The sequence below is a fragment of the Marmota flaviventris genome, chromosome 7 (assembly GCF_047511675.1).
Source record: "Marmota flaviventris isolate mMarFla1 chromosome 7, mMarFla1.hap1, whole genome shotgun sequence".
NCBI classification, from domain to species: domain Eukaryota; kingdom Metazoa; phylum Chordata; class Mammalia; order Rodentia; family Sciuridae; genus Marmota; species Marmota flaviventris.
In genome coordinates this window covers 94,123,343-94,411,700 of record NC_092504.1, presented here as the reverse complement: position 1 = coordinate 94,411,700, position 288,358 = coordinate 94,123,343, and the positions used below count along the sequence as shown (strand labels likewise).

The window sequence follows — 288,358 nt, the reverse complement described above, 5'->3', positions numbered from 1 at the left end:
AGATCAGTATTTTAACTGGGTATGGTGGTGCACACCTGTAATCCCAGTCGCTCAGGGGGCTGAGACAGGAGGATCTCAAGTTCAAGGCTAGCCTCAGCTATTTAGCAAGGCTCTAAGCAATCTTAATGAGACCCTGTCTCAAGTTAAAAAGCAAAAAGAGCTGGGATGTAGCTCAGTGGTAAAGAGTCTTGGGTTAAATTTCCAATACCAAAAAAAAAATTATATTCAATTTCTCTGGAGCCAGACAAGCAACATTTAAAGTGTTGAGAGGAAAAAAGTATACTAACCTACCATTCTGTACCTTGCAATATTATTCCTCAAAAATGAAGGAAAATTAGATTTTTTCAAACAAAATTTGAAAATCTGTTGCCAACAGACCTGCCTTTCAAGGAATGTCAAAAGAAGTTATTCAGAGAGAAAGAAAATGATACAGGTAACATCTCAGATCTACATAAAGGAACAGCATTAGAGAACTAAATGAAGGTCAAATCATAGTCTTATTTTTCTTATAATTCCTTGTCTAACAGATAATAGTTTGTTCAAAATAATAAAAGCAAAATTATGTATTTGATGATCATAACTTATGTATAAGTGAAATAACAACAGTGACACAAGGAACATGAGACAGGAATTAAAAATGCTTTGTTGATATAAGGCAATGAAGTGGTACATTGTTATCTGGAAGCAGACTTGAAATAGTTCTAAGTGTATATTGCAAATTCCAGGGCAACCATGGAAAAAGTTTTATTTTTTTAAAGAGTATAACTAATATGCTAAGAAATATAGAAAAATGTAACCTTACAAATGATCACTTTAAAACATGAAAAACAGAAAAAGAATTAAAAAAAAAAAAAACAAAGGAACAAAGAAAAAGAACAACAAATCTGGTATATAAAAATGCAGCTATATCAGTATTCATTTTAAATGTCAGTGGTCTAAATACTCCAGTTAAAGGATAAAAATTGTCAGAATATATTGAAAAACAAGACCCAACTATATGTTATCTATAAGAAATCCATTTAAAATATAAAGACACATATAGATTAAAAGTAAAGAAATGGAAAATGGGATCCCATGCTAATGTTAGTCAAAGCAAATGAGAATAGCTATATGAATTTCAGAGAAAGATTTGCAATAAGAAAAATTATCAGGATAAAGAGATACCTGACATAATGATAAATTGATTAATCATCCAAGGACAAAATGATGCTTGATGTGTCTGAGCCTATAACAGAGCCTCAAATATGAATAAATTAAAAACTGATAGAACTATAAGGGTAGTAAGATAAAGCCATTGATATAGTTGGAGACTTCAGTATACCTCTGTAGTTATAGACAGATTTATCAAGCAGAAAATTTGTAAGGACATATTTGAACTCAACAATATCATCAATCAGTTGGATATAGTTGACATCTATTTCATTCAACAACAGTAGAATATCCATTCTGCTTGAGTTTATATGGAATGCTTACCAACATAGACCATATTCTGAGTCATGAAATACTCCTTAACAAATTTAAAATAATAGAAATTACACAATGTATACTCTCAGACCACAATAATCTCTTAAATTAGAAATCACTACCAGAGATATATAGCTACAAAGTTCCCAAATAGTGGAAGATAAAGCAACACACTTATAAATCACACATAAATCAACCATGAAATTCCAAGACAAATTTTAAATTAATAAGTAAAAAAGACAACTTATCAAGATTTGTGAGATGCAGCAAAAGCAGTGCTTAGAGAAAAATTTATAGCACTGAAAATTTATATATAATGAAATCTGGGGGGCTGAAGCTGTAGCTCAGTGGTAAAGCGCATGCCTCTCATGCGTGAGGCACTGAGTTGGATCCTCAGCACCACATAAAAATAAATAAAGACACTATGTGTTCATCTACAACAAAATATATACATAAAAATATTTTTTAAAAATAAAATCTAATACCTACAATCTAAGCCTCTACCTTATAAAGCTAGAAAAGAACAAATTAAATCCAAAGTAAGGAGAACAAAAGGAATAATAAAATTAGAGTATAATCAATGAAAAGAGGAATTCAACAGGAAAAAAAAATTAACAAAACCAAATGAAGGGTGATTTTTTTTAAAGGACAATAAAATTGATAAGCCTTTACCCAGGCTAATTAACAAAACATGAATTGTTTATATCAGCAATATAAAGAAGACATCATTGCAGATCCAAATTGGACATTAAAATGATATTAAAAGAATACTATGAACAACGCTATGCCCACAAATTTGGCACAGATAAAGTTCACCAGTTCCTTGAAAGATACAATTTCCCCAAATGCATGCAAGAATAAGTAGATAATCTGAAATTTGTCAATAATTAATAACCTTGCATAACAGAAAGCACCAAGCCAAATGGGCTCATGGGACAATTCTAACAAACTCTTTTTTTTAATATTTATTTTTCAGTTACACGTGGACACAGTATCTTCATTTTATTTTTATGAGGTGTTGAGGATCAAACCCCGTTTCTCAAGCATGGTAGGCGAGCTCTCTACCTCTGAGCCCCTGCCCCAGCCCCTAACAAACTCTTAAGGAAGGAATTTCATCAATTCTTTACAATCTCTTCCAAAAGATAGAAGCAGTGGGCAGTCTTCACATTGTAGAACCAATATTGCCCCCAAACCAAAACCAGACAAATGTAAGAAAACAATATAGAGAGACCAATAATGCTCATGAACATATATAAAATATTCAGCAAAATATTAGCAAATAAATCCAACAATATATAAAAATGATTATACATCATGACCAAGTGGAATTTATTCTAGGTATGCAAGGCCAGTTAAACCCTTGAAAATCAATTAATATGAACCATCATATCAACAAGCTAAACAAGAAACATCATATGCCCATATCAATAGATGCAGAAAAAAACATTTGATTGAGTAAAGCAGATTACCCTCCATAATGTGAGTGGGCCTCATCCAATCAGTTCAAGATCTGAATACAACAAAAGACTCACCTTCTCTGACTTAAGACAGGCTATTATTGCCTGAAAGTTTTCTAATGAAACATTGGCTCTTCCTGGTTCTACAGCAGCCTGCCAATCTTTGGACTAAATTGAGGCATCAACCGTTCAGACTTTCCATCTCCATGATCAATCTGTTTTGCAAATCCGTTTTTATATACACATCATATTGATTCTGTTTCTCTGTAGAACCTTAACTAATATACCATACAATCCAATAATCAAGTCCCTTGGTATTTACTCAAAAGAGATGAAAAAATGTCCACACAAAAATCTGAATATAAATAATTTTACAGCAGCTTAAAATGCAAAAGCTTAAGAAAATAAAGGGTTTTTAAAACTAAGCTGACAAAACTTTATCTACTCTAACCAAGGAGAAAAGAAAAACCCAAATAATAAAATAAAAGACTGAAAAAAGGAAATATTACTACTGATACCATGAAATATTAAAAAGCCTTGAGGGGACTGGGGTTGTGGCTCAGTGATGGAGTGCTTGCCTAGCATGTGTGAGGCACTGGGTTTGATTTTCAAAACCACATGTAAATAAATGAAATAAAGGCCATTGAAAAGTAAAAAATATTTTAAAAAGAAAAAGCATTGAGGACCATTCTGGACAGCTATGTGCCAAAAAACTGGAAAACACAGAAATGGATTAATTCCTGGACAAATATAACGTACCAATATTGAACCATGAAGAAACAAAACCTCACCATACCAATAATGAGTAACAAAATCGAATCAGTGCTAACGTCTCTCAACAAAGAAAAACCCAGGACTGAATGACTTCACTGTTGAATTCTATCAATACAGTCTCAGTTAGATTCCAAAAAAAAGTGAAAGGTAGGGTATTCTGAACTCATTCTATGAGGCCAGCATTATGCTCCTACTAAAACTAAACAAGGACACAATAAAAAAGAAAATTACTGGTCAATCTTCCTGATGAACATAAATGCAAATATTCTCAAAATACTAGCAAACCAAATCCAACAGCACATCAAGATTATACACCACGGGGGCCAGGGTTGTGGTTCGGTAGAGCACCTGCCTCACATGCGTGAGGTACTGGGTTGATCCCCAGCACCACAAAAACATAAACAAATACAATGTATTCCACGAAATAGTTTGAGAAGTATTGGTGTTAATTCTTCTTTAAAGGTCTTGTAGAACTCAGCTGTGTATCCATCCGGTCCTGGGCTTTTCTTGGTTGGTAGGCTTCTGATGCTGTCCTCTATTTCCTTTCTTGAAATTCATCAGTTTAAATTGTGTATATCATCCTGATTCAGTTTTAGAGGCACATCATATGCCTCTAGAAATTTGTTAATGCCTTCGATATTTTCTATTTTATTGGAGTACAAGTTTTCAAAATAATTTCTAATTATCTTCTGTATTTCTGTAGTGTCTGTTGTGATATTCCCCTTTTCATCATGTGTGTCAGTAATTTGAGTTTTCTCTCTCCTTCTCTTTGTTAGCATGGCTAATGGTTTATTAATTTTATTTATTTTTTCAAAGAAGCAACTTTTAAGTTTTGTCAATTTTTCCAATTGTTTCTTTTGTTTCAATTTCATTGATTTCAGCTCTGATTTTAATTATTTCCTGTCTTCTGCTGCTTTTGGTGATGATTTGTTCTTCTTTTTCTAGGGCTTTGAAATGTAATGTTAGGTCATTTATTTGTTGACTTTTTCTTCTTTGAAGGAATGAACTCCATGCAATGAACTTTCTTCTTAGAACTGCCTTCATTGGGGCTGGGATTGTAGCTCAGTGGTAGAGTGCTTGCCTAGCACGTGAATCCATGGGTTTGATCCTCAGCACCACATAAAAGTAAATAAACAAAATAAATGTATTGTGTACAAATAAAAAACAAATATTAAAAAAATAACTGCCTTCATAATGTCCCAGAGATTTTGATATGTTGTATCAGTGTTCTCATTTACCTCTAAGAATTTAAAAAAATTTTAAATTTGTTTTAATTAGTTATACATGACAGTAGAATGCATTTATGCACTTTGACATATCACATATAGATGTGATATAATTTCTCATTCTTCTGAGTGTACATGTTGCAGAATCATATTGGTCATGTAGTCACATATATACATACAGTAATAATGTCTGTTTCATTCTACTATCTCTCCTATCTCCACATCCCCTCCCCTTCCCTCCCATCACTTTCCTCTACCTGATCTAAGGTAACACTGTTCTTCCCTAGTGCCCCCTGTCTTATTGTGAATTAGTATCCACATATTAGAGAAAACACTCGGCCTTTGATTTTGGGGACTGGCTTATTTCACTTAGCATGATATTCTCCAACTCCAACCATTTACTGGCAAATGCCATAATTTTACTCTTCTTTAAAGCTGAATAATAGTCCATTGAGTATATTTACCACATTTTCTTTATCCATTCATCTATTGAGGGACACCTAGGTTGGTTCCACATTCTAGCTATTGTGAATCGAGTTGCTATAAACATTGTGATGTGGCTGCATCACTATAGTATGCTAATTTTAAATCCTTTGGGTATAAACCAAGGAGTGGGATAGCTGAGTCAAATGGTGGTGCCATTCCCAATTTTCTGAGGAATCTCCATACTGTTTTCACTGGAGAAAAGATAGCCTATTCAACAAATGGTTCTGGCAAAACTGGAAATCCATATGTAGCAAAATAAAACAAAATGAAATTAAACCTCTCTCTCTCACCCTGCACAAAAATCAACTCAAAGTGGATCAAAGACTCAGGCACTAGAATGTAGACTCTGCATCTAATAGAAGAAAAAATAGGCCCAAATCTTCACCATGTCGGCCTAGGATCTGACTTCTTTAACAAGACTCCTAAAGCACAAGAAGTAAAATCAAGAATTAATAAATGGGATGGATTCAAATTTAAAAGCTTCTTCTCAGCAAAGGAAACAATTAATAATGTTAAAAGAGAGCCTACAGATTGGGAGAAAAACTTCACCACATGCACCTCCATAAAGCATTAATCTCTAGGATATATAAAGAACTCAAAAAACTTAACACCAAAAAAGCAAATAACCCAATCAATAAATGGGCTAAGGAACTAAACAGACACTTTGCAGAAGAAGAAATACAATTGATCAACAAATATATGAAAAAGTGTTCAACATCTCTAGCAATTAGAGAAATGCAAATCAAAACTATTCTAAGATTTCATCAAGAATGGCAATCATCAAGAATAGAGGCAACAATAAATGTTGGCAAGGATGTGGTGAAAAATGTACACTCATACATTGTTGGTGGGACTGCAAATTGGTGAAACCTCTAAGAATTTTTAAATTTCCTCTTTGGTATTTTTTGCAACTCATTGTTCACTCAATAGCATATTACTTAGTCTCCAGGTGTTGGAATAGCTTTTATTTTTTATTTTAACATTGATTTCTAATTTCATCCTACTGTGGTCTGATACAATGCAAGGTAGTATCTCTCCTTTGACCCAGCTATCCCACTCCTCAGTTTATATCCAAAGAACTTAAAAACACCTTAGTGCAGGGACACAGCCACATGAATGTTTATAGCAACACAATTCACAATGGCTAAATTGTGAAACCAACACAGATGCCCTCAGTAGATGAATGGATAGGGAAACTTTGGTATATATACACAATGGAATATTACTCAGCATTAGAAGAGAATAAAATCATGGAATCTGCAGGTAAATGGATGGAGTTGGAGAATACAATGCTAAGTGAAGTAAGCCAATCCCAAAAAACCAAAGGCAGAATGTTTTCTTTGATATGAGGATGCTGATTCATAATGGCCATGGCAGGGAGCATGGGAGGAGTGGAGGAACTTTACATAGGGCAAAGGGGTGTCAGGGGAAGGGAGGGGCATGGGGCTAGAAAAGACAATAGAATGAGTTAGACATTATTACCCTAATTGCATGTATGAAGATATGAGTGGTGTGAAAATACTTTGTGTACAACCAGAGACTTGAAAAATTGTGCTCTATATGTGTAATATGAAATGAATTGCTGCCATCATATATAACAAATTAAAATAAATAATTTAATTTAAAAAGCAATTAGAGTCAGCATACTATAGCAATACGTATATGTTCATGTTACCAATCTACGGAACCAACCGAGGTGTCCATCAACAGATGAATAGACAAAGAAAATATGGTACATATACACAATGGATTTTATTCAATCAAAAAGAAGAATGAAGTTATGTCATTTGTGGGATAATGAATGAAACTTGAAAATATTATGTTAATAAAACTAGCAAAAACAGAGTCAAGTTTCATAGATTTTCTTTCTTATGTGGAAGCTAAAGAGGAAAATGGAAAAGAAAGCTGGTGGATGTGGAAGGGGAATCTCATGATAATACAAGGGAGATCCAAGAAAAAGGAACCAAAGAGAGAGAGGAAGGAAGAGAAAGGGAAATGCTAGGGAATGATACTGGCCAAATTATATTGTTATATAGTGTGCATGTATGAATATGGAACAATTAATTAATCCAATATGTAAAATTATAATGTACGAATAAAAATATGGGAAGTAGGAGCAATAAATAAATAAATGAAGGTATTATGTCCATCTACAACTAAAAAGTATTTTAAAAAAAAAAGATTCTACACCATCATCAAAAGGAGTTTATCTTAGAAATGCAAGGATGACTCAACATACACAAATCAATAACCAAGACACATCATATCAACAGAACGAAGGACAAAAAGTATTTAGAATTCAATATCCCTTTGTGACAAAAACTCTGAACAAATTAGATATAGAAGGACTATATACCAATACAATTAAGGATGCCCACTCTCACCACTCTCAACATAGTACTGGAAGTTCTAGTCAGAACAATTAGGCAAGAGAAAGAAAGATCATCCAAATGGGAAAGAAAGAGGTTAAACTATCTTGTTTGAGAAAACATGAAAAAGCCTAAAAATGCCACCAAATACCTGTTAGAACTGATAAATTCACTAAAATTTCAGGATATGTTATAGAAATCAATAACATAACTGCGCTAGGGCTAGATCCTATACCACACATCTGCAATCCCAGCTACTCTGGAGGCTGAAACAGGAGGATTACTTGAGCCTAGGAGTTAAAGGCCAGCCTGGAAAACACAGCAAGACTCCTTCTCAAAACAAACAAAACCATCAAAAATCACAACAATTAAAAAGGTCTAGGAATAAATTTAACCAAGAAGGTAAAAGAAGTCTATAATGAACCCTATAAAACACTGATGAGAGAGCCTCCCACCTCCAAAATGGAAAGAAATCCCATGTTTATGGATCAGATGAATTAATAGTGTTAAAATATCCATACTACCCAGGTCAACCTACAGATTTAATACAATCCTAATCAAGATACCATTTCCCCAAACCCCCTAAACTCCTAAACTTCATATAGAACCACAATAGACTCTAAATAGCCAAAGCAATACTAAGCAAAAAGAACAAAGCTGGAAGCATCACAATCTCTTACTTCAGAACATATTACAAAGCTATAGTAACTGAAACAGCATGATACTGGCATAAAAACAGATGTATAGACCAATGGAAGAGAATAGAGAAACCAGAAATAAATCCAATTTATAGTCAACAAAGTCACCAAAAACACACATTGGAGAAAAGGCAGTCTCTTCAATAAATAGTGTTGGGAAAATTGAATATTCACATGCAGATGAATTAAGCCTGATCCTTAACTCTCACTAGTTACAGAAATCAACTTAAAATAGACCCAAGACCTAAATGAAAAACCCAAACTATGAAAGTATGGGAAGAAAAGATAGGAAAAATGCTTCAGGATCTTTAGTCAAAAATATTTTTGGCATGCCCCAAAGCACAGGCATCAAAAATAAAAATTGACAAATGGGATTACATCAAACTAAAAAGCTTCTGCATAGCAAAGGAAACAAGAGTTAAGAGATGGGAGTTGGGGTGTATGCTTGCCTAGCATGTAAAAGGTCCTGGGTTGGGCCTCTATCACTACCAAAGCAAATAAGTAAGTAAGCAAATAAATAAATAAATAAACATATAGACAAACAAACAACTTATAGGATGTCAGAAAGTATATGCAAATTATTCATCTGACAAGAGATTAATGTCCAAAATATATGGCATAAAAACAACTCAACAATAAAAAAAAAAACAAAACAAAACATTACTTCAATTTAAACGTGGGTAAATGATCTAAATAGACATTTCTCAAAGATGTATAAATAAAAAATAATATATGAAAAAATATATTCAAAATCACTAAGCATCAGGGAAATGCAAATCAACACTGCAATGAAATATCAACTTACCGCAGAATGGCTATCAAAAAAGACAAAAACAAAACAGAACAGTGTTGGCAAGGATGCAGAGAAGGGACACTCCTACACATCATTGGTGGGAATGTAAATTAGTACCACTGGTATGAAAAACAGTTTGGAAGTTTTTGCTTGTTTGTTTTCTCTGAAAAAAAAAAAAAAAAGTTGGAGGTAAATGGTCAATTTTGCTTTGTGTTTGCAGTGCGAGGGATCAAACCCAGAACCTTGTTCATGCTAGACAATCACTCTATCATTGAGCTATACCCTCAGTCCAAACTGCTGGTTTTTATTTACTTAATAGTAAACTCACTCTTCTTTCTTCTCTTTTTAAAAGCAGTAAGTTATGTATAATATTCAGATATTTAGCGCACAGTTCAGTGATTTTTGGCAATTTATATCCTGTGTAATCGCCACTCCTATGGAGGAGATACAGAGCATTTCATCCCAGTAAACTCCCTTGGACTTCTTTCTCATTGATTTCCTCCCCTTCCAGGTAGGGACTGTACTATCACCTAAGTTCAGTTTTGCGTTTTCTTCAATGTTACACAAATAGCACCCTATACTATGTATTTTTCTTTCTTTGATCAGCATAATATTTTTCAAATTAATCTGTGCCATTTCATCCTTTTTTCTGAAATATATTTTATTTTATATGGAATTATAGGATGATAGTTATTTTCTTGCAGTCTTCAAACGTAATATTCCACTTTCTTTTGTTTCCATTGTTGCTGTAGAGAAATCTCCCAGTTTTGCTCGAGTCATCTCCCTAGTTTCTTTGCAGATAATCTACTTGATTTTCTTTTATACTTACTTTAAAAATGAATGTTCTGGGCTGGGGATGTAGCTCAGTGGTAGAGCACTTGCCTTACATGTGTGAGGCACTGGGATCAATCCTCAGCACCACATAAAAATAAATAAATAAAGATATTGTGTCCATCTACAACTAAAAGAACACACACACACACACACACACACACACACACACACACATATATATATATATATATATATATATATATATATATATATTTTTTTTTTTTTTTTTTAAAGAATGTTTTTACTTTAATTTTCTGCAACTGCACTATGAGATTTTTTTTTCTTGTTAGGGCTTCAATGGGTTTACTTAATTTGCAGCTTAGGATCTTTAATCAATTTTAGAAAAAAATTAGCCATTTCTTTTTCAAAAATTGCTTCTGCTCCATTCCCTCCTTCTTCTTTATGATTGTCTATATCCAATCAGGAGAGAAATTACACAGTAGGTCAAGCAAGAGAAGTTTAATGTAAATAATTACTAACTATGATTAAAGAGTGACTATGTTATATAAGAAAACTATATGTATACATATATGAAAAATTGTGCTCTATATATGTAATAAGAATTATAATGAATTCCGCTGTTATATATAAATAAAAAAGAAAACTCTATATGGTACTAAAAAGCTGGTAGAGGATATATAAGAATAAACAAACTTGAAAGGAGTTCAGATCTTTTTGGAGAAGATGTAGTTCAGCCTACTGCGAGTCAAAAAATATTATTGGCTTAGCTAAGCTAAATCTAGTCTGGACTTGTTGGGGCAGCAATGGGTCACCCTCTAGATTAGAAGTAGAGAAGCAGGTGGATCAGCAACTGACACTGTAGGCCCACAGTTCCCTTTCAGAGCTTTCAGGCTGCACAGGAGTTTCCAAAGGGACATTGTTTGGACCTCTGGCCTCAGGTGAGCTGTGCACAAGCTGTGCAAAGACTTATAGAAGAAATGACTATTGGTGCAAGAATCCCAATGCCACAGCCAGCTCTCTGCAGACAGTGAGAGAGTTTGGTTTTCTTATCAAGAAGGCTGCAAGGTCTTGCATGTGAACACAGATTATGTTTGGGGCCTGTGGATATTTTACTTATTGTCTCCACACTCATGCCAGCCAACCCACAGCCCCCCACGAAAGTACAGACATATAAACTTTCTCCTGTGATATCCTTCCACCTACATTTGCTGGGAAAGTTTAACATCATGTCCACTTCAATCTTTATTTTATCTTATCTTTATTTTTTATAGTACTAGGGATTGAAACCAGGGGTGCTCTACCCCCAGCCCTTTTTATTTTTTTATTTTGAGACAATTCTCACTAAGTTGTCCAGGCTAACCTCGAACTTGTGATCCTCTTGCCTCAGAGTCCCCAGCAGTTGGGATTAACAGGGCCATGATAACTGGCACCTGCCTATTTCAACAGAAATTCTTAAAGGAATTAAGTTATATAGAAGAAATAGTGAAAAATTTACTGAGACTTAAGGCAGTAAATTGAACTCAAGTTCCAACTAGACATGTGTTAAACCAAGTCATGTCTCCCTTCATGTTTCTTGAACCTCTGCTAGTTTTTCATCTCAGTGTACTACATTTGGAATAATTTCTTTCTTCCACTTCTCTAAACCTTTGTTTATTGTTATAGCTTTGTTATAGCTTTGTCTATTGGGCTATTGGCTCTATCTTCTAAGTTTCAATTAGTCTTTTTAAAAATTTCTTGGAAGTATTGTTTTTGGTTATTTTTCAGTCTGATTAGTTATTTTTTAGTCTCTTGTTCTTTATTCATATTTTAAACTTGTCCTTCTATCTACCATAATCCTTAAGAGATAGGATTCTGGAAACTGAGTATCTGTTAGAGTCTGTAAACAAGTCTGGATGGTGCCTGGCATTTTGCCAGAGGGAGTGGTTTGTGAAGTAACGCCAGCGAGCCATTAAGTGTGGAGATTCCTTATTGGTTGACTGCTGTATCTAGTTTATGTTAATTAGATAAGCTGTGTGGAATGTATAAATACCCCTCCTGTCCTACAATAAATGGCTCCCACTCCTGCTGTATCAATGTACACAAGTTGCTCGTCACCCGCGCCCCCCCCCCGCCCCCCCCCGGTTATTTTGCCCAGCCAGCCGGACTGCGGCAAGTATCTAGATTTAAATCTCAACCTCTGACATTTAGCTACTTTCCCCTCAGTTATTTATCACATAAATAATAAGTGTATACATTTGTTATAAAATTAAGCATTAACATATCTAAAGAATTTAGAACAGAAGTTGGCATGTAAAAAGTATTACATAAATATTGGCAATTACTGTCTTTTGTGCCTAATGTATTTTTTATTGAGGTAAAATTCACATGCCTTTTAAAATTTAACCATTTTGAATGTACAGTTCAGTGTCTTTTAGTGGGCTTACAATGTTACATAACCATAACCTCTAGAGTTCCAAGACATTTTTGTCATTCACAAAGGAGACCCTCTACCCACTAAGCAATCACTCCATTCTCCCTTCTTCTTAGCTCCTGGCACTACTCTGAGTATTAATATAAATGAAATCATATAGTATAGTACCCTTCTGTTTGGTTTTTTTCACTTAGCATGTTTTCACATCCACATTGTATATAAAGTACATTTCTTTTTATGGATGAATATGTCATAGTATGGAAACATTAGAATTTATTCAGTTTCCACATTTTGGTTATTGTAAATAGTTCTCCTGTGAACATTCATTTACAAGTATCTGTTTGAATGTCTGTTTTCAATTCTTTTGGGTACATACTTAAGAATGGAATTGTTGAATCATATTGTAGCTCTGATTTAACTTTTTGAGGAATTGCCAAATTTCCTTTTACAGAAGCTGCTCTATCTTTAAGGGTTTCAGTTTCTCCAAATTCTTAACATTTATTTTCCATTAAAAAAATTGTAACCACCCTAATAAATATGAAGTGATCACTTCTGTGGGTTTCTTTTCATGTGCTTGATATCATGTGCATTGATATCTTCTATGGAAAAAAGCACAATCAAATCTTTTCTTTTTTAATAGGGTTGTCTTCATACTGAATTTTATAAATTCTTGTATATATTCTGAATATTAGGCCCTTAACAGACATGATCTGCAATATTTTTCATTCTATAGACTATCTTTTTACTATAATAATGTCCTTGGACACACCAGTTTACAATCTATTTTTTCTTTGGTTGTTTGTGCTTTTGGTATATCTGAGTATTTAAGGAAACTAACAACTGATTTTCTTCTTAGAATTTTGTGACTTTAGCTCTTAAAATTAGGACTTGAATCCATTAAAAAAAATATATATATATATACACACATATATATATGTGTGTGTGTGTGTGTGTGTGTATATATATATATATATATATATATATATATATATATATATATATATATATATATATTTTAGTTGTAGTTGGACACAATTTTGTTTTTATGGGATGCTGAGGATCGAACTCAGGACCTCTCACGTGCTAGGCGAGCGCTCTACCACTGAGCCACAACCCCAGCCCCTTAAATATATTTTTTATAACTTTTAATTCTTTTCTTATGTGGTGCTGAGGATTGAACCCAGTGCCCCACCCTTGCTAGGCAAGTGCTCTACCACTGAGCTTCAGCTAGGGCGCCTCCATACATTTTGAGTTAATTTTTGTGTGACTTGAGGCAGAGATCCAAATTTATTCTTTTTCATATACTTATCTAGTTGTCCTGGAACCATTTGTTGAAAAAAGTATTTTTTTCCCCCACTGAGTGGTCTTGTCACCCTTGTTAAACATCAATTGACCATAAATGTATGGATTATTTCTCAGTTCTGTCATGGGCTTACAATTGTATCCCTATGCTAATGCCACAGTTTATTATTGTAATTGTTTTGAATTTGGAAAGTATGAGTCCTTCACCTTTGTTCTTTTTAAAAATTGCTTGACTCTGCAATCCTCTACAAAATTTTAAACCTTTTTTATTTCTGCAGAAATATCTTTGGGACTTTGACAGACTGCATCAAAGCTGTAGATTGTATTGAGAATCATCTCATCAATCTTCTAATCCATGAGCACAGAATGCCTTTCCGTTTTATTTAGGACTTCTCTAATATCTCAGAAATATTTTATAGTTTTCAAGGTACAAGTTTCACACTTCAATAAATTTATCCCTAAACATTTTATTCTTTTTGATATTAGTGTAAATGGAATTTCATTTTTATTGTTTATTGTTATAATACTAAAACTGATTTTTCTGTTATTTGGGATCATGTTTGTTGTATTACTAACTCCATGAGTTTTGTGTGACTTTTTGGAATTTTTCATGTATGAGATATCATCCGAGAATAGAATTTCTTCCTCTCAAATTTGGATGACTTTTTAAATGTAATTATTTTTTATACCTTTATTTTTATGTGTTGCTGAGGATCAAACCCAGAACCTTGAACATGCTAGGCAAATGCTCTACTGCTGAACTACAACCCCAGCCCAACTATTTTTGCAAATAGGCTGGCTCCCACTCATAGTACTATGTTCCTTTATACTTTTTCTTTAAGCTGTAAGCTATTATTTTCTGAAGAAATTTTGCTTTGGTTACTCTACTTGATGTAAGTCCTTTACTTGAGCTTTCTGGGGCCACTTACAAAAGATTTTGGGTTGCAAATCTTCAAACTATTTCAAATTTGTAGAGCAGAATACTCTGCTAGAGAACCCAAAGACTCGAGATAAACAAACTTCTATTTGACACCTATCTTTGGGTGCATCAACTTTTGCTTTTTGTTGTTGGGACCATGAAAATTAATGCTCATGTTTACTACGTACTTCAAAAGCATTCTCAGGATGAAAGCTAGCTTCCTGGTATGTTGTTTCTCTTTTGGTCTTAATACTACTTTTTTTGATATCTTTTCCCCAGCAAGTTGTTCAGGTTCATCATCCCTACGGACAAACTGAAACGTCTATTCCCTCAATGTGATTATTTTAGTTGTGAAGTTTCAGCTAAACTTCTATACTACACTGCACTTTGTTTTTATGCATTCGGCTTCTTCTTTAAAGAACGAAATACTTTGAGCAAAGTACCGTTTAGCTCATAGTCATTTCTGTATAAAAAATATTTTGACAGCCTATAAAGTGCCAAGGAATCATCTAGTCATTAAAGTATCTTTCTAGAGCTTACATTCTGGGGTGCGGTTGCAGGGGAACAATTACATATAAGATGGATAATACGGAATTTCCCGTTATGTACTGGACAGTGGTGGTGCTGTTGGTGTATTACATAATTATCAAGAAAAAGCACTTTTATGAAGTGACATTTGAGATCTACAGGAAAGGCAGAAGCCATATCTGGGGAAAGACCATCTGAGGGAAAGGGAAGAACAAGGACAAAGTCCCGTGTCCAGGTCTCAATAGAGGTCAGGCTGAGAGTTGGGGTCATGGTGGGGCAAACGAATGATTAAATATGGGACAGTTGTGGGAAAGTTTCATTTACAGCCTTGTACATTTCCTTTTAATATTTGGCTTTTATTCTGCATGATGGGAATTTTAGGTTTGGAGGAAAGCCATTACACATACCAGACATGCTCATGTTGGGTGTTAGGTGTAGAATTGCTGCAAAGTAGGAAGCAGAAAGACTACTCAGAAGGCTACTAAAATAACCCAATTAAGAGATGGTGGCGCTTTACACCATGGTTATAGCAGTATGGTGAACCAGTAGATTCCAAATAAAAATTTTAGGGTAAAACCAAGAAGACCACTATTAATTTTGACTAGGAGATTAAAAGCCACGATGCCTAGGTTTGGGGCCAGTTCAACTGTTTACATTCACTCAGGTTCTATAATAGGAGGTATGTGCACATCTCTGTGTAGAAATCTGCCACTTCTAGATGACTTTGAGATAGCCACATGCCTAAGGAACTGTTGAGTTCAGAAGTTTTGGAAAATCAGCAAACAGACTGTCAAATTTGTGAAAGTGAATTTTTCCCCCATAAAACCATTCTTTGTATTAATTTAAAAAATAGAGCGTTATTAAAATCTCATTAAGAAACAGCATACAGGTTGGGAAGATATAATTTATGACAATGAGACCTTAGTGAAAACATTCCAAGTAAAATAATTATGAAACACTATGCATCTGAATTAATAAAATTCTTAAAAATATAAGGCTTGGAAAGTTTAAGAAAGTATAATGCAAATAGTGATCACTGTGTTCTAACAGCAAACTTCACATGCATAGCCTTCAGGGAACTTTTTGATCTTAACATTTATGTTGTGGTGGTGGACTGTTGTCTTAAAACCCCGTTTCTAAATACCCTTACCTTCTCTCCCCACCTCCATTACATTGGGAAAGCACAAGAAAAGCTTTAACAATGCCTAGTTTAGGGTACACTTAATGTTAAATTCAAACACTGCAAACACTGTTCACATTGGTGGGATGAAGGGGGAAGTTGCCCAGTTTTAAAGCCACAGAATGAAATCTGGGTTCAATCTACCTTGCAGATAGATCTTTGGAACTGGTTCTTTTTAATACTTAACAACTGGTTGAATTATGTGTAGCAAAAATAAATTCCCAATCTTTACCATGCATGGAAGCATCTGGAGAGCTTTTTAATACAAGCTACTGGGTTCTACCTCACAGTGTAAGTACAACTGGGACAAGACCCAATAATTTCACAAATGATGCTGCTATTGGTTCTGAGTCACTTTAAAAACCATCACATTAGTTCTTCATAGACCAGTCTATTACTACTGTTTAAATATGTTCAAAATCGAGCTCACATACAGTATTAAAGTTTAAGTGTGGACTTCATGTTCACTGGAATTACCAAGTAAGACCAACTTGTCTTTAAACACAGATTTTAATGATAACAATTCCTTTAAGCTCAATTAACTTCAGCTATTACAAGTCTTATGCAGATGTCACTATTAAGACAACATTAGTGACTTGCACTGGGTTCCTCATAGAAGACAAATTTCACTTAAAAGTGTAATCAACAATCATTTAACAGTTTTGTTATGTTAACACAAAACATGGCTAGTTTGAGTTACACCCCCCCATCACTAACACACCATGATCAGTATACTTCAAACTATTAAAAAAAAAAAAAAAGTGAGTGTTTCACTACCCCTGAGACCACTATGTTAACTGTGGTTCATACTTTTAAATGTGAGTACACCCACACAAGGAAAACAAACTAATCATTTATTAAAAAAAAAAAAAAAAATCTGATTATCACATTGCAAATCTTCCCAGGGAAAAGAGTGAATCACTTAACATGTAAATTTACCATTAACAGGTCAACTGGACTCTTAAGAGAAATTTTAAGAATTTAAGAAATTAAAGTTTATGCATTAAAAGATACAGTAAATACACAGAAATGGTCCAAATCAGTATTTAATCTGCTAATATTCATTTCAGTCCTACACATGGCACTAGTAATGTTGAATTACTGGTTTGGATGGGGGAAAAAAAGAACAAATTCTTTCATTCTTTTAAAAGTTCCATCGTAGATGATCCCAAGTCTAGTGTCCATACATTCAAAAATGTTGGTTTTCCAGGTACTTTAAATTACTGTTCTCTTAAACCTGGAGAAGCCTTTATGGCTTATTCCCTTAGAAGCGACATACGAAATATTGTATAAAGCATTAAGTCAAAGATAAAGAGAACTGGACATATCCACTAGTTATCATTACAATCAATGGTTTAAGTCATCTCTGTACATACTTAAGGTTGTTCTAGGCTAAAAAAGATCAATGTGAAAGCCCATTTAAGATCCACTGCTTACAAAAGTTTTATTAGTGTTTTGGCTTTCAATAAATATGCCTACTAAAGCTGTTATTTTTGAGAGCACAGGAGTTTCAGAAATAATTGTTTTTTAAGAACAGAGCCAAAAAGCAGTATTTCTTACCTTGTGGAGCAGTTACTAGTTTCTTATTCATAATTTGAATCCAAAAGTTTTAACAGCATGACATCTACCCTGAAGAACCCACAATTTTTAAAGCAAAAGTTAAAATAAAAAAAATTCACTCATTGGAAAAAATTGTATAGCTGGATTGACACTTCCCAATGAAATGCTTATTACAGAATTAACAAAGCCAGAATATCTTCAGAAGGCATGCATTTCACTTCCAGTTTAGATAAGAACCTTAAGTCAATAAATCACGTCCAAACTACATATTAAACCGTTTATAAAAAATTAAGCATTAACATTTATTTCTAGCTTTCCACCTGTGTGTGCAGACAAGGAATAAGACTTGCACACAAGCGTAAGCAGTGCAAAAAATGTGGAAGTGGAGATGTCACGTGCTAGAAATACAGGACTTTAATAAAGCAATGGTTAAAATGAAATAACTAAGAAGCATAACTACAGGATCAGAATTAGGAAGGGTGAAGAATGGTAATGCCCTTGTTACCAAAGAAGTTTAGTGGCACAGATAGCACTTGTCAAACAAAAAATCCAATAGCATTGACTTTTATTCGTTCATGTTAAGTCACCTGAAATGATATTTGTTGCATTTAAATGCTCATTAATGTAAATGGCTGAACAAATCCATTTCAATGGATACTCAATATCCCACAGTTAAGTCACTTCAACACAGCCTCATGACAACTCCCACACCAAAACAGTACTTTATTTTGTAAATTTTGACCCATTGTTACTCCCATGTTTAGTTTTGTTTTTTTTTTAAGCTGTCAAGTGTACACGGTGAAGAGAAATTTGTTAAGATTGGTGATGCACCTGGAAAATAAATTTCTTAAACTCCATATACACGTTCCAAAACTGCTGGGTCCCAAGTCCATTTATGAACTCCAGGGCTGCCAGTATCATGTGCAGCATATTAAAACTACACTATTTGAATAGCTTAATTCTGCATAAATCAGGTCAAGCAATGTGTCAACCTGTAACAGACTGTGCACTTTAACTGAACATGGCAAAATATTCACTCTTTTGAACTTTACATCATCATTTGATGTCAAACAATGAAGCAAACCCCAACAGTATATACAAAAACAGCTTTGCATTTACAAAAGATTGTTTCCCATACTGATTAATCCAGGCAGCTAACTCATTGGTTTATGCAACTTTATTGAAGAAAAATAAATCAATTACTAGCAGAGCTATTAGTTGATCACTCATCCATTGACAACTTGCATCATTTATTCAGTGCTATATTAAACAGTGTATTGGAAGATAGATTAACTAATAGCTCCAAGCCTCCTAACAATTTAAATGAAAATTACAAAATGTTTTGAGACCCTATTTTGGAATACAAAGGGTGTTTGACTTCCAATTTCCATTCTCTGTAGAACAAGAACAGGTCATTCCTTTATTGACATGCATAAAATACATCACATTTTCTGTTCTGCTGATGCTATAAATTCAATACCAATTCTCCAGCCACATCAGTTATGAGCATAAAGTATAACATGTAACCTCAAATCTCTAACAGTGGAAGGTTTAAACAAAATGGATGCTGCTAGAATAATGCTGCTTCCTTTGATGTGACAACTGAGCATCCATCTCCCTCCCCCTCAGATGATTTCTTCAGCATGTTAGAGCAGTGAGGAATGGTTTAGTCTCATAACCAAGTTAGAGTGAAGACATTGGCCACATAATACACATGCTCCATTTTTTAAAAAAATTCTGAATCTTGGGCAACTGTTCTCTTGTAACTACTTTACAGTTTCTAAAAGCAGTTATTGTCCAAAGCTGGAAGAACTTAAGTCTTCTCAGATGAGCATGTGAATGAATGGAGGGAGGTAAACAAAAAATAAAATTAAAAAAGATGAGGTCTGATAGGGGAGCAGCCGGATAAGAAAAATCAAAAAAGGAACAGTAATTTAAAGTTTATTCCAGCTATAATGCAGGTTATTCTGACTTTAAGGTAGCATCACATGGCATACTTCTGAGTCCATTCCCGAGATATTCTGTTGTACCTATAAATAAAGAAAAAGTTACTTTAATAAGTTAAAGGAAAAGATTACTGTTTTCTAAAAGGAAAAGACTTCTATTTTACCTACAGACTCATTATAAAGCCATCTGTAATGGCTATGATTAGAATAAAACCAACAAGGGAAAAATAGCACCGGCACCCAAAACAATAAGGGAAATGAGAACTGAATGCTTTCAAAGCAGTATTGTTTTAATAAATGCAGGAGGGCTAACAAAAACCAAAGACTTTTTCTCCATCACTGAGCTAATGGTCTATCAGAAATTCTAAAAATTGGTTATCCGTTACAACAATTTTTTAAAAAAATATTTATTTTTTAGTTATAGGTGGACACAATATCTTTGTTTTACTTTATGTGGTGCTGAGGATCAAACCCAGTGCTTCACGCACGCTAGGCTAGCACTCTACCTCTGAGTCAAAACCCCAGCCCATTACAACAAATTTTAACGCAGAAATTGTTTTAGTTCACAGATGTTTGTCACACAGAATACATATTCTCTGTACATCAACAAAAATTTCCAAAGCTAGAACCAAACATGTACTATCACTAAAAAATTGTCATCTGAAACCTAGACCTGAGAAGTTACTTGGGCATGGGTATAACCAGAAGAGAGATATCTTTGAAACGTAGGCAGAACAGACAGATAGTGGGCAGGCTGACAAAGAAATTTAAGAGTAGATGGGTATAAGTGGTCGTGCTAATTAGAACCCACATGTGTTACTTTTAAAAATTCTGGCGATTGGTGCTACTAAGCCCAAGTGAGACCTGCTAAACTGGACATCTTTGTTTAAAAAAAAAAAAATAAAAAATCCACAGATAATTCACCTGTGAACTAGGGCTACTGCTGAGGAAGACTGTTAATATTGACACACACTATTAATCTCTCCACAGATAACAATCATGCCAGAGGCTACTTACCAACAAAATATAGTGATAACCTTAAAAAATGAATATACATCAAAAGGCACAGAACTTTTAGACTTACATATTTAATTTTTAAAAGATTACCAGCTTCATTTAAACTAAGAACTAAATTCAACTATTTTTCTAAACTTAAACAGATAAAAGTTTTTTCTACCCAATTCCATTATGCTACTAAAGAGATATTCTCTTCAAAAGCTAGCACTTTAAATCAAAGGCTTTAGTTTAGCATACAGGGAGCCACAAAATACAGCTGACATTAATGCATGCTTGTCAGTAATGAACATTTAGATTAGATGCTTAGGCTTTCAAGTGTTTTTCCCTTATAATCCTACCTCCTGGCAAAATTTGAATAAAATCACCACATTCCATATACTACTGGTACATTTTCAAGCTAAAAATTTAACACCATGGTAGTTTGATACTCTTAAACTTCTACTTCTTAACTAATGCTATGTAACTGCTTTGCCATGCAAGAATATTTTCAAACAGTACTGACTATGAGGTATACTTTCACGCTAAAGAGAGCTCAAGCAGTTAAATGTACAGTTTTCAGAAAACTGCCACATCTGTTACCGTTTGTTAGTTAATACAGTGCCTTAAAGCATGCAGCACTCAAGTGCTGGCAGTTCCATGAATAAGCGCACCATAGAGTGCAGATCCTCTTACCCTACAACATAGCGTATTTCTCTGTCCACTCTCTTGCTAACCTATTGTACCTAATTGAACAAGTACACTTAGCATTAATTATAACATACAACAGTTACAATGGTTAAGTTGAACACAAACATAATTCAAATATCTGAGAAATATAGAAACAATTTTTACAACAGTACTAATATAATTTTATTAAAACAAAAAACCACACCTGGGTGAAGAAAATGTGATTTCTTCCCTCAAACTTGACAGTAAAATGACAAAAGTGCTTAACGTATTAGAAAAAGAAAACCTGAAGGGGTTATTCATTGTCACATATACTGAAATCTGGTTTTTTAAAAAATAACGCATTTTTAATAACTAGATTGGGGCACATTTTAACCATTATCTTACCAGAAAACAAGCATCAAGTCTTCCTGCAAGCGCCACAACTTACAACAGAATATAAGCCTGTCTCATTAAGAACCTTTTAATAGCTTTCCTAATACTATTGCATACTTACTTATCTCTGTCTGTTTTATAGATCCGTGCAATCTCTGGCACTAAAGGGTCATCTGGGTTTGGATCACATAGCAGTGAACAAATGGATAAAAGAACTGTAAAGAAAATAAATGTATGTTACATAATAGCATCAGGAGTTTGAATAATTGTCAACAGAACTTTAGAATCTGCACTACAAACTTCATTTCCTCAAAGGTTTTTGTCTCCTTGTCTCTCTGTAAGGTAGAGACCACACTCCCAAGAGTATTGGTAAAATAATGCCAAGCTCTCATGGACAAAGTGAGTCTTCACAGTTCTAGTTATTACTTGACCTTTTAACATACCAACTTAGTAGATGATAGCACTAAGGACCATAGATGTCATTCATTTTGAGTACCTGTTATGTGCCAGTCAGTAGACAGGTATTGTTATGAGACTATAAGATCAAAATGCTTAAAGCAGCAGCATGAGAAAAAATTGACCATCATGTAAACGAAAAATTTTTGTTGACAGAAGTAAATACAATTTATTTCAAATCCAAATGCATGGGGGAGCATATAAAATTACACAACAGAGAGTACCCAGCTACATAGTAACTTACAATATTAAATTACGACTGATGTGATAAAATAATAATTTAGCAAATAAGAATGCCAAAAAAGCAAGTCACTAAAAGACAAACCACCACACCACCAATTCAAATTGCATTTACAAAAAAAGTTTTCAGCATCAGAATACATCTCAGATGGGGCTAGGGTTGTGGCTCAGTTGTAGAGCGCTTGGCTCGCATGTTCAAAGGCACTGGGTTTGATCCTCAGCACCACATAAAAAAAAAGTTATTAAGTCCAATTATAACTAAAAACTTGAAAGGAATACATCCCAGCAGTAGTGACTCGACTGGAATTTGTCACTTAAAATCCATGTATTTTTTTTGTCCTCCCTTCAAATACACCTATTTCACTTTGCATTTACCAAACTTATGGTTTATTCATAAAAAGTTAAGATGTACGACTATCTGAAAATATGCTTAAGTCATAATTAGTAACATTAAAAACCTAATTCTATGTACCTAAGGAATGGCAAGTTAACACCCCAAACTGAAACTAAAAAGACATACTTTCTTCCCTCTCTTAAGTTTTGTGCATAGGTGATTTTATTTGTGGGGTGAAAAAGATATAAAATGCTTCCAGAGTCACTCAAAAAAGAAACAACTTAAAACCAACACCACTCTATTGTGACATTCCTGCAGTATGGACAACCTGTTAAAGATATGTCACATAGGGCTGGGGATGTAGCTCGAGAGGTAGCGCGCTCGCCTGGCATGCGTGCGGCCTGGGTTCGATCCTCAGCACCACACACAAACAAAGATGTTATGTCCACCAAATACTAAAAAATAAATATTAAAATTCTCTCCCTCTAAAAAAAAAAAAAAAGATATGTCACATAATAAACTTCCTACTCAAAGTAGATCCAAACTGATCCAGAGACTTTCCCAAGATTCCACGGTTTTAGACTAACAATCCTAGGTAAGAAACACCTAAATCAAGGTTCCATAACATGTGACTAGAAATTTTAAATAAGGGAACTTATTGGGCAACTTTTCAAACATAATCTCTTTAACCAACACTGATAAAAGAGTAAAAAATAATGTAAGTCTAATCCCTTCTAACCTTATAAACACAATGTTGAAATAAAAATACTCAGGTAAGTAGATTTAAGGATTAAACTCCCGGTAATTATTAGAACATCAGAGTAGCTCAAGTTTATTCTACTACAAGTATTTTACCTTTAGAAATAGTTAAAGCAGGAGACCATTGTGATCTTAGAATATCAAGACAAATGCTGCCATTACTGTTAATATTTGGATGATAAATTCTTGTTGTAAATGCAACCTAAAACAAACAAAAAAACCTAAGTATTTTATCCAAATAAAAACAAGCATTCTAAACTTAAAACTTTAAAAGCAAGGCTTAAAATATTTCAAACTGAATCAATACAACTTAATTTATGCACATAAAATTACCAAAAATTATCAAAACTGACTTTTACATTCTGACCATGAACCCCAAATGATTCCTTCTTTTAATTAAAATTAAAAATATAACTTTGGGGCAAAAAATTTCATTACTAAAATATGGTGAAAAGTTCTGAAGATTAACTGTTTTTAATTTATTATTGAGTACTGGAGATTTAACCTAGGGGCAGCTTGCCACTGAACTATATTATATATCCCCAGCCTTTTATTTTGAGACAGGTCAAATTGCTTAGGGCCTTGCTGAGTTAATGTGGCAGGCTTTGAACTTTTGTACCACTGTTTATCTTTAAGCAACTCTTAGTCATATAGTGAAACCAAAGTAATGTGAAATTGCAATGCATTATGTGCACATATGAAACTGAACCTGTTTTTTTTTTTTTACAAGCCAATAGGACCAATAATCCAAATCAGTGTACAAGTATCAAGGAAACACTTCCACATGGTATATTTGAATCTTGCAATATTAATGACAAAGCAAATTGTATACCCATTTATAAAGTTCAAATCACTCCAGCTTTTTAAACTAAACACCATCTATTATATTCAATTTAAATTATTCTCATTCAAGCTTAGCCTCAATCACACAGAACTCTTTATTTCCATGAATGCTCGATTCCTCTAAAACAAAGCATAAATCTTTACTAAGGGAAAATACTTGCCTTAGGTGGTTTGAAGGGGTAGTCTGTAGGAAAATGAATTGTCAAAAAGAATACACCACCTTGATATGGGCTGTCATTCTGTGAAGAGAAAAACATGCTTAAAATTAAAAAAATATTTAAATAATAATATTAAATAATATTATCTATTCTTTACACAGAAATGAAGAAATCTAAATTATTCCAAGAAAACTCAGTTCATAGTAATAAAAAATATAAAATCAAAATTACTATATAGTGAATCCTATTTAAATCCCATTTTACAAATTTCCAGAATATTGGGAAAAGGTATCCAGAAACACTAGTGTTCTAGATCCAAATTCTCATAAATGAAACACTTAACAATAATAAAGCTTACAAACAGTATCATGTACTGGTCAGACTACAGAAATTAGAAAGCAAAATATTAAGTATGTTAAAAAAGCAGACAAAAACAAGTTAAAAAAATTCTTTCTTTTTTTTTTTTTTTTTTAATTTGAGACACGGTCTCATCATGTTGCCCAGGCTGACCTCAAATTTCCCACCTCAGCCTTCTGAGTCCCTGGAATTACGGGCATACACCAACCAACACACTTTTATCAGGCAAATAAAAACTTTCATAGATCTGACACTTTTAGAATATAGCTTATCAATTCCAACTCCTCAGAAAAATAATTATTAACTCCCCACTACATGCTAGATATGTGAAAAGATCACAGAAAATGATTTTTTTAAATCTTGACAGACTTAAAATTCTGTTACCAAGACCCATAAAATACACACAATAAAATGTTATAGATATGAAATGTGAATGAAATACACAGGGGGTTCAAAAGAAAGAAGTTAATTATTGAAGAATCAGGTTCAAAGAAATGTATAAATCCTGCTGGGCACAATGGTGCATGCCTATAATTCCAGTGACTTGGCAAGCTGAGGCAGGAGGATCCAAAGTTTGTGGTCAGCCTCAGCAACTTAGTGAAACCGTGTTTCAAAAATGGCTTGGTGACAGAATGCCCCTGGGTTCAATACCCAATACCACACACACAAAAAAAAGAAAATTGGACAACCAATGAAAGCAATAAAAAGAGTAAGCTACTACTGAGTCCTATAAAATTTAATTAAAAAGACCTATAATAACAAAGCAACACCCAGGAATAATAGAGGAAATAAATAAAACCAAAACCACCATTTATTTGACCCAGTTATCCCATTCAATATATACCCAAAGAACTTAGGTGCCCTTCAATACATTGAATGGATAAGAAAATATGATGTGTATATATACATAATGGAATATTACTCAGCCATAATAAAGAATGACTTTTGCCAGTAAGTGGATATAACTGGAGACTATCATGCTAAGTAAAATAAATCAATCCCAAAAAAACCAAAGGCTGAAATGTACTCTGAGATATGCCAGATACTAAAACAAAATAAATGAGGGTGGAGAGAAGAATAGAAATTCACTGGATTAGACAAAGGGAACTGAAGAGAAGGGAGGCGGGATGAAAATAGGAAAGAGTAGAATGAATCAGACACAACTTTTCTATGTTCATATATAACTACATCACCAGTGAAATGCCACATCATGTACAACCACATGAATGGGATCCTAGTTAGAATGTAATACTCCATATGTATGTATGTCAAATGACACTCTACTGTCATGTATATCTAAAATAGCAAATAAAATGTAAAAAAAGGGGAAAAAAATTCAAAGCAAGGCACCCAAAATATAACAAATTTATTAGATGAGCATATCTTTGTTAAATAATATGGCTATATTATATAGCATGTAGAAAATAAGTTTTTACTATATAAATAATAATTTTGTGATGGTCCTACATAACTAAAGTTTTCTCAAAACCCCATTTCAGATGCTCTGTTTAACTTTCATTTTCCAGTTTCACACAATCAAGGGTTATGTCTGACTGCTTCTGAACAAAGAACTCAATGATGCAATTTAGGCAAAGCCAAATTTCGTTTTACTTGTTTAAAAAAGAAAGGAAAAGAAAAAAAAAGCAGCTTAGCATTTCCATGTTACATTAAAATTCCACCACATCAAAGAGGAAAAAAGTAAAACAGACTTAAAGACAAGGCCATATTAAAAAAAGAGACAGGAACTATAAAGAAAAACAAAACAAAAACAAAGGAACTAAAAGAAGAAATACTTTGATTATTGTAATCTTAGAAACAGAACTTATATTCTATCTTTTCTGTAGAATCCTTCTTCTATCCCGTTAGTCCTAGTTGCTGCCCCCCTGGTGTCTTTTATTCCTTCTGTGGCAATCATGAAATGTTGGTATTCCTAGAGATCATTTTTTGCTTCTAACTCCCACCCACATATATTTTGCATACTCTCGAAGTTTCCCTTAGTGTCATATTCATTCCTTGGCATTCATTCAAATGTCTATTCAATCTACTTGATATCTCATCACATATACAAAACACAAACTCCTAATCTCTTCAACACTATTTTTCCTATCAACAGTAAATCACAATAGAAATCTATAAACCAGGATCTTGCAGTTGATTATTCCTTTCATCTGACTCATTCACAGTGGTTACCCAGTCCTAAAGAACTTCAAAATTTCTTGAATTTGCCTCTCCTTTATGCCTATGCCCACTGCCACTACCTTAGTTCAAGATGTTAGTACTGGTATTTCTGCTATTATTCTGGCTTTCCTTTCCAATTATCTCTGTCCTAGTGTTAAAGTGATTCCATTATATCTCCTATTTCTTTCCCTTATTTGAAATGTTATTCCCAATAGTCAATACATTAACCCAATTTGCTGGCTATTTACTAATTACAATCATCTACCTTATTTAATACTTATACTTCCCTCTTAATATAGTTGAAGATCTTTAAAGAGTAGGGTAAAAACTGGGTGGTGGTGTATGCCTATAATCCCCAGGGACTTGGGAGGCCTAGACAGGATGATCCCAAGTTCAAGGCCAGCCTCAGCAACTTAGCACAGCCCTAAGCAACTTAGTTGAGACAGTCTCACAATAAAAGTAAGAAGAACTGGAAATGCAAAGCTGTGGTAAAGTGCCTCTGCAGAATCCCCACTACCGAAAAAGGAAAAAAGGGAAAATTTCACATATAGTTAACCTTTGTAGAAAGTGACATAATACATTTAAAATTGATCTTTATGGATCAGTAAAATAATTCTTATGGACAGATTTTACTTCAGATGGCTTTTGTAGTTACACTCAAGCTAATATTCAGACAGTTCTATCTTTTATAACTGTCACAATTAGATGGAGGTTAGTGTGGTTCTCCAAATACTTTCAAACATATCACCTTCTGCCAACTCCACTTCCAACTGAAGAAAAAATTAGACATGCAAATATTAGAAGCAGTAAGAAAGAAAGTTAATTTCTTCTCTTTGTATGAAGTCTTATTGGTAACTACCCTTAATATAGTACAAAAAATTCAAACATTTAAAAAACCACTTAACTAGCAAGGATCTGTCAAATATTTCAAAGAATTTTAGTTTTTATCCGTATCTGTGATTCTTAATTATATGTACTATTATTATACACAATTTTTAAAAAAAGTATTTATTTTTTTAGCTGTAGTTGGACACGATACCTTTATTCCATTCATTTGTTTTTATATGGTGCTGAGGATCGAACCCAGGGCCTTGCGCATGCTAGGTGGGCGCTCTACCACTGAGCCACAATCCCAGCCCCTATACACAAAAATTTCTGCCATATAACTTCTAATGATACAGAGCGCTTCTTGACTAAAATTCAGCAGCTACTCTTTACTGAAACTTAAATTACATGCTACATTTACTGAGAAAGAAATCTTTAGTTCTATGATACTACCATTACCTTAACTGACCTAAAAAGCACTCTGAAGCAAATGTGATTTTGCTACTATCTAGTTCTCCCAAGCAAATCCAAAATTTGTGGATTACTATGCTACCACACTGCCTGCTTTATTGTTTTGGTTCACAAATACAAACCATATAGGGTAATCGTAGTCAAAAAATAAGATATTATTTTATTTACATTACAATGTGATACTCTGTCATAAGATGCATTCAGAAACCAAAACAAAGCACTAATGCATTCCACTCTAAAGATACAGTTAACTACTTAAAAGCTGACATCTAAATTTGTGTGCTTGCTTACATAAAAACTTATATATATGTTTAATGACCCTTTTCCCATCTAGCATATTACTGGCGTTAAATAAAACTAGGAAAAGGAAATGGAAGCAGAAAGTTTTCAGTATAATATACAAGAAACTTAGAAAGTTCCTTCTATGTTAAGGGGGAAAAATGTTAAGAATTTGTGGAAGATACAATCTTAACCCAGGATGTTTTAGTGCGCTTTAATATTCTGAAATTCTTAGATGGTATCCATAATTCTGAATTTTCAATTATCCAGCCTATAGATTCTTATCAGGATAGAAAGGAATTTTGCTCTATTCAGAATATCACTTTCTGCCTAGTATTTTCAAATTTGTATGAGACTAAAATTCTGTAAGAAATTGAATATAAAAATAATACAAGTAAGCTAGATTCCTGGCAACTACAGGAACAGGGTAAGATCTTTGAGTAACAATTCATAATAGAAACAGAGCCAGTAAATTGTCTAAGTAATAAGAAGTTCAATGCCAGTGCTTCACATTGCTATGAAGGAAAACTGAAATTAAGGCAAAGAGAGATTTGGTAGATCCAAAGAGATGCTATACTCTACAAAACTGAACACAGGGATACACAATGTACATGTAACAAGTACAATATTCTATTTCTTTCAAAAGTAGTACAATTATGGTATAACCAAACCAGAATACACTACATAATAAAATAAACCTATGAACTAAATTTAAAAATTTATAATCAGACTGATGCTGAATTTTTAATTATAAGGAAAACTTTAAAAGTCTTAATACTTACAGGTCCCATAATTGTGGCTTGCCAATGAAACACTAGAAAAAGGGGGGAGAAAAAAACTCTTTAGCATTATCCCAAAATACAAAAGCTTTTTTGAAGTTGGTCATATTAAAAAAAATTAATTTAGAAATTACTTACTATCATCCCCAACTGGACCTGCAGAACATTGTGCTGGAGGGTCACGGGCCAAATCACTAAGTTCCTACACCAAAACAGAAAATTGTCATGTAATTTTAATTTAAGGAGACTGAATCCAGGAGTGGTCTACCTCCGAGTTAAATTCCAGGCCCCCAATTCCAACTTATTTTAAAATTTTATTTTCACACAAGTTCTCCTAAATTTCTTCAGTGGCAAAAAACTCCCAGTCCTCCTGCTTCAGACTCCAGAACACTGGTATTACTAGCATGTGCCACCATTCCTGATTTCTTAGTGAGGCCATTCTTTTAAGACAATGCAATCACAATTATCAAATACTAGTCTATTAGGAGAAATAAAACATAAGTAACCTTAAGTCTGATTCCTAGAACATGGTAAGCATATTTATTTAACAGACACATGGTGAAACATCTTGGTTAGGGTTCTTAAAAGTATTATATACCGATATCAAATTTTTTTTAAATATATTTTTTTTAGTGTTGATGGACCTTTATTTTACTCATTTATTTATATGTGGTGCTGAGAATTGAACCCAGTGCCTCACACATGTGAGGCAAGCACTCTACCACTGAGCCGCAACCCCAGCCCCTAAAATTTTTATTATACAAACAAAAGCTGATTTCTTTTCTTTATTTTTTTTCAGTTTTAGGTGATCACAATATCTTTATTTTTATGTGGTGCTGAGAATCGAACCACATAACCCAGTGCCCTACACATGCCAGGCGAGTGCGCTACCATTTGAGCCACATATCCCCAGTCCCAAAAGCTGATTTCTTACAAATCTCTTAACAGCTTTAAGAACCCAGACAAAGCAGAACTGAACATCAAGACCAGATCAGAGGCTCTTTTATTTGTATTAAATCCACAGTTCTTCCTGAACCACACTTGCATCTACAAAATCCACCAACCCTATTTTCCACTTTAAAAATCTCACAAAAGCCAGGTCTGGTGGTACAAACCCATAATCCCAAATACTTGAGAGGTTAAAGCAGGATGATTGCCAAGTTCAAGGCCAGTCCAGGAAACTTAGCATTTCTGAAAATAAATTAAGGGCTAGGATGTGAAGAGCACTCTTATGAAGAGCACTTGTCATGCACAAGACCTTGGGTTCAAATCTAAACCTCCCCCAGACCCCCCAAAAAAACCCAACTGAAAAAACTCCACAACCCTCACAGGGCTAAGTATCCTCAGGTTGAATCTCATTACCTTCATCCCCCCCATCCCTTTTTTGAGGGTGAAGGGTACCAGGGATGGATCTCAGGGGCATTCCAACCACTAAGCCACATCCCTAGCCCTATTTTGAATTCTATTTAGAGATAGGGTTTCACCAAGTTGCTTAGTGTCTGGCTTTGAACTTGAGATCCTCCTGCCTCAGCTTTCCAAGCCCTGTGGGATCACAGGTAATGCCACTGTGCACGCTCATTACATCAACCTTTTAACTATTCCTAAAATTCTCTCTAGAATAACTACTTTTCTAGCATGTGTGAGGCCCTGGGTTTGATCCTCAGCACCACGTTAAAATAAAGATGATATGGTGGTTCAACTAAAAAAAAAAAAAAAGGACAAGGCCAGGAGCCAACAAAAAGACAACAACAACAACAAAAACCTAAAGAGCTAGAAAGCAAAACAAGTTCCTATGTTTTTTTCTTTGTGCTGGGGATTGAACCCAGGGCCTCACACCTCCTAGGAAAGCACTTCCATTAATACTTTTAAGTACTTTCAAATTTTGTATGACACTAAAATTCTGTAAGGAACTAAATATATCCTCAGTCCAAAGGAAATTTTTTTTTTTTTTTTAAAGAGGGTTGCAGTGGATTAATGTTGCTCAGACAGCCTCTTCAAGCCTTCCTAAGCCTCCCAAGTAGTAGCTGGGATTCCAGTGGCACACCACCACACAACACCTAATTTTAAAAGATAAAGAATAATCTGTCCACTGCAACAATTTAATGTTATTGATCTTCTCTTTCACTTAATCAATCAGAAAAATTTATTCACTAAGGACAGGAATCAAACTGCATGGAAATAAATATACATATTGGTTATATTTTTTCCCAACTCTGATCTTTGATAAAACACTTGTACATCCAGCCCTGTATTTATTATAACCCCATGTACTAGACATACAAAAAAATGATGATTCCTAGCCCTCAGATGTGAAAGTTTTACCATGTGATCAATTAATGCTTTAAGCCATCTGGTTTACATTTTGTTCTAGATTTTCTTTTTTAACATATCTATTAGCTACATTCAAATAAGCCAGAGTGAGTTTAGTAGATCTTCACTTTGCAGTCCTATAGATTCTGCCTTGTCTTCATCCACTAGAAGATTCTCAGTGGCCAGAGTTCTAACATATGCTCAAATGTGCAAGATTAGAAAACTTCTTTTCCTGGTTATTTCAGATTAAAGATAAACACTTCCTCCTTTTTAAAGACAGAGTACAGGGCTCACTGATAACAAAGTAGACCCACTTACAAATGACTTATCAGCCCACTCCTCCAGCCTTTGGTAAATGGAAGTATGACACTGCTATTTCTGCTGGCTACTTTGAGTTTAATACCAGTCAGGTATGCTAGGTAGTGGCCTCTGAACGGAGAGTTGGCAGGGTTATGAGTAAACATGGGAATGAGAGGGTGGGCAGCCAGCCCCGCCTGATTAGTCAAAGCTCTTGCTCAGTATAACAACTATTTCATTATTCCAGTAATAATGTAACTCTAAAACAGGCTTGGTGGTTCAGGCCTGTAATTCCAGCAATTTGGGAGGCTGAGGCAGGAAACTTAGACAATGTCTCAAAATAAAAAGGATTGGGATGTAGCTCAGTTGGAGAGAGCAGAGTTCAAAGAAACCCCCACAAAACAAATAAGAAACCCTACAATTCTGTATTCCTTAATTGTGATCATATAGATATAAAACTATGGCTGCTATGTTGACTACATCTGTAGAACAGCAGCTATACAAATAACTTAAAGGGTTGGGGATGTAGCCAGTGGTAGATGATTCAATTTTTTACTACCAAACAAAAACAAAAAACCCTAATTTTATTGTGAATCAATTATAATGCAAATTTAACATTTTTTTAAAATTTAGATATTCTCTTAAATTAAGAAATTTCAGAAGAATTATTCATGGGATTAGGGGTGGTACATACCAACAGGAAGAAATGCAATGCTTGCCAAAAATTCACAATTTAATATATACTGAATGAGTACACCATAAAATATGTGAAAATCTGCTGGTGAATACAAATCCTATCAGTTTCAGTTGTTTGAAGAACTCCTATATAAACAGACATAAAGGCCCCACCCATTCTGGCACTGACTTTAGGGGGAGATAAAATTAATCCCCTAAATTTTATTTATGGTTTTTCAGTGTCTGTTGGCAATCTTTAAAATAGGCACTCAATAAACTTGATATAAAAAAACCCCACTTTTAAGCATGTAGCAAATTGGAATAATTGAAGAAAGCTTCAAAACTAGAAGATGTTTCAAATTTTTCCTTACAAAACTGAGAAACTAAATAAAAGATCCAAGAGAATACAAGTTTATAACTGTGCTTTAAATATTTCAATTTATGGGAAAGCTCTATTGTTGGAGTTCCTATTTTAACTGGTTAAGTTTGTATTCTATACCAGTATGGAATAAAATTGAGATCGTTTACAATATAAAATCCAAACTGGGTGAAACATTGATAAGAATGAAGACTAATTATAGAATGGTTTTGTTATAGAAAAAAATCTTTGCCAAAGAAAAGCATTCTGAATGCAAATGTTAAAGCATCTGGGCTAAAATAGTCATTCCTACACTAAAAAAAAAAAAAAAAAAAAAAGAGACTATTCTCCATTTAACAGGATATGTTCTAAGCTTATTTTCTTTTGCAAAACTGGTTCTAGAGACAGGAGTCAATAGAGGATATGAATTTAAACCTTACTAGCCTCCAAAGAACTGCCATCATCATAACATTAACAGATGGATATCAAACAGCTAACAATTTTTTAAAATATACCTATTTAATAGTTCTGCCCCCCAAAACAATTTGATCAATAAAATATTTTAAGAAACTATACAATTCAACAATATTGGGATTATAGGTATGCACCACCATGCCTGGCCTTGAACTATTTTTGTTGATGGACTCGACAGGGAAAGATAAGGGATGATGTTGCCCATAAGATTTATTGGCCTGCGCAAAGAAAGCATGAAATCAGCCCTAAGTAAAATGTTCAACTTCTTGTGTAGCTTAAATAGAGATAACACTGAAAGACACCCAAGTGAAGAGTCAATTAGAAAAGTACATATACACTTTAGGTTGGGGAGAACATGCTAAAAATAAACATTATCACTATATAAATACTCCAAGTCCTTAGAATTGGTGAGTGTGTTCTGGATTTACAGAAAAAGTCCTAATAGTAAATTCTTAATTCAACATTAAGAAATGGATCTGGCACCCTGAAAATTAAAAGCAAAAACAAAAAACAAACTTTAAGGCTGGAGATGTAGCTCAAGCGGTAGCGCGCCTGGCATGCGTGCGGCCTGGGTTCAATCCTCAGTGCCGTATAACAAAGATGTTGTGTCCGCCCAAAACTAAAAAAATAAATATTAAAATTCTCTCTCTTAAATCAAACAAACAAACAAAAAACAACTTTATAAAAAGCAGTGATCAAACTATATCTAGTATGTATAGTTCAAGTAAGTACAACTTTGCTACAATAAACATCACGGGAAGAAAAGAGCAAATATCTTTCTTTTTAAGATGGGGAAGAACAGCCCCTAATGCTTGACATGTAAATATACTCTCAAATATTCAAGATACTAAAAATTTGAAGAAAATTCATTCCAAATACTTCTAAATTTTTTAAGAAAAAACTAAATGCAAAAAAAAAAAAAAGAAAAAACTAAATGCTTTTCACTTTCAAAAAATATTATATACTAGATAAACAAAACAGTAAATAACAGCCAAACCACCACAGGTAGATTAACTCTATGTGAAATGTTTGGAACCAGAAGTATTTTGATTCCGTATTTTTGAACATCTTCCCTAACCCTAAACACATTTAGGGGATGGGTCCCCTCCCAAGTCGTAACACAGAATTCATTTACTTTTCATGTATGTGTGTGTGTGTGTATATATATATATATATAAAACCTATGGGTAATCTGATACATTATTAGTGATACCTGCATTTTGACTGTGACCTATTACATGAGATTGGGTGTGGAATAATACACTTGGTGCCATCATGTGGTGCTCAAAAAGTTCTAAATTTTAGAGCACTTCAGATTTCTAATGCTTAACCTGCATCTGAAAAATGTTTCCAGCAGCCATCCATTAATCAATAAATGGGTTCTTATAGGCTAGATCATGTCCCATAGCATTCATCTGCCAACCCTATGATCACCCAAACCTTTATTAAATGGCAATCTATTTTAATATCATCTACAAACATTATACCATCTACAAAGTCATATACTTTGTTATAGATTAGAATCAAGCCCAGTCTGATAAGAACATTTTCCCAGATTCCAAAACTTGTAAGTTGTACTGTTTAATTGGGGAACAAAATCAGAAACTAAAAAGACTTGGGCAACTTTAGTTCCCTCTTTATTTACGAAGCACATGAAAAACAAAGTCCATTTTAAGGTTAAAAAGTTATCTCCAGGGCTGGGGTTGTAGCTCAGTGGTAGAGCACTTGCCTAGCATGTGTGACACACTGGGTTCGATTCTCAGCATTGCATATAAATAAATAAAGGTCCATCAACAACTAAAAAAATATTAAAAAAAGCTATCTCCAAATCAACTTATTCCCCCCTTTCCCATACAAAGGATAAAAATACAAATTTCAAAGTATACTATTAAATTCCCAGTGCATCTTACATAAACATTGCTAATACTCAAAAGACAGCATTATGAAGTAAAGACATGAGTATATTTCCCACCACATAGTATCAGTCTAAAGTCTCACTTGTAAACTAACTCAGGCCAACTATTTCTTCATCTATAAAATAGGAATGTCTATTTTAACACAAGTTTTGAGACAATGAGACTTAAAGTACTGACCTAGCACATAATGCACTTAACAAGCAGACCCTATATACACTGCCTATCTTAAAAGGTAAGATTTCCTAGGTGAAGCCCACAATTAACTTCTTTATTACACAAGAGCAAAACCTGTTTTGTACACAGACCACAAATACTAGCCATAGCTCATTTAAATCTTTGGGCCATGTGATAAATCATTAGGTTGAGCTGTCTAAAATGCCTGCTAAGCATCTAAATGCGTATTACTACAATCACTGTGAAAACTATTGACATTATTCAAATTCTTATATTTATTTACCAAGTTACCTATTTAATAAGCATATTTGAAACAAAAAAAAACGTTAAGAAAAATATTTAGTAATATTTTTTATATTTTTAGTTGTAGTTGGATACAATATATTTTATTTATTTTTAAAAAATATATATATTTTTAGTTATAAGTGGACACAATGTCTTTAATTTTACTTTATGTGGTGCTGAGGATAGAACCCAGTGCTTCACACATGCTGGGCAAGCGCTCTACCTCTGAGCCACAACCCCAGCCCCAGTAACTTTTTAAATAAAAGAATTTAATGATGGTTTGGCCCAAATACTGGAAATGATTTCATTCATTATAAATACTAAAGGTCATATAAAGCTGAACTAAAATATATGAACATACTATACATTTGAATTAAGAACTCTAAAAAAATTATTCAAGAAATAATTTTCTTGCACACTGACATTTATGAATAACCATGAGTGCTAGCATTATCATTCCTTTAGAATGCAAAGTATAATTTCAGATAGTTAATGCTATCTGAAATTATCAGCTATTTATTCTCATAATTTTAGGCTCATTATTTTCTAAATACCTTATTTTCCAAATTCTCTATGTTCAAGTCATTTCTGAAGTAATAGATGTAAAATTAAGCTAATAAACATGTATTTAAATATACTTTAAATTCAACATAGAAAAATAACCTAGGTAAAATGTACTAAGGCTCAAAGTAAAATGTCTTTTAAATATAAAACAGCTTTTTTAGACCTTACCACTTTTCTCTCTTGCCTTTTAAATAGTGGCCGATGATAATCCAATGATATGCCAGTGCTTACCTTGGAGATATCAAATAGTTTTCATGACAATATTATCCCCAGAGAATGGGGGGGGGGGAATAAATCATTACAGATGTTCTTCGTTGTAGTTTTTCCCTTTCTCCAAATGTGACTGTAGTCCTGGGTGACTGGTCAGTCAATTATTTGGACACGACAAACCAAAGAATTTTACATCCTCGGCTTTGGTGAATAGTTTGGAAAGTACATAAAGTCTGGACAATGACCAAATTGTCTTTGGTCTATGCCCATGATTTTCCAAACAAAATTTTCCTTCTATAATCTGGAGCTCTAAGGATGTCATCTCATCAGAGCTACAGGCAGACATGTGCACTGGATCTACAGGGGGAAGCCAATTGCCAAAGAAAAAGGGACTGCCTGGGCAACAGAGAAAACAAAGCAGACTTGGCATAAAGATGTGCAATAAGTCCCTGCAATTGTAGGCACTAGTTCCTACAGCTATTCCTTTGATCATTAACCACCATTAAATTTCCTTCTAATAAGTGGCTTATTTAATCTCAGTTATACCAAGAAGGAGGAAAAATAGAGCATACCAAGTATGTAGATCTTTTTTTTTTTTTTTTGCTAAAACAATGTAATGTTTGAGTATTGCTAGAAACGTGGAAGAAATATAAATTAAGCAAAGTCTCAAAATGTAATTAAGAGGAACAAGAAGTCAGGCACCTTGGCTAATAAACAGTTTTATACCACAGAAACTAAAGGTTAATTTAATTCCACTTCTGAAATGAAAAGTGCAATATTAACCTATGAACTAAAATTTTGCCATGAAATCATTTATTGATTCATATGAACATTGCCTTTTGGGTGCCAAGCATGTTAGGCTTGAAAATACTAAGGTAAGTAAAATAATGAACAACTTACCTCCTCAAATAAACTAAACTAAGCTAACAAAGCAAAAGAAAAAAAATATGCATATACATGCTACAAACTTAAAATAACAAATATACAAATGCATTCTAAATTCTGAAAAGGTAACCAGTAATTTTGCCTGGTTTAAAATAGTGACATTTCAGTTGGGTTGACAGGAGGAACAAGCATATAGTCAGTCAAAGAAAAAAAGCAAAAGCAGCATTAAGCTGAGAAACTGAAGTCAAGGGTATGGAAGCACAGATTTTAAAAATTTGCTTGAACAAGTATTATAGTTTGATAAACCATAGACACAGGACACAGTAAACGAGTGGTTGGAAAGGTTGATTAGGGATGAAAAAAAAGTCATATCAAAGACTACTCCAAAGGCAAATGGAAGACACTAATAAAGACAAATCAGGTTTGAATTTTTAATGTACTGGCCATAGTACATGAGAAGTGCTTCTTTTTTAACTTTTAAATTAAATCATGTCCTAAAGCACCTGCGTAGATGCTTGATCTAAAATTTAACACTTTTATTGTACTTCCTTTATGTTTTAAGAGGGATAGTAACGAGGTCTTCTAAAATACCTCTCAGATCGGCTTCCCCTTTCTCAGGAATAAACAATCTCAATTTCTGGGGGGTGGGGAGTGGTGGTACTGAGGATTAAAACCTTCAAATGCCAGACCCAAGCATTCTACTACTGAACTACATCCCTAGCACTTTTCCCCCTCATATTTCTGAGACAGTGTCTAAGTTGCCCAGCCTGGCTTCAAATCTGAGACCTGTCCTCCTGCTTTACTCAGTTTAACATTACAGTCCTTTGAAAATGGGAAAGGAACAATTGAGTTCGCCTGTAGGACACATTGCTTGAGTAGAACCACATATAATATATGCCAGACAACTCAGAAAATAGGACTAAGTTTCAAAAAGGCTCCACATTGAAGACGTATTTAAGAATATATATATATATTAAAAAAAGAAAGCCAATTGAGAAAACAATTTTATATTCCATTGTTCAAAAGAAAACTATTTGAAGAAGTTGAGAACAATTTCCAATGAAGCATCTTTTCAAATAATTTTTAAAGACATTAGAGTCTAAAATTTTCACAGGCTTACTAACAAAAACAATTTACAAAATTATCTGAAGAACTGAAATTGCCAGCTCACTGCTCCAGCAGAGGGTGAGTGGCTAGGTCCAGAAAGAACAGCTCTCACATGGCACCTGTAAAATTTTCATACTCTGCTGACCATACCTCCCCCAAGGAGAAGAGCATTATTCAGATGAGTTCTTTGCTAACTATTAAGACCACTCAAACAAAGTTAGTATGGAGACTAACCAACTCTAGTTGTTATTGCTTCACTCATCTTGAAGGAACACTAAAAATGACCAACAAAATACAATTAGGGTACAATGCTAAGAAACTGTACTGCTTATAAAAAAGATAACTCTTTCCCCACATGTTCTTTTTAGAGAAATTTTCTCATTTTAGGATCAGCTTTCTCTGTCTGAACTGCTTCTTCTTAAATTTTCGGCACAACACAATGTGAGAATCCAGCCCTTTTTACCCCTTTGGAAAAATGCTACCTCCTTTTAAAAACCTGGAAGATCTAAAGAAAGTCATAAATTACTCTACCTTTTTCTAATCTAGGTATGATCCTCAAAGCTCTCATGTGTTCTTAGTTCACCTCAACAGATTCACAAATCTCAACTGTCTGCCTATTTCCTGAAGACCTGGTGGACAGCCTGGCAAAAATCAAGACTGAATTCGGCAGATTTGTTCACCAACAAAATCTATTTAATGGGCAACCAACAGGTACAACTTATTCTCATATGGACATATACGTTTATAAAAGTAATGGATTTCACCACATTTTTATCCTGAAAACATTTCTTTCGTGGGATTTCTACGAGAATGTATATAAACAGTTTAGAGGAAGAGCTTTCCTGTGATTATGATGGGATGCAAGATCTTTGATTTCCGGAAGTAAAATATAAACAGGCTGACAGACATTGAACTAAGTCTAAATATAATGCTATGTTTTGTGCTTCTCTACTCTATTATTTCTCTTATTCAATGATGCGTGGCACTAGTAGTTATGTGACCAACTATAGACCATAAGAATAGCAGGCCAAGCTACTGAAAATATTAGAGTCTATCCTAGGCAACTTAGCAAGACTCTGACTGAAAAAAAAAAAAAAGGAAGGAAGGAAGGAAAAGAGAGGGGGGGGGGGGAAAGGTCCCTATCATCAAAGAGCTTAATAATCAGACATACAAGAATTATTTGTGAATAATGAAGCTATAAAGCAGCCATGTCAGGTAAGCCTTTATTAAAGCTTAATGCCTGTCATTTGAGTTTCTTGAGCATTTACAGACTTACTTTCAATGACAAACATTATTTGTATATCAGATCAACATAACCCAAAGACATTAATGAAAACCAAGTTTCTATCATCAACCCTGCTACTGAAGTATAATTCTGCAAACAATATCCTCTCCATAGTTCTATCATTTCCTCAAAGCTTATCAAAACTTAAATGATACAATTATAGCGGTAAGAGCAAGTTTATGGACTCTTTCCCTACTGCCAGGGTGTTCCACAATCATTTATTATCCTAATTCTATGTTATCCATCTTGCACTTCACTCCATCAGAGGACTGAATGAGGTCATGCAGATTTCCCATCAGCACTTTTACCATTACTGAAAATTAATTCTTTATTAATTTTCTATTTTTTTTGGTACCAGAGAATGAACCCAAGGAGCAGTCCACCACTGAGTCACATCCCCAGCCCTTTTTTGTATTTTATTTAGAGACAGATTCTTGCTGAAATGATTAGGGGGCCGCTATATTACTGAGATTGGTTTTGAACTTGTGGTCATGCTGCCTCAGCCTCGATAGCCACTGGAATTACAGGTATGCATCACAGCACCCAGCAAAAATTAATCTCTTGTATTAAGGAGTCATTTTTTTCAGAAGTAAATTTGACTTGACTTAAAAACCACTTTTCTGATTCAGTACTAAAACAGCCTTTAGCTGGGTGTGGTGATGCACACCTGTAATCCTAGTGGCTCGGGAGGCTGAGACAGGACGATCGCAAAGTTCAAAGCCAGCCTCAGCAAAAGTGAGGTGCTGAGCAACTCACTGAGACCCTCTCTCTAAATACAAAATAGGACTGGGGATGTGGCTTGGTGGTTAAGCATTCCTGAATTCAATGCCCAATACCAAAACCAAAACCAACAGCCCTTACCTCAAAGCTTTATTCTGGATCAAATGAGGGTATGTATGAGAACAAAGTGGAATACATGCTGTGATAAGGAAATTTTGAAATTTGAGAATTTACACTCAGCTGACCATTCAGCAGACAATAAATGCTATAACTCAGACAGGTGCAATGGTACACACCCATAATCCCAGACAATAAGGAGGCTGAGACAGAGAATTTCAAGTTTGAGGACAGCCTCAGCAAATAAGTAAACTTAATGAGATACTGTCTCAAAACAAAAAAGGGCTGGGGATGTAACTTGGTGGTAAAGTGCCTCTGGGTTCAATCCCCAGTACCAAAAAAAAAATCAAAAGCTTTAACTGTTCATGTAAAGATCAAATTTATCATAATTTTTATTAGCTTTTAATGAAACTTCTGTATATCATATATAGGAACAAATATCCAGGAAGGAGGACTTCTCAGAAATATATGGTTACTAGCAGCTATTTCAACAGGATACTTAGCAAAAACTCTTTAAGATATTAACAATTTTCACAGAACTCCTGATTTCAGAAACACAATATTCAGCCCCTTTAAAATTTTTTGGGGGGCTGAGGTTGTGGCTTAGTGGGAGAACGCTCACCTAGCACACGTGAGGCACTGAGTTCAATCCTCAGCACCACATAAAAATAAAGGAATTGTGTCCACCTACAACTTAAAAAATATATATAATTTTTTGGGGGGAGTGGGTACTGGAGATTTAATTCAGGAGTACTCGGCCATTGAGCCTCATCCCTAGCCCTGTTTTATATTTTATTTAGAGACAGAGTTCTGAGTTGCTTAGTGCCTTGTTTCTGCTGAGGCTGGCTTTGAACTTGTGATCCTCTTGCCTCAGTCTCCTGAGCCACTGGGATTACAAGCATGTGCCACCTAGCTTGGTTAAAATCCATGTTATTTGTAATTTCTTCTGAGAAATCCTGAAAGTTTCTTTTATCTTAGGGATTAACAGGTTCTGCACAATGTCTCATTACATCACTGATGAGGCATTAACTTCCTGTTTAGTCCTAATTATAGGTCAGATAAATTCTATTCATTAGACAAGATACCAAGAATGGCTTGAATGAATAATACAATTTTCTTTCTTTAGATCACCCTGAAGGTAAGCCACTTTATTCAAGCTGGGCCTGGTGGAATGCATTTGCAGTCCCAGTAAGAGAGGACTGTGTGAACCCAGGAATTCAAGGTCAGCCTGGGTAAACAGAGAAGACATAGTCTCCAAAAACAAAACAACAATAACAAAAAAACCCACCAGTCTTATCTGAGACCCTCTTATCTGGACTGGACCAAGACAGTAAGTCAAAATTAGGTTCTAAGCTTTACTCCTTGAAACCTAATAAAGCACTTCATGGACATGAAAAACCAAAAATAATCATCAATTTAGTGGTAGAAAATATGCTAATTATACATTAGCCATATTATAAAAAAGTTAGGATAACATGAATAAATACCTTGAAACAAGTTAACAAAGAAATTATGAATCACCAATGAGATCCCAAAGGTTAAATAGGACAAATTCAGCCATGAAAATTTGGGTCAAAGTCTCTGAATGATACAAAATAAGATTAAGATGAAAGTGTAGCTGGAAGATACAATTCAGATGTTTAAACAAGGCATAAAAATACTTCACTGAAATCCCAGCAGCTCCGAAGGCTGAAGCAGGAAGATCACAAGTTCAAAGCCAGTCTCAGCAACTCAGTGAGACCCCCGCCTCTAAATAAAATATGAAAAAGGGCTGGGGATATGGCTCAGTGGATAAATGTCCCTGGGTTCAATTCCAGGTACCAGAAAAAAACAACAGTTCATTGAACTTTTCCCCTCCCCATATAACAAGGCCAAGACACCGTTCTGAGAATAAATCTTATTAAGAAAACTGGCTAGTAAGACATTAATGTATCTGATAATTATACTATTCAATACTGATGTAAGATCATTGCTATGGCAGCAAGACCAAATCAAGACAAAATTTCCAGTTAGAGAATAAAAACAGTTTAATTTTGTCAATTTCAAAACACTGATTTGTTTTGGCAAGGGGAATCAAGTACTTGTAAAAGAAAAGCCATACAGTAACAATGACAAAGTAGTACAGTAGTTTAGATAAACCTATCTTTAGTAATAAGCAAACCTTGTATGAACATCAAGATTCCCCTTAACTTCTTTTAAACATTACTAACACATTGTTGAAAGTGAAGTTGTACAAAGTTTATATGTTTGTTTTCTCCAAAGAGATTCTCCTGGGTAACGAGTCTTCCTCATTTTTCATCCCCTGGGACTAGATAATCATGCCCAACACTGATTAAGCATTAAGCCCCAGTTAATATTGATTAGATTATTATCCTCTACAACTGGGGTTCTTAATTCAGAATAAGAGGGGTTTCGGCATCACCTAGAAATCATTTCAAAATTGTTTGTTTTCAGACAAAATGATTCAGTTAAGCTCAAAACTCTATGTAGCTATTCTTTAAAAACTGAGCATTCTGAAATTAAAATCCAACTGTTAAAACCCACACATACAATATACAGTCGGATTTGTATACACTAATAGAAGCTGCTATTTTAAAACTAGTACAAAAGTCAATCTAGGATTTAAGAATTTGAACATTTAGTTTCTTCAACAGAAAGAAATCATTATAGCAAAATGCTTTTGAAAATCCTCAAGAGTTTTATCTTGGATAACAAGTTGCACCTGAACTTAGAACTGACATACAGTTTTTCCCAATGCTAGCAAGAGTATTCAACTTTACATCTATGTGATTAACAAAAACTAGAATTAGTAGCAGATGAGCCACAAGAATGAAAGAGAGGGATAGTATCAGCCACCATTTTTCAAATTAAACAATGAGGTTATTATATGATCACATCACTCAGTTAAGCACCTATCCTGCATAGTAAGCCAGCTGTAAAACCACCTTAGGACCATATAAAAGAAACATTCTCAAGACTCAAGTGCATCCAGCTTATAGACTGGTAGACTGGTTGAGGACAGAAAGTGTATTTTGCTCACTTTAAGATGCCTCTAACACTTAACTGACACGTGGAAGTTTCTAGCACTTAAAAAATTAAACTCACTCCTTTCATATATTCTTTTTTTGGGGGGGGGATTTTTTAATATTTAATTTTTTTTTTTTTTTAGTTTTCGGCGTACACAACATCTTTGTTTGTATGTGGTGCTGAGGATCGAACCCGGGCCACACACATGCCAGGCGAGCACACTACCACTTGAGCCACATCCCCAGCCCCATATATTCTTAATACACCAATCAGTTATAACTAGTTATAGCGGTGAAATCCCCATTTTTAAAATATCAAATGGGTAAGAGAAGCTTACTTCAGGTGGAAATCTGATTTGAACCTTAGTTACTAGCTATGGGACTAGATAAGTAACTTAACCTGTCTCTGTGCCTGTTAACCTCATTTATAAAATGGAGCTAATACTCAAAGTTAGAAAGTGTTCAATATATAGTAAAGGCTTTTATCAGTAGCAGGTATATGCAAAGTAAACCTTTTAAAATGACAAAACCCAATAGATCATTTACAAGTGTAGTAGTTAAGAGAACACTAGGGAACCAAATGACCTGGGTTTTGATCCCAACTCTGCCACATATGAAATTAGGCGTTTTCCCTCAGCGTCTGTGCCAGTTTTCTGATTTCAAAATAGAGATACAAGTGCACCTACTTCCTTGTTTTAAATTAGTTAATACAAGTTTTGTTTCAAATAGTTATACTGTAAATTATGAAAACATGAGTTTTCTTTTAGGTTTGGTTCATGTTCGATGTTGAAATGATAGCAAAGGAAAGGAAGATATCCTCAAAACATATGTACTGCAGTCATTTTGTTTAATGGGAGTGGTACAATTACCTATGGCCCCAAACACCAATCATTTTGGAGTTCCCACTTTTTTGGTTTTTGTTGCCTAATAGACCTACTTACGACCACAATACAGGCTGGTACAGATAAAAATTACAACAAAAGACAAAGGGTAAGATTATTTGATTGGTCTAAGAAATAGCCATACTAAAAAATCATACTGAAGGAAAAAAAATTGTTCTATGGCTTGATCAAACAAATTATTAAAAGTTCAAAGTATTCCAGTAATATATTTGTGAAGAATATAAACATATCTCAATATCTGTCTTGGGGCACTTCAGATACAAATAAATTCAAAGTAGGTGAAAGCACAACAAAAATCATACTGATACCAATGGTTAACTTGATTCCTTAAGAGGAAGGTTAAAAGAAAAAGAAACCCCTTCAGAATTGTCCCCTCAATAAAACTTTTTGGACCTGGGAATATTTTTTAAAAGCTTCACATGTGGTATATCAAACCACAAACAAGTTAAAACTTTCTACAGGTTGGATCAACCATGTCCCAGAAACACTGGTTCTCCAATTCGAAAAGTGTTTTATGTCAAGACTCAGTCTTATATAATTCTTTATAATAGTTTGAACAAGAGATAAGCTGGTATTAATTGCTAGACTAGAAATCATAGTTAAAAAACAAACCAAACCTGTTCATGTGAATTATACACTGATATTAAAAAGCAATAGTATTCTTTTGTAACTATTAAGAGTGACATGCCAGAGGCCTGTTCAAAGCCACACAGTAACCCATGTGTCCTCAAAAATACCTAGAAACTTAAGATTTCTTTTTACTGCTGGCATCCCAGTGTCTAGAACAGTGCCTAGAAATCTATTAGGCACACAAGAATTTATTGTTAATATATAACAAATACCCATCTAATAAAGACACATGGATAAATCTGCTCCGAGCTACAATTCTAATTGAAGCATTTCTCCTCAATGGTCACACTCTATCATTATGTTACTGCCTCTCTAGAGTTTTTAAATCATTAAAGTAGTGTCACAGCAGCTGGGTATCACCTGTAAAAGAAAAAAAATCAATGAGACCTTCCTTCAAAGTGTTTTATTCCACACGGATAAAAATGTGAGATTATTCTCCACTGTAGTGGCCTGAACTACTTCCAGACAAAAAATTTTGATTTGTACTGAATATTATGTTCTCAAGTATGCTGTAAAATAAAACTAGGATCCTATGTGAGTTTGCCCTCTGGTCACTTAAAGGTTATTATTTAAAAATAATCTTTAAAAGTCTTAAATCCTAAAAAGGTCTTCTTCCTTTCCTTTGCTATCATTTCAAAAAACACAGGTATTCTGCATCAACCCATAGTGACAATACAATTTCAGCATTAGTTATCTTAAGAGTTAAGATTTCAACTTTCATCAAACAGCAGTTTTGCCAATCAAACTCCAAAGTTATATTTAGTAAATGCAAATTAAGCAGCACTGAGCCTGTTTTGGTAAAGTCAAATCCTTGCCATTCCTTCTGTAGAATTCTCTTTATAAAGTATCCTATCAAAACCAAAGTTTTATCCTAAAACCTCCCCTTGTGTGCTATCTTCTAGTAAGGCTGAATTTATTCCATGACATTTTTTTCAAGTTAGCTGTAAATACTCCACCCTCCTTGATTGTGCAAGAACCAAATACAGCACACATACACAAGTTACACAAAAGGTAAATACAGTCTGAGAGTATGAATTTAAGTAAATTTCGAGCAGTGGGTCTCAGAGCAGGGTCCAATCCGATATAAAACTTAACATTTAACAAAGAATATTATTTCATATTATTACGAAAGGAGATGCCGGAAAGGGCCTGAACCAGTTAAAGCAGCCGCCATCTTAAAATGCGGGACAGAAGTTAGAGCAAGAAAATGAGACTAAACCACCGGAGGTGGAGGTTCCGCTCACCCCCAGAGCTTTGAGAAATCCTAGCCTTTTCTCAACTTAGATCGATAATTTACTATCAAACCACATTTCAAGCAGCGAAACAATCCTTATTATAGCTGTTATTAAATGGGCAGAAGCAAAAAATAGGTACACCTAGTTTCCCTTTACTGCCATCCCCCCTTCCAAGCCAAAAGAAAAAAGGAGCTTCCAGAGGCTTTTACATCAGTTCCCGGTGCCTCGGAAAATTAGCTTCGGGTGCAAGCTGCAACTACAAAACATAGGAAGTGGCAACACTGTGTCAGTCCACCTCCTCCCAACCATACTCATTCTTGTGTAACCTTTCCTGAGTCGACCAAGTTTCATTCACTTCAGCAGGCCAGAGTTCCACCCTGACCCTCAGTAAAGTTCGGGACTCACAGCTCTCCTCATTTCTTAGTTTACTACCTTTTCTTTTCCCCTCGAGAAAGCCTAGAGCCTTTATCTTAGAACTAAAAAAATTTTCGAAGAACCAAGAATACGAAGCATCGTGACATCTGCTGGAACGTCTCTCCGCAATTCCAACACCTTAATCGGAGAGTAGAAAATCGAAGCGCCTCAAGTCTCTTTCTCGCTCACAATCAGCACCGATTCCAATGAGACATAGAATAACACCTCGCTTGCCACAAGTGTTCTGTTCCCCAGTCTCAAACCTCATTTCATAAAGCATATCTTCTTTTTCCACCTCCCAATGAAAGAAGTAACCCCAAGAGGTATTTTCAGAGTTATACGTCCCTTCCACCCCGATTTCCTCCGGGCCCAGGTCTTCCTTTCCTCCCACGACCCCATTCCTTTCAGTCCCAACAATATACCTTATTAATCCGTTTCAGCGCCATAGTCTGTGCTTTTCGTCTGGCTCCTCACTATCTCGGTGTGTGCTCAAAGGTCCGGCCAAAACTCTTGATTATCCGGGCGGCGGGGAAGGATTGTCTCTTCGTCTCACACCGCTGTGCCAGACACAGGCGCCTTTTTGCAAAAACGGAGCAGATCAGCACTTGCACTGGCCCCGGAGAGACCCTGAAGATTCCAGGTCCCTTAAAACGGTCGCGATCCGGGGTGGGTGGGGTGGCAAAGCCACCAACAGCCTCTATGCCGTGCTTCGGACCGAAGTGGGGGCGAGGGTGACGGGAAGAACGGAGGGGTGGCTACAAGTTTAACTTCCCGGTCTCTCCAAAGGAAGAGACCCGGGTGGGTGAGGAGGAAGCGTAGGAGAAAGGGGTGGGTGCGGGGCAGGGTCCGGAGCCCAGCAGAGGAGGAGCCGGGGCCTAGTCGGCGCTATGCCGGCGTCACTAGGGCAAAGAAAGGCAAGGGGGGAGGGGGAAACAGGAGTCTCCGGACTGACGCCGGGCTTCTTTCGGTTTCGGCTCGAAGGTTTGGCCGGGGTAGAAAAGGAAATGAAGGAATAGACTTAATGTGTGTTCCTCTCCCCGAAGCTATAGCTATTCAGTGTCGCCCCTGACGCCACCGTACACTCCGCCTTCCAGCGCGCTCTCGCGCGCGCCCGCCTAGCCACCACCACCGCCACGCGCCCGTGCTGCCCCTGAAGCTCCGGCTTAGGCGCGAGGACGCGCCCATTCCCCCTCCCCTTTAAGTAGAAGAGGCCCGGGTTTCTCCAGCCTCCCCGCCCTACCCCACCCAACCCAACAGGCTGGCCACTCAAGCCACCCAGGGCCCGTATTTCCCCTCTTACCCGGCCGGCCAGTGGGCCGGCCTCCCTTCCCTTCCCCTAGCTGTCCACACCCACGCGTACAGAGGGGCCGGGGCCTCCCTCAAGCTGCGGCCTCGGCCTCCTCCCCGCGCGGCAGCTGGTGCCTCCCCGGCCCTACGGGGCTCACGCGCACGACACAGCCACAAGATGTCCGCTCTGACGGAACTACTGCCAGCTGCCACGCTCCGCCCCTCCCCCCTCCTCCTGCCTCTTCACCGCCGCGTATCAGTCCGCCAACGCCGCCGTCGCAAGCACAGGATGAATCTAAGGGTGAAGGGAAACGGTTTACTTCCCACGTCCCTGGCCGAGCGAATCTGTGCCACCCCCTTTTCTCGTCCTTTTCGGAACAGCCCCTTCTTACTAAACGGATCTGAGGTTGGACTGGGAGGGCGGGGGACGGAGGCGGGTCATGGGCTGAGGGCGGGGGGAGACGAGTGGCGGAAACAGACTCAGAGAAGCATCGAGAACCGGAAGGAGACCATGGGAGGAAGGTAATGAAAGCAGCAGCTGCGCGGTGGAGTCCCACGCCCCTCCCAACCTCGTCCCCTAGTTTCCTCACTTGGTATTGAGGAGGCGGGTCTCGCGAGAACCTCGTGGCCGGCTAACCGGAGCTGCAGCTCTGCAATGACTTAAGGGCAGTTTTGTGCGCTCTTCCTGACTGGGTCCCGCCCCCAAATCACAAATTATCGCGAGATGCCCTGGGACGCCGGCTGGAACAGGGACAGGTCGCTGCCGGGGAAGCACCGCCCCTGAATGCTTATGCTGGTGGGAGGGAGAGGAAATGGAATTCCCCCGACTGATCTGAGCGCGCGCCGACACATCCCTCGCTCACGCGCCCAATCAGGAATGTGCGGTGGGAGGTACCAGGGATTAACTAGTAGATACCTTTAGTCAAGGTTGAGCGGAGTTTCTGAGGTTTCTGGTGGAACAGGTGAATGGTATTTACTTCCCCTGCTCTCGTGGGCTGGCTACCCAGCGAGAGGAGGCGCCTAGCAAAATAGAAACTGTAATGTAAAATAGACCCAGGCCGACAGCTGATAGCTTTCCCCGGTGCCGAAATTAGTGCATTTCTAACCCCAGGGGCTCAATACTAAGAGCAGGCCAGCTCGAATCCCAGAGTTACAGCAGCTTCGAAATCCTAATTATGAATTGAGTAGAGAGGGGAGGGTTAGGGGCGGGCCATTTCTACAGTCCTTCGCCGCCACACGGCAAGGTTTAGATGTGAAAACAGGCTCAATAACCCCCCCCCCCCCCTTTCTCTTGCCATGTTTCAGTTTTTGAGCCAGAAAGTGGTGAAGCTCCAAGAAATCAGGTAGCGTTTTGGGTTAGAAAAACTTAATACTTAACTGAAATATCGGCGAAAGGCGGGGGTGTGCAGATAGCAGTGGCCTATTTTAATCTGCTGGGTGTAAGGTAGGAGTATTTTTGCTTTTCAGTGTATCTTTCAGGCAAAAAGTAGTAGGACCTTAACTTTTTATCTGGGGATATAATTTAGGTGTAGAGCACTTGCTTAGCGAGTTACGAATCTCTGAATTTGAGCCCCAGAACCCCCCCCCCCCTCTCTCTCTCTATATATATATATATATGTTGGCTGCTTGAAGCTCAATGATCCCACTTACAAAAGGATTACATAGAAAAATACACCTGTTTTTAAAATATACTTGATTTAGAAAAACTTGCAGAAAGTAATAAAAATTTCACAGGTTAGTGATAAATGGTCTAATATACTGTTCAAGTGAACATATAGTGAACTAGAGCAATTAAAGAGTGTTTCTCAAACTAATGTCAATAGAAGTCACCTGGAGTTTTGTTCAAAATGCGGATTTTGATTTAGTAGTAGGGGCTGGAGCCTGAGATTATGCATCTTAAACAAACTCCCAGGTGATGCGGATTCCTTCCCCACCCCCTTACGCCGATTTGAACCATTCTGTAAGTGCCCCAGTCATGGTCTACTGGATACCTCTGTCCCTTTCCTCTGTTCCTTCTTGAGTAATCTTTATTGTTCTCTCCTCTAGCTAGCCAGTTCACGAGGTTAGGCATGAGGGTGGAGGGAGAAACTTAGGTTCTAAGTTCTTGCTGGTTGCTTCCGTATGTGTGATATAGGTCTGGTTACTAATCTTCTATTTCTTCACTGCTAAACTAGATGTAATAATAACTATCCTTTCACGTGGAATTATTGTGTGGTTCAGATGTCATAAAGTTGTGAAAGGACCCTGAAGACTTCACAGTGTTGTATACATGTTAAGTTATTAAAGTAAACATTCAGGCATTAACTGGCCATTTTGTGAAATAAATGTATAATAGTAATAATAGGTATGGGTAAAATTTATGCAACTTTTACCAGGTATTGTGTTTATTAGCTCCCCTTTACAAATGAAGAAACTGAAGCACAGATTAGGTTTCTATCCTAAGTGATAGAAGGAGAATTTGAATTCATATGCTTAATTTAAGAATATTTATTTCATAGAGTAACATGTTTTATATTTCTACTTTAAATGTCATCTGAATCTAACTTATTTCTCCTATTTCATTTTTTTAGAAGCCAGGGTACAAGAATAGTAGGAAACATTCCCATTTACCTAAGGGGAAGTCATAATATCCAGGGAGGTCCAAGAAGAAAAGCCCCAGAGAAACCAATTTGAGTTACCTTAATCTAAACAAGCTTCAGTATAAAGGTATGATGGAACATTACTGCTGTGGATTAACAGAGCACAATAGACTGGAAAAATTTGGGGTCAGAGTTCTTAACTTTTTTGTGCCTCAAACCACTTTGACAATCTGATAAAACCACCCACCACTTTCAGAATAATGTTTTATACATGTATAAAATGAAATTCATTGTATTCTATATAAAGAAAAACATGTGAAATACAGTTATCAAAGATTAAGGAAAAACAAACTTGTGAACATGTGCTTTATTTAAAGTAAACATATGCTTTATTAACAGTAAGGAAGATCTAGTGGGGGGGTCTGATGAAGACCAAAGTTTTGAAATAATAATGAACTTAAATGACATTTCCAGAGTTTGCAATAATTATAATGTGATATAAAGTATCTGAACCATCTATTGGTAATACAAAAGTAGGTATAGCTAATATTATTGTTGAAGGAATACAAAATTTTTAGGCATAAGTAAAAGTGTAATTTTTTTCCCACCCAAGCTCACACATGCCCTCATTCCCTCATTTTTATCCATGAACTGCATGTTTAAAAAGCTTAGGTTAAGTCTTGAAATCAGATTTGTGAAATTTTAATGTACAATTCTAATTGATATTCCTAACTATAGTGATTCATCAGGAAAAGTTTAATTACAACCAGTATACTTTAAGAAGGTATTGAAGTGTGTAATATATTGAGGCAACAGTTTTATCGCATTTGTTGATTTTTCCCTCTATTTTTGGGTAACTATGAAGGTACTCTATGGAAAATTGAAGTATTCAGAATGATTCATTTTCCAAGCATTCTGGTGGCTTTAGGTTTTATTATATTCACATTCATTAATTACATGCCTTTGTAGATAAGGTGTGAAAGAATTACAAAATGAAAATCAAGGATGAAAGAAATTCAGATACTGTATGTTTAAGTTTTTAGATAGGTTTTAACAATTGTTGAAGTACTTATTATGTGCTGGCTCATTTAATTCATTGTCTCATCATCCCTGATATAGAGATGAAAACTCAGGGCTATACAACTAGTAAAGAGTAGAGCTAGATTTTAAACTGAAGTAGTCAGACCTTAAAGCCTACACTCTTAAGCCCTAAGCTGTTTGTTTTTAGCTCTTCAGTTATTAGTCAATATTAAATTTCCCTTTAGTGCAAAACATACCTGCTTGCTACCTCAGATTGTTAATGTTCTCCTTACTATTGCAGGTAAAATTCTCCCAGTGACTAAAAGGGATTTTCCAAAACCTACTTTTTTAATATTAATTATATCCAATTCTTCCATTAAATAAGTAGAATACTAGTTAGGACTGGAAAATAGATTTTGTTCTACAGAAATTTTTATTGTAATGGAGTTTCGCTAAAACGATGAAATCTGCTGGGCCTGGTGGTGCACACCTGCAATCCCAGCGGCTTGGAAGGCTGAGGCAGGAGGATCATGAGTTCAAAGCCAGCTTCAGCAACTTCATGAGGCCCTAAGCAACTCAGCAAAGACCCTGTCTTTAAATAAAATACAAAAGAGGGCTGGGGATGCGCCTCAGTGGTTAAGAGCCTCCTGGGTTCAATCCCCAGTAAAAAAAAAAAAAAAAAAACCACATCAAATCTGCCTATGCCTTTTCCTGTCCTCCAAACGTACTTTCACATTTGCAATCTAAACTTTTATGTTTTGCATAACATACATATGTGATGCTGTTGTAAAATGTGTATATACATCTGAAGTAACATTGTGTGTGTGTGTGTGTATATTTTCCCCCAGTACTGATTATTAAACCCAGGGCCTTACAAATGCTTGGAAAGCATTTTACCACTGAACTACATCTCCACCCTTTTTTTTTTTTTTTTAAATATTTTTAGTCATACATGAACACAATATTTTTATTTCTTCATTTTTATGTGGTGCTGAGGATCGAACCCAGTGCCTTACATGTGCAAGGCAAGCGCTCTGCCACGGAGCCACAACCCCAGCCTATCCACCCTTTTTAATTTTGACACAGTCTCACCAAGTTGCCCAGGCTGAATTTGAATCTGCCTCAGCTTCCTGAGTTGCCGGGATTACAAGCATGTGCAACTGAATGCTGCTTCCCAGCAGCTTTTTAATGGCTTATGATAGAGCAGGCTATGATTAGCTCAAATTTTTAAATAGTTCACATATCTAGTGATGTAGATAACCCACTTTACAGTTGCAAATAAAAATATTTTCATTATTTGAATTATAAGGGTAGAAGTGGGTCTATCTGAAAAAAAAAAGAGTCATGTTTTTATCTTGAAATCTGGAATATGCTAAAAGTTTCTGTTTTAAATACTGAAAGAAACATTTATATTCAGAAATCTGTGAAGTTAAAAAGTATTGAAAAGACAACTTAAAAGCAGTCCTCTCTAAGAATGTTAAATTGAAGTCTGATAAACTTTCTAATTATAATAGATCAGATTTTTCTTGCGTGAGTTGACATAAAATATGAGAAAAATATAAAAGATAAAATTACCCCTATGAACTTGGCAAATAATAATCTGGATAGAAGATGTGCCAGTGTCCTGATATGTGAGTTCTTCAGTGAGGCCATGTTATTATAATAACTTGAGTAGAGGAGTTCATTTAAATATACTTCTGAATAAATATATTTAATATAGATCAGTACTGTGTGTGTACTTACTAATGTTCTATGTTTACTTGTATCTTTGTAAAAATCTGTCACAGAATTTTATAATTTGCCAAGGATGCTGGGTCTAATACAATATATACCCCATTTTATCAGTTTAATTAATTGAAAATGCTATGGTCAAGACTAATATTCAGAATGTACATTTAGATATTTTTTTGGAATAGGTATTTGGAACCCAACCAAATATTACTTCACATTGTTTGCATTAAAAAAAAAAAGGTAATTTTTATATTTGCTTGTCCAGAATCTGATTTTTATTAATGGGGTTTAAGAAAAATGTATTTTCATGCTAAGAACATCATTTTTACCTAAATGGATAGGTTTTGTAGCATATAAGGAATGATGATGATTAAGTCTTTGGCATAAAAATAAATTACCACATTCTTTTCATATAAAAACTTACCTTCACTAATGTTCAGAGTATTACTAGATATCATATCCCAAAAGTAGAAATAACCCAAATGTCCATCAACTGATGAATGGTTAAACTGTGATATATATAAGACAGAATAGTATTAATAAGAAGGAACAAAATACCAACACGTTATATGTATCCTGAAACTTGAAAACTTTCTGCTGAGTGAAAAAGCAGACACAAAAGCCGAGCACAATGGCACACACCTGTAATCCCAGTGGCTTGGGAGGCTAAGACCAGAGGATTGCAAGTTCGAGGCAGTCTCAGCAAAGTAGAGGCACTTAGTAACTCAGTGAGACCTTGTCTCTAAATAAAATACAAAATAGGGATGGGGATATGGGGATGTGACTCAATGATTAAGTGCCCCTGAGTTCAATCCCCAGTACCAAAAAAGAAAAAAAAGCAGACACAAAAGGCCACACATTGACATATTGTATGATTAATGAAATGATCAGAAGCAGCAAATCCATAAGGACAGAAGCTGGATGTTTCATTGCCAGGAACTAGAAGCAGGGGGAATGAGGAATGAATACCAATGAGTATAAGGTTATTTGCCAGAGGGTGATGAAAATTCTAAAATTAGATAATAATGATGGTTCTTTAGCTTTGTTATACACTAAAATCCATTGAATTTTATACTTTAAAAGAGTTAATTTTATGTATATGAATTATCTCAATATAGATGTTTCTCTTAAAAAGTAATTTAAATTAGAATCAAAATATGAAATCAACCTGGAAGCTTAGTAAATATTTTCAGTATTTCATAATATGAAATAAATGAGATACAGCATTCTTATAACACAGAAAAAGTGAAAAATTAACTTGAGGGTTTACCTCAGTAAAACAATGTAATGTTACATTTGATTTTAATAAGCATTTGCTGTCAAACAGTCTTTAATTTGGAACTATTTTATCAATATTACTTCCTTAATAAAACATAATGACTAAAAATTAATTTTTATGTTTGTGTATGCACGTGAATACTGGCATCAAACCCAGAGCCTAGTGGGTGCCAGGTAATCATTCTACCACTGAGCTACACCCCCCAGTGAAATTAACTTTTAAATAGTGTTGTATTTCATTGGATATAAATGTTCATAGTTATGACCAGAAACAGTATATTCAATTTTGACATACTCTAAATATAAAAGTTTCCTTAAAAAAGAAAAATAGGGAGGTTCTCATGAAAATCAAAGAGAGACCAGAAGAGGAAAGGAACCAAGGGGATATGGAGTAGGGGAGGGAAAGGAGAAATACTGGGGAATAGTTGACCAAATTATATTGTTATATTGTGTGCATGTATGAATGTGTAAAGAATCTCGCTATTATATTTAATTATAATGCACCAATAAAAAATATGGAAGAAGTTGTTCCTTATAATTTCACATGAAATTAGGTTAAAAATCAGGAAAAATCATCTATTTGGAGGGTTGGGTATTTAGCTAATAATAATATAAATTAAAATTACTTCTAAACCATAATAAAGGTCTTCAATAATGATACAAAAAAACTAAAGTAAACAGATAATATGTTTTTGAACCAGAAGGGATCAATGTCTTACCAATCTTTGATTTATTTAGATAATTATGGGAATTCTTAAATAAGATAGTGATGATAAATCTAAAATTTATTAAACTTTAGGAATGATTATGGCAATGCTGTACATAGTGGTTCTATAGAATCAGATGATATCTAAATGACTTAAAGGAGCCATTTAAGTGAGGTTTTTATATTGATATAGCCACCCTTGGTACCCACAGGGAAGTAATTTCAGGACACCCATTCCTTACCAAAAGCCTTGTATGCTCAAGTATCTTATATAAAATGGCATAGTGTCTGTATTTAACCTACCCATGCCCTCCAATGTACTGTGTGTGTGTGTGTGTGTGTGTGTGTGTGTGTGTGCGTGCGCATGCGCGTACACACGTTGCTAGGGATTGAACCCAGGGCCTTGTGCATGCAAGGCAAGCACTGTACAACTGATCTATATATCTCTAATCCTCCAGTCTACTTTAAATGGTCTCTAGATGATGATAACATCTAAGACCATATAAATGTTGTAAATAGTTGTTACGCTGTAACTGGAGATCAAACTAAGTGAACTAAGCCAGAATCAGAAAGTCAAGGGTCACATGTTTTCTCTCATTGAGGAAGCTAGAGCAAAGTAAGGAAACATGACCAATGGGGCAGTGGTGGGGGACCACAAAAATGAGGGCAGATCAGTGTGGAATAGAGGAAAAGGCTGAGGTGGGGAGAGGAGGACCAGGGAAAGGAAAGGAATGCTAAATGAAATTGACAAAATTATGCTATGTACATGTGTGAACATATACATTGAATTCCACCTTTATGTATACCTGTAAAGCATAAATTTAAACAATAAATAAATAGAATAAGATCAATAGAATAAAGAAAGATAATATGGAGGGAGGAGAGAATGGGAAGAGGAAGCACTGAGGACTGAAACGGAGCAAATCATATTTCATGCATGTACTATTATGTGAAAATGAACCCCACTATTATGTATAACTATAATGCACTAATAAAAAACATTTAAACATTTTTTTAAAATATTTTATTTTTTAGTTTTCGGCGGACACAACATCTTTGTTTGTATGTGGTGCTGAGGATCGAACCCGGGCTGCATGCATGCCAGGCGAGTGTGCTACAGCTTGAGCCACATCCCCAGCCCCTACATTTAAACATTTGTAGGTGTTCAGTACGGATGCAGTTTTAAAATTTTTTTTTGGATTTGCAGTTGACTCTGAATGCAGAGGATGACTGTACTATGTAGCACCTGTTGAAGATTCTATCATTGCACAAAAACAGTGAAACACATGACATTAAAAGAAAGAATGAGGGCTGGGGATATAACTCAGTTGGTAGTGCTTGTTTCTCATGCACAAAGCCCTGGGTTCAATCCCCAGCAACACAAAAGAAAAGGAAGAAAAAAAAGAAAAAAAGAATGAAAGTCATTGAGAAACATTCCTCTACATCCAAAAAAAAAGTGCTTATTTCCAGTATTTGGTTCATTTGGTGATGAAGAAGCATGACAATATCAGCAATACTCTATCATCAATGGATATTAAATTTCAAATCTCAAAGTTAACAAGTAGTTTGGTAATGGAATAGAATGATGGATTCCCTGTCTTACAAAAAGACCCATATAAAAAAAAAGAGTTCTCCACACCTCATAGTGCTGGAAGTTTGATGCTTCAGGAGAAATTCAGACAAAAAATCCAAATGTTTTTAGACATTCATTTGTATGCATTTAGTTTTCCTTATACTTTCTGTTCTGCACTAATGGAGAAACAGGGAAGGTTATTTTGGGGCATTTTGGAGGTAGGACTAAGTGTCTACCCCTGGATTGAATAGGGCTATAATTAAGGACAAAAGAGAGCTGGAGAGAGAAAGAAGTGGGAATGCAAAAGTTAAAAGCAAATTTAAAGTGTTCTTAAGTCCTGTGAACCAAGAATGAGGTGGAAGCCTTTTTTTCTTTTTCCTTGTCATGAGTATTCCTTATCTTGTTATAAATATATGTGTGTGTGTGTGTGTGTGTGTATGTATGTATGTGTGCATGTGTATAGGTTAAGCAAATATCTGTTTTCTCCTGCAGTTATGTAACAAGATGTTTTAACTATATCAATATTTAAGTATTATTAATTTTTCATCATAGCATTTAATGCCAGAAGAAAAGTTAAGTACTACTCACACTTCACATCCTCTGCTGAGGAAGGGGTTAGTCTATTTTCAGAAGAATGAAAGACAGTTGCTTATCACATCAGGCAAAATTATGACCTTATTGTGTGTTAGTGCGTTTATATATATGTATATATCTGTATATATGTGTGTGTGTGTGTGTGTGTGTTTGTTTGTGGGTGGGTGGTTATAGATAGACACAATACCTTTTATTTATTCATTTTATGTGGTGCTGAGGATTGAACCTAGTCCCTCATGCATGCTAGGCAAGCGTTCTACTACTGAGTCGCAACCCAAGACTTTATTGTCTTTATTTGAAGATTATGTATAGTTTAAGGAGATTCATATATGGGTAACAAGTTGACATCAAGTGGACTTGTGGTTAACTTATGTGTTAACTTGATTGGGCCTAGGGATTCCCCAGATGGCTGATAATATATGGTTTCTGGGTGTACCCATGAGTTTTTCTGGGAGAGATTAGCTTTTGAGTCAGTGGACTGAGAGAGTAAATAAGATTATCTTCAACAATGTGAGTAAGCTTTATTCAGTGCCTTGAGGGTCTGCACAAAATAAAATGGCACAGGAAGGGTGAATTTACTTCCTGTTTGAGGTAGAACATCTGCCCTCAGACATCACCATTTCTAGTACTCTGACCACTGGGTTCAAACTGTGACTTGCAGCATTGCTCCCTCCCCCTCCCGTTCTCAGGCCTTTGGACTTTTATCAATACACCACTGACTTTCATTCTTCATTTTGCAGATAAAAGATGTGGGACTTCAGGGCCTCCAATGTGAGCCAATTCCATTGTTTCTGTTTTCTCGGAAAACCCTTATTAAAACACTCCTCATCACTATAAGGTCTCCTGCCTGTAGAACCCACAGAATTCCAGCTAACACCATTATATTTGTTCAGTTTAATGTGACTTTATTGGCCTTTCTATACTTGCTAGCTTGAAATTTAGTTACTGTAACATTGTTCTATTCATGGTAACATGATAACAAGTTTTTAAACAATCTTGCTTTCTTTTTTTGAAATATTTATTCTTTTTTTTTTTTTTTTTGAGAGAGAGAGAGAGAGAGAATTTTTTTAATATTTATTTTTTGGTTTTCGGTGGACACAACATCTATGTTTGTATGTGGTGCAGAGGATCGAACCTGGGCCGCACGCATGCGAGCGTGCTACCACTTGAGCCACATCCCCAGCCCTAAAAATATTTATTCTTAAGTTTAGGTGGATAAAATATTTTTTATTTTACATTTATGTGGTGCTGAGGATCGAACCCACAGTGCGTCATGCATGCTAGGCGAGCGCTCTACCACCGAGCCACAACCCCAGCCCCAGTCTTGCTTTTGATGTAAAGTAGCATAAAGAGATTGTCATTCACATTGTTAATCAGTGATGTTTAGGTCTGAGTGTGGGGGTCTAAGCCAAAGAATGTTAGTGCAATAGAGATTTCTGGGTTTGAGGCTGCAGCTCAGTGTCAGCACTTGCCTAGCATGTATGAGGCACTGGGTTCGATCCTTAGCACCACATAAAAAGCAATGAAACACATAAAGGTATGCTGTCCATCTACAACTACCAAAAAAACAAACAAAACAAAACAACAACAAAAAATTACTCCCATTTCACTAAACACTTATTTTAAAAAATGTAATGACTATTATGTGCTAGGCACTCTCCTAGGTACTGAAGATACATAGATGAAAAACCCAGATAACATCTATAAGAAATTCTTATAAGTAGGAAGACCAGTAAGCATCTGACAACACAATGGATTATTTTTAAGGACATAAATGTGTGTATAGAGCTATATTATTGTATCTAACTTAGCTGCGGTTGATCAGTGAAAGTTTCTTGAAGAAGAGAGTTTATTAAAATGAGTGGGAAAAAAAAAAATGAGTGGGAAAAAAACAAGCTGAGGCAAAATTGGGGGAAAAAAAGAAAAGAAAAAGCAAGAAAGACTCCTAGGTAGAGGGAACAACATGCAAAGTCTCAGAGATGACCTGAAAAGTTTGGGAAACCACAAGTACGTGCGCGCGCGCATGTATGTGTGTGTGTAGGGGGGGGTGAGAGAGAGAAATAAGAGGACAGGAGAGGACTAGGGTTGTGGCCTAGTGATAGAGCATTTGCCTACCATGTGTGAGGCACTGGGTTCGATTCTCAGCATCGCATATGAATAAATGAATAAAATAAAGGTCCATCAACAGCTAAAAAATATTTTAAAAAGAGGACATGAGAAAAGATGAGAAGAACAAAGACAGTTAAAAGATACAACTATATACTTTTATTCTGAAATGGAAAGGATGGGGAAATTGAATTTATAAAAATGACTTGATCAGATTTTTATTCACAAAAAATTATAATAGCAATAAGGGTGTATCAAAATTGTAAGTAAGGGTAGAGATTAGAGGTAAGGAGAACAGTTAAGGTGCTAATGAAGTAATCCAGATGAGATATGATTGTGAGAAAGAGCTAAGATACTTGCCCTAAGAAAAATTAGTTACTGGATAGAACTTGCCTAAAAGCATTTTTTTTTTTTTAGAATTTCCTCTCCATACATATAACAAAATCATATATATAACATAATAAAGTATAGCATCCTAATATAAATAACTTAAAACATAAATGTGTGAATTCCCTGTGCACTTAGCTCTTAAAGAACTGTGAAACTAAAGTTTACCTATTACATATTAGACATAGAACAATGTAAGCTAATAAAATATCTAGGTACTATATGATTTTAATTTTTTGCAAATTAAATTGCTTCTTGAAACAAATACAGGCAAACTACCTAAATTTAAGTTATTTTAAATTTGTCACATCTATACTAATTGCTATGTTCCATATGACAATTGTCCCACCACTTTTCTTAGCCAGAACAATTAGGACACCTTTTTCATTCTTTGATGTCATTTGGCTTTCACATGGCAGAAATTCTACCCAGAATATTTTTTATCTGTTCTCATTTTCCCAAGACAAAGTACTATTATGTGCTGCCAACAAGATCATAAACCTAAATACTGCATAGAATCTGAAACCACAGAGTATCTAGTTATAACTTTATAGGAATTACTATAGATTACTGATATAAATCACAAAACAAAAAAGTAGAGTATCTAGTTTTGGAAATACTGATGAAGATAGAGGTTACTAAAATTCTTTTGTCATATACCTGAAGTGAAATTTGTTAAGACCTTTTGACTCTTTGAGTACTCAAGTCAAGAAATACTAAGCAGGTAAGACAGATAAAGCAGTAAATCTGATTCTAGAGTTGAAAGTGAAAGAAGAAAGCCTTTAAGTGCATTTTTTTGGTACTGGGTGATTGAACCCAGGGGTGCTTAACCCCTGAGCCACATCCCCGGTTTTTATTTTTTATTTTGAGACAAGGGGTCTCATTAAGTTACTTAGGGCCTTGCTAAGTTGCTCAGGCAGGTCTCCAAGTTGTGATCCTCATGTCTCAGCCTCCAGAGTTGCTGGGATTCCAGGTGTGTACCTCCCTGCCTGGTCCTTTAAATGCATTTCAATAATATTTGTATATTAGAGTATACTTATTAAAAACTTCACTATAAAACAGTATGCTGTGTTATATAAGCAACAGCTTCATAACATGTTTACCAACTCTCTTTTTTTTTGTTGTTGTTTGGTAGTGGGGATTGAACCTAGGGGTGCTTTACCACTGAGTACATCCCCAGTTTATTTTTATTTTTATTTTGAGACAGAGTCATACTAAGTTGCTGAGTCTGGATGCAAATTTATATTCCTTGCTTCTGCCTCCCCAATATCTGGGATTACAGGCATGTACCACTATGCCCAATTTACCACATCTCTTGATCAAATCAAGAGGCAGCATTGATTGATTGGCTTCTACCATATAGGTTTGTGTAAGTTCACTCTATGATGTCCACACAGAGGAAATTACTTAATGGCCTATTTCTCAGATTATGTCCCCATTGTTAAGCCATGCAAAATTGTGTATTTTAAAGAAAAATTCGAATGTGGAAGCCAAAAGTCTAAAATAGGTCATACCAGACTAAAATCTGGCAGGGCTGCATTCCTTTCTGGAGGTCTTAGGGCAGAATTATGTTCTTACCCTTCCCAGCTTCTAGATGCTATCTCATTCTTTGTCTTGTGAACACTGTCTTTATAGCCAACAATGATTGATTGAGTCTTCCTTACGTCTCATCATTCTGACACACTCTTTGCCTCCTCTTTCTTTTAAGGTCCTTTGTTGATTACATTGGATCCACCTGGATAAACCGGGATACTCGCCTCAACTCAAGCTTCTTTGATGTGTGTGTATGTGTATTTTCCCATTATATACAGGATTCCTTTGTCAGTATTTATTTACAGGAAATACAGATTAAAGGCCAACAGCAGCCATAAAAGAGTTTTAAAATTAATAAAGTCATAACAAGGCAATATGAAAGTGGAGAAGTATGAAAAATGCATGAAGTACTTTACTGTGACATAGCATAATGGTTGACTATATAAATCTGAGTCCTTAATTTATTTCTTCTATCATTAGTTAGCAGAAACAGCTCAATTTGTATTGGCTAGTCCCCATATCACTTCCAAAACTCAGAGAATAGATAGTGGTGAGCTAGGACTGGCTTATAAGTACCAATTTTAAAAATTTAGGAATTTTGCAGGCAGAATGTTAAAAACAGCTATTATTAAATATTAAATATAAGCAGAAATTTATATTAAAATCTAATAAGACTCAATAATGAATACTCAAACTCACTTTCATCATTGTACTAACATTTGAATATCTACTAGCATGCTTTGGTGGTCATATCTAAGGAATTCTCATGGTAGAAGTATTATATAATAGTTTGATGGTGTGTACCTCTTTCTCAACTCTGCATCTAGTGATGTCCTGTGGTAGCCCACAGTAGATATACTTATTTGAGGGAAATCTTCAGATACTACTGACAAGAGATTCACCATTCCTGCCTCCAGAATTGATTATTAAACAGTTGCCAGCAGACAGTGATGACAGGGCCCTTCAGACTGCATTACTTACTATCCATAGGGAATAGCTGAAGCTTCAGTCATGGAGGATTCACCTCTGTGAAACACTTAACTCCTCAATAAGAGAGAAATATTTTTGCCACAGAATAAAGCTTACAATACCTATTTTCCCATTGCTCAATTTTTTTCATTTACTTCCAGGTTCTCTAAGGTTCAAGAGGGGGTGCTAATACATGTCTGTGGTTTCAAGTACAAGCATAAAATATTTTGTTTGAAATAGAAGTAGAAAGGATGTTAAGTACATAAAATTTTACTTGGCGAAAAAAAAATTAGAAAAAGCAAATATTTCCATGTAATGTTTTATTTATGTAAAGGAAACTAGAATAAATGAAAGGGAGCAAAAAGATGCAGAGGAGAATTTGTTCTAACCCCCAAGTTGGCTTTTTATTGGATGAAGACTTTCTATCCAAAATTACCAAAGATATCAAATATTATTAGGAACTTAAGTCCCCAGATTTAGTAAAATACTACAAGTCATCCAGAGATAACTAAGTAAATTTGGTAGTGTAGGACAAATTCTCAGTGTAAAAGAGCTACTTCTGAAACACACACACACACACTTTTTTGTGATTGTAATAGGGATTGAACTCGGGAGTTTTGCCACTTTTTTATTTTTTTGCCAGTTTTTCCCCAGCCCTTTTTTTTTTTTTTTTTAGAGAGAGAGAGAGAGAATTTTAATATTTATTTTTTAGTTTTTGGCGGACATGACATCTTTGTATGTGATGCTGAGGATCGAACCCGGGCAGAACGCATGCCAGGAGAGCGCGCTACTGCTTGAGCCACATCCTCAGCCCAGCCCTTCCTTATTTTTGAGAGTGGATTTCACTAAGTTGTTGAGGACCTTGCTAAATTGGTGAGGAGGGCTTTGAACTTTTATTTATTTTTTTTAAGTTGTAGATGGACACTATCTAAGGATAGAAACCAGTGCCTCACATGTGCAAGGCAAGCACTCTACCATGAGCTACAGTCTCAGTCTGGCTTTGAACTTTTAATCCTTCCTTCCTCAGCTTCCCAAATCAGAGGGATTATAGGCTTGCACCACCATGCCAGTTCCATTATACTTTATTGTAAAAAAAAAAATAATAGGAGAAACTGCCTAGGGAATTAAAGAAGATAGACACTGTCTTACCTTTTAGGGTCTAAATGAAAGGTATGTACATTTAAAATGTAAAAGAAACATCAGGCACTTGATTTTCAATAAGGCATTTGATTATGTCTCATATGGAACTGGAATTTGAGTAGAAGCTAAAGAAAATGCATGCTTGGATTACAACAAACTACTAGTACCTTAAGCTACTGGTATTGACAACCATTTAAAGGGTGCATATGAAGAATAGCAGTTGTGGATTAAACTGGAGGAACCTAACAAATCATCTGTAAATAATGCCCTATGTCATCACTTTACTAATAAATTTTATAGAATAGTGGAACTTCAGCAGGTACAGGCTTTTTCTTTGTTGTTGTTGTTGTTTTAAATGAGGAGGCGATACAGGCTCCCAGGAGATAACTTCTTTCTCTCTTTAGGAATTCTTAAAATTTTTTGAACAAGATTGAATAATCACATAGGAAACTAATATTTGAAATAGAGAACTGCCTGCTGGATGAAGTTTCTATAATTAAAATTAAATGAAACAGTTTTTTTCTGTAGTCCTTGTCTTGGTTTCCAAAAATCTGTTCCTCTCCTGACTGACCTACTTAGGTGAGTACACTTTTCTAGTCACCAAGATTCAATACATTAATCTTTGTCTTTCACCTTTTTTTGTCGGGGGAGGGTACTCGGGATTGAACTCAGGGGCACTCGACTACTGAGCCACATCCCCAGCCCTATTTTGTATTTTACTTAGAGATAGGGTCTCACTGAATTGCTTAGTGCCTCACTTTTGCTGAAGCTGGCTTTGAACTTGAGATCCTCCTGCCTCAACTTCTCCTGAGCTGCTGGGATTATAAGCGTGCACCACTGTGCCCACCTCACCCTTCGTTTTCTTTATCTTTCTTTATTTCTACTTCTTTAGGCCTTAATGCATTTTACATTTTATATTTTAAAAAATTTTTTTCATCATATTTATGTAGCCACTTCATGAGTTAAACAGATGTTATTAACATTTCATGCAAATGTTTATTGAGGGGCCTATAAGGTGATTAGGATGTAAATAAGGAAGCGGCATCAGACAGGTTAAATGACTGACTAATGTGATAGGACCAGTAATTACTATTAGTCCTATGATTCTAACATCAACATTCTTGTCATTACACTATGACACTTCTCATCAACTCATACTTGGTCCATTACTGTAGATGTCTTGTGAGTTTCTCTGCCTCTGTTCTTCCTTCTCAAGTCTATTTTGCATGGCACCATCAGATAAAAAGCTTCCTTTATAATACAGCATAATGAAGTTTTAAATGGCTTCTTATTATATAGAAGGTCGAAATAAGAACTTTATCTCTACTTTAATGCATGACATCTCTAATCAAACTGGAAACATACTTTGACATTTCTGAGAATATGCTTTTGTTTTTTATCAGTATTTTCCTTTGAGTTACAAATTCTTTTTTAAAATTTTTTTTGTAGTTGTGTATGGACAACATACCTTTATTTTCTTTGTTTATTTTATGCAGTGCTAAGGATCAAACCCAGTTCCTCACACATGCTAGGCAAGTGCTCTGCCACTGAGCTACAGCCCAGCCCTTGAGTTATAAGTTCTTGAGTGACAGCTATTACAGTGGTTCTGGATACGTGTGTACCAAACATTATCTGTAAACTAAACATATATACAATAACTACCTTGTGTATTTTAACTCAGATGGGTAGGGAGTTTTTAGTAAAATTGTTGACATTAAAAAGGAGTTATTGGGCTTGTGGTGTAAGTCAGTGGGAGAGTGAATGGTTAATATGCATGAGTCCTCCCCGCAATCTGGACTCCCCTTGCCCCCCCAAAAAAGGTAGGGGAGAGGGAGGAAAGAGTAAGAAACCCCTAGAGTTCTGGTAATGAAGAATTAGATGGTTTTGCCTATATTTCTGCTTGAATAACTAGAAAAACTAGATTAAAACAAAACAAATAAATACCCCTATTTAAAGGCAATGGAAAACTACCAAATCATTGAGCATTGCAGGGCCAATATCTAGGACAGGAAGAGGGAACAGAGATGCCTGCAGCATTTAGGGCTCTTTCCCTTGGAGGTATCTGGTTTTTCCAAAAACAACCAAGAAAGTGAACTTATGAACTTTTCATAAGTTCCTAAGACTGGGTAAGAATGGGAAGAAAAACAACTAAAGTTTAGGGTTCTCCGTGGAAGAGATGATGCCTCAGGTTTTCAGTTGAGATTCTAAAGTGCTGAGCTTTAAGAATCAGATTGTACTGAAAATAAATTATAACTTTGCAGGAACTGAATCATACTTGTCCTGAATTGGACTGTAAAGACCTTAATCTAGCTGCCGAACAGAATTTTTAAAATCCTCTAGCAAGGAAAGTAATGTTATCCAGAGTCTCAAAATACCTCTACAATATTCTATATGCAATGTCCAGCACATGTAAATCACCAGTACATGAAAAGATAAGACCAGTGAAAAAGAAGTTATAGAAACAGAACTCATAAGGATTATGAAGTAATAATTATTTTTAAAAATATTTATTATTTAAAATAACTATGATTAACATATTCAGGAACTTTTTAAAGTTAGGAATAATTGTAGAGACTGGAAACACAAAGAACCAAATGGAAATTCTATAACTGAAATACTTAGTAAAAATCAGTGGATAGATTTAATAGCCAATTATATAAAGCTAAAGACAAATTAGGGAATTCAAAGAAAGTTCGGAAGAAAATATGCAGATAGATTTATAGAGAAACAAAAGGGATAGAAAATTTGGGAGAAAAAGTAAAAGAAACATGGGATAGTGTAAAAAAGGTCTATTATAGGTGGAATTAAAGATTCAGAAGGAGAGGAGCGAGAACATGGAACAAATAACACACAAAAAAAGTTCAACACTATAAATCCTAAGCAAGGAAAAGGCAAAATCATACCTAGTCATGTTGTAGCAAACCTGGTGCAAGTTTTAAATGTTTAGAAGAAAAATATAAATTACTTTCTCGAATGATAGAAAGGAATAAATCAAATGGTGTGCTCTCCAAAGTACTGAAAGAAAACAACCTAGAATTCCTCCTTAAAAATAATTAACTTTAAGAAATTAAGACAAAATATATTATTAAATAAAGACCTCATCACCAGCATACCTGCCCCAGAGGAAAGAGCAGCCTTTTAGAAGAGAAAAAATGAACTCAGAAGTTCTGAGATTTTGGAAGGAATTAAAAGCAATAAAAAGGAAAAATATGTGTTTACGCCTGAATATTAACTGTACAAAACAATGCTAAATTTGTGTTAAAACAATAAAACAAATTGAAATGAGAAGGCAAATAAAATGGTCCAAAGCATTTACATTGTTCAGGAAGTAGTAAAAGTAGTAATATACACTAAACTTAGAAACCAAGGTCTAATTTCTAGAGTAATTGGAAAAATATTAAAAGAAATATAACTAATTAAAAAGATGGAATAAAAAATACTTGATCAATCCCACAGAAAGTAGAGAAAAGAGGCTGTAGACCAGATGGAACAATGCAAAACACAGGATGGCAGCTTTTAAGGCTCATATACCAGCAATTACATTAAATGTAAATTATCCCAATTAAAAGTCAAAGATTGTCACATTAGATTCATAAAGATTTATAAAGATATAAAGATTAAGAGATGATAAATACTAGCATGCAGAAAGAGAAAAGATGAAAAAGGCATATCTTGCAAAAATTAACAGAAAGATGGTGTGGCTATGGTAACACCCAAGTTGATTTTAGAAAAGAACTAAATACAAAATATAAAACATTCATGTTTAAGAGTATTAATGGGAAACATGAAACATTCAAGTTAAGATAATTTTAAAGGACTTATTTTAAAAAGGACTAATTAAAAATATATGTGTACGGTATAATAGAATTATAAGGAATAGTTCTGTAGGGTTAACAGCTGGGGATCACTTTTAGGCCCAAAGAGGTAATAGGAAGGAGAATTTACCAGGATCTGGAAAGAGAATTTTGGAGAGTTCATTCTGAGAGACCCGGTGACCTTTTTCAAAGTACACATCCAGTTACAACGTAACCTCTAATGGGGGAAACCAGGGGAAATAAATACTCATATTCTTCTCCACCATGCAGTTTCCTCTCATCAGATACAAAGTCATCACAGAGTGATGTCAATTCGATTATGCTGTTAACCAAAACCAAAAACATTAGCCACCTTAGAACTAGCCCCATGGTTTGGAATATGAGAAGTAACAAAAACCATCAGTTTCATAGAACCTGCTTTTTAGCTGGTCATGCAGCCTAGATTAATTTTAGCTGCTTTCTTCTACCACATAATGGAACTCTTTTACTAGGTGAGGTAATTGAACCAAACATTTTTGTAAGATCTGAGTCTTTTTTTTTTTTTTAAGACCTAAGTCTTAGTGGGGTTATTACAAGATTTTTTTTTTTTTTTTTTTCGTGTGTGTGTGTGTGTGTTTAACTTTTTGCCAGTATAGTTCTAAGAGGCATCTTGGTTAACACCCTACATTCCATGTTGTATCATCCCAAAAGCAAAGGGGACAACAAAACACCATGTCCCCGAATGTCCCTTTCTGTTCCCAAAAAGCTCTCCAAGTTAAGGGAACAATGAGAGCAAGTTTGGGCTGGAAAGTCCAGATACATATTATCTTAAAGGACAGTGGCTTTCTCTTATGCACACTGGGAACCAGGACAAGTTAGTATTATCTGTAGAAAGCTACTTTCTTGCATGTATTGCTCATTCTGCTGGCCGCCATTGGACAAAACACCATGAAGGAGGGGAATGTTTTGCAGGTGCTGTCAGTCTATCACCACTGAATTCTTCTTGGAGCAGACTCTGACCTCTTGTTAGCTTTCCAATAAACCATGTCTCCCATGCTATTGCTGGGCACTTTGTCCTGTCTGCAAACCATCTCACAACCCTGGCACAACTGGGCTATGGACAAGACACACATTTCTACTACTTATTCCATTGTGTAGCAGCAGTTCAGTTTCCCCTTGTTAAATGGGATCCTTCACACCTTCCAAAAGAACAATCCCTTTATATCTTTTAGTTTACTGTCATAGTTCAAACTTACCAGTGAGCAGCGTCTCTTTCTTGTTCACTGAAACCGTATTTCTTGTGAAGCATTTCTCTCTTGTAAACTTGTACATTAGGACCTCCAAAAACAATAAAGTTTCCTTCAAAACCACTAAAGTTTTGGGGACCAAAAAATTCTAAAGTGGGCTATTAGGTATAAGAGAACAACCAACAGAAAAGCATAAATATACACCAAAAGATACATAAAATAGTGTTCTTAGCAGCATGCCTCATAATAGCCAAAACATCAACAGAAAGTGGATAAATAAATTGTGGTAGGACTGGGGATATAGTTAGTGGTACAGCTGTGGGTTCAATTCCCAGTATAATAAATAAATAGTGGTACAGTTATAAGGCATTTATATAGTATTAAATAGTAGTGAAAATGAATGAACAACTGTCACAGGTAATGACATGGATAAATCTAACATCATATTAAAGGAAACCAGACACAAAAAGAACACATTATGTATAATTTATAAAAGTTAACTATTGGTAAACCTAATCTTTGTTGTTAGAATTCAGAATAGTGACTATCTTTGGGAAGAAAGTAGTAATTAATGAAGGGCAGAGTAATTATTGATTTAGTTGTGGGTTACATAGTTATCTTCTTTGTGAAAAGTCATTGTTCATAAATGTTAAATTTTTGTAGTATTCTATATGTATGCTATGCTTCCATTAAGTTATTTAAGACTATGGCCATATCACCTTGAAAGCATCTGATCTCAGTAAGAAAAATTCATATAGGGACTGAGGATGTAGCTCACTGACATAGCTCATGTTTGCATGTACAAGGCCCTGGGTTCAATCCCTAGCACTGTAAAAAAAAAAAAATCTCATAATTGTACTCTTTTGTGTGGTGTGTAATTTCTCTAGCTACTTTTGGGATGTTTATCTTTGTTTTATCAGTTTGACCTAATGTGCATAGGTATGATTTCCTTTGTAATTTTCCTCCTTGTGATTGCCGAGCTTTATGAATCTGTAATGTTATGCTTTTTATCCAATTTGGAAAATATTCACCAGTATTTTGTAAAAAAAAAAAAAAAAGGAAGACTATATATAGAGAGACTATTTTGTGTCCACTCTTAACATATGTTTTGAGGAAGATGGCACCAGATATTGATTGCCAGTTTTAGGCATGTATTCATTGTATTGGTTAGCCTTCCAAATCTGTGGTCTCCCAGCTGATCCCATAAATTGAACCAAATTACTAATTTGTTTTCTTCATGTTTCTGTCCAGCTCATCAACTCATAAGCCACTGACAATGAACCAGTTTATAACCTTACCTCAGGACATATTTTCTAAAGTTCTTCCTAGTAGAATAATTTCCTCTTCCTGGTATGTTTTATTTATTTATTTTTTTTAGAGAGTGAGAGAAGAGAGGGAGAGAGAGAATTTTAATATTTATTTATTTTTTTAGTTTTCGGCGGACACAACATCTTTGTTTGTATGTGGTGCTGAGGATCGAACCCGGGCCGCACACATGCCAGGCAAGCGTGCTACCGCTTGAGCCACATCCCCAGCCCCACTGGTATGTTTTAGATCTACCAATTGAATTGGAGTATAGTAGAGCCTACTCATATGCATCTCTTGGAAGCTTACTGCAGATCCTTTTATGAGCCAACAAGACCTATAATTTTTTATTTTCCATTAAATAGGTCAGAGGGAACTCTTTATGAGGCCAATTTATGTGGGTTGAAGAAGTGTTGAAGGAGTAGGGCAGTGACTGTGAGAGTTTGACTTACTTGCTCATTCAGTTTACTTGGTCATGGTCCCAGTTTTGTATAGAATGGATGATTGCTGTGATTATAAGTTGTATGATTTGGTAGATCACATAATACCAGTTCATATGTCTATTTTCTGTCTACAGGGGGCTTTCATATGCCATTTGATGGGGTGAGTCAGAGGGTGGCTACAGGGTAGGAGTATGGAGTGCTGGAAGTACTTGTCATCTAGTTGAGGTCTTCAGGTCCTGTGAGGTGTATGGGTGGAGTCCAAAAGCCAGTTAGCAAGATCTGTGGCCAGCTATTGAGCCTCTATTCCTTTTCCCTGCGCCTTCCTATCCCCAGACTATACAGTTCAAAGTTTCCCTTTATTCTTGGTGGGGCAAAACAGCATTCTTGGGTAGAATCAAGCAAGGTTATCAAAGCCAGGAACTCACTTTCCCTGATGCAAAAACTGGTGGGCCATGGGGACCATTCTTGGCACTGAACTGGCTTTGTGGGAGGTGATGTAGATAAAATGAAATTGTTCTTCAGTGAATCTATTTTTAGATTTTTTTCCCTCTCTATCTGGAAACTCTTAGCTGGTCTCCTGGGCTTTCAGTGGTGGTTATTAAAATTGGTGATTTTATGGTGGTTTGAGAGCTGGGACCACCTATTCCACCATCCTGCTGATGTTAGGTAGGGTGCTTTTAGTCTGAATAGCAGTATTTCACACAAAATGCTACTCTCCAGGGGCTGGAGTTGTGGCTCAGCAGTAGAACACTCGCCTAGCATGTGCAAGGCCCTGGGTTCGATCCTCAGCACCACATAAAAATAAAATAAATAAATAAAGGTATTGTGTCCGACTACAACTAAAAAATAAATTTTAAAAAATGCTACTCTTCATGAGTGTACTTGCTCAAAGGCAAAATATAAACAAAAAGTTAAATAAGGCAACATCTAATTGTATTCTATACACAACAATAATATCACAAAGCATTAGTCAGATTCCTGGTTTTTAAACATTTAGTTCATTTGCATTTGTAGTAAGCTACTTTCATAAACTTCTGAGGTACATAAGAATCTGTGCTATTATTTATTATTTTGTTATTCAGTAATTATTAGTGATTACATATGCAAATTACAATAAGCACAGAATTTGTAAGGCAAAAAGAAACTTTAAATATCTATAGAATTAAGCCTTTAATCATGTATGTGTGTGTGTGTGTGTGTGTGTGTGTGTGTGTATATATATATATATATATTGTATTTGCCTTTTACTTCCTTTTTTCTTTTTGTGGTACTGGGGATTGATCCCAGAGTCATGCTGCTAGAGCTACATGCCCAGCTCTTTTTATTTTTAGATAGGGTAGATATATGAGGTAGAAAGGTTTTTTCAAAACTCATTCTATTCTATGTGTCTTTAGGTGGGCTGGGTTTGGCTCAGTGGTAAAGTGCTTGCCTAGCATGCATGAGGCCTTAAGATCAATCCTCAGCACTGAAAAAAAATTTTTTTTTTTACATTAGCACTTCTATGTACTGCTTAGTTTTAGCACCAAAAATTTTTATGTAAAATTATTTTCTTTTTTAATTGGTGCATTATAATTATACATATAATGGAATTCACTGTAATATAATCATACATGCACATAATTGGTCAATTATGTTCTTGAGCACTTCCCCTTTCCTTCTCCTCTCTCCCCACTGTCCCCTTCCTCTACTGGTCTCACTTCTATTTTCTTGAGATTTCCCCCACCCACCCACCATTTTGCTCTCTAGCTTTCACATGAGAGAAAATACATGATCCTTGACTTTCTGAGTTTCACTTAACAGAATGCTTTCAAGTCCTATCCATTTATGTGAAATGACACTTCATTCTTTATGGCTGAAGAAGATTATATACACACACACACACACACACACACACACACACACATTTGTTTATTGGCAGAAACCTAAGCTGGTACTATAACTTTGCTATTGTGACCTGTGCTGCTATAAACATGGATATGCATGTATCAGTACGCTGACTGTCTTTTGAACAGATAATGAAGAGTGGTATAGCTGGGTCCATATGGTGATTCCATTTCTAGACTTCTGAGAAACATCTATATTGATTTCCATAGTTGTTGTACTAATTTAAAGTCATACCAACAGTATATAAGTGTTCCTTTCTCCACATCCTCTCCAACATTTATCATTTCTTTTCTTGATGATTGCTATTCTAAGTGAGTTGAATTTTTTTTTTTTTTGAGATGGCAACACAACTTTTATTAGGCTGGGCCAGCCAGGAGGCAGAAGCAAGCTCTCAGCACACAGGGAGAACTGGCCCACCCTCCCATCACAGCCTCTGCTCAGGGCTGGGCCATGGAGGGAGCCGTGTAGGTCTGGAAGCGCTTGTGGGCTTGCTGGTGAGTGAGCAGTCTCAGAGACATGGTGTCCACAGCTGCTTCCAGCCCTGGCTGTTGGCTGATCTCCACCGTGTAGTCATTGACCAGCTGCAGGGAGGCCAGCATGGAGCGACACACCTCAAAGGCAGGCTGGCCTGTCACCAGCTCTGCAAAGGGATACCACTTGTTGAGCTGGGGGAATCGTGAGATCACCTGGTCCCCGTATGTGTGGATATCAAAGGGCACATGCTGCTCCTGTTCCAGGAGCAGGGGTTGGATGGTGTCTTCCCAGTCCCTGATGCGCTGGCTTAGCTCTGTCTCCTGGACAAACTTCTGGGAGTTGGTGATGAAGAGCTCCAGATGAAGAGCTCCACATTCCTTGGAACCAGCTCCTCGTAGTTCAGGGACTCTGGCATGGCCTCTGCCTCCAGGTCAGCAGCCTCCAAGTGAGTTGAAATTTCAATGTGGTTTTGATTTGTGTTTCCTTGACGGCCGCAGATGAAAACTTTTTAAAATATATTTGTTGGTCACTTGTATTTTTTCTTTTGAGAACAAATAGTTCATTTGTCCATATATTGATTAGGTTATTTTTTTTTATGGGGATTGGTGTTTCTTGAGTTGTTTATATATTCTGGGTAGTAATACTCTGTTGGAAGAGTTGCTGGCAAAGATTTTCTCCCATTCTGTAGACTTTTTTCTTCATGCTCTTATTTTATGGAAAATAATTTAAAAATGTTTTACCATATGTTATTGATCTGTTGTGTTTATCTAATTTTGCTTTTATTTCCAGCTGACTGTACTTCCTCTAAAAGCTGTGGGTAAGGCAAGGCAGTTCAAATATAGTTCCTCATAAACAAAAGGGAAACATAACTTAAGAATGACAAAACCAAAATCAAAATACCTTTTTTTTTCTTGTTTTATTAGGGATGGAACATAGTCCTTTGCACTTGCTAAGCAAGCACTTTATCACTGAGCTACATCCACATTTAAAAAATTTTTGAGACAAATTCTAAGTTGCTCAGACTGGCCTCAAACTTGAAATCTTCCTATCAGTCTCCAAGTATTTGGGATTATAGGTATGCACCACCATGTAAGCCAATATATTCTTTTTGATAATTTGTTTATCTCTTAAAATGTTTGAGTAAATAAAGTGATTAATTTCATAATTTTGTTTTAATTTCATGTAATAATCATTATATTGGACCCCGAATATAACCTATGGTAAGTCTCAATTGGTTAAAATGTATTAAGTATTCCATTAATTTCATTTCCTGTTCCAATCCACCAATCCATGATTCCTTTTACTTCTTTCTTATTTTAGGCTTCTTATGTCCTTGTTCACATGTCCTTTTTCTTGATTTATTCTTCATTTAGGTAGAACACATGTTCCATTAGCTCCCAGTGAAAGAATGCATGGAATGTTGAAACTTTGTTTGAAAATTAATTTCATAATTGGTTGATAGATTGGCTTGGTTTAGAATTCTAATGTAAGTAATTTTTCTTCAGAATTTTAAAGTATTGATCCATTAATTTTTCTTCAGAATTTTAAAGTATTGATCCTGTAACTTCCATAGTTCCTATTGAAAAGTCTAATACATTGACCATTTTTTTCAATAACTTTATTTATTTTGGTTGATCCCAGAGTGTGTGTTTTATGATCTTTTCCCCCATATTGTATTTACTTTGTATGTACCACATAAAACCAATTTTTTCTCTCCCCATAAACAGTACAAGTTTCTCTTGGTCTTTGTAGGATAGAATAAAAGGGAGAAGGGAGATACAAAAGAATTCCTGAAGCCTATATGGGGTCTTAAGTATATTATACTTATCATGATCTTAATTAGGTACTCAATACAAGATTAGTGTTTGATATATTAGCCATTACATTGACCTTGCAGCCCTAAATCAACCACCATACAAAACAAAATGAGTTTTTTAAAGAGAGAGTTTAAATAGTAAACATGAATAAAACCAGAATTTGTTGTCATAAGGTAGTTAGGTAAACCTGTCATTTTTATTTACAACAATAATTTCATGATCTTTTGTTTGCTAAGAAGGCAGAGTTGTGGAAATGCAAAACAAATTAAAAATATGAATGAAACAGGATTTAAATTTTAAAGTAAAGTATATCTAAGAAAATATTCCCTAATGCACAATAAGGATTTTTTTTTTATTAGTGTGGTTAGGAACTATCTCCTTTTAACATAGATCATATTCTACAACAGAAGAAACTAATGTATGATCTGCACTTTTTACAATTTTAAGGCAAAACTTTATCCACATAGATTCCATTAGCTACCTTTCTTCTAATTGAAATATCAAACCCAAATATCCACACATACTGCTAAGGGGAAACCAGACACACATACATGAAAACTACATACTGTATAATTCCTTTATATTAAGTTCATAAACATACTAAGCAAAACAGAACTGCAGTGGTGGTGGCGGTGAACGGCACAGGGAAGCCTCTTGGGTGTTGGACAGACATATTGTATATATTGACACAGCTGGTGGTTACATTGAATTGTACACTTGGCCCTTGAGCATTTATTTTTTACTATGTCTCTAAATTGAGGTTATCTGTTTTCAAGTTTCTTAGGAAAAGAAACTCTTAGAAACCTTAAGAACATCATTCAACACAGCATGTTTTGCCCTTGTTGAGATGACAAAGCCTCTGATTGACAGGGGAAAACAAATACTTAATGGCATTTTCCAAGCTTATCTTCCCTTAAACCACCCTATTTCTAGCCTACCCCTACACCTGAACCACCTTCCCAGAGATGCCTCTTATCTGACCTGCAGAGATTAAATGATAACAACCAATCCAGTTGGCAAGGGTGTTTGAGTCGAGTTCCATCATTTTCAGGTTAAATAAGCTTTCAAGTTCCTTCTCTCAAACCAAAAGTAAACTCCCAAAAGTAAATAATAATGTAAAAACCAATCTTTCAATCATCACTTTGTATATCATCATTTATATTACCTTAGCTAGTGAATGGGAGGAATCTGCCTTTAAACATCTTTGTGGAATTTCCACTGTAATTTTGACAGTTTTGAACAGGTTAAAACTGTGTGTGTGTGTGTGTGTGTATAATGTTAAAGCTAATATATATTGTAACGGGTTAAAACTATATATTATAATTTATAACGTATGTATATTAATATACATATGTAATGTAATAAAAATATGCGTGTGTATTATATATATTTTTAACCTGTATACATATACACATAACTGTATATAGATGTATGTGTGTATTAGTGAAAGATAATCACAGACTTTAAACAGTCCAGAGAATGAAAGGTCCCTTTATAAGAAAAATTCTTAGCCAAGCATGATGGCAAATGACTGTAAAATCAGCAACTCAGGAGGATGATGCTGCAGGATTGCAAGTTCCAGGCTAGCTAGACTGGGCAACTTAGCAAGATCCTGTCTCAAAATAAAACATAAAATGGCTGGGGATGTGCCTCAGTGATAGAGCGTCCCTTTGGGGGGGGGGGAAATTCCTTCCCTTTAAAATAAAAGTAAAATACCACGGAGAAGGGAGAAAAAAGTATTTCTTACAACCGGTTGTTCCATTAATTCATGAAAAAATGAAATACTGTTTTATACAATACCGACTTGCAGTTCTTTGGTATTGTATGTTGTTGATCCGATGAAGAACTGCAAATAATGAGGAACGATATTAAGATATTACATCATGCACCCAACAAGCGCATTTCTTTGGATATTTTGACTTCGGCCAAAATACGAAACAAAGTAATGACAAGGAAGATGTTTCAAAGGACTGCAGATGTCTCTTTCCACCCTTCAAATCTTTTTTAGATATTAGTAAAAATAGGCAACATTTAAGACCACGAATACTTCAGATTTTGGCAGAAGTCCGTTATACTCTTTAACGACTTGTCTTAAGTGTTTTAGTTGACCTAAGAACTGATCTGCAGATGGAACTAAAAATACATGAAGAATGACTATTACAGGTCTTGTGGAAAAGACAAAGACCTTAGAACTCTGGAGCAGGTTTGCATTAAGTTGCGGAGGTGCAGAACTGTAAGCAGTTGTCGGGTGGGATAGAGTATTTTAATTTTTCTGTTTTTCGAAGAACCAGCCTTGTAGGGTGAGGCAACAGGATTGGGCACCGTAGGGCGAGGTGGGGGTGCTCTGGTATTTAATCTATCATGGGAAGAAGGGGCCGAAACAAAGACGGCATGAGAAACTCACTTTTGCAAAGCACTTTCTGGTTTGAGAAAGCACTCTCACATGCTTTAATTTCATAGCACGCGACACCTTACCTGCGGACCTCCAGGGTCTACAAATGTAAGAGGCCCAAAGAGAGGGGACTCTTTGAAATCGAGATTCTAAGGAGCGCCTCACTACCCACGCGTTCCCGCGACTAGGGAGCGCCGCGCCCGCACGTCACTCGCCCACTACCAATCGGCGCCGGGCGGGTCACCTCTTTTCCCGGGGCCCCTCCGCCCCGCCCGCGCTTCGACTCAGGCCGTGAGCGCCCGCCGGCCGCTTCCGTTCTCGGCGCAGGCGCGGCAGCCCAGCCGGAGTGCGGAGGGGGCTCGGAGAGGAGCTGACGCCGCTGGCCAGGATGGTACTTGAGAGCGTGGCCCGCATCGTGAAGGTGCAGCTCCCGGCTTATCTTAAGCGGCTCCCAGTCCCGGAGAGCATTACCGGCTTCGCCCGGCTCACAGGTAACCCTCCCCATCAGCCAGTCCCCATCCTTACAAGCTCCCCCCGCGAGAGGGGGGAGGGGGAGAAGTGTAGAAACCCCCGTGCTAGAGGCGGGGCGAAGCTGGCGGAGCGGCACGTGATCGCGTGACCCTGCCTGCGCCGGCGCAGCAGCGTCTGGAGCTTCAGCGGGGCCGCGTCTAGGTACTTGATGGCCGGTTCTTGTGACCCGGTTGTCTTCGGTGTCCTCCTGTGGCTAGAGCCGAGGCTTTACTGAAAATGCTGAGTCAGGAGAGCGCCAGTCTCATTCCCTGCGCTACTCATCCATCGCTCTCTGCAGTGTCCTTTGTTTCAACCGGGTTTAAGTCATCGTTATCCGAGGCGCTGTGTTAACGGGCGGCTTCGGCTCTCTCCGAGCGTGTGGGTGGAAGCGAGTGATGGGAGATAAGTACAGGCATCCATGTAATTGTTTCACTTAGTGATGAAATTATGAAATGACCTCCATCCCAAAGGGTAGAGTTGACCTATCCTGGGGGCGTTTGAGGTCACTTCCATTACTACAGTCTTGGGAGCAGTTGGGGTAACTTGAGTTGGAGGAAATATGCCTTAGCTAGAAAGTGTTCGAAGGCTGGTGTGACTGGATGACAGCCTTTCAGTTAATTTTTTTATGTCTAAAAGAGACTTTTAAAAAATCCCATTTTCTTCAATGAAAATTAGAAGCAAAAAACTTTAAAAGTTTCCATTATTGTTGCTTGTAATCTTTCTGTTTAGCTCTAACAGGTTTTAGAAGCAATTAGCTCTCTCATGATGACTCTGCATTCTTAGAAAACATATGGACTTCCTTAATTACCACTTACAATTTACAGACAATTCTTATCTATCAGCAGCAACCCATCTTTATGTTACATTTTTCAAGAGTAATGCTTTAAGACATTAAGTGTGGTACTGCCCTTTGGAAGTACAGTATATTCCAATACCTTGATTTTTAAAAACATATTCTTTTCATCACGTAAACCTTTGAAATAGAACTGCAACAATAAAATAGTCCCATTCAAAAGTCAGAAAACATCATATTTCCAGTTTACAAGCTAGCTATGAAACTTACAAATTTTACTCTTAAACCAGTGGGGACTTTAGTAACATTTCCTAGGGTAACACAAATAGATGAGTGAACAAATGTAAAATCATTAGTGTTATTTATACAGAAGGGGCCATTGAACAGTGTTTTTTTTTTTTTTAATAGTTGTAAATGGACAGCTTGCCTTTATTTTACTTTTATGCGGTGCTAAGGATTGAATCCAGTGCCTCACACATGCTGGGCAAGCACTCTGCCACTGAGCGGAAGTGAAAGAGTTGAAAACATACAGCCATAAAAGTTTCATATGTGTGTATGTTCATTGTAGCCTTATTTATAAAACCCCCTGAATTGGAAGCAGCCAAGTATCTACCAAAAGAAAAGTGGTAAACAAATTATGATACATAAAAAGGAACGAATTCCTGATCCACTGTATGAGTTTCAAAAACTTCCTGATGTGTGAAAGCTGTGATTGTGGAAATATGTGTTGGAGGAGTAGAAAAGTGCAAGAGAATACTTTCTAGGGAGATGGAAATATTTTTCATATTTTTATGCAAATATTTTCACACATTTTCAGTGGAGGCTAGAGGGATGCATTGTCACAACACAGAGCTAACCACTGTTATTTTATGTAACTTATACCTCTATTTATTTAAAAAGAAAGTGGAACAAATGTGAAAGCATAAAAGATCATTAAGTTCAAACAAAAGAATTGAGTTTCACTTATTTACATGTAAATAATAAAGGTTGTTTCTGAAAGGCCAGAGTTTTATTTTAGGAAGTTTTTTGAGAATTTGGGAAAATACTTATATGATTACTGTTATAAAAGTTTTCTTTTCGGGCTGGGCTTGTAGTTCAGTGGTAGAGCACTTGCCTTGCACCTGTGAGGCAGTGGGTTAAATCCTCAGCACCACATAAAAATAAATAAAGGTATTGTATTCATCATAACTTAATTTTTTTTTTTTTTTTTAAGTTTTCTTTCCTCTCTAATTAGTCTGTATTTAAAAGTCAGTGTAATTGTATTGGCCCTTATGGAGAACAGTTTGGATCTCATTTAAACATTCTTCCATATAATTATTTTGCAATTTAAAACTCCTCAAGTCATTAAGTATTTATTGAGCATCTATTGTGGGCCAGGCAGTGTTCTAGAAACTAAGACACTGTTTTATTCATAATAGAAGGAAACAGATTTTTAAATTGATCATTTATTTTACTAACTCTTTATCCTAACATAGTTTATATTAGGTTTCAAGTGATAATAGTAAAGTCATTCAGTGATAGTATTTTACTTACATCTCTTTTACAGTTAAGAAATAGAAATCATTTCTGTGTCTTAGCTGTAAATTATACACAAAAAAGCCATAAAATCAACATCAACCAAGTTGTCAATATTATTTTTATGGTAATCTTTTGCAAATCTGAAATGGGAAACAAATTGTCCTGGTTTCTTAGAATATCATTTCTCATTGAGATCCAGATATGTCTATGTGTACTTTTAAAAGTCTTTTTAATAATAAGAGTTGGGGACATGTTTTTATAATAATATTTGTGGCTCAGTAGTAATGCTTGGCATGCTTGAGGCCCTTGGTTCAATCCTTAGCACCAAAAAAAAAAAAAAAAAAAGTATTTGTTTTTATAGCTTAATCAGGAATAAGGGTGTTAGAGCTAGTGTATGTCACTATATAAAAGGTTGAATCTGCCCCTTCTGAAACCTAATTCTTTGGCTTAAGGAGATAATTTCTTTCAACAGTTTGAGAAAATTGATGTTAAATTGAGTGCTATTCTACCATAAATCTGTCTGACTTGAGAAAAAATTAATTTTTTAGATCAGGTATTTAGAAATGTAATTTCTGTAGAGTAAGATATGCACATTTGTACTTTTAATCAACATTCCTTGATTGACCTCCAAAAGGACAGTGTATAATAGTTTCTGTATCTCCATGAACCAGAGAAAATGTCGATATTATTGAATGTTTAAAACAACCATTTTATGAATAAAACATTTCATCACATGAAAAACAAAATTGCTTGCTATTCAAGTTACTTTGACATGTTTTTCCTGTCTTGATTTTGTTTCTCTGATGGTATTCTGGTTCTTTTACCTTGTTAGTCTTGTTGTTGTTTATTAAATAGTAGGTTATAGAAGTTTCATATAAATGTTAGGACACTTGTAATAATATTAGAAACACTAATATTAATTACACTTGTAATGTTAATATTAGAAACAGGTGATCTTCATGTAAAGTAAGAAAGTCTATTGGAAGTGAAATATTTAATAAAATTTAAGAAGACTCAACCCTTTTACATTCAAATGAGTAAACAAAATGCTGCCTAACTGGGTGCTTTTAAAATGGATTAAATGTTGAGATTAGCTAGTTTCATCTATGTCACTTAGTTGTCAAAAATGCATCTCTCCCCAACCTCTAATCATCTTTCAGATTTTCATCTTCTCGTCCTGGCTTGTCTCCTAAATCCTTGGTACTTCTCATAGAGGCACTACCTTGATATAAGTGAAACAAAACTCACCTGAGTAAACCACTTAACTTGTAGCTCTTGGAGTGTTCTCTTTTTATCCTTTTCTCTGGAGAGAGCAGAGAATTGCCATTTTTCTGGCTTTTGCTCAATTTCTTTGTAGAAAATATCTTCACCCTTTCAAAGAAAGCTCTGTCTTCTTTTAAAGCCTCTGCCATTCATCAGTGCAGTATTACCTCCTTACTTTTTTGTTGCTATTTGTGGACCATTAGTCTCTCCCTTATGTTCTTTAACCCATTTTTTTGCCTATCATCCCAGATCTGGAATACCTATAAAAAGCTGAATATAGTGTATAATATAATCATATAATATATAATTATATAAAGTAAGAATATAATCAAAATATACTAATATTTACATGTGTATGCTAGATTATGATCTTCAGTTTATTTTAATGCACTTGTGTAAATTTCATCAAAATGTTAACATGAAATCTTGGGACTTAATGGATTAAGGATGCTGACGCATCGTTTTCCCCTTTTTTGTACGTCTCCTGCACTCTCTCCCCCTGTTTAAAGCCACCTTTCTTATATATTTGGGGATGGGTTGTTTTTATTAGAGATCACCATCTATCTATGAAATGAAAGGATCTTTACTTCCTCCATTTATCTCATGCCCCATAACTAAACCAAAGCCTATTGATTTTACTACTTGAGTTAGTGGTTCTTAAATTTTGTGTTGATAATAGATCTATTCTTGGTGAATATCTTGAGATATCTATATCTTGAGATTTTGATGAAAGCTATGTGTCTATCCTCAGAAAATGTGCACACACACAATTGTTCAAGGGAATCCCAATAGATAGTTTCTTACAGTTTGTACTCTCTTCTCTGCTTTAATGTGCAGTACCCTAGTTTCAGCTGGGATCATTTTTTTCTGGGCTATTTCACTGTATTTCTAATAAGTTGTCTTGCCTCTTGTTTTCCTACCATCATCCCTCTCTGTTCTTCCTTATGCCCATCCTCTTATCTTCCAACAGATACCAGCTTAATTTCATTAATGAATCATTTTCCAAGTAAATTAATATTTAAATATGTCTGTGGTTTCCTATTATGCATGGAATAGATTCCCGATTATCTGATGCATATCAGAAATTTTCATCACATGGCACCTGCTGGGTGCCAAACACCTCTTGGGTTTCATTGTATTCCAGCAATACCATGGCAGTTAGTTTTCCAAACCTTTCATGACTGTCATCTATGTGCCTTTGCCAATGCTATTTCCTTTGCATAGAATGTAACTCCTCCTTTCATTTGCGTATGAGCTTCTGTAATCTTACTCATCTTTCAGAAACCTGGTTGTCAAAACCAATAAAGTTTTTGTTCATTTTAGCAAGCAATGAATTACTCATTTCTTCCTCTGTATCTTATATATGATTGCCACATTACACAGTACTGTAATCCTTTTTTTTGGAGGGGTACAGGGATTGAACTCAGGGGCTCTCAACCACTGAGCTGCATCTCCAACCCTTTATTGTATTATTATTTTTTTTAGAGACAGGGTCTAATTGAGTTTCTTAGTGCTTTGCTGAGTTGCTGAGGCTGGCTTTGAACTCATGATCTTCCTGTCTCAGCCTCCTGAGTTGCTGGGATTATAGGCATTTGCCACCTTGCCTGGCCTGTAATCCTTTTTAGTAGGTTTGTATTTCATAGAGGATGGACAACTCCTTTGTGATAGGATTGTATCTGTAATTTTGTATCTTTAATACTGTCACATTACTGTCCATGTTCATGAGGTTTTATAGTTTTAGAGGGTATATACTTTTGGACTTACACCACTTCAAAAAGTAGATTTCACTCAGACTGTTTTATAAGTTATTACTTTATTGTAGGAGATAATAGCACCTCTTATTATATTATTTTAGAGCAGTGTTTTACCAAGGAATTACATGTTCAACATTTTGTGAAGTAGATTTTAAAACAATTAATACTATTTGTTCCCTGAGATTTGTGGATTAAGATTAAAAGAGCTATATTTAAGAGTCCAAAGTTAAGATTTTCATCTTTACATTCTTATTCATTTGCTTTTTGACAGTTTAGCCTCTTGTAACTTTCTTATAATATGTAGAATAATATTTAGTGATATTCTACATTCAACAAACATTTATTGCATGACCACCAATTCAACATCTGCATTGGATGAGGGGGACAGTTGTAACCTAAAACATTGATTGCTGATCTAGAAGTTAAGTGTAAGTAAAAATTATAAATCAGTACCATGAGTGAGAAAGGGACTGACATTGTGCTCTTCCTTCATTCAGTAAGCCACTTATTAACATAGATAAGGCATCCACTTTGGGCTAAGAACATGGCTCCTTTCCTCTCCAGGTTTATATAAAGAGACAACTTTAGACACAAAGTAGTGTGATTGCAGAAATATGAAGAAAGGTGCTTGGAAGCATAGGAGGAAGTGATTGATTCTATGTTGTGAAACCAAAGAAGTCTTCTGGAAGAGGTAATATTTGAACCTAGTCTTACCATATAAATAGGTAAATGAGAGGTAGAAGCATTTTTGTAGAAGAAACTCCATCTGCAAAGACTGCTATTAGGCAATAACTTTGGCTGGCTTCGGGTGTGTGAGGGAGGGGATGTTTGGTGAGAATTGAAGCTGGGAAAGTAGTCTTGCCGTGCTATGGAGTTGGAAATTTAATGGAACTATTTAAAACAATGCTGTTTTTAAAAAAGTTTGTGGTGATGGAAATGTTCTCTGTGCTATTTATTATGGTAGTCAATGATTATATGTAGATATTGAGCTCCTGAAAGGTGTCCATGTGTCTTAGAAGTTGAATGTGTATAGTAATCATGTTTTTTTTTTTTAATTTTTTCTATATTTTATGAGACCTTGACATTTTGGGGACCTTGCTGTCCGTGAAAAGTCTGTCTCTCCCAGGCAGAGTATTAGAGTCTGCCTCTATCTAATTCCTAGAGATATTAAACAATTTGCCTCAGAGAAAACTTAGCATATGTTAACCAACCAATCCAAAACTTACCATATGTTACTCCCAACCACCTCCTTTATCTAACTCCTTCACATTAAGCCAGTATTTCCCCTTCCCTAAATCACCCTGGGAATAGATAAGAGACTACTAAAAACCACTCCTTTTGCCTGGAATCCACTAAAATGATTCCAGCTAGTCAGTAGAAGCTGTTTACCCTGTCCTGCCTTGCCTTTTCCATGGAAACCACAGTAAAGGCATGTGCCCTGCCCTCGTTTTTTTCCCCCATCTCTTCCTCCCTCTAAGCCAACTCTGGTACTTCCCCATTTTGCCACCTCTTCTTGAAAACTCAAGGCAGTTGTGTACATGATTACCATACTTGCTTAAAATGTTAGATACAAATCAAAACAAGGTGGTGGCTAATGGCTAACATATTAGACAGCACAGATCTATACAAAGATTCTAACCCCAAGAAACAGTTCTATTTCATGCACAGAACTTTAGTTCATTAAATAATCTTCATGGGGTATCTCCTTTTTGGTTATGAGACTGTAGCAGCTAATGAGAAGACAAGGTTCTTACCCTTACAGAGCTTCATTCTGGTAACTAACAGATTACATCTCCAATTCTACCATAGAGCATTGCCAAGTTTATTTGGCAGAATGTTTTTTTTCAAAGGAGTTGCTCCTGCTTCCTCTCCAGTCTCTGCAATCACTTTTCAAACTGACATTTATTGTGTATCTTCTCTGTACCAAGCAATATCATATAGATGGTATGTATGTAGGTTTCATTTAGATCTCTTTGGCATGGCGCTATATCAAAATTTCATTTTGGAAGTATCAGTATTAGCCAATGTTTCTTTCAGTAGTTAAATAGTAAGAAAATTGAGAGTAGTTTTTACCAAGAGAGAAATTGATTTAATTTTATATCTGTTGGATTTGATTCACAATGATTTAAAACAAGTTTTGGATTTAGATTGTTCTGGACTAAGCCTGCTAAGCTACAGTTTACCCACATGTAAAATGGGAATAATAATGTTACAATTAAATAGTTAAATAATAAATAGTGTTTAATGAGTTAGTACAGTTGTATTCTTAACATAGTCTGTTTATTTATCATTAATATTTATTAGCATATTTATTAGCATTTCTTGGCACATAATCCTGTTTTTCTCTTAACTAGGATATTTCTGTATAGTGCCTAGTAAGATAGGCACTCAGTGAAAGAAATTAAATATAACTCATCAGGAGGGGCTGGGTTGTGGCTCAGTGGTAGAGCACTTGCCTAGCATGTGTGAGCCTTGGGTTCGAGTCTCAGTACCGCATATAAATAAAATAAAGGTCCAGTTACAACTAAAATAAATATATATTTAAAAAAATATAACTCATCAGGAACAAAAAGGATTCCCTGTAGAATATTAGCAGGCTTTTGATAATTGTGTGCTGAAATGTTTGTCTTGGTTTCCTTATATGTTTATCTCCACAGGCATAGAGAACCATTTTCATTTAGATCACTTGTTATATTCCCTGTCTTCTTTTTTTTTTTCCATATTTAATTTTCTTTTAAAAAATTTTTAAAAATCTATTCTACTCAGTTATACATGACAGTAGAGTGCATTTTCATTTATTGTACACAAATGGAGCACAACTTTTCAATTCTCTGGTTGTACATGAAATAAAGTCGCACCATTTTCATGCAATCATACATGTACCTTAGGGTAATAATGTCCATCTCATTCCACCATCTTTCCTGCCCCATCCCCCCCCCCCCCCCCCACACACACTCTTTGCCCAATCCAAAGTTCCTCCATTCTTCCTATGCTCCCTCCTCCCCAATTATTGGTCATTGATTGGGTTTTTTGTTTTTTGGTTTTTTTTTTTTTTTTTTTTTAGTTCTTTATATATCCTGGAGATTAGTGCTCTATCTGTGTGTGTGGTAAACATATTCTCCCATTCTTAGTCAGAGAAACATTTGGCTTTTGGAGATTGGCTTACTTCGCTTAGCATGATATTCTCCAACTCCATCCATTTACCTGCAAACGCCATAGTTTTATTCTCTTTTAATGCTGAGTAATATTTCATTTTTTTTATCCATTAATCTGTTGAAGTGCATTTAGGTTGGTTCTGCAGTTTAGCTATTGTGAATTGAGCTGCTATAAACATTGATGTGGCTGTGCTACTATAGTATGCTGATTTTAAGTCCTTTGGGTATAGACTGAGGAATGGGATAGCTGGGTCAAGTGATGGTTCCATTCCCAGATTTCCAAGGAATCTTCATACTACTTTCCAGAGTGGTTGCATCAATTTGCAGTCCCACCAGCAATGTATGAGTGTGTCTTTTCCCCCACATCCTTGCCAACCCCTATTATTGCTTGTATTCTTGATAATTGCCATTCTGACTGGCATGAGATGAAATCTTAGAGTAGTTTTGAGTTGCCTTTCTCTCATTGCTAAAGATGTTGCATTTTTTTTTTATATATTTGTTGATTGCTTATATATCTTCTGAGATGTGTCTGTTCACCTCCTTAGCCCATTTATTGATTGAGTTATTTGGTTTTTTTGGTGTTAAGATTTTTGAGTTCTTTATATATCCTGGAGATTAGTGCTCTATCTGATGTGTGTGTAGTAAAGATATTCTCCCACTCTATAGGCTGTCTTCATGTCATTGTTTCTTTTGCTAAGAAGAAGCTTTTTAGTTTGAATCCATCCTAGTTATTGATACTTTATTGTTATTTTATTTCTTGCACTTTAGGAGACTTGTTAAGGAAGTTGGGGCCTAATCCAACATGATAAAGATTTGGGATAATCCCCTGTCTTAAGACAGGCTAGGTACTCCAAAGACATTTAATGAACACTTAACAGAATGAAATGCATCTTAAAATGAGAACATTGAATATATGCAAGTTTTAATTCATTAAGATAGTGTATTTTACATAACATTTTGGTATTCTTCAGAAACATTTACCCAAGAAAGTAAGTTGAAGCATTTGAAGATACTCCTAATCTAAAATTATAAATCAGAGGTAAAAATTTTATGAATATTGTTATATGATTTTAAACATGGTATTAAGGAGAGAAGAATGAAAATGTTTTCTAAACTTAAATGTATCACACTGAGTTTTATTTATAATTATGATTAATGTAATTCCTGATAAAAGTAAAGACAAACACAAATATACTTAATGGGTACAATGAGAGGACATTTAAAATAGGTTTCTGAAAATAAGATTTCTAGTTTCATGAGTCTTAATTTATCCCATAAATAAGATAGTCCTAGATAGAACTGGGTTTATCGTGTGATTTATTCTGTTTTACAGGTAAGTTAAGTGAGAAATTAATGTGAGAGTAGCAGATAAAGAGTAAGCTCAAGGACCCAACTAGACATGCTATTTTGCATTTTTTTAACATAAGCATGCAGATTCTGACAAATATGTACATATTTAGTTTCAGAATGGCTTCGGTTATTGCCTTTCCTTGGTGTACTTGCACTACTTGGCTACCTTGCAGTCCGTCCATTCTTCCCGAAGAAAAAACAACAGAAGGATAGCTTGATAAATCTTAAAATACAAAAGGAAAACCCTAAAGTGGTGAATGAAATAAACATTGAAGATTTGTGTCTTACTAAAGCAGCTTATTGTAGGTGTTGGCGTTCAAAGACGGTAAGATGTCTGTTTACCTGTACAATGAACTTTTGTGGAGTTAAGAATTGTTTTGTTTCTTAAGTACCAGTTTTGAGGTTCTGTGAGAGATTTTTTCCCTTAGTAGTCTTCAATTAAAAGTCTATATTCCTCAATTGAAATTTGCTTTTTCTGATTGATACTACTTACATTAGAAAAGTTAGAACAATAAATAAAGATAGAAATCTGATGTTTTCCCAATGCTCATCACTGTCTAGAGGAACATATGTTTTAAAATACACTTAATTTTTGAGAGAGGATATAGGTTTAGTAAAAAGAGCTTAAGCATTGAAGTCAGAATAGTGTATAATCTAATGCCTGTCACTTGGGCAAGTTAGGCAAGTTGTCAACTTTGGGCAAGTTACTTTTTTTTGGTTCTGAGGTTTGATCCCTGTGGTATTTACCACTGAGCTACATCCTCAGCCTGTATTTTTTATTTTGAGATAGGGTCCACTAAATTGCCTAGACTGGCCTTGACTTGCTATTGATTTGTCTCAGCCTCTGGAGTTGCTGAGATTATAGGCATGTGCCACTATGCCCAGCTGTAAATTACTTCATTTTTAATCTCTAATTTTCAGCAGTCAAAAAAACAAAACAAAAACTGTTACTATATCAACTTTGCAGATATTTTTGAGAAATTAGTAAAATTATATTTATAAATTGTCCTACTTAAGATGAGCTAGTAAATGGTAGCTATAATTACTGATGATTTTTATTAAAAGGAGGAGTTTGGAGTAGTGAGTATTATAAGTAGTTAATGAAATATGTTTTCTTTGATCATAGGTTATTTAAGATTTTAAGTACAATTGTTCATCACAGCATGTTTTATAATAAAATTTAGAAACTATCTGATGATAGAACAATTAAAGTACAGCATAATACAAATGATAGAAAATTAGGACTCTTTTATAAATCATGTTTTTAAGGAATATTTAGTGATGTGAGATCCTGATTTAATACAAGATAGAAAAGCATATTATAGAATGATCCTAGTTTTTAAAAATGTGAATACACAGTAAATGCACAAAATGTTACATAAATCTGATTTGTTACACAAATCTGATAGATTATGAGTGAAATTTTTTTCATTAAATTTTTTTCAAAAATCCCATGGTATACATAATCTTTATGGTAAAAAAACAGTATAGAATAATTTAAGAGATGAGCTCAAATTTAGTGTTTCATAGAGAATAAGAATTTATCGTTGATTGCGTTTTAAACCTTATATGGAATCATCCAGATTTTTATTTAAAATCTAAACCAAATGAGTTAGTTATTTAGATTGTTAGATTTGCTGTGGGTATCAGAATGCGGTCAGAATGTATCTATTATTCAGAAAATCTATCTGATGAAATTTCTTTTTTTTTTAAGCAAGGATATGCTTTCTTTTTTTTTTTTCTTTAAGGATGGGTGCCCCAACCTATGCTCTTTATTTATTTATTTTTTCAAGAGAGAGAGAGAGAGAGAGAAGATACCGAGAGAGAATTTTTTTAATATTTATTTTTCAGTTTTCGGTGGACACAATATCATTATTTTATTTTTATGTGGTGCTGAGGATCGAACCCAGTGCCCCGTGCATGCCAGGCGAGCGTGTTACCGCTTGAGCCACATCCCCAGCCCCAGGATATGCTTTCTTTATGATAGCATATCACAGATATTTATGAGAGCACATTTCACAAATATTTCTACTTAATCATATTTTTAAAATAACACTAATTCTTTTTTTTTTTTTTTCCTTTTAGTTTCCTGCCTGTGATGGTTCCCACAATAAACATAATGAATTGACAGGAGATAATGTGGGTCCACTCATACTGAAGAAGAAAGAAGTGTAATAGTAATGATTTAGGATTGGTCAATTGTGTGCTGTAAAATCTTCCAACAACATTTTCTCATTCTTTGTGTATAGAAAATCTTTGAAATGGTGGTTTTAATTATTACTACTGGCTGAATAATTATTTCTGCCAATTTATTTTCTTGCTACACTACTGTTTGTATTTGATACTTAGTATATTCAAAGTCATTTATGTAGAAGTTATTTGTCAAGCCTCATTCTGACTTCAAAGATTTAATGTATATTTCGGCAATAAAATCCATACTTCTGGTTTTAATTAATTTAGAAATTAAAATTTTGGCAATGTGTCCAACACTGTTTCTTTTGATAATTAATAATTCAACAGAATCCGTACTTTAAAATTTCCCTACACTGTTAAATATATTATTTTTTATATTGCTTTGTTTTGATCCTTTGAAATGATTTTATCTTCCTTTGGCCTTCACACTCTGATTTTTTAGGTGAATTAAGAAAAATATTACCATCAAGAATTACTTAAGGTTACAGAGATAAGCTTTTTTGCTTTATAGAAATTGTTGTTTCATTAATATAAATACCCCAATTTCAAAAAAGAAGTAAACTGGATATAAAAAGTTCCAATGAGGAATAGTTATTTACATTATAAAAGATTTGTTTACTTTACAAAAGGCACGTTGTGTGTGTATGTATTGTGTGTCTGTCTGAGCTAGTGACAGCTGGGGGTAGGGTGGCAAGAACATTTAATATCTAAATGTACCTGCTGCTGCAATTTGAGGTCAGTTAGAAATAAAAGCATATCTGAATTCAGATTAAAATGTTAAATAGTTCAAAGTTACATTTACATGAACATTTTTCTCTTAATAGTATAAATCATTAAAACAAAACGTTAAAATATTTTCAAAATAAATTTAATGAACAATCTTCAAAATATTTACAAATATTTTCTTTTTAACATACACTGAGCCACATCCCCAGCCCTTTTTTGTATTTTATTTAGAGACAGGGTCTCACTGAGTTTCTCAGCGTCTCGCTAAATTGCCGAGGCTGGCTTTGAACTAGAGATCCTCTCGCCTCAGCCTCCCAATCTGCCAGGATTACAGGCAGTACCACCATGTACAGTACAGTTCTTATAATAATAGCTGCTTAAGTTAGGCTTTTTCTTTTCTTTTTGGTATTGGGAGTTGAACTTAGGGGTGCTTTACCGTTGAGCTACATCCCCAGCCCTTTTCATTTTTATTTTGAGAAAGGTCTCACTAAGTTGCTTACCGCCTTGCTGTGTTACTGAGGCTGGCTTCAGACTTGTGATCCTTCTGCCTCAGCCTCCCAAGTAGTTAGGATTATAGGCGTATGTCTGTTTATTAAAGGTACAATCCATTCAGTTCACTGTTTTCTTTTTTATATGTAGAGGTGCCAGGAGTCAGGCATTTAATTCTTCCAGTAATAAAGCTAATAATTATTGAGCATTTATATGTATCTGGCACTTCACTAACATGGTAGTTGGATTTTGAATTTATTACATGTAATGTCAATAGGCTGTACTGCCTGATCTTAACTTTCTTGTGATTAATAGCAAAAATTTTAGTTAGAAATCTAGTCTGTAGTTTCTAAGAAGTCCAAAATTATTGTTCTTTCCTCTTCCCATTTATCAGTGAAGGAAAAATACAACATTGCTCTCACTTCTTTTTTTTTTTTTTTCCTGTGACTTTTATTCAGTACCCTTAAGGGCTTCACTGTCAGGAGTAACCAATTATTTTTTTCTACGGTTGGTTCCAAGACTTGGAGAAAGTCCTCCTTACCAAAAGTTTATATATTCTTGTCTGTGTGTTTGTGGTCATGAAATGTTGGTTTTTTTTTTTTTTTTTTGTAAAACCATTCACTGTAACTCAGCAACATGTCTCTAAACATGTTCTAGTGTTTTCCATACTTAGATTTCACAGAAGATAATTTTTTTGAAAATATGTAGTCTAAAATGAAATTGTCAACTTTTCATTTTGTCAAATAAATAAGAGCACTTAAAATATTGAAAGTGAATTCTGTCATAGAAAGGTAATTCTAATGCACAAAAAGTAAAATGGTTAAACTATCACAATAAAGGGTTTCTTCCCCTCCACATTTTCCATTTTAAAAATATGTTTAAAGAGCTATGCCAAATATTTTCCTGCCTGTGCATATTTTTCAGAAGCCTGAACTGGTAGCAAGCTGTTATTTTAATAATTCTTTTACATAAGTAGTATTGTCAGTTGCCACCACTTCCCAGAATACTGTTATGAGTATCTTAAGAAACAGACATTAAATGCCTCTGAATTGATACAATAAAAGTAACTTAGCTCTTGAAATACATGTTTCTAGAGCCTTCAGGAAACGCACTGTCTCAAGATTGTTTTGAGAGCTGCCTTTCCTGCTTACCTAGGGAGCTACTCATGCCTTACTCAGTTAATGGGCACCATCATTACATAAACATCAGGTATCCAGAAGGGTTAGCAGGCTTGAGGTATTAATGATTCATTCATGTGGATAATTAAGCAAGTTGTATATGTCAGGCACATTACAATTCAGCCTTGACTTCAGTGCTTCATATGATTCATGAAGTACTTTTGTATTTTGTAACCAAATTTGTAATAAGTTTATGGGAAGCCAATTAAGCCAACTGCTGATCTATCTATTTCTGCCTTCCCCACTGTGAATCCCACAGTCTTTCATTAGAAATGTGCTGTCAGACACTCTTCCTGTCCAGAGAGTTTCAAAACTCCACTGTTTAACAGGGTTCTTCATCTAACAATTGCACTATTGTTATTTAGGGCAATATGACCAATCTGGGGAAGACGAAGTAAGATATTACTAACGTTTGCACTAGGGGAGCTCCTTAGCTCCCCATCTTCATAGTCTACATATTCTTATTTCATATCCAGTTCTAACACATTTGGTTTCTGGCAAATTTGGTTTCTCCTGAGCAGATCACAAGTACAGATAATATTTTACTAGAAGCAGGTAAACAAGCAGATGTGACAGTTGAAAACAGGAGAGATGACCAAAAGATAAAGTTAAAACGAACATTAAACATATAGCAGCTTTAATATAGGATCCTGCACACCACAGTTCTTGACATCACCATGATCAAATTATACAAGTGATATTTAGTGATGAATCTGAATCAAGCAGTGTGTGATAAGAAGGCAGACAAGAGTATGTGCTGCATTTAGTGGTCACAATTTCCACTTTAAATAGTTAAAAGCTTGTTGCTTAACATGGTATATTCAGTTGGAAAACTTAGGCAGAATATACTTTGACTCTTTCTTTGGTATGTGGAGGCTTTATTGCAGGAAATTTTTCCATTCAGTTGAAGCATTTTTCAAGGTTAATAACAGTAATTGACTACATAACTTATTAAAATACAGGGACAACTAAAGAAAGCAAGGGGATTTAAATTACATAAATCATGTTACATGACCTCCTCCCTTTAGGGAGGATTTAAAAATGCTTAAAAACCACAGACATACCCATTCTGGGACTGCCTTATTGCCTTTGCTCCACCTGGATTGGATCACAGGGCACCTATAGCTGTTAGGTTTCAACTATGCTGCTGTGTGTAAGGCTAGGCTTGAGTTTGTCAAAATAGTCTTACTGGAAGCTCACTTTATTGTTAAAGTCAACTAGTTTTATCTTTTGCAGAAATCCAGTTTAGTAATGTTACTGTGCAAGCATCGTTTTAATGCAGTATACAAATTAGTCAATTATTAGCAATTACACAGTTTTATTTGGCCTCTAAGGATGTTGGAAATCTGTTTAGAAATTTTTAATATTTAAGTTTTAGTTGTAGTTGGACACAATACCTTTATTTTATTTATTTTTATGTGGTGCTGAGGCTTACACCCAGGGCCTTACACAGTGCTAGGCGAGTACTACACCGCTGAACCACAACCCCAGCCCCCAGCCCTAACTATTTCTTTCAGTCAGAGATGCTATCACTCTAACTTTCCTTTGGTTTGAATTCTTGATTCATTGCTTACTAAAAAACTATTTTCAAGCAATTATGGTAAGAAAGCATATTTGTGACCAACTGTTCTCTTAGAACACTAGTCAAGTAGATCAGCCACAATGTTAACAAATCATCTCTATTATAAGGCTGTAATTTTCCAAAATAATATTGAAGTGGGGAGAGGGTAATAAATAGCATAATTAAGGGAAAAAATTAAAATGTCAAAAACCAATTCACCAAAATTTCAAATTTCCTATAATTTTCCATCAGTCCCCTCAATATAATTCTTTGCAGTCACACTAAAGATATAAATCAATCCCGTTCAAAATTTAAGAAACTAAAAATTTAGAAGTACATCTGAGTCTTTAACTGAGATTTTAAAATTAAATAGTACAGATATAGGAAAATAGAAAACTTTTTGTTGATGTGATTACATGCTTAGGAAACAGTGTTTAAGAAAAAAGGGATTTTGGTAAGGCATTTGGAAACAAGATGAATATACAGAATTTATTAGCAATAAAAGCCTTGAAATGCTAATGGGAAATATTTCATTCACAATAGCAAAAATAATAAAAATTAAATTTACCAAGAAAAACATGGGAAGAATAATTACCATTGTGGGAATATAAATCTAAAATTACATAAATTCAATAAATTTCACATTGGAACCACAGGAACCTTTAAAAATTTGATCAGATAATGAGACATGAACTTTGGAATGACTTAAGAATAAGTATATTAAAAGAATATAGAAGAAAACCTAATACGGCAAAAAGTAAAGTGCCACGAAAGATATAGTCAAATATCAGTAATATATAATAAATACAGGGGAAATTCCAACATGAGTTAACAGTAAACATCAGTAAAAATAAACCTAAAAAATGAGTAAAATAAAATGAATAATGTTGAGCAGAAAAAGGATAGAGTCACTTTGTGTTACGTAAATAAAGCAAGAATGGTCTCTCTTGATGTCTAGGTTTTTTCTTCACAATAGGCTGAGACCCTTTAGCTCAAAAGCCCACTAGCAATCACTAATCTACATTCAGACTTTTTTTAGCTACCACACATGAGAGAGAACATGTAGTACTAATCTTTCTCTGTATAACTTCATTTATCACTCTGTCCTTCAGTTCTACCCATGTCACCCCAAATGACAGGATTTTATTCCTTTTTTAATTTTTTAAAGTGACTGATGAATATAAGGTTGTGTATATATACCACACTTTTTTTTTTTCCAGTGCTGGGAATTGAACCCAGGACTTGTGCATGCTGGTAAGTACAATTTTTTTTTTTTAAGTCCATTCATCTTTTGATGGGCATCTAGGTTGACTCCATATCTTAGCTCTCATGAACAGTGCTGCAATACACATGGGAGTGCAGGTATCTTTGGTATGCTGGTTTCACTTTCCTTGGATATGGACCCAGAAATTGGATAGCTGGAATATATTTCTAGTTTCTTGAAGATCCTCCACACTGTCTCCATATTGTTTCTCTATACCTTTGTCAGCATTTTTGTTGTTGTTGGTCTTTTTTTTTAATAGCCATTCTAACTGGCGTGGGATGATAGCTTATCGTGGTATTGATTACTGCTAGAGATGGAGAAGGGGCATGGGGAATTAATATGGAGGTTGGATAATGGGTACTAAAACACAGTTGGGTAGAAAGAATAAGTTCTAGTGTTCTCTAGTCCAGTGGAGCAACTGTAGTTCTCAATAAACTATTATATATTTTATGAATAGCTAGAATAGAGGAGCTCAGAGGCTCCAAACATAAAGTAAGGATAAGGAGATGAAAATATTAATTAACATCAGTACAATCAGTACATATTGTATATATTTATTGAAATATATCACACTGTACCTCATAATATGTACAATTATGAATTAACCAAAAATTATTTTTAAATGCTTAAGGAGATGGAAATGCTATCTATCATAATTTGATCATTACACTTGTGTACACACAAGTATTGAATTATTACACTCATATCATAGATATGTAAAGTTAAAAATTTTAAAGCTACTAACATTTTATAAAACCCACTCACACCAAACTTAAATCTTATATATCCAATTGTCTTAAACAGCACAAACAAGCAGATTATTAGCCTTTTAGAGCTTGCTTTCTTTACTTATCCCATGAGACAATCCAAAATCTGCTTGCCACAGATGAAATAAAGACCCCAAGCTGCTGGTACCCCTTAAGGTTCTCTAACCAGAGACTCCTTGCCATGCTTTGGGTGACATCACTGGGACACCTATGCTCCCTTTCTGATTCTTTTTCCCCCAGGAGTTCCCTTGCACTCCTGCCCTTAAGGGTGGTGTCCCCCAGGCTTCATTGTCTACTTGGCCTCTTGCTATGAGGGCTTCCCAGCTTCATTCCTGCTTCTCCACCCCTCACCTCATAAACCAGTCAACAGAGCACCCAAATAAATCTTGTGTGGTGCTACTGCCACCTTGTGGTCATATCTTCTTCCTTTGATCAATGCCAAAATCAAACTCACCCTCTTACATAATAACACCAGGAAAATTCACAAGGAAGATATGCCAATTCTAAAAGATACTTAATAATATCAAAATACATAAAATTAATAGAACTGCATAGAGTAATTGACAAGTCTAAAAATACAGTGAAATTTTAGTACATCATTCTCAGCAGTCGGCCAAGTGGACATAAAATTAGTAAGTCTCTAGAGATGATACAGAACTCTTCAATCAACAAAGAATTTCTGTTCTTTCCAAGAATACTTGAAATATTTTATAAAGACATTAGGCTTAAAGATAAATATCAATTTTTATGTTGATGTACAAAATACCAAGCACTATTATTAGAAATCAATAATAAAGTTATCCAAAATAAATGCATAAATTTTTAGAAATTAAAAACCTCTTTCCAGGGGCTGGGGATATAGCTCAGTTGGTAGAGTGCTTGCCTTGCATGCACAGGTCCTGGGTTCAATCCTCAGCACCACAAAAACAAAGGAAAAGCACACAAATAAAACCTTTACAAATAACTCATAGAATCAAGAAGAAAGTTTAAATCACAACATAAATTTAAGTTTAAATAAAAAGAGGGATAGTTGCCAGGAGCAATTTATAGTCACTGGAAAGAAAACAGCATATATTTAGAGTCTTGTTTGAGATATATGTTGACTCTTATACCCTTTGTCATAATGTAGTGCACAGACCTTGGAACTGTCTGGACATTCTGCAGAATATCATTTTTATCCATTGTATTTATCAGTTAAAATAGGCCACAAGAGTAAGGAGTAGACATCCTTATTTGGATGTCCAAGTAAGGAGAATCTTGGACACCTGGTAAGGCACATGCGTCCCCAAGAGTGACAGAAACGCCCCTGGAGATTAAGGGCCCTGCCACCCCAGTAAAGATTCTTAGAGGTCCAGTGGTCTCACGTATGTTTAAACTGGAGGACAAATTATTGCATCTTGCATATCCACTATGAAGAAGCAGGCAGACTTCATAGCCTTCTTTAGGTTTTGGAGGCAGATATTAACATATTTAGGGACACTGCTAGCACATGTGCTGAGTGACAGAGAAGGCTGCCAGCTTTGATAAAAACTTAGGAAAGAAAAGGGCTCTGTTGCTGGTTCAGACTATTGTGCAAGTAGCCCTCGTATTTGGGCCAAACAACCAGTAAATTCTATGATATTAGAAATACATGCAATGAGAGAGGACACCCTGTGGAGTTTATGGAAAACTGCAATAGAAGAATCACAACATAGTCCTGCGGAGCTCTCTAGCAAGGCCATGCTCTCTGTAGATAATTATATGCTCAATAATCACACAACATCCCCTTTCGGCATCTTACCCATGTGGAGTCCCATCAACCTATATACAACTGAAAGCTGGGAACTTAATGGGTTAAAATAGCTCTGGGCATGCTACTGAAGTTAGGTAGAGATAGCCTTTTTGACAATGGGCATTAAGTGACCATATGGCTAGAAGTTCTCATCATGAACTTGGTTTTCTTAGACCTACCGCTTGGTAAAGACAGACTGGCTTAGCAGCAATCCATAAAAAAGTGAAAGTAGCACACTAAGGACTGGGTATGAAAGTGATTGGAGGGAACAAGGAAGCAATAGGAGCAGTTGGCCCACATCCCCATGTCATCAAAACTGTGGCAGTGGAGTTTTTAGCTTGTAACTATGGATGTATGGAAATATTGCTAAAGGAGAGTAAAAGCTGAGCTTGGTTCATTGACTAGTCAGCTCAGGATGCGGATGCAAGGCAAAAGGACAGCTGCCTATGTCAGCAATGGAAAAAGAGCAATAGATTAAATCCTCCCAAGATGGTTCAACACATTCAAGTCAATAGATACAATATATACCACATTAACAGAATTAAGGACAAAAAACTCATATGAACATCTCCATAGATGCATAAAAAGCATTTGACAAAATTCAATACCTTCATGATAAAAATTCTGAACAAATTAGATATAGAAGGAATGTACTTCAACACAATAAAGATCATGTATGAGGGCTGGGGTTGTGGCTCAGTGGTGGAGTGCTTGCCTGGCATGTGTGAGGCCCTGGGTTCAATTCTCTGCACCACATGTAAATACATAAAATAAAGGTCCATCCACAACTAAAAAATTAGTTTAAAAAATTACACATGACAGGCCCACAGATAACATCATACTCAATGGTGAAAAGTCGAAACATTTTCCTCTAAGACAGGAATCGAACAAGGAAATCCACTCTCACCATTTCTATTCAATATAGTACTGTAAGTTCTAATCAGAGCAATTGGGCAAGAGAAAAATATATAAGACATCCAAATCAGAAAGGAATAAGTGACATCATGTGTGCAGATGACATGATCCTATATATAGAAAACCTTAACTATTCTTCCATAAACCTGTTAGAACTAATAAATTCGGTAAGATTTCAGGATACAAAATCAACATACGAAAATCAGCAATGTGGGGGTGGGCTGGGGTTGTGTCTCAGTGGTAGAGTGCTTGCCTACCACATGCAAGGCCCTGGGTTCAATCCTCAGCACCACATAAAAACAAATAAAGAAAATAAAGGTATTGTGTACAACTAAAATATATATAAGAAAATCAGCAATGTTTCTATATACTAACACACTCTCTGGAAAAACAAACAAAAGAACTTCATTTACAATAGCTACTAAAAAATAAAATAATAAGGAATAATTTAGCCAAGCTGATGAGATACCTGTAAATTGAAACCCATAAAACACAGTTGTAAGAAATCGGAGAAGACAGAAATAAACTGAACATTATCCCGTGTGCATGGATGGAAGAGTTAATGCTTTTAAAATGTACATACTACACAAAGCAGTCTACAGATTGATTGCAATTCCTATGTAATTCCAATGTCAGTTTTTAAAGTAATAGAAAAAATATCTTAACATTTATATTGAACCACAAAAGACCCCAAATAGCAAATCTTGAGCAAAAAGAACTAAGCAGGAGCCATCTCCCATCTGGATTTCAAAATATACTACAAAACTAAAGTAATCAAAATAGCATAGTACTGCCATAAAACAGACACATAGATCAGTGGAACAGAATAGAAAGCCCAGAAACAAATCCATTCAGTCAACTGGTTTTCAACAAAGGTACCAAGAACACACAATGGAAAAAGGACAATTTCTTCAATTAATGATATTGGAAGAACCAGATATCTACATGCAGAAGAATGATGTTAGAGCCTTATCTCATACCATATACAAAAATCAACTCAAAATGAACTAAAGACTTGAAAGTAAAACTTGAAACTGCCAGGTGTGGTGGTACATGCCTGTGATTTCAGCCCTCAGAAGGTGGAGGTGGGAGGATTGCTTCAGCCCAGGGGTTTGAGACCAGCCTGGGCAGTGTATCCAGACCTCCATCTCAAAACAACAATAATGAACAACAACCACCTCCCCCCCTCAAAAAAAAAAAAAAAAAAAAAACCAAAAAAAAAAACCCAAAAACTGAAACAGTAAAAATATTAGAAAAAAGTATGGGAAAAACACCATGACAGTGTTTTGGGCAATGATTTTCTGGATATGACCCCTCTTTTTGTCAGCTTTTTTTGCTGTTGTGACCAAATACTTGACAAGAAAAATTGTAGAGGAGGAAAAGTTTATTTGGTGACAATTGTAGAGGAGGAAAAGTTTATTTGGTGCTCATAATTGCAGAGTTCTCAGTCCATAGATGGCCAGCTCCATTGCTCTGGGCAGGATGTGAGGCAGCACATCACGATGGAAGACTGTGGTGATGAAAGTAGCTCAGGACAGGAAACAGAGAGAGAGAGTGCTAAGCTCACCAGGGACAAAATATAAACCCCAAAGGCAATTTGGAGGGAGCATGGCTCTGCTTACACTTGTGAGAGAATAAATTCCATTGTTTTAAGCCACCCAGTTTTTGGTACTTGTTATGGCAGCTGTATCCAGTCCCTGTTCCACTTAAGCTACTATAACAAAAGAGCATCCGTTTATTTCTCAGAGTTCTGAGAACTGGGAAATCTAAGATCAAGGTGCTGGCAGATTCATTACGTGATGAGAGCCTCTTCCTCATAGAATGTGTCATCCTAGTGTATTCTCACATGGTGAAAGGGCTTGCTAGCTCTCTAGGGTCTTTCTTATAAGGACACTATCTCTATTCATAAAGGCTGCATCCTTACAACCTAATCACTCTTTGAAGTCCCCACTTTCTAATACCATCACCTTGTGGGTCAGGATTTCAACATATGAATTTTAGGGAATATAAGCATTCATTCAATGAAGTATCAGATAACTGGATAACCGTTTGGAAAAAAGATAATGTTGAATCTAAACCTCACATCATATATCAGGATAAAATTCAAAATGTTAACAAAAGTAAAAGTATAGTTATATAAGGGCTAGGGAAAACATGAGCGAATCTCTTATATTTTATACATGTACCAATATGCCAGAATGAAACCTATCATTCTCTATCATTAATAATGCATCAACAAAAAGATACAATTTAAGACTGATACTTAGTAAAAGGATAAATAAGAAAAGATTAAAGATACTATAAAAGTAGTTATACAAAAGTAACCACCAGAATAAAACACAAACTTTCTTGAGCACCAAAAGAAAATTTTAAAAGTGAAGACACTGAATAATGAAAAACAAAAACAAATCAGAAAAGCAGACATCATACAGCATAATTGACAACATTAGATACCTTGACATAATTGAGAACAAACATAATTGTTATATAAATACATATTAATTGGTTTAGCTGGCCTATAAAAGGAAAATAATTTTCAGTGGTCTCATGAAGTGGGTTTTGAGACATCCTGCATATTCAAGACATTCTATATTTAATAAGTCCTGAATCCTTTATTGACTTTTTCAGATCTCTCCATAAGTCCTGTATTCACCTTTAGTTAATAAATCATCTTCATTTAAAAGGTAAGTACTTAGGGCTATCTTTTTCGCTACTAAAATTGACACAAATCACTTAAATGGCAACTTTAGCTGAAAAGCGTACCTCCACCGGTATCGATCCTGGACGGTCTGTTCTGTAGGTTTGGCTGAAGGAAGATCAAAAGGGGTGAAAATTAGCAAATCAACAAAAACGCCCAGCTTCTGAACGCCAGCCAATCAGTGATAACCCCCTGTCTTGAAAGTCAACCCATCAGTGCGCGATTCTATGTGACAGCCAATCAGGCGGTGCCTCCTCCAGCAAGTTTACTTTGAAAGAAACGGGTTAACCTGCTCACCCAGCGCTCATGCTAGCGCAGCTGCAAGTTCTCTGCCAATCCCTAAATATTCCCACTTGTGAAAGTCCACCGATTCCTGAATGTCAGGCTTCCCAAAAGCTCCTATAAGAACAGCTTATCCTTTGGAGTAGTTATTCCTGCCACCTGCATCAGATACTGAGTCCAGGGCTTAGTTTGCAAGTTTGCAGCCCTTTCAACGGTTCAGCCTCAGTTAACCGTCAGTTATGAGGTGTTTGAACATATAACTGTTGGAACATACTGCTACCAGAAGTGTTTCTGATTCCAATGTTGCAAGCATATTTTTGAATACTAAGATGAAATTTGCAATAATAAAAAAGTAACAGCTCCATTTACTATCACAGAGATTACTAATGATTTACTTATTATTTATTCTTTGGTAGTGGAGATTGAACCCAGGGTGCTTTACTACTGACCTACATACCCAGACTTTTAAATTTTCATGTTGAGAGAGGGTCTTACTCACTAAGTTGCTGAAGCTGGCTTTGAACTTGCAGATTCTCCTAGATGCAAATAATCATTAAGCAGGAAGCTTTTGGGAAGGATGACATTCTCTGGCAGCAGAAGAAGTCAGAAAAATTTGAAGTATAAGGGGGATCTGGTGTGCCATTATTGACTCAGCTTCCTGAGTTGTTGGGACTACAGGTGTGTGCTTCTATGCCTGGCATATCAATGATTTTAAATGCTTCACTTTCCAAGAGATGGTCATAGATGCAAATAATCATTAAGCAGGAACATTTTTCCCCTTTGTGCTGCATTTTATCATGAAAAAGGTTTGCTTGTAAGGATATTATAAATAAAGTCCCTTCTAAATGAGACTTCAGAAACAATGACAGAATTTGGCAGAGACTCTTACTTTGAGGACAGTAGGCAGAATTTCTAAAATGCCACACCCCAAGATATCCTGACTCAATCTCTAGAACCTGTGGATACATCACTCCTAAGAGTATACTGTATTATGTGGTGCAATGGAACCTGAGATAGGATATTATCCAAGTGGGCTTAATCTAATCACATTAGCCCATTAAATTTGTTTATTTTAAAAAACTGTGGTAAAATACACGTAATATAAAATTTATCATTTTTGCCATTTCTAAGTGTACCTTTCAGCAGGGTTAACTACACTCACATATTTGTGCAACCAGTCTCTAGAACTCTTAATTTTGCAAAACTGAAAGTCTATACCCTTAAGCGAAAACTTTCTATTTCCCTCTCCCCTGTCCCTGATAACTACTCTTCTATTTTCTGTTTCTATGGATTTGACTGATCTAGATACCTCATGTAAGTGAAATAATACAATATTTGTCTTTTTTGGAGTGGTTTATTTCACATAGTGTAATGTCCTCAAGTTTCATCCATGTTGTAGCATGTGTCAGGATTTCCTTTTTTATTTTTAAAAGATCTTTAGTTGTAGATGGACATAATACCTTTATTTTATTTATTTGTTTTAAATGTGGTGCAAGTGCTCTACCACTGAGCTACAACCCCAGTCTCAGGATTTCCTTCCTTTTAAAAAACTAAATAACATTCTACATGAGCCCTTTTAAAACTAAAGTGTTCTCTGGCAGCAGAAGAAGTCAGAAAAATTTGAAGTATAATGGGATCTGATGTGCCATTACTGACTGGAAGATGGAGAGAACCCATGACATGGAGCTAAGTAAGGGAGGCCTCCAGCTGGTAGCCAGCAAGGAAACAGGGACCTGGTCCTACAACCACAAGGCACTGAGCTCGGTTTCTCCCTACAGCCTTCCCCAGCATGGCTGACACTGCTTTTAGAATTTGAAACCCTTACCAGAGAACTGGTAAGCCATAAAGAACTATGAGCTAATGAATATGTATTAGTTTAAACTGATAAATTTGTAGTAATTTGTTACAAAGCAATAGAAAATAAGTAATTTTTCTCATAATAATTCTCATAACTCCTGTTAATGAGAAAAAATGTAATGCTTTTGTTGGAGCTAATCCAAATAAAAGTTCTGATGAAGGCATAGGCACAGGTTGTGTTTATTCACAGTTGAAACAAACCAGGAATGCTTCTGTGGAAGTTCTTGGCTGTCCCACCATATTCTGCATATTGCTGTTTAAACAGCACTAGATGTTCCTTCTTTTGACGATGAAGTCAATAAAATTGTCTCTTACCTCACCATTTATCCAGATTGAGCCATTAAAAAGGATTTTGTGTTTCTTGGCCTTCTGTATTCTTCAGTTTTTTCATATTCAGAAACCTATCGACACTTCAACAATACGAGTTGAAAGAATTGTCAGTTTGACAAACTGGAAGTGTGCCTTAGTTCTCAAAAAAAAAAAAAAAAGCCCCATTAACTCTATTTATTTCTAAATAATCTATTGCGTAAACCCCACTTTCTTGTTCATAGCTTTCAATTTCTCTTTAGTAATAGGATTATGCAAATTGAAGGGAAAACTTAAAAGAACTTGTTGGACGTGTTAAAGAAATAATTGACAAAATATAGAATAAATGACAAAAATGAGTCCTTTTAGTGTTAAGCCTATTCTTTCTTAAAAATTCATTTATTTTTATTGGTATTGGTGATTGAACCTAGAGGTGTTCTTATCCCCAGCCCTTTTTATTTTGAGACAGGATTTGCTAAGTTGCTTAGGACCTCACTAAATTGCTAAGGGTGACCTTGAACTTGCAATTCTCTACCTCAGCCTCTGGGAAGACAGGTGTATATGCCACTGTGCTTGGTTGACCTTGCTTTTCTTTCTCTTTTTTTTTTTTTTTTAAATTGAGACAAAGTCTGGCTATGTTGCTCAGGCTGGCCTTGAACTCCTGGGCTCAAGTAGTCCTCTGGTTTCAACCTTTCAATAGCGGGGACTATCAACACATTCCACTGTACCCAGCTATCCCTTTTTTAAAAAAAAATTATAGGAGAAATATATTTTTTTTATTTTGCACACTCAACATCTCCACAACTCTCTCCCTGCCTTCTTTCACATGTGCATATACAAAATACTCACAAACTCCTCCTGCCCAGCACCCATTTTCAAATTGAATTTTTGTTGTTGAGTTGTAAGTGTCACATAGGAAATGAGCGTCCCCTAATCTTGAGTGATGAGAATGTGGACATGTGGCAAGCCAGCCATGGGCTGCGTGTGTGTGTGTGTGTGTGTGTGTGTGTGTGAGTGAACTATGAGCACTGAGCACACAAAGTGGACTGAACTGACATTGCCCGTCTGTTTGGGTGGGCCTCACTCTGGTCTTTTCACTTGCTCTGCCAGGATCCCCACATAGCTCATGAGATGGGCATGGCCTCCCTACATGTCAATCAATCTGCTGACAGCAGACATCAGGAAGCTAGACTCAACTCCCTGAAACCTGACACCTTGCCTCATTTGAATGGCTTCTTCCCAATAAAAGGTTTCAGCACATGCTCCCCCCACTCCCTGTCTCTCCAAGGACCCCTAAGGTCAGAGGAACTGTCACCGGAAGGAGCCATCACAGGACCCAAAGAAAAAGGTATTTCTCTGTCTCTGTGTGATTATTTTGTGACAGCACAGTTCACCTGGAGTGACCCTGAGTGTTTAGTCATGGAACGCGACATGGAAGTATTCTTTATATATTCTGAATGTTAATTTCCTATCTGATGATTCACAAATATTTTCTTCCATTTCTTGGGTTGCTTTTTTACTCTCTTGATAGCATCCTTTGATGGATAAAAGTTTCTAATTTTGATGTAATCCATTTTATCTATTTGTTTTTGTTGTTGTCTGTGCTTTGGTGTCATGTCCAAAAAAATCATTGTCAAAACCAATGTTAGGAAGTTTCCTGTATATTTTCTTCTAAGATTTTCATAGTTTTAGTGCCGCTATTTAAGTCTTTGATCAATTTTGAGTTAACTCTGTGTGTGTATGTGTGTGTGTGTGTGTGTGTGTGTGTAGTACTGGGGATTGAGCTCAGGGGTGCTTTACCACTGAGCAAAATTCCTAGCCCTTTTTGTTTTTATTTCAAGACAGGGTCTCACTGGGTTGCTATCCTCTTGCATTAGCGCTGCAAATAACTAGAATTATAGGCATGATATGTTACCATGGCCAACTTTGAGTTACTTTTTATATAAGGTATAAGGTAATTTTCTCAGTATCATTTTTCTTTAAAAGACTGTCCTTTCTTGAATGGTATTGACTCCACTGTTAGTCAGGTTTCTATTTCAGGGACAAAATACCCAGATAATCAAAAGGAGGAAATATTTATTTTGACTCACAGTTTCAGAGGTTTCAGTCCATGGTCACTTGGCTCTGTTACAGTTTTCGGGGCTGTGGTGAAGCAGAACCCTCATGGCAGGGAGCATGTGGTAGAGCAAACCTGCTCATCTCCTGGTGGCTAGGATGTAGGAGGTGGGGGTAAAGGCTGGGGTCCCAATATCCCCTTCAAGGACACACCCACTTCTGACCTAACTCTCTCCTACTAGGCCCCACCTTCTAAAGGTTCCTTTACCTCCCAGTGGTGACAGGCTGCTAATCAAGCCTTTAATAGCACCCTTGTGAAAATCAATAGACCACATACGCAAAAGATTATTTCTGAGCTCTCTATTCTATTCCATTGGGCTATTTATGTTTATGCCAATATCATACTCTTTTCCTGTAGATATAAGATAGTCAATTTTAATATCAGGAACTGTGAATCCTCTAACTGTTCTTTTTCAAAACTGTGTTGGCTAATTGGAGTGCCTTGAGATTCCATATCAATTTTAGGATGGATTTTTCTATTTTTGCAAAAACCATCATTGAGATTTTATTAGGAATTGCATTGAATTTGCAGATTGCTTTGGATGGTGTCATTTTAACAACATAAAGTCTTCTAGTCCTAGACTCAGAATGTCTTTCCATTTATTTATGTTTTCTTTAATTTACTTCAACAATGTTTTGTAGTTTTAGTATGCAAGTCTTTTACATCCCTTGCTTTACTTATTCATAAGTACTATGTGCTTTTTAATGCTATTTATTTAATGGGATTGTCTTTTTATTTCCTTTTCAGATTCTTCATCATTAATATACATAAAACTGATTTTAAAGATTAATATTTTTATCCTATAATTTCTCTGAATGCATTTATTAGAGTTATCAGGGTTTTGGGGTGAGACCTCTGGTTATGCACATATTAACTATGTAAATAGAGATAATTTTTCTTCTTTTCCAACTTGGATGCCCTTATTTATTTATTTTTTCTTCTCTAATTTTCCTGGCTAGATTTTACTATGTTGGACAATAGAAATCATCATGTGTAGTGTGGAAGAAGGGAATAAAAATTGATGACAATGCTTTTTGGTCAGTGGAAAATCTTGAGAAACCTGTTGATCAAGAGATGCAATGTAATTGCAAAGAATGGAAAAGCAAGTTACACTGTATATGCTGGTATTATGCACAGCAAATAAAAACTGAAGATCAATTCAGTATACTTACTGCTTATATTGAGCACATTCTTATTAATGAATGTTCAATGAACATAATAATAATACATTAGTTGCAATCATAGTAGAAGGTACGTTACAACATAAATAAACTATAATTATAAGGAATTCATAACGAAATTTTGCAAAATGAAGAACTGTTAAGAAAACTCAAATCATCAGATATATATATTAAAGAAGTAGTAATACAATTGAAATTATACTTATGTTTAATATGATAGTTTATTTCAGATAAACAATGAATAATTGTTATTATTATTATATCCCATGAAATATTTATTTTATCCCAAAGTACATATGCATAAACAATTATAAATAATTCAAATTCATCTGAATGTTCTGTATTTTTACTTACCAATTCTTGTAATTCTTACTCACAAAGCAAAATCTACTTTTATACTGTTAGCAAGAACTACATTTAAAATGCAGTGATTCAAAAAGGCTAAAAATAAAGGACGAAGATTTATCAGGAAATGGAAATAACAAGAAAGTAGGAGTTATAAGTCTGATATCAGACAATGTAGACTTCAAGGCAAAATAAATAGATAGAGCTAACAGGTTGGATGGCTCAGTATAGATAAGATGTCAGTGCATCCTAAATTAATCTGTAGAGTCAATGTAATCCAGTAAAATCTCCACAGACTTTTGTAGAAAATGACAAGCTGATTCTAAAATTTACATTAAGGGGCTGGGGTTGTGGCTTAGCGGTAAAGCGCTCGCCTAGTACAAGCGAGGCCCTGGGTTCGATCCTCAGCACCACATAAAAATAAATAAAGAAAGAATGTATTGTGTCTAACTACAACTAAAAAATAAATATTTAAAATTTACATTAAAATACAAATGACCCATAATAGTGACTCCCCTCCAAAAGAAAAACACAACTTTAAAAAATTAACTAAATTGGAAGAATTTTCACTCCTTGGTTTCATGTCTTGTAAAGCTTGTATCAATCAAGTGGTTTTGGCTTAAGGACAGACAAATTAATGGAACAGACAGTGTAGAAATAAATCTACACATAAATGGTCAATTTTTTTCTACATTTTTTATTGGTACATTATAGTTGTACATAATGGTGGGAGTTGTTGTTACATATTTGTACATGCACATGATATAACAATATAATCTGACCAACAAAATTCCCCAGTATTACCCCTTTCCCTTCCCTCTTCCCTCCCCCAAGATACCTTTGCTCTATTTTACTGATCTCCCTTCTTTTTTTTTTGTGGTAGCAGGGATTGAACCCAGGAGCACTCAACCACTGAGCCACATCCCCAGCCCCTTTTTAAATATATACATTTTATTAGAGACAGTGCCTCCCTAAGTTGATTAGGGCCTCGCTATATTGCTGAGGTGGACTTTGAACTCTCTATCCTACTGCATCAGCCTCCTGAGCCACTGGGATTACAGGGGTGCACCAGTGCACCTGGCTTCACTTCAATTTTCATGAGATCCTCCCAACTTTCTTTTCCTTTTACCTTTCCAACTTTCACAAAAGAGAGAAAACACATGACCCTTCATGTGGTCAATTGATTTTTACCTAGGTGGTAAGACAGTTAAATGAAGAAAGAAGAATCTTTTAAACAAATGGTTGTAGAAAAACTGAATTAATTTAAAAAAACTTCAATCTAACCCTTACCTTACACCGTCTATCTAAATGTCCAAAATTTCACTTGAAGAGGATCACAGAAGTAAAAGTAGAGATAAAACTATAAAACTTCTAGAGGAAAAACAATTGTTACCATTGGTTTGGCAAAGATTTCTTAAATGTGACAAAAAAGCTTGAATTATAATGGACAAAACTTTCTTTTTTATTTTATCCTAACAATGGAGTATTACTCAGCAATAAAAAGAAATGAACAATTGATGCATGTGACAACACAGATAAATCATTAAAATAATTATGCTGAGGCCAAAGCAGGAGGATCCCAAGTAGTCAAGTAGTCCAAGAGTTGGGGTGGTCTTGAGAAAAAGCAGCAGGAATAAAGTGAAGAGAAGAATTACAAAGTGGTATGAGGAGAACTTCAAGAATCATGGATATATTTATTATCTTCATAGTGGTAGTGATTTCATAGGTGTCTATATACTCATATTATCAAATTGTACATTTTAAATATGTATAGTTAGTATGTATTCATCATTTGAACTCAATACAGGTGCTAAAACCACAATTCCTCATTCTGAAAATGTCTTGTTAAAGTTTTGTAAAAAAAATAAATAAATAAAATCTGCTTTATAGTTTACAAAATAATTCACCTAGAATAGGGGTCTGCGTGTGCACAGACACACGCACTTTTTTTATTCCTTAAGAAAGATATTAAAAGTTCTTTTAGACTTGATTAAGGCATCAGCAGTTTCATGATTTTAGTACATTTTATGGTTTTAGAGTCTGAAGAGTAGAATTAGAGCTTTTATGAATAGGGATTTTCCCATACCAACTTCTACCCATTTAGAAGCAAAATGCTAATAAAATAGTAGCTACTTAATTTTTTCCCAGAGTTATTTGGATATGTGTGAACTTTTGGGCTCTCCTGTAAAATGTTTGTGATCAGCCTGTGTCGAAAGAGGAAAAGAAATACAATTTTGACTGCCTCATTTTGAAAATTAAGTGCAAATTTCCTATTCCCTTCTACTATTTTGAAACCTTGTTTGCACAGAGTGAAGAGAGAAAGCAGGGAGACGAAAGCAGGAGGATCCCAAGTTCCAGGCCAATCTCAGCAACTTTGCAAGACCCTGTCAAAAGGGCTGGGGATGTAGCTCAGTGGTAGAGCAGCACTGGGTTTAGTTCCCAGCACTGAAAAAAAATTTCTTTCTAGTATTTAGAATGGTTTTATTTAAAACTCTGTTCAGTTTGTAGTATGCCTTCAAGTCTCAGCCAGATGGGCCATTTATACTATCCTAGGTTATGTAATGCTTTACTTCTTTCAAGGAAAATATCCACACTAAGACGACATTCCAGTTTATACAGTTTTTATTAGACTATGTGAAGGAATGTCATAGAAAAACTGGCTGGTAAGACAACATGTGAACTGAATCTTGAGAACTTTGCTCAGTATCTACATACTAACTAGCAAGTTTCAAACTTTCATCTGAGATAGTAAGAGAAGTACTGGTGGTTAATAAAAACGCTTTAGGAAGTCAATCTTAAGCCAATTGAATTTTAAAAAAATTTGAGTCAGAGTGTTTGATTCCTACTGTTAATACACTCAAAGGATCCTTCACTAAATTCAGGGAGAAGATGTTAAATAGTGTGAGAAAAAATGAATGACTCTGCTAAAACAAATATAAATCCTAATGTTGCACTTTAGAAACAAAGACTGAAAGTGCAGAGTAATATTCATGACCTAATCATGAACACTGTTTTTCCTAGCAAGTAAATTTGAAGGTATCATGAGAGAGTGACCAACCAATGTGCAGACATTTGGGGACTGATTTTGTAACATGTCCTTTCAGGCTTTCCCATTCGAATATCTTTATTTGGGTGTTCAGATCCCTGGGAATCTAGGGAATTCTGACTTGGCTTAGTAGCCTCCACCACCTGGTACTATTTTTTTTCAGCAACAGCAGGACAATACAAATATTAAGAATCTTTTTAGGATTCATTGCTCTTGTCATGGTCTTACTGCTTGGGAGGCAGTGTGATATAAGAAGTCTCAAGAGTTCTGCTTCTGCCATCAGCTGGCTTGTGCCTCCAATTGCTTATCGGTAAAATGAGCAACGTCTATCTCATAGCTGTGAAGATTAAGTGACAGTGAAAGAACACTTGTCAAAAGTAGAAATCCAGAGAACAATACATTTATTCTTCCCTCTCTAGTCAAAGAAGCAAAGACTAGTAGTAACATGTGCTGTGAGGTGTCATCCATCCAAAGATGGATATCCCCTGGAACTCAAGCATCAACTAGGAAAAATGTAAAGCTTTTTATTGGTGTATAATACTTATACAGAATTTGGGGTTTCATTGTGGCATTTTCACACACACACACAACAAAATTTGATCAATTTCAATTCCCAGCAGCTCTCCTTTTCTTCCTCTCCTCCTCCTGATTCCCTTTCTGTCTTACTGGTCTCCCTTTATTTTCATGAGATTCCCCTCTCCCGTCTAGCTTCCACATATGAATAAAAACATAATTTTGACTTTGAGTCTGGTTTATTTTGCTGCATGTGATATTCTCTAGTTTCACTCATTTTTCTGGAAATGGCATAATTTTATTCTTCTTCATGACTGTATAAAACTCCATTGTGTACCTATACCACATTTTCTTTATCCATTCATCTGTTAATGGACACGTAGATTGATTCTATGACTTGGCTATTGGTAACTGGGCTGCTATAAACATAGGTATGCATATATCTGCATAGTTTTCTAACTTGGCAATTGCAATATTTTTACAAACTTCCAAAGTGACTGGTAATTTCCAGAAATATATAAGGAACAACAAATTTCTCTTCTTTCCGGTAAGGGAGATATAGGTTACATAAAGTTCAGAAACAAATTTAAAAAATTAGATTCCAAGGACTCAACTCAATTTAAAGCATGCTCAAGGTCGGTCAGTACTCTGTAATTTGGCTGCAGCAATCTTGATTCATATCTGAGTCATAACCCCCATAAGTTAAACTAGAATAATATATATATAAATAAAACAAAATAAAACCCCAAAACAAAACAACAACAAAAAAACCCACCAAAAACTGAAAAGAAAGTCCCCACAACAAAAACATGCTTAAAGTTCCTCTGCAGAAATAGTCTAGAAAAATTCTAAGAGTCTCATTTTGAACCAAATGAAACAATTTACTCAGTCATCAGACCACTGTCTTTCCTTAATATATTAATTTTAATATTAAAGTCATCACCTCTCCAAGTATGTGATCTCTATTGTATTAAAGACAGTCTGATCTTATGAGTTACTCATACTGAAATTCTTCAGAGCTTGTTAGAACACTTATTTTAAGTATTGTTTCTTTTATAGAATTTAGGTAGACATAATGTTCTTTTTCTGTATTCTTATTGGTGCATTAGAATAATATACAATGGTGAGATTGTTGTTATATATTCACACATGCAAACAATATATCAGTCCCCAATATCTTCCCTTTTCCTCCCCTACTTCCTCCCCTAATCCCATTTCTCTACACTACTGATCTGCCTTCTATTTTTATAAGACTCTCCTCACCCACCTTTCTTTTCCCTTTTTCTCTCTAGTTTCCACATATTAAAGAAAACATATGACCCTTCGTCTTCTGAGTTTGACTTATTTCACTTAACATCATGCTCTCAAGTTCCATTCATTTTCTTGCAAATGACATAATTTTATTCTTCCTTATAGCCGGATAAAAAAAACCATTGTGTATATATAACACATTTTCTTTATCCATTCCTTTGTTGATGGACAAATAAACTGGTTTCATAGTTTGAATTCTGATGCTATAAACATGGATAGGCATGTATCACTATAGTATAATGACTTTAATTTTTTAGGATAAATGCCAAGTGGTGGTATAGTGGGTCATATGGTGTTTCCATTTCTAGTATTTTGAGGAACCTCTACACAGATTTCAATAGTGGTTGTACTAATTTACAATCCCACCAACAGTGTGAAAGTGTTCCTTTTTCTTCGCATTCTGTTCAGCCTTTATGATTGTTTGTAATTCTTGATCATTGCCATTCTGACTGGAGTGAGATGAAGCCTCAGTGTAGTTTTAATTTGCATTTCTCTAATTGCTAGAGATGTTGAACATTTTTTCATGTATTTGTTGATCTTCTTTTGAGAAGTGTCTGTTTTGTTCATTAGCCTTTTTATTTTTTTGGTGTTAGAGTTTTTTTTTTTTTTAGTTCTTTATATATTTGGAATGTTAATTATCTATGGGAACAGTGTGTTTTTTCTCATATGTGGATGATAGAAAAAAAGGGATAAAAATTTTCTCATGAAAATAGAAGCCCAGAGGAGATAGGGAGGAGAGGAGGAGAAGGGGTGGGGAAAGGAAGTTATTGGGAAATGAAATCAACCATATTATGTTGTGTGCATGTACAAATCTGTAACAATGAATACCACTAATATGTATAATTATTATTATTATTTAAAAAATATTTTTAGTTGTCATTGGATCTTTTATTTATTTATATGTGGTGCTGAGGATCGAACGTGCCAGGCAAGCATTCTACCACTGAGCCATAACTCCAGTCCCTAATATGTATAATTATAATGAACCAATAATTTTTTTAATTGGGCATTTAAATTTTTTCTTAGTTTATTAGAATGCTTATTAGAATGATGAGTCACATTTTGTTAATTACTTACCATGTGCCAGGTAATTTATATACATTCATCTATCTAATCCAACCACTTTTTGAAAGTCTAGCAAAAGTACAATATTACTGTCCAAAGGCTCTAAATTTGCCAGTCCTTTATATTTTTAATTTTATTTTTTTCTATTTTCTATGTTTTACTTATCACTGAGTCTTGGCAATGATTTCTGCCCCTTCTGTCTTATATAAATTCCCTATTTCACATTTTTTCTTTTACATAACTAGAGTAACTTTGGAATAGCTCCTATATTTCGCCTTCAGTATGCATGTCGTATAATGTTAGTACATACTTTCTAAAATTACTACTTTCTCTGATATTCTCCTATTTAGAAATATTAGTAATGGCTAATAGTATCTGTTACTCAAGTATTATATTTAGTACCTAATTTTAGATACTTCATCATGATATGTAAATAGTTAAAAGAAATGTCACCCAGAATTCTATATCTAGCAAAAATATCCTACATGAATAATGTTCTGGGGTGGGAGTGTACTTCATTGTAGAGCTTGCCTAGCATACGTGAGGCTCTGGACTTAATTCCCAGCAACACACACACACACACACACACACTCTCACACACACACACACACAAATTTAGTATAATGGTCTAATAAGGACATCTTTTATATGAAGAAACAACTAACCCAGGCATGGTGGTACATGCCTGTAATCCCAGCTATGAGAGAGGCTGAGGCAGAAGGATAACAAGTTGGAGGCAAGCTTGGGCAACACAGTGAGACCCTATTTCAAACAAACAAACAAAACTGAAACCAAAACCAATAAACTAAACAACAACAACAACAACAAAAAGAAAAATTAAGAATTTGTTTCCAAAAGCCTACTCTATAAGAAATGTGAAAAAACATTCTTTCTTTCTTTCTTTTTTTTTTTTTTAAGCAGCAAAGAGGTGTTTATTGCGAGCTAGCTCGGTCCTCCGCGAGCACACACACAGCAGCAGGTGACACTAAGGGTTTGCAGCAGTTTTATACATTCTTTGGAGAAGGCAGGGACCCCCACATACATCATAGCATCTCCTAGCAAATCATCACACACCGCGGGAAAATCAAATAACAACTCTAAAACATGATTAGCACATTCACTGGCGGGAACAAGTTGGGTAGGGGTGATTGGTTACTACAAGAGGGGGATTCATTTGAACAGATTGGTTTAAATCATGAGGATGTTGCAAGGGGAGTACGTGCCAAACTGCAGGACTTCTAGTGTAGATACTGGTCACTACACCTAGGTGGGGGCCATCTGGAAGTTCAGATATGTGGTTATCTTGGCCTATCTTAGGTGATCACCATCTGCAGCTTCCCCCCACCCCAGAACTGTTTCCACAGAGCTTTTCTGTAGTATTTTCCTGACTTTAGGACTACAGTAGGTCAGAGGTTAAGTTTCAGAGCAAAATGAGGTCCCAAGCAGAATGAGATTGCTTAGGTTTTTCATTCCCCCATTTCTTTTTTTGGGTACCTTGGAAGCCAATCATGGGTTCCTCTGAGTGAGCTTATAGGATTCAGTTCTATTATCTCTGTCTAGGGGCTGATATTGGGCCCTCAACACCATTAACTGGACTGTATTGATCCTTTCCTTTACAAAGGCTGCAAACTTATTTATAATACAGGGTCCTACTATTAGGGCAAGCATAATTACAAGTAAGGGTCCAACCAAAGCTGAAATTAAAGTTGTGAGCCAGGGAGAATAGTCAAACCATGATTCAAACCATCCCTTCTGTCGCTCTCTCTCTTTCCTCCGCTTCTCCAATCCTTCCTGTACTCTGGCTATTGATTGTCTGATTACCCTGGAATGGTTTACGTACAAAACAACATTTTTCCCCTAGCGCTGCACAAAGTCCTCCTTGTTGTAAAAAGACTAAATCTAAGCCCCTTCGATTTTGAAGCACAACTTCTGCAAGGGATGCATGTGATTCCTCCAAATGTTTCACCTGTCTCTGTAGCTCTTGGATGTCCTCATCTATGGCTTCCCTTAGACTGGAAAAATAGGAGCGCTGTTCAATCAGGGCCGTTGTTCCAGGTACCATTCCTACTGCTCCTAACAGGGTTCCTACTGTTAATATGGCTACAGCTACTTCTCTCTTTACCTTCCTTTGTAATTCCTTACTTTCTAATCTGAGTATCACTTCTTCTTCAGAGTGGTAAATTAATCTGGGTACAAGTTGAACCATAACACAAAATCCGTGGGTACGGTTGAGTGGTTGAGCACAGCCATGTGAGCACAGGGGGTAAGGCCTGTGTCACATGCCCACCAACTGTTTTCTGTTGGTAAGTCATTTGGGTGGGTATAGGGGAAGTCTGATTGCATAAATGCTGCAGAGAGGGTGGTGGGTTTCCCACACAGCTGCCTTTTCCAATAACCTTCTCTAAGCTAAGTCCAGATTCCACTGGTTCCCAACGGCAGTCCTGTACTTTGCTAGTCAGTGTATAACTTCCTGGGAGAGCTATCCCCTCATAAAAGGGGAGTTGCATATCATAACACATCCAACAGGACTCTGTCACCTGGGGTCGGGTTTTGTTTACAACATCATAAGTTTTTAGCAGTAGTTTCCATAAGGGAGCTCCCAATGTGTTTTCCTCTGAAATGCTGGGCACAACTAGGTTGCGCAGCTCAGGTGGAGAGTTTAGGTCCCTTTCCTCAGGGATCCTCTGGGTAGTCTTAGGTATTTGGGTACTTTCAGGCATAATGGGGATATTAGCTGGTGGTGGTGGGGCCAGGGCTTTCTTAGGTCCCACCACAGTGGGTACAATTTGGGTCTTTAAAACCTTGAGAGTGAAAATGAGTCCTTCACCACTGCTTCCTATCCGTAAAGTCTTATTCCCTAAGATTTTCCTTGTTCCCAAACTTGTGCCGCTTTTCCCTTTGGGGTGAATCTGACTTGTATCCAGGAGTTCTGATTAAATCCCATCTCCAGGAGTTCTGTCTATAGGATTTCCTCTCACAGAACACTCCAGTGACCCTACCCTGAGGGTGGAATAGACATCACACTCCAGTCCAACCTACCTAGCACTGCTGAGAAGGGAAGCTGAGAATCTTTTGAACTTCAACAGAAATAATTCTTTAATGTTTTATCGATTTTTTTTTCTTTTTTCCATTTAATTGTGACCTGAATGGTTCATGAACACTTATATATATTCATATTTGTTTCTTTTTTCTCATTTCTAGCATTTTTGGAAAGCACTTATTATTTTTTTTCATGGATCATTATTTTGAGAACTAGGATGTCTGATTAGTATATTTTGGTTTTGTTTGGTATTCTTTTATTTAAAAAACTTATTTTATATATTTTTCTCTCATTTATGTTTTCCCTTGATTCTCTTTGGCTCTTTTCTTCTGCTAACAGCCAATTTCTATCATTCTTTCTTTCACTCTTATTTTAATTTTTACTTATACTTTCTCTCTTCCTCCCTTATAATCATTACATCCTACATCATGTCTGTTCTCTCCCTGTTCATCATTTGAAATTGTAAAAAAACACAAGATCGTGGAGAAAATATGTTAAGAGTCCATGAACAGAACTTCCAAGAAATATGAGTTAACATGAAAAGACCAAATTTAAGGTTTATCAGGATAGATGAAGTCTCAGAGATACAAACTAAAGGAGTACACAATCTTTTCAATGAAATAATATCAGAAAATTTCCTAAACTATAAGAATGAAGTAGAAAATCAAATGCAGGAGGCTTACAGGGACCCCAATATACAAAATTATAAGAGAACCACACCAAGGAACATTATTATGAAAATGCCTAGCATACAGAATATGAATAGAATTTTAAAGGCTGCAAGAGGAAAACAACAGGTCACATTTAGAGGCAAACCAATCTGGATTTCAGATGATTTCTCAACCCAGACCCTTAAAACTATGAGGTCTTGGAATAATATATACCAAGCACTAAAAGAAAATTGATGCCAGCCAGCCAAAAATACTATATACTCAGCAAAATTAAGCATCAGAATTAATGATGAAATACAAACCTAACAAAAGTTAAAAGAATTCACAACTAGGAAGCCTGCACTACAAAACACACTCAATAAAATAATTCCTGAGGAAGAAATGAAAAATAAAAGTGAAAACTAGCAAAGGCAGGAACTACACTAGAACAACAGTCAATCAAAGGAAAAACCATTCAAATTACAAATCAGAAATAAATCAAAATGACAGGTAATAAAAAATTTTCACTAATTACATTGTATGTAAGTGGCCTAAACTCATCAATCAAAAGACATAGACTGGCATACTGTAAAAAAAAAAACACAAGGCTCAACAATATTCTGTCTCCAAGAGACTTATCTCATAGTCAAAGATATCCACAGACTGAAAGTAAAAGAATGGGATAAAACATATCATTCACATGGATCTCATAAACAAGCAAGTGTTTCTATGCTTATATCAGTTAAAGTGGACTCAAGGCAAAGTTAATCAGAAGGGACAAAGAAGAATATTTCATACTGCTTAAGGGAATTATACATCAACAAGACAATAGTAAATATTATGCCCCAAACAATGAAGCATCTATGTACATCAAACAAACCATTCTCAATTTCAAGAACCAAATAGACTACAACACAATAATACTGGATGACTTTAACACACTTCTGTCATTACTGGATATATCCTCCAAAGAAAAATTAAATAAAGAAGGTAAGGGACTAAAAAATACAATTAACAATTTAGACTTAATAGGCATATATATAATATTTCAACCATCAAAGACTGAATACACTTTCTTCTAAGGAGCACACAGATCCTTCTCTAAAATAGACCATCTTAGGCCCCAAAACAACCCTCAGCAAATACATAAAAAATAGAGATAATACTTTGAATTCTCTCAGACCATAATGAAATGAAATGGAATTAAATTAGAAATCAATGATAAAATAAAAAATAGAAGCTACTCTAACACTTGGAGACTAAATAATACACTATTGAATGATCAATGAATAGCAGAAGAAGTCAGGGAGGAAATAAAAAATACTTAAAGGTAAATGAAAGTAGCAACATAATATATCAAAGTCTCTGGGACACTTTGAAGGCAGTTCTAAAAGGAAAGTTATTGCATTGAGCTCATTCATTAAAAGAATAGAAAGTCACCAAAAATATAATCTGTTTTAATCAGCTTTTTTGCTGCTGTGACTAAAAACACCCAACCAGAATAATTATTAAGGAGGAAAAGTTTATTTGAGGGCTCCTGATTTCAGAGGTCTTAGTCCATAGAAAGCCAGTTCCATTCTTCAGGGCTTGAAGTGAGGCTGAACATCATGGTGGAAGAATGTGGTGGAAGGAAGCAGCTCACATGATGACAAGCAGACAGAGAGTCCATTCTCCAGATACAAATATATATACCCTAAGTCATGCCCCAATTCCCACCTCCTCCAGCCATGTCCTACCATTTCAGTTGCTACTCAGTTAATACCTACCAGGGGATTTAATCACTGATTTGGTTAAGACCTTTACAACTCAATCTCCTCTGAATCTTCTTCCACTGTCTCACACGTGAACTTTTGGGGGATACCTCACAATCAAACCATAACACTAACATTACATCTCAAAGCCCTAGAAAAAGACCAAATCAATATCAAAAGCAGTAGAAGACAGGAAATAATTAAAACCAGAGATGAAATCAATAAAACTGAAACAAAAACAATTTTAAAAAATCAATGAAATGAGGGCTGGGGCTGTAGCTCAGTGGCAGAGCACTTGCCCAGCATATGTGAGACACTGGGTTTGATCCTTAGCACCATACAAAAATGAAGCAAATAAAATAAAGGCATGCTGTCCATTTACAACTACCAAAAAAAGGGGGGGGGGGTTAGTCCCATTAATCCTTTAAAAAAATCAATGAAATGAAAAGTTGGTTCTTTAAAAAAAATAAGTAAAATTGATAAATCCTTAGCCAAGTTAACCAAGAGAAAAAGGTAAAAAACTTAAATTACTAAAATTTGTGATGAAAAGGAAACATCACCATGGACACTATAAAATACAGACAATATTTAGAAACTATTTTGAAAATTTATTATGCTCTGATATGAAGACATTGACAAATTTCTAGAGACATGTGACTTACCCAAATTGAATCAGAAGAACATTGAAAATTTAAGCAGATCAATTTCAAGCAATGATATTGAGGATACCATCAAAATCCTACCAACAAAGAAAAGTCCAGGACCAGAAAGATTCTCAGCTAAGTTCTACCAGACTTTCAAAGAAGAAGTAACACCAATCCTCCACAAATTATTCCATAAAATAGAAAAGTAGGGAACCCTTCTAAACTCATTCTATGAATCTAGAATCATGCTGATACCAAAACCAGAAAAAGACACATCAAGGAAAGAAAACTTCAGGCCAATATCCCTGATGAACATAGATGCAAAATTCTTAATAAAATACTGGCAAGTTGCATATAATAACATATTAAAAATAGTGCACCATGATCAAGTGGGATTCATCCCTAAGATGCAAGGTTCGTTCAAACATACTAAAATCAATAAACATAATTTATCACATGAGTAGACTTAAAGGCAAAATTACAGGCTGAGATTATAGCTCAGTGGTAGAGTGCTTGGTTAGCATGGGTGAGGCACTGGGTTTCACACTCAGCACTGCATAAAAATAATAAATAAAATCAAGGTATTGTGTCCATCCACAAATAAAAATTTTAAAAATTTAAAAAAGACAAAAATCACAAGATTATCTCAAGAGATGCAGAAAAAGCATTTGACAAAATACAGCATCCATTCATGTTCAAAACACTATTTAAACAAGGAATAGTAGGAATATACACTGTAAAAGCTATGTACATTAAACCCAAGGCCAATATCATTCTAAACAAAGAAAACTTGAAAGCATTCCCTCTGAAAACTAGAACAAGACAGAATGTGCTCTTTCACCACTTCTATTCAACATCATCCCTGAAACTCTAGTGAGGGCAATTAGGCAAAAAAAAAAAAAAAAAAAAAAAAAGATATTAAAGGGATACAAATAGGAAATAAAGAGCTCAAACCATCCCTATTTGCAAATGACATGATTCTGTATTTAGGAGACCCCAAAACCACACCAGAAAACTTCTAGAACTCATACATGAATTCGGCAAAGTAGTAGGATATAAAATGAACACCCATACATCAATTGCATTCGTATATACTAATGATGAATCAGCTGAAAGAGAAATTAGAAAGACTATCCCATTCACAATAGCCACTACTTGGGAATCAATCTAACAACAGGTAAAAGACCTCTACAGTGAAAACTACAGAACACTAAAGAAAGAAATCGAAGGAGACCTTAGAAGACGGAAAGATCTCCCATGTTCTTGGATAGCAGAATTAACATTGTCAAAATGGCCATAATACCAAAAGCATCATAAAGATTTAATGAAATTCCTATTAAAATTCCAATGACATTGTTCATAGAAATAGAAAAAGCAATCATGACATTCGTTTGGAATAAAATAGGAGGCCTAGAATAGCCAAAGCAATTTTAATGAGAAAAGTGATTCAAGAGACATCACAATACCAGAACTTATGTTGTACTATAGAGGTATAATAACAAAACCAGCATGGTATTGGTGTCAAAACAGACATGAAGACCAATGGTATAGAATAGAAAACACACAGACAAATCCACATAAATACAGTTATACTAGACAAAGGTAGAAGTATACCTTGGAGGAAAGATAGCATCTTCAACAAATGGAACTGGAAAAACTTGAAATCCATATGGAGCAGAATGAAATTGAATCCCTATCTCTCACCTGCCACAAAACTCAATTCAAAGTGGATCAAGGACCCAAAGTCCACAACAGTACTCCTAAAGTAAATGAAGTAAAATCAAGAATCAATAAATGGATGATATTAAACAAAAAGCTTCTTCACAGCAAAGGAAATAGTCAAGAATGCAAAGAGAGAGCCTACCGAATGGGAGAAAATCTCTGCCACCTGCACGTCAGATGGCATTGATCTCCAGGATATATAAAGAACTCAAAAAACTTAACACCAAACAACAACAACAACAAAACAAACAAACAAACAAAACCCCCCCCACAAATAACCCAATCAATAAATGGGCACAGGAACTGAACAGATACTTCACAGAAGAAATATGAATGAATGGTCAATGAATACATGAAAAAATGTTCAATATCTCTAGCAAACAGAGAAACGCAAATTAAAACTACAGTGAGATTCCATCTCATTCCAGTCAGAAGGGCAGCTATCAGGATACAAGTAACAATTAATTTGGGTGAGGACATGGGGATCTCCCACATTGCTGATGGAACTGAAAATTGGTGCAACTTCTCTGAAAAGCAGGATGGAGATTCCTCAGAACACTTGGAATGTAACCACCATTTGACCCAATTATCCCACTCCTTGGTATATGCCCAAAGGATTTAAAATCAGCATACTACAGTGACACAGCCAAATCAATGTTTATAGCAGCCCAATTCACAATAGCTAAGCTATGGAACCAATCTAGGTGCCCTTCAACAGATGAATGGGTAAAGAAAATGTATCATTTCACATTATATATACATATATATAAAGAAATATTACTCAGCCTTAAAGATGAATGAAATTATGACAGTTGCTGGTAAATGGATGGAACTGGATACCATCATGCTATGTAAAATAAGCTAATTCCAAAAAACCAAAGGTCAATGTTTTCTCTGATATCCAGATGCTAATACACAAAAAGGGGGCAGGGTGGAGAATAGAACTTCAGTGAAATAGACAAAAGGGAATGAAAAGAAAGGAAAGGGGATGGTAATAGAAAAGACAGTACAATGAGTGAAATATAACTTTTCTATGTTCATGTATGAATATACAACCAATGAAACTCCATATCCTGTACACCTCAAGAATGGAATCCTGATTAAATTGTTGTAATATATATATATATATATACATATATATATATATATATATATATACTCAAAAAACACTATAATGTCATATATATCTGAAAAGAACAAATTACAAAAGCAAAAAATCCCCACAATTCTAGTTACATTACCACCAAAAATTTAAACATATTGGTATAACCCTCACAAAATATGTATAAGATCTAAATGAGAAAACTATAAACTCTAATGAAAAAGAATCAGAGGGTATCTAAAAAGAGATATTTTATGTTTGTGACTAGGAAGAATATTGTTAAAATGTATTTATTTCCCACTAGGGTCCACTGACATATGCCTATAATCCCAGTAATTTGGGAGGCTGAGGCAGGAGGACTGGAAGTTCCACAACAGTCTCAGCAATTTAGTAAAAACTCTGTGTTAAAAAAAAAAGATGGAGGGCTGGGGTTATGGCTCAATGGTAGAACACTTGCCTTGCACATGTGAGGCACTGGGTTCAATCCTCAGCACCACATAAAAAATGAATAAGATAGATCGATATATATATAAAGGGATAGAGTGTCTCTGGATTCAATCCCTAGTAACACACACACACACACACACACACACACATATAAGGATCCTCATATATTATTTTGTTGATATAGACAAATATAATCTAAGGATTATGTGGAAAGGCAAAAGATCCAAAATAGCCAAATACAACATTGCAATACAACGAAAGTGAAATAATGATGCTACCTGACTTGAAGAATTACTGAAAAGCAATAACCCAATCAATAAATGGGCCAAGGAACTGAACAGACACTTTTCAGAAGATGATATACAATCAACAAACATATGAAAAAATGTTCAATATATCTAGCAATTAGAGAGATGCAAATCAAAACTACTCTAAGATTTCATCTCACTCTTGTCAGAATGGCAACTATTATGAAGACAAACAACAATAAGTGTTGGTGAGGATGTGGGGAGAAGGGCACACTCATACATTACTGGTGGGACTGCAAATTGGTGCAGCCAATCTGGAAAGCAGTATGGAGATTCCTTGGAAAACTGGGAATGGAACCACCATTTGACCCAGATATCTCACTCCTCGGTCTATATCCAAAGGACTTAAAAACACCATACTACAGGGACACAGCCACATCAAGGTTTATAGCAGCACAATTCACAATAGCTAAACTGTGGAATCAACCTAGATGCCCTTCAGTAGATGAACAGATAAAGAAAATGTGGTATATATACACAATGGAATAGTATTCAGCAATAAAAGAGACTAAAATCATGGCATTTGCAGGTAAATGGATGCAGTTGGAGAATATAATGCTAAGTGAAGTTAGCCAATCCCAAAAAAACAAATGCCAAATGTTTTTTTGGATATAAGGATGTTGATTCATAATGGGGTTGGGAGGTGGAGCATGGGGGGATTAGATGAACTCTAGATAGGGCAAAGGGGTGGCAGGAGAAGGGAGGGGCATGAGGGTAGAAAAGACAATGGAATGAGATAGACATCATTACCCTAAATACCTGTATGAAGACATGAATGATGTGTTTTATATGTGTAATATGAAATGTAATGCATTCTGCGGTCATATAGAACAAATTAGAATAACAAATACATTAAAAATGAAATAAAAAATTAACTAAAAAAGGAATTACTGAAAAGCTACTTAATCAAGAAAGTAATATTCATGAAAGAATATGCAAATATATAATGGAACAGAATCAAGAGATGTAGTATTATGAACTTAATTTGTATTTTCTGTCTTTTTAGTTTATTACTAAAACTTTTTAAGACTATTAATGTTTCTGTGAGCACATCTTTGATATTATCCTTATGTTTGAAATATAGAATTCTTATCATTCTTTTATCTAAATCAGTTTTAATTTCTCTGACCCAAATATTATTTTAATCAGTGTTACATATGACTATTTTTTCATCATACTGTGGTCAAAAGGCCTTTGTAATTTCTGCATTTTTAGAGCAGACTGAAATTTCTGTCGTAATTACTTTTTTAGTTCTTTGAACTTTAGAAAAAATAAAAGACAAATAGATCAATTGAACAGAATAGGATGTCCACAAATGGAATCACACAAATACATCAAATTTATTTTTGATAAGGGAGCAATGACAATTCAGTGGAGGAAGCAGAGTGTTTTCAATTAATAGTATTGAAGAGCTAAATATTCAAGTATTGATAAATGAGTCTAGACAAAGAGCTTATTTGTACCTCTTATGAAAATTAACTCAAAATGAATCATAGACCTCTGTAGATCATGCAAAACAAGAAAACTTCATACATAAAATATAAGGGAAAATCTAGGTAACCTTGACATTGGTGATGACCTTTTAGATACAAAACTAAAAGCATAGCCAAGAAAGAAAAACTTGATAAGCTGGACTTCATTAAAATTAAAAAACTTCTGCTTTGTTAAAAACACTATCAAGAGACCAGGCATAGATGGCAAGAAAATCTTTGTAAAACATATATCTGATAAATCCAAAATATATAAAGAATTCTTAAACAATAAGAACATGAACAACCTAATTAAAAAACAAAAGATCCGAACAATACCTCACTATATTAGTCAGATTTGTGTCACTATAACAAAATTCCTGTGGCAATTAACTTATGAAGAAAAAGTATTATGTAGCTCATAGTTCTGGAGGTTCCAGTCCCAGATAGGATGTCCCCATGATTTTGAGCTTCTGGCAAGGGCTAGGCTCCCATAATTACCTTCTCAGGCATGATTTCAGTGACCTAAGAACTTTTAACAGCAACACCCTGGGACCATGCAATTAACACACAGGCATTTGGGTCACTCAATCTCTGAACTATAGCACTCACCAAAGAAGATACACAAATGGCAAATAAGCATATGAAATGATGTATTACCTCATGATTTTGAGGAAATGCAAATTAAAATGACAATAAGATACCATTATATATCTATCCTGTATGGTCAAAACTCAAAGCCCAAAGGTTGACAATGTTGTGGAGCACTAGGAACTCTGATTTGCTGCTGGTGGGAAGTCAAAAGAGTACAGCCACTTTGGAAGATAGCTTGGCAGTTTCTTTTTTTGGTTCCAGGGATTAAACTCAGGGGTGCTTAACCACTGAGCCACGTCCCCAGCTCTTTTTATATTTTATTTAGAGTCAGGGTCTCACTGAGTTTCTTAGGGCCTTGGTAAATTGCTAAGGCTGGCTTTGAACTCGTGATTCTCCTGTCTGCCTTCTGAGCCACTGGGATTACAGTTGTGTGCCAGCATGCCAGGCTAACTTGGCAGTTTCTCATAAAACTAAACATAGTTACCACCCTTGCTATTTACTCAAAAGAGCTGAAAACATTTCCACACAAAAATCTTCATGTTTATAGCATAAACATAGCATAATCATAATTGCCAAAGCTTGCAAATAATCAAGATATCCATCAGTAGGATAAACAAACCGTGGTATATTAGGCAATGAAATACTATTCAGCACTAAAGAGACATGAACTATTAAGCCAAGAAATGACATGGAAAATCCTTAAATTATATTGCTAAATGAAAGAAGCTAGCCTGAAAAGGTTATATATTGGATAATACTGTGTACATGACATTCTGGGAAAGACCAAACTACAGAGTAGAAAGATCAGGATTTTCATGGTTTTGAGGGGAATGAGGCAGATACATAGGTGCATAGTATCCTGCTAGCCAAATTGTACAACTAAAATCAAGTCCTTCCTAGACTGCTTAGGGTGCCAGATCTGATCCCTTTCAAAATATGCCCAGTCCTCCTAGCCACTCCTAGACTACCACATTTAATGTGTTAAGTCAAAAGTCTTCAGTTCTTTTACTATTCCAACAACACAAGTCCATTATATAGGTTGGAAATCATAATCATAACTGCAGTTAACATATTCTTCATTATCAGTGAGAACAAAAATTATACCGGTAAATAGGACATTGGGCATACATTACATAATATACAAAAAAGTGACTTTCATCACCTGGTAAACAATCGTTTTTAGTGGAAAGAAACAAAACATTTCAAACGAAGGGTTGCATTACATTTTTGACAACATGCCACTTTCCCACAACATGTCTCGTTTTGACATCATTGTCAGTCTTCTAATTTGAAAATAATTAGTCTTCTCATGTCAAATTTAATATCATCTTTGATGGCGGTAGGTCAGAGAATGTTATGCTTTCTTCCTCCTGATGGGTTCTCATTGCATCATTTTAAAGCATGTTTAGCAGATGTCTTTTTAATATCCAATACATTTATGAGATCTTTTTTATCTTTTTTCACAAATTTGTGAATTCATGCATTTACAATACATGTTATTTGAGTGAACAGAGACTCATTTCATTTTTTGACCTCTAATAGAAGTGAAATAATTAGAAACCAACCAATTGTTCTTATCACACCACCACTGGAGTTGCTATAGGTACCCATTATTTTGGTTGAGGCACATTGGTTCTATTATTTCTTTTTCCATCACCAATATTTGCTAAATGGGTTCCACTGTATTATAGTATGTTTCAACAATAACACATTTATTATCTAACCATTTTGCAAGGAGAATTTCATTATTTGTATAGAATCTGTAATTACAAATATCTTGCTTGTTTTTTCATCAATGTTGTTTGTTTGAGAGGACACTTGTTTAGTCTGTTTTCCCCACTGTGTCTGCAGCCTATAATTCAATTTTTTAAAAATTTCTTTATACCTTTATTTTATTTATTGATTTTTATGTGGTGCTGAGGATCAAACTCAGGGCCTTGCACGTGCTAGGGGAGTGCTCTACCACTGAGCCACAACCCCAGCACATATTGTGGGGAGCCATTCTCACATGTGATTGGGCAACTCCCGGATTGGGTGTGAGGCGCTCTGGCTAAACTGTGTCGGAGCTTTCCCAACCCTCTCCTGGTGCGAGAGCCTGTCTGTGTGGGGGTGTGACTGACCACTGACCCTGGGGCCAATCATTGACCCTGACCTTGGAGTGCTGCCCCCCTCAACCTTCATTGGATGGAATTCTCCCCTGAATTTCTTGTTCCCCAATAAAAGGCCACTCCCTGGCGTGCTCTCTCTCTCTCTCTCTCTCTCCTGCTAGCCCTGAGTAATCCCTGCTGCCCTACTGGGTGGTTCGAGGTGTGAGCCAGAGGGAGAGCCGTCTCGGACCTAGTCATAGAAAAAGGTAATTGAGTCTGTGTGTTTATTTTGATCTCACTAGCTAACTTTTATGCCAAGAACCTCTTTAATGAAACCAACATGACCACTGTTGGAAACAAAACAGTGTAATTGTGGGTTCTCCACCAGTTCGAGCATTCATAGAACTACCTCACTTCCAAAGAAGAAAAGGAAACTGGATTTTGAGTAGACAACTAGAAAGATCCATCTCTGCATCCATTGCACTTTTGGTTTATCTTTATTACAGCATTAGGCACATTGTTTTCTTATATATCTGGCTTACTATGACACTCTTTGTCAAGGGCAAAATGCTAATTAGGCCCTCAGCAGAGAAATAACGGCATACAAAAAGGATATTTGAAGGGAATGTAAAGAAGGAACTATTTACAAAAGAATGAAAGGGTTATGAGAACTACCAGATATGGTGAAACAACCAAGGATTACCAACAGAAGGTGGCAGTTATTACCCATCTTATTATCAGCTCCTAGCAAAAACAGTGAGTGTTGAAGCAGCAGAAGTGGTGGCTAGGGGTAGGGATTCTACCTCAGCCAGTTTGTAACCGGTGACATAAGGATCTTGGAGAATAAGCCTGACTTCTCATCTCATTTCTGTCACTGTCTTCCCCTGGGCGAGTTCAATAGGAAACCAGCGGGAAAACAGACTTGCTGACATGGTCCTTAAAGATCAGCATCTTTGAACTCAAGGCAGGGTAGAGAGGGGCAAAGATGAAGTTCCATGTACAGAGAATGAGGGCAGGTAAGCATTATTTCTTCAGCATGGAATATCCAGGCTTTGAACATTACCATGCAATACACATTGTTCCTGTGTCCTTTGTATAGGACAGCTATTTTTCACCATTTATGATTTGAAATACAGTGCATTCCTCAAAATAAAAGACAATCCAATTCTAGAAAATAACTTTTCTGTATGCATTTCTTATATATCAGTTATGTGTGTAATATTTTATTCACTCAAGCATTTAGTAGAAGTAACTTGCAGCAAAATTTATGCCATTTTCATAATTTAAAAATATTTTTAAATGCTCTAATAATTCCCCTATTTTCTCAAAGGAATAAAACACTAAAAATAATAATTATTTCAAAGTTACAATATGTGGTATATTTATTGCTCAATATAATTTTTTAATGGTGTTACATATTTGGGATGGTGGGACAATATGGGTTAATTCTATGAGATCAGCTTATTCACAGGCTCCACAAACCATGTCAACACAGCTTGTTCTGAATCTTTGACAGAGACAATGGGTCCATATCTTGCAGTTGCTGATGCTGCATTTACTACTACTTGGATCATTCCATAGTATAAATAAGCTGTGGAAGTTCACAATCCTTAGTAACATCTTAATGCACAGCCATGAATTACCATGCAACAGTCTGCAGTCCATGTACAAGGTCAGGGATCTGGCTGCTTCCATGTTGGCAACTGCCTTTCTTGAAGAGCAAAAAACCACAAATGTTGGGTGTATGGCTGTTTCCTCTTATTCAAGCCAGGCACCTTATTGTAGCTGTTAAGTTTCCCAGCATGTTGTTAGAGATTAATAATTCACAGCTTCTTTAATATGCTAGAGTCTTCAGAGTCTCTCTGTGCTAAGGTCGATGAAGCTATAACTGTACTGCAAGACCGCTAAGCTAAAAAGGCTGCCCAGAAAATGGTTACCATGCCACTGATGTCCAACTATTTAAAATGGATCAGGAACCATCAGAAAAGCTTGTGCTTTACTGAAGAAAAATATCTAAACATCCAAAAATTAAGTATTATGGAAAATCTTACAAAATAAAAGGAAATTTTGAACTTTATATTCAAAGCAAATATCAAGTCTAGCAAATATGATGCTTAAACAATTACTTATTGCTTTTAAAACAAAAACAAATTCCCTGAAAGTAATAAAATTTAAAAACACATTAATGCTTTATAGACTCTGGGAAAAAAATTTTTCAGCAAAGCATTTATTTCTTTGATTTTGTAATTCTTTTTTTAAAGTATTTTTTTAGTTGCAGATGGACCCAATACCTTTATTTTATTTTTATGTGATGCTGAGATCAAACCCAGTGCCTCATATGTGCTAGGCAAGCACTCTACCATTGAGCTACAATCCCAGCCCTTGATTTGTAATTCTTTACTGTGGAATAGCTCAGAATATTACTTCTGTTTTAAATAACACAATAACTGAGGAAAAATTTTTGCTTTAATTAAAAACTCCTTTATTAGTGAATAAAATGCATAAAAAAGATACACTTTAAACTTAGAAACAATAGTTTTATGTTTATTTGTCTAAATACTGTGCACACTTGAACATTGTACATGTGGGTAATTGGTTTTAATTTTTAAATGACATTAATATGATTAACTTGTATAAAGTTTGTAAATAGAAAACTTAAAATTTAAGTCAAGATCTAATACCTGCAACAGTACCTTTAAAAGGAGAATATTTCAGTATAATGGACACATCAAACATTAAATTTAACAGAGAAAAATCTATACATAAAAGCATTAGATATGAAAAATTTTCTCCTAATTCAAAACATAGTTTCTCATTCAAAAAATGTTTTACTGTATCTATATCTTTTAATAAGATCAACTTTCTATTTTAAAATTTAATTATGACTCAAAATACTATCTTGTGAAGATAAATGTTTTTATTTTCTTATTAGTGACAATGATATGCTCTCATGATTTAAAATTTAGTCAAAATTCTTGTGCAGTTTAAATTGGAATACTATATTAGAATTAAATAGTTGAAAATGAGGCATGGAGTCTGTGCTGTGGTAAAAGTATATAAGAAAATGCTACTAAAACAGTAGCTATTTTTTTCTTTCCCCAGAGTTACCTAGGAATGTTGTACTTTTGCCAGTTTTGGTAATGTATTATACTCAAGGTCTTGATTTTAATAGAAACAATAGATAGTTATACATCTATGTTCAAATACAATACAAGTTTATTTCTTATTCACATAATAAGTTCAAGAGCAGATATATCTGATTGGCAGATATTATTTTTCAAGTGGTGATACAAAAACTCAGGCTCTTTCCTTTCTGTGTCTCTGTGAAATGACACATAGTTTTGATTGCCTTAAATCTTAGTGGCTTCACTTGGCAAATTTATTTGTAAATTATATATTTTGTGCTATTTTAATAGCTTGCTTGTGTATAAAAGGAAAAGAGGCCTTGCCAAAGAAACCTGAACAATTTTTAAAAGATCATTCAACAAGGCCATTTGAAAAGCTTTCCCATGACTCCTCTAAACTTTGAAATAATCTTGAAGTCAACTGAAACTTTATTTTGTGATGTTTTATATTAGCACAGTAAATTTCATCAGCCAGAACTCATATAGAGAGAAATCTATTAATCTTTGATTTCCTGCAGACTGTCTTTAATTCCTGGATTTAAAAATATTAATTGAAAATATACAGTTTATTTCCATTTGTGATTTATATTATTTCTGTAATCAAAAGACACCAGTAGTGTTTCATTTAAAAATTGCTAAGCTGGATTTTCATTTTAAGGACATAACAGAAGGAATAAAAGACTAACTTTCACTCTTTTATTCAACTTATTTATTCAGGGAGTCACTAAACCTAGAATTTAAAATCTATTTAGTTGACCCACTTAAAGTTAATGTGTTTCATTCCTGTCATTTTTTTCCTTTTCCTGATCATCTTTTTAACTGAAATACTGATGGGTAATCCTGCTTCTGCCATTGGGAAACAGGTTATTTTACCACATTCAACATTCCAAGTTTTTTTTCTGTCATTAATTTTTTATATTTAGTTTGTATTATGACATCAAGTTTAGCTTTATGGATTACTTTCAATCCTTCTAGGGTGTTTACAGATTAACTTTGTTTTTGAAATATGTAAATACTAAGAGAACATTCCATTTAATACTGTTTTTATTAAATTTACTTTAGAAGCAAAAATCAGAGAAAAGCTCTTGTAGAGAAATCACATATTTTCTAAATCCTGGGTTCTATGTACAGTCTCCATATATTTGTACTTTAATATTTTTCTTTCATGTGAGATAATTCATTAAAACAAGCAGGTGGGCAATGGCAAATAAGCTTTTTAATGATGGGCTTCATTTGGCAAATGCAGTTTTATTTTGTCTGGATCATTATGGCGTGTAAGTATTTTGGGCCCCAGAATGCCAATAAGTAGAGCCCCATTTGGAGCCGTGATCAAGATGGCTAAAAATGCTACTGTCATCACATCCTTTGAATACGGTATCAAGTTGAAATTGGAGAGCCTTGCTGTTTCTAGAGCCAGAGGACCTAAAACAGCCTGCATGTAGGGGTGAAATGGGACATAAAGAAAAATGTTAATCAAAGTTAACATATAATAACAGTAGATGGCTCTGCTAAAATAAATAAAATTTAACACTAGACTGTTGGGAAAAAAAGAAGACTAAAAATGAGGGCTTTTCATACATTACTCATCTGTTCTATGTTCTTTCTAGCAAATATTATGTGGAGGAAGAGAGTACCAGTGACAAATCAGTGTGCAGATATTTTGGGAATGATTTTGTACTCCTGTCCCTTTAGGTTTCCCATGTTCAAATTTCTCTTTTGTGTGTTCAAATTGCCCTCAGAACCTTGCCAGTTCTAAGTGAACCAAAATTTTGCTTGGTTGCCTTTACCACACACCACTAGGTTCTTGGCTGCAACAAGAGAATGAAAATATTGAGGTTTCTCAGCATTCTCAAGGATTTGCTGCTCTTACTGTTCTTCCACCTTGGGATACAGAATTGAGAAGAGGTTTAGAATCTGGCAAACTGAGTTTGACTTCTGTTTTTGCAGCAACCAGACGAGTGATCTTTTAAAAGTGGCTCAAGTTCCTTGACTGAATTAATTGTAAAAATAATAACATAATATTTGCTTCACTGGATGGTTGTGGGAATTAAATATGAAAATGCAAAGAACATCTGGCACATAGTAGGTTTTCAGATAATTTTGAGTTTTACTCTTTCCACTTGCTCCTCATTCCCTCCAGGAAATGGATGTCTTTGAATTCTGTTACAGAATGAACTTACTTAGTCAAATCTTTCTCCCTGTAGGTAATCTTCTATTATATTTATTTTTAGTAACATAAAACAAAAGCCTTTATTTTTTTTTTGTGATACTAAGGATTGAACTTGGAGGTCTTTCCCATTGAGATACATCCCTATCTCTTTTTTTAATTTTAATTTTTATGTAGAGACAGGGTCTTCATAAATTACCCTGATTGGCTTTGAAACTTGTGATTCTCCTGATCAACCTACCAATTGCTAGAATTACAGGTGTTCTCCACCTTGGAGGCATAACCTTCTTTCTTTATATTTATCTATCTAGGCAAGAAATTGCCTTGACATTTTTAGGAATTAAATATAAATATAACTTCTATGGAGATGCAAAGTAATGGCATCATGGTAGAAACATTTCATCTGAGTTGGGACATTATGGCAAAAGAAGCCCTCAATTTAAGATTAGTTTCCATATCCCAAATCAGTGATTAAAGTTGGTATTGTTTTTGTTAACTTTCTGTTTACCGAGCAAAAGCCATTGTGCTAGATGCCAGGAAGAAAAAGATAAATTATACAGAAAATCAACTTTAAAGCATCTTAAGTTTAGAAAAGAACATGAAACATTTTGAACATGAAAGAACAGTCAAGAAACTATTACTAATAAGAGATGATGATGGCGATAATGGTGATACTAATATTAATTTTTACATAGTTATATAGAATTTGTCGTATGTTAAGTACTCTTCTTTTCTGGTAGTGGGGCTTGAACCCAGGGGCACTTAACCACTAAGCCACATCCCCAGCCCCTTTTATTCTTTTAATTTTGAGACAGGGTCTTGCTAAAATGCTTAGGGACTCACTAAATTGCTGCAGCTGACTTTCAACTTGCAATCCTCCTGCCTGTCTCCTGAGCTGCCGGGATTACATCAAGTATTTCTTCTTCTATTTTTTTGTTAATATTCTTAGTTGTAGATGGACACAATACCTTTATTTTATTTATTTATGTGGTGCTGAGGATTAAAATAAGTGCCTTACATGTGTGAGGCAAATGCTCTATCACTGAGCTACAGCCCCAGCCCTCAAGTAGTATTCTTAAAGCTGTACATTTATTAATTTTATTAATTTATTTAATCATCTTGATAACTCTATAGGAACTACCAGTAGGTGATAAATGATTCACACTTAATGACTGAGGTTTAATGTTATTTCTTTAGAAGAATCCATTTAGTAAATTGATTTTACATTTGTGAACTAAATTCTTTATTTACTCTCTTGATATCTTCTATTTTTCCATTCTAATTTTCATCAGTATCTTTAAATAGAGAAATAAGAGAAAGGACTGAAGCTTTGTCAGTTTTATTTTAGCAGCAAAGAATGGAGGGGAAAAAAGGAAAGAAAAGAATAAAATACAGTAGGACTTGAGTGGGTGGTTCTTCTCATATTACCTATAAAACTGAAAGTGTAGGGGCTGGGGTTGTGGCTCAGTGATAGAGTGCTCGCCTAGCATGCACAAGGCACTGTGTTCGATCCTCAGCACCTCATAAATGTAAAATAAATATATAATGTCCACCTAAAACTTAAGAAGAAATATTTTTAAAAAACCTGCAAGTGTAGAAATGGAAAAAGCAATCATGAAATTCATTCGGAAGAATAAGAGACCCAGAATAGCCAAAGCAATCCTTAGCAAGAAGAGTGAAGCAGGTGGCATCACAATACCAGACCTTAAACTATACTACAAAGCTATAATAATAAAAATGGCATGATATTGGCACCAAAATAGGCATGTAGACCAATGGTACAGAATAGAAGACACAGAGACAAACCCATATAAGTACAGTTATCTCATACTAGACAAAGGTGCCATATACAGTGGAGGAAAGATAGCCTCTTCAATAAATGGTGCTGGGAAAACTGGAAAGCCATATGCAGCAAAATGAAACTAAACCCCTATCTCTTCTCATGCATAAAATCCAACTCAGGTGGATCAAGGATTTATGAATTAAATCAGAGACCCTGTGCCTAATGGAGGAAAAAGTAGGCCCAAATCTACATCACATTGGATTTTTAGGCCCTGGCCTAAAATAAAATAAATAATAAAATATTAAAATAAAATAAATAATATTTTATTTTATTTTAGGCCAGGTAAAATAAATAATAACATTGTTAACAAGACTCCGAAAGTGCAAGAAATAAAAATTAAGAATCAATAAGTGGAATCGATTCAAACTAAAAAGCTTCTTCTCAGCAAAAGAAACAATCAATGAGATGAAGAGAGCACCTACATTTTGGGAGGACATTTTTGCCATATGCTTGTCAGATACAGCACTAATCTCCAGGATATATAAAGAATTCAAAAATCTTAACATCCAAAAAACAAAAACAAAAGCAAAACCCCAAAACAATCCAATCAATAAATGGGCCAAGGAACTGAACAGACACTTCTCAGAAAATGATATACAATCAACCAATAAATATACGAAAAAATGTTCAACACCTTTAGCAATTAGAGAAATGCAAATCAAAACTACTCTAAGATTTCATCTTACTCCAGTCAAATGGCAGCTATTAAGAATACAAGCAATAATAAATGTTGGCAAGGATGTGGGGGAAAAGGCACACTCATACACTACTGGTGGGACTGCAAATTGGTGCAACCAATCTGGAAAGTAGTATGGAGATTCCTTGGAAATCTGGGAATGGAACCACCATTTGACCCAGCTATCCCACCACTCGGTCTATACCCAAAGGACTTAAAATCAGCATGCTGTAGTAACACATCCACATCAATGTGTATAGCAGCTCAATTCGCAATAGCTAGACTGTGAAACCAAACTAGATGCCCTTCAATAGATGAATGGATTAAAAAAAAACCTGTGGTATATATACACAATGGAATATATCTCAGCATTAAAAGAAAATAAAATAATGGCATTTGCAGGTAAATGGATGGAGTTGGAGAATATAATGCTAAGCGAAGTAAGCCTATCCCAAACAAAGGCTGAATGTTCTCTCTAATAAGTGAATGCTGATCCATAATGGGGGGAGATGATTGGGAAAAATGGAGGAACTGTGATTGGGCAAAGGGAGGGAGGGGAAGGAAGGGTGCACGGGGGCAGGAAAGATAGTGGAATGAGATGGACATCATTACCCTAGGTACATGTATGACTGCACATATGGTGTGAGGATCGTGTACAACCAGAGAAATGAAAATTAGTGCTGTCACTATGTACAATGAATCAAAATGCATTAGACACATATGTATACCTAATTAGAATAAGTAAATAAGTACAATTTTAAAAATGAGCAAAGAAAATAATTGCAAGTGTATCATTGGAAGGAGGGAGAATAGAGTAATAGATATTTCTTTTGTAGATTAATTATTATTTTAACCTCCATGGCAGAGGTTAAAAACAGTTATCATTATTTATATTACTTGAAGGTAAAATAAAATAAATAATAACATTGTTAACTGAGAACTACCCATGTGCCAGAGATTATGCTAAGCGCTTTGCATGGATTATTTAATTAATCCTCACAACACCACTCTGCAGTAGATGCACAGATATCACTGTGAAATGAGCAGATTGAGGCACTAAGAAATTAAGAAGTAACTTAGCTGAGGTTAAAGTTAAGTAACAATATTTAAAAGAGAAAGACTACCCTTAATGGGCCTGCTTTTGTAACCATGATATCAGAGAATTTGTTGCATGGAAATTTATAACCTTCTGTTTTGAAAACAATAGAGAAAAAAATCCAGAAAATTAAAGTATTTTGTTGCCAGGTTAAGCAGTCTAACAAGTGGCAATATCTTTTAATAAGAGGAGAATATCGATAGTAGAGAGAACTGGGACCAAACACAGAGCAGGCCCAGCGGCCTGCTGAGGGGCAGAGCCGCCCCCCACCCCCCTTGCCTGCCAGGTAGGGGAAGGGTGACCACCGACAGAAAAGGCCCAGTGGCCCAGGGCGGGACAGAGCTTCCAATCACTCCTGCAAGGTAGGCGGGCCTGCGACCCACCGGCAGAAGAGGAGCAGCCGCCTGCTGAGAGGCTGAGCCGCCCCCTCCCCCTGTGCCGGCATAGTAGAGGGAACTGGGACCAAAGACAGAGCAGGCCCAGCGGCCTGCTGAGGGGCAGAGCCGCCCCCCACCCCCCTCGCCTGCCAGGTAGGGGAAGGGTGACCACCGACAGAAAAGGCCCAGTGGCCCAGGGCTGGACAGAGCTTCCAATCACTCCTGCAAGGTAGGCGGGCCTGCGACCCACCGGCAGAAGAGGAGCAGCCGCCTGCTGAGAGGCTGAGCCGCCCCCTCCCCCTGTGCCGGCATAGTAGAGGGAACTGGGACCAAAGACAGAGCAGGCCCAGCGGACTGCTGAGGGGCAGAGCCGCCCCCCACCCCCCTCGCCTGCCAGGTAGGGGAAGGGTGACCACCGACAGAAAAGGCCCAGTGACCCAGGGCGGGACAGAGCTTCCAATCACTCCTGCAAGGTAGGCGGGCCTGCGACCCACCGGCAGAAGAGGAGCAGTCGCCTGCTGAGAGGCTGAGCCGCCCCCTCCCCCTGCGCCGGCATAGTAGAGAGAACTGGGACCAAACACAGAGCAGGCCCAGCGGCCTGCTGAGGGGCAGAGCCGCCCCCCACCCCCCTCGCCTGCCAGGTAGGGGAAGGGTGACCACCGACAGAAAAGGCCCAGTGGCCCAGGGCGGGACAGAGCTTCCAATCACTCCTGCAAGGTAGGCGGGCCTGCGACCCACCGGCAGAAGAGGAGCAGTCGCCTGCTGAGAGGCTGAGCCGCCCCCTCCCCCTGCGCCGGCATAGTAGAGAGAACTGGGACCAAACACAGAGCAGGCCCAGCGGCCTGCTGAGGGGCAGAGCCGCCCCCCACCCCCCTCGCCTGCCAGGTAGGGGAAGGGTGACCACCGACAGAAAAGGCCCAGTGGCCCGCAGCGGGACAGAGCTTCCAATCACTCCTGCAAGGTAGGCGGGCCTGCGACCCACCAGCAGAAGAGGAGCAGCCGCCCGCTGAGAGGCTGAGCCGCCCCCTCCCCCTGCGCCAGCATAGTAGAGGGAACTGGGACCAAAGACAGAGCAGGCCCAGCGGCCTGCTGAGGGGCAGAGCCGCCCCCCACCCCCCTCGCCTGCCAGGTAGGGGAAGGGTGACCACCGACAGAAAAGGCCCAGTGGCCCAGGGCGGGACAGAGCTTCCAATCACTCCTGCAAGGTAGGCGGGCCTGCGACCCACAGGCAGAAGAGGAGCAGCCGCCTGCTGAGAGGCTGAGCCGCCCCCTCCCCCTGCGCCAGCATAGTAGAGGGAACTGGGACCAAACACAGAGCAGGCCCAGCGGCCTGCTGAGGGGCAGAGCCGCCCCCCACCCCCCTCGCCTGCCAGGTAGGGGAAGGGTGACCACAGACAGAAAAGGCCCAGTGGCCCGCGGCGGGACAGAGCTTCCAATCACTCCTGCAAGGTAGGCGGGCCTGCGACCCACCGGCAGAAGAGGAGCAGCGGCCTGCTGAGAGGCAGAGCCGCCCCCTCCCCCCCGCGCCTGCAAGGTAGTCGGAACTGAGACCACCATCAGAACAGGTCAGACCTGCAACCGAGAGACAGAACAGGCCCAGTGGCCTGAGGAAGGGTAGAGCCGCCCCCACCCCACGCCTGCAAAGTAGGCGGACCTGCGACCCACTGGCAGTACAGCCCCAGAGGCCTGCAGAGGGGCAGTGCCGCTGCCTGCGCCTGCAAAGTAGACAGAACGGCGACCACCGACAGAACAAGCCTAGCGGCCCGCAGAGGGACAGAGCCGCCGCCCGCGCCTGCAAGGACGGCGGACCTGCTACCGACTGGCAGAGCAGGCCCAGCGGCCTGCCGGCGTGGTAGGCACATTGCCCCAATTGGCGGAGGGGCAGAGCCGCCGCCCGTGCCTGCGAGGGAGACTTTGCAACTATACAAGACCAATATAAATATATAGGGGGAAAATTCAATAGCACAACAGTTTCACCAAGAAGAAAGGAACGCGAACAGTATGAAGAGACAAGGAAAGAAAGGACCACAAGCATTGCAGGTCAACTCAACTTTAGAAGAGGTAATAGCTGCAGCTGATGGAATGTCAGATAAAGAATTCAGGATATACATGCTTCAGATGATCTGGAGTCTCAAGGAAGACATCAGACAGCAAAATCAGACAATGAAAGATCACTTCAACAATGAATTACATAAACAAATCCAAGAAGCAAAAGATCAACTATACAGGGAAATAGAGGTTATAAAAAACAAACAAACAGAAATCCTAGAAATGCAGGAAGCAATAAGCCAACTTAAAAACTCAATTGAGAATACTACCAGCAGAGTAGAACACTTAGAAGACAGAACATCAGACAATGAAGATAAAGTATTTCAACTTGAAAAGAACATAGACAGCTCAGCAAGACTGTTAAGAAACCATGAGCAGAACATCCAAGAAATATGGGATAACATCAAGAGACCAAATTTAAGAATCATTGGGATACAGGAAGGAACAGAGTTTCAAACCAAAGGAATGAGCAATCTATTCAATGAAATAATTCGAGAAAACTTTCCAGACTTGAAGAATGAGACAGAACCCCAAATCCTAGAAGCCTACAGGACGCCGAATGTGCAAAATCATAAGAGACCCACACCTAGACACATTATAATGAAGATGCCCAACATACAGAACAAGGAGAGAATTTTAAAAGCTACAAGAGAAAGGAAGCAGATCACATTTAGGGGTAAGCCAATCAGGATAACAGCTGATCTTTCAACACAGACTCTGAAAGCTAGAAGATCCTGGAATAACATATTTCAAACACTGAAAGAAAATGGGTTCCAACCAAGAATTGTGTTTCCAGCGAAATTAAGCTTCAGGATGGAAGATGAAATTAAAACCTTCCACGATAAACAAAAGTTAAAAGAATTTGCAGCTAGAAAACCATCTCTTCAAAACATCCTTGGCAAAATATTACAGGAAGAGGAAATGGAAAATAACAATGAAAACCAACAGTGGGAGGTAGGACACTAAAGGGGGGAAAATAATCAAAGTGGAAAACAAACCATGTTTAGTAACATAAATAAACAAATATGGCTGGAAGAACAACCCATATCTCAATAATAACCCTAAATGTTAATGGCTTAAACTCACCAATCAAGAGACACAGGCTAGTAGAATGGATCACAAAACAAGACCCAACAATATGCTGCCTACAGGAGACGCATTTGATAGGAAAAGACATACATAGGCTGAAGGTGAAAGGTTGGGAAAAATCATATCACTCATATGGACTTCGGAAACAAGCAGGAGTATCCATACTCATATCAAATAAAATAGATTTTAAGCCAAAGTTAATCAAAAGGGATAAAGAGGGACACTACATACTGCTCAAGGGAACCATACACCAACAAGACATAACAATCATAAATATATATGCCCCAAACAATGGTGCAGCTATGTTCATCAAACAAACTCTTCTCAAGTTCAAGAGTCTAATAGACCACCATACAATAATCATGGGAGACTTCAACACACCTCTCTCACCACTGGACAGATCTTCCAAACAAAAGTTGAATAAGGAAACCATAGAACTCAATAACACAATTAATAACCTAGACTTAATTGACATATATAGAATATACCACCCAACATCAAACAGTTACACTTTTTTCTCAGCAGCACATGGATCCTTCTCAAAAATAGATCATATATTATGTCACAGGGAAACTCTTAGACAATACAAAGGAGTAGAGATAATACCATGCATCCTATCTGATCATAATGGAATGGAACTGAAAATCAACGATAAAAGAAGGAAGGAAAAAGAATATATCACTTGGAGAATGAACAATAGGTTACTGAATGATCAATGGGTTATAGAAGACATCAAGGAGGAAATTAAAAAATTCTTAGAGATTAATGAAAACACAGACACAACATATCGGAATCTATGGGACACATTGAAAGCAGTTCTAAGAGGAAAATTCATTGCTTGGAGTTCATTCCTTAAAAAAAGACAAAACCAAAAAATAAATGATCTCATACTTCATCTCAAAATCCTAGAAAAAGAAGAGCAAAACAACAGCAAAAGAAGTAGAAGGCAAGAAATAATTAAAATCAGAGCTGAAATCAATGAAATCGAAACAAAAGAAACAATTGAAAAAATTGACAAAACTAAAAGTTGGTTCTTTGAAAAAATAAACAAAATCGACAGACCCTTAGCCATGCTAGCGAAGAGAAGAAGAGAGAGAACTCAAATCACTAACATACGGGATGAAAGAGGCAATATCACAACAGACACTTCAGAAATACAGAAGATAATCAAAAATTATTTTGAATCCTTATACTCCAATAAATTAGAAGATAGTGAAGGCATAGATAAATTTCTTAAGTCATATGATCTGCCCAGATTGAGTCAGGAGGATATAGACAACCTAAACAGACCAATATCAATTGAGGAAATAGAAGAAACCATCAAAGGACTACCAACTAAGAAAAGCCCAGGACCGGATGGGTATACAGCAGAGTTTTACAAAACCTTTAAAGAGGAACTAATACCAATACTTTTCAAGCTACTTCGGGAAATAGAAAAAGAGGGAGAACTTCCAAATTCATTCTACGAGGCCAACATCACCCTGATACCTAAACCAGACAAAGACACTTCAAAGAAAGAAAACTACAGACCAATATCTCTAATGAACCTAGATGCAAAAATCCTCAATAAAATTCTGGCCACTCGGATACAAAGGCACATCAAAAAAATTGTGCACCATGATCAAGTAGGATTCATCCCTGGGATGCAAGGCTGGTTCAATATAAGGAAATCAATAAATGTTATTCACCACATCAATAGACTTAAAAATAAGAACCATATGATCATCTCGATAGATGCGGAAAAAGCATTCGACAAAGTACAGCATCCCTTTATGTTCAAAACTCTAGAAAAACTAGGGATAACAGGAACATACCTCAATATTGTAAAAGCAATCTATGCTAAGCCTCAGGCTAGCATCATTCTGAATGGAGAAAAATTGAAGGCATTCCCTCTAAAATCTGGAACAAGACAGGGATGCCCTCTCTCACCACTTCTGTTCAACATAGTTCTCGAAACACTGGCCAGAGCAATTAGACAGACGAAAGAAATTAAAGGCATCAAAATAGGAAAAGAAGAACTTAAATTATCACTATTTGCAGATGACATGATTCTATACCTAGCAGACCCAAAAGGGTCTACAAAGAAACTATTAGAGCTAATAAATGAATTCAGCAAAGTGGCAGGATATAAAATCAACACGCATAAATCAAAGGCATTCCTGTATATCAGCGACAAATCCTCTGAAACGGAAATGAGGACAACCACTCCATTCACAATATCTCCAAAAAAAATAAAACACTTGGGAATCAACCTAACAAAAGAGGTGAAAGACTTATACAATGAAAACTACAGAACCCTAAAGAGAGAAATAGAAGAAGATCTTAGAAGATGGAAAAATATACCCTGTTCATGGATAGGCAGAACTAACATCATCAAAATGGCGATATTACCAAAAGTTCTCTATAGGTTTAATGCAATGCCAATCAAAATCCCAACGGCATTTCTTGTAGAAATAGAGAAAGCAATCATGAAATTCATATGGAAAAATAAAAGACCCAGAATAGCAAAAACAATGCTAAGCAGGAAGTGTGAATCAGGCGGTATAGCGATACCAGACTTCAAACTATATTACAGAGCAATAGTAACAAAAACAGCATGGTACTGGTACCAAAACAGGCGGGTGGACCAATGGTACAGAATAGAGGACACAGAAACCAATCCACAAAACTACAACTATCTTATATTTGATAAAGGGTCTAAAAGCATGCAATGGAGGAAGGATAGCATCTTCAACAAATGGTGCTGGGAAAACTGGAAATCCATATGCAACAAAATGAAACTGAATCCCTTTCTCTCGCCATGCACAAAAGTTAATTCAAAATGGATCAAGGAGCTTGATATCAAATCAGAGACGCGCCGTCTGATAGAAGAAAAAGTTGGCTACGATCTACAGTCGGTGGGGTCGGGCTCCAAATTCCTCAATAGGACACCCATAGCACAAAAGTTAATAACTAGAATCAACAAATGGGACTTACTCAAACTAAAAAGTTTTTTCTCAGCAAAAGATACAATAAGAGAGGTAAATAGAGAGCCTACATCCTGGGAACAAATCTTTACTCCTCACACTTCAGATAGAGCCCTAATATCCAGAGTATACAAAGAGCTCAAAAAATTAGACAATAAGAGAACAAACAACCCAATCAACAAATGGGCCAAGGACCTGAACAGACACTTCTTAGAGGAGGACATACAGTCAATCAACAAGTACATGAAAAAATGCTCACCATCTCTAGCAGTCAGAGAAATGCAAATCAAAACCACCCTAAGATACCATCTCACTCCAGTTAGATTGGCAGCCATTATGAAGTCAAACAACAACAAGTGCTGGCGAGGATGTGGGGAAAAGGGTACACTTGTACATTGCTGGTGGGACTGCAAATTGGTGCAGCCAATTTGGAAAGCAGTATGGAGATTTCTTGGAAAGCTGGGAATGGAGCCACCATTTGACCCAGCTATTCCCCTTCTCGGTCTATTCCCTAAAGACCTAAAAAGAGCATGCTACAGGGACACTGCTACATCGATGTTCATAGCAGCACAATTCACAATAGCTAGACTGTGGAACCAACCTAGATGCCCTTCAATGGATGAATGGATAAAAAAAATGTGGCATTTATACACAATGGAGTATTACTCTGCATTAAAAAATGACAAAATCATAGAATTTACAGGGAAATGGATGGCATTAGAGCAGATTATGCTAAGTGAAGCTAGCCAATCCCTAAAAAACAAATGTCAAATGTCTTCTTTGATATAAGGAGAGTAGCTAAGAACAGAGTAGGGTCGAAGAGCATGAGAAGAAGATTAACATTAAACAGGGATGAGAGGTGGGAGGGAAAGGGGGAGAGAAGGGAAAATGCATGGAAATGGAAGGAGACCCTCAGAGGTATACAAAAGTACATACAAGAGGAAGTGAGGGGAAGGGGAAAAATAATACAAGGGGGACAAACGAATGTCAGTAAAGGGGGCAGAGAGAGAAGAGGGGAGGGGAGGGGAGGGGAGGGGAGGGGAGGGGAGGGGAGGGGAGGGGAGGGGAGGGGAGGGGAGGGGGGATAGTAGAGGATAGGAAAGACAGCAGAATACAACAGACACTAGTATGGCAATATGTAAATCAATGGATGTGTAACTGATGTGATTCTGCAATCTGTATATGGGGTAAAAATGGGAGCTCATAACCCACTTGAATCAAATTGTGAAATATGATATATCAAGAACTATGTAATGTTTTGAACAGCCAACAATAAAAAATAAAAAAAAAAAAAAAAAAAGAGGAGAATATCACTGAATAATAGGGCAAAACTATAATGTCTTCCTCTTCTTTCATTCATTTTGTAAGCATTATACATTCCTCCTGCCTTTTAATGACTATTAAATCCTAGGGGAAAAAATTAAAAACAAACAAACAAACAACAACAACAAAAAAACAGAACACCAAAAACTAGATACTGTCCCTATCATTCCTATATAATATATTGAGGGAATTTGACTATTAATCAAATAGTCATCAAAATAAATGTATAATTAAAAATTTCATAGGCATTCATGTGGTGGAGTGATTGGCAAGGTTAAGAAAGATAACCCATTCTTTAGGAAAGATAAAAAAAAAAACCCAAAGTACTTCCACTTTAAAATCAAAACATTTAACTCTATAATATTCAGCAAAATATAAAATATATTCTTATTTTATATTTTAGGAAAGTAGAAAAATATTTGTATAAAATTTAGGAAGTATTTGTCATGAAAAGTACATTTAAAAATTTCAGAATAAGTACTTTTGAAACATTTTTTAAAAGTTTCATTAATTTCAATAAACAGTTATCAAACATTTTAAAAGTAAGGTTAAATATCACATATTTTGTGCATTTTGTGATTGGAGTAACATTTTTCTTTAAGAATCATGAAAAATCATCAAGATTAATATTATTACAATGACTTCCTATTTCTTACCTGGACTGTTGCTTTGGGCAACCACGCTAAAGCAATAAATATTTTCTCCTTAAAAGTAAAACCAGCAAAACACATCAATACAAATGTCATTAAAATTCGAACACACACTGCCAAACTCAAGGTAATAACACACAGCCCTGTAACAGATACAAACAAACATAAATACCAAAATAATTGAGAAGAAATGGTTCTTTATGTCTAGAGATACTATTTCTAAAACTTTAAATGTCTTAAAGCTGTTGCTACTTTATGTCTACTTTTCCGTAAAAATAATAATTATAAGCAGCTGGCCGCGGTGGTATGCGCCTGTAATCCCAGTGGCTTGGGAGGCTGAGGCAGGAGACTCTTCAGTTCAAAGCCAGCCTCGACAATTCAGCAAGGCTCTAAGCAACTCAGTGAAACCCTGTCTTTAAATAAAATACAAAATAGTGCTGGGGATGTGGCTCAGTGGTCGAGTGGCCCTGAGTTGAATCCCCGGTACCAAAAACAAAAAAATAATAATTATAAAGAATGCAAATATGATCGAAACTTTGGCATAAAGTGCCAGAGATTATCTAATGGTGGGAGTTCCATGAGAAATGAGACAGAAGACATTTACTTTATTCTGAACTAATAGAATTTGAATTGAACTTCTGCAATTCTGAACTAATAGACATTTTTTGGAATACTCTTAAATGAAAATATCTGGTGGTATCTATATTCATCTAAGAAAATAAATCTTAATCTTTATTTCATTAGATCACTCAGGGAAGATGTTTGGTTAGAAAACAAAAACCAGGGCTGGGGGTGTGGTTCAGTGGATGAGGAGCACTTGCCTAGCACGTGTGAGGCGCTAGGTTCATTCCTCAGCACCACACAAAAATAAATAAATAAAGTTATTGTGTTCATCTACAACTAAAAAAATTAACATAACAAAAAACAGACAACTAAAAGCAAAACCAAAACCAATTAGGGTCAAGGAAGAGCAAATACATTACATTATCATGAGTTTCTAAAGAAGGTCTCTGTAGTCAAAGATACATTATTAGAAAGAATAAAGTATTTATAACTTTCTTAAATATTTTTGAATCTTATATCTTTTGTGCTTTAATTATTCTTACCAATAGTATTTGATTCAAGAGATGAAACAGTTACTTCTGATCCAACTAAACCAAAAAGAAGAGGTTGAAAAACATTCCAGGTTTGTGCAACAATATTTTGGACCTTAATCTGTGTAAAAAAGAAATATATTTATAGTTATTGTGTGTAAAGATAGTTGCATTTGAGAATTTACTGTGTTTTTAATTTGTTCTAATTAGTTATACATGATAGTAGCATGCATTTTGACACATAATACATAAATGGGGTATAACTTCTCATTCTTCTGGTTATACATGATGTAGAGTTACACTGGTTGTGTAATCATATATGCACATAGGGTAATAATGCCCGATTCATTCTACCATCATTCCTACCCCCATAACCCCCCCTACAATCCCCTATTACTTCTATTCTTTCCTAGCCAACTTTCCCTATTATGAATTAGCATCCGCTTATCAGAGAAAACATTCAGCCTTTGGTTCTTTGGAATTGGCTTATTTTGCTTAGCATAATATTCTCCAGTTACTCTTAAAATTACTTAAAATTTAATAAACTTAAGATATTTTATTTTTAGGAGAAATGTTAAAACCTAATTAATAAAAATTGAGTAGGTTAATTTTTGTGCAATTATTTCTTTGTAAGATAACTGAACTGAGAGAATCATATTATGCCTGATGAAAGCATACCCAGCTCATGCAAACATTTGAGCTCTTGGAAGGAAGTTGAGAAGACCTCTACTAACAATGAACCTGAAACCCACTGCAATGAGAGTGAATACCGAGATGCTATAAGCTGCTAGGAAAAAAAAATTTGGTTCTCTATTTTAGGCCTGCTTCCAAAGGACTCATATTGATTACCTCAAAGTTATTTTTTCCTTGGGCTGGGGTTGTAGCTTAGTGGTGGAGTGCTAGCCTAGCATGTATGAGGCACTGGGTTTGATCCTCAGCACCACACAAAAATAAATAAATAAAATAAAGGTATTGTGCTATCTACAACTAAAAATAAATAAATTAATTAAAAAAATGTTTTCCCTTAATACTAAAACAAAATGTTTATTAGATTCTTCTTTAGTTGCCAGTCTGTCTCCCCTTTCTGGGAAGGATTCCCTCCCAGTGCCACTTCCCAATGAAAAGATTAAAGGAAAGGTGCCATTTGGCATAACAGCATACTAACTCTTCTCCAGGATTTGGGATGAAAAGATTTTAGTCTCCATCTGGGCTTGTCATCGTATAGAATGTACATAAGAATTCTGATGACTCTTGCTTAGGACACAAACTATCTTCATAACATTTCCCTTTAAGATTGAGCTTTCTGATTAAAAATTATTTGATTGTAAAAGTTAAAAAAAGTAAAAACAAAACAATTATTATTATTTCTTCTTTATAGCATATTATCCTATTTATTTTAATCTTTAAACTATTCATTTTAATTTCTTTTATCATATACAAAGGAATTCTTGTAGTTTTCATTTTACTTTTAACTTGTATTCATTCATTTTAAAAAATTTTTAGTTTCTATTTTTTAGTTGTAGATGGACACAACTTTATTTTGTTTATTTATTTTTATGTGGTGCTGAGGATCGAACCCAGTGCCTCACACTGAAGGGCAAGCGCTTCACCGCTAAGCCATAACCACAAGCTCCTATTTCATTAATTATTAACCACTTAATTAATTATATAATCATGATTATATTGGACTACATTTTGGGTCTACATTTTGGGTAGGGAACTTCTCAAGCTGATTATAAAAATAATCTAAGAAAGAATAATGGGCAGAAATAGCCAAGAAATACATTAAGAAACAGTTTAATGGGGATAATTTCTATATTAGATTTTGAGACATAAAACTGCAGTGATTTAAATTAGATTGGTATTGGCATAAGTTCAGAATTTAACTAATGTTAAAATATGTACTTAGCAAAACTGAATAATTGCTGGGCATAGTGGCATATGCCTGTAATCCCAGTTACTCAGGAGGCTGAGGCAGGAGGATTGCAAGTTTGAGGCCAGCCTCAGCAACTTAGACCCTGTCTCAAACAATAAAAAGGACTGGGGATGTAGCAGTGGTAAAACACACCTGGGTTCAATTCCCAGTACAAAAACAAGAACAAAATAAAAACTGAACAATTAATGGGTTAATAAACAAATAATTGAAAACTGACTAGCCAATATGTGTATGTATACATGTATATACATACATGTGTGTTTATGCATATCTGTTATATATAAGTATATATGTGTGTCTATGAATACATAGACACACAGAGGTATTCCTATAGCATTACTTTACAGCATTCACAAAGATAAATTCCAGATGGATTAAAAAACTAAATGCAGAAAAAAAAAATAAACAAGCAATAACCACCAAAGTATTAGATGACAATATAGAAAACAGTATATCTTTATGATGTTTATAATCTTATAATCTTGGATGAGGAAGTCCTTAAACAAGATGTAGAATCCAGAACCATAAAGGGAAAAACGGATAGGTGTGGCTATAGAAGATTTCACTTCCACATAAAATACAACATAAACAAAGTTGAAGATAAGCAAAAATTATATGAATATATACACACACACAGTAGTCCTAGCATATGGAGAAACTATAAATTAGAAGCAAAAGGCATAGGAATAGGAATAGACCAAGAATTCAATAGGTAGTTAATGAAGAATACATGAAGTTTTGTCCACTACTAATTAGAGAAATGTAAATAAAGAAAAATAACAGCATATAGATTTTTAGTCATTGGATCATTAAAAAATAGAACTGAAATATTAGATACTCTCTATAAATGTTGGCAGGAGTATAATTTAACAGTACCCAGCAAAATAAAAACAGACTATTTCTTAACATAGACATTCTATTTCCAGGAAATTAATCCTACAGAAGTATTTATATACATGCAAAGTACTTTTATATATGCAATAAGACACATGAACAAGATTGTTCCTAACATTACCACCTTTATCAAAAAACTGAAAGATCTAAATGTTTACAAATGAAGGTTTGGTCAGAACAAATGCTTAATTTGGGGAAGGGAGTTGGATATTTAAGAATGTGGGGGATGAGGGAATCTTTTACATTTTATTCTATATGTTTTAATCTTTTATGAATTTTTCATGGATTAATTGAACAAATAAAATTTTAATGAAGAAAATGATTAAGTTAATGAAAATCATATTATATTACATAATATTTTGGGAAGAGTGAAGTCTGATACTATAACTCAACTTTTGATTGCATTTTAGTATATTTCCAGGCACTTTTTCTAAATATTTTATTTCCTTGATTGTTTCATACACTTCCTTGAGGAAATAAAACATCTTTCAAGTAGAGTGGGGAGATTTTCTAAATGTTGATTAGAGATATAAAAATTAATTATCTTTAAAAAATGATGTATTAAAAATATTCACCTTATCTTTGGACCATTTTGTCCCTGCAAGGAAAGATGACACTAGTGTGCATAATCCTCCAGATCCATGTAAACCAATACGTTGACTGCCTAAGACAGCAGAAATACACATACTCAAAATAAGGAATGCCCTCTTCAATGAAAGTTTTTCCTAGAAATAGATATTTAAAATTTGTTTTATATTAAATATATAAGATTTGGCATTATCTATCATTTATTTTTGACCCTTTGCTATCAAGTCTCTAAATGCTGTATTAAGTAGTATCTAAAATGTTGATTTTCTTCCTCACTAAATATTTCAGCACACTAGTTACCAAGTAACAAAATTTGCAAACTTTAAACTTTCATCTTCTGATACATTTCTGAGAGTGACATCAGTAAAATTGTTATAATATTTCAACTGAAAGCGAAGAAAGGATAACCCTATATAGTCTTCAGTTCCATATATTCAATGAATTCTTAAAAATATATATTTTTTAATATCTTTTCAGTCAAAGTAACAGCTACAGGTAGGTCAGGATGGGAATTACAGAAATAAGAGTAATGGCACATCCTTTAGGGAAGAAAAGGCTTGTGTTTAACAGTGTTGCCTTTGTCAAAGGACAGCAAGAACAAATTTAAGTCAGAAAATAAAGCAGAGGTAAGGGGGAACCTATCTTCTCCCAATGTGTTTAAAGGAAAATTTAGGGAAAAGTATTAGGAAAAACTGACAAATATCAATAAGCAATTTGTGGGAAAGGGGTGAAACAGAATGAAGAGGGATACTTTCAGGTAGGTACACTTTTCTGTAACTCTTTATTCATCAGAGACATCAATCAAGGCCATTGACCTGTATCAGTCACAACTGTGTTCAATTTTAAGAAATGAATAGGGTCGATGAAGATTACTTTGGGAGAAGAGAGTTAAGTATGAAATTTAATATTTCAAAGCTCTTCCCAAAGTTCAAATTGTGGAAAGAAATGTCTAATACCAGATGATATGGTTTGGATGTTGAATGCCTCCCAAAAGCCCACATGTTAAAGACTTGCTCACCAATGTGGGGCTATTGGGAGATGGTAGAAACTTTGAGAGGTGGGGACCTTGTGGGAGTCTTCAGACCATTAAGGGAGTATGCTCACAAAGGGGACTGTTGGACCCCTTCCCTTCCTATCGTTCTTTTGCTCCCTGGATCATGATGTAAATGATTTTGCTCTGCCATGTGTGAGCCATGATATACTGCCATGCTACACATCCAAATTCATGGGTCCAATTGATTGGACATCTCAAAAACTGTTAGCCAAAATAAACCTTTTCTTCTATAATTTAATTATCTCAGGTTCATAATAGTGATAGAAAGCTAATTATTACTCTGTAATGTTACACAACAGGTTAACTTTTTTATTTACCTGATCAGCACTTGGAAAATATCGAATAAAACATCCCAAAACAGTTCCTACCAGCACACCAACAAGTATGTCCCGCAAAGATGACAGAATATTATCAATTACACCACCTGTAAGGGCACACAATAAGGGAAACTTTTCAGAGAGAAATATTTTCACACACACTATACATCAGAAAATCAAAGCTACGTGATTTGAAGAAAGGTAACATTTTACAGAAAAAAATACACAAAATTGGACCTTTAATAGTGATATATGTGAAAACCTATTTAGATCTACTTGAAATTAAATGTGTACTTTCAAACAATTTAAAAAGTACACACATCTCATAACTTTCCATTGTAAACAAAGAAGTAATAAGTTACAACAGGTTCACTTTAGCCACCCTAAACTACAAGATCAGGTAAGCTAAAGAACAGAAAGAGACTAACAACGAAGTATTTATAGCACTTACTTAGCAAATGGCTTTTCTGATGTGATGTGCTATTATGCAAAATAAATAAATAAATAAATAATTTAAAAAGAACAGCAACAATGTAAAATAATTTTATTCTTGGGTCAATCCTAGAAATAGCTATGGGTTGACTGAGTTTACAATATATTTTATGTCCATGGATATAATATTTCCATATTTGTAGTTCTTAGCAATAAAATATAATAAACAAACAAAAACATCTTATCCTCAGTTAGAAAAACAGTTCAGTTCTCCTCTGGGTATTGAACTAGCCAAAGTATGTAAGTATTTATTTTAGAAATTTTTTTCCATTAAAAGTAATAGAAACAGAGTAATGCCAGCAAGATGGTAGACAGGGAAGCCCCAACCATTGATGTCCCACAAAGACATTGACTGAATAATGGTCCAATAAGTTACAATATATGGTCCAAACTCCTTTAAGGAACTCCATAAGAAAATTAAGAAGTTGTAGTAACTTAGGCAAGTGCAATGCCAAGAACAGTGGCATGGAAACTAGTAAGAACAGATACTACATGATACCTATGATGGTCCTTACCCAAACATGTACAGGGTGGCAAGTCTGGGAGAAAATACCCAACTTGCCACTTCTCTACTGAAAGGGAAAGAGAATGTTAGAACTTTAGGAGGTTGCCTGAGGTACTTGGTCTATCTTATTTGGCTCCAAATCTGCATATTTTGAACAAACCTGAGTGCAGCTGAGAACAAAGGAGAGGTCAGAGCCACAGAAAACAGAGGGAGCAAAAGCTCCAGAAAAAGAAACTGGAAAACCTCTCTAAATGGAATATTACTTGCATACACCAAAGAGGATGCATCCCAGAAAAAGTTTTAGAAGCCCTCAGAATTGATAGCCAGGCTAATTAGTGAAGGTCTTTTGTATGAAGTCATTCAATAAAGACTGGGAATGGTGGAAGTGTTTTCAAATGTTAAATCCCTGCAAAAAAAAAAAAAAAGAAAGAAAAAGCAAGGCATACAAAGGAGCCTTAACCAAACTAAAGGAGCAAACTAAACCTCCAGATCTTAAAGAAATAAAGATCTGTGAATGATTTGACAAAAAATGCAAAAAAAAAAAAAAAAAAAACAAAACTATCTTAAAGATATTCTATGAGAACATTAATAGCCAACTAAATAAGTCAGGAAATGATGCATTAAAAAAAACGAGAATAACAACAAAGAGATAGAAACTATAAAAAAGAACCATATAAAAATTCCAGGACTAGCAAATATAATAACTAAATGGAAAAATTCACTAGAGGTGTTCAATGGTAGATTGTACCAAGCAGAAGAAAGGTTCAGTGAAATGGAAGATAGTTTATTTGAAATTATTATTATTTAAATTTTTTTTAGTTGTAGATGGACACAATACCTTTATTTTATTTATTTTTATGTGGTGCTGGGGATAGAAACCACTGCATGCTAGGCAAGCGTTCTACCACTGAGCCACAACCCCGGCCCTCATTTGAAATTATTGAGTCAGAAGAGGAAAAAAAAAAAAGAGTAAAGAACAACAAAGAGAGCATAAAGGACTTACAGAATGCCATTAATAAGATCCGAGTATTCATTGTGGATGTTTCAGAAGGGGGAAAGAGTGAGAAAGGGGTAGAGAGCAAATTAAAGGAATAATGGCCCTAAGTTTTACAAATTTGAGGGGAAATGGTCATATACAAATTTAAGAAACTCAAAGAACTTCAAGTGGGATAAACTCAGAGACCTAAAATGAAGCACTGTAATCAAAATGTAAAAGACAAAGAGGGAAATTTGAAAGCAGCAAGAGAAAAGTAACTTGTCATATGTAAGGAATGTTCTATAATATATTAGCAGAATTCTCTGTAGAAGCCCTGCAAGTCAGAAAATGGTGGGATAGTATATTCAAAGTGCCAAAAGTAAAAAGAAAACTGCCAACCAAGAATAGTATATTCTGCAAATCTGTCTTTCAAAAATGAAGACGAGGCTCTCTGCTTCTCCTCATTTGTCAGACAGCTGCATCTTCTCATCTTGTGCAGTGCTAGCTGCGTCCCTGAGACGTGATGATGAAGGTCAGAGTGAATGGATTTGCTTTCAACTCTAGCAAAGTGATATTGTTGCCATCAGTGACCTCTTTATTGACCTCAACTACACGGTCTACATGTTTCAGTATGATTTCACTCATGGTAAATTCAATGGCGCAATCAAGGCTGAGAACAGGAAGCTTGTCATCAATGGAAAATCCATCTCTATCTTCCAGGAATGAGATCTTGCCAACATCAAATGGGGTGATGCTAGTGTCTTCACTACCATGAAGAAAGCCAGGGCTCATTTGAAGGGTGGTGATCCATCTCTGCCCCTTCTGCTGATGCCCCCATGTTTATGATGGATGTGAACCATGAGAAGTATGACCACTCCCTTAAGATTATCAGCAATGCCTCCTGTACCACCAACTGCTTAGCCGCCCTGGCCAAGGTCATCTATGACAACTTTGGCATTGTGGAAAGACTCATGACCACAGTTCATACATCACTGCTACTCAGAAGACCACAGATAGCCCCTCTGGGAAACTGTGGCATGATGGTCCTGGTGCTTCCCAGAATATCATCCCTGCATCCACTGGTGCTGCCAAGGCTGTGGCCCTGAAGTGAATGGGTAGCTCACTGGTATGGCTTTCCATGTGCCCACCCCCAAAATGTCAGCTATGTATCTGATATGTCACTTGGGAAAGCTACCAAATACGATGACATCAAGAAGATGGTGAAGCATTCATCACAGGGCTACCTCAAGGGCATCCTGGGCTATACTGGGGATCAGGTCGTCTCCTGAAACTTTAACAGTGATACTCACTCTTTCACCTTCAATGCTGGGCTGGCATTGCCTTCAATGACCACTTTGTCAAGCTCATTTCCTAGATTGACAATGAATTTGGCTACAGAAACAGGGTTATGGACCTTATGATCCATATGGTCTCCAAGGAGTAAGAGCCCCTGGACATCTGCCCCAGCAAGAACACAGAGGAAGAGAGAGGCCCTCAGCTGCTGGAGAGTCCCTGCTCCTAACTCAGTCCCTTCTCCTCTCAATTTCCATCTCAGATCCCCTGAAGAAGGAGGCTTAGGGAGCCCTACTGTGATATACTATCAATGAAGTTCACTGCACCCAGCCAAACAACAACAACAACAACAAAACAAAAAACCCCAAAGAATTCCCTAGAAGCAGCCTGGCGCCAGCCAAGCCAGACTGGAGGAGGAAGCAGCCCGGCACCAGCCAAGCCAGACCGGAGGAGGAAGCCTGGCCCCGCCCCGTGTGCTAGTCCGGAGGAAGCCCATCAACCCTTAAAACCCATCAAAGGGGGTGTGGCTACCAGCACGGTTCTGCGGCTGATCCAGGTACCCGGTTTTCAACTCCCCCACCCTTAGCTGCGATAACTCAAAATATTTCCCACAAGCTTTTGGGGGTTGTAGCTATCAACGCAAAACAACAACTGTACAGGCACCTGGTTTCTACCTCAGAGACTAGAGTAGGGAAGATACAGGTGGAAGCTCATTTCCTTTCACACTGGCTATAGCCACCACCCTGAATACAGAGGCTCAAGCTAGGAATAGACAACGCCACCTACTGGAAGCAAGGAAAACAGTGTTCTGAGAGACTTTTTTTTCCTCTTTCTTTCTCTCTTTTCTTCTCTCTCTTCCACAACTTCAACATATGTGAAACCAAGAACTGTGCATGAACAACCAAATTACCAACTAATATAATACAGAGGAATTGCATTTACCCCACCTTCCCCCCATTTTTTTTCTTTATTTCTATCTTACTTTCCTTTTCCTTCTCTTATTTCTCTTTTCTTCCTTGTTATTTTTTTCTTTTTTTCATTTGTATTCTCTCTATCCCACTTTCAATCTCCTAACTTTTGCTATCTATACATAGGGTAACTATCTAAATACAGATAGGAGGTTGAGTCTATACATTCTTCCATAAATTACCAGTCTATTGGTTAGAGTTCTCCAAAGGTGCTAAGTTAGTTTAACCTCATATCCTCACTCCTTTCCCTCTAAGTATAACATCCTTCATCTGAAATTAAGTTTTCTATATGCCACCAGATATGGTATGCCTTTAATGAAACTAATGAATATATTCTTAAGTAATAATTAAAACCAATATCTATTGACTTAGAATCTAACTATAAATGTATTAATAAAGAAAACTTGTGCTTAGATGATGTACTGTTGATATTGGGAACTGTTAACATTGTCTTTCTCCGCAAAAGAGGGATTTTGGAGCTATACAAGAACAATACAAATATATAAGGGTAAAAACATTAACACAACAGTTTCACAAAGCTAGAAAGAATCATGAGCAGTATGAAAAGACAAGGAAAGAAAGGACCACAAACAATACAGGTCAATTCAACATTAGATGAGGTAATATCTGCAGCTGATGGAATGTCAGACAAAGAGTTCAGGATATACATGCTTCAGATGATCTAGAGTCTCAAGGAAGACATTAGACAGCAAATTCAGACAATGAAAGATCACTTTGACAACGAATTACATAAACAAATCCAAGAAGCAAAAGATCAACTCTATAGGGAGATAGAGGATATAAAAAACAAACAAACAGAAATCCTGGAAATGCAGGAAACAATAAACCAAATTAAAAACTCAAATGAGAGTATTACCAGCAGAGTAGAACACTTAGAAGATAGAACTTCAGACAACGAAGACAAAGTTTTTCAACTTGAAAAGAACATAGACAGCTCAGCGAGAATGTTAAGAAATCATGAGCAGAACATCCAAGAATTATGGGATAACATTAAGAAACCAAACCTAAGAGTTATTGGGATACAAGAGGGTATAGAGGTCCAAACCAAGGGAATGAGCAATCTATTCAATGAAATAATACTAGAAAACCTCCCAGACTTAAAGAATGAAAAAGAAATCCAAATACTAGAAGCCTACAGGACACTGAATGTACAAAATCATAAGAGATCCACACCAAGACACATAATAATGAAGATGCCCAACATACAGAATAAGGAGATAATCTTAAAAGCCACAAGAGAGAGGAAGCAGATTACATTTAGGGGTAAAACAATCAGGATAACTGCTGATTTTTCAACACAGACTCTGAAAGCTAGAAGATCCTGGAAAAACATATTTCAAACGCTGAAAGAAAAAGGGTTCCAACCAAGAATCATGTATCCAGCGAAATTAAGCTTCAGGATTGAAGATGAAATAAAAATCTTCCATGATAAACAAAAGTTAAAAGAATTTGCAGCTAGAAAACCAGCTCTTCAAAACATCCTTGGCAAAACATTACAGGAAGAGGAAATGAAAAATAACAATGAAAACCAACAGCAGGAGGTAGTACAGTAAAGGAAAAACTAATCATAGAGGAAAAACAAATCATGTTAAGTAACATACATAATCAAATATGGCTGGAAATACGAACCATATCTCAATAGTAACCCTAAATGTTAATGGCTTAAATGCACCAATCAAAAGACATAGGCTAGTAGAATGGATTAAAAAAAAAGATCCAACAATATGCTGCCTACAGGAGACTCATCTGATAGGAAAAGACATACACAGACTGAAGGTGAAAGGTTGGGAAAAATCATATCACTCATACGGACCCCGGAAGCAAGTAGGGGTGTCCATACTTGTATCAAATAAAATAGACTTCAAGCCAAAGTTAATCAAAAGGGATAAACAAGGACACTACATACTGCTCAAGGGAACCATACACAAACAAGATTTGACGATCATTAATATATATGCCCCAAACAATGGTGCAGCTACGTTCATCAAACAAACTCTTCTTCTCAAGTTCAAGAGTCAAATAGACCACAACACAATAATCATGGGAGATTTTAACACACCTCTCTCACCACTGGACAGATCTTCCAAACAAAAGTTGAATAAAGAAACCATAGAGCTCAATAATACAATTAATAATTTAGGCTTAATTGATATATACAGAATATACCACCCAACATCAAGCAGATACACTTTCTTCTCAGCAGCACATGGATCCTTCTCAAAAATAGACCATATATTATGTCACAGGGCAAATCTTAGCAACTACAAAGGAGTAGAGATACTACCATGCATTTTATCTGATCATAATGGAATGAAATTGTAAATCAATAATAAAATGAGAAAGGAAAAATCCTACATCACATGGAGATTAAACAATATGCTACTGAATGAACAAAGGGTTACAGAAGACATCAAGGAGGAAATTAAAAAATTCTTAGAGGTAAATAAAAACTCAGACACAACATATTGAAATCTCTGGGACACTATGAAAGCAGTACTAAGAGGAAAATTCATTTCATGGAGTTCATTCCTTAAAAGAAGGAAAAGACAACAAATAAATGACTTCACACTACACCTCGAAGCCTTAGAAAAAGAAGAACAAATCAGCAGCAAATACAGTAGAAGGCAAGAAATAATTAAAATTAGAGCTGAAATAAATGAAATCGAAACAAAAGAAACAATAAAAAAATTGACAAAACTAAAAGTTCATTCTTTGAAAAAATAAATAAGATTGATAGACCACTTGCCATGCTAACAAAGAGAAGAAGAGAGAGAACCCAAATTACTAGCTTACGGGATGAAAAAGGCAACATCACAACAGACAATTCAGAAATACAGAAGATAATTAGAAATTATTTTGAAACCCTATACTCTAATAAAATAGAAGATAGTGAAGGCATCGATAAATTCAGACATATGAACTACCCAGATAGAGTCAGGATGATATAAACAACCTAAACAGACCAATATCAAGTGAGGAAATAGAAGAAGCCATCAAAAGACTACCAACCAAGAAAAGCCCAGGACTGGATGGATATACAGCAGAATTTTACAAGAACTTTAAAGAAGAACTAATACCAATACTCTACAATATATTTCAGGAGGTAGAGAAAGAGGGAGAACTTCCAAATTCATTCTATGACACCAATATCACCCTGATTCCCAAACCAGATAAAGACACCTCAAAGAAAGAAAACTACAGACCAATATCCCTAATGAATTTAGATGCAAAAATCCTCAATAAAATTCTGGCAAATCGGATACAAAAACATATCAAAAAGATCGTGCACCATGATCAAGTAGGATTCATCTCTGGGATGCAAGGTTGGTTCAATATACGGAAATCAATAAACGTTATTCACCACATCAATAGACTTAAAGATAAGAACCATATGAACATCTCGATAGACACAGAAAAAGCATTGACAAAGTACAGCATCTCTTTATGTTCAAAACACTAGAAAAACTAGGGATAATAGGAACTTACCTCAACACTGTAAAAGCTATATATGCTAAGCCTCAGGCTAGCATCATTCTAAATGGAGAAAAACTGAAGGCATTCCCTCTAAATCTGGAACAAGACAGGGATGCCCTCTATCACCACTTCTATTCAATATAGTTCTCGAAATACTGGCCAGAGCAATTAGACAGACAAAAGAAATTAAAGGCATCAAGATAGGAAAAGAAGAACTTAAATTATCACTATTTGCGGATGATATGATCCTATACCTAGAAGACACAAAAGGGTCTACAAAGAAACTACTAGAGCTAATAAATGAATTCAGCAAAGTGGCAGGATATAAAATCAACACGCATAAATCAAAGGCATTCCTGTATATCAGTGACAAATCTTCTGAACTGGAAATGAGGAAATCCACCCCATTCACAATATCCTCAAAAAAAAAAAAAAAAATACTTGGGATCAACCTAACAAAAGAGGTGAAAGATTTATACAATGAAAACTACAGAACCCAAAATAGAGCAATAGAAGAAGATCTTAGAAGATGGAAAAATATACCCTGTTCATGGATAGGCAGAACTAACATCATCAAAATGGCGATATTACCAAAAGTTCTCTATAGGTTCAATGCAATGCCAATCAAAATCCCAACGGCATTTCTTGTAGAAATAGATAAAGCAATCATGAAATTCATATGGAAAATAAAAGACCCAGAATAGCAAAAGCAATTCTAAGCAGGAAGTGTGAATCAGGAGGTATAGCGATACCAGATTTCAAACTGTATTACAGAGCAATAGTAACAAAAACAGCATGTTACTGGTACCAAAACAGGCAGATGGACCAATGGTACAGAATAGGGGACACAGAAACCAATCCACAAAATTACAAATATCTTATATTCGATAAAGGGGCTAAAAGCATGCAATGGAGGAAGGATAGCATCTTCAACAAATGGTGCTGGGAAAACTGGAAATCCATATGCAACAAAATGAAACTGAATCCCTTTCTCTCACCATGCACAAAAGTTAACTCAAAATGGATCAAGGAGCTCGATATCAAATCAGAGACTCTGTGTCTGATAGAAGAAAAAGTTGGCTCCGATCTACATATTGTGGGGTCGGGCTCTAAATTCCTTAATAGGACACCCATAGCACAAGAGTTAAAAACAAGAATCAACAAATGGGACATACTCAAACTAAAAAGTTTTTTCTCAGCAAGAGAAACAATAAGAGAGGTAAATAGGGAGCCTACATCCTGGGAACAAATCTTTACTCCTCATACTTCAGATAGAGCCCTAATATCCAGAGTATACAAAGAACTCAAAAAATTAAGCAATAAGAAAACAAATAACCCAATCAACAAATGCGCCAAGGACCTGAACAGACACTTCTCAGAGGAGGATATACAATCAATCAACAAGTACATGAAAAAATGCTCACCATCTCTAGCAGTCAGAGAAATGCAAATCAAAACCACCCTAAGATACCATCTCACTCCAGTAAGATTGGCAGCCATTATGAAATCAAACAACAAGTGCTGGCGAGGATGTGGGGAAAAGGGTACTCTTGTACATTGCTGGTGGGACTGCAAATTGGTGCAGCCAATTTGGAAAGCACTATGGAGATTCCTGGGAAAGCTGGGAATGGAACCACCATTTGACCCAGCTATTGCCCTTCTCGGACTATTCCCTAAAGACCTTAAAAGAGCGTACTACAGGGATACTGCCACATCGATGTTCATAGCAGCACAATTCACAATAGCAAGACTGTGGAACCAACCCAGATGCCCTTTAATAGATGAATTGATAAAAAAATGTGGCATTTATACACCATAGAGTATTACGCAGCACTAAAAAATGACAAAATCATGGCATTTGCAGGGAAATGCATGGCATTAGAGCAGATTATGCTAAGTGAAGCTAGCCAATACCTAAAAAACAAATGCCAAATGTCTTCTTTGATATAAGGAGAGCAACTAAAAACAGAGCAGGGAGGAAGAGCATGAGAAAAAGATTAACATTAAACAGGGACGAGAGGTGGGAGGGAAAGGGAGAGAGAAGGGAAATTGCATGGAAATGGAAGGAGACCCTCATTGTTATACAAAATTACATATAAGAGGATGTGAGGGGAAAGGGAAAAAAATCAAGGGAGAGAAATGAATTACAGTAGATGGGGTAGAGAGAGAAGATGGGAGGGGAGGGGAGGGGGATAGTAGAGGATAGGAAAGATAGCAGAATACAACAGTCACTAGTATGGCAATATGTAGAAACGTGGATGTGTAACCGATGTGATTCTGCAATCTGTATATGGGGTAAAAATGGGAGTTCATAACCCACTTGAATCAGATGTATGAAATATGATATGTCAAGAGCTTTGTAATGTTTTGAACAACCAATAAAAAAAAAAGAATTCCCCAGATAAATAAAAACAGAAATTTCATCACTAATAGAGCTGCCTTACAGGAAATGGTAAGGGAGTCCTTCTAGTGGAAATAAAATAATATTAGACAATACCCAAGCTTACAAAATATAAACTCTTATATTAAAGGTAAATATATAAATAAATATAAAATCCTAATACTGTCATGGTGGCAAGTAAAGAATTTTTAATTCAGTTATAGAATTTAAAAGATAAAATGAAAAAAATAACTTTTAAACTATGTGAATGACCATACAATGTAAAAAGATATAATAGGTTAATCGATAACATAAAATGCAGGGAAATAAATGTAGACTTTTTACATATTATTGAAATTATACTGTTATCAGTTTAAAATAGATTTTTATAATCGTAAGATGTTTTCTATAATTATAAAATAACCACAAATAAAGTACCTATGGAAGATACACAAATGAAAGAGGAAAATCAGAACATGTCATTACAAAAACAAAACATAACAATGAAACACAAAGTAAGGAAGCAAGAGAGGAAAAGAGGGATGAAATAGGTACAAGAAAGAGAAATCAATTAATAAAATGGCAAAGGTATGTCTTTCTCCGGTATTAATCACTTTGGATGCTAATGAATTAATTCCACAATCAAAAGATATAATTGACTGAATAGATTAAAAAGTCAAGATTAAAATATATGATCTCTACAACAAACTCACTTTAGATATAGGGAAACACAGAAGCTTAAAGGGAAAGGATGAAAAAAAAGATATTCCAAATAAAATGGTAACCAAAAAAGGACAGAGGTGTTCATACTTATAATAAACAAGATAAGCCTTAAGTCACATGCTGCTATAAGAGATGAGGACTTTATATAATGATTAGAAGGCCAATTCATGGGGAATATAACAATTATAAATATAAATGCACCTAGAAGTAGAGCATCCAAATATATGAAGCTAACTTTGAGAGAATTGAAGGAAGAACTAGCCATGCCAGTATTGTAGGAAATTTAATAGTCTACTTTCAATAATAGCCAGAACAACTACAGTGTCATGGTTTGGATTTGAGGTGTCCCTTAAAAGCTCCTGTTTCTGCAGGAATATTCAGAGGTAAAGCCACTGTGATTGTTAAGAGCTGCAATCTAGTCAGTCTATTCAGGTTTGAATGTGACAGGGTGGTAACTCTAGGCAGGTGGGGAATGCCTAGAGGAGGTGGGTCTCTGAGGGTGTACCCTAGAAGCACATCCTTCTCCGGCCCTGATAAAATGGAGATTAGGGCCTACATTTTCTTCTATTAGATGCAGGGTCTCTGGTTTTATTCCTAAGTCCTTGATCCATTTTGAGTTGAGTTTTGTGCTGTGAGAGATAGGGGTTTAATTTCATTTTGTTGTACATGGATTTCCAGTTTTCCCAGCACCATCTATTGAAGAGGCCATTTTTTTCCAATGCATGTTCTTGGCACCTTTGTCTAATATAAGATAATTGTAGTTTTGTGGGTTAGTCTCTGTGTCCTCTATTCTGTACCATTGGTCTACCAGTCTGTTTTGGTGCCAATATCATGCTGTTTTTGTTACTATTGCTCTGTAGTATAGTTTAAGGTCTGGTATAGTGATGCCGCCTGCTTCACTCTTCCTGCTAAGAATTGCTTTAGCTATTCTGGGTCTCTTATTTTTCCAGATGAATTTCATGATTGCTTTTTCTATTTCTATGAGGAATGCAATTGGAATTTTGATTGGAATTGGATTAAATCTGTATATTGCTTTTGGAAGTATAGTCATTTTGATAATATTACTTCTGCCTCTCCAAGAGCAAGGTAGATCTTTCCAGTTTATAAGGTCTTCTTTGACTTCTTTCTTTAGGGTTCTGTAATTTTTATTATATAGATCTTTCACCTCTTTTGTTGTTTCCCCAAGTATTTTTTATTTTTTGAGGCTATTGTAAATGGGGTAGTTTTCCTCATTGCCATTTCTGATAATTTATCACTGATATACAGAAATGCTTTTGACTTAAGGGTGTTGATTTTATATCCTGCTACTTTGCTGAATTCATTTACTAGTTCTAGAAGTTTTCTGGTGAAACTTTTTGAGTCTTCTAGGTATAGAATCATATCATCACCAAATAGTGCCAATTTTTCTTCTTTTCTATGTGTAGCCCTTTAATTTCTTTCATCTGTCTGATTGCTCTGGTCAGTGTTTCAAGAACTATGTTAAGTAGAAGTGGTGAAAGAGGGCCTCCATGTCTTGTTCCAGTTTTTAGAGGAAATGCCTTCATTTTTTCTCCATTTAGAATGATGTTGACCTGGGGCTTAGCATAGATAGCCTTTATGATGTTGAGATATGTTCCTGTTATCCCTAATTTTTTTAGTGTTTTGAACATAAAGGGGTGTTGTATTTTATCAAATGCTTTTTCTGCATCTATTGAGATGATCATGATTCTTATCTTAAGTCTATTGATGTAATGAATTTACATTTATTGATTTCTGTATGTTGAACCAAACTTGCACCTCTGAGATGAATCCCACTTGATCGTGGTGCATGATATTATTGATATGTTTTTGTATTCGATTTGCCAGAATTTTATTGAGAATTTTTATATCTATGTTTATTAGAGATATTGGTCTGAAGTTTTATTTTTTTGATGTGTCTTTGCCTGGTTTTGGAATAAGGGTGTTATTGGCCTCATAGAATGAGTTTATAATGCTGTCTCTTTTTCTATTTCCTGAAATAAATTGGAGAATATTGGTATTAGTTCTTCTTTAAAGGTCTTGTAGAACTTGGCTGTGTATCCATCCAGTCCTAGGCTTTTCTTGGTTGGTAGACTTTTGATGGTGCCTGTTATTTCGTCACTTGAAATTGATCTGTTTAAATTGTGTATATCATCTTGATTAAATTTGGGCAAATTATATGAGTCTAGAAATTTTTTTATGCCTTCGATATTTTCTATTTTATTGGAGTATAAGTTTTCAAAGTAATTTCTAATTATATTCTGTATTTCTGTAGTGTCTGTTGGGATATTTCCTTTTTCATCATGTATGTTAGTAATTTGAGTTTTCTCTCTCCTTCTCCTCATTAGCAAGGCTAAAGTGTCTGTCAATTTTATTTATTTTTTCAAAGAACCAATTTTTTTGTTCTGTAAATTTTTTCAATTGTTTCAATTTCATTCAGCTCTGATTTTAAAATTATTTCCTGTCTTCTGCAGCTTTTAGTGTTGATTTGTTCTTTTTTTTTTTTTTTTAGGGCTTTGAGATGTAATGCTAAGTCATCTATTTGTTGACGTTTTCCTTCTTGTAAGGAATGAACTCCATGCAATGAACTTTCCTCTTAGAACTGCTTTCATAGTGTCCCAGAGATTGATATGTTGTATCTATGTTCTCATTCATCTCTAAGAATTTTTTTCTCTTCTTTTTGATATCTTCTGCAACCCATTGTTCATTCAATAGCATATTATTTAGTCTCCAGGTGTTGGAGTGGATTTTATTTCTTATTTTATCATTGACTTCTAGTTTCACTCCATTATGATCTGATAGAATGCAGGGTAGCATCTCTACTTTTTTATATTTGCTAAGAGTTGCTTTGTGGCATAGTGTATGGTCTATTTTAGAGAAGGATCTATGTGCTGCTGAGAAGAAAGTATAGTCTCTCATTGAAGGTTGAAATATTCTATATATTTCAGTTAAGTCTAAGTTATTGATTGTATCATTGAGTTCTATAGTTTCTTTGTTCAGCTTTTGTTTGGAAGATCTATCTAGTATTGAAAGAGGTGTGTTAAAGTCAGCAGAAATTATTGTGTTGTGGTCTAGTTGACTCTTGAATTTGAGAAGAGTTTGTTTGATGAACGTAGATACTCCATTGTTTGGGGCATATATATTTATAATTGTTAAGTCTTGTTGGTGTAAGTTTGCCTTGAGCAGTGTGTAGTTTCCTTCTTTATCCTTTTTGATTGACTTTAGTTTGAAGTCTACTTTATTTGATACGAGAATGGAAACCTCTGCTTGCTTCCACAGTCCATGTGAGTGGTATGATTTTTCCCAACCCTTCACCTTCAGTCTGTGGATGTCTTTTTCTATGAGATGAGTCTCTTGGAGGCAGGATATTGTTGTTGTTGTTGTTTTTAATCCAATCTGCTAGTGTATGTCTTTTGATTGGTGAGTTTAAGCCATTAATATTCAGGGTTATTATTGAGACATGATTTGTATTCCCAGCCATTTTATTTTTGGTATTTATTGTAACTTGGTTTCTCCTCTGATTAGATTTCCCTTTAGTGTAATTCCTTCCTCTGCTGATTTGCATCATTGTTTTTCACTTCCTCTTCTTGGAATATTTTGCTGAGGATGTTCTGTAGTGTAGGCTTTCTAGTTGTAAATTATTTAAAAAAGTGCATTTAATTTTTAGTTGTAGGTGGACACAATACCTTTATTTTATTTGTATGTGGTGCTGAGGATTGAACCCAGTGCCTCACACATGCTAGGCAAGCGCGCTTCCTCTGAGCCACAACCCCAGCCCTAGTTGTAAATTCTTTTAACTATTTTTTTTTAAATTTTACCATGGAGGGTTTTTATTTCATCATCAAATCTAAACCTTAGTTTTGCTGGATATAAGATTCTTGGTTGGGATCCATTTTCTTTCAGAGCTTGGTATATGTTGTTCCATGATCTCCTGGCTTTGAGGGTCTGGGTTGAAAAATCTGCTGAGATATACATTGGTCTCTCCCAGGTGTGATCTGATTCCTCTCTCTTTAAGCTTTTAAGAGTCTATCCTTATTCTGTATGTTAGTCATTTTCATTATAATGTGCCTTGGTGTAGATCTGTTGTAATTTTGTACATTTGGTGTCCTGTAAGCTTCTTGTATTTGATTTTCCAATTTGTTCTTCATGCTTGGGAAATTTTCTGATATTATCTCATTGAAGAGATTGTGTGTGCATTCCTTTGGTTTGAAACTCTGTGCCTTCCTCTACTCCAATAACTCTTAGATTTGGTCTTTTGATGCTGTCCCATAATTCTTAGATGTTCTGTTCATGGTTTCTAAATATCTTCACTGTGTGATCAACTTTATTTTCCAGATTGTATACTTTGTCTTTATTATCTGATGTTCTTTCTTCCAAGTAATCTATCTGTTGGTTATGCTTTCTATTGAGTTTTTTATTGGATTTATTGTATCCTTCATTTCAAGGATTTCTGATTGTTTTTTTTCAGAGTCTGTATTTCTCTCTTGAAGTAATCTTTTGCTACCTGTATTTGCTCTCTTATTTCGTTGTTGGAGTGATCAATTTTTGCCTATATTTGCTTATTTAGGTCATTCTTTAATTCACAGATCATTTTAATTATGAACCTTCTGAACTCCTTCTCAGATATTTCATTAACTTCGCTGTCCATAGGTTCTATTATTATAGTTTCCTGGTTTGTTTGGGGCATTTTCCTCTCTTGTTTTTTCATTTCGTCTATGTATCTTTCTTTCTTGCAGTGTGGATCTGAGATATTACAGTTTCTTCCCTATATTCTTGTAGTACCTGTGCAGATTGTCTATATCTCACCTTAATGTTGGACTTCCAGACCCTGCTGGTGTCCCTCAATGAATGCTACTGCATCTTGGATCTGGGTCCTGTGCAAGTTGGTGTGGGTGGATCTGGGTCATCAGGCTTGACCTCCTTCGTAGTCTGTTGGTCAGAAGGGGTGGTCCTGCATCAGAGGCTAGACTCTGGCTGGTGTCTGCCCTGCAGAGGGAGGGGTGGACCGGGCCTACTGAGAGCTTGGGTCCTACGTGGGCTGGTGTGGGCAGTCTGGGCTGGATCTTGGCTCCCGTGTTAGTCTCTGGAATTCTTAACATTATTAGCATGTGCATACTACCAAAATGATCCATAGATTCTATGCAATTCCTACTAAAATTGTAATAGGATTTTTTTTTGTAGAAAGAGAAAAGATAAAAACCCTCTAAATTTCATATAGAATCCTGAAGAACTCCAAATAGCCAAAACAATGCTGAGAAAGAAAAACAAAGCTGCAGGCTTCATACTTCCTGACTTTAAAATATCAGAAGCTGTAGTAACCAAAACACTGTGGTTCTGAGAAAAAACAAACACATACCAAAGGCACAAATGGAAATTTTAGAAATAAGCCTTAATATATATGGTCTAATTATCTTTGACAAGATGTTATGGTTTAGATATTAGGTGTCCTCCAAAAACGTGTGTGTGAGACAATTCAAGAAAGCTTGTATGTGAAAGGATTGGGTTATGAGAGCTTTAACCTAATCAGTGCATTTATTAATCCTTTGATAGGGGTCAACTGGTTGGTAACTGTAGGCAGGTAGTGTGTGGCTGGAGGAGGGGGGTCACTAGGTACATGCCTTTGGAGTATATATTTTGTACGTGGGAAAACGGAGACTCTCTCTGCTTGCTGGTGCCATGATCACAGCCACTTTTCTCTACCACACCCTTCCACTATGAAATTCTGCCTCCCGCCCAGCCCAGATCAATGGAGTTGGCCAACTATGGGCTGAGACCTCTAAAACCATGAGCCCCAAATAAATCTTTCCTCCTCTAAAATTATTCTTATCAGGTCTTTTAGTAACAGTAGTGGAAAAGCTGCCTAAAACATAAATGTACCAAGGCCTAGACAATCAATGGAGAATGGACAGTTTCTTAGTGGGAAACTGAATATCCACATGCAAAAGAATAAAGTCAGGGAAAAGTTTGCCATATTGAATTTGGCAATGATTTGACATTGAATTTGGCAATATTACACCAAAACCACAGGCAACAAAAGCAAAAATAGACAAAAGGGAGTACATCAAACTTAAAAACTGCTGTGCAACAAATGAAATGAACAACAGAGTGCAATAGCAGTCCTTGGAAGGGGAGAAAATAATTGCATATGTTATCTCATATGAGGCTAATATAAAGAACTCCTATAACACAATAACAACAAAACATAAACACCCCAAATAAAAATAGCCAAAGGCCTTTGCTATGGTCTAAGATTTCATCCTCTCTCAAAATTCATATACTGGAACCTTATACCCAATGTGGTAGTATTATGAGGTGGGACTTACAGCACATGATCATGAATGGGAACAGGGCATTTATAAAAGGGATTTAAAGGAGGCTGTTTTCTGTTTTCTACCATATGAGGACCCAGAGAAGTTGCCATCTATGAGGAAAAGATCCTCACCAGATGCCAAATTGTTGGTGCCTTGATCTTGGACTTCCTTGTCTCAAGAATCATGAGAAATAAATTTTTGTTATTTATAAATTTCCTACAGTAAGGTATTTGGTTATAGCAGCAGTAACGGACTTGAAATAAGATATATAAATATCCAATAAACATGAAAAGATACTCAACATCTGCAATTATTAGAAACACAAATCAAAACCAAAATAAGATGTTACCACTCATACATTAGGATAACCAATATATACGAAATAACAATTGGAGCCCTTGTACATTGTTGGCGGAAATGTAAAACTGTGCAGTGGCTACTACAAAAAATAGTTTGGAGGTTCCATTTCTGGGTACACAACCAAAAGAACAAAAAGCAGGCTTTTGAGAAAATATGTGCATACTCATGTTTACTGAAGGATTATTCACAATAGCAAAGGGGTAGAAATATCCCAAATGTCCATTGACAGATGAATGAGTTAAGAAAATGTGGTATAAATATTCTATGAAATATTGGTCAGTTATGAGAAAGAAGAAATTGCATACTACAACATGGATGAACCTTAGGACATTAGGTAACTGAAATGAGTCAGTCACTTATTCCACTTGTGTAATTTGTCAGAATCATGGTAACAAAGTGGTTTCCAGTGCCGGGGGGAAGGGAAAATGGAGTTGTTAAATGGATATAAAGTTTCACTTTTGCAAGATGAAAAAGTTTTAGAGATCCACTACACAACATGTGAATACAGTTAACAATGTTGAACTATACACTTAAAACGGTTAAAAGGATAAATGTGTGTTTTTACCACAATAAAAAATAGAATTGTGAAAAATTGAAATAAACCAACTTGGTGTTTTTTTAGGAGGGTCAGTATGATAAAGGTGACATTTTGTGGGAAGCCATCAATGAACTGTGCGTGAACTAAAATGATGTTGAAGCTATTAGGCAGGAAAGCCTGGCATCAGGAACTCCCAGCAGCAACCCTGCTGGTTTGAGAACACCTGGTTCACGTGACGTCCTGACTAGCTCCATCCCAAGTTTAACACAGCATCAAAGATGGGGTGACCTACTGGAGCCACACAGTCTCTTGGAGATGGGTGTGGCTTGCCAAAACGCCAATCAACCTATTTACTGCAAGACCCTTGGCACACTGAAAGCAAGCACCTAAGACTCTGCCTGCTGAAACCTTATCCCTGCTTTTGATGTACTCCCCCCTTAAAGAATCAGAGGCTTTTTTCAGTTGTTCAGTTGCAGATCCTATCAGGACTGGAAGACTTATTAGATACTCTGCTTTTTATATATAATTTCTAGCTCTGTCTCTGTTTCTTACTAATTATTTCAGATTTTTTATTTTTATTTTCCCAGGTAGCTCATACCTCCTAAGCAGGAACCTACCCTGGGGGGTGCTGGTCACCCTGCAATAACATTTCCTTAAATTGAGAGACATAATATTCAACAAGTTGAAACTACTGTGTAATATTGGCTAAAAATAAAGTTAGATCTCAATATCTGCCATGTTTCAAAATATTATTGTACTGAAGATTTAATGTAAAAAATAAAATAAAACCTTCAAAGTCCTTAAAAAGTCATAAAGTTGAAAAGGAATGTTTAAACACGTATCTGCTTGGTTTTTCATGGTTTTTAGTTCTCTACAAATTAGGTTTGGACTCCTATGATATGTTCCTCCAGCACCCTATACTACATATTATTTACCATATTTGCAATATTTTTTTAAAGATAAGTTTCTTCAGAACATGGACATGTCTATTTGCTGTCAGGAGACAGTATAGTATAGCACAGAATAGGTGTTACTCTGGAATCAGACCACTAGATTTATATCTTGGCTCACTCACCTAGTAGATCTGTGACCTTGAGTAAGTTACCTAACCTCTGTTCTTTCATTTCCTTACCTGTAAATAAGTGGAAATATGGAACTTACAAATACTAAGAAAGTTCTCAATAGAAACAAATATTGTTGTTCACTGTTTAGCCTCAGTATTTGGCACAGTAATTAACATAATGGAAGAGGAACACAAAAAAATATTTTTAGAAGGAATGGCTGATACAAATCATGAAAAAATATTGCCAGAATTCACAATTAAAAATGTATAATATCTGAATGACATGCTATAAATAGGAAAACTATAGCATATAAAACAATAAATAAGAAAACTATAGCATATAAAACAAAGGTTTTATGTTTTATGCAGAATGTGTGTGTGCGTGTGTGTGTGTGTGTGTGTGTGTGTGTGTGTTACTGAGGTTTGAACCCAGGGGCACTCTACTATTAAGCCACATCTCCAAATTTAAAAAATTTTTGTATTTTGAGACAGAGTCTTGCTAAGTTCCTGAGGGTAGCCTTGAACTTTTGGTCTTCCTGCCCAGGTCTCCCAAGTAGCTGGGATTAGAGGCTTGCACCACAGTGCTCTACTTATGCCAAATCTTGATACATCAACAAGAACAAAAGATAAACACATCTATAAGGAATAGGCAAAAAATTTTCAGAAAAAGCAATTTACAAAACATTCTAAAATGCTAATGACCAATAAACATAAACATTTGTCTAATACCACCAGTACATAAAGTATTTAAAGTACTTATTTAAAGAGATCCTACTTTCACCTATCACCTGTCAAATTAGCAAAAATGGAAAAGACTAGTACTATATATTATTTTTTAAAGATAGTATCTCCTTATTGTATCCAGATTGGCCTCAAACTCCCAAGTTCAAGTGATTTTCCTGCCTTAGCCTCCCAAGTAGCTGACTCTAGAGGTGCATGCCACTATAGTTGGCTCTAATACTTAGTTTTGAAAAGACAAAATGGCAAGCCTATGTGGGTAGTAGGACATATTAGCAATTTGTTTCAAAAAGGTTATAACTATATACATTTTTATACCAACAATTTCACTTTAAGATTAAGAAATTTTAAGATTAAGTACCAAGCATTATTTTAATGGTAAACATGGGAGTCAATTTCTATTTTGAATAGGTTAAATAATTCTGATGCAGGCCACTGAATATTATGTAACCATTAAAAGGACATGAAAATACATATATTATATATTCTCTATGAAAAGAAACATGCTTGTAATAATATAGTTAACTAAAAAACAACTCAGATGACAAGAATGTATTATCAGTGTTCAATAATTTTTATGAAAATACTGGAAGGGCAAAACAGGGAAAGAAGAGAACAGAACAGAAGTGAAGGGAGAAGTCTGGGTAGTTTTACATCAAAAGGTCAGAAGGAAAAATTTTTAATCTATCTTTTTTCTCCCTGTTTATTTATATTATTTGATTATTATTACTATTTTTTTGAGAGCATCTTACTGTGTTGTTTAGGCTGGCCTTGAACTCCTGAGCTTAAATGGCCTTCCTGCCCTAGCTTCCTAAATAGCTGAGATTATAGCACTATAACTTCATACAGCACTATAACTTCAGCTCTTTATTACTTTTTAACATAAAACATATTTTAATGTTTCAGTAATACAGAAGACTGAATTTCAAACACTATAGATAATTAAAGCATAATAAATGTACAAATGCTTACTTTCACGCTTCTGCAGTAACCTTTGAGACCTGATACCACCCTGGGAATCAGAACTGTGTAGTAGGATCTTGTCCCATCATTACCAAACAAGGCACATGGTTGTCCTGGGTTTTTATGTTTAAATTGTCTTAATAGTAGAACTAATGATTTATTAGAATGATAAAAAGTTACATTTTAAAAATACCTATTAAGATATTACTAGTAGTAATAATACTGCTGATTAACTTTTTCTTAATGAAAACTATCATGAAATTCCAAAGCATCACAAGCAGATAAATAGTAATAATATGGATTATGAAATTAACTGAAATCTTTTGTTAAGTAGTAGTTTTTCAAATCACTGAAATTTCTTCCTTGGGTTAGAATGAACTTTCTACAAAGAATATAAAAGATGTGAGACTGAAAAGTCTTGGTTAATAAATGAAGAAGTAAAGTCAGAAAGTCTGCTTAAAGGAATACAAAAAAAAAAAAAAAAAAGATGGGAATGCCACGGCAGTTGCTGTGTTGTTTACCTGAAGAGAAGACTATGCTCAAGAACGTGTTGAACCCAGTGATAGCCACGATGTCATCCAAACTGCTAGCAGCTATTAGTAAGGTTGGGATGCCTTTCTCAATGCCATATCCCTTTTCTTGCAAAAGCAGCATGGAAGGAACAACAACAGCAGGAGAGACAGCACCTAGTACAAAACTGAAAGAAAGACTTTGAAAACCAGTTTTTAAAATGTGCTTTTAACAAGTGTTTTATGTAAACTTTACAAGAAATATATTAACCTTTCTAACAATTTCATATGAAAAAAAAACCTCTTGCTTTTGAATGAAAATCACTTAATGGTGATAAAATGGTCCATGAGATCTTTAGTGCTGGTTAAAATTTTCTAGAGATACTGGATTGAGCACAAATTGCAGTTCTCCCTCTGTCCATAAATTCTTTCATGTGAAGATATAAACATAATATGAAAATCCATAACCCAACTAGAAAACAAAAGGGGACTCCTAAATGGACACAAAACTACACATATTCCAGCAAGGTAAGATACAATTTAGGATTTAAAAAGGAAACCATAAGCCAAAATGTATATAAACAAAGACTGCTACCAAAGATATGGTGTACTTTTAAAGGTGCTCCAAGGCCAGAATAGGTAGATGCTGGAGCAGGAAGATCTATGAAGAGACCAAGTGATTATTTGAATTACCACTGTAAGAACAGCCAAGCAAATCTACCTTCCACACCATTCCTACCACCCTTGTCAAAGATCACATTTTCCTATTTATGAGGGCTTGATTCTGGGCTCTCTATTCTGTTCCACTGATCTATGTGTCTATGTCAGTACCACACTGCTTGTTTTTATTATTGAAGATTTACAAGTTTCAGTGGCATTCCATAAGCCCCTTAGGCTCTATTTTTCTTCTTTTTCATTTATTTTTCTTTTTGCTTCTTCAACTTGGTAATTTCAAATGATATATCTTCAAGTTCATCAATTCTTCTGCTTGATCCAGTAGTTTGCAGATCCCATTTAGTGTATTTTTAAATTCAGTTACTATTTTTTTTCAGCTCCAGAGTTTCTGTATGGCTCTTTTTTATGGCTCTATCTCTTTGTTGGTATTCTAATTTTGTTCATGTACCCTTTCTGATTTCATTTAGTTGTCTGTGTGTATTCTCTTTTATAGTTCATTGAGGACTTTTATGATGATTATTTTGATTAGTTGGTTTCTGGAAATTCATTGCTTTGATTGAGCTGTGAATCCCTTTTTCTTTGTATGCCTTGTTGTCTCTTTTGAAATTTGGGCATTTTGGAAAACAGCTACCTCTCCCAGCCTTTACGGACAGTCTTTTTGGAGATAAAGAACTTGACCTATCAGTCCATTTATAACTTGTGGGGACCTCATAAATCTATCTGGGGAAGCATGTTCTCTGGTCTTGCGTGTGTTATCTCTCAGCTGAAGAAGTCACCTTTGTTTTACTCTGGAGCGTCCCCTCATGTTTCTTTGTGGACCTGTAATCTCCCTGGTGCTCTAGTAACCTTCAGGACTTACCTTTGTTTACAGTGGACCTCAGGTATCCAAAGTGTTTCACTTCCTTTTCCATCAGTGCTCCCAGTCAGTGACATAGAAATCAATCTCTTGGACATCCCCTGAAAAGTCAAAACACAGGTCGCATGTTCCACCTTTCTTTTTCCCTCTTCAGGGAGAAACTGGGAGGTGAGAGTTTTCTCCCAATTGTTCCAAGCTGTGCAGGGAGGCGAATGGGTTATGGTGGTTAAACACACCAGAATTTCCTAACCTCTCCAATTCATCTCTTCTCAGTTTTGCATTTGCTTGGGACACTGTAACCCCTCAAGTGGCTTCTGGAGTTCTCACAAGAGCAATGTGGTCCATATATTGTTGTGAAGTTGGTGTCTTTGTGGGTAAAGGAGAGCCTGGGGCTTCCTATTCTGCTGACATCACTCCTCTAAAAGCTGTAACTTTTAAAAGTTCCCCAGGTGATTTTAATGTGTAGCAAAGTTTGGGACCATTTGATTTTCCCCAGTCCTATCTGGCTTCCTTCATTTCCTTCACTGGTTTCCTCAAAAAATAACTTGCATAAGAATCCTAATCTCAGCCTTTGCTTCAGGAAGTTTAGTTATCTCTCTTGGTAGCAGAATTGGCCTATTCTCTGTAAGATGGCAATAGCACAGAGGGTAACCACAAGTTAACGCAAAGTCTCAAACACACATGTAAGCACCCATTAAAATATCACCAAATATTAAGAGGAAAGACAACACTCTGAATTGAAGTATTATTTTTAATAAGTGGAAAAATTTATATCTTGTTTAAGAGATATACTTTAAAGATAAACCAGAACAAGACTTTAGAATAAATGTAAATATCCTCAGAATAATGAAAGTATACTGAATCTAGTCATAAATTTTTTTTACATTTAAAAAATGTTTATTCTTTTTAGTTATACATGACAGTAGAATCTATTTTGATGTATTGATGTAAGCATTAAATATATTGTATTCTAATTAGCATCCCAGTCTTGTGGAATGTGCACAGTGTTGGGATTCACCATGTTGTATTCATATATGTACACAGGAAAGTTATGTCAGATTCATTTCACTGTCTTTCTTATTCCTATTCCCACTCCCTTCCCTTCATTCCCCTTTCTCTTCCACTGAACTTCTAATCCACTGAACTTTTCTTTTCCCTCCATGCTTTATTCTGGGTTAGCATCCACATATCAGAAAGAATATTCGACCTTTGATTTTTTGGGGATTGGCTTATTTCACTGAGCATGAGAGTCTCCAGATCCACCCATTTACCAAAGACTATCATAAAGTCATTCTTCTTTATGGCTGAGTGATACTCCTCTGTGTATATATACCATAATTTTTTATCCATTCATCTGTGGGTGGGCATCTAGATTGGTTCTATAGCTTAGCTATTATAAATTGTGCTTTTTCATAAATTTTAATCATAATCCTTTGAAACAAACAATCAATTGTCAAAATAAAAAAATAAGTGATATGGGCATACCTGAAGAATAAGTTAATAAGCTGGAGGATGGAGCACAGAATTTTCTAGTATGGACTATACAAAACAATAAACAAATAAAATACATACACTCATATATCTTAATAGGCACAGAGGAGAGAGTTAAAAAGGACATAATAAGAGAGGGTTGGAGAGATAAAGTATACTAAAATCTTTAAAAGGTATAACCAAGAGCTGAAAAAGTACCTATAACAATTCTCTGATTAAAAGATCTCTCCAGGGCTGGGGATGTGGCTCAAGCAGTAGCGCATTTGCCTGGCATGTGCGGGGCGCTGGGTTCGATCCTCAGCACCACATAAAAATAAAATAAAGATGTTGTGTCCACTGAAAACTAAAAAATAAATATTAAAAAACTGTCTCTCTCTCTCTTAAAAAAAGAAATCTTTCTCTTTTTTAAAAAAAGATATCTCCAAATACGATGTGGAACAAATTGTATAGAGACCTACCTAAAGACGTTAAGTAATTATTGTGAATTTAGTTAGACAAATGCCCTCTGCTTTTAGAGATGAATACTAAAGAACATAGGGATGAAATATCATCATGTTTGTAATTTACTTTCTTCATGAGCTGTTAAGCCTAAGTTATGGGTATTTGGGTCTTCATTATATTATTCTTTCTGTTCTTCTACATGGTTGAGCTATTTCACTAAAGAAGAAGACTTGTCTGAGATTATTACTTTCAAACATTAATGTTCAAATAATCTTAAAGATTTAGAATGCAAATAAATTGTATAAGAATCTAGTTAAAATGAACATTCTGATTCACAAGATCTGGGGGGTTGGGTCCAAGGTTCTATATTTCCTATAGGCTTTTAGGTAATAACTAGTGTTGCTGTCCAAAGACCATATATAGTGCAGCCAGAAACAAATAGTTAGAAAAATTCAGAAAACCAACTTCCAAAGGGAAAGAAAGAGATTACCTAAAAAGAGGAATTAAAAATTAGTTTGATAACGAATTTCTCATGGGCAAAATTAATGCAGAGAGATAGCTGTTATATCTTCAAATTATTTAGGGAAAAAATTTTGAACTACAACCAATACTCAGCTATATAAAAGCTATTTTCAGATATTCAAAAGACAAAAGTTTATCACCTACTGATCAGTTTTAAAGCAACTAGAAGATCAACTCATTGGGAAGAAAATTTAGTATAAAAAATATATATCTGAAAGAAGGATAAAGGCAGTATAGTTTAGACTGGGGGGCTTTAAGCTGAGTCATAGTTGTAGCTTCAAATCTCATTTCTACCTTATTAGTTATTTGACCATAGGAGAATCACATTATATCTTTTTTGCTTTATTTACATGAAAAATAGGAATAATAATAGCATGTACTTTTTGTCAGGATTAAGTAAATTAATAATGATCAAGTATTTCAAATGTCTGACATATGGCAAGCATTATATAAATAATTGCAATGATGATGATTATTATTATTATTGTTATTATTATTATTATTTTGGGGATGCTAAGAATGGAACCCAGGATACTTGCACATGCTAGGCAAGTTCTCTACCAGTGAGACACATCCCCAGCTCATGAGGATGATGGTGATGATTATATAAAACAGAATGAACATCAAAGCTTACTGATAAATCTATAAAAAATTTAGCTGTAAAGAAACCTTTGCAATAATCTTAGACTAAAATTCTAGATTATATCAACTGGTGGGAGAATGAAATAGTAGAAAAAAGTGAAAACATGTTTTAAACTTATATGTGTTTTCCATAATTGTGTGTAATTCCTGAGAAAATGAGTTTCTAAATATTAAAGGAATAAAACAAAGTTCAACAAACAAAATGCTGTTAGTCCAAGAAAAAGTAAGAAAAGTAAAAAAAATGTAAAAGAAAGCATACTGAAAAAATGAAATGAAATTGGCCTACAGTGGATTCAAGGGACAAGTTATAAGACAATCTCTCTGAATTTTTAAAAAAATTAGCTCTGAGTTGTTATTGTGCATATAATGGTGGGAGGGAAACATAAAAAGTGTTTTAGGTACTACCTATATATATGTGTCTAAAATTATACACATATACATGTATACCTATACACATAAAACTAAATGGTACAGGAAAGTTGAAAAGTATGAATTCTAAATTTGATTTATTTCATGAGTGAATGTATGACTTTAGAAAATCAATGTAACTCACTATACTGAATCAAACAGAAAATTTGTGTCATCATCTTATAGAAGCAAAATGTAAGAATAAAAGGGAACTTTAAAAATTTATTTGAATTAGAAAGAAGTGATGGGAGGGGAAGGGAGAGGAAGAAGGGAAAGGAAGGACAGAAGAATGAAATAGACATTATTATTGCTGTGTGTATATACGTGACTGCATGACCAATGTGATTCTGCAACCTGTACATTCAGAATAATGAGAAATTATATCCCATCTGATTCAAATGTATGATATGTCAAGGTCATTGTACTGTCATGTGTAACTTATTAAAACAAAAAAAAGTTACTTGAATTAAAAAGTTAGTATAGAAAGGCTTTTGGAAACAGAAACAGCATAAAAAGAAATAAATCGTATTTCTAAATACCAGCAACAAATTATATAATGAAAAATAAAATTACTATTTATAATGGCACCCAAACTATCAATTACTTAGGAATAAGTGTAATATTTGCAAGACACATAGGAAAAAGAACCTTAAAAAAATTAGAGAAAAGTTTTAGAAATGGTGATAGGTAGACCATAGACTGAATGAATTCAATATTGTAAATGGGTCAATCATCCCTCAAATGACCTATAGACTCAACATAATTTCAATCAAAATACTATTTTTTTTCTGGCAGAAATAGACAAATTGATTCTAACTTATATGGAAATATAAAGGACTATGAATAGTGAAGATAGTCTATTTTTTTTTTAACAACAGGGATTGAACCCTGAGGTGCTTAAACATATCCTCAGCCATTTTAATTTTTATTTTCAGGCCCTACTAAGTTGCTGAGACTGCGCTTTGACCATGTGATCTTCCTGCCTCAGCCTTCCAAGCCAATGAGATTACAGGCATGCACCACTGCACCGATTGAGAAGACACTTTTGAAGATCATAAAAGTGATAGTTCTGTTGTATAAGAATTATTATAAAGTTACCATAATTAAGGCAGAGGATAGAAAAATAGACTATTGGGTAAGAAGAGTCTAAAAACAGACCTATACATATGTGGAAAGTCACTTTATGACAAATGTGACACTAAGAACAATGGAAATGGGGAGAATAATTCTTTAGTCAATGGTGTTAGGTTAACTGGATATTCATGGAGGGTAGGGATTTGGCCCTACCTCATATCAAAAACAGAAAGTCAATTTAAGATAGACTGTAGATTTAAATGTGAAAGATAAAACAGTAAAATTTCCAGAACATTTTTTTTTTCTCCCAGTACTGGGGGTTAAACCTAGAGCCTCACACATGCTATACAAATGCTTTACCAGAGAGCTACATTCCCAACCCTTTATAAATTTATTCTGTGCCAGGATTTTTTTCAGTTACTGAGGCTGGCCTCAAATTTGTAATCTTCCTGCCTCAGCCTCCCAAGTAACTGGGATTACAGACTTGTGCCAATATACTCAGCTCTAAAAGATGATATAGAAGAATATTTTTTGAATTTGGGGATAAGGGATGATTTTGTAAATATGACACAAAATTTTTAATTGGAAAACTGATGAATTATACTATATTAAAACTAAAATTTTCTATCATTAAATGAGAGTGAAAGAGAAGTTGCAGAATGGAAGATATTTATAACATTTTTCACCAAAAAATGTACCTAGAATATCTTAATTACTTCTACAAATCAATGGAAAAAACAATCAAGACTCCATTACAAATATAGGAAATAAATTGGAACCAACATTTTTCAGCCTCACTGGAAAATGCAAATAAAAATCTCAAAGAAATAACATAGTCATTAGAATGGCTTAAAAATTTTTAAAAAGACTATAATGATTCCAAAGTTGGTGGGAATGTTGAATAACAGAAATTCTCATCAACTACTGATGAGAGTATAAATTAGGAATATCAAAAATATATGACAAGCTACCTATAGAACTACATATTTTCCATATGAATCAACATTCCCTTTCTATGTCTATAGAAAACTGTGTACACGTATCCCAAGATCTATACACTAGAATATTCATAATATATAAATTGACAATAGAATAAGTAAATAAACTTTAGTATATTCATACAACGACATATTACACAACAATGAAAATGAATGAATACATTAATATACAATAACATGGTTCAATCTCAAACATAATGTTGAGTGAAACACACTAGTCACAAAAGAATAAACACTGCATGATTTCATTTATATAAAACAAAATTAGAAACAAACTAAACTATACTATTAAAAGTTAGTGAAGTGATTATCTGTGTGGAGGAGATAGGTGATTGTGAGGCATGTGATAACTGCAGGTCTGGGGTTCTAGCAATGTTCTATTGCTTTATCTGTGTGGTGGTGATGTAAATAGTTACCTTTTAATTATGCAATGAACTGTATTACACATTTATGTACATTGTACTTGTCTGAACATTAAGTTATATTTCAATAAAAATGTTTAACAATTTAACAGAAAAAGCAATCATGAAATTCATCTGGAAAAATGAAGAGACCCAGAATAGCTAAAGTAATCCTTAGCAGGAAGAGTGAAGCAGGTGGCATCACTATACCAGACCTTAAATAATAGAGCAATAGTAACAAAAATTGCAAGGTATTGGCACCATTAGACCAATGGTACAGAATAGAGGACACAGAGACAAACAAACCCACATAATTACAGTTATTTTATATTAGACAGAGGCACCAAAAACATGCATTGGAGAAAAGACAGCTTCTTCAACAAATGGTGCTGGGAAAAATGAAAATCCACATGCAACAAAATGAAACTAAACCCCTATCTCTCACCATGCATAAAACTCAACTCAAAGTAGATCAAGGATCTAGGAATTGAACCAGAGACCCTGCATCTAATAGAGGAAAAAGTAGGCCCAAATCTCCATCTTATCGGATTAGGCCTCTACTTCCTTAATAAGACTCCTATGGCACAAGAATTAAAACCAAGAATCAATAAATGGGATGGATTCAAACTAAAAAGCTTCTTCTCAGCAAAAGAAACAATCAGTGAGGTGAATGAATAGAGAGCCTACAGCTTGGGAGAAAATTTTTACTAGCTGCACATCAGATAGTGCACTAATCTCTAGGGTATAGAAAGAACTCAAAAATAGACTAAACACCAAAAAACCAAATAACCCAATCAATAAATGGGCCAAACCAGAACAGACACTTCTCAGAAGGTGATATACAATCAATCAACAAATATATAAAAAAATGTTCATCATCTCTAGCAATTAAAGAAATGCAAATCAAAACTAAGACATTATCTCACTCCAGACAGAATGGCAGCAGAGTAATGTTAATATTTGGCAAAGCAGAATTTAAAATATATAAGCATAAGTTTTCACCAGAAGTGCTAAAATAATATAATGAGGAAGTCATTATAACAACTTCATAGCATTATAGGAAAAATGAATCTTGACTCTTATCTCATGGCATCCAATGAAAGTTGACTGGAAATGGGTAGTACACTTAAGTTTAAAAGCTTGGATTATGAAACTTTCAGAAAAAAGTATAAAAAATTAACATAACTTTTGTTGAGGATGGCAAGTTTTTCAGAATAGCCCAAACCATAAAAGAAAAACTAATAAAATATAAATCAAAATTTAAATCTTCTCTTGAAACACTATTTAAAAAATGAAAGGATATTAGGGAAATGTTAAAAAATCATAATTTGGTAGAAGGAATAAATTCAATAGTTATGATGTACTATACTAATGACTAATCCTAAATGGATATTACATCTCCCCATAAAAATGATAACTATGTGAGGTAATGCATATTTTCATTAGATTTAATCATTCCATAATGCATATATATTCCAAAATATTATATTATACAGGATAAAGACTTATAATTTTATCTGTCAATTTAAAATAAACACATTTTGAGAAAAAGAAAATACCTCTTCTCTATCATCAAAAGTACTACTAAAAGAATTTTTTTTTTTTTTTTGCCTTGCATGGTGGTACACACCTCTAACCCCAGTTGCTCAGGAGACTGAGGCAGGAGGATCTCAAGTTCAAAGTCAGCCTCAGCAAAAGTGAGGAAGCAACTCAATGAGACCCTGTCTCTAAATAAAATACAAAATAGGACTGGGGATGTGGCTCAGTGCCCCTGAGTTCAATCCCTAGTACCCCCCCAAAAATATACTTTTTAAAAATGTGCATTTTATGTTGAAGTCTTTAGTTCATTAGACATGTACTATGAAGCAAAAAAACCTAACAATACCCTAATTTTTCTCAAATAATATTCCAGTTATCCCAATATACTTTTTAACTAAAACTTCCTTATCTTGACTTGAAATGCCACCTTTATCAAAAGTGCTACATACATATTCATAGTCTCAGTACAAGGTTGAGAATGTGAACCCTGAAGTCATGCTACAAGGTAATTTCAGTTACTTACAAAGTTAAGTGATATATTTAACCATTCTCTAAGTTTTCTAGTTTGGAATAATGTGAGATTAAAATGAGCATTACAAAGATGAATTAATATGTATAAAGCTCACAGAAGATTGCATAGCACATGGTAAGGACTCAAAAATGATAATTGTTGTCACATAATTTGAAACAGTAACAAAACTTCAGAGGAACACTTTTGGTTTTTGAGGATTAGCCATCTACCTCATAAGATACGATCCTCTACTTTGATGTGATGTTCCCACTTAGAGCTCTCGGTATGTGTCTCCTATAGTTAAAGGAATATAGGGGACTTGAGTTATGGACTTGAAAATAAGTGGCTTGGAGATAGATTTGAAATCATTACAATATAAGAGAAGAATCAGAGTCAGAATAAGAAAAAAAAGAGGGTCTGATACTAGATCATTTCAATATTTAATGAATAGAAGAAAAAGGAGAACTAGAAAAGGAAGAAATTTTGGCTTCTAACTTCCAGAACTGTGAGAAACAAATTTCTGTTATTTTATTCAATTTATTTATATTGGTCACACATTTGGAGAAAAAAAATATATTAGACAATACATATATTAGATAAAAGGCTTTATATAAAAGTAATTTAAAACTCATAATGAAGATGAAGAACATAATTTTAAAAACTGGCAAAAGATTTGAACTGACACTTCATCAAAGAAGACATACAAATATTCTAGCACATAAAAAGATGCACAATGACAGTAGTGAGGTAAATATAAAATAAATCTGCAATAGGATATAACTGTACATTCTCTTGAAAACACTAAAATTAAATAAACACTACCATTGGAGAGGATATGGATGCATTACAATTTCATATATTGATAGCATAGTCAATGGGTACTTCACTTTTATCTGTAAAGTTCTAATTTTTCAAAAGGTAAATGCATTTGATTCAAATGTATGATATGTCAAGATCATTGTATTGTCATGAGCAACTAATAAAACAACAACAACAACAACAACAAAAGGTAAATGCAGGGTTGAAGGGTATAGCTCAGTGGTAGAGTGCTTGCCTCACATGCATGAGGCCCTGGGTTTGATCCCCAGCACTGCACAAAAAAAAAATAAATAAATAAATAAATAAATAAATGTATTTGGGCATTTAACAATACAAATTAATTTTAAAAATCCATTGGTTTGGCAATAAGAAAGTGCTTACAGATTTAAGGAATTTGGACAATCAGGTAGATGAATAGTAAAAAAGGCAGTTGGGGCAATGAATTTAGGGAGTTTTTATTTGTGTGTTTTTAAAAATGGGAGTTTTTAAACATTACAAATATATAACTATAAAAATATCTTTCATATATACACATGCATATATATACATACATATAGTATAGGAGGAAGAGGCCATTAGATAGGATAAATATACAAATACATTATAATACAGAAAAGAAAGAATAAATTGATGAAGTGGATTACCATGGCACTACATATTTAAGAACTATGAATGTTTGTCAAATACATCATAGATTTGGGACATGGCTCTGTGTTTGGTCAACTGATTTCCAAGGTCATTTACTTTATGAAAACAAATTTTAATGAAGAGCTTGTTTATACAATATTTTGAATATTTCAATAGTTTTCAACCAATCATCATTAACTGTGTATTTTCATAGGCAAAAAAGAAAAAAATTACCCTAATAGAAATCCCCATTGCCAAGGAAACTGCATAATGAAGTGGGAAAAAACAGCAGCTGCACATGCCTCTGAGATGCATGGACCGAAAGACAATCTTAAACAAACAGTTTTCAAATGTTGTAAAGCCTGAAATATAGAGTAATATTTGAGTAAACTTACAAAGGTCAAAAAGGAAAGTATTTAAGCAAACATTGAATTAGAGAGTTTTTTGAGTAATAAACTTTTACTATACTGCATCTTATTTGGCCAGATCATTCTATTGGGCTTGAAACTCTAATATAGCTCATTTTATATATCATCATACATTGGATAATAAATAATTTCATACTTTATAAAATATTATTATAGTTATTTTAAAGGATTTATTTTATAACTAAGTATCTAAATCTTTCTAACTGCCTAATTTTCCTAATATTTGATAGAATGATAATATCCTATGGGTGTTTTCCATTAATTACCTTTTAGCAACTAACTATTTGACTAAATTAATATTTACAAATAGAACACACCAAAATGCCATAAAAATAACTTAAGTTTATAATTAATTTAAAAAGGGAGAACTTTTCAATTTTCTCAGAGGTTCAAATTTTCTATTGGAAAATAAAATTATCACTGGCTATAATTATTTATGCTTATGGGATAATATTTGCATTAAACATATACATTTGCCACATTTATTTGAGTTGCTATTATGTGCATGTATAGTCATCCTCTTAAAGCCAAAAAGATTTATGATCCCCATATTATAATATTTTATGAAATAATTAATGTGCTTTTACAACAAAACAGGAACATACTCTATGGAGAAAAAGTCATGAAACAAATATATTATTGAATTCTTAATCTCCTTAAAAAAAAGAATCATTTTATAGGGTGACCTTTCCTTTATTAACTGAAAAGTAAATAGTTCTCCATAGAAGAGCCTCCCAAGTAATACAAGTGCTGCATAAGAGACATTTCTCTGTGTAAACAATTATAGATGCTCCCCAATAGAGACCATACACCACAATGATTTCTCTTCATATAGGTAATAATGATAACTAGAAATAGAAATTAAGATGCCAGTACTTTTGCAAAGTCTTTGTTCTTTATCTTAGTTTGCTCTATTTGGAACAGCTATTACAAAAATTCTGTCTCTTTTTCTTTCCTACCAGCCTCTAATATTTGAAATAATTCAAGATACATTTGAAAATCTACCTGTGGATCAAGTCCAAGCCCAGCTCGTATTAGGATAATGGTAAGGGCAGTGTTTCTTAAAGTTGCAGACCATGTGTTATGTACTTGGACATGTTTGCCAATGAATGGAATATTCCTGATCATAAAACCAGCCAGTAACATCCCTTAAAAAAGAAAGGAAGAACATAAAGCATGTCTGGTTTAGTTCAATTATTCAAGAGAGAAAAACAGACACTCCCCTCTTTAAAAACATGTCTCTTTTTACTTTGCATAAAGAGCAGGTTATATACAAAAAGAGGAGACAGCATGAATAAAGTAATGAAGATAAGAAACAACACATCTAAATGTGATATAAGTAATTCATTGTTACTGGATCATAAAGGACAGGATGGGAATGGAAGAAGGAGCTGGAGGGGCCAGATCGTTGAAAGTTTCCCTTTGGCCAGAATAAGGCACCACAGGAAGATTTTAAGCAGGAAGTGTTTGATACATTATAGTTTTAATGATTTAGACAGGGATAAAACTGGAGACAAAAGTCTGTTAAAAGATTCTGCCATAGTCCATGCAAAAGACAGAAACAGCCTAAGCTATAGAGAAAACAAGTTTTGGGAAGGAGGAAAAAGATTCAATAAATACTTAGAAGGTCCTCTAAGGGTATATGAACATAGAAAATGCATTAGATATAAGATGTAGAGATAATCTCTGCTGATAGTATATTGAATATTTAGATGTATTGATTACTTAGAAGATAAGAGATATTTCTCTTTTCTGTTTTCTTTTTTAGGTACCAGAGATTAAGCTCAGGGGCACTCAACCACTGAGCCACATCTCCAGCCCTATTTTGTATTTTATTTAGAGACAGGGTCTCACTGAGTTGCTTAGTGCTCTCCTTTTGCTGAGGCTGGATTTGAACTCGAGATCCTCCTGTCTCACCCTCCCAAGCCACTGGCATTACAGGCATGTACTACTGCACCCAGTGATATGAGACATTTCTGATAAAAATTCTTCCACTAATTTTATTCTGTTCAGCTGGAGAGTTACAGAACACTGGTGATGAAGAAACAGTGCATAATGCAGGTGAGGAATCCATAAATATACATAGTGCTGATGACCAAACAGCTTACTCAAAAATCATAGACCTTTTGGTGCCCTAGTCAGTATATTATTTAAATCTTGTATTCAAGTTACATGATATACACAAAAACTCAGTCTTTTCTATATTTTTCTTTTTCTATAATATATTTAAAATTAAGAAAAAATTATTTATGAAGAAATGGAGCAACAAGAATCATGTAGTGAGGATATTTAAATTATTTAAAAAATATTTTTTTTTTGGAAAAAAGACATATATATACACATGGATACACATATAAAATAAATACATACACAGAGAAGTTGCACAGATTATATTAAACTGAAATATTTCTGAATCATATCTAGGCCAATTAGAAAATGTTCAAAATTCAGTCAACAATGAACAAGAGAGATACTTACCAAGAAGGGGTGGAAGTGGAGGCACTGAAGGTATTCTAATGATTTCCAACAATTTCCCCCCAAGAAAGGCACTACAAAAAATAATTATTAGTCCAAATAAATTTCCACCAGGAAGAGCTTCAGAGCCTGAGAATGTCCAGGTTAAACACCACAGCATACAGAGTATAACTCCTGAAATATAAAAAAAAATGTATCTACATATCTTTATAGACATAGCTGTACACAAACAAAAGATGAATTCAATAATAGCCAGTTCTATATAACAATCCATAGTATAAAATAATATTGCTTACTAGTATTACTGAAGAGAGACATCTACTTAAGATATATTCCAAAGACCCTGTTAATTTATGAAACAAGCTTTAAACAATGCATTTTTAATTTAAAAAGACACTTGTACAACTTTAAGTAATAAATGATAAATTCTTAAGACAGGATTATCCTAATTAAACATCATGCAGTATATTTAAATATTGAAACATCACATGGTACACCATTAATATGTACAAATTCTGTTTCATGTATCCTTTAAAAATGAATTTAATGTAAGTAAAAAAAAGAAAGAAAAAATTCCATGTGAATTCTTTAAAGTGCTAAAACATATAATTTTAAAGAGTATCATGGCAATATGAGATATTCTGAATTTTGTGCTTCAGAATAAGATGACGATTGGCCATGACATTAAATCTCAACTTTATTGAAGATAACAATGGCAAGGTGCCAATTTTTTAACATGAGCAGACTAAATCTTTGTACTGAAAGTAACTCAGTTGATATTTGATCTAAGTGTACTAGGGAGGGTAAGGCCTGGAAAAAGTGCACCTGGACTTGGTGAAAAATAAATATAAAGTACATATGTGTAGGAAATATTGGTAGACAGAGTGAGTAGAATAAGGTTATATACATCTTGTTTCTGGCAAATACATACAAATAAATACAATAGTCCAGAGGTTTCCATAAAGGAAAGATAGTTATACTGTAAATTTCTACCTACCTTCATTTACTATGAATCATAAGTTTTGGTGATTTTCAGGTTATTAAAACAGCAAAAGTGCAATTTTTTTTTAGCTGTGAAGTCTTTTTTTGGTTACAGAAAAATGTCAATGTAAACGAGGAAGATTTTGACTTGCTCAAAGCAGGAAGCTAAAACTAAGATTATTGCCTCCTCCCCAGTATTGTCACCTAGAAAAAATGTGAACACCTAAAGGGCTAATGCTGTACTAAAAAATGAACTCAAAAATATTGTTCTACTGGCAAACTGAGGAGACCGGGCAGTTTGTTTTAGCTGGTTTCTAGATGGCAAAATCTCCTTTGAAAATTCATATATAAAATAGACCTTATATAACTTATGTTTAGGGCTCATGTTTACAAGATTTTCATGGATTGGGAACCCCCAAAGTTCTAAACCAAGCATAAAAATGATCCCCGACCCATGGAACCATCTCTGGAGCACTTGATAGCTACTAATTCAAAATATCTCTAATGAACACTTCTGATTCCAGACTATGTAAATAAAGCTCCAATGAATATAAACTTAAGAAATATATCATGAGAAAAAGTTAATAGAGACAACAAAGAAGAGGATTAAATATATGAAAACTTCATCTATTAGGACTACCAGATAGACACTATAAGTATTTTTAAAGAGAGCAAAGAAAATTTTTAAAACTTGGAGATATGAGAAAAAATTGGAAATATTTTTTAAAAAATCAAATGGAACAACTGAACAGAAGCTAAAATAATACTGAAATTGAAAATCACTAAGTATCTTAAATGGCAGGCTGCAAACAGCTGAAGAGGGAAACATAACAAATAGATGTGAGGAAATTACCCAGAATATAACATAAAAAGAAAATTGAGATAGAAAAGGGTAGAGATTTAGATTATGAAAAAGGCCTAAAATAAATCTAATAGTAATTATAGAAATAGCATGGAAGGAGTGAAGGAAAGACAATATACTTTACAGGATTGACTAAAAACATAATCAATTTGGTAATGATTTGAACACAGGAAGCAAAATGAGTTCTTAGATTAAGTAAAAATAATTAGATACTTATCAGAATCAGACTTCAATCATTGTAATAAGAACTAAAGTGGAAATTGAGTGATAAGAAAGGATTACATAAGGGAATTAAATAAATTCAAATGTCTCACTTAAAAAAATAATTAGACACTTAAATTCATTGTTGAGAGAAAGTACAGACTACCAAACACAAATATAAGATCTTAAGAATCCAGAGAAAGAAGTAGATTATCTGTAAAGAAATAAACATTACTGCAGATTCTCGATTCCAAAAACAACAAGAGGCTAGAAGATAACAAAGTCTTCAAAGTACAGAGATAAATAAATATCTAATGATGAATTCTGCATCCAGTAAAACTGGACAAATTGAAAATATTAAGCAAATACATCTAAGAGCATATCTTTACTGAGGAGAAACCTACTGAAAGTTATGTTTTAGAAATAGGAGACAAAATCAAAATGGAAGAAATATTGCACAAAGAAGTTTACAAACACATAGGTTAGACTAAAAAGTGTTGATTTTATTACATATTACTAATGAAAATAGTTAATCAGGTACTATAAAAATAAGGTGGGAGGGGGCTTTCAATAATAGTGGTATGAATAGGTTGGCGCTTTATTTCCATACCTAAGAATGAAAAACAACCCACATAAAAATGGCACCAAATTATCAAAAACAACCATATCAGGACCCTGAAAATTGACCAAAGTTAATTATTAAATTGAGAGATGTTTATTCATAGAAAAAGTACTAGGATCACTGGGAGTCAGAGGTCTTCCCGCTTGAGGTTGTTCCCATTCTTCTCGGCAATCATCTCTTCCCAATGCTGAGTTGGAAAAAAAAAACTGTTAATTTTTTTCAGAATGGAGAGGGATATAAAAATTCTCAGCTTTTCTGCCAGAGGTAGGGCATATTTGATATGGTGTTGAAGAAGAAGTAAACCCATGCTTTGCCAGTGAAAATTAGAAAATGAAAAGAGAAAACCTGCAGCTTTGCTATTCTGAAGTTGCAGTCTCAGTTGAGGCAAGTGGCAGACAAGACAAAAATTTAACTGGGAAATCCTGGAAATGAGAGTCATTGAAAATTTGAGATAAATTCTCCATATATGCATGGCTGATGGGGAAGTATGCAGTAAAGAAGAGAATACAGCAAAGAGTAAAGATGAATCAAGATTTGAGCATTAGCTGTGACTGTAAATGCACTTACCAACTCACCCATAGATCACCAGGCAGAAAAGAAGCCTTACCCACTTGAATACAATGGCTTCTTCAACTTATTAGGTGACTACTAAGCTATACAATTGGTACACGGGAAACCCTTAGGAAGACATACCAAAGAACAACAATAACTATTATAAAAGACATTAGCCACTGGGGCAAAAAGATTTCAGTTGCACTCAAATTACCAAACAATAGCAACAACAACGAAACCCTCAACAAATAAAAATAAGTGCAAAGTTGCTATAATGTGTAATTAATATGTTTGGGTTTCAGCTAATAGACATGTTATAGGAAAATATGGTTCATATCTGGATAAACAGTTAATAGAAACTGATTGAATTCAGGTATTCGATTTAGAGACAGTTTTCAAAGTATCATCAATATGTTCAAATAAAGAAAAGTATTACTGCAATGTCTCATCTATTAGAAAACATAAATAAGGAGACAGAACATATTTAAAAACAGGAAGAAGGAATTAAAATTTATAAAAATTGAAATGAAATATTCATTAGTGAGGTTCAATTGTATACTGAGTTTGCAAAAGAAATTATCAGTGAACTTGAAGATATATCAAAAGAGGTCTATCAATCTGAAGAAAAAAGAATCAGGAAAAATGAACAGATTGGAAAATTTGGGGATATTAGTAGTGCAAATATATACATAATGGGAGGACCACAGGGAGAAGACAGAGACAAAGGGGCAAAAAGATATTGAAGAAGATCATGGAAGTTTTTAGACTTCCAAAACTGTAATGAAAAATATTAAAATATTAGAAGCTCAAGGAATCCCAAATAATAAACACAAAGAGAGCCACATCTAGAGATGTCATTATGTGATTGAAAACCAATCATAATGGGAAAATCATAGAAGTAGTAAGAGATGTGTATATACAAGGGGAGAATAATATGACTAATAGTAGCACTCTCATAAGAAAAAAATGAGGCCATTTCAAAGGTGCAGAAAAAAGTAACTCTTAATCATGAATTCTATATTCAGTAAAACTATCCTTCAAAAATAAAGTTAAAGTAAAGACTTGTCTGAATAAATGAAACTGAAGAAAATTCATTCTTGCCAAAGAAACACTAAAGAAAATGTTTTACGCAGAAAGGAAATGATACTGGATGGTAACTTTCATTAATAATCAGAAATAAAGTCAACAGAAATGATAAATAAATGTTTAAGTATAAGACTATGTATATTTTTTCTCATTTCATCTCATAACTTAAAAAAGGCATAAACTGGGGCTAAGGAGGTGGCTCAGTGGTACAGTCTTTGCCTGGCATGCATGAAGCCCTGGGCTCAATTCCCAGCATCACATACACACACAAAAAGCAGAAGCTGGGCATGGTAAGTCTGCAGTTTCAGCTATTCAGGAGGCTGAGGTAGGAGGATTGCAAAAACAAAAGGCAAAATATAGAGATTTGGGAAAGACTAGATGGACATTTAGTTTTTTTGTTATATAATTCATTCTCTATATTTTATTCTTAAAATAGTTCCTCAAAAATAAGAGAACAGGCTAAGCATGGTGGTATGCGCCTGTAATCCCAGTGTCTCAGGAGACTGAGGCAGGAGGATCATAAGTTCAAGGCCTACCTCAACAACTTAATGAGGCCCTAAGCAACTTAGGAAGACCCTGTCTCAAAATAAAAAGTAAAAAGGGTTGGAGATGTAACTCAGTGATTAAGCACCCTGGGTTCAATCCCTCGTACCAAAAAAAAAAAAAAGGAGAGTACTTACTGAGATAGTTTGCTCCTGTATTGTCTATTCTATTAAAAGAATTATTTACCTCCAGAATAGTATTGCTTTTCAGTGTACCAAAATCTTTATTCTATCAAGGAAAATAGAAATATTTCATTATATTTGAATATTGATTTTTATTTATAGAGAGAAAATGGTTGAAAATATTCTATAATAAGTCATATTTGCTATTTTATTATTTTTAATTTTATTTTTAGTTGTAGATGGACATAATATTTTTATTTATTTATTTTTATGTGGTGCTGAGGATCGAACCCAGTGCCTCATACACGTGAGGCAGGGGCTCTACTACTGAGCTACAGCCCCGGTCCCCATATTTGCTATTTTAAAAGTGAGAGTATATGCAATGAATTTAGCTACTAAGTTCTTGGGTAAAGTATTGGAATAAGATGGGATACAGATGATTTATGATCTAAATATTCTCTGATAAGATGGTGTTTATTCAGGTTATATTTGAGGCAAAAGGAAAATTTAGACCTTAAAGATACTCAAGAGGGGCTGGGGCTATAGCTCATTGGGAAGGTACCTGCCTCGCACATGTAAAGCACTGGGTTGGATCTTCAGAACCATATAAAAATAAATAAAGATGTTGCGTCCAGCTACAACTAAAAAAATATTTTTTAAGAAAAGATACTCAAGAAATCACAGCTCAGTTCCAGATGTTGGGTTGGGGGGGTGATAAAGGAATAATCTTCTAGGAGATTGGTTGGTAAAATTTTTTCAGTAAAAGACATATAATTAAAAACTTTCTGGCACTGTGAATCATATGGTCTCTGTTACAGATATTCAACTTTGTCACTGTAACACAATAGACCTTTACAAAACAGGCAAGGGGCTGGATTTTGTTCCCCAGCTCCCTTAACAGTTTGAATCATACTGAATTATACTACCAATTATGAGGAGGCTGATCTGGGCAGAAAATTATTGTTAGGGCCCTAGGGTGATTCCTTAGTTTCTATTATTCCTAATATCTTTCTTCTAATAAGGCTATAAAAAATTCTCTATCCCATGTATTTTTCCCATAATTTAATCATATTTCACAGAATTTTGCTAATTAGATATTTATTTAAATAAATAAGCACTTCCTTTAAAATTAATATATTTGTTATCTTGCTCAAGTTGAGAACAAACTAAATGAATAAGGGGGTGTGTTTTCTTTTTTTTCCCAGATGGGGTCTTACTATATTGCTGAGACTGCTCTCTAATTCCTAAACTCAAGGAATTATCCTGCCTCAGTCTCCCTCGTAGCTAAGAGTACAGGTGTAACCACCATGCCCTCCAGAGTCTTGATTAAGTGAAAAAGATGAGATGGAAAAGGGGAAATAAAATCAAAAACAGGCTTGTTCACCAGGGCAGATAGGGTACACATTATTTAGCTAAAACGAAATTATAGAACACAAAAAGGAATAAACATATCACCATGAAGAGAATTGAAGGAGAAAAGAAAGTGTTTTTACATCATCCTGAAAGCTTTAGGCTTTTAATGGTGGGCACAGATATCTACCATTGAAGAATTTTATAGAATAGTTTCACTGTCCTAAAAATCTTCTATGCTCTATGCATTCCTCCTGTCCCCAGTTTTTGGCAACCACTGATATTTTTACTGTGTCCATAGTTTTGCTCATTATAGAATGTTGTATAGATGGAAAAACACAGAATATAGCCATTGCAGATTGGCTTCCTTTACTTGGCAATATGTATTCACATTTTCTTCATGATATTTCAAGGCTTGATAGCTCATTTATTTTTAGTGTTCAATAATATTTCACTATCTGGATGTACCACAGTTGTTTATCCACCCACCCAATGAAGAATATTTTGATAGCTTCCAAGTTTTGGAAATTATGCTACAAAAATTAAGCTACAAACATCAGCTTAAAAATTTTTTGGCACATTTGGGTAAAAATAAATGAGTGTGATTATATGATGGGAGTAAGTTTATTTATGTAAGAAACTGTCAAATTGTCTTAAAAAGAGACTTCAACATTTTGCATTCCCACAGTAATAAAATGATAGTTCCTGTTACTCTGCATTCTCATCAGGATTTGGTATCAGTGTTTTGGATTTTGGCTATTCTAGTAGATATGTAATAGTCAATTAGTATTTTTATTACTTTTGCTGATTACTTTCTTTCAGTGCTGGGGATCCAACACAATGTCTCACACATGCTAGGGAATCTATTGTTCAAACTTGAAATTCTATAATGACCTATGATGTTGAACATTTTTGTATGTTTGTCATCTGTATATCTTGTGAGTTATCTTTCCAGTGTTTTACTTATTTTAAAAATGGGTTATTTATTTCTTTATTGGTGAGTTTTAAGAGTTCTTTGTATGTTTTGGATAACAGTCTCCTAATAGATGTATACATTGCAGATATTTTTCACCCAATCTGTAGCTTATCTTTTAATTCTCTTGAAAATGTACTCCATAGAACAGAAAGGTTTCTTTTTTAGATTTAAAAAAATTATTAGAGTATTATAGTTATACCTAGTAGCTGTGTTCATTTTGGCAAAATCACACCTGCAAGGAATTTCATTTCAATTCCCATTCCCACTTCTTTTCCTCCCCTTCTCCTTTCCACTATTCTCCTTCTTCTGCTCTGCTGCCTTCCTTTTGCTTATTTATTTTTGATTGGTACTTCTACATATACATAAAGGTAAAATTACCTTTAGTACATTTATAGATACACATAATATGATTTTGTTAAATTCATTCCATATTTCCTCCTCATTCCCATCCTCCTTCCTTATCATTCTCTACCTTCTATTCCACTGATCTTCCCTATATATTTGATTCCCCCACCCCACCACTTTCTTTCCCTTATTTTGCCCTAGCTTCCATATGTAAGAGGAAATATTTGACCCTTGATTTTTTTGAGTCTGGCTTATATCAGTTAGTATAATGTTCTCCACTTCCATTCATTTACTGGCAAAAGCCATTATTCATTCCTCTTTATGGCAGAGTAAAACTCCATTGTGTATGTATACCACATTTTTTTAATCCATTCATCTCTTCCAGGCATCTGGGCTCATTCCATGATTTGGCTATTGTGAACTATGCTGCTATAAACATTGAAGTGACTATATTGCTAAGTATGCTCATTTTGGTTCTTTTGGATAAATATCAAGCAATGGAATAACTCACAGAGCAGAAATTTTTAATGTTAAAGTCCATCTCATAAATTTTTTTTCATGGAGGGAACCTTTGGTAATTGTATTTTAAAAAGTCATTGCCATATCCAGTGTCACCTAGATTTTCTCCAATGTCATTTTCTATGAGTTTTGTGTTTTACACTCAGGTCTATAATCCATTTTGAAAGGTACAAAGTTTGTCTCTAGATTTTATTTTTTATTGCTCTTGGATATCCATTTATTCTAGCACCATTTGCTGAAAAGACTATCTTTGGTTTTTTCCTGGTTCTCAGATTTTCTACATAGATAATCATGTCATTGTATTTCTTTTGTCTCCTTTTTCAAAGACCAGTTGACTATATTTATATGGGTCTATTTGTGGGCTTTTGTTCTATTGATCTATTTGTCTAGTCTTTCACTAAAAACTCACTGTGATGATTACATAACTTCACAGTGTTAAGTCATGTAATGTCAGTTTTATGACTTCTTTTTTGACATAAATTGGCACATTTTGGGTCTTTTTCTATATAAAATAGAACTGGTTAGCTGAAATTCACAAATAACTTTCTAGAATTTTTAATAGAATTGCACTGAATCTATTAAGTTGTGAATAACTGACATCTGACAATATTACATCTTTCAAGAAAATGGAATATCTCTTCATTTATTTAGTTCTATCAGATTTATATAGTTTTCCTTACAGATACTGTACATATTACACAAAAATTTTGTGTTGCTAATGTAAATGATACTGTATTTTTAATAACTTTTTTATTTTTTTGTGCCTGGTTCTGAGGAGTGAACTTAGTGCCTCACACATGCTAGGCAAGCACTCCACCACTGAGCCACAACCTCAGCCCTAATACTATGTTTTTAATTTCAAATTCTATTTGTTTATTGTGGTACATAGGAAAGCAAATGCCTTTTGAATATTAATCCTGCATTTTGCAACCTATTAGCTATTCCAGAAGTTTTTTCCTGGTTCTCATATTTTCTACATAGATAATCATGTCATCTGAACAGTTTTATTTCTTCCTTCCTAACATGTACAGTTACTGTTTCCTTGCCTTGCTTTATTGCATTAGTAGGATTTCCAGTACAATGTTTAAATAGAGTGGTAAGAGTGGGCAGCCTTGCCTACTTCATGATCTTAGAGGAAAAGCTTCTAGTTTCTCACCGTTAAAGTATGATGTTAGCTATAGGTTTTCAGTATTTTTTAAATCAAGGTAAAGAATATCTCCTTCTATTCTTAATTTAATGAGATTTTTTAAAGAAACCATGCATGGATGTTGAATTTTATCAAAAGCCTTTTATTCATCTATTGATAGAAAGATTTTTTTAGACTTTTTAAGACTACCAATGTAATGGATTAATGTTGATTATCTTCAAATGTTGAACCAATCTTGCACATCTGAATAAATCCCACTTGGTCATATGTGTAATACTTTTTTATACATTATTTAATTCAATTTGCTAATATTTTGTTGAGTATTTTTGCATCTATGTTCATTAGAGATACTCATCTATAGATATTGGTGTTATAATGTTTTTTCAGATTTTTATAGTATTAATTCTGGCCTTTTAGAATGAATTGGGAAGTATTGTCATTGCTTCAAGCTTCTAGAAAAGATTATAGAAACGTGATATAATTGCATCCTTAAATGTCTGGTGGAATGAACTAACAAAACCATTTGAGCCTGGACTTTCTGTTTTGGAAGGTTCTTAATTGTTGACCCAATTTCTTTGATACATATCTATTAGGATGCCTATTTCTTCTTGTGTAAGTTTTAGAATATTGTGCCTTTCAAGGAATTGGTCAACTTCAGCTAGGTTATCAAATTTGTATTGTTCATAGTTTTTATCATCTTTTAATGCCCATGGGATCTGCAGTGATGTCCACCCTTTCATTTCTGTTATAATTTGTGTATTCTCTATTTTGTCTTAGCCTGGCTAGAAACTTATAAATTCTACTGACATCTTCAAAGAACCAGTTTTTGGTTTCATTAACTTTTCATAGTGCTTCCCTGTTTTTAATTTCATTTACTTCTGTCCAATTTTTTGTATTCTTTTTCTTTTTATTACTTTGAATTTAATCTGTTATTCTTTTCTAGCTTCCTAAGTAGATGTTTAGTTTATTAATTTCAGATATTTTTCTGTAATATAGGCATTGAATGCTATAAATTTCCCTCTATGCCCTGCTTTTGCTGCATCTTATAAATCTTGATTAAGTTGTATTTTAATTTAAAAGTATTTTGAAATTTCTACTCTAATCTAGTGTTATCTTGAAGTATGTTGTTTAATATCAAAGTATTTGAGGAATTCCAAATCTCTTTCTGTTGTTGATTTCTGGTTTAAATCCATTCTTATGTAAAGGCAAATACTTATGATTTTTATTTTAAAAATTTTGTTAATGTGTGCTTTATGGCTCAGAATATGGCCCATCTGGCTCAATGTTCTATGTTAGCTTGAGCAGTTTTTGTATTCTGATGTTGTTGGGTTAAGTTATAGATGTCAATTGCATCCAAGTGACTGATACGATGTAATTATATCTTTACTCAATTTCTGCCTGCTGGGTCTGTTCATTTCTGATAGAAGGATGATGATGTTTCTAACTAGAAAAGTAGATTAATCTATTTCTCCTTATAGTTTTATCAGTTTTTTATTTATGTATTTTGGTGCTCTTTTGTTATGAACATTTACATTGAAGACTGCCATGTGTTTTTGAAAAATTAATACTTTTCTCATGATATAATGCTCCTCTACTCTATCCCTGATAATTATCATTGTTCACAAGTCTGTTCTTTTTGAAGTTAATATAGCACTTCATCTTTATTTGTATTAGTTTTAGAATAATATACCTTTTTCCATCCCTATTCTTTTTAAAATTATTTAATTTTTTTTGTAGTTGTAGATGTATAAATAAATAAATATCTTTATTTCACTTATTTATTTTTATGTGATGCTGAGGACCTAATCCAGGGCCTCACATGTGCTAAGCAAGCACTCTGCCACTGAGCTACAACCCCAGCCCTTCCATCCTTATTCTTAATCAGTATGTATTTTGTAAACAACATTCACTTGGGTCTTATTTTTTTAATATTTATTTTTTAGTTGTAGTTGGACACAATACCTTTATTTTATTTTTTATTTATTTTTATTTGGTGCTGAGGATTGAACCCAGGCCTCGCATGTGCTAGGCAAGCGTGCTATTGCTGAGCCACAACCCTAGCCCTTGGGTCTTAGTTTTTGATCCCATCTGACAATGTCTATATGTTACCTAGTGTATTTGGATCACTGGCATTTAAAGTGTTTATTGATATAGTTGTATTAATATCTAACATATTTGTGTTTGCTATTCACTGCCATGTTCTTTGTTCTTAATTTTGTCTTCTACTCTTTTTTTATATTTGGTTACAATTGAGGATTTTATATAATTCTATTTTTCTTAGCATATCAATTATACTTCTTTTTTATTTTTTTTAAAAAATATGGTTGCCCTATAGTTTGCAATACACATTTACAACTAATCCAAATTAATGTTCAAATAACACTATTAAAGCAATACACAAGAGGTAAACACAAATTGTATGAGGCTGCTGCTAGTATAGATTAGCATATTATTTTACAGCAAACATTTTTTACAAGTAGAAGAAATACACTCTAAAATAATGATAAAATATAGTATATACATAAACCAGTAACATAGTCATTTGTTTTTAAATGATTTAAATGGCTATTCAATGATTCCATCCCATACATGAGTGTATGTTCTGTACTTTTATATGACTGGCAGTGCAGTAGCTTGGTTAACACCAGCATCACCATAAGAACAGGAATAGTGCATTACACTATAATGATATGGCTACAGTGTCACTACTTGGCAGGAACTTTTTAGCTCCATTATAATCTTATAGGACCATTATCCTTACAAATAGAACCAGAAACCAAAAGTCTCTGCAATATTATTTTTAGATCCTAAACTTCCAATCCTTCCATTTTTCAAAAGACTCATAATATAAGATTTTAATGGGGAAATTAAGCCCTGAAAATCATGGTTGTTTGTAAACAAAGCTTTTACTTAATTTATATAAAGGAAAACAACTACATGAAAATATATTGTACTTTCATTGAAAGTAACTTTTTTGAAAAAAGATACAAAAAGGAATGGTATCCTAAAAATCCTGCCCTAGAATCTCCATTTCTTTGTCACTAGGCAAGCCACCTCTTAAGCAAGTTATATAAACATGTGATTAAATGTAATGAGACTGATTTTTGTGTGTGGTTGAGTGTTTAGATTTCTTACTTAAAGAGACAAGTGATTTAACTGTCATTTGTACAGAAACTGAAGTGTTACTCCTTTTATTATTCAAAGTATATGCTATTTTAGGTTTTTATTTTTTTGGTTGTTTAATTCTACTGATACATAGATGTATATTACTTATTCCATGATGAGACAGAGTGGGATTCCTAACAGTGACATGTTCAAAGCACATTCAGAGATTGAGATTCTATACTTTGTGTATGAAGGAGCCATTATGAACCTAGGATGTCTATAGGTGTGCATGTGAGAGAGAAAAAGGAGAGAGACAAAGAGTGAGTGAGAAAGGTTTTGAAAAATTGGCTAGGACTATAGTTCAGTGGCAGAGCGCTTGCCTATCATGGGTGAGGCACTGGGTTTGAGGCTTAGCACCATGTGAAAATAAAACAAATAAAATAAAGGCATGCTGTCCACTTACAACTACAAAAATAATTTTTTAAAAAAGAGTACAAGACTATGCACTCCCAAAATAGAAACATGGAAGCTATGACAAATCTCCTTTTTCTATAATGTTTCTAAAACTACAAAATCAAAAATGAAAGAACAGAGGGGAAACAAATTATAGAACTAGTTTCAAGTTTCAATGTCGGTTTTCTATAACTCTCCAATTAGTTCCTGAGTAGCTTGAAGCCTAACCTTCAGGAAATTACCTTGGGTGATCAATACATTTTCCTTTCCCCCACAAGTCCTGGCCCTTTTCTCTGCTCTATTAGAAAATGCCCACTAAATACACAGGGTCATGGGAACATGCATGTAAGATCAATGTGCAGAAAGTATATTCACCAGAGTCCAATAATTTATGCTGGCAGATGAAGACTTTCCAAGTTCAGAGAAAAGCTTGGTTCAGTGCTTCCAAAACACTGATGTTATTTTAAAAAGCAATGTTTACTAATGAAGAAAAAAAAAATGAAAAAAATTTTCTTTCAAAAGCTTAAAAGTTAGCAAGAAGTAAATAAGAAAATAAAAATAGAAAACTTCAATTACTTATACATCATCATATTTTAAATTTAATTCTCTCTAAACTCTGTTAATCCTCTTTATAAATACTTGGTGAATATGAGAAGCTTTAAAATTTTAGGAGGAGGCGTGAACATACTCTATATACAAAGATATGAAAAATTGTACTCTATATGTGTAATAAGAACTGTAATGCATTCCACTGTCGTGTATTTAAAAAAAAATAAAATCAATAAAACTAAAAAAACAATTTAGGAGGAAAGAAACTTTTATACAATTCTGCAAGGTTGCACCATTTTAAACTTTGGGGCCTAATTTTAATAAGAACCTTAAAATTGCCAGGAGTATGATATTATTTTTAGCTAACAAGATTAAATATCAAAAGCAGATCTTTAGTCAATGTTGCTTCTATTCACAAAAATTTAATACAAAAGCATGGAAATATTAAAATATAAATCTGTTAAGCAATATTTGGTTTTTAGTTTTAAAATATTCAAAGAACATTTTCTCTTTGTCTACATGTTGCTTGTAACAGAGCTAAACATCAAAAATATACAGATTAAGCAGTGGCTTTATCGTCGCATGTTTTATTATTTATCACATACATTTCTCATTTTCTCCCCATTTACATTTCTTATTGCACATACCATTTGTAATTATTTTATTCACTATTCCTTGTGGAGGACAAGAAATATATGACTGTTTATTCGTCTGTGGTACCATTTCCTGTGTTTCTGACAGGGTTCCCTTAGCTTGGTCATATGTGCTACTCTTAGGATCGTTGAGGATCTGAAGTAAAACAAGGAAATCTTTAAAGAACTATACTTTCAATACAATTTTATGAAAGCACTAAACCACCACATCTCATAATTAAATTAATATTACTACTGCTAATACACATATACATGTATGCTCTATATCAATAGGTATTTGGGGATGTCACAGCAGTGCATTTTGCAAGGCACCATGATTTACACTTTAATAGACTCAAGTCCCCACCATTTTCACTTACCATTTATATATACTGAACAAGTGAGCCTGTAATGTGGGCAAGATAATTAAAAGTATCCATCTTCCATCTACCTCCCTGAGATTATATAACAAAACTTTTCTGAAACAAAATACAACTTATTGGAAAAGAGGTGATCTATAATTTTGTAATTTTTGGAATCATTTGAAAAATTATATAACTGAAAGAAAAATTAGAACAGTATAGGTCAAGTCTTCACAAATTTAGGCACACTCCTACTAATATTTATAGATAACATAGATAGTTCATGCCTATACCCATACCTCAATCTCCCAGGCCTTTGAATGATATTCTAATCATGAAATTGCTGATTTAGACAAAAGAAATGTTTGGTTTATGAGAATATTAAGTGACTTTTCCTATTGTTTAAAAAAATAAACACAGCAACAACAATAAACCCAGAGCAGAATTAACAATTAACTCTGAACAGAGATCTTCAAACATCCCTTTATTATTGTCATGAGGGATGTACATGTGCATACAAACACTTTCACTTTGAGTGTATTCCTATTATTTTCAGTACAGTGGGAAAGAGAACATCACATTGTTGCAGGAAATATAACAAAGGCTAGAGAGTAAGAAAATATTCAGAAAAGGGAAGGTTAACATCAATGACTAGAGAGACAGAGATATTACAGTATCTGATGGTTAAACATGAATTGTGTAGTTCAATGATTAAAATTCTCAAACCTAATGAGCAACCTATTGGTGTTCTGATGTAGAAGCTTTTTCTAGATGTTTTTCCATGGTATAAAAAGGCTAAACAAACAATGATGAATTTGTATTAGGGTTGTAAAAAAACAGATACAGTGAGATCATAGTTTTCTTATTTGAGAATTTACAATAACTTGATATCAAAATGAATTAGAAAGGAGAAAAAAATGAATGTTTTAAATATTTCAAAGCACTTTTTTCCTTTAAGAACTGTAGAAATTCATATTTCAAAAATAATGTAATTATAATTATAAGCAATTATTATTTAGTAAATAGACCAACAAAAGGCCTAATGATCTACTCTATACACTTGCAAAATAAAAAAAAAACTTGCATATCTTAAAAATACACAGCACATACTTACCTTTGCAACTACTAGTTTAAATTGCTGAATTTTTCCTAGACATGGCAAGAAATAACAAGGCATATTACCTTTATTCCTAAAATCTACCTCATTAAGCTCCAAAATACTCTGTACTAATACTTTTTTATGTTTCTTTCTGATCAATTCATAGGACTTGTTAAACTATTTCAAAACTATCTCTTCTCATTTTTTTTAGCCAGACACATAGGAGAAATCTAATAATAAATTTTATAAAGAAAATTTAAGATCAGATAGATATTTCATATATTAAAATGTAGCTTTAAGTTTTTACCTGATCAGATCTCTTCTCCAAATGTTCATTTTTTGAATTTGTGGTGTGCATGCTAGAATTTAAAAGAAATAATAATTTGAACAAGTGAGCCTGTAATGTGGGCAAGATAATTGAAAGTATCTTGGGACTATAAATCCATATGAAAACAAACATGATTAAGTGACATTAATTTTTTAATTATTTTTAATCATAAAGTTGTATCATAATGAAGTCAGATAACCTTTGTATGACTTTATCTGAATATTTGCTTTTAAAATTATTAATCAAAACCATGTGAATAAGTCCTAAAAACCATTTTCATATAGAATTTAATACTTCTCTCTAGTTTATAATATTTAAAAATCACATGTAAGAAAATTCAGTTCTTTATTTCACAAACTCAACAAGTATGTTTGAGATCATTTTCACCCATTGATTTACTCTATCTTCAGTTATAAACCTGCATGAGACTCCAAGAAACTTTAAAATGAAATATGGAAGATGGCCAACTAGAGGTACTGGACATGCTTTCTTTCTGAAAAGAAGGATCAAAAGCAAAGAATAAAAGTTTGCTATTCAACTAGAATACATGGGGGAGAGCACTGGAAAGCAGTGTTAGTGAAACAGAGAAGCAGTGGAACACAGAGGCTCAAGATAACGTTTTAAAAAAAGGAACAAGCTATCTTGCATCAATTGCCCTGTCACCCAGTCTGGACTAGCTTTAAACTGAGAAAGTCCTCCTATTGTGATAGATATTTTCTTGGAGCACAGGAAAAGATAACATGACACCATCAGTATCAATGTGAACCTTCTACAACTCAGTTATATCATTGTTGCTACTCTGTAGTATAAAAATAAAATGCCTAACCAGAAATATGAATTAACTCATATGGGAAACAAAGAACTAGTATTTAAAAGGAAACTAACAAGAGAATATAACTATGCCTCCCTACACTAAATGCTCAGCCTTTGGATAAGAATCTGCTAAGCCAGTGTTGGCAAAAATAAAACACTGCTTTCTGCTGAATGCCCTGGAGTCCAGTGTCTCTGTGAGAGAATCCTGCCAACACTAGTAAAAGAAAAAGGTAAATGGCAGGCCCCCAACAACCTTCATTGACACCATTAACACCTGATGTTTTTGATTTTGGGGAATTCTGTAGCACTCATGAACTTTGAAACTGGTTTGGGGAGTTGTCATGGAGTGTGCATCATTGCACCACTCCAGAGAAGGAACTTAATTCATGTCATACTTTTCCCCACACAGATTGTTGTTGCACAGTGCCATTTTGAGATCAAACCACTTATTCTAAGCTACATCCACTGTGCATGCCATGCCATATCAACTGGAATGTCTCCACAACCACATTGCCTAAGGAGACTTAAGGAACCCCCTTCCTATGCTGAGCACATGCACCTACTAGAGTAGAACTTCCCCCATGCAGCCCCAAAATCTGATGGAAGCTGCACCCCGGCTATTGCACCAACCATGCCTTGCTTACCTGGGCCAGCCAGAGGAGCCCAGCCCACTTATAGACCTGTAGAAACTGGGAGGCATCTCACATGAGCTGCCCCAGAGTGATATGCAAAACTCACCACCACAGGCATTGTCAACACTGATTACAACTGAAGAAGCTACATAATGACTACATTTCTGTGGCCTAAAAGAACCAAAGCTAATGTATCCCACCCAACCAGTACCTTATCTTCAGGAGAAATTCTACTTATGGAAGCCACTCAATAAAATTGAATAGAGCAAAAAGTTATCTGATGTGCAAATATCATCACAGAGACACAAGAAGCATGAAAAAGGAAGGTAATGTGACATCTCCAAAGGGACATAGTAATTTCCCAAAGAAAATGAAATTGATGAGATACCTGAAAAAGAATGCAAAATAATAATTCTAAGTAAACCCAGTGAGATAAAAGAGAATACAGACTGATAAACCAACATAAATTAAGAAAATAAAGAAAACAACATAAAGACAGAGATCATAAAAAAGAACCAAGTGAAATATTAGAACGGAAGAACTTAATAAGTAAAATTTTAAAAACATGGTTTTTAAACAACTGATCAGGTCAAGCAAAAGAAAAAATTTCTGAATTTGACAGGTCCTTTGAAATAACTGTCAGCCAAAACAACAAAAACAAACAAACCACAACAACACCCTATACCACTAATAAACAAATATTTGCATTATGGATGTATCAGAAGGGGAAGGGAAGAAGAAAAGTGTAGAAAACAATTCAGTGAAATAATAGCTAAAATAAATCTTGAGAAAATTACAGACATCCAGATCCAGAAGATTCAAAGGACTCCAAATAGATTTGACCAGGCTCTCTCAAATGCAAAAATCAAAACAAACAATTCTCAAAACAGCAAGAGAAAAAATGCACTAAGTCACACTTAAGGAAGAGCTCATTAGATAAACAACAGTTTTCTCAGAAGAAATCTTATAGGCCAAAAGGGAATGGGATGATATAGTCAAATCCTGAAAGAGAAAAACTGCCAATCAAGAATTCTATATCCAATGAAGCTGTTCTTCAGAAATAAAGTCTTTCCAAAACAAACAAAAATTAGGATGTTCACCACCACCAGATTGGCCTTACAAAAAATGTCTTAAGAGAGTTCTATATTAAGAAATACAAAGATATCTACTATCATGAAAATACAAAACTATAAAACTCATTAGTACAGCAGATACACAAAAGAGAAAACAAAACTTATCAACACAGAAAACCACCAAACAACAAACAACAGGAGGGGAAGAAAGGAACACAGGATATACAAAACAACTTCAAAAAAATGAACAAAATTTTAAGAGTACATCTTTACCTACCAATAAAAATCTTGAATATAAATGGATTAAATTATTTTTTTCTTTCTATATTCTGTATTGATGTATTTTAGTTGTACATAGTGATGAGATCCATTGTTACACATTCATATACATACACAATATAATTTGGCCAATACTAAATTCTTCAAGTAAAAAAATTTAGACTGAATGAATAGATTGAAAAATAAAAACAAGACCTTGAGCTGGTGTGGCACATGCCTGTAATGCCAGTGACTCAGGAGGCTGAGGCAGTGAGATCTCAAATTCAAGTTCAGTCTCAGCAACTTAATGAGACCCTGTCTCAAAATAAAAAATGAAAAGGAGTGGGGATGTAGCTCAGTAGCCCTGGGGTTCAATCCCTGGTACCACAAAAACAAAATGTAAAACGTAAGAGCCAACAACACAATGTTTTTTTTTTTTTTCCTGCCCACAATAAACTCAATTCATCAGTAAAAACATACACACAGACTAAAAGGGATAGAAAAAGATATTCCACTCAAATGGAAACCCAAAGCATGCAGGAGTACCTATATTAGTAAAAAAATAGATTTTAAGTCAAAAACTGTAATATAGACAAAAACTGTAATATAGACACTATATAATGATTGAGAGATCAATTAAAAAAGAGAATCCAGGGGGATCCAAGATGGTGGGCTAGAAGGAGGATGCATTCTGTGTTGCTCCAGGACCTAGGATTCAAGTAGTGGGAATACTGTTTCTTTGCAAATGATTAGAGGACCCCTGCCTGGGGCTTAGCAATATCAAGGTACCTAAAGTCCCCAACTCCCCTGTCCCTGTAAGCTGCTAACCTGGCATAGTGCCTGCAGCTACACGGTCCATAACTTGCAAAACCAGGCCCTAAACTGCCCAATATAAAACAACTCTCTGAGACAGGTGCACAGCCTCCAGAGTGCACCCAATAGACCTCCGGAGAGAAAGGTTCCTGACTGGGAAGCAAAAAGGGAGAGGGTGAGTGAGATACAGTTTAGAGACTAAATTAGAGACCAAGATTTGTGAGGTCTACAGGTGATATAAGGATATAAGACTAGGCGCCCACCCTACGCGAACAGGCCCCAAAGGAGATCCTTGGGGTGCAGTCTCCCATTGAGGACCATCAAGTGCTATACCCCACCTCCAAGAGCTATGCCCCCAAGCCAATGCTCCCACCTAATAACTTTCATCATCCTGAGGGTGGAGTTATCAGCAAACAACAGACAAACCCACCTATTGGATGAGAAGGGAAGCAGGAAAGACACTGATTTCCAACAAAAACAATTCTTGTATCTTCCTTGGAATTTTTTTTTCTCTTTCTCTTCTCCTGTCCTCACATCCCCAACATTTGTGAAACCAAGTACTTTTCATGAATTAGGTTACTGAGGACTGGGATGTCTGAATAGTATATTATAGTGGTGTTTGTATATTCTTTTAACTCCTATTTTTACATTTTAAATTTTTCTTAATATTTATGTTTGTTTGTTTGTTTGTACTCTACTGTCTTCCCACTTACTTGTTTCCCCCGAATCATTTTCTCTCTTCTCTTGCTACTAATCAACATTATTAGAATCCATGGCCAACTCAGCAGAAGAAATGTCAGAGAAGGAGGTCAGGATGTACATAACTAAAATGTTCTATAAATTAAAGGATGATATAAAAGAGCAAATACAGGCAGCAAAAGATCATTTTGGTAAAAAGCTACAAAGCAAATATAGGAAACAAAAGGTTACTTCAGTAAGGAGATAGAGATTCTGGGAAAAAAACCAGAAATCCTTGAAATGAAAGAAACAATAAACCAAATTAAAAGCTCAATAGAAAGCATCACCAACAGATTACATCACTTGGAAGACAGGACCTCAGACAATGAAGACAAAATACATAATCTTGAAAAGAATGATGACCACACAGTGAAAATGGTAGGAAATCATGAGCAGAATACTCAAGAATTATGGGATAAAATAAAAAGACCAAATTTAAGAATTATTAGGATAGAGGAAGGCCTAGAATTCCAAACCAAAAAAAAATCTATTCAATGAAATAATACCAGAAAAATTTCCAAACATAAAGAATGAATTGGAAAATCAAATACAAGAGGCTTACAGGACATCAAGTGTACAAATTACAACAGATCCACACCAAGGCACATTATAATGAAAATGCCTAGCATATAGCTAAGGAGAGAATTTTAAAAACCATAAGATAAAGGAATCAGATTACATATAGGGAGAAACCAATTAGGATATTTGCAGATTTCTCAACCTAGAACTTGAAGGCTAGAAGATCCTAGAACAACATATATCAAACTCTGAAAGAAAATAGATAACAACCAAGAATCTTATATCTAGCAAAATTAAGCTTTAGATTTGATGATGAAATAAAAATCTACCAGGATAAATAAAAGTTAAAAGAATTAATTAGAAAGTCTGCACTACAGAACATCCTTGACAAAATATTCTATGAGGAGGAAATGAAAAAAAAAACAATAAAAATCAGCAAAGGGAGGTATTACAATAAAGGAAACACTAATAAAAGGAAAAACTAATTCAAGTCAAAAGCCAAAATTTAAAAAATGGCTGGGAATACAAATCATGTCTCAATAATAACCCTAAATGTTCATGGCCCAAACTCAACAATCAAAAGACAGAGATCAGCAGATTAGATTAAAAAAAAAACAACAACAAAAATATGCTGCCTCCAAGAGACTCTTCTCATAGGAAAAGACATCCACAGACTAAAGATGAAAAGGTTGAAGGTCAAATTAAGCAGACTTCAAGCTAAAGTTAATCAAAAGGGATAAAGAAGGAGATTTCATACTGCTCAAGGGAACTATACATCAACAAGACATAACAATTATAAATATATATACCCCAAACAATGGAGCATCTACATTCATCAGACAAACTCTTGTCAAGTTCAAGAGCCAAATAGACCACAACACAACGATTTTGGGTGACTTTAACATACCTCTTTCACCACTGGATAGATAGCTTTTGTTTGGAAGCAAACAAAAGCTAAACAAAGAAACTACAGAACTCAATAATACAACCAATAACTTAGACTTAACAGACATATATACAATATGTCATCCATCAACAAGTAAATACACTTTCTTCTCAGCAGCACATGGATCCTTTTCTAAAATAGACCATATGCTATGCCACAAAACAACTCCTGGCAAATACAAAAAAGTAGAGATACTATCCTGCATTCTATCAGATCATAATGTAAAGAGATTAGAAATAAATGATAAAATAAAAAATAGAAGCTACTCCAACACCTGGAGACTAAATAATATGCTATTGAATGATCAATGGGTTGCATAAGACATCAAAGAGGAGATTAAAAAATTCTTAGAGGTAAATGAGAACACTGATACAACATATCAAAATCTCTGGGACACTATGAAAGCAGTATTAAGAAGAAAGTTCATTTCATGAAGTTCATTCCTTAACAGAAGAAAAAGTCAACAAATAAATGACCTAACATTACACCTCAAAGCCCTAGAAAAAGAACAACAAATTAACACCAAAAGCAGTAGAAGACAGGAAATAATTAAAATCAGAACTGAAATTAATTAAATTGAAACAATTGAAAAAAATTGGCAAAACAAAAAGTTGGTTCTTTGAAAAAATAAATAAAACTGACAGACCCTTAGCCATGCTAACAAAGAGAAGGAGAAAGAAAACTCAAATTACTTAACATCTATGATGCAAAAGGACATATCACAACAGATACTACAGAAATACAGAAAATAATTAGAAATTATTTTGAAAACTTGTACTACAATAAAATAAAAAATAATGAAGGCATCAACAAATTTCTAGAGTCATATGACTTGCCCAAACTGAATCAGGATGACATTCATAAGTTAAACAGATCAATTTCAAGTAATGAAATAGAAGACACCATCAGAAGCCTACCAAACAAGAAAAGCCCAGGACCAAATGGATACATAGCTGTGGTCTACAAGACCTTCAAAGAAGAACTAATACGAGTAATTCTCAAGTTATTTCATGAACTAGAAAAAGAGGGGACATTTCCTAACTCATTCTATGAGGCCAATATCACCCTGATTCCAAAACCAGACAAAGACATGTCAAAGAAAGAAAACTTCAGACCAACATCTCTAATGAACATAGATGCAAAAACTGTGGCAAGTTGAATACAGAAACATATTAAAAAGATAGTGCACCACAATCAAATGGTGTTAATATAGAAGGGATGTAAGATTGGTTCAACATACGGATTTCAATAAAGGTAATTCATCACATCTACTAGAATTAAAGATAAGAATCATCTGATCATTTCAATAGATGCATAAAAATCATTCAATGAAATTACAGTACCCATTTATGTTCAAAACACTAGAAAACTAAGAATAACATAAACATATCTCAACATTGTAAAAGCTATCTATGCTAAGCCCAAGACCAACATCATTCTAAATAGAGAAAAATTGAAAGCATTCCCTGTAAAAACTGGAACAAGACAGGAAGGCCTCTTTCACCACTTATATTTAATACAGTTCTTGGAATACTGGCCAGAGCAGTTAGACAGACAGAAGATACAGATAAGAAAAGAAGAACTCAAAATGTCACTATTTGCCGGTGATATAATTCTATACCTAGAATATCCAAAAAATCCCACAAGAAAACTTCTAAAACTAATAAATGAATTCAGCAAAGTAGCAGGATATAAAATCAATACCCATAAATCAAAGGCGTTTTTGTACATCAGTGACAAATCCTCTGACAGAGAAACTAAAAAAATTACTTCATTTACAATAGCCTCAAAAAAATAAAATACTTGGGAATCAGTGAAAGAGGTGAAAGACCTCTACAATGAAAATTATAGAATGCTAAAGAAAGAAATTAAAAAAGACCTTAGAAGATGGAAATATCTCCCTTGTTCTTAGACAGGCATAATTAATATTGTCAAATGACAATACTACCAAAAGCACTATACAGATTCAATGCAATTCCAATTAAAATTCCAATGACATTCCTCATAGAAGTAGAAAAAGCAGTCATGAAATTCATCTGGAAAAATAAGAGACCAAAAATAGCTAAAGCAATCCTTAACAAGAAGAGTGAAGCAGGTGGCATCACTATACCAGACCTTAAACTATACTACAGGGCAACAGTAACAAAAACGGCATGGTACTGGCACCAAAATAGACTTGTAGACCAATGGTACAGAATACAGGACACAGAGACAAACCTACATAAATACAGTTATCTCATATTAGATAAAGGTGCCAAAAACATATATTGGAAACAAACAGTGCTGAAAAAACTAGAAATCAATATACACAAAATGAAATTAAACCCCTATCTCCCATGCACAAAACACAAGTCAAAGTGGATCAAGGACCTAGGAATTAAATTAAATTAAAGGTAATTCATCACATCAATAGACTTAAAGATAAGAATCATATGATCATTTCAATAGATGCAGAAAAATCATTCAACAAAATATAGTACCCATTCATGTTCAAAACACTAGAAAAACTAGTAGACCCTGTTTCTAATGGAATAAAAAGTAGGCCTAAATCTTCATCATGTCAGATTAGGCCCCAACTTCATTAATAAGACTCCTATAGCACAATAATAAAATCAAGAATCAATAAATGGGATGGATTCAAACTAAAAAGCTTCTTCTCAGCAAAAGAAAAAACCAGGGGCTGGGATTGTGGCTCAGTGGTAGAGCGCTCGCCTATCATGGGCGGGACCTCGGTTCGATCCTCAGCACCACATAAAAATAAAGGCATTGTTTTGTGTCCATCTAAACCAAAAAATAAATATTAAAAAAATAAAAGAAACAACCAATGAGGTGAAGAGAGAATCTACAGAATGGGAGCATATTTTTACCACATGCACATCAGATAGAGCACTAATCTCTAGGATATATAAAGAACTGAAAAAACTTTACACCAAAACAAAACAAAACAAAAACAAATAACCCAATCAATAAATGGGGCAAGAAACTGAACAGACACTTCTCAGAAGAGGATCTATAATCAATCAACAAATATATGAAAAAATGTTCAACATCTCTAGCAATTAGAGAAATTCAAATCAAAACTATTCTAAGATTTCATCTTATTCTAGTCAGAATGGCAGCTATAAGAAAACAAACAACAATAAGTATTGGTGAGGATATGGGGAGAAAGGCACACTCATACACTGCTGGTGGGACTGCAAATTGGTGCAACCAATCTGGAAAACAGTATGAAAATTCCCTGGAAAACTTGGAATGAACCACCATTCGACCCAGCTATCCCACTCTTCAATTTATACTCAAAGGACTTAAAAACAGCATACTATAGTGATGCAGCCACATCAATGTTTATAGCAGTACAATTCACAATAGTGAAATTGTGGAACCAACATAGATGTCCTTCAGTAGATGAATGGATAAAGAAACTGTGGTATATATACACAATGGAATATTACTCAGCATTAAAAATAATAATAAAATTATAGCATTTGTAGGTAAATGGAGTTTGAAATATTATGCTAAGAAAGTCAGTCCAAATGCCAAATGTTTTCCCTGATATGATGATGCTGATCCATAATGGGATGTGTATGTGTGTGGGGGGGAGAATGGGAGGAATGGAGGAACTTTAGAAAGGGCAAAGGGGAGGGAGGGAAAGGGAGGGAGCAGGGGGGTTGGAAAAATGGTGGAATGAGATGGACATCATTACCCTAAGTACATGTATGAAGACACGAATGGTGTGCCTCTACTTTGTGTACAACCAGAGACATGAAAAATTGTGCTCTATATGTGTTCTATAAGTTTAAATGCATTCTTCTGTCATATATAACAAATTAAAATAAACTAATTTAAAAAAGAGACTTCAACAATTATAAATATATATCTACCCAATGCCAGAATACCCAATAATATAAAGGAACTAATACAACAATAGTTGGTGACTGCAATACTGCACTTACATCAACAGATCATCAAGACAAAAACTCAGCTAAATACCATTAAAATTAAACTTAATTATGAACCAAATGGACATTTACAGACCTAAGAGACATTTATAGAAATAACATTTCATCCAATAGTTGCAGAATACTCATTCTTCTCATCAGCACATTTGGAACATTCAATAGGATAGACCATACATTAGGCAACATAACAAGTCTCAGCAAATTAAAAAAATTAAACATGATAGTACATATCTCTTCTGACCACAATGAATAAAACTAGAAAACAATAAGAAGAGAAATTTTAGGTATTATACAAATACATGAAAACTAAACAGCATGATCTTGAAGTTAATCAAAACTTCAAAAAAATGCAAAAATCTTTTACAAGAAAATGGAAATACAATATATACAAAACCTATGGGATATGGCAAAACAGTTAAAAGGGAGGCTTATAGCAATAAGTTCCTACATATAGATAAAAATATTTCAAACAAACAACTTAATAGTATAAGCTAAAAGAACAAGAAAGCAAGAATAAATCAAACCCAATATTAGAAGGGAAGAAATAACAGAGACCAAAACAGGAATAAATAAAACAAAAACAAAACCAATAATGCAAAAGGTCAAGAAAACAAAGAGTTGGTTTTTAAAAAATATAAAGAAATTCAATAAACATTTAGGCAGACTAATAAAGAAGAAAAGAGAATAAAATCAGAGATAAAAAGGAGACATTACAACTGATACCACAGAAATACAAAGGATCATTAAGTACTATTATGAACAACTATAGACCAATAAGCTGAAAAAACTAGAAGAAATATGAATTTCTGAACATCTACCAAAACAGAACCATAGAACCACAGAAAACTTGAACAGAATAATAATGCATGAGATTGAATCAGTAATAAAAAGTCCCCCAATAGACAACAACTCAAGACCAAATGATTTCACTGCTGAATTCTACCAAACTTTTAAGTAACTATTACCAATTCTTCTCAAACTATTCCAATAAATATAAAGGTACAGAATGCTCCCAGATTCATTCTATAAGGCCCGAATTATTCTGATACCAAAACTAGACAAGGACATAATAAAAAAGAAAACTATAGACTAACATCCATGATGAACATAAATCCAAAAATCCTTAAAAAAAAAAAATAAAAGCAAATCAATTCAGCAAGTACATACAAAGGATCATTTACCATGACCAAGTGGATTTATCACAGGGATTCAAGGATGTTTCAATATATACAAATCTATAAATCAATATCATATTAGTAGAATGAAGGACAAAACCATATGATCATTTCAACAGATGGAGAAAAAGGACTCAGGAAAACTCAACATCCCTCATGACAAGAATTCTGGATTAATAGGTATGGAAGAAACACACCTCAACATAATAAAGCTTACATCTGACAAACCCACAGCCAACATCATACTGAATAGTGAAAACTTAAAAACATTTCCTTTAAGATCTGAAATAAGACAAAGATGTCCATCCATTTTTATCACTCTTATTCAACAGAGTAGTGAATTCTTGGTCAGAGCAATTAGAAAGAAAGCAATTAAAACATAAGGGACCAAAATCAAATTATCCCAATTTATAGGTAACATGACTATATTATAGAAAAACCTAAATACTCACCAAAAAACTTACAGCTACACAACAAATTAAATAAAACTGTAAGACAAAATACAAACATACAAAAACCAGGAGCATTTTATATACCAATAATGAAACTGCTGAAAAAGAAATTTAAAAAAAAAATTCCGTGTACACTAGCTCCAAAAAATACCTAGAAATAAATGTAAAGGAAAACTGAAACAAGATGAAAGAAGACACAGAAATAATGAAAAGAGGTTCGAGTAGGACACCCAGCGTTTGAGCAGGACCCAAAGCCCGAAGTTCTGGCCCACGCGAGGCTCGGCAAGCGCCTTAGCAGAATCACCTATCAACAAATCTGCAGACCAAGAATTTTGCTCCGCTCCCACGCAGGTCACTCAGTTGTTACCTACCCACAGCACAACGCCATCGCCCGGCTCCCCCCACCTCACCAGACACCCTGAAAGCAGACCACTGCCTTGGCTCAACATTCTTGCCATATTAGATGGGGGCAGTTCCCAGAGTGGATCTCTAGCCGCCAGGTACCAGGTTTCCAACCTTCCCTCTTCCCCAGTGGCAGTAACCCAGCACAGTAGTTGCCCAACACAGGTGTGCAGGGTGACTAGGGAACTGCCAATGGGAGACCCAGGGTGAGAGTTTCCTCAAATGGAAACTGCTAGGGGAGAGGGAGATGGCGCTAAAGTTTGGCGCCTAACAGAGAGACCAGAAACTGGGAAATCTCCAGGCAAGAGAGGGAGATAGTACTAGGCGCTCAAGTCATACAAGCAGTCCCAAAAAGAGACCTGTGAGGTGCAGTCTTCCTGCAGGGACTGGTGGGTGCCATTCCCTGCATCCAGGCACCCTGCGCCACGACAGTCTTCCCACCTTGGTTACCTCCACCATCCAGAGGGCAGAGACACCAGCTTACAACAGAGGAACTCACCTACTGAATGAGAAGAGAATCAGGAAAGATATAGATCTTTAAAGTTAGCTACAACCCTGGTTTCTTCATTTGAATTTGTTGTTGTTGTTGTTTCTCTTCTACCCCTCTATCCTCCAGCCCTCACATCCCCAACATATGTGAAACCAAGAACTTTGCATCTAAAGTATGTCACCCTGACTCTGGTTCTCTGGTTCTGGATGGAATTAATTTATACCAAAAGTCAAATGGGTGTTTCAAATTAAACTTCATTAATTAGGTACACTTTGGTGGGACACCATAAATGTAATGCTCACCTGTTTCTCTACTTTTGTAGACTCTGAAACTTCATTCCTTCAACAGATAACAATTGTCCTGGACATCAGTGGAAGTTAGTTTCAAGTTCCCCATGAGATACCAAAATGTATGGATGCTTAAGTTCCTTATATAAAATAGAGTGATATTTGTATACAACAGAAACACATCCTCTTACATACATTAGGTCATCTCTAGATTACTTATAACACCTAATATAATGCCTGCCTATCATTTCATTCACATGTACTGTAGTACTCAGTATGCTACAAATTCAAGTTTTGCTAGTTGGAAATTTCTGGATTTTTTCACCAATATCTTTGATCTCCAGATTGTTGAATTCATAGATGTGAAACCCCCAAATAAAGAGGGCAACTGTACTTACTGAAAGTCTTTGGTGATTCAGGCACATCATCAGGACTAGTCCTGTTCCTCTCCTTAAGGATTTGACAGCTTAGTAGAAGAGGCAAACAAAAGACTTCAAAATAGCTTAAGTGCTATTATGCAGAACTACAAGGGTGCTGGGGAGCTGATTGCAGGAGCATCCAATCAATCCAGAGGTGGTTTAGGTGCAGTTTAGGCATAGCTCCTCAAAGAAAGTAGGGCCTTAGCTCAATAGGAGCATTTTATATACCAATAATGAAACTGCTGAATATATATTATAGAGGTGTTGTATATGCCCTTTCCTTTTTCTTCTTTCATTTTTCTTTCCCCTCCATATTTTACTGTTTTAACATCTGTATTTTTGCAAATACATGTGTGTTCGTTTTATCTACTCTACTGTCATCCCATGTACTTGCCTATCCTAAATTACTTCCTGTCTATTCTCTTGCTACTAACCTTCTTCATTAGATTTCTCATTCTCACTTCCTAAGACATATTAACTCTATATCCTCACATCCTTCCTCCTCAGCATATCATCCTACACCCCACCCCCCAATTTATTGTCCACCACCAGAAACTGTAAACCTTTTTACAAAACTACTGATTATATTTTAGATAACAATTGAATCCAACATTTCTATACAATTGAGACTAAACTGTAAATGTTTTAATAACAACAAATTGTTCATAGGTGTTATATTGTTGATATTGGGATCTGTTAACATTGTCCTTCCCCACAAAGGAGAAGTCTTGGAACCCTACAAAAGTACCACAAATCTATAGGGTAAAAACAATAACAATCTAGACCCACAGAGCTGGAAAGGAAGACACACAAGCAACATGAAAAGTCAAGGGAAGAAAGTGCCCTAAAGAAATGAAGACCACATCATTAGAATCATTGGAGGCCACAGCAGAAGAAATGACAGAGAAGGAGGTCAGGATGTACATGATTAAAATGATCTGGGAACTCAAGAAAGATATAAGAGAGCAAATATAGGCAGTGAAAGATCACTTTGACAAGGAGCTACATAAACAAATACAGGAAGCGAAAGATCACCCAACAGGGAGATAGAGGTTCTTAAACAAAAACAAAAACAGAAATCCTTGAAATGAAAGAAACAATAAACCATATTAAAAGCTCAAATGAAAGCATCACCAACAGAGTAGACCACTTGGAAGATAGGACATCAGACAATGAAGACAAAATATATATTCTTGAAAAGAACATATACCACACAGTGATAAAGGTAAGAAACCATGAGCAGAACATTCAAGAAATATGGGATAAAATAAAAAGACCAAATTTAAGAGATACTGGGATAGAGGAAGGTATAGAGTTCAAAAAAAAAAAAAAGAAAAGAAAAGAAAAAGAAAAATCTATTCAATGAAATCTTACCAGAAAATTTTTGAAACATGAAGAATGAATTGGAAAATCAAATACAAGAGGCTTACAGGACACCAAGTGTACAAAATTACAACAGATCCACATCAAGGCACATTAAAATGAAAATGCCCAACATAGAATATAAGGAGAGAAGTATAAAAGCCACAAGAGAAAGGAATAAGACTACATATGGGGGAAACCAATTAGGATATTTGCAGATTTCTCAACCCAGACCCTGAAGGCTAGAAGATCCTGGAACAACACATATCAAGCTCTGAAAGACAATGGGTGCCAACCAAGAATCTTGTATCAAGCAAAATTGAGGTTTAGATTTGAAGATGAAATAAAAACCTTCCATGATAAACAAAAGTTAAAAGAATTTATAGCTAGAAAACAAATACTACAAAACATCCTTGGAAAAATATTCCATGAAGAGGAAACAAAAAACAACAATGAAAATCAGCAGAGGGAGACAGTACCCTAAAGGAAAAACTAATCAAAGAAGAAAATCAAGTCAAGTTAAATAACAAAAATAAACAAATATAGCTGGGAATACAAACCATGTCTCAATAGTAACTCTGAATGTTAATGGCTTAAACTCACCAATCAAAAGACATAGGGTAGCAGACTGGATTAAAAAAAATGACCCAACATTTATGCTGCCTCCGGGAGATTCATCTGATAGGAAAAGAAATACACAGACTGAAGGTGAAAAGTTGGGACAAATCAGACCACTCACATGGACTGCAGAAGCAAGCAGGGGTTTCCATCGTCGTATCAAAAAAAGTAGACTTCAAGCCAAAGTTAATCAAAAGGAATAAAGATGGATATTACTCATTAGTCAAGGGAATGATACACCAACAAGACATAACAGTCATAAATATATATGCCCCAAACTGCTGCAGTCCGGCTGCAGCAAAATAACCGGGGGGTGACGAACAACTTGTGTACGTTGATACAGCAGGAGTAGGAGCCGGTTATTGCAGGACAGGAGCAGTATTTATACATTCCACACAGCTTATCTAATTAGCATAAACTAGATACATCAGTCAACCAATAAGGAATCTCCACACTTAATGGCTTGCTTTTGTTACTTCTCAAACCACTCCCTCTGGCATTTTGCCAGGCGCCATCCAGACTTGTTTACAGACTCTAACATTTCTCTAGAAAAATGCCAGGCGCCATCCTGACTTGTTTACAGACTCTAACAATGCGCCATCCTGACTTGTTTACAGATTCTAACACCAAACAATGGTGTAGCTATGTTCATCAAACAAATTCTTCTCAAGTTCAAGAGTCAAATTGATCAAAACACAATAATCTTTGGTGACTTTAACACATCTCTCTCACTACTGGATAGATCTTCCAAACAAAAGCTGAACAAATAAAGTAAAGAATTCAATAATACAATCAATAACTTAGACTTAACTGACATATATAGATTATTTCATCCTTTAACAAGTGAATACACTTTTTTCTCAGGAGCACATGGATCCTTCTTGACAATAGACCATATACTATTCCACAAAGCATCTCTTAGCAAATACAAAAAAAGCAAATACAAAAAAAGTAGAGACACTACCATGAATTTTATCAGATCATAATGGAATGAAATTGTAAATCAATGACAAAATAAAAATTACTCCAACACATGGAAACTAATGTGCTGCTGAACAAATAATGGGTTGCAGAAGACATCAAAGAGGAGATTAAAAAATTCTTAGAGGTAAATGAGAACATAGACAAAACATTGAAATCTCTGGGACACTATGAAAGCAGTTTTAAGAGGAAAGTTCATTGCATGGAGTTCATTCCTCAAAAGAAGAAAAAGTCAACAAATAAATGACCTCACTTTACATCTCAAAGCCCTAGAAAAAGAAGAACAAATCAACAGCAAAAGCAGTAGAAGGCAAGAAATAATTAAAATTAGAACTGAAATAAAATGAAATTGAAACAAAAGAAACAACTGAAAAAATTGACAGAACAAAAAGTTGATTCTTTGAAAAAATAAATTAAATAGACAGACCCTTAAATACGCTAACAAACAGAAGAGGAAAGAAAACTCAAATTACCAGCATATGTGACGAAAAAGGTACTAACACAACAGACAGTACAGAAATACAGAGGATAATTAGAAATTATTTTGAAAATTTATACTCCAATAAAACAGAAGATATTGAAGGCATCAACAAATTTCTTAAGTTGTACGACTTGCCCAGATTGAATCAGGAAGATATACACAATTTAAATAGACCAATATCAAGTGATAAAATAGAAAATGCCATAAGAATCCTCCCAAACAAGAAAAGCCCAAGACCAGATGGATACACAGCCGAGTTCTACAAGACCTTTAAAGAAGAACTAATAACAATACTCTTCAATTTATTTCAGGAAATAGAAAAAGAGGCAGCACTTCCAAACTCATTCTATGAGGCCAATATCACCCTGATTCCAAAACTAGGCAAAGACACATCAAAGAAAGAAAACTTTAGACCAATATCTGTAATGAACATAGATGCAAAAATTCTCAATAAAATTCTGGCAAATCGAATACAAAATCATATCAAAAAGATTGTGCACCGTGATCAAGTGGGATTCATTGCAGGGATGCAAGGTTGGTTCAACATAAGCAAGTCAAAAAACGTAATTCATCACATCAACAGACTCAAAGATAAGAGTCATATGATCATCTCAATAGACGCAGGAAAAGCATTTGACAAAATACAGCACCCAGTCATGTTCAAAACACTACAAAAACTAGGGATAACAGGAACATACCTCAACATCGTAAAGGCTATCTACGCTAAGCTCTAGGCTAACATAATTCTAAATAGAGAAAAATTAAAGGCATTCCCTCTAAAAACTGGAACAAGATAGGGATGTCCTCTTTCACCACTTCTATTTAACATAGTTCTTGAAACACTGGCCAGAGTAATTAGACAGACAAAAAAAATAAAGGGATATGTATAGGAAAAGAGGAACTTAAATTAGCACTATTTGCTGATGATATGATTCTATACCTAGAAGACCCAAAAAGCTCCACCAGAAAACTTCTAGAACTAGTAAATGAATTCAGTAAAGTAACAGCATATAAAATCAGCACCCATTAAATCAAAGGCATTTCTGTATACCTGTGACAAATCCTCTGAGAGGGAAATGAGGAAAACTACCCCATTTAAAATAGCCTAAAAAAAAAAAATTCGGAATCAACTTAGATATATACAATAAAAACTACAGAACCCTAAAGAAATAAATCAAAGAAGACCTTAGATGATGGAAAGACCTACCTTGCTCTGGAATAGGCAGAACTAATATTATCAAAATGACCATACTAACAAAAGCACTATTCAGATGTAATGCAATTCCGATCAAAATAGCAATGACATTTCTCATAGAAATAGAAAAAGCATTTTTAATCCATTCATCTACTGAAGGGCATCTAGGTTGGTTCCACAGTTTAGCTATTATGAATTGTGCTGCTATAAACATTACATGACTGGTTCCTTTAGTATGCTTATTTTAAGTCCTTTGGGTATAGACCGAGGAGTGCGATAGCTGGTTCCATTCCAAGTTTTCCAGGGAATCTCCATACTGCTTTCCATATTGGCTGCACCAATTTGTAATCCCACCAAGCAATGTATGAATGTGCATTTTTCCCCACATCCTCACCAACACTTGTTGTTTGTCTTCATAATAGCTTCCATTTTGACTGGAGGGAGATGGTATCTTAGTTTTGATTTGCATTTCTCTGATTGCTAGAGATGATGAATATATACACAATGCAATATTACTCAGCAATAAAAGAGAATAAAATCATGGCATTTGCAGGTAAATGGATGCAATTGGAGAAGATAATGCTAAGTGAAGCCAATCCCCCAAAAAACAAATAGTGAATGTTTTCTCTGATGTAAGGTGACTGACTCATAGTGGGGTAGGAAGAGGGAGCACAGGAGAAATAGACAAACTCTAGATAGGGCAGATGGGTAGGAGGGGAAGGGAGGGAGCAGGGGGTTAGCAATGATGGTGGAATGTGATTGACATCATTATCCAAAGTACATGTATAAAGACATGAATTGGTGTGAATATACTTTATATACAGAGATATGAAAAATTGTGTTCTATATGTGTAATAAGAATTGTGATACATTCTGCTGTCATGTATTTAAAACTAAAAGCAATTAAAAATAAAATCAAAGTTAAAAAGGAAATAATATATAATATTAATAATATATCTAACCAACTTGGTAAAATTATTCAAAATAAGTTTTTCAGAAAACGAAAACCATGATATTCCTTTATTTACCCACTCTGAATACAGCAAAGAAAAATAATTTTATTAAAATATTTTCCTTTTCTAAAACAAGAAAGAAAGAAAGAAAGAGCAATCATGAAATTCATCTGGAAAAATAAGAGACCCAGAATAGCTAAAGCAATCCTTAGCAGGAAGAGTGAAGCAGGTGGCATCACTATACCAGACCTTAAACTATACTACAGAGCAATAGTAACAAAAACAGCATGGTATTGGCACCAAAACAGACTGGTAGACCAGTGGTACAGAATAAAGGACACAGAGACTAACTCACAAAATTACAATTATCTTATTTTAGACAAAGGTGCCAAAAGCATGCGTTGGAGAAAAGATAGCCTCTTCAACAAATGGTGCTGGGAAAACTGGAAATCCTTTTCAACAAAATGAAATTAAACCCCTATCTCTCACCATGCACAAAACTCAACTCAAGACCTAGGAATTAAACCAGAGACACTCTAATAGAAGAGAAAGTAGGCCCTAATCTTCATCATGTGGGATTAGGCCCCAACTTCTTTAATAAGACTCCTATAGTGCAATAATTAAAACCAAGAATCAATAAATGGGATGGACTCAAACTAAAAAGTTTCTTCTCAGCAAAAGAAATAATCTATGAGGTGAATAGAGAGCCTATGTCTTGGGAGCAAATTTTTACCCCTCAAGCATCAGACAGAGCACTAATCTCTCAGGTATATAAAGAACTCAAAAAGCTAAACACCAAAAAACAAATAACCCAATCAATAAATGGGCCAAGGACATGAACAGACACTTCTCAGAAGAGGATATTCAATCAATCAACAAATATATGAAAAAATGTTCACCATCACTAGCAATTAGAGAAATGCAAATCAAAACTACTCTAAGATACCATCTCATTCCAGTCAGAATGGTAGCTATTATGAAGACAAACAATAATAATAATAATAATAATAATAATAATAATAAAGTGTTGGTGAGGATGTGGGGAAAAAGGCACACTCATACATTGCTGGTGGGACTGCAAATTGGTGCAGCCAATATGGAAAGCAGTATAGAGATTCCTTGGAAAACTTGGAATGGAACCACCATTTAACCCAGCTATCCCCTCCTCAGTCTATACCCAAAGGACTTAAAAATAGCATATGATAGGGATGCAGCACATCAATGTTTATAGCAGCACAATTCACTGTGGAGCCAACCTAAATGCCCTTCAGTAGATGAATGGATTAAAAAAATGTGGCATATATACACAATAGAATATTACTCAGTAATAAAAGAGAATAAAATCATGGCATTTGCAGGTAAATGTATGGCGTTGGAGAATATAATGCTAAGTAAAGTTAGCCAATGCCAAAAAAACAAATGGCGAATGTCTTCTCAAGGACAGTTTCTTCAGTATATGGTGTTGAGAAAACTGGACATCCACATGCAGAAGGATGAAACTAGATCCCTATCTTCCACCTATACAAAAATCAACTTAAAATGGATCAAACACCTGCGCCTGGTATGGTGGCACACTTGTAATCCCACCTCCTCAGGAGGTTGAGAAGGAGGATCAGAAGTTCAAGGTTAGCCTCAGTAATTTAGCAAGGCCCTAAGCAAGTCCTTGAGAATCTGTCTCAAAATAAAAATAAAAGGGCTCAGTGGTAAAAGTGGCCCTCATTTAAATTTCCAGTACTGGGGCGGGTGTTAAAAAAACTTGAAACCATAAAACCACTTTAAGAAAATTAAAGGATACAAGATATTGGGATAGAGAGAGACTTTTGGATAATTCCCCAAAACACAGGCTATAGAACCAAAAATAGACAAATGGGATTATATAAACTAAAAAGTTTCTGTAAAAAACAAATAATCAATAGATTGAACAGACAACCTGAAGAATTGAAGGAAAAAAATTTCTAGCTATTCATCTGAGATTAAAATCCAGATTAGAAATCCAAATCTGATTAAAACATGAACAAAAGATCTATAAAGTTATTTCTCTAATGAAGACATACAGATGACCAACAGGTATCTGAAAAATGCTCAATATCACTAATCATCAGGGAAATGCAAACCAAAACTACAATGAGATATCATCTCACTCCAGTTATAATGGTTATTGTTAAAAAGGAAAAAAAGTTAACAAGTGCTGTGAGGCTGCAGAGAAAGGGAGACTCATACACTGTTGGTGGGAATGTAAATTAGAAGTTCCTCAAAAACCTAAAACTAGAACTGCCATATGATCCAAATCTTCCACTTTTGGGTGTATATCCAAAGGAAAGTAAAGCAACATACCAAAGGGATATCTGCACTCCCATTTTAACTGCAGCAATATTCACAATAGCAAATGTATGGAACCAATCAAGTGTCCATTAGTGTATAAAGTGATAAAGAAAATGTGGAATACTATTCATCCATAAAAAAAGAACAAAAGCCTCTCCTTTGTGGTGAAAAGGATGGAACTGGAGGAAATTACGTTAAGTGAAATATTGTGGCACAGAAAGCCAAACACTGCATGTTCTCACTCTTATATGGAAGCTTAAAATGATGATCTCATTAAAGAGAGTAGAATAGTGATTACTAGATGCTAGAAAAAGGAGAGAGGAGGGGGAATAGAGGAGTTTGGATAATAGGTATTAAGATACTTTACATAGGAGGAATAAATTACTAGTATTCTGAAGCATAGTAGCATGACTATAGTTCTTATCAACTTACTATATATTTTATAAAGAACTAAAATAAAAGAGTTCTAAGGCTTCAGATACAAAGAAATGATAAATATCTAAGGAGACAGAAATTTTTATTATCCTAACTCAATTCACTGTGCACTGTATAAATGTATTTACTTGTTAGACTTACCCTATAAATATGTCCAATTCTTATTTCAATAAGAAACAAAATGAAATAGATCAACTACCTTAATACCTACATCTACAGTTACTGTTATGTGCTACCTTCTTATGTAGTCCATTTGAAAGGTCCAACATTTAAAGATATCTATAGTTTTATTTTGAGTAATAATGAACTAAAAGAAATCAAAAGATTAAAATAAAACTCTAGGAACATTTATTTTACTATATTTGTTTTTTCTTCTGTCTCTGGACCTTTATTTTATTAACTTATTTATATGTGGTACTGAGACTCGAACCCAGTGCCTCACACATGCTAGGCAAGTGCTTTACCACTGAGCCCCAACCCCACCTCTGAAGACATGGTCTTTACAGCATTCTATAGTAGTATTTAGTTCTCAGTTAAGTGAATGGAAAATGGGATAATAGGGTTGGTGCAAGAGACTTCTCTTAAAAGGTATAAAAACAAAACAGTAAACAAATTTCAGGAGAGTTTAGTATATTGTTAACTATTTTGAAGATTATGGGTCATAAATGTTGAATACAACAATAAGTATAGAAGGGGAAAGTGATCAAGGCATTGAACTCAAGGAGTCACTTCACTACACATTCTGATGAGACTGATCCAGCTATTCCACTGGGGATAAGTGGAGGAGATAAAATGAATGTACTGAACAAGAAAATTTAAAGAAGATGAAGTGATGTTCAGAGAGGGAGATCAATTAGTGAGTATTAATAAAGTATTTCAGATAAAAAGAGAGTTCAGCAGGCCTTTCTTGTATTGAAAAGAAAGTAAAGAACTAAGGAACCAAGATAGTAGGTGAATTATACAACTGTATGTTTAAGACACTAAGAAACACTACAAGGACGGTGGAATAAGACAAATGTTATTACCCTATATATATGTATGATTACACTACTAGTGTGACTCTGTACCATGTACAGCCAGAGGAAGGAGAAGTTCTGCTACATTTGTGTACAGTGTGTCAAGATGCATTCTACTGTCATGTATAACTAATTAGAACAAATTTAAAAAAAAGACAGAAACGTGAACAATCTGAGCAACCAGAACACGTTGACAACAGTCCCAATTTTTACATTATCTCAGAGGGAAATATTTGGGGGGAGGAGAAGAGTCAATAAATGATGCAAATAAAATTATTAACTAAAAAACATTACAAATTATTAGATCAGATTCTACCATCTTCCGTGTAGAACAGAAATGGACCAAAATGGGGTCAGTAAATTAAAAGAAGAGAGGGGTGATATTGTCAAATTATACAAGTTTTGAAGGAGTGATATATATATATATATATATATATATATATATATATATATATATATATCTTGAAAAAGCAGCAGGGTTGGGGGGACTTGGGTTGTGGTTCAGTGATAGAGTGCTTGCCTAGCATGTGTGATGCTCTGGGTTCGATTCCCAGCACCAAATATAATTAAATAAAACAAAGGTCCATTGACAACTAAAAAAAAAAAAAGGCTATGTTGTATGAGTTAACATTTTTAAAAAAAGCAGCAGGGTGTCACCCTTCCAGGACAGACAGTGACCCACCTACTATTATGTAAGAGGACTATAGGGGAAACAATATCATTAAAGAAAGGACTTGGTTTTAGATAGTGTATAAAATTAGAGTGAAGTCTTCGAAAACAGGTTGTTCACTTTATTTTTCAATCTTTTTTCTCACTCTGTTATCAATCATCAAATTCACTAATTCTTTCTTCATTTATTTCCCTTCTGCCATCGAATCCCTTTGGTGCTAAGGATTGAACTCAAGGCCTTGTACATGCTAGGCAAATTCTTTACCATGAGGACACATTCCTGCCTTTGGAGGAGACTTTGAATTTGTACATTTCAGCCATGTTGGAATTTAAGACTCTGGGGACTCTTGGAGATGGATTAAATATATTTTGTATTGTGAGATGAACATGCATCTTTGGGGGCCAGTAGAATGCTATAATTTGCATCTGAAATGTCCCCTTGGTTAGTCAGCTTTCTGTCGTTGTGACCAAAATATCAACAAGAACAATTTAAGGGGCTGGGGTTGTGTCCCAGAGATAGAGCGCTTGCATACCATGCTTGAAGCACTAGGTTTGATCCTCAGCACAACATAAAAATAAAATAAAGATATTGTGTCCACCTGTAACAACTAATAGAATCATGAGCCAGAATAAATTTTTTCCTTCTTAAATTGTTAAATTTCCTTCAACATTTAACTCTATGTGCAAAATATAACCTAGTCAAACTCCTAGTTCCTCAAATTTTTTCACTCCTTAGGCTTTTGTTCTATAGAGGCAGACCTTTTTCTAAGGTATCCTGTTGATTCTTTGTCTTTGTAGCATAATTTTTAAGGCTCTTCATTTTATAATTTGCTTCCTTTTTCTTAATGTACTCGAAAAACATATCCTTGGTTTAGACATCAATCAATATTCTCTCTTTCTCCCTCTCTTCCCCTACTCCCTTCTTCTATTATGAGGAGGAAAGTTTTATTTTTGGCCCACATTTTTGGAGGTTTCAGTCCATAGTCTGGCTTGTTGCTTTTGGGCCTGTGGCAAGGCAATATATCATGGGGTGGGAAGAAAATGGAAAAGGAAACCCTTACCTTGTGGCCACAAGCAAGAGACAGTGAAGAGACAAATCAAATATATGAGACAAATCAAATATATGAGTAATGTAAGGATCAGAAGCAGGGGAGGCAGGAGGTATAGGCCTCAGTTCTTTCCCTGTTGTCCTTTTCTCTTTCTAAATACTGTACCTGTCCTCTTTCTTCTTTGCTCTAGGTTTTTCCTTGGGTTTTTCTCTTCCCCTGGACATCTCTTTCTATCTTATTTGAACAATTTTTATAACAGTTATTTCCTTAATATAATTTTTTTTAAAGTTTAGATTAACTGAATTCATAAAGTTTAGATCAACTGAATTCATGAATTTTAAAAACATTGTCGACAGATCCATGTAACTACTTGAAAATTTTTGATGTAAACAGAAGCCTACCTGTATAATTCAAAAGTAGTTGTGGTAATCCAGGTGTCTAAGGATTACAATGACTGCATCTTCTTAGGAGTCTTCTCATTATATGTCTGGATAGCTGGCATACAGAATTCAGTATCAATTATCATCAGTGAGATTTCTATATTTTGATTTGTTCTCTACATCTTTCCACTTCATTTCTTCTTTGTGAATGTTATTCTTTGCTTGAGAGTCATTCCAAATAAAACGCTCTACAATGTACATCACAAAACTGGATGTCATCTTCCCGTTTTGAATTCACACCTAATTTTGTCACTTGTTCCACCTTCTTTCCACCTTTCTGGTTATTCTTTCTTGGTCTTCTTTACTAGCTTCTTTTTTCTATTCATCCCTTAAATATTGGGGTTCCCCAGAATTCTAGAAATGACTATTATGCCGATGAGTTTACCCAGAGAAGCTTTCTTAAGATTCTAACTATATATCCTTATTTTTTTTTTGGAGTGTGAATGTTTAATTTCTTTATTCCATGTTTTATTGGTACATTATAATTCTACATAATGGTAGAATTTGTTGTTGCATATTCACACATGCACATGATATAACAATGTAATTTGGTCTATATTTCCTGTTTCCCTTCCCTGGGTCCCCTTTCTCTACTTTAATTTCCCTTCAATGTTCACGAGGAGCCCCCCTGCTCTTTTTCCTCTCTAGCTTCTACCTATGAGAGGAAAAAAAATCTGACCCTTGAGTTTGGCTTATTTTGCTTAACATAATGTCCTTATGTTCCACCCATTTTCGTACAAATGACATAATTTCATTCTTTATGGCTGAATAAAACTCCATTTTGTATACATAACACATTTTCTTAATCCATTTACTAATTGATGTACAACTCTACTGGTTCCATAATTTGGCTAATGTGAATTGTGCTGCTAGAAACATGAATATGCATGTATTGCTGTAGTGATGACTTTAACTCTTTAGGACAAATACTGAAGCCTGGTACAGCAGGCTTATGTGGTAGTTTCCTTCCTTCTAACTAGTAATATTTAAGTATTTATTGAACACCTCTAGTTTTCTTATAAGTATCTTGAGCTTAGTAAGTAAACAGCTAAATTTAAGATCTTTCCCCACCAAATCTATTCCTTCTTCAGGAAATTGTCTATCTTACAGAAAAAAAGGCAACATCTACGTAGTTGCTCAACTTGAAAACTAAGAAGTCATTCTTTCTTCCCTGTTCTTCTCTGCTAACATCCAGTAAATAACTATATCATGTTAATACAAGCTCCTAAATATTTTAAAATTTTGTACATTCCTCTGCAGATAAATTGCCAATATTCCAGTCCAGGCCATAATCGTTTTTTTTTTTTTTCTTAAACCCTATAACGGCCTTCCAACTGTTCTCCCACCTCTAATATTGTTCTCCTCAATGCAATTTCCACAATTCAGAATAATCACCTTAAATTCTTGATAATGGCAACCCTCTACTTAATATTCATCAGTTGTTTCCCATAGAAGAAAAACATCAAATTCCTTTTAATACCTTTGAGTGAGGCTCTATCCTTGTTCCTACCTACTTTCTCATTCTTCACTTGATACTTTAGTCATATTAAATTTCAGTTCTTCAAATTTGTCACATCTCACATCTTAAAAATTTTACACATCTGTAATGTTGTTTTCTGACTCCAACACTCCTGATTGTTTGCCCAGCTAACTCATCATCAGTTAAAGTCAATTCTTCCAGAAACCCTCCCTGACACTTTCTTCAATATGCCTCTTTTTTCGTAGTATCCACTCCACTATAACTGCTTGCTTAACTATCATCATTGTTTTAACTGGTAAATATTCACTGAAAGCCTATTATATAATACATAACACTACAGGTATTTTAGAAACACATCTGGAATATGTGAAAGGCCCAATAAATGCTTCTTAGTGACAAATGTTCTCATCCATTTCCCTATTAAATTAAACCAGAGCTGATTTCATTATCATTTCTGGGTTCTTTGAATTTCCTAACACACAGTAGATGTTAGATAAATATTTAATCTCATTTTAAAATATATTTTTAAATAATTTAAAACATTAATTTTTTTGTAATGCTAAGGATCAAACCCAGGGCCTTGGACATGCTAGGTAAGTGTTCTACCACTTAAAATATATTCCCAACCCTAACAGTTGAATTTTAAAAACACATTTTTTTTACATTGTAAGAGGCCCCTAAGCAGCAGAGTTACTTTCTACACAGCAGAATTTTTCTTTAATGTCACTTTTGATATAATGGAGGATTAAAAGCAAAGAGGTGAACTACTACAGTGAAAAATATGGGATTCAGTCAGGACACTGTGGTTAATAATTTTGCCACTCTCTAGGTATGTGTCCTTCATCAAGCCCCTCTCTGAATCTCAATTTCCTTATCTGAAAAAAGCAGTTAAAAATTAGATAAGAGATAATAAAGGCCTAGCAGAAAATGTAAAGGGCTATTCAAAATGCTATCATTATTATTGCTATTAGAGTCAATATACAACCCTATTACTGGTCATCCTAACTGAATAAGGCAACAGAATTTCTAGATTTTTTCACCTTTCATCTCTCCTTTATCATTGATTTTTTTTTTTTTTTGGTACCATGGATTGAACCCAGGAGCATTTAACCACTGAGTCACATCCCCAGACTATTTTTTATTTTACTTATGATCCTCCAGCCTCCGCCACCCAAGCTGCTGGCATTATAGGCGTGAACCCCCATGCCCAGGTTCCTTTATCATGTAAGAGGTAGACTTTTGTGCTTTAATAAATACATATTAATAGAAATAGTTTTAAAACACAAAAAAGCAAAAATTTTCATAAATACATACTGAAGTATTAAAGGGATAAGACAAAAAAATAGCCTATAAAAATCTAGAATTTGGATGAATCTACCAATTAAAAAACATCAGCTATAAACACACACACACACATAATGTTGACTGATAGGGTAGGTGGCACAAAAGAACAATACTGAGTCAGTAAAATGATAACCCATTAAGCTGGGAAGTCAGGATATTAGCAAAGACTATTTTAGCTACTAACTTAATCACTAGTACCCAGGTTGTCTATCTGCCTGACACTGTGGTCATTCAGTTCTTTGACCTTCCCTAGCTCCTATAATCTTTTCTTCCACCCTATCTCAGGCCACAGATGTAAAAATTAGCACTCAGTTTTGACCACCATGTTACTATGCCTCTCTTCCATTCTCAAACATGACTATTTCATACCTTCCCTTTTCTCCTTATACCTACCACCACCCTCAAACCCTCACCCTTATCTTGCCTCATACCTTATACTTCATTTTTTAAAAAATATTTATTTTTTAGCTTTAGGTGGACACAATATCTTTATTTTATTTTTATGTGGTGCTGAGGATCGAACCCAGCGCCACATGCACGCCAGGTAAGCGCACTACAACTTGAGCCATATCCCCAGCCCAATACTTCATTTTTTTTTTAAAAAGTCACTATCAAGCAAAACTTTCTCATGTTCTGACCCTGAATCTATCTATCATTCACTGCCTTTCTTTGTATTACTAGAAATTATATGTTCATGTTTGTATCTGAAGCCAATACTTTTACTATATTCCCTGTGTGGTATCCCCTCATTTTCTCAAAGACACACACCTAAAGTATATACATTCTCTCACACCATTCATCCCTCCACCCCACCATTTATTGGATCATTCATATTATAAAAAAATAAGCTTTTGTATCCCCATCTTTAATAACCCTTCTCTGACCCCACATACACTTCTATTCTCTCCACTTGTCAGCTCTCCAATGTAAATTATCTTGAGATGTCCACAGTGCCAAGTCCATTTCATCACACTAAATTTTATGTTCATTGTACTATCAAAGCATATCTATGATATGTTGCCAAAATCTAACATGAAGATCTCTTTATTTTACTCAATCTCTCAGCATGATTCAATGCCATTGACCATGTTTTATTGTTTTGGCTTTTATGACACCACACTCTTTTGGTTTTCTTCCTCTTTTACTGGATACTCTTTCATCTACATTTTCTTCTCCTAATCACTGAAATGTTCCCTGGTTTTAGGTCGTTTTTCAACATGCTAGTGACTTCTTTCAATCTCTGCTCCCTTGCCCTCTTCACAGAACTCAAGACTTAAAACTTACCTTAGATTTCTAATAATGATGTAAAAATTAAAGCAAGCAAAATAAAATACCTCCTCTCCCTTTTCTTCCCTAGTCTTTTTCATTTGGTAAGTAGCACAACCATCTACTCAAGCTCAAGACAAAACTGTACAAGCTAGAAGTGACTATTTCCTCACCCCTGTTTTCAAAATATCACAAAATCTGTAGGCTCTGTCTACAAAACATCCATTATCTTTTCTGCCACTTTATCCCAAACTTCTTTCATTGCTTCTTGGATATCTAATTATCTTGTGTTACAAATTTCACTCCCCATCCCCTATGATCTGTTCACGGCAAAACAAATCTTTTAACAATGTAAATCAGATTATATCACTCCCACAATACTCACTACCCGTTTCTCATCATGCTAAATAACTTCCAAACTTATTTCATGAGTAAAAAGTCTATTCAAATCCCTACATGATTTGGTCCCTACCTATCTCTCCAAGTTTACTTTGTACCACTTTCTCTACATTCCAGTTACAGCCAATTTTTATCATATTCTTCTAAGAAGCTAAGTTCATTCCTATTTTAGGCCTATACCTGTGATGCTCTGATCCTTAATATTTTCATGAGTGGCTTTTAAATTTTATATATATATATATATATATATATATATATATATATATATATATATATAATATATATTTAATATACACAAATATATATTATATATAATATATATTTAATATACATAAATATATATATTAATGTATATATGTGCATATATTTATATATAAATGTTTTATATATATATATATATATATATATATATATATATATATATAAAATCTCACTGAGGTTTCAGCACAAATGCCACCTCTTCAGAGAGGACTTCCCTAAGCAAGTCTTCCCTCAGTCTCACTTTACACTATTTTACTTCTTCACTGCACCTACCATTATCTAAAAGTCCTTGTTTATATATTGTTTACCTATTTATTTTTTTCTTTACTAGAATTTAAGACCCATGAGAACATGGATTGTGCTATTCTTTCTTAGTATTTTATTCACAATAATTAAAATAATACCTGGAAAAGTAGGAGAGTCTCCAAAAGTGTTTGATAAATGCTTGTGCCTAAGCATGTTGGCTTCTCTATTTGAAACCCATTTGTAGATTTACTAATGTCTGACTTAGTCCAGAATACAACAGTGGATAAATAATGGCTCCTTGGGAAGCCTATCCATTAATTCCATCAATAAGTATTTACTGACTATATATTCCACTATGTTCCAGGTACTGTTCAACCTTAGTGTTTAGTTCCCTTCCCAGCAAAATGGGATTTTATTAACTACCTATCTTATGGAAATGTATAAACAGGGTGATTGTGAAAGTAAAAGGAGAGCTATATGTATGGTACTTTATCTATTACTCTTATGCACCTGCCTCTTTCCTTTGTCTGGTAACAGAAACTTATGACAAAAGTCAACTAAAAAGTAGCATTATAAATTTTGGTATTCACAGAAGGTAATAAATATGAACATCTTTTTCATAGACACATAGCAATGAAATGTTTGGGGAGTGAATCCTCTATCTGTGATAGTGATGCTTAACTTTTTACATTTCTCTCGCCCCAAAATAATTCTATTTAAAATTATGAAAAATCAGAGATTGTGCCACGTGGCTTCCCTAGATGCCAGCCTAGCCAATCGCCACTCCCCACAGCCCAATCTCATCTTTCTTAGGCTCTGTCCGGGCCTGGTGTGATCTTGCATAACTGTTATAAAACTTCTGAATGATGTGCCTGACACCATTTGTGTGCAACAACTGTTCTTTATCCTTCAAAAGCACTGATTTTCAGTGCTGGTCCACTGTGACAAAGCCAAGGAGAACAGCAGGGTTGGGACATTCTCAGGATCAGCAACAAATGCTGAACCCTTCTCCACATCTCTAATCACTGGAGCATGGAAGGTTCGTTTGCAAACATTCACCATGTGTAATAATAGTCTACACTTAATAAAAAGTTTTTGCAGTCAAATCTTGAGTAAAAAGCCTTTCTTGTAAGTACTTGGAAGAGGAGAAAAAGAAAACAGAGGAAGGGCCAGAAAAGGGACATGTGCGTTGAGTCAGGGAAAGGCCTGGAAAGGTGTATTTCCCCAGCCGTCTGGAGCCCATATGTCCTTCTTAGACTGAGGGAAAATTTGTTCTTTGGGGCTACGGAAAGGGAAATATCGGTGGGAGAAGGCCTGGAAAGGGAGAATCCAGAAGAATGGGCGTACCTACAACTTCTTTGGCAACCCTCGCCGGCGCAGGCGCCCAGCAACGGTTGTGCAGTCCACGCGCCTCACGCTGTGGGGCGGGGCCGGCGGCGGTCGGAGGCGGGGCCGGCGGAGGTAGGGGGCGGGGCCAGAAAATAAAGGGCGGGGCTGGCGGCAGCACGTTTCAGTGACATCCCAGCTGTCTTGATTCCTCCAGTGCCCTGTGAGTTTATTCGACCCTTTTCTTTAGATGACTTCTGAATATTGACTTATCAAGTTTTAAAAGTCCAGAAACAAAGTTGACACCATTGGGCATTTTAGCCAGGAAGCAGTGCCTAGGATTGCAGGGGCCAAAAGTATACCTTGTCAAAATTCTGATTGGGTTTTCCCTGACCTGAAATTAGCTTAAGTATGCCAAAGAGTAATACAACATAGTCTCTGGAGTTAGTGCTACCTGGGTTCAAAGTTCAGTTCTGTCACTTTCTACCTGTGGGATCTAGACGAAGACATTATTATCTTCTTGACCTTGTTTTCTCATCTGTAAAGGATGTTGTGGTGTTGGTTTGAGTACAAATGAGAGAAGGCAAGTATCTGAGACGGGGTTTGGTACAAAGAAAACAATATTCTGTTATCAAAATAAAACCTTTTTATTTTTTGCTCATGAAATCTTATGAGGAAATTTTTAAATGAAATCCATTTTGGTTGAAGGTGGGTCCAGAAGCTTTGGGGTTTGTGTACACACAGTGGTCCATCAAGTTCCTCTAATGGAATTCCCAAGCTTCCTAAAATAGTTGAAAAACCACTGTTATTGAAGAAAGTCCAAAACTTTTAGAAAGACAAACTGTTCTTTCCTATCTAACTTCTGACAATCAAAACAAGTTTTACTACTTAACACTGTATTCTATTTTTTGTAACATAAATTCTATTCTATGTTTTTTCCTAAAGTTATTTTGTACTCTGGGAATGTTCACTTTCTCTTTTTCATATTTAAGTTTGTTATGGTAGATTCTAAATATCCCCCCAAAGCCCATATGCTAATAGCTTGGTTGCCAGTCCGTGGTGCTTGCTATTAGGAGGTTGTAGAAATTTGAAGATGTGGAAGTTAGGGGAAGGAAGTTGACAGTGAGAGCAAGCTATTAAAGGGAATGCTGGGACCCCTACCCTTTTCCTGGTTCTGATTTTGCTTCCTGGCCTTGAGGGGAGCAGCTTCTCTGCCATAACATTCTGCCTTATCACAGATCCAAAAGCAGTGGGACCAACTAACTATGGACTGAAACCTCTGAAATAGTAACCCCAAATAAATGTTTCCTTCTTACAAGCTGATTATTTCAGGTATTTTGTACAGTGAATGAAAGTGAGTAACACAGGGTCTGACTCAAATTGCATCTCTTTCTTGAGTGACAATAAGAACCCATCTTTATTATAGCACCTTCAACATGGTGTAACTTTCTCAGCAAGGATTGGAATTATTTTCTCTCTCCCTTTACAAAGTAGACAGGGTCTTTGTCTTAGGGTAAGGTAATGACTTGAGCCTGTGGGAAACACAGTTAGATCCCCAAGGATATTGGAAGGAGGAATAGATGGCAGAGCTGGGAGGAAGAACCTGTCCCAGAAGTCTGATGGATACAATAGCACTGCTCTGTGCTTAAGACTCCTGGAGATCTGAGTACTTTAGGATCCATGTGAGGAAGATGAAGGGCACATCAACAAATGCACTTTGAGAATTTCCACCAGGTCAGTGCTAGGCTAGATTTAAGTTGAATGAGTCATCTAAAACAGGTGGTATTTCTTGTTTCCAAAATGGCATGAAGCAATTTCCCCTGTTACAGAGAACTATATAAATGATTTATATGGAAAATATTCTGAGACATTTAAATAGTAATGTCTTTCATTTATTTGAAGACAATATAATGAAACTTTAACAATGGTCTTAGAATTTTTAATCTATCTGATATCCTTGCTTGTAAATAACTAACATAAATTTAAAATAATTAAATCAATTGTATTAAAAAATGCCAAAGAAAGCAAAAAAATTTTTCAGAAATTAGAACCTTACTTATACTGACATTTCCACTATATTTGACATGATTAAAAGTAGCTTTTAAAATATCTTTTACATTAGTAGTTTTCTATTTCTGATTGTACTTCAATAAAATAAAAATTTGATCAATGACCTATTAAGTATAATTTCAATGCCAACTCTTTTTTCTATCACCAGCTAGCTGGGCTGGCGACCTGAGCTGGGTTTACAAAAGCTGCACCAATAACTTAAGAAAACAGCGAAAGAAACACGCAACACACAGAAATACCTTATGCTTGCAGGAATCGGGGACAGCTCTTGACCTTAAGAGTCTGTTGGAAAGAGAGAGAGAGAGAGAGAGAGAGAGAGAGAGAGAGACACCTAAAAATCCTCTATTTACTGGGGAGAAAGACATTCTAGAAATTTCAACCCAAATAAGGCAAGGGATTGGTTTTAGGGAGTTGCTTGGTGATGTCTTGCAGTTAGCAGATTTGACCAACATCTTGGAAAGCCATGCCATCTCGGGGGTGTGTGGGATCAAAGGCAGAGTGAACGAAAAGAACACACACATTCCCAGAGTACAAAATAACTTTAGGAAAAAAACACTGAGGTAAAATAGAATATAATATTAATCAGAGAAGCAGTGTCAGTCCAGTCCCCTCATGCGCTCAAATACTCACAGCTTACACACATAGCCCATGACTGGCTCTCTACACTTTTCTAGCCTTATCTCTCAGTAATTCTCTTTATCAAGTTCAAGTGCCAATCACTATGCTCCAGACTTCACTGTCTTCAAACTTTGCTAATCTTCCAGCCTTCCACATCTTTTTTTTTTTTTTGATCGAACCCAGACTGCACGCATGCCAGGCGAGCGCATTACTGCTTGAGCCACATCCCCAGCCCTGTTATTCCCATCTTTACCTTACTCTTTGCCTATCCATCCTAGTTCTGTCCACTCTGGAAGACCCATGTCAAGTATCACCTCTACGAACCTTATTAGCAAATAAGGCATGTACAAAAGCTGAAATCCAAATGAAAAATTTACAACTTGTTCTTAGTGGGGAAGTTGAGGAACACCTCTTAGAGGAAGGTGATGCTGTGAATTCAGTTTGTTATGTCATCAGTAGTAATTTCTTCAAGTAACTGTCTGGAATACTAATTAACTTATACAAAATACAATTGGTTTAACCAAATAGGAATACTATAAAAAGTATTCAGGACCCCAAAGTATTAGAAATGGAAGTCCATAGAATGTACAAAGGACCAAAGCTTCTTCCACTGTCCAAGGCTTTCCTCTCTCTCTTTACTGTTGGCAGTGGCCTTACCCTGCTGCCTCACACCCCTTTAGCTGGCTAAGTCCTAACATCCTTCGGCCAAGGCCCTACTTTCTTTGGGGAGCTATGCCTAAACTGCACCTAAACCACCTCTGGATTGATTGGATGCTCCTACACTCTTGTAGTTCTGTATAATAGCACTTAAGCTATTTTGTAATCTTTTGTTTGCCTCTTCTACTAAGCTGTCAAATCCTTAAGGAGAGGAACTGGACTAGTCCTGATGGTGTGCCTGCATCACCAAAGACTTTCAGTAAGTACAGTTGCCTTTTTATTTGGGGGTTTCACATCTATGAATTCAACAATCTGGAGATCAAAGATATTGGTGAAAAATCCAGAAATTTCCAACTAGCAAAACTTGAATTTGTAGCATACTGAGTACTACAGTACATGTGAATGAAATGATAGGCAGGCATTATATTAGGTGTTATAAGTAATCTAGAGATGACCTAATGTATGTAAGAGGATGTGTTTCTGTTGTATACAAATATCACTCTATTTTATATAAGGAACTTAAGCATCCATACATTTTGGTATTTAATGGGGAACTTGAAACTAACTTCCACTGATATCCAGGACAACTGTTATCTGTTGAAGGAAAGAAGTTTCAGAGTCTGCAAAAGTAGAGAAACAGGTGAGCATTACATTTATGGTGTCCCACCAAAGTGTACCTAATTAATAAAGTTCAATTTGAGGGCTGTGGATATGGCTCAAGTAGTAGTGCGCTCGCCTAGCATGAGTGAGGCATTGGGTTCGATCCTCAGCATCACATAAAAATAAATTAAAGATATTGTGTCCACCTAAAGATAAAAAATAAATATTAAAAAATGTTCAATTTGAAACACCCATGTGACTTTTGGTATCAATTAATTCCATTCATACTGAGAAAAATACAGAACCAGAGAATAACCAGAGTCAGGCTGACATAAGAATGAACTCTGCTTAAAAGAAGTGAATATTAAGTTAGTTAGAAGAGCCATGGTGGAAAGGGCTGGCATTCTGGAGATTAGCTTTGTAGGATTAGAATATTCATAATTTAGTTATTTAATACATATTTAATATCTACTTCAAGATTAGATTGTAGGGCTGGGGCTGTAGCTCAGTGGCAGAGTGCTAGCCTTGCATGTGTGAGGCACTGGGTTCGACCCTCAGCACCACATAAAAATAAACAAATAAAATAAAGGCATGCTGTCTATCTACAACTACAAAATTTTTTTAAAAAAAATTAGATTGTACTTTGAATTCTAGGTCGAAAGGGTTAGTTGGGATATGACAAATAAGCAAAAAACACTTTGGAGATACACACACACACACACACACACACACATATATATACATGCACACATATATAAATTAATGTGTGTGTCATGATAGAAACTTAAACTCTATTTGAGTGTTATTCTTTTAGCAGCGAGGACAGAGATGACCTAGTATTCCTAGAGGAATTTGGGGTGATACATAAAAGCAGAGAGAGCCTGTTCTAAAGTGGGATACAATATGACTTATGCAAGTTCGCCTTTCTTCTCATTTTCTCTGCTGTTATGTCACAATGTCTGGAATTCCCAAGACACAAGTTAATCTTTTGCTTTAGTTACCATCTTTCAAAAACCCCTGATAACATGCAAAAATACATTGTTAAGTATTGTTAAGTAATGTTAGTAAACCTAACACAATGGTGGCTCTGGCCAAGTATTAACTTGCCTTCCCCCTAGGGATATGCATGCTTAGGTAGAGATGCTTCTCAGCCTCCTCACAGCTGGATAATGTCAGCACCAATAGAAAGTAAGAGGAGAAATGTGTCTGACCTCCACATCTCTTCCTTAAAAATAAATGGCTTTACATGCATTTTCTTTTTTTCCTATACCCCAAGGGCTAAAAAAGAGACCTGGTAGAGATCTGTCTTTAACCCAGGTCCTAAGCTAAGGCATGGCAGACCTTCACGATAGAAAGACATGGGTCTCAGAGAAGCCCCATGAGCTAAGCCCTTTATTAGCATTAACCAACCACCAGTTTCATGAGAGGGAAACAGAATTGTGTTTTGAGAATTTATTTTTTGATTCCCTCCTTATAGCAACTTATATTACCCCAATTAATGTGACATTTCATGACACTCGCCAAGATTTGGAAAATTAGCTCTCTCTTACTAGAGAATTGGAAAAGCCCAAAGATGTGGGCCACAAGAAACAAATAAGAGCTGGATCAGGGAACTGGCACAATTGGAAGTAGATTTAGAAGGGCCACTGACATGACGACTGAGTATCCAGGTAGGGGATAGATAGGTTCTTTTAACATCTGGATGGACCAAGACCAAGAATCAATGAAGACACTTTGTAAACTTTAAAATTTTGGTGGGGCCAATCAGTTACAATACTTCATAGAAAGGTACTGAGAAAGGTAAAGATGGAGAAGGAGAAGAATAGTAAGGGCAGAAATTGACAAGCGACTGCATTTTGGTTTTTAAAAATAAAACAGGAAGAGAAGCCAGAAACAACTCAAGTCATGAGAGCTGTGACCATGAATCGTGAAACTGTTACAGTAAGTTAGAACAAGCTATTGGATAGCTGAGGAAGGTACTGAACTTGGTCTCTGCCATGTTGACTTTAAATCGTGGCAGTAAAGTAGATATGTCCTTATACAAATTAAGATAAAGGATGAAGGGGTAGCTAGGGGAAAAAAAAGACATCCGTAGATATAGAACATTTCCACTCACATGCTAAAGGCAAGGGCTAAAAATGCTGTTTAAGACAGTAACACTTTTGTTCTATTACATTTTAAATTTAAATATTACATATATGAGTATCCATTCTGATAAAATTGGCTTCTGGGAGAAGCTTTTTATCATTGGGTTCAGCATTTTTCTTTCACCTCTAAACTGGTTGAAAAGTCTCTCCTTGAACCTCATCTTGATTTTGATGTTCAAATTTCTGGAGAAGCTTGGGACCAAGCAAACCAATAAGTAGACTTCCAATTGGGGCTGTGATGAGGATGGACAAAAACGCCACTGTCAACACATCCATTCCATATTCTTCCAACTCTTTCTCTCCATGTGATCTTGCTGTGTCCAAAGCCACAGATCCTATTGCAGCCTATAAAAGTTTAAGGGTAAGGTTGGAAATATAAGACAAGCACATATTTTTAAAAATGACTTATGTTATCATTTGCAAAAACAACATTCTTATTCTTTGGCTCAACTAAGAAAGTTGAATTTGTCTTCTTTCAACACCTACTGCAGCTGCTTTTAATTATCTATAAACTCTGCTCTTGCATGGGGACAGACTGTTGACTCCAATGTACCTATTTGCATAAGGCTTGGTTAATAATAGTCAGTCACCTACATTTCAAAACGCAAGGCAAATATGGACTATTAATCAAATATAGCCTGAAGTGCTATATAATAAATTTCTTTGGAGTGAAGATGAAACTTACTAGTTGTTTCATTCATTTATCTTTGCAAGTGTGAAATTAAAATGATTTATAAAAGGAATAATATTTATTGGAAGATTTAAATGAATAAGTATTAGTTTGGAGCCTGAACTAATGGTTCAAACAGCATGAAACATGAAAGCAGCAGAGACTTTCAAAACTTGAAGTTAATCTTATTAGGTATTTGTTTAACTTTGCCACCAGAGTTGGTGAAATGTTTTATTTAAAATGTATGTCCTAGAGGGTATTATGAAAATTCTCATTTTCTTTTAGAGGATAAATGTATTACTATGAATGTACATGGGGAAAGATGTATTGATCAATGTGGTTAACCTCTTATTCCTTAGCAGAAAAATGTTCACCTCTAAAATAATAAAACAGAAGAGAAGGTATTATACATCAGACACAAGGGCTAGTTGCCCACAAATATCTAAATGTTTCTTTTCCCTTCTATAATAAAACTCCCCAGTTTTCTCTGTCCCATTGCTGTTCAATCAGAGAACTTATATTTTTTTCAGCCTCTTTTATACCTAGATGTAGCTTGTATCTAAGTTCTGGCCACTAAGAGATGAGTAGAAGTGATAACTGCTACTTATAAATTGTTCCTGAAAGGAATTGACATATATATTTTATTCATTTCTCCCTTCAAACTGTATTTAAAAAATACTAAAAGCTGGACTCCTGGGTAGAAGGCACATGCTGAGGATTGTGGTCACCTTGACAGGTCTGGAATGTCCTTGCTGGATTGTTAGTAAAAGATTTTTAAAAATCTGTTTTATTTAGTCCCTACACACAAAGGCTCTTTGTTGTTGTGGGTTACTCTGTTCCGTAACTAATTTCAACATTTTATGAATTCCTGGATGTGCTTCACACATTACATTACAATGCCTACTTCTATTTCAGTTCTCTATTGTGTGTTGTTATTGTTTGTATCTTGAATATCTACTGAAAGCTCATGTGTTAGGCAATGCAGGAATGTTCAGAGGTGAGATGATTAGATTATGACAGATGTAACCTTCCAGCTGGATTAATGCATTTAATGGATAATGTGAATGGATTACTGGGTGGTAACTGCAGGCTGCAGGAAAGAGGTCACTGGGAGGCATGTCCTTGGACTATATCTGGCTCCTCTCTTGCTTTTTCCTCTTCTTGGCTGATATGAGCTGAACAGCTTTCTTCTGTCATTCCTTTCTGCCATGACATTCTGCCTCATCTTGGGCCCAGAGCAAGGGAGCCGGCCAAACATGAACTAAACCTCTGAAACCATGATCCCAACATAGACCTTTCCTCCTCTAAATTGTTGATGTCAGGTAATTTGGTCACAGTGATGAAAAGCTGAATGGCTTTCTTCCGTCATGCCCTGCTGCCATGACATTCTGCCTCATCTTGGGCCTAGAGCAATGGAGTTCACCAAATATGAACTGAACCTCTGAAACCGAAGCCCAACATATACCTTTCCTCCTCTAAGTTGTTGTCAGGTAATTTGGTCACAGTGATGAAAAGCTGACCAGCACATGTGTGTATGTGTATGTACATTTTGGGTTTTGTGTGTATGTTGAATTGTGCTTTCAAATACATTTCTTATAGCAGATCACAAAGTTTAAAAACACTAGTATCACTAATATAGAATATGCATATACTAAAAAGTCTTATTTCTTCTGTAGTGCCAACAGAAGAAAAAGAAAATTCTATACAATATAGTCAGCCCTCCATGTCCATGGATTCTGAATCTATAAATTTAATAAATACAGATTGAAAATATTAAAAAAATATATCTGTACTGAATGTGCCTAGTCTATTTCCTTGTCAATAATCACTAGACAAATAAATAAATATTATTTATTTGTAAATAAGTAAAAATAGAGTATAACCACTTTTCACAGCATTTATATTGTATTAGGAATTATAAATAATTCGGAGATGATTTAGACTATATGGGAGTATATGTATGAACTACATGCAAATACCATGCCATTTTATATAAGGAACTTGAGTGTCTGCAGATGTTTGTATTTAGATGTGGTCCTGAAACCGATTCCCCATGGGTACTGAGAGATGATTGTACTTGCTCCCATTAGACTTACATTATCCAACACATCCTAGATAATTTTACTTATTTTAAATGTTGTTCTGATGGTGGGAGAGTGCTAGCTTTCAAATTTTAACATTTAGAAACAAATCTCTCATACACAAGGTAAAGTCATTATTTTGATATTTATCTATTGAAGTTACTAGAATTTGTATGGAAGCTGAAAACACTGTAAGGGAGAAATTATTCCATTTACTATATTGTGGTATCTCTGAGCCATTATATCTCTGAAATCTTTGAAAGTCTGATGGAAAATTTTTTTTTTTCAGGAAGAATACCCAAGCTCAGGGCCACACAAAATCTGGAATATAATTAGAGAACATACACATCTTCCAAAGCCACTTAAATTAAGAGCATCTAATTTTCAGTTTATGACAATAAAAGTTTACATACTTCAATAATTGCCAAATAATCAGGTATAGAACAGTTTAATCTTGTTAGATATAATTAATCTGGAAATACACAATATAATCAGGGATGTATTGCATTGCATTTGCAATAAACATAATCTAGATAGTTCTAATTTAACTAGCAATAATAAGTATTCTAAGGCTTGCTTGGTCAACAGTTTCAAGCACCTATCCTCAAGGGCTTTCTTTGTCCGTTGTTCATTGGAGTGCACAAACTTTGTGTCAAGTGATCAAGACACATGTCAGGAAGTTCAGCTAGTTGTGAATTATTAATAACAAGTAATGATCTAGGAAATGAATACAATAGTCCTCCTTTATCTGTGGGGATTATGTTTCAAGATCCTTAGTGGATGTATGAAATTCTAGATAGCCCTGAGCCCTACATATTACCATGTTTTTCTCCCTTTAAGTGAAGAACTTTCACCATTTAAACTAAAGGTTAAAAGAAGTACTTAATTTCTTTGGCATGTCGCAATTGCCAGCATCACTCTCTTGCACATTGGGGCCATTATTGAGTAAAGCAAGGGTCACTTGAAAACAAGCACTACTGCCAGGAGTGGTGGCACATGTCTGTAATCCCAGCCGCTCAGGAGGCTGAGGCAGGAGGATCGAGAATTCAAATCCAGTCTCAGCAAAAGTGAGGTGCTAAGTAACTCAGTGAGACCCTGTCTCTACATAAAATACAAAAACAAGGCTGGATATGTGGCTCAGTGGTTGAGTGCCCCTGGGTTCAATCCCCGGTACCACCACCCCCCCACAAAAAAAATTAAGAAAGAAAATAAAACAAGCACTGCAAGACTGAAACAGTTCATGTGACAACTGAGACACATACTAAGTGACCCCCAGGTGAGTGGATACTTTGGACAAAGGGATGATTTATGTCCCCAGGCAGGACAAAATAAGATGGTGTGATATTTCACAATGCTACTCAAAATCGTAAGTAATTCAAAAGTAAAGAATTGTTTATTTCTGGCATTTTCCACTTAATATTTTAGACTGGGTTGGCCATGGGTAAGAGAAACCACAGACAGTGAAACTATGGATAAAGGAAGATAACTGTAAAGCATTTTTCTGAGGTCTTCTTCAATAAATCTTTTCTCAATTACATATGAAATTTCTGACAAATCATAATTTATTCTAATCTTTTTGACATTGAAGTTTCTCAAAACATTAAATGGGTCAAGCCATTTCTGTTTTAGTCTTCTGGGAAGATAATGAAATAAAAAGAGTTAAAAACTCTCACTTTCAATGACTTAGGAAGCTCTAACTTATAAAAATGCAAACCATTCCCTCCTGTCACCACCAGTTTCTAGTACTGTAGGAATTTATTGGAGTTTTAGTTATATTCTGGTGAGCTAAAGAAATTTAAATGAGCCATCACATTTAATCACCAATATACCAAAAATAAACTTTTAAAGAGTGTATTAGTATAAATGCTTCCTAAATCCACCTCAATTATTAATTTTCACAAAATTTAAACAAGTCTTCTTATTTGTCATCTTAAGAAGTCTTATAAAGTGCTAAGACATCCTATCCATCATTACCTGGACTGTGGCCTTCGGAAGCCATGCAAAAGAAATAAATATCTTTTCCTTTATGTTAAAACCAGCAAAACACACCATCAGAAATGTAGTCAAAATTCGTATCAATACTGCAATGCCCAAGGTGGCAACACAAAGGCCTGAAAGAAATACTTCATTTTTAGAAATAACAAAATACTAGTGGAGAAGTTATATCTCATATTTAGTTGTTGATTCAAAATAACACTAACATCAATAATTTTAAAACATTAAACTATTAAAATATTGCAATGATTAGGCATTATTTATGAAAAAATCATTATTAAGTATTGATCAATTTGTTCAAAAACAGATATTTCCCTTAGATTAAAACCAGAAATTCAACATATTTGAATTTTTACAAAGGAGATTTGAATGTTATCTCTCATATACTTTTATAGTAAGAGCCACACTTTATTCTACTTGTTTAACAAGAATTTATTAAATGATATCATGCATGACAAGCTTTAAGCTAGTTACTGGGGACACAAAAATGTATCATGTACACACTTTGCTTCTATGAGCCTTATAATTAGAAAAAGGCAGAAACATAAACATCTAATTCATATATACTATATGATAACTGAAGGATAAACAAATTGGTAAGTATTTATAGAAGTGGAAAAAATAATATTTCATCAAAGTAATTGAGAACTCTTTGCAGAGTATAAAATTAGAGGTGATATTAAAAATATTCATCAGCCAGCATGAAGGGAATGAGCCAATCAGATGGAGCTATAGGCGGCTAGTGTCTTCAACAAAGAGCCACAAGAGTTTCATAAAGAAACCATATTCCAGATTCACAACAGATTCTCCTGCAATGTCTATGTGAAGTTGAGAAGGGATGTTATTTTTTCAAGTTCAAAGGATAGATATCACAGGAGGGTCTTTTGTGAACCCTCAATATGATTTCTTTATGGAAGGTTTTTGTGGCTCTTTGTTGAAACATATTTCTCTCGTGTATTCAAAAGTGTCTGGTGCCTGCTGCACAAGATACAAAAGATTTGATTTTGGAATGAGATAGTTTACAATTGATGTCACTGGTATAAGTAAGATCAGAGAATTGATAGAGGAATGAAAAGCCTTGGTAGAAACTTTGATGAAGAGCAATGTTTAAGCTACATATGTTATAAATGAGGACTTGGGGGACTCTGGAAAATAGCAGAATTCAATGTAAGAGTGTTTTAAAGAGACATAGCACCAAATGATTTTGAGAAATCAAGTAAAAGAAAGGCAAGATTTAGCAATGAAATCATTCTGAGAACACAGTTGGTTATATGATAGGCCAGAAGTAGAATGAAATGTATAGAGGAAGGGAATGGGAATTTAAATGGAATCTAAGTTTGAAAGGAGGAAAAAAGAAATAATGTTTATAGGTAATGGGCAAGATAAATGAAGAAAGAATACATGTATTTATTTAATTTCAATACATTTTTTTCCATGTATGCATTATTTTAAATTGTAAAATACATATAACATCTACCAACTTAACCATTTTTAAGTGCACATTCATACTATTGTGCAGCCAATCTTCAGGACATTTTCACCTTGCAAAACTTAAAAATTTAAAAACTCTGTGCTCACTTTACCCTAACCCCAGCCCCTGACAACCACAATTTTACTTTCTTTATGAATCAAACTACTCTGGATACCTTATATAAATGGAGTCATAATAGTATTAATTTTTTTGTTACTGGCTTATTTCACTTAGCCTAATGTCCTCAAGGTTTAACCATGTTGTAGCATGGTGAGAATGGGAGAATATCTTTTTTTATTTTTATTTTTTTAAGAATATCTTTTTTGAGAGAGAGAGAGAGAGAGAAGAGACAGAGAATTTTTTAATATTTATTTTTCAGTATTTGGGCTCGGGCTGTAGCTCAGTGATAGAATGCTTGCATTGAGTTTGATCCTTAGCACAATATAAAAATAAACAAATAAAATAAAGGTATTCTGTCCATGTACAACTACAAAATAAAAATTTTAAAAAAAGATAAGTGAGATTAGAGACTGATTAAATTCTAAAGAGGAGAAAACTGTAACAAGGATATTTGAAGATACATGAGAAAAAGAAAAGAATCTATATGTGTGATTCAGAAGGCAGTAGCAGGGATGGGACTCTTACTATGGATAGGAGAATATTGTGATGAGGAAAGGAGAAAAGAATGAATATGTATACACATTGCTGTGTGTGAATCAATGTACTTTTGAATTGTTTGAGTGAATAAAAGATTGAGTGAACAACAAACATTTCTGTTCCATGGGTACATATTATAGAACTAACTAGTTATCTTTAAAATTCCAGCCCTTAATCAGATCAGGGCTAGATGTACATTCCTATCCTTCAAAAAAGAATTTTAATACCTGAATTTTCTGGATAGGAGTCAGTAGTGTTTTTTTTTTTTTTTTACCAGGAACTGTATTAAAGGTATAGAATTTACTGTCTGAGATTAACAAACATTGTTTTCTAACCAACCACTCTAAAAGATTCAGATCATAATTAACTTTTTATTTAACTGTAAAAATGGGAACCACTGAACACATAACCATTGAAGATATTTCTCCTGAATATAAAAAGATCTGATTTTAGTACAAGAACCACTTTGAAATTCTTACCAACAGTTTCCGGTCTGAGAGACGCAATAGATACCTCTGCTCCAATCAGTCCAAAAAGAAGTGGCTGAAAAATGTCCCAGGCAACTGCAATTATCTTTTCAACCTCTGCCTAAAGAAAACAAACAAAACACATGCATTTTTATTATGTGAAGCTACAAATGCCAAGAACTTAAATAATTGTTTCAGATTAATTTGATCTGAGACAGGCTTGCTTGCTTTCTTTCCTGTGTGTGTGTGTGTGTGTGTGTGTGTGTGTGTGTTGCTAGAGATCAAATGCAGGGCCTCCTGCATTGCTAAGTAAGCACTCTACCACTGAGCTACATCCCCAGCTCAAGATAGGCTTTATTTCTGTGACAACTATAAACAAAAGATTAGCTAAGAACAGCAAAACAAGTAAATAAAGATATTTCTAACACAAAAGTGTAAATGGTCAAAAAAACTTAAGATGCTAAGACTCAGAAATCAGAGAAACACAAATTAAAATGATCTTTTGGGAGGTGGAAGGGAGGACCCATCACATAAGAAAAAATATTAAGTTTTCATAATGTCAAGTATTTGTAAGATTGCAAGGAAACTCTAATAGGTAGGAGAGGAAATTGATAAGCTTTTTTATGGAAGAGAAATTAGTATCTGTTAACATTGTCTAAGAATTTACATTGAACAGATATTCTTTTCAATTAACTAATAAGAATCTATATTTTTGGATGACATTTAATGCTCACTGTCATATCTCTTTAAGGATCTGTAATTCCTTATTAAGCAAATTGACAGAGAAAGATTACATTATTTCACTTTTCCCTTCATTTTAATTTTTATTATTTCTGGTATGTTTATTAGGGTGAAGATTCTATTTCTGTTAGCTTATAAATGTTGAATGACAAAGCACTTTAGGGTTTGATTTATTTAACAGTTCTATAGCTATAAAATACAAAAACTTTATAGTTTCACATCATAAGGAAAAAGATGAACTTAGGTTCAAATCTATCACCATTAATTGCAAGTAGCCTACATCTCAGTACCTTATTTGTAAAATAATAGATTTTTTTATTGGTTTTCAAAACATTACAAAGCTCATGACATATCATCTTTCATACATTTGATTCAAGTGGGTTATGAACTCGATTTATATTAAGATTCTTTACCATTGAATGACAAAAACTAGTTCTACCAAAACTCAGGTCCATTTGCTACCCTTCCACACATCTTTAAATTTTACCCTAATTTAATCTTTCTAGTATATCATAATGAAAGCTTAGACTTTAATTGATAATCATAATGATAAAAAAAAAGAATGAACGATGCTAACTTTAAGTTGCTTAGTTTTTTGTTGGTGTGACTAATTTTAAGGGGAGTCTTCAAATATATTTCATACATTCAGGACACCAATAAAAGTGGAAAAACTAAAGAGTTTATCAGATTACTTCTATTTCTAAATAGCAGACAAAAGCCACAATTTGTTTTTTTATTATGACACTGGACATGGGCTTATTATATACTGTAAAACTTTAAAATGGGAGAAGAATCACATCTTCTTATGGCTTTTACATAATTTAAAAACTAAAATGATTTTTTAAATAAAATGGAGTCATCAAATAGGCAAAGTACAAAAGAGTTAAGACTACAGCAATAAAAGTTATTATCTGTTGAAAATTAAGGCTACTTTATACATCTTTATACATCATTATAAAATCCTCAGAAATGTAAATCACTTCCAAGGATGGACAAAAGAAGAAAGTTAAGAGAAAGAGGGGAGATTTCTTTATGAGTTAAATATCTACTTGAGTTGATAATTCTCAGATAATTTAGCAATTCATAAAATTCAAAGTATATGAAGAAAAGAAAACCTCATAATTATAAGGGTCATCAAACGAAGCACTGAATTTGAAAACACAGATGAATGAGGGATTTAAAATGGTGACCATATTTAAATGACACAATTAATGATTATAAGGAAAACTAAGCAGAAAAACATGAGATTGTGTCAGAAAAATACATACATAAACACAATTTTATAAAATGTTTTAGTTTCTTTAAGTATAACAACTTGGGGAACTGCTATCTTCCAGCAATTTGCCAAAATAATAAGCACAAAGTGAAAGAGGAGAGGCACCAGATATATGTTCTTCAGGCCTTTTAGAAAACATGAAGTTGTTACTTTGGTCACATTCCTGGGAATATGCAAGAAGGATGATATTGTAGACATCAAGGGAATGGATATTGTTCAAAAGGAATGCCCCACAAATGTTACCGCGGCAAAACAGGGAGCCTACAAGCTGCCCAGCATGCTGTTGGCAATGTAAACATGCAAGCTAAGGTCAAGGTTTTGCCAAGAGAATTAATGTGTATATCGATCATATCAACCCAAGATATCTTTCTGAAGTGTGTGCATGAAGGAAAATGATCAGAAGAAGAAGGAAGCCAAAGAAAAAGTAGCTGGGTTCAACTGAAGCACAAGCCCGCACTCCCCAGAGAAGCACACTTCGTGAGAACTAGTAAAAAAATAAAAATAAAAATCTGAGCTTCTGGAACCTATCATGGTATAATAGCTGCAAAAAAAACAAAACAAAAAAACAAAAAACAAAAAAAATCTCCTTGGACAGTAAAATATTTTTCTTAATTGAGTGGAAGTGTGGTGTTCTATCTTCAAGAAATATTTAAAGAAAAAAAGAAAGTATAACAACTTAACAGCAATGTTGCTAAAGTATTGGAGAATTTACAGGAGTGTCATTTCCATTTTCCTATGTAATAGTTACAACAAGTTTTTAGAATTTTTAAAAATAATTTTATTGTTGAGAAAACAGTATTAAAGAAGGCAAATAATTTGCTTGGGATTATACAGCTAGGGGTAGTAGAACTGGAATTAGAATTCCATCTCCATAGCTTAAATCTTATACACTTTCCATTATGTCATGCTGCTTTGGTAGTAGTCAACAGAAATAATAAGGGCTATTATTTACTAAGTATTCATTCAAAGACTAAGTGCTAAAAGCTCTAGAGGATTTCACTTATTCCTCTGCTTGATGAAGATGTTGCTATAATCACTCCCCATTTTAGAGAAAAGTAAATTGAAGCTTGAGAAATTAGATAATTTCTACATGGTCATATAGTAGTAAACTACAGAGTAGAGATTAGCATTAGAAATCTCAGCTCTTAGACTATGTTATCCTATTGAACAAGGAAGAAAAGAATCCCAATTCTGGACTCATTGGTTTGGTGCCCTCAGAAGTAGGAACTTATCTAGGGTCCTAAATTAGAAAAGACACGGAGAGTATCTGCATATTACTGATTCAATAAACATTAGTTTTCTTTCCTTTCTTTAAGGAACCATTTTGATTTACAAAAATCGCCTGTTTTTATCCAGGGTCTGCCACTTACTAGCTATTTGACCTTAGGCAATCTATTAAATATTAATAATCCTTGGTGTACCCATTTGTAAAATAGGTCTAATATCTACCTTTCAAGGTTATTAATGTAAATAAGTGAGATATCTTTAAGGAAAATTTTAAATTATGAGAGAAAAGCTCATAATAAGATATTGATAGGTCTGATGCCACGAAAATAGGAGATCTGAGTGCTGAACAAGATAAAAAAGGTGCAAAAGATTAATATCATATATTTAGATGTGTATGTGAGTGCATATACTTAATAATAACTTAACAATCAACACTTTATACTTCAGACATACAGATTCCCATCATGGTCTACCTATATTCTAAGCAGATGAAGTTGTAATGAGATAGGTATCACATTATTACTGGTAGAAAAGTAAGCAGATACAATTCTAGAAAGCAGAAACTAACAGACAAAAAAGACCTGTCAATGAAAAAGGGAAACAATACAAATGGTTAAATACATTTTTTAAAAGGTTCAATTTCATTGTTCATAAAAGAAGCTTAAAAGAAAACAAGATACTACATTTTACCTCTTAGTATGACTAAAGATCAAAAACAACAATATTCAAAGCTAGTGTTTGAGTGTGGTCCCCAGACTAGAAGCATCAGCAAACTTTAAGAATTACCTATAGACTCATTCATACATAAGGTAGAGTCATTAGTTTGATATTTATCTATTAAAGAGAATCTTCCTATTATAAACTGAGTACTTATATCATCCCTCATTTTCCTATCACTTCACTTTCCTTGTGGGTAGAGGCAAGGTTATAGGATGAAGGGGTGTGCTGCTGCCTTGCTTCTTTCTAAGGATTCTGCTTTCTGTCCCCCCTGCCAGCCTGGAAGCACTGACCCACTCCTTTACAGAATAGCATATGATCTTGTCAAGTTCAAATTTATTAAAAAAAAAGAATCTGGAAATTAAAATAAATAAATGGCAACCAGACAATTTTCATAATACATATTGAGAAAATGAATATTTTTAATGTTTTTGAAAATAAGAAAAACCAAAATAATTTTATTAAAATGAAAAAAAAACTTTTGACAAACTAGCTAGTAATTTCATGAAAAGATCATTAGCTTTACTTATAAAGAAAAATAAATCAAATTAGTAGTGACATATTTTTCACCTCTCAGATTTCAAACTATCTGAAGACTAAAAATTACTCAAATAAAAAAAGCAGATCCTCTTATATACCATTGTTGGGAATGTAAATCTGTACAACTTTTTAATGTAGAAAATTGATAACTCTCAAAAATACAATTATGCATACTCTTTCCTAGAGCAATCCTATTTCTAAAAAATGTATTCTATAGAGAAACTCAAAGATATACTATATTTTGTTGATTTTAAGACATTTTTACATTTCTGAAATTAGAATGTTATGGTATAGTTTAATTGGTAGTATTTTTCTTTCTTAGTTGTATATAAAATAATGGTGTAAGAATTGAAAATGTCTTAGAATTTAGGAAATATGGTATATGTGAGGATATTTTATTGAAGCACTGTTTATCTAGGCATAAAACTAGAATAATCTAAACATCTTTCAGTAGGAGACTGGTTAAATAAAGTGTGATCTACCCATATAGTGCAATATTCTGCAACCATTAAAACGTAATAACAATAAGGAAAGAGACTGGTATGGTAGTCCATGCTTATAATTTCAGCTGTTCAGGAAGCAGAGGCAGGAGGATCACAAGTTCAAGGTAAGCCTGGACAATTTAGTGAGACCCTCTCTCAAAATACAAAAACAAAAACAGGGGTTGGGGATATAGCTCAGTAGCAGAGCCCTGCCCTAGCATGTATGAGGCTTTAAGTTCCATCCCTAAAACCACAAAAGATAATAAAAATAAAATAAACAGAATAAGGAAGACATCAGGATAGTATGACCATGATCCATTTTTAAGTAAAGCATCAAGTTTAAATTAATATGTAAGGAGGGAAAAGGATATGCATGTATGCACTGAGTATACATTTGCATATGGACAGAAAATAACTTTCATGATTAAAATTTTGATTAATTTAATGTTAAGAAAGTATCTGAAAAGAAAAAAATTAGTCTGGCCAAAAAGAACCATTAGCCAGATTTAAAATGCTGCTCACCTTTTTGTTGCTCCATCCCATGCCTGCAAGGAAAGCCATGACCAATGTGCACAGTCCTCCTGATCCAGGAAATCCAAAGTTCACACTGCTGAACACAGCTAGCACAGAGAACCCCAAAACCAGGAATGCCCTCTTCCACACAAGCTTGTCCTTTAAGAGAAAAATGCTGATGTAGCTCAATTATTTCAAATTGATTTTTAATTATTGATTCAAATAACCGATTGTTAATTATTTATTTTTCCATATCCACAATGTAGAGGGAAATGAAAATGTCCATTTCAGTGTATGACATTTATTTTCTCTTCCTTAATAAGCAGAGATACCAATGTAAGATCCTCTTTTAGGAACACCAGTTCTCTTCCTCTGCATTTATCAATGCAGAATTTCACGAGGCTTAAGACAGTGGCACCAAAAAGTACATGGGCTTTGGAGCCAGAAAGAACAGGTTAAAAGTCACTTTTTTATATCATTGGTTTAACTTTTCCAAGTTCTGTTTCTTCATGTCTGAAAGAATGTACATCAATAGGGTTTTTTGTGAAACTTAAAGGTACAACTTTATTATTTTCAGTCTCTCTCTTTAATGGATGCTTCCTTGGGTTTTTTTTTTTTTTTTTTAATTCTTGAATACCAACATGCTTTAAGAGCCAACAGACTGAGACAGTAGTTGTTTGTTCTTGTTATTGCCAAGTGTAAGAACTGTGCAGTTTTTTCCCTTTCAAATTTCTTTGTCACTTTAGAAAGTAGGCCTTTAAAAGTGATTGATGGGGAGGCATGCAACTCTGGAGATAGATTACCTGAGTTCTTTCCCAGCTCCACTATTTTCTAGATACATGACCTTGTTCTCCTTACTTACTTCCCTAAGCCTCAATTTTCTTATCAGTTAAAAGTTTATATTAATAGTACTCTCTTTATTGATTATTGTGTGGACTGCACGAGATGAGCACTTCCCTACAGAATGTTCAGTGATGACAGAAATGTTCTGTCTGCCCTGTCTATAAAAATGATGTATATCTGCTACAGTCACATGTATCTATTGGCTGCCATATTGAACAGAGCCCCTAGATGATTTACTATGCCATTTTAGCACAGTAAGAAACAAATGTAAGCTGTCATTTTTATTTTATTGTGCAATTAGAATAATCTTATAAGGAGCTAGGGATGTTGCTCAGTAGTAGAGCAATTTCCTAGCATGCACAAAGCCGTGGGTTCAATTCCCAGTACCACAAAAAAGAGAATAAAGAATAATACCATAATATCTGCATTCATAAAATTATTTACAGATATTTTTACTTGAAAGTTTTTGAAGTGCAATAAAAATTTAAATCCGTATATACTCTGATATGGTACCAGGATTTAACCTGGGATGCTTTACCACTGAGCAACATCCAGCATTTTTTATTTCTGAGACAGAGTCTCACTAAGTTGCTTAAGGCCTCACTAAGTTGCTGAGGTTGGCTTTGAACTTGAGATCCTCATATCTCAGCTTCCCTAGCTGCTGGGATTATAGGCATGTGTCACCACATCCACCATTATTTTTATTAATTAAATTTATTTATAGTTGTTAAGTTTATGATTCTATTCAAAATACTCTGAAACTTCAGAATAAGGCCAATTTATAGAAAGAACATATTTTCATAGGTTTATCTGCTCAACAAGAAATAGGAGAAGAAAACAAAACATTTGTTTCTCATTAGGAAATAATTGTGTATAGTCAAGAACTTTGATCTACTTGAAAAGAAATGCTTTATTGTATTTTAATAAGATGTTAAAAGTCTTATCTATTTGAAAATATTAGAATCTAAGATATTTTGATACTAAAAAAGAGGATCCAAAAAAAGCCATCATATAATCTTAACTTAGTTGAATATTATGAAACTTCAAAAAACACGCATATCTTATTATTTTGGAATTGATGTTATTTATTTTAATGTGAAATTCAAAATGTACATAATATATTTTATATAATATAATGTATTCATATAAAATACAAATATAACCCAGGACTGCATTAAAATCTCATATATTTCAGCCTTCATCATAAATTTCATGAATAGCATAGACATAGCAATAAGCAACTTTAAAAAGATGAACCATTTTATGAAACATGTCCCTCATATCCACTTTAAGGGAAGTATTCTAAAGTATTTTTCTAGTGACATTTTAGAGTGTAACTTTCCTACAGATTAATTCTTTCACCTGGTCACTGCTTGGAAAATACTGATTAAAAAATCCAAGAAGAGATCCAGTTGCCACACCAATTACCACCTCCAAGATACCTCTGAGGACATTAAAAACTGTGGAGCCTGAAAAACACAAAAAAGAAAAACTCCAGAACTCTAAATCCATAAAATACACAAGCTTTAGACCACAACCACCAACATAAAGCACCTAAATATGTGGAACGAAATTCTTACAAACATGTCCTACTCTTTACATTCTTTTTCTTAAGTAGCTGATTCTCTTTTTTTAATATTTTCTTTTTAGTTTTAGGTGGACACAATATCTTTATTTTATTTTTATGTGGTGCTGAGGATCGAACCCAGCGCCTCACGCATGCCAGGTTGGCGAGTGCGCTACCACTTGAGCCACATCCCCAGCCCCACTCTTTACATTCTTAAATCTAAGTGTTTTTAAATGTCTAATAAAATGAGTCTATCTTATAAGAGTATTCAGATTATTGGGAATCAATTTCAAAACAAGCATAAGGTATAATTTATGCACTTCTTTATGTTTACCTTATCTACTTAAAAGGCCTGACAAATTGTGAAAAATTCAATTCATGACTCAGACCTAGCTTGTTCTACGACATTATATGTATAGGCAAAGGGAGTAAACAGATGTAGTTAAGTTTTCAAATTACCACTTAAGAGCTGGATATTAAAAAAAAATTAACAGATAGACATTGATTTTAGTAGCTCTGATTTGTATGGAATATCGTAACTTAAGGACCTTGTATGAACTGGGGATGTAGCTCTGTAGTAGAGCACTTTCCTTTTGTGTGTGTGTGAGGCCCTGAATTGAACCTCCAGTGTTGCAGTGGGGAAAAGAGAATCTGGTCATTAAAATCAAGAACTGTCTTCTTCTTCTAAAATGTTTACTCTAAAAATAAATCTGAAATTATTTTTGAAATTTCCCCTAGAAGGCTCTTTGTTGCTTAACCTCTTTGAAATATTATAATAAAGCAGTAAACAGAACCTACATTTCTCTCCTCACAGCAAATAGGATTTTGGAAACTAATTTTTAAAACAATCTTCGTTAGCACATTGTATAGAAAATTATATTAAAATTGTCCTACACATCAGCAATTCTTTAATACTGTCCTAAAGGAAATAATTGTACTTCTTATTGTGACTTCTTGTGATTATGGCAATCACTTATCTTATTTAAAAAGAATTCCCTCTGATGTAATTTTATTTAGCTAATGTATCTCTGCTAGGTAAATGGTGTGCCTTTCAAAAGCCTCTCGCTACAATAGCAGCATTGTGCTCAAGCTGTTACCATAAATAATGTATTCTAAGTGAAAAAAATGTATCAAATACCACTGTTAATCATTGTAGATTTTATACCAAGTTTTTGTTTGTTTGTTTGTTTTTTATAAAATGTGGGGTGCAACCATTACTCAAAACTTTTATTTTTAAATTGTGCTAGTATTACTTAAAAATCATTTATTACTAAACTTTTTGATGCATGATTAGGATGTATGGAATACTTGTGAATATATGTTAATGCAGTAGCAATGACTATGCGGTGAAATACAGTACCTAATTAGTTTCAGTCTTTTGTAAAATAAGGTCTTTATAAAAAAAAAAAAAACCTATCTCAAAATTTAAAAAAAAAAGGCTGGGGATGTGGCTCAGTGTTTAAGCACCTCTGGGTTCAATCACTGGTATTAATACACACACACACATATGTACACACACACACACACACACACACACACACACACACATTGGGCATCTCCCCTGAAATATCTAATTCAGTAACCTATCAGGGTTCAGATCCAAAAGATCAGAGGACCAAATTTAGGGGGTAAGGCAGATTAACATGACAGAATCAGCTTGGAAGGTTCTTGAAGTTATTACATTCTTCCCCTCCGCCCTCCCCCAGAATATAAAACCCCCGACCTGGACCCTCTTCTCAACTCCATTTCTCACCTCATCCCCTTCTTCCCAGTCCTCAGTGTGATGTTAATGCAGACTCTGCTCAAAGCAGTGGTTCCTCATCCTGGCAGATCTGGTTTCCATTCCCAAGAGTTCTGGTTTAATTGGTCTAAGGTAATGTCTACATAACAGTATTTTAAAAGAATATTCCCCAGATAATTCTAATGTGCTTTCAAGGCTGAGAACAATTGTTTTAAAGACATATACCAGGAAAGCAGCCAGAACATGGTCTGCATAGGTTCAGGAGAGTTAAAATTAAGACAAGAATGTCAATTGGAACTCATAGGTAAAAAGAAAATTTTTAATTTTTATTGGTGCTTGAACAAGAAAGTAACATCATGAAAATAATGTTTTGAAAAGATGATGTAATTTACCAGGACTGGAGGAAGGCTGACTCTGAAATATAATAAGGGGTGAGGTTCTAGATAATCTGTATGAATCATATATAATCATAAAATGGAAAGATAACTGTAGGGATTGAAGAGAATGAGAATAGCAAATTTTCAAAAAAGTATTTTTACTGAAGAATCTGAAGCTAAACTTAGGCTATAATTACACTCTGTCAATAATAGGAGGTTACAAATTTTATTTTCCAATTTTTGCAAAAGATTAAAAAAGAAACTTAATCTTGTGCTATGTCAAAGGATAATAAAGGTGTTGAATCTCTTCTTAGCCTTTTGCCTAAGATCAAGTGTAGTATCTGTTAACATCCTTTCAGTAAAGGTATTAAATAACAGCAGAGAGGAATGCCTTCAGTTTCTCTTTTGTTACTACTTGAAACAAAATACATCCATTGCAGTATGTATTAATATTAGTATGCTACCCATTAAAATCATTGCTTTTATTTTTTTGTGTGTGTGAAATCTCTAGAATTAAGTTTTCCTAGATCTCTCCAAGGAAGGCTTTAAACTTGCTTGCACTGGCTGCTCACTCCTTGAGCAATCTGTATCTAGAGGGAAGAAGTGAATAAAGATACTTCGGTGCCTCTCTAGGTTCAGGACTTTTACCCATGTTTCCCCGAATTTGAATTTACCTCATGCAAATATGCTATGCTTCCAACATTTTAACCTATGTCTCTCAAGAATGAGCGACCAGGGGCTGGGGTGGTGGCTCAGTGGTAGAGTGCTCGCCTAGCATGCATGAGGCACTGAGTTCGATCCTTGGCACCACATTAAAAAAAAAAAGAATGAGAGACCAACATAGGAACAGATTAGTCTACCTGTGGAAAAGGCCATGCCCAAGCATGTGTTGAAGCCGGTGATGGCCAGAATGTCATCGAAGCTGCCAGCAGCCATGAGTAGGGTCGGGACCCCCTTCTCAACACCATAGCCTCCTGCCTGCAAAAGGAGCATGGACGGCACCACGACAGCTGGAGACACGGCTCCTAGGACAAAACTAAGTACAGGCTGCTTCAGACACATGTAACCATATTCTACCCATTCTTATTATTAAAAAAAAAATTTACAACAACCTCTACTGCTTTAAAAGTTAGATTCTGGACAGCTATAATCTTGAATGGCAGAGAAACACTATACACATGAAAGTTCTACAGAACATCATTTTCCAAAATACGTATACCCATGAACAACCTGTTTTGGAACTATTTAGGTTGCCTAGAATAAATAGTTATGAATGGTACAGAAGTCTTCACTGGGTTAGGCCCCGGCAAAGCTACCTTTTTAAAAACAAACCATTCATTTTAAGAGGTCTGAAAAATGGCCATGGTTGTTCTGAACTTGTACCCAATGATGCTGGGTCTTCAATTAGAGCTTGGTATGTAAATTAAGGCAACAGATTCAAACAAGAAAGCCGAAATGACAGTGACAGTGATCTTAATAATGGCAGCAGTTGTGAGCTGGGGTTAGAGTGCTTGCCTCATATGTGTGAGACACTGGGTTCAATCCTCAGCACCACATGATAATAAATAAATAAAAATAAAGATATCATGTCCATCTACAACTAAAAAAATAATAATAGCAGCTGTTGTAATACTGAAGAACATTTTATGTGCCTAACACCACTTTGAGCACTTCACATATATTAACTAATTTAATCTTCCTAACAGCCCTATGAGATTGATACAGTCTACCATCATTTTATAAGTGAGGAAATTGAAGTACAGACAGACTACATAATTTGTCAAAAATCACACTCTGGAAAATCACAAAGCTGGGATTGGATTCCAGGTAATCCAGAATCTTAACCATGAGAAGAATTTCATCCTTCTAGCCTACTTATTAGCACTAAATTCCTACTAAGTACTTCTTTATTTATTTGCTTCTCATGTCTATTAAGTATTAGGAATAAAAGGCTGCTAGTAGAAGAGACACTGTTGCAGGTGTTGATCATGATTGCTATGTTAATCATCCTTTGTGTAGACTCTGGGGTAAGATCCAGCATCTCTCTCACAAGCTTACAATCAGATGGAGACAAAAGACCACACCTTCTTCAATAGTTTGAATTATCGTAATTACCATAAAAGTTAGTGTCTAAAGAGACACAGACCATAGTTTGAAGTTAGAATATTTAGATGATACTGGATATCTCTGCTGCATTTTCTGGTGTTCTTAAGAAAATACTATTATGTATTCTCTTGTATGGGATCAAAGAAAGTCCTTAATATCCCTCCATATTTTCATACAACAAAGCCAAAAAAAAAAAAAAACAAACCCATTACCCCAGTATAAATCCCCACTGCCATGGTAAACCCATTAGGAAGTGGGCAAGAAGAGCAGATGTGCATGCCTCCACGAGACAGGGACCCATGGACAGTCGTACACACACACCCTTCAACTTCTTCAGTGCCTGGAATATAAAAGTAAGCATACTAATATAATCCTCTGAAGACACACAGAGACACAACCCTAAATGCTTTCTCTTCAGCATTCAGACTGTGTCTGGGTCATCACAAACTTCCCAGGTAATTAGTTTTAACAAACATTTTAGCATCCTAAGTGTTTTAGAGACAGCTTATGTAATCCTCACAGTAACCCCATGAGATAGGTAATGGTACTATCCGTATTTTTAAAACCTAAAAAGGCACAAGTCCAAGTCATGTTTTCAAAGGTCATGAAATTGGTGAGTGATGGGGCCAGGTGTGCACCCAGGTAGGTGGCTTCTGGAGTGAGTGCTCACAATCCTCACACTAGCTGACTTAACCTTCTCAGTATTCGTTTTACTTATAGTCTGGGGCCCAGAATGAGGCCAAGTGAAGAGCTTCATCCCCTAAGGACATTCATTTCTGCATTCCAAAATATATGAAAAAAAGCATTAAGAAAAAGCATGCTTGAGATTCATTCAATATACTAAGTAGTTTCCTGAATCAGCATAATTAGTCTTACATACTTATAAAGGGTTTTGCACACCAAAAATATATTGTTCCCCACATCATCATTATTTATTACTATGGCCTATAGCTCTGTCAGAGAAAAGGAGAGCTTTTATTCTTGTGTTGTCACCACACATAGTACCTCCCCACCTTTCTCCAAGAAAGAGTATGAGAATATCTTCTGAGTTCCTGTGAGGCACAAGGTCTTACCTGCAAAATAACTCTGCATGAAATAAATTATATTTTCTTCTTGAGAATGTGATACAAAGTGTCTCTATCCAATTCCCGAAGCTCAGTGATTCTAAAGATATGGAATGTTAGAGGAACAAAATTCCTATTCAATAATAAGAAATTTATATATTATACCTTTGAATCTAGACCAAGGCCAGCACGAACCAGTATAATAGATAGGGCTATGCTTCTCAGAGAGGAGGACCACTTGTGCTTGATCTGTACATTATCACTGATGACTGGAATATTTCTGAGGAGAAATCCAGCAAGCAGCATGCCTTGAATGAAGAAGTCAAACAAGAATGAATCAGTTTTCAAATGTAAGACAATATTTTTCAGCATTTTACATGTGAAAGAGACTATTATATAATCTTATGTTTAGTCCTTAGATAAAATTGAGTTAGACTTTTATTTAAAAAAATAAAATGATATGATGAATTAGAAGATCAAAGAAAGATTTTAATATACACATAAAAAGTAAGATTAAAATAATTACTATTTCTTTTATGGCATTTGCTGGTAAATGGATGGAACTGGAGAATATTATGTTAAATGAAATAATCCAGTTTCAAAGAGCCAAAGGCTAAATGTTTTCTCTGATATGTGGATGCTAATTCACAATAAGTGGTGGTGGTGGGGAGCAGAATAGTGGTATTTTGGACTAAACAGAGGGGATTGAAGGGAAGGGAGGGGTCATGGGGGTAGGAATAATAGTAGGATGAATTGGACATTATTACTCTATATGCATATGTGATTACATGACCTGTGTAACTCTGCATCATGTACAACCAGACAAATGAGAAGTTATATTCCATTTATGTATGATGTGTCAAAATGCATTCTACTGTCATATATAACTAATTAGCACAAATAAAAAATAAACAATTACTATTTCTCAAATAATTAAAGATAAAAAGGAGAAACAAGATGCAGCTTTTGGCTAGAGATAATAATTAAATCTTAAACATAAAATGTTTCAGTTCAGTGTCAGCTCAGTCATCCCTCTATGTGCGAACAGCAAACAGTTCCTGAAATAACTTGCTATGTCAGTTTACTTGAAATATCAATAAGTACTTACATGGCTTCTATTTCATTTCACACCAGATAACTTAATAACAAATACATAACTCACTTTGCAAAGGCTTTAGGAATTATGCTGAAATGAACACTGCCCTGTCAGTCAGCTGGTGGCTCTTCTTTCAGTCAGCCAATATTTACTGGTTGCCTTTAGTATTTCAGACACTATGTGGGTGTTAGGAATATAATGGACAAGCAGCAGGAATTATACCTCAACAAACTTTCAGCCTCTAGGAAAACAAGACAAACTAACAACCCCAATATTAGGAAAGCATGAAGGGGTGTTGTATGAACTGAGAAAGGGAGGGTGAGCAAAGGGGTCCAGGGAAGGGGAAGGGTCTGCAAGATTGTAAAATGCCTGGAAGAGACACTAGTTTATTCAAAGGTGTCGGACAAAATGACACATTCTGGGAACTTCACATAGTTGTGACTAACTTGAGTCTTGTAGCTTATGAGGGAATTCTCCCTCATTGATGCCACATGCCCACAGGGTAAAGTTTCTCTGAGACAGATTGTGAGGCTTCTATCCACCATTTTCTCCAGCAGCAGCAGCTTCTCCTCATGTCCTTATAAGCACCACAGTTTGCATGACTAAATAAATTAACTAAAGTTGGGATATTTTATGAGAACAAATTATATGTACACTTTATGACTCGCTACAGATGCCATGATACAAGAATGCACCATTTCTAGGCACCTCTCATTACTGCCATTTAATCTAGTGAGTTCACAATTCTGTAATCATGGTCTTTCTAGAGTTTTTATTGGGTAACAGTGTGAAAAGACCTATGGTGTCTATTTTTTTTTCTTGTGTGTGTGTGTGCGCGCGCGCGTGTGGTGCTGGGGATTGAACCCAGGGCCTTGTGCATGTGAGGCAAGCACTCTACCAACTGAGCTATATCCCCAGTCCCTATACTATCTGTTTTTAAAAGAAATATTGATAAGAGTAATATGCACATGGTAAAATTAAAACATTACCAGCAAACATAGAGTGGCAGTACTGCCCTACCCTCAATTACAGCCTTCCATTTTCACTCCCCAGTTAATTCTCACAGAACGCTTTCATCACTGCTTGTCAGATTCCTGCATCCCAAACCAAAAATGGTTCCAGTTCAACCAAGATTGGACAAAATCAGATTAAAAAATGCTTACCTACTATCTGATTCCACAAAGAAGTCACATCCCTGGTGAGTGAGTGTAGTGTCACCATGAATATTAGTTGATACTTTTATTTATGTTAATGAGTAAGACAAAAGGGCAATAATAGAAATATATGTTAAAATGTCACTTTTGCCAGGCATGGTGGCACACACCTATAATCCAAGTGGCTTAGAAGGCTGAGGCAGGAGGATCACGAATTCAAAGCCAGCCTCAGCAAAAGCTAAGCAACTCCGTGAGACCCTGTCTCTAATTAAAATACAAAATAGGGCTGGGGATGTGGCTCAGTGGTTGAGTGCCCCTGAGTTCAATCCCCAGTAACCCCCACCTCCCAAATGTCACTCTTTGTCAATGTTGTGAGAAGCTTCCAATACAACAAACCCTGATTTGTAGTATTTACTGGTTTCTGTATTACACATACCTGCAACACAGCCAAATTTTAAGCTACCAACATGCCAGAGATGGGAGGAGATGGGCAAAGGCACACCATTACATGATATTTCCATAATCTCAAGAGCACAGATATGGGGAAATTCAGTAAAAGAATTTGGAAGATATCAGTTTTGAGTATTGATTGCTCTTATTCTTTAATGTATGCTATTTAATTGTAATTTTATATAATTTAATTTAAAAAAAATCACCATGTTTAACAACTGGCTCAAAAACTCCTCAAAATTTACCAAATGGTTTTGGGCTATAGCACAGCAAATACAGAAATACATACTTTATTTCTTTATTTCCCAAAGCTTTCCAAAATACTATTATGAAAATATGATTTATTGGAAGAAAATGGGAAATGTTTAGCACTTACCAAGAAGAGGAGGAAGAGGAGGCAGTGTTGGTAACTTAATGAGCCCAAAAAGTTTACCTCCAATGATGGTAGAATAGAATAGGATTATAATTCCAAATAAGTTTCCTCCAGGAAGACATTCACTGCCAGTAACTGACCAAACTGCTGCCCACAGAAGAACAATCATGGTAACTGAAACAAATCAGGAAAACCTGTTTCTATAAGTAAGTTGTAATAGGCAGGTTTTGAAACAATCTAAAATAATTTTTAAAAATAAACATTGAATGCATAAAAAAAAACCTTTATAGCCATGTGCAAATTATAAAGAACATCAGTAAAATGAGCAATTGGGTAGTTTCCAACCACTTTTAAAAAACAAGATATTACTAATACTTTTGAATCCACCTATGTGGCCCTCTCCAGTCCCATCCATCTCTTTGCACACTGCCAGAAGGAACCACTGTCTTGGATTTTTTTTAAACCCATTCCCTTATTTATTTTATTTTATTTTTTTAGTAATTTTATCACAAATACCAGTTAATACTAAAAAGGACAAAATCACTATCTTTGCCCTCTTCTTAGGAATATGAAATACTTGAACTCTAATCCTACTTCAGTTATCTTAGTTCTGCCTTGTTAAACATTACCTTTATTTCTTTTCTACAATCAACATGGATTTAGAATTATGCACATTCTTGCCTTTTTTTTAAAAAAAAATCATCATTCATTATAGCATCTCAAATCTTTCATCTAGGACAATTATCCTGATACCTAAACTATTTTCTTTAGTAAATTCATTTCCACTAGAATGTGAAATATGTTTCCAGTTTGAATACAGGTATTCTATAAAATTACATACTAAAAGTAGAAAGGCTCATGAGAAAAACTGAGTTAGGAAAAACTACTCAAAACTTGAAACTTATGACATAACCACTAACAAAAATGAACACAATCCTAACAAAAGTAATAGCACAGATAAATCTCCACAGACATTTGTATCCCAGGCAGGCACTCTATTCTTTGTACACTTCCTACTTCAAGATGTAGATTCTTGAGGATATTTTCTTTAAATACAAAGCAATTGTATCAAAATCTGATCCATATTGTAGTGCTCTCCTTTAATAAAAAAATTTTTTTAACTGAGGGAAATTTGTTGGCAGAATCTTCATCTGCTTTCTCTCCATGTGTAGTTAGTTGCATTATAAGCTTAATGTTGTGAAACATTTAAAAGTTACTAATGCCCCTAAACCAGTTATTATCTCTATGAAAATAAATCACTTCAACAGGAATTTCAGCTTTTAGAAGGTCCTCTTGTGAAGGAGGTTTAATCTTTAATTGTGAGAATACACATACCTGATCTTTTTGTTTTTTATTCACTTTGACTTCATTTGCTATTGCTTAACAATGCAAAATATTAACATGTGAGGAAAAACATGCACAAACATGCAAATTGCATATTATAGTAACACGATTCCCTATTTACCATTGCATCCATGCTAATTCATGGTGTAGAAACATTCTGTATCAGAACATGCTCTATTTCTTATGACAGTCTTTGGAAGAAAATTGTTAGTTTTGTTGTCTGACATTATTCTTATTTTAAAAGATAGTTTTTCTAGGTATACCTCAGATTTACCTTAAATTGTAAGTGAAGAGTTATTTTTTTCTCAATCCCTTGATAATATTCTTCCTTGGTTTTCTGGCTTTCAATGTTGTTATTCAGTTTAATTTTGGCCCTTTTCCAGAAATTTTTTCCTTTGGTTTGTTTTAATTTTTTTTTTTTTGTTTTCTGTACTTTTTGAATAAAGAATTTAGAATTGGCTTCTTTTTGATGTGCTTAGAATTTATGTTTTTTTTTTTTTAAAAAAACAATTCTGGAAAATTCTGTCTTTATTTCTTCAAATATTTCTTACCCAACCTCCCTAATTTTTTTTTTTGTGAAATTATGATTAGATAGTCACTCTACTTGCTAAGCCTATTTCCATATTTTCCATCTTTGTGTGTACTATAATCTAGATAATCTCTTCAGTTCTATTTGCTGGTTGATCAATTTTTTTAACTTAATCTGCTGCTTACTCTATCCATTGCTTTTAAAATTTCAATTATTATACTACATCTTTCTAGAAGTTCACATTTGTTCTTATTCAAATTTATATAATTTTAATCAGCATTTGTTTTGTATTCACATTTGTACTTACTATTTAACTTCTTTAGAAAAATGTTTCAAGGTCTATTTTCTGGCAATGCTTTTTTGGGGGGGGACGGGAGGGGGGGGTGGTACTTAACCCAGAGCTTCTCATATGCAGGCAAGCACTCTACCACTAAATTACATCCCTAATAATTTGAAAATTTTATTTTGAGATAGGTTCTCACTAAATTGTCCAAGCTGGCCTGGAATTTACAATCCTCCTGTCTCATCATCTTATGCAGCTGGGATTACAGGTGTGTGCCACCATATCTGGCTAGTAATGCACACTTTTGAAATCTCTGTTTTGTTTCCTTTTTGGTTGCGATTTCTTATTCCCCAACAGTGAATCTCCCTTGAACTCCATCTGTGGTTTTGCTGAAGCCTTAGGCTAATGTGATTTTTCCCAGAAGGGATCTGAATTTGCTTCTACCATGTGCTTTCAAGTTTACAATCCAGGACTACTTTTAAGTGTATATTCAGATTGAGTTTTTCTTCTTTGAATTTGGAGCACAAATAAGGGTGAAGTTACCTTCTCCCTCCTTCTCTCCCTCCCTTCCTCTCTCTCTCCCCCTCTTTTTCTTTCTTTTTTAGTGGACTTCACCTTAATCCACACACAGACATACCGACTAGCAACCACAATTTAGACAGGTAGGTTTGGTTGCAGGCCCCATTGACAAAGCAGGTTTACCTGAAATCCACCATCACTTTGGGTTCCAGTTTTATGTGGGTGAAGGAGAATCATTTCTCCTGTTACATGTCTCCCACCCCAGGTAGGCTCTAGCTTGGCTTCCTGTGCTCTTGTGGATCTCAAAATCATTCTCAATTTCACTGGGGTTTGGCAGAAACCTCTAGGGTGAAAGTTGGCTTGAGTCCTTACTTACCTTTCCTACTTACATTTCATTTTTGGTTTCTGATAATTGCTTGTTTTCTTGATAGATCAAAGGTATGTGAAAAAGGCTTAAAATATTTTTGAGACATTTCCTTTAAGTGATAGGATTGTTCATTGGATCTTGTGCATATTGTGATTTTATAATTTGTCTAGAGACTAAATCCAATGGTTTTTTTTGTAAATCCTCATAGAATTGTTCTAGATTTTCTAGGCTTGTTCCAGATTTTCTAGACATAGTGTTGCAATAAATGATATAATGAAATAACTAGAAGCCTTAAGTATTTTCCAATTGACTACAAGGGCTAAAATTATTATGCAATATTAGAGAGAGACTGAGAAACCACAATATGGCAGCAAATAAATCCTACTTTGTCATAGCATAAACCCAACTTTATACTAAATTCAGCAAGACAGAATTAAGAGAACTTTTTCCACTTTAAAATCACTTTTAAAAAAGACTCTAGCCAGACATGGTGGCACACCTCCATAATCTCAGTTATTTGGGAGGCTGAAGCATGAGGATCACAAGTTCAAGGCCAGCCTCTGCAATTTAGCAAGGCCCTAAGCAATTTGGAGAGACCTGTCTCAAAATAAAAAATAAAAAGGGCTGGGGATATGGCCCTGGGTTCAATCCCTGGTATGGAAAAAAAATATAACTCTCCTTTCCTTTTCCATATTGGAAAAATTTATACACAAAAATGCAAGTTCCATATCACACCGACAGGACTCCCGATTTACCATTGCGTCTGAGCTAATTCATAGTGTAGAAACAGTCTGTATCAGAAAATGCTGTATTTCTTTTTTTTCTTCTTCTTTAATATTTTTTTAGTTGTCAAAAGACCTTTATTTTATTTATTTATATGCAGTGCTGAGAATCAAACCCAGGACCTAACACATGATAGGCAAGCGCTCTACCACTGAGCCACAACCCCAGCCCAACATGCTGTATTTCTTATGAGGGTCTTTGGTAGTAAATTGCACCACTTTACAAGTGATAAATATAGTTGGACATAGCAAATGCACATTCATAAGCTTCTCTAAATCATGTTTAAATCAGTTACTAATTTATTTCTTGTTCATGCTTTTTAGAAAATGATATTTTTACATGTAAGATTTACTTCTTAGGAAGAATGCTTTTATATACCTAATGAGTGCAGGAAAAAATAAAGAATAAAGTAAACTTGTAAAACAAGTGATGAGGTTTTTAATCTACTGTGACCCCCATTTTTCAGGCAGCTTTATGAACAATGATTATATACTTTGTTAAAAAAAAAAGGCAATCAAAATCACATCCTTCATTTTCACTCTTACGACAATCTGAATCTGTTTAATTGTAAATGTTTTAACAGAAATGTGCCTTAGTTTGAATGGTGTTTTGGTCAGCATTTTGCTGCTGTGATTAAAAGACCTGACCAGAACAACTGTAGAGGATCTAAAGTTTATTTGGGGGCTCACAGTTTGAGGTCTATGGCCTAAATCCATAGACAGCAAGCTCCATTCCTTGGGGCTCAAAGTGAGGTAGAACAACAGGGTGGAAGAGTATGGTAGGAGGGAAGCCGCTCACATGATGATCAGTTAGCAGCCAGAGAGATTCCACTTGCCAAATACAAATATATATCCCAGAGCCACGTCCCCAGCGCCCCGCCTCCTCCAGCCACACCTCGCCTTTCTTCAATTACCACTCAATCCCATCACGTGATTAAGTCATTGACTGGTTAATGCTCTCAGTTATTTCTCCTCTAAACCTTCTTGCATTGTCACACATGAGCTTTGAGGGGACACCTCATACCCAAACCACAACAAATGGTAAAAGTTAAAGGTATTAAATTATCTGTGCCCTTATTAGCTAGTGCATATTTTGGGATGTGATTTTCTCTATGTGTTTTAAATAAACTTTCATATTTTCTTCTGAGCTAGTTCAGAACCTGACTTGATTTCATTAAAAACATATCCAGAGCCTAAAGTATAACTTATTATACTTGGCTTTTGCTGTCAAATGAAAATGATGAAAATATTTTTCAGAGTTCCCAAGTGAAGAATAGCTATAAAGAATTGAGCCTCATTTTTTCAGTGCACATAATCTATGTGGGTAACCACATATTTATTACAATAAATGACATTTCCCAGCACAATTTAAATTTTTTTTTCTTTTTTATTATTTGTTTTAGTTGCCAATGGACCTTTATTTAATTTATTTATATGCGGTGTTGAGAATTGAACCCAGGGCCTCACACATGCTAGGCAAGTGTGCTACACTGAGCCACAACTCCAGCCCTCAACACAATTTTAAAAACTATCTTTAAATCTGCCTTTTTAGACAGTTTTCTAGCCTCGTCTCCTTTTACCTCCTATATTGCATGTTCCTTAACATTACCTCCAAACATACTTCCTTTTTGAACACAAAAGGCATCACTGAATCAAACTGATAACGAATGATCAAATTGATAACAGAGTGATCTTTGGCTGCCTCCAAAAACCAAAACCATTTCTAAAAGACAAATATATCCCAATTTTAACAATATTCAAAATGGCGTTAAGATTAATTCTCTGCCCCCCAAATCCTCAAAGTATTTTAAGTAATGGCAGCCCTGCTACAACATGCTGAATTGCAACTCAAGACCTTACTCATGAAATGACAGGGGACCTGGCTCGGGGCAGAGCACTTGTCTACCAAGTATGAGGCCCTGAGTTTGATCCCCAGCACCGCAAAAAGGAAACAAAACAAAACAAACAGAAACAAGCAAAAACCCTTAAAACAAATAAAAATAATGAAGATTCACTTGGAAGTATAAATTGTGTTTGCTCAAATATTAGTTGTATTACTTTAACAATAATAACAATCAATGCCATCTATAAGCAATTTCTTAAGCATTTTTCTACTGTAGCTCTAAAGTAATTTTATAAAATTATTCAAATATACAGATGGAAAAGTTTCTCAGTCTCTGTTCTTTTCTCTTTCCCACTCACTGGAATGGTGGTGACCACAGTGATTTTGGAAGCCTCAGGTTGAAGATGATGGAGACTTGTGAATCTGGTCCTTCAGTGACTGCAGAACTGAGTCACCTACCACTGTGAAGTGTTTGCCTACTAGTTTTTATGTAAGAGAGAAGTAAAGTTCTTTTTGTTCTTAAACCATATGATTTTTGGAATCTCTCAGTGCAACTTCATCTTTTACCCTCTCTTTCTGAATCTATTCTTATTACACACATACCATTTGTTATGATTCTGTCCAGTAAACCATGTGGAGGGCAAGCCAATATCTGTCTCAGCCTCTGCAAACCACTTGATTCAGTTGGTATTTCTTGTAGCTTTTTTTCACTGCTGTGTAACAGGTTGCTTCCTTCTGTTGGTTCATTTCCATCTGTACCTTTAAGGTTCATGACCATCTCTTCCTGTATTTAAAGCAATTTTTAAAAATCCTTAATATGGTATCTTTCTACACAGGTTTATAGTTACTCATTCATCACATTACAAATCAAATTGCCTTTCCTAGAATCAAGGATAGTTCCTTGTAAGGAAAATAAATTTCATGACTAGCTAATTAGTGGATGGAACAAGATCAATATTAGGAGTGTTTACCACTAAGTCACTATTTTTAGATGTGTGCCAGCCTTAGGTGAGGACAGCTACTGATGACCTTAGTAAGTTGGGAAAACTAGCAGTCACACCTACCCTGGACTGTTATGTTTAGGGATTAAGAAAGGGAGAGTTATTAACTGAGTAGTAGAAATTAAGGAGAAACCTGTGTGTGTGTGTGTGTGCGTGTGTGTGTGTGTGTGCATGTGTGTGGGTAGCAGGAGTACTGGGGATTTAACCCATGGCTTGGCTACTGGTAGGCAAGTGCTTTACCACTGGGCTACATCCCAGACCTTTTTTATTTTTATCTTAAGACAGGATCTTGCTAAATATAAATAGCCTAGGCTGGCCTTGAACTGTGATCTTCCTTCCTCTCAGCCTCAGGAGTTGCAGGGATTACAGGTGTGATACACCATGCCTCCAAGGAGAATGCAGTTGTAGCAGAGCTTGGTAATACATAATCCCTTCCTTAAAGGAATGGCTAGGATTTTCTACATTTGATTTCTACAGTAATTTTACCTGTGTTTCTTGATACACAGAAGTTGTATGATTCATCCCTGTGGATGGTTCTGAATCTTGACATTCAATTGTTTTATCTTTATCCCCCATGATTTGTAGTTATGAAGAAGATAATACAAAGAAGAGGAACAAGATCTATTCTGAAAGAGAAACAATAATTTGAAAATCTATTTATTTCTTCCCTTAAGACTCTGCAAGGCTAAAAGTAAGTTAGACTATTCTTAATTTCCAATTGCTGATCTCTTCTTTGATTCCAATATACTGTCTTCATTCTTATCTACCCTTTTACCTCTCTGAAAAAAAGTGCTTGTTGAACCAATCACATTTTTCTTTCCCACCCTATTTTTTGAGTTATACTTCAAAACATTCTGAGCAATATCACTATTAAATTGTTCTCTTTAACAGTCCAACTCAATGAAGCAGGAAAGTCCCAAGTAATTTTCCAATGTTGATATGAGGAACGAGACACCAAGGGAGTTCTCCAGATTCCATAATTTTCAGAGAAATCAGTCACTAATTCCTGTCTGGTTCTTATTTCTAAATTAAAGTTAAAAATACAATACCAGAGGCTGGGTTTGTGGCTCAGTGGTAGAGCACTTGCCTCATACATGTGAGGCTCTGGGTTAAATCCTCAGCACCACATAAAATTTTTAAAAAGGTGTTTTGTCCATCTACAACTAAAAAAATATTTTTAAAAATACAACACCAGTGACTGAGTAACCACAGTATCTTAGACACTGTGATAAGCGCTATGGTAGCCACTTGCTAGTCATGTGGGCAATTTGTAGATTACAAAACACTTTCTTTGGCTCTCCATAGGTTTGCAGTATACCAGGAAAGATAAAATTATACCAAGAAACTAAAAATATCTGTAAGGAAGACTACAGGTTGGCTCAATAAACACCCACTATAACCCCTTTTCCCTGGTTTGCTATTATAGAGGGAGAAAAGCCAAACATTCCAATTCTTAGCCACTTGCAGCTAGAAGTGGCCACATGTCACAGTTACATCCATATAAATGAAATATAGGTGGGAGTCCCTGGGAAGACCTTTAGAAGATCAAACTTTTTTATTCTTTGTCCTCTAAATTTCCTCTTCTTCTTCCAAGAATGTAGATACAATGCCTGGAAGATCAGCAGACATCGTTTAACCATGAGAATAAGGATTTGTAATCAGGATAGCAGATGAGACAGATAGGAAGAGCTGATTGCTTGAGAACCTCTTGGAGTTGCTGCACCTGTCCTGTACTGCCGAGCTTTGAGGTAATCGTGTAAGCCACTGTTACTCAAGGTTTCTTTTTCCTAGTAACCAAACTTATTCCTCCTGTCAGAAGAACAATGTGTATCACAATAAAGATACAGAGTACAAACTTTGGTAGAACCAAAGAGAAATTATTTAAAAGAAGGAAAAATCTAATTCATCGTATCTTTGAGTGCCTCTTATGTGCCAGACATGCTGAGCTGTGAGGACAAGGATAAATTAGACAGGACTGCTACCTCGAGGAACCATCTCAATTTAACACACTACCAGGACATCTGCATTTAAAATTTCAAAGAACATTATAATTTTATATCACCACCACCACCACCACCATTTTTTCCTCTTTACAAAATAATGCTAATCAGAGTGGTACCTAAAAAAGTCTTAAGTTTGACTTTTATTCTATATGATATAAAATAAACATGTATGGGTGTGTTTATAATTTTCTAAATTTAAAGATGTTAATGAAGAAAGTCATTTAAACAAGAAAATGTTGGGCTCAGGGAATACTTGTTTTAAAGATATAGAGGAAGGAAAACTGGTGGGGTGTAAGGGGAAACTTTGCTGGAGCCTGTGGTAGGAGATTAAGAGTACTGGGGCATGAGATTAGAGTTAGGATATCACATCCCAAACCACAGCATTTGCCCGTAGCTTTCTGAAGACCATGATCCTTCATCTCAAGGTAAGGGATGAGATCTGCTGGCTCTGGAGTTGGAAAAAGTTAGATCTGAATTTCAGCTCCATCATACACTAAATTGCTTAGCTTCTTTGTGACTAATTCCTGATCTATAAAAGGGGGACAAGAATAGTTCTAACTATGCATATGGTAAGCATTCAATAGTGTTAGTTTTGTTCACGACTTGTACTCCATCTTTACTATTCAGATGAGCATACAAAAGTCTACAGAAGATAAATGCCTTTTCTCAAATAACATCCAATATTAACAAGTTTTAAAACTGTACAAACATTTGTGAAATGAGATGGTTCTTTTGAAAAACCAGCCTCTACCTCAGAGCAAAGCCTGTCCAAGGAAGTGGGCATAACCCTTGTCCTTGGAAAGACCCACAGAGCACTCCTAGGCACATACCCACCCTGCTGAGTTGTTTGTCTGCAAATAACAGGAGAGATCTGTGATGCCAGGTGTCCCTGACTCAGTCAGGCTAGGTGGGGACCCATAGCAACCCCCTAGCAGCCACCAATCAGCATGAGACCAGGAAAATACCTGGGATGCCAGATGACCCTCCCAGTAATTTATGGTGGTTGATAACATACTGGGAAACCATGTAGTTCAGCACGTACTCCCTTCGTGGCCTAAACCAATCAGTTCAAACGAATCCCCCTCTTGTACTAACCAATCACCCTTACCCAACTTGTTCCCGCCAGTCAATGTGCTAATCATATTTTAGAGTTGTTTTTTATTATTTTCCCGAGGTGTGTGATGATTTGCTAAGAGATGCTATGATGTATGTGGGGGTCCCTGCCTTCCCCAAAGAGTGTATAAAACTGCTGCAAACCCTGGGCTGGGGCCTCTCAGTGTCACCAGTTGCTGTGTGCACGGAGGACTGAGCTAGCTCGCAATAAACACCTCCTTGCTGCTTACATCGATCTTGGTCTCTGGTGGTCTTTTGGGGGTCCTGAATTCAAGCATAAGAGATGGGGACTTGTCTGGGATCCCCCTTATAAGCCTACCCAGACACTCCGATCGAGAGGTGATGAAAACCCGGCTGGTAAGTAAAGGCATTGCCGATCTGTAAGTTTCTGTACTCTGGTTGCCTACAGGTTCTGGTTCTGTGTTGTGTGGTCAGCAAAAGGTCCAGGTGGACGCACTGCAGGGCAGCCGACGGGGTTTGTGGGAGACGTCCCCAGCCCCTTTCTGGGTTCTGAGCGGATTGCCTTTAGTAAAGCATTTTGTGAAGTATTTGGTAAAGTATTTTGTAGCTGACGGATCCGCGGTCCGCCTCTGCTTTTAGTTTCTGGGTAGCAATCCATGATGCTGCGAATTTTGTGTTATGTGTGTTTGTTTTTATTGTCCTGTCCACCTCCACCCCCAACACCCTGGCAAGGGAACTAATCTCCCTATCTGGGGCCGTCAGACCCAATCTGAGGGGGATGCTCCCCAATCTGTTTGTCTGAAGGGAAGGCCCCAGTTGGCTTGGGGCCGGCACCCCACTTCCATTTTTGTCGACAATCTGAAAAGGGAATCTGCATCTTTGTGTGTCTTTTTGTCTATGTCTCTGTTAAGTGTGATGGCATTGTTTTACTTGGGACAGATGCAGAGTCTCAAGTTCCGATCTGCCTTAGCTGTGTGGAGGTAACTTTAGCTAAATTTTAGCCTGAAAATGTCCCTGGTATTCTTCTCCTGCTTCCCTGTAAGGGACCAAAAGTCAATAGAACCACCAGCTTTTCTGTTCTCATGTTTTACACCCCTTTTAGCTGTGTTTTAAAGAACTTTGATAAACTTTGTTCCCCTTTGTTAAATGGGACTAGGGAAGCAATATTTTCTTTTCTTCCCGTAGTTGGCTTGAGAGCACCCACAGCAGAGGGAAATGCCTGCTGGGGATCTAAGAACTGAATATCTCTCTTTTTCTTTTTCTCAAAACCCTGTCCTCATTATTAAATTGACATTAATTGGCTTTGAGGACAGGAACCGAACTTTCAGTCACAAATTTTGGCACCCCAGAGGGGACTCTAGAGGAGCCCCCACTCTGCTTTCTTGGGGAAGTCTAGCACTCCAAATAACTGCAAGCGGAGGATTAACTTTTGAGAGCCGGCTACTGGAAAGTTAGGAGATATGCCAGCGTGCCTGGGATCAGACCTAACCAAAGGAGCTAATCCTGTAAGTAAAAGGAGGGACTGAGGGACTCCCAGCAGCTGCCAAAGCTCCTTTTGCTTTGGGGAACTCCCTCCTTCCTTCCATGTACTGTAAGGATTGCTCCATCTCTGTCTACTTAAAAAGAAAAGGGACACTGAATGCAGTAAAATCGCCACACCGAGACCCTTGATTTTACACTTCTGGTTTCCCCTCTGTGAGAACATCTGGACATCTATGGTGCCACTGGTGTGGGAGTCATAATTAAATGGGAGTTAGAAACTTGGGGAGATTTTTCTCTTATGTGGTCTGTTTTAAAAGTTCTTGTCTGTCAGCCATAGTCTGGAGCTCCCCTCAGTCTCTCTGTCCTGTGTCTTTCTTTGGTATCTGTTTCTGGCCCTTTAAGACATGGGCAATAATGTGTTGATATCAACTGTGGAGTTTTTAAACATTGCAATGGAGATTTCACCTGTGAAAAGCTACAAGGCCTTTACTCTGATGTTATGTGTGCACACCTGGTTATGTGTTGTCAACAGATGAAAATAATGATGTCTTTATGAACATTGGCAGATATATAGAGCGCTCATGAAAAATTAAAAAAAATGGATTCAAATATCTTTGATTCACATGATTTAAATGGTTCAACTTAAATTGGGTAAACAGATGAAAGTAAAGATGTCTTTAAAATTAAGCTTATAAGTTTTTCCTAGGTGATCAAAAAAAAAAAAAAAAAACTAATAAAATGTTGATGTCTATGAAATAATCTGCCTAAATTCAGAAATTTACAAGGATTGTTTCAAAATGTGAACAGAAAAGGAGGTTAACAGATGGAAAAGAGAAATTAGAAGGTTCTAGGAATGGATTTAATAGAAGGAAAATGTGTTTCTTGATAAGAGAGTCTATGTGATTAAGTAAATAAGAGGGTTTAAGTAAGTGATAAAGAAGGTCTGTGTAAGTTGGTTATATGTGTAAGTTTTTTGAGCAAGTAATCTTAAAGAAATTAAAATTTTACAACTATGGTTAAACAACAACGGTTATTTTGCAATATTGTAATATGTTATTTCTTTAAGAGCTAAACTTGGTTAATATAAAAACATCAGTGTAATTGTGGTGCTATTAATGTATTCCTATCTTCCAGGTATACAAGTCTGTAAGGTAGAAGCTTTAAAAGAGCATTATATCAAGCTGGTGTTCTAAAGTTGTATAGTAATTTTAGGCTTAAAAGAAAAACATATTGGAGATTTATTTATATCATTTGATGTTCTATAACTGGACCTGTTATCAATAGGATATGTAAAGTTTTATGCTACTTTTTACACTGGGGTACAATTTAAATGTATTTATTTTTAAGTTAATGAGAGCTTAATCTGTGTAAAGGTTAATATTGTAAAACACAAAAGTACTTTGCTACTTTTTCTACAAAAGGTTAAAAGCTTTCAGCCTTTATTTAATTCATGTTTTAGATGTGATATTATATTGTGTTAGCTAATATTCATGTGAACTTGAGCAACAATTTATGTAAGCTTTATAAAATGATGTTTAAAAAGCAAAGATCAGCTTCAGAACTAGAGCACTTTACTTAAGATTTATGAAGAGCCCCACCTTACCTGAGATAAGGCTCTGTGTGCCATCTTACTACATGTGAGAATGATTACGAAAGAAGTAGGCCAGATTTCAGTACATTTAAAGTTGTGTCCAAAAGTTTTTTTTTTTCCAAGATTACTAGGATCTCAAACAGGGGATTATAATGTATAACTCTGCCAAAGTTCAAGATAGCTATTACATGAACTAAATGTTTTTACTCGTGTTAATTTTGTTTTGTAGTTTTCTTATAAATGGTCTAAAGATTGCCTGTTAATGTTTTGCAGAGGTACTGCTTTAAGAACACACAACCTGGGTTGATTTAAGATAATGAGTTATCACCTACAGGATAGAGAGAAAAACATTAAAGCCCAGTACTCTTAATATAAGGCTGTTGAAATTTATTTGCTGGATGTTTAAGATTAAGTTTTAAAATTAAAGTTAAATTAAAAGGGCCAAGAAAACCAATATTTGGCTCTTGCCCTCTGAGTCAGTCTGAATCCAGGGAACAGGGGCCTTCTCTAAAGAGCTTTGCAACTCTGGGCCACATAACCTCCTGATCAGGGAGATTAATGAGACCACTGGAAAACAGAAAGTCAATCAATGCATTTGCTACGAAGAGGAGGGTCATCGGAGAAGGGAGACATCCCTGTTGCTTCCAAGGGAAGCCATATGGTCAAGCAAGACCTGGACCCATCCTAGCGCAAATGGCACGAGCAGAACTGAGAAGCTGCTGTAAAGTTCCCCCAGGATTCCCATGGAAACTCAGCTGACTGTTAACAATAGATAGAAACAAAAGTCAGTTTGACTTGCTTCATCTTAAACACTTAGCAAAGACAGTTAAAACCAAAACACAGCTATTCCTGGGCATTTTAAATAATAATAATAGTTGAACGCAACTTAAGGTATACACATTGTATTAGCCCCCAAGAATAAGTAAGACTGGAGGCTACAAAAGAGATTCTTAGGCAGGAATGCCTGATAACTATCAAAAGGAACTGCCAGAGTAGTTTTTAGTTTAAGGCCTACAGATATTCCTAACCTACACAGGTAGGCTTGGTGTTTGCTAGTATGATTATGCAGCCCTAAGTAACAGAATTAAAAGTTTCTCTATTAGACACAGAGGTCATACTAGTAAAGGAGTTTTACAAGATCAGATGACATTCAATTATTAAACTATATCTTATGGGGAAGGACATCTGTAACACTAAAAGTTAAATGTTATGCTTACAGTCCTGATAACTGGGGATGTTAAAGCCTGGTGAGGGAACTTCTATACAGTGACATGTTCCAGCTGCTGCAACATTTATTCAGTACTCATGGCTTTTGTTTCTCTCATAGAAGCATCCATCCCCAGATGACAACCTGTTTTTCCCCAACCAGACTTCAAATGGAACTGACTTCTAAAAGGAAACTCACACGTCCCCTATGTCGTCCCCCATGTCATTGAGCCCCCTCACGTTTGACACCCCCTTTCAGCTCTGAAGCAGCCAGAATGAGCCGTCGTCCCTTCTCCTTACAGCAACAAGGAGTTACTAAAATTAGAGGGGGGAATGAAGCCAGAAATAGACAGTGTAGATAGGTAAATCCAGTCGGGTTGGATCTAGGAGGCCAATTTTGAGTGAGTCTTGGAAGTTGAAGACTGTCCCCTGAGGGTTACTGTTTACCAAGTTATAGAGCCTGCCCAAATAGTTCTCCAACTGAGGGAACCATGATTGGTTCCCAAGTTTCCAGACAAAGGGGGAAATGAAAAACCAGCCTCTACCTCAGAGCAAAGCCTGTCCAAGGAAGCTGGCGTGACCCGTGTCCTTGGAAAGACCCACAGAGCACTCCTAGGCACATACCCACACTGCTGAGTGGTTTGTCTGCAAATAACAGGAGAGATCTGTGATGCCAGGTGTCCCTGACTCAGTCAGGCTAGGTGAGGGCCCATAGCAACCCCCTAGCAACCACCAATCAGCTTGAGACAGGGAAAATACCTGGAATGCCAGATGACCCCCCAGTAGTTTATGGTGGTTGATAACATGCTGGGAAACCATGTAGTTCAGCAGTACTCCCCTCGTGGCCTAAACCAATCAGTTCAAACGAATCCCCCTCTTGTACTAACTAATCACCCTTACCCAACTTGTTCCCGCCAGTCAATGTGCTAATCATGTTTTAGAGTTGTTTTATGATTTGCCTGTGGTGTGTGATGATTTGCTAAGAGATGCTATGATGTATGTGAAGTCCCTGCCTTCCCCAAAGAGTGTATAAAACTGCTGCAAACCCTGGGCTTGGGGTCTCTCAGTGTCACCAGTTGCTGTGCATGCGGAGGACCAAGCTAGCTCGCAATAAACACCTCTTTGCTGCTTACTTCGATCTTGGTCTCTGGTGGTCTTTTGGGGGTCCCAAATTCGAGCATAACACTTTAATCTATATCTTCAACTTCATGTAATTTCTACCAAACAAGTGCATTGTATTTTTCATAGTCTCTGCTACAATGTTTTATTTAAAATCATACACATATATACATATATTTGTCTCTATATATCAAAATATTTAACTATGTTTGAAAACACATTCAAAAGCAAATATCAATATTTTTATTTTCTACTTTCTATTATCTTCAGCTTTACTCTTTCCCATAGTTACCAATGTGTGAGTCAGCTTTCTGTCATTGTGAGGAAATACCTAAGATGATCAACTTGAAAAGATTATTCTGACATAGGGTTTCAGAAGTTTGGGACTGTGGCAACTCTCGCCCATGTCCCATGTGGGTGATAGAATTTGGGCTTCCTCTGTGTGAGGTGGGCTGGCTGTGAAATTAAGCTAAGAAAAAGAAGCTGCGAAGAAACCACACACCATGGAAGTGATTTTGAAAAGTGAGGGTGGGAGGGCTCTACGACTTTAGAGGTCCCGCTTCCACACTGGGAAGAGAGACAGAATGAGCCCGCCTTTGGTTTATTTACACAGGGGAACTTCAAAGGTTTTTTACAGAATGTTCTTCACCAAATGAGGCAGGAGATGGGCTGTCCAAATGCAATGGGTCATGCCCAATTTCAGAGCTACCAGAGCTGTCCCATTGGTAGAGCAAGGGCAGAGATTTCACACCTTGGGCAGTCTACACACAGGAATGCCAGGATCCTCTTTCCCAAGAGAGAACTAAGTCCCCCATGGCTCAGTCCTGAGTAAAAGACCACTCAAGTAGCTTTACGGGTGGTGCACCACAGGCAACAAAGTGCTTCATGGTAGGAACTATGGCAGAGGAGGCCTGTTAACCTCATGGTGTCCCAAAAACAACAAGAGGGAGAATAAGGCCCTAGGTTTCCAATTTATTTTTTGTTATGTTTTGGATCTGAGGTGTCCTACAAAAGTTCCTGTGTTAATGCAGGAATGTTCAGAGGTGAAATTATTAAATTATTAGAGCTATAACCTAATAAGTGGATTAATCCATTTGAAAAATTAATAATTTGAAAGGATTTCTGTACTGGGTGGTAAATGTAGGCAGGTGGGGCATAGCTGGAGGAGGTAGGTCACTGGAGATAGAACACCTTCAGGTGTTCATCTTCCTTGTAGCACCTTTCCCTGTCTTTCTCTGTTTCCTGGCCACCATAAGTACAGGGATGCTTCTCTGCTATGCTGTTCTGCTATGATGTTCTGCCTCTACTCTGCCCCAGAGCAATAAAGTCATCTGACCATGGAATGAACCTCTGAAATTGTGAGCCTCCTCTAACTTGTTCTTGTCAGGTATTTTGATCACAGCTGACTAACACACCCTTCAATGGCACACTCCCAGAAAATCAACTTCCTCCCACCAGATCCTGCTTCCTGAAGGTTCCATTACCTCCCAATAGCAGCAACCACATCCTTAACCTATGGGCCTTTCAGAGACCTTATCTAAACCATTCCAGAATGTTATAGTTTATTATAAGCTAAAAGTTATAAATCCATTTAAGTTGTACAATGTTGGTGACAAAATAAATATTGTGTCTCATGACAAATACTGTTTACATCCTCCAAATTATTAGTTAACTGACTGATTACTTGTCACTCAGGTATGCCTTAAGATTTTCAGAATCAAGGAGGTTTTTGTTTTTTAAATTTCAGTTAAACTGAGATACTTTGAAAGACTTTTGTGTATTGGATAATTATACTGAGAACTAGGAAGGCAAGTTACCTTTTACTTAAACATTAAAAGTACCTATACACAGAAGCTTCCCAATCAAGATATTGCATCACTGAGAAAGATAAACAATCTTTTAATTATATTAGAAAAAATTTATTCAGCTACTAAAGGCAAAATTTTATAGATCTCATAAATTCAGTAAATAAGATGAATTTAATGAAGGTCTACAGTTCAAATACAAATTTCAATAGAAGTGTGAAGTCTGATCCAAGCCAAGCAACTTGACTATTAAGACTGTTGTAATTATCCATTTGCTTGAAGGCTAGTAGGTCAAGCATTTTCTAAAAATATTTGCAAAGGCTGTTGGCCATTCATGCTCCTCTTTTTTAGTTATTTATTTATTTTAATTTTAGGTGGACACAATATCTTTATTTTATTTTTATGTGGTGCTGAGGATTGAACCCAGAGCCTCATGTATGCTAGGAGAGCACTCTATCACTAAGCCACAACCCCAGCCCTCATGCTCTTCTTTAGCATACCTAATAACCAGAATTTCCTATGGGACTAATTCAGATACTTGGAAACTATCTTGGCTTAATTTGAACTTTATTTTCAATATAAGGGACATATGCCACCAAAATTATAGAGCTGTGAAATCGAAATAAACTGTTTTTACCTTCACATTTGAAAAAAAAATGCACTTAGGTAAAGAACAAAATCAGTTCTATGTAGGCACATGTATGTAAATAAACAGAAAGAAACAAGTCTGTTAGCACAGACTTGAGTAGGGAAATAGAATAGTTGGAATTCCAATTTTTACTTTCTACAATTAGATATTGTTAAGATCCTTTACAATAAAATTACATTTAAAAAGGGAATCCATATAATTCTTAAAGCTTTAGAGAAAAGAAAATAATATGGTTTTCTTTAATTTTTTTCATAGAAACATTCTGGTGATTTGAGATAATTTCACCTCACACAGTTTAAGGTCATTTCTTGTGTTTGTGATTTTCAAAGAAGGTGGGGAAAAGCCTAGAATCTTTTACAGAAATAATTTTCAAATATTTGTTTTTAAAGTAAAAAAATTCATCAAATGATATATTATCTTAAATTCAACAAGTGGAACAGATAAAGTTGGAGCTGCAGGATTCTTGCTGGTTCACTCCTTGTTCTCTTGGCAAGTGAAGCATACTTTGAAAACCACTTCTATAAATATGCTTGCTCATAAAGGAGGTATTTGTTAAATGAGTGTTATATTTTTTAGTTTATTTTACCGATATAAATGTTTAATAATGCCTTCCATAATATTCTAGAAGATATAAAGGAATAATCAGCTTGCAAATGTGTGTAGGGTCTCAGGCAAGTAAAATATACTTTTTGCTATCAATTCAATTATGACTGACAGATTGCTGCAGGATAAAGACGGGTTACTCTTTGTTATTTCTTGTCATATGGATAGGATGACATTTGATAGGTAATCTTACCAAGCACTTACATATATTGCTTGCTATTGTTTGAATGTGTGTGTCCCTCCAAAGTTCATGTTGGAAATTAACCCTCAAGGGACAGTTAAGAGATGGGGCCTTTTGGCAAGTAAGTCATGAGCATTTCACCCTCATGAATGGGACTAGTGTTCTTATGTTATGGTTTAGATATGAGGTATCCCCCCAAAGTTCATATGTGGGACAATGCAAGAATTTTCAGAGGTGAAATGGTTAGATTGAAAGGTGTAACCCTATCAGTGGATTAATACACTGGATTTACTGGGCAGTAACTGTAGGCAGGTAGGGAGTGGCTACAGGAAGTAGGTCACTTGGGTTGTGCCTTTGGGGTATACAGTTTGTCCCTGGTGAGTGGAGTATACCCTTTCTCTCCTCTTCTCTTCTCCCCTCCCCTCCCCTCCCCTCCCCTCCCCTCCCCTCCCCTCCCCTCCCCTCCCCTCCTCTTCTTCTTCTTCTTCTTCTTCTTCTTCTTCTTCTTCTTCTTCTTCTTCTTCTTCTTCTTCTTCTTCTTCTTCTTCTTCTTCTTCTTCTTCTCTCTCTCTCTCTCTCTCTCTCTCCTTCCTGGTTGCCATGTCCTGAACTGTTTTTCTCTGCCACACCCTTCTACCATGATGTTCTGTGTCACCTCAGGCCCAGAGCTATGGAGTTAGCCAACCCTGGACTTGAAACTGTGAGCTGAAATAAATTTTTCCTCTTCTACATTGCTCTCATCATTTATTTTGGTCACAATGATGAAAAAGCTGACTAAAACATCTTATAAAAGAGTTTGAAAAGAGCAGTGTAGTGCCTTTTGCTCTTCCCCTTCGGCCAGGCCAGTGTTCATCCCTTCCTCCCTGTGAGGATGCATCAAGAAAGCACCATCTTGCAAACCCCTACCAGACACGAAACCTGTAGGCACCATAATCTTGGAATTTCCAGCCTCAAGAACTGTGAGCAATACATTTCTATTACTGTATTTGTGAATTATACAATTCGTGATATTTTACCAGAGCAACAGGAATGGACGAAGGCATTGCTGGAATACTCTGTGTAGTATATTCATGCATTTAAAAGAGCATCACTATGATCGGTCATTGAATATTATCTAATGACCACAATAATAACAATCTCCCACCTGTGGGGTTTACCCATTCGTGTGTTGAAAGCATGGGTTCTCAGGCTCATACAGGATTTCTACATGAACAAACATTGCAGTTTCTGGACTTTGCTTAACTCAGGTCAATGCTCTCAAAAGGAGTCCTACTCAGCAGTGAGGAATTCACAGGCCACAGAGGAGGGCTTAAAACTTTCCTTGACAATTATTGAAATGACGAAGAATGTTTTCCTGAATGAGAATGACCTTATCTAAAAGCTTCAGGTGTGTCAACCACAGCATTGCCAAAGGAATACAACCACTATGCTATTTACTTAATTAATCTATTGCTTTGGTTGGCTCTTCTTGAAGAAAAACACTGTATAATGAAATATGAATCCAGTGCAACTATCCCAAGGTAAGAAGGGGCCCAGTAATTGCTTTTCTTCCTATTTTGTCTCCCCATAAAGAGCAATGTAATTTTTTGAAAGTATAAAATATTACTTTTAGGTCTACTGAAGTAAAAATCTCCAAAGATTTAATCTGCGGAAGTGTAGAAGACATAACTTAATGCCTACCTAAAAACTACGTGTTCAGGTTTGACAGTATGTCCCTTCCTTGGCTTTGGTGATAAAATCAGTATTGACCTAAATCAACCTCTGTAACAACATTCCTCTTTGCCAGTTGTTGATTTAGGGCTAAGCTTGATTCATTTTTTGCTAGTGTAATTTATAGGCAAAGCTACTGGGGGTCAATGGTAAGATTTTCCTTCTTAATAAAAAGAAAAGGAAAAATCTCTCCTTTTGTTATTAAATACATATGTGTGGCGAGGTTGGGAAGTTTGGGTTATGGATGAGGACTGTATTTCTTTGAACTCTAGCAACTATTATTGATTAATAAAAAAAAATGAGAATTAGCTAATCATAGAAAGCAACCAAGGGCTAGGACACCATTGAATTTTTAAACAAACCTTGGACACTCTACGGTTTGGATATAAGTTGTCCCCCAAAACTCCCATGTTAATGCAGGAATGGTCAGAGGTGAAATGATTAGACTATGAGAACTGTACCTACCCTAATTAGTCCATCCTAATTTGAATGGTAACTATAGAAAGGTGAGGTATAGTTGGAGGAGGTGGGTCACTGGGTGCTTTTCCCATGGCCCATTTTCCTCTCTCTGTGCGTCCTGGCCTCCATGAATTCCTCAGCACTCCTTCACCATACACTTCTGCCATGATGTTCTGCCTCATCTTGGGGCCAGAGCGATGGAGTCAGCCCACCATGAATTAAACCTTTGGAACTATGAACCAAAATAAACTTTTCCTTCTATAAGCTGTTCTTGTTGGGCACTTTGTTAACAGCGATGAAAAAAAGCTAACACAGACCCACTTACCTCCAGACATCTTGTGTGAGAAAAGTAAATTTTTATTTTTTAAGGGACTTTTGGCCAAAAGTCCTGTCACTACAGCCAAAGTCAAAGTAGTACAAAAGGTGATTTTGATTCAAAAGCAACTCTAAGATACTCTGATCAGAGGCAGCAATGAGGAACTTTTAGCTTAACACATTGCAAAATCTTCTTAAAGGATGACTGATTAGAACACTGCCTTTGCATTGTTACTTCTAAAAACTGCAGGAAATAACATTTCAGGGACTAAAAAAACAATTTCAAAGTTTTTAGTCAATAGAAATTATATCAACTGTAAGATTATATATAGTTTTTCCCTCCTTCATTCCCAAAGTTCAATTGTAATATTTGAATACTGAATGAAAAAAGTTGGGCATGTAAATATTTGGTTATTTTTAAATGCCTATTCCTGAAACAACAAAAACAATGTTTCATTTCTTACTTTAACTACTTGTAAGTTTCATTTCATTTCTTGCTTTAACTATAACTTGTAAAATTCTAGTGGTCTTTCAAAATCTAACTCAAATGTCATCTTCTCAAATAGTATTTCCTAACTTTGCAACAACAGACTCCTTTTAAAACATATATTTATTTATTTATTGTACTGGAGATTGAACCCTAGGGCCCAGGGCATGGCAGGCAAGTGTGTTATCACTGAGCCGCATGCTTAGCCCTTTCTATTTTAAGTTGCTCAGGCTGACCTTGAACTTGATGATCCTCCTGCCTCAGCCTCCTGAATAGCTGGGTTTACAGGCTTATGCTACTGCCTCTGGCTGACAAATGCCCTCCTGTTTTCTCTGAGAACTTATTCATTCATTTAACAAACATTTATTAAGCTTTGGTTATTTCTAGCTCTTCTTCTGGTGATGCAGAAGTGAAAAGCCTTACATAGTTCCTATACTCAGAGCTTACAATATAGATAAATCCTTAGCAACCAACATGAAGTGTGGCAAGTTTCTGTTTTAGGCATATTAGCTAGCATATGTTAACAACCAATGAAGTTAATTAAACTTTTACTGGGTTTGTATGGTGTGTAAGGCACAAGAGATATAAAAATGAATAAAATACAGTCTCTGTTTTTTAAGGGAGGGACAGAAACTGATAATGTGTTCAACAAACTAGTTTCCTCTGCTGCCTGGGCAGAGTCAACATTTCCCAGTCTGCCTTATAGGTTTGTGTGGCATGTGACCTGTAGACTGGCCAATGGGATGTGGGCATAAAATAATGTGCTATTTCTAGGATTCATCCAGAAGAAGCCTTCATGAAATTCTCCATATCCCCCTCTCTTTCCCATTTTCTGAAACTAAGGACTCTTAAGTGCTTAGGAGATAGCAAAGCCATAATATAAAAGAATCTTGACTTCCAGAATCACTGAATAGAAGTCCACCAGCTGAACTCCTGCTTGGACTTTACTTGCATGAGAAATAAACTTTTGCTGTGTTTGGTTACTGAGATTTTGGAGTTCTTCTGTTATAGCAGCTGGTGTTGCCTTATGTACTTTAATTATGATGTAAAAAGTGCAGAGGGGAGAGGGTATTGCTGTGCTTGGCTGGGGTGGATGCATCAGGATATGTGGGAAACAAGCCTTAGAAAATAACTTGGTCATGTAAAGAAACCATAGAAGACCATTCCAGGCAGAGAAACCATATGAGCAAAGAATAAAATATGAATAGGAAGGTGCATATAGGGAATTCTACGTATATCTGTATTAATTAGAACACAGAAATGTTTGTGATCTGAGCAGTCAGAAGAAAACACTAAGTATACATTCTTGGGCTATTACCTCCTAGTCAGGTTAGCTTAGGCAAATTCATAAATCAGTCTGGACAAGTTTCTTCTTGTTTAAGATGGAGACAATGCCTATGTCTCCCAAATCCTAAAACAGTGTACTTCATTGAGTCCATAGAGATGCCTTCTGCTCCTCTGTCTTCTTTTAATGAAATATCCTTTGAGAAGGAAGCCACCCATGCACATGGTACACTGAAGAGCACAGATAAGGGACACTGGTAAATTCAAACTTCACAGAAGACACAGAAAAACAAATTAGAGAATTGATTTTTTAAAAGATAAAGAGCTTTCATTATGTTTGTTAGAACAAAGAGACAGGGCTGGGTGCAAACTTCAAAAATCAGCTCAGCCTTTGATCAGGAACCAGACTACACCTACGGGAATGGACCCATTTTCCTGGTGGAAAATGAGCCACCAAACAAAGGAGGGGACTGGGCTTATATAGGTTGTGGGTGATGTAGTGAGCATGCCAGACTGGGCACTCAGGAATTTGAGTCCTTGAGTTAGGGATTGGTGGCCAGCACCTGGAGAGGTATACTGTCTTGAAAGAGATTAGTATTTCCTAGAGACTATCACTTCTAGGTTGGATGAGACACTGTCTCCCCTCCTGTGGCCAGTACCTGGGAAGGACTTATCTTGGGAGAGGAGAAAGTCATCATTGTATGACTTTCCTTTCTATTTCTTTCTCCCCGGTCTCATTATTTTGGGGTGTTTTGTTTTCCATATCCAATAATGTTGGCAAGACATAGTTAATAACTTTAAAAGGTTATTAAAAACACTCCAGAACTTATCATAATTGTGGCTTCCTTAGCACATGACTAAAATACTGAGAGCACTCCCTCATTATATGATTGCATACACAGGCTACTCCACTTCCCTGGTACTGTATTACCAAGCTTTGTGTAAAAAAATTGTAAATCTTTTTTTTTACTCCAGAAGAAAAATGTGTTCTGTCGCTAGAATTTTATGCTGACCAAGAATCAGAAGCACACTAATAGGACTAATAAATATTTGGCCATGAACAAGATAGTCAATAATCTCTTGTATTCTGTAAATATTTTCAAATGAAGAAATGTTTCACATTATACTTGTAAAGCAAGAGACTTTCAAGGGTCTGTGGGTAACAAATAAATGACTTCAGGAGCCAGGCAGGTAATAAGTAATGTGGAATCTGTGGCATCATCTGGAGTGGGTCAAGCCCAACTGAAGACATTCAAATCACCACAGGCCTCTGGAGCTAATCCCATGGTTTTACCTCCCATCTAAAGAAACTGAGATTAGGGTTAGGTGACTCTTAGAGTATACATAGTAAGCACAGTAATCAGAGTCAATGCAGAAGACAGAAACTACTCCAGATATTTAAGGCAGAAAGAGATTGTACACAGAGAACTGGGTGTTCATGAGATTGTGGAAGGGCTAAAAGTGCAGGGTCTAGGCTGGGTCCCCAAGAATTATTTCTACAACACTAGTAACTGAACCATTAAGGAATTTTGCCATAATCAAGAAGCTACACAGGGCCTCTGGAGTTCAAGAACACCACTAAAGTTGTGACCCAGATATGCTGGGATCTAGAAACTATCTGGACAGGAAACACAGAATGTACTTGCCACTTCCCTCAATTGCCCCTTGACAGCCACAGGGCTGATGATTCAACACAGTGACACTGAGTCTGAGTGTCTCAGCTGCTGTAAGTGCCTCTCAACACCCACAATTCTGAAGACAGGACACTGGCATCTCCTGCACTTTTTTGCCAGAAGAAAACAGCTACAGGGGCTGGGGTTGTGGCTCAGAGGCAGAGTACTTGCCTCACATGTGTGAGGCACTGGGTTCGATCCTCAGCACCACATACAAATAAATAAATAAGGATATTGTGTCCATCTACAACTAAAAAAAATATTAAAAAGAAAACAGCTGCAAATAACAGGAAGGTGGCCTTTACCTCACCTTCTCCTTGCTTTAGAAACATCAGGCAAGTTTACTTGCCAGACCCTAATTTTTATCCAGAACTCTATCTCAAAGGAAGTCTGGGGGAATGTTTCTTAGCTTTTTCAGGTTCTGCTGTACAAGAAGGCAAAAGCAAACAGGAATGGACAAGTGCCACCTTTCACATTCACCTAGCAACTGCAGCTACAGGCCCTAGGATTTAGATCTGGATCACTAATTCTATTCTTCTTATCCTATAATTACCTTTTATTGAAGTCCTAAAAAATGATGAAAATGTATCAACAGGGTTATTATCCTACAAACCTTCAAATACTAGAATATATGCCAGTTTGGCGCAGAGAAGACACACAGGTATTTGCTGAATAGATGTTTCATTCCTGACTTTGAGAGAAACAGTAAACTAGAATTCCACCAGAGTACTGCGTAGCAGCAATAACTGTCAAGTGGAGGCCCATTAGGGAGGGGTGAGAAAATGGAGTTGACTTGGCAAAGGCATCTGCTCTGTGTCTGCTAGTGGTATAGATTTCTTGTTAGGAAGCTAAAGGAACCGGAGGATTCCTGCCACTAATCTTTTGGTGCAACAAATCACAGCAGAGTCTAGGGTGACATAACAAGGGTGTGATGATAAGCTGATACCTGATAAACAAAAGGCCACAGCTTCCACCGGCTTTGAGCAGGTCCAGGCAATGGGATCTGATGATGCTTAGCGCTTTGAGAGTGCTAACCTACTCCACCAGAAGCAACACCCTCTGGTTGATTTGACAACTAAAAAACAATGAGGAAAATCCCACTACACACACACACACACACACACACACACACACCCCACAACCGGAAAGTGTTGGGCGCTCACTCCGGATCGCGGGCTCCGCTAGAGCTACACGAATCACTTGGCGGAGAGGGTTTCTTTGCCCTCGGTATTCTCCCCTGCTACTCACTCCGCAGGCTGTGATGCAGGTGACCCCGCTTCGCCGGGCGCGTTAGGAATTGAGCATCTGGGCGGCGGCGGTCGGGGGCCCAGTCTAGGCAGCGGGCACTGGGTGTCGCGGGCGCACGGCCCCAGGTAGCCCCACGGGCACTGCTGCAGATAACCAATCCTGGGGCTGATTACCCGCAGCCCCGCCTTTCCCACACACCCACGCCCAGCGTTACAGCCGGAAAAGGTCTGCCCAGCGCGCGGGTGGAGGCTCAGGAGCAAGCCTGGGGGGTTCGCCAGCCGCCTCCCGGCGCGCCTAGAGGGATTTCGGGTTCCGCAGCGCGTGGCTCCGCCCCCCGCCCGTGGCAGGAGGCCCTCCGCCAGCCCTGGGACCTGGAACCTCAGCTTGCGGCCTTTCAGTCGCTTGTTCTAAAAAAAGCGTGCGAGTTCTACCGCCCCCTGGAGCCCGGACACAGCGCGCGTTTCCCCAGGGGAGCTCCTAGGAAGGGTCGGCAGCGTGCGTGCGCCCCCAAGCGCAGCGCGGTTTCTTGCAGGAGCCTGGAATGCGGGACACGCAGCCCTTTGCTTGCTTATGGTTCCCTGAAGCAACTTCTAAATTCTGTATTTCGACTCCACTGTGTAGTTGTACTATTCAGAAATGTCTTCTTGAGTCAGTGGGAAAACAAGATTTTTTTTTTCTTTAGATGACAAAAAGAAAAGTCTTGTAGCGTTCATCGTTTCTTTAACCCGTGCCCTATTGCTGTATTGATTCAGATTTTA

At 35.4% G+C, this 288,358-nt stretch overlaps 3 protein-coding genes, 2 long non-coding RNA genes, 1 other non-coding gene and 1 pseudogene across 15 annotated transcripts; 3 read left to right on the top strand and 4 right to left on the bottom strand.

The window, feature by feature from the left end:
* Window positions 1–13,517: 13,517 nt before the first annotated feature.
* Trnaa-agc (transfer RNA alanine (anticodon AGC)) lies at window positions 13,518–13,590 on the bottom strand. The gene has a single exon. It is a non-coding gene; the product is annotated as a tRNA-Ala (tRNA).
* Window positions 13,591–18,509: 4,919 nt separating this feature from the next.
* Window positions 18,510–49,253, bottom strand: Ube2d3 (ubiquitin conjugating enzyme E2 D3). Of its 8 annotated transcripts, none has more exons than XM_071614497.1 (8): window positions 48,908–49,013; window positions 47,651–47,804; window positions 29,783–29,846; window positions 29,648–29,679; window positions 24,759–24,836; window positions 23,851–23,956; window positions 22,087–22,180; window positions 18,510–19,991 (listed from the first exon to the last, which is right to left on the bottom strand). In XM_071614497.1, exons 2-8 carry the CDS (start codon window positions 47,672–47,674, stop codon window positions 19,946–19,948), a joined length of 444 nt encoding a protein of 147 aa, XP_071470598.1. In that variant the 5' UTR covers window positions 47,675–47,804; window positions 48,908–49,013; the 3' UTR covers window positions 18,510–19,945. The 8 variants fall into 8 exon arrangements, 7 of the variants coding, with proteins under 7 accessions (XP_071470598.1, XP_071470597.1, XP_071470600.1 ...); XM_071614496.1 differs by lacking the exon at window positions 48,908–49,013 and adding an exon at window positions 48,755–48,901; XM_071614499.1 differs by lacking the exon at window positions 48,908–49,013 and adding an exon at window positions 48,674–48,761.
* Window positions 49,254–49,362: 109 nt separating this feature from the next.
* LOC139706435 (uncharacterized) lies at window positions 49,363–64,603 on the top strand. The gene is made up of 3 exons (XR_011708009.1): window positions 49,363–50,475; window positions 51,086–51,221; window positions 62,198–64,603. It is a non-coding gene; the product is annotated as an uncharacterized lncRNA (long non-coding RNA).
* A 13,288-nt stretch (window positions 64,604–77,891) lies between these two features.
* Window positions 77,892–88,028, top strand: LOC114092876 (uncharacterized). Of its 3 annotated transcripts, none has more exons than XR_003582818.2 (3): window positions 77,892–77,978; window positions 83,890–84,016; window positions 87,941–88,028. It is a non-coding gene; the product is annotated as an uncharacterized lncRNA (long non-coding RNA). The 3 variants fall into 3 exon arrangements; XR_003582819.1 differs by lacking the exon at window positions 77,892–77,978 and adding an exon at window positions 78,167–78,417; XR_011708008.1 differs by lacking the exon at window positions 77,892–77,978 and adding an exon at window positions 78,424–79,960.
* Slc9b1 (solute carrier family 9 member B1) lies at window positions 87,985–201,554 on the bottom strand. Its single transcript, XM_027935469.2, has 11 exons — window positions 201,496–201,554; window positions 199,751–199,902; window positions 185,694–185,864; window positions 184,221–184,363; window positions 183,022–183,149; window positions 171,796–171,971; window positions 150,473–150,579; window positions 149,089–149,238; window positions 145,696–145,804; window positions 144,596–144,732; window positions 87,985–88,053 (listed from the first exon to the last, which is right to left on the bottom strand). The coding sequence occupies exons 1-11, from the start codon at window positions 201,552–201,554 to the stop codon at window positions 87,985–87,987; spliced, it is 1,401 nt and encodes a 466-aa protein (XP_027791270.1).
* Window positions 152,972–153,889, top strand: LOC114092808 (glyceraldehyde-3-phosphate dehydrogenase-like; annotated as a pseudogene).
* A 31,423-nt stretch (window positions 201,555–232,977) lies between the features above and the next one.
* Window positions 232,978–287,811, bottom strand: Slc9b2 (solute carrier family 9 member B2). The gene is made up of 13 exons (XM_027935500.2): window positions 287,601–287,811; window positions 269,198–269,337; window positions 268,314–268,494; window positions 262,047–262,217; window positions 259,136–259,278; window positions 258,119–258,246; window positions 256,661–256,836; window positions 253,478–253,584; window positions 251,282–251,431; window positions 245,789–245,897; window positions 243,161–243,297; window positions 238,560–238,780; window positions 232,978–233,125 (listed from the first exon to the last, which is right to left on the bottom strand). The coding sequence occupies exons 2-12, from the start codon at window positions 269,285–269,287 to the stop codon at window positions 238,562–238,564; spliced, it is 1,611 nt and encodes a 536-aa protein (XP_027791301.2). The 5' UTR covers window positions 269,288–269,337; window positions 287,601–287,811; the 3' UTR covers window positions 232,978–233,125; window positions 238,560–238,561.
* Window positions 287,812–288,358: the final 547 nt, after the last annotated feature.

Bases quoted from the DNA above. Each gene is read 5' to 3' on its own strand.
- Ube2d3 (XM_071614497.1), bottom strand. From the start codon at position 47,674: ATGGCGCTGAAACGGATTAATAAG. The intron at 23,957-24,758 runs GCAAGTATTTTC...TGTTTGTTTTAG, and splicing joins ACCCCTTCAAACCACCTAAG to GTTGCATTTACAACAAGAAT. The intron at 19,992-22,086 runs GTAAGTATGCAA...CTTTATTTATAG, and splicing joins TATAAAACAGACAGAGATAA to GTACAACAGAATATCTCGGG.
- Slc9b1 (XM_027935469.2), bottom strand. From the start codon at position 201,554: ATGCACACCACAAATTCAAAAAATGAACATTTGGAGAAGAGATCTGAT. The intron at 185,865-199,750 runs GTATGTGCAATA...TTTATATTTCAG, and splicing joins GAATAAAATAATTACAAATG to GAGTTATACTCTGTATGCTG. The intron at 183,150-184,220 runs GTAGATTTTCAA...TCTATATTTCAG, and splicing joins GGCTTGGACTTGATCCACAG to GCTTTACAACATTTGAAAAC.
- Slc9b2 (XM_027935500.2), bottom strand. From the start codon at position 269,287: ATGGGGGATAAAGATAAAACAATTGAATGTCAAGATTCAGAACCATCC. The intron at 259,279-262,046 runs GTAAGTGCTAAA...TCTTCATTCAAG, and splicing joins TCCTCTTCCTCCTCTTCTTG to GCATGCTGCTTGCTGGATTT. The intron at 251,432-253,477 runs GTGAAAGAATTA...TTTCTCTTAAAG, and splicing joins ATTTTCCAAGCAGTGACCAG to GACAAGCTTGTGTGGAAGAG.